At 41.4% G+C, this 216,057-nt stretch overlaps 2 protein-coding genes across 7 annotated transcripts; one reads left to right on the plus strand and one right to left on the minus strand.

Annotated features, from left to right (window-relative positions):
* Positions 1–14,246: 14,246 nt before the first annotated feature.
* On the minus strand, positions 14,247–141,709 carry DTL (denticleless E3 ubiquitin protein ligase homolog). Of its 5 annotated transcripts, none has more exons than XM_081121999.1 (16): positions 141,525–141,709; positions 137,554–137,679; positions 136,659–136,757; positions 135,608–135,669; positions 135,403–135,523; positions 129,709–129,774; positions 128,151–128,263; positions 126,927–127,000; positions 125,462–125,565; positions 125,104–125,208; positions 119,358–119,470; positions 113,860–113,949; positions 111,183–111,315; positions 104,053–104,885; positions 101,872–101,982; positions 14,247–14,578 (listed from the first exon to the last, which is right to left on the minus strand). In XM_081121999.1, the coding sequence occupies exons 1-15, from the start codon at positions 141,574–141,576 to the stop codon at positions 101,884–101,886; spliced, it is 2,190 nt and encodes a 729-aa protein (XP_080978125.1). In that variant the 5' UTR covers positions 141,577–141,709; the 3' UTR covers positions 14,247–14,578; positions 101,872–101,883. The 5 variants fall into 5 exon arrangements, with proteins under 5 accessions (XP_080978125.1, XP_080978126.1, XP_080978127.1 ...); XM_081122000.1 differs by lacking the exon at positions 14,247–14,578 and adding an exon at positions 55,865–56,349; XM_081122001.1 differs by lacking the exon at positions 14,247–14,578 and adding an exon at positions 83,259–83,275.
* Positions 141,710–141,917: 208 nt separating this feature from the next.
* INTS7 (integrator complex subunit 7) lies at positions 141,918–191,747 on the plus strand. Of its 2 annotated transcripts, XM_081122383.1 has the most exons (21): positions 141,926–142,121; positions 146,451–146,580; positions 147,401–147,547; positions 149,716–149,853; positions 153,403–153,449; positions 156,184–156,383; positions 156,858–156,980; positions 164,695–164,812; positions 167,359–167,493; positions 168,820–168,849; positions 168,979–169,076; positions 171,030–171,269; positions 172,811–172,948; positions 174,005–174,211; positions 176,853–177,047; positions 177,585–177,688; positions 178,118–178,186; positions 180,176–180,308; positions 185,299–185,397; positions 186,916–187,101; positions 190,288–191,747. In XM_081122383.1, the coding sequence occupies exons 1-21, from the start codon at positions 142,028–142,030 to the stop codon at positions 190,573–190,575; spliced, it is 2,919 nt and encodes a 972-aa protein (XP_080978509.1). In that variant the 5' UTR covers positions 141,926–142,027; the 3' UTR covers positions 190,576–191,747. The 2 variants fall into 2 exon arrangements, with proteins under 2 accessions (XP_080978510.1, XP_080978509.1); XM_081122384.1 differs by lacking the exon at positions 168,820–168,849 and having other exon boundaries at positions 141,918–142,121.
* The last annotated feature ends 24,310 nt before the right edge of the window (positions 191,748–216,057 follow it).

Consider the following 216,057-nt stretch of genomic DNA (forward strand, 5'->3'; position numbering starts at 1 on the left):
AAACACCCATTTGCCTCCCCATGGTTTCACCTCTTACCTCTGCTCCACCACTCACTTTCTCAAATTCTTTTGTTTTGTTAATCTTCACCCGATGATATTTTTCCATTGATTTTTAGAGAGAGTGGAAGGGACGGAGGAAGGGGGCCAGAGAGAGAGAGAGAGGGAGAAACACAGATGTGAGAGAAACACATCCATTGGTTGCCACCTGCACACACCTGGACTGGGATCAAACCCACAGATCTTTGGTGCACCGGCCAGAGCTCTAACCACGGAGCCACACCAGCCAGGGCCCCAATTCTTTTTTGGGCTTTAGTCTCCCAAACTTTAATCAGGCTTTACCTGGGGGTGGGGAGGCAGAAGGGAAAGATTTAACCAATTTCTTTGACTTTGAGTCTCCTCGCCTCCCCATGAAATGGCCTATTGTTTGAAATAGCCTGAAATATCACAGCTCAGTTGTCTGTCCTCACCTCAGATTTTACACATCTGAAATCAACCCTTCTCCCTCATCTCCAAAATCAGCTCAGTTTCCTCATTTCTATTAAACAGAACCACCATTTATCCAGCCGTCCGAGTTAATCTTTGACTCACACCTGCAAGCTTCATAAACAGTCACCCACAGATTTGGCTGATTCGGGATTCATCTGAAATGTCATTCCCCTGGCCCCTCATCACTGTCACTCCCCTACAGTTCAAGTCTATATCACTTCCTCAGGCCTGGGCCTCTGTAACTCCCCCCCGCCCAGACCTCCCCAACTCCCTCCATGCTGCCCAGCATGTCGAAATTAATCCACCCAGAGCACAGATTTCATCACTCCCCTTTCTGCAGAGAAGCCTCATCATTGCCTACAGTGCAAAGTCCAGCCAGACGCCCAGCTGGCATTCCCCTCGGGCGGTGTGGCTGCCCACTTCCCCAGGCCCTCTCCCCACTCCCCACAAGACACCCACTGCTCCCTCCTGCCAGGCTGTTTTTAATATTGCCCTCTGCTTGGCAGGAGGGAGATGCTAACTCATAGGAAGGGAGGGGGGAGGCAAGGAGGAAGGAAGTGCTCAGCTGCAGCTCCACAAATCATTCTAGTTCTTTCCACTAGCACCCTGCTCTGAGCTGCTCCACCATCCGTGTCTATGCCACTCATTAAAAAACGAACAGCAAAACCAAAAACTTTTATTGTGCAAATTTCCAAACGTACATTAAAAAAAACCTCATGAACCCATTTGCCAGCTTCTATAGCCATGGAGTTTGTCATATTTTATTTCATCTGTCCGCCCTCCACCTCTTTCCTGGAATAGACATTATGTTAATAATGTCTAAAATTTGCTTTAAAATGGTACATATTATGTCAATCTATTCCCAAATACCTCATCATGCATGGTAAAAAAGGACATTTTCTTACATAGCAACAATGCCATTATTACACTTAATAAAACGGATAATAATGCCTTCCTATCATCTATTTCTCAGTCTATATTCAAGTTTCCCAAACTGTTTAAAAAAGTGATTTTTAGAGTTGTGTGTGTTATACTCAGCATCCAAACAAGGTCACCCTTACTCATCATATTTGGTTATACTTGTGAAGTCTCTTTTAACTCCTTTTAAACTAGAACAGTCCTTCCTCCACTTTTTCCCTATGTCACTGACTAAATAAATAAACAAAACCAGGTTAATGGCCCTGTAGAATGCCCCACATTCTGGATTCGGCTGATTACATCCTTGTGATATCATTTATAGACCACGCATTTCAACCCTTATACCTTGCCCTTTCCTGTCTTTTACCTAAATTTCGTATATGTATATACAAACTCCCAAAGAGAAAGTGTGTGTGTGTGTGTGTGTGTGTGTGTGTGTGTGGCTTCAGTGTTCTTAAGAATTTTCCACATACCAGATCCTCAACAAATACTTGCTGAAGAGAATTTATTAAGCTCTACTGTCTGCAGAATTGTGAACTAGGGAGAGAGAGTTCCGACCTCTCTTGAGCTCCAGGCTCCTTCTCAGGCGATGCTCCCTGGCAGTCAGGGTTGACAACCTCTGCTTTCCTGTCTCTCTATGTAACTACTTTCCCTGCTCCCAGTCCCCTGCACTCCTCACCTTCCTTCAGAATGCTGTCTAGCTGTCTCTAGGAAACACCACTGTGATCAAGCACCCCCAGCAGCTCCCCTGTGCCTGTATAGCGAAGGCCAAACTCCTCAGCGGAGCATCCAGACCCAGCTGCACTCTCATCGGCGAGCCTCCCCTTCCTTATCTCCACCTGCAGCCACACCACACACTTGAGATTTCCAGTACCTTTGCACATGCTGTTTGCTCAGTCTGAAGTGGCTTTCCCCTCTTTTCTCTTCCCCACCTTAACTCTCCAGAAAATAGGTCCTCTCTCTCTCTCTCTCTCTCTCTCTCTCTCTCTCTCTCTCTCTCTCTTTGAGACTCAGTGAAACTGTTACCTCTACAACTTCCCCAGATGGCATTAATGGCTTCCTCTTTGCAATTTGCCTCATTACTCTTAGTTGCCAGAATTTATTTACACATCTGTCTCCCTCAAAAGACTTTGAGTCTCAAGATCTGTGTCTTATTATGTTTTTACCCCCATGACCTAGCCCATGTTAGGCACTCAGTTAATGTTGAAGGAAGGAAAGAAGAAAGGAAGGGAGGGAGGAAGGAAGGAAAGGAGGAAAGGAGGGAACTCTAAGACACTTGCCAGCTTGTTCTATCTACTGTTCTTGGGCTCTGTGTTCAAGAGCAAAGTCCCTGAGTCAGGTGAGTTCAAATCCAGCTTCTGCCCCTGTACTAGCTGTGTGGCCACTCGCTGGAGGCTAACCTTATTTACCCTCTCCATGGCTCAGTCTCCTCATCTGTAAATACCAGTTATGGAAAATCATATCTGTGTGTGTGTGTGTGTGTGTGTGTGTGTGTGTGTGTAGAGGGAGAGAGATACATGGAAGAAGGTTCACTAAGGTGATGTTGAGTGGTTTTTTACTTATATTTCTCTTTATTGTTAGACTGTTTTATAATATATATTGATTTTTATATACACTTAACCATTTCAACTCCCCAAATACACACACCCGCACATACACACAAACACTCCAACCCATAGTATGCATGTACAAACCCCAAAAACACACGCACCAAGCCCACAAACATGCATACTCCCTCCGGAGGCAGAAGCTCTGAGTCCAGATGTGACCCAGCCTCGGGTAGGTTGAGAACACGCCCACAGAGAGCACGTGTAGACCTCAGGCCATCTCTGGCTCTCAGCCAACAGAGAGGGGCAGGCACTCTCTGGGACAGCGAAGTGACATTCCTGTTCATCCAAGCCTTCAAGTAAACACCCAACCTGGGTGTCTGGAGACGGGCCCCTTATGAAACGCAGGCCCAGCTGCCCGAGTGTGTTTCTCAGGGTGAGGAGTGGAGGTGAGCAGAGGAGCAGCACACAGAGGACTGCTGGAAAGTAACTACCTTCCTGACCCTGGTTTTCAAGGCAGAGGGGACCTAACTAACGGCTGTCAAAAGATGATCTATTTTTATTCCCATATGTTTAGGAAATGCCGGAGGAACTGGATGGAGGGAGCTAAATTATACACTTTATTTTTTTTAAGACTTTAGTTGGAAGTTTCTTTTTCTTCCATTGAAAAACTTGTCGTGACTTGAACAGGCTTTGGTGCTTTTGCTGGAGTTTAATACCAAATACATGATCACTCTCAGCCTGCTTTATGTTGGAGTGGACTGTGACCCAGAAAAAGCAGGAGTCCCATCCATATCCTCTATAAATCAAACCTGCTCTCCCAGAGAAGGAAGCAAATGGTGCCAAGTATCAGGACAGAAAAGAGGAAAATCTCTGGACCAGTGAACCATCCTGACCTTTGGAGAAGAATCTTCAGCCGTGTCCAGGGTTTAAGGCTCACAGAGGGCAGGCCCTAGTGCCACGGCCCAGGTCTATATTCACTTTAGAGTCAGTGTGGAGAGGTCACAGGTCAAGGGGCACCTATGAGTGCCCAGCCTAGAGCAGGAAAAGGAGAGGGGATTTCTAGTTCCCTAAAAAGACATGATCTCTACCCTCGGAAAGTTACGCTGCAGTTAGGGAAATGTGATGGGCTCTCATGAAACAATTGAAAAAGATTTCCAACCTTCTGTCTTGGGCAGTGGAGATCCTAAGTGTTGAAGAAATCTACAGAAATGTGTAACTGACCAGAGCCACCACAAAGGTTGTAGGGCACACAGTCTATACAACCAGACCTACCCCAACACTTATATAACACTAAGGATCCCAACCACCGGCAGCCAAATGAGGAAGGAGCACGACATTAATGACAAAAATGTTACCAACTTGCAGCCCTGGTGAATTCAGGGCCTCAGCCCCTCCTTCCACTACCCCAGAGCTTCCCAGTTTGTTCTTTCTTTCCTTTATTTAGATATACCACACAATCTACTATTTTAAAGGGCACGATTTAGTGGTTTTAAGTATATTCTCAAGTTTTTGCAACCATCACCACAATCTAATTCCAGAGCATTGTCGTTATGGAAAAAAGAAACCCTGTGCCATTAAGCAATCACTCCCCAGCCCCACTTCCCCAGCCCCTGTCAGCCACTATCTACTTTCTGTCTCTATGGATTTGCCTGTTCTAAACTGTTCATGTAAATGAAGTCATACACTACATGGCCTTTTGTGCCTGGCATCTTCTACTTAGCATGTTTTCAAGGTTCACCTCTGTAGCATATATCAATATTCACTCCTTTTCTCCGTCTTTCTGGGCATCCCAGATGGTGGTTCCCCTGTGCTCGGGCACACGTCTGTTCATGGACATCTGCTCCCTAGAAGCCACTTGGGAGAAGAATCTCACAGCTGCTACCTCTCCTGCCTCCATCCCCTAAGGTGTCAAGACATTCAGTTCCCATCAATCCTTCCCTCCCTGCACTGGAGCTATATCCTGTGCAGACTTGAGGACATGGTCTTCCTCCCTGCCTGAGTGCTGCCCCTGGCCCCTGGCTCTCTTTGGCACCTGGAGGAGCCTGGTTGTCTGCTCCCCCATCTCTCTCATTCACTCTGACCCTAGAGCCCAAGACAGAACAAGCACATCCTAAGACAAGAATTGGTGTGACAGTGATTTTTGAGGGTGTGTTCCCAGGAAAAACCAGTAGGGGTGTGGGAAAGTAGCACGGGAAATAAGTCCCACAGGGATAACTGCAGCTCAGCCCACGGGGGAGGGACCGTGCCCATCAGGCCTCCGAGTGGGGTGTCTGTACCTGCCCCTGCCAGTCATCAGTTGAGGGCTGCTCCCCAGTGTGTACAGCCCAGGCCCTTCAGCTCTCAGCGACCCCAGGGGAAGGACATCCATGCAGTCAGAGAGCAGCCCTTTGACATGGAGACACAGGTGCTGGCTGGCGGAAGTGAACACACACAGGCTCTGCTACTTTCTCTTCCTGCAGGTCTCCTTTTCCCACAAACATGAGAAACTAGCACATAGCACGGTACTGAGACTCAGTGTTTGTTTATAGAATATAATAGATAGATTGATCAATCAACTGATCAGTGGACAGACTTCACTGAAGCCTTAAAAGTAATTTTCTTTACAACCATTAAACACTTGAAAGGACGGGGGACATCTGGCTTACTCTTCTGCACTTACTGGACATACCTTGGCGTGTGCAGAGGGAAACGAAGGCAGGACCTGCTAGACTGCTGATGTGAAGGAAGGAACCTTAGACGCTCGGGGAAATTGATTTTCTGGGGTTCCCGGTGACAAAGTGAACATTTGATAAGCCAGGGACTCAGGCTAATGTACTTCTCACCCTGGCTGCTAGAAAAGTCCCTCTCTGACATCGGGAACGGGTGTCACTTTCTTCTCTTTCTATGTCCACAGACACTGAGGAAACAGAGAACAGTTCTCTGACTGTGCTGGGCCTGTTACTGAACCTCTTTATTTTTCCGTTGCCTCAGTGGCTTTGCCCACACCCCAAGGTTGCTGTAAAGGTTAAATCAATGGATGTGAAAGGGCTTTGAGAAACATAGTGTGCTCACAAACATAGTGAATTATTTTTTAAAATAGCTTTTGTTTTTTTTAAAAAAAGGAACCCCAGGCAACTGAAAAGTTTCAAAGAGGGAGGCCGAGAACATTCCCTTGAGTCCTCAGTGAGTCTGGGTCTCCTTGGGAACTCCCCCTGGCTGCAGACCCGGCCCGTGACAGCACACTCATTCACCTGCCACCAAAACCTGCTTAGAGCTTATAGGTTACAGCAGGACTAATCAATAAAGGCCCAAGAGGGGCCCCAGAATTGAGAGGGGAGGAGAGAAGGCAAAAGGGGAATATAAAAAGGGTGAGCCCTGGCCGGGTTTCTCAGTGGTTAGAGCGCCGGCCCTTGGACTGAAGGGTTCCGAGTTCGATTTCAGCCAAGGGCACGTACCTCAGTTGCAGGCTCGGCCCCTGTCCGGGTCAGGGCGTGTGCAGGAGGCAACCAATTAATGCGTCTCTCTCACACTGATGTTTCTCTCTCCCTTCCACTCTCTCTGAAAAGCAATGGGGGGAAAAATCCTGGGGTGCGGAAAATAATAAATAAATAAATAAATAAAGGGTCTGAGGCAAAATGAAGGAATCGGACCTAAGTGGGTGGGTAGGTAACAGATAAAGGAGTAAGGGGTAAAGGAGAGACAGGCGACAGAGGTGACTATGCTGGAGGGTGATGGGCACCAGTGGCAGCTGCTCCTGTGCCATCCACAACCTGGGCTTCCCAGGCACGGGCTCTGCGATGGAGGCCACACTTACCACAACCTTGTCACAGCCCTGCTCTCAACTCGCTGGCTACCTTTCCAAGTCATTTCAGGGTGGAAAAGTCTGGGAGGGTCTCCGAGGCAATCTGACCTTGACCCCGCGGGTCTGCTAGAGGCCTTGGGCAGAAGGTGGCCAGGAGGCCCAGGAAGCAGAGGCCCTGATCTGGCCGCAAACAGGGGGCCCTCAGGGAGCGCGCCAGCCCCTAAAGTGTCCTTTTGTTTTGCAGGCTTTACTGAACAGGGTTTTGTTTCATGTGACTGTGCTATTTCAGGAGGAGTAAATATTGCCGGCGGTCTGTTTAAAAAGGCCAATGACCTGAAATGGTTTTTTCCCCCCTTTTCTTTTCCACTTGAATTATCTCCAAGAGGCAGGCCTGCCCAAGCAACGTGCGGTTTTAATTTGTTGGCTTTTAGTTCTAACTTTCCCTTTTCGTCTCATGATACGCTGGGCTGGCAAACAAAAGAGAGAAAAGATATGGGGAGAAAGACACAAAGACCTGACCTAGGCCCAAGGAAAGCGGGAAATGTCCAGGGTGCGACCCGGAAGAGGGCAGGGAGCAGTGGGCTCCGCTGCCTCCCTGCTTCCGGAGCTGGTGTTTGACCTATAATTACAGCTTCTTCCCTCTGATTTCCTCTGTGAAAATAGCAACATTCAAACTAAGCACAGAGTAGAAAAAAGCACTGCATAAAGGATCAGGAATTTATAAATACAGTTCAAATTACAGGATTGTTACCCCCATGGTTTAGCTCTCTGAAGAGTGGGCTGGGAAAGGGGGAACAAAGTTCTGGAAACTTGTCTCAGGTCCTAAAATACCCACGTGTGCCTCTATGGGGGCCCAGTCAAGGAGAGATTTACTGGAGGTTTTTTTCCCACTGGATGTCAATCACTGCAATAAAGGATGTCCTTAGTCAGGCACACCCCACTCTCAGGATTTTTATTTTGACTCCTTAAGGATTCTCACTCGCCATTTAATTGTTCAGTCTCTTCTCTTCAAACTCATTACCTCTAAGGAGGGGGCAGAGGATATCCTTGTCTCAGCAAATACCTCCTAGTCTTCTGGGATCTGCTTTTCCTCCTAGACAAACAATGTGCTCATGCTGGAATTGTCATGTTCTTAGCTGGCCCAGCATACGGGCCCTCCCGTGGGATTTCTTAACTTGGGACAAGTGAGGGATCATCCAGAAAGTTCACCTCTGGTGATAGAGACTGTCAGATAAAAAATATGGGCATGGAAAGTGCAGTCAGCTTAATGAAGCAACCATTAGTGAGAAACAGAGATGAGAGGCAGACACAAAGGCCTGGCACTGAAGCTCTTGGTTCTCATGGTCTCCCGAGGCCTAGCGCCTATCCCTGACCTTTGCTTTGTTTGGATGCTCAACCTTTCCTTGGATTCTATTGGCTAATTCATTTCCTCTTTTGCCTAAACTAGTTCAAGTGGAATTTCTGATCCTTGCAACCAAACATCTTCACTAATACGATGGTGCCAATGTCAAGAATTCTCTAGGGAGGTTGACACAGCAACATTATCAGCACAGCTTCTCAACCTTGGTTTCACAAAGGGTTAGGAGCAATGTTTACAGTATGCTGACTTTGAGTAACTGTCACTACTCTACTCTTCCAAAATTTAAGTGTTGAGGAGAATCATGAAAATATCCCAAGCTGCATTTATGACCCAACTACTGAAGAAGAGAAATTTCTTCTGTTCTGGGGAACAGACTCGTGGCCTGGCCTCTGCCTTCATGTGGAATCACATATGAGTTTTCCAGATGGGAGATTTCTAGAAGAAAGTACAAGAACTATCTTCCCACCACCCATCCCAAGATCTTCACTCTCACTATCGGAGCTCCAGTAAGTTAAACCCAGCTTCCATGTTTGCCTCTCAGTAGAGGTGAAGAATAGTGACCGACCATCATCAACATAACAACCTTTCCTATGCTTAGAGTTGTCACCTCCACACTAAATGACTCCAATCCCCTCTGTGTGTCAAGAGGGCAAATGTAATGGCCTGGCATGACAGTGTAGACAATGCCCTGGACTGGGGGTCCAAGACCTGGATTCCAGCTGAGCCTTTTCTACCAAGCCCTTAGAAGACTAGCTAAGCCTCTGGGTCCAGTTTCCCCATCTGCTAAATAAGGAATTGGGCTACATAATCTAAAATCCCTCCCAGCTCTCATATGCCATTACTCAAAGATAAATTACTGGCCTAGAATCACTGTCCAAAATGAAAACTATTTGCTTTCCACCAAAAGCAGGAGGGACAAATACGAAAAAGAACAGGAAATTCAGATATTTTTCCCCCTCATATTTAAGGTGAGATGATTCTTCTTACAAAATTAACCTTATTTTTAACATACCATTAGCTTTTTAAAATAATAAGTTTATTATATAAGAAATAGATGTTTATTATAGAAAATATAAGTAAGCAAAAAGGAAAGAACTTAATCTGTCATCTTTCCTATCAAAGGTAGTCTCTATTAACATTTTGTGTGTATAAATGAATTTTGTTCTATACACACATATTTATTTTTTCTAATGAAAATAGGATCAGAATATCCATTTTGTTTTTCAAATTGATCTTGACACTTAGCAACACAATGAAAACATCTTTTGAGGTTAATAAATATACTTATATAGCATTCATTTCAATAGTATCTAGTAATCTGATGTTTGGGTGCACCTTCATTTATTTAACCAATCCCTTATGGCTGGATAGCTGCATATAGCTGTTCATTATTATAAACAATCTTAGACATATACTTTGTACAAACATATGTACATATATATATTTGTGTGTGTGTGTGTATATATGTGTGTATGTGTGTATATATACATATATATAAATATATATACACGTATACACATATATAAATATGTGTGTGTGTGTATATATTTTTTAAGACTTCTGAGTGAGCAGCCAGGAGCAATTCAGCATGATTAAGGATGCAGAGCAGCCACACCCCTTCCTTGTGGGCTCATGTGTTAGATTCTTTCAGGGGTAGAGAGCTATTTGATTCCTCTGTACCACATGACCGCTCACCACCCTGGTCACAACTGGATTGGCATCATCTCCTCCCCGAAGGCAGCCATCTGGAGGCTGGTCAAAGCCTATGAGGGCAATGGCAGGAGACCTCTGCCCTGAGAGGGATTCCTTTCCTAGGTGGTGACTAACGAGCTGAGCAGATTCTCCCTGAGGGTGTTGAATGCATATGAGCAGCCTCCATAGAGGGGCAGGCAGGACAAACCCCATGAACCAAAGAGACTAGTGGGTTCTCTACAACCTGAGAGAGAAAGGAATCCCTTCCTGTGTGATTCCTAGGACTTACCCTCCCTGGATCATGGTGGATTAACCAAGAGGGTGAAGGTGTGGTCTCCGGAGCTGGAGAGGCTGGGTTTGGATCCTGGCTCTGCAGCTTCTTACCTGTATCATCTTAAGCTAGTCCCTTCGCCTCTGTGTTCCTGAGTTTCCCCATATGAAACTAAGGACAACAAGGCCTACTACAAAAGCCTACTGTGAAAACTAAGTGAAATAATAACTATAAAGGCCTTTAGAAGGGTGCCTTGTATACAGTGGATGTGATTATTACGCCTCTGCTAGTAAGGTTTGCTCTACCTAGAATCTCAGGAATTTAAAGAGTCTTACAGGTCACTGATATCTGCAAGGACAAGCCGATGACTTCGAATATCTTGCTATTATTAGTTTACTCTTCAAGGACTTCTGTTTCTTCCACTGGATTCGTGACCTCCTTGAGGGTCAGGGCCACCTCAAGTTCCATTGTGCCCTCCACAGTGCCTTGTGCAGGCTGAGTGCCGAATACATGATTGGTTCCACGGATTGGAGAGAGAGCATTTTCCATGCAGCCCAGCACAGCCAGTTTGGACCAGCAGAGTGGTCAGCTGGGCCAGCAGCCCAGCTCCCCTGCCCCCACCGCAGCCTTCCTGAAGCGGTTCTCCCCGGATGGCAGCGCACCAGCAGCCCTCCCCGGCGAGTGGGAGCTTAGCGCTGGTGCAGAGTGAATTCTTGGGACTGGAAGTGGTTATGTTCTACTTCAGTCTGCAGGCTTTGAAAAACATCCCCACCAAAGCTAACCCAAGGCCTCCTCGGATGTGTGCCTTAGTTGACCAAAGGTAGGGGGAACAATTTGTTTCAGGAACTCCTCCCTCTAGGAAGGCAGAACATTGGTTCCCCTCTCTGGGGTGTCCCTGAGGCTAGAGGCTTAGACAAATAATGGAAGGAGGGAAGTGAAAACTGCTGGTCCTTCTCACCCCATCAGTCTCCTCTGGCCCCATCTGCTGACCTACCTGGGCCACCAAACCTGGGCCTTAAATGCCTGGTGGCTGAACAGCTCCTGTAGCCCCAACTTCATGTTAGCTGCAGAGAGGCTCAGCTAAGCGGGACAAATAGAGAAGAAGGAATTCCAGAGGTCTGGCAGCAGGTTTCATATGAAAGGTGTCAGGGAACAGGGATTCAATTTTTTTTTTTTAGTATTTCTCTGTGCTAGGCATACACTGGGTGCATTGCATAATAAAACAACAACAGCAACAACAACAGCTAACACATACCACCTGCCAGTTACTACTTCAAGCATTTTATATACATTAACTCATTTATTTATTACCCCAATTCAGTGGAATAGGTGTTATTATCTCCATTTTACAGATGAGGAAGCTGAGACACAGAAGTTAAGTAACTTGCTGAGGTCCCACAGCTACTAAATGGCACACCTTGACATGCTCCTAATCTGTATTCAAAAGCTTTTCAATGAACATTTCGGCATGATCACGTGTGCATGTGCATGTTTCATTCTCACAGTAACTCTGTAATAGTGTATAGGTTCACATGGACCCATTTCATGGATAAGAAAACTGAGGCTCAGAGAACTTAAATATGTTCAAGTCACATAATTAACAAGTGGTGACTTCCATGCCAGGCCTGCCTGGCTCCATGACGTGTTGACACAGAGAGAAGACTGTGAAAAAGGACAGGAGGATGCTGGGTGGGCTTCCCGATGTGCAAATCAGGTCTGTGGGAGGGAGCACCAGGCACAGCAAAGGAGCCGGACCTCTGAGCCCCTGCTCCTTTGTTATTTTCAAACTGCACCAATTAGCCAGATCGGTGAGCCGATTTTAATCTCAGAGCCGCATGCCTTTTAAAAAGGTGAACCCAGCAGAGCTGAAAAAACGACTCTAAATGCAGCCAAACCTCCAAATGGAAAAATATCAAAGCTTTTCTCACTCTCCCTACTTACTTTCCAAGCCATCTAGTTTTTTTCCCTTTCTCCTCTCTCTGCTGAGTTTTTTGGGTTTTGTTTTTTTTTTTTAAGCCCAGCTTCAAACTGTCTTCAGCTCAAGACAGTTAAGATTCTAGCATCAAAGCTACTTAAAGCAACAGTTCTGTCTTCTTGTATGTTTAAAGCTTTTCTCCCCAACTGAGAAAGAAGACTTGCCCCTCGTTAATGGGGCTGAGTGACTGGCTAGTGGCCAAGCCATTTCAAGCACTTAAAGAAAAGATGGCTTTGCCTGCCAACCCCTGGCCACCAGCAGCAGCAAGGTCCTCACTGGGGTAGGTCAGAGGGTTGCCCCATCTTTTCCAAACCAGAAGGAGCTCTTGGAAGGCTCACCAGGAGTAGAGAAACAAATAGAACTATTAAGAAACTCACAGACACATGACGATAATACCAGGAGACTGTGTTTGCAGACACCCTTAGGAGTTTTAGGTGAGTGCTCAAGCCAGAAAGTATCAGGGCTGCAGGTGTCCAGAAACCTCATCAAGCAGGAGACCCAGGGAAGGAACTGAGGCCCAGGGAGACCGCAGGCCTGGGAAGCAGCAGGGTCTAACGACTGAGGCAGGCAACGCAGGTTTTGCAATCTAATTTTCCCCTCTCTAGCTGTGGGACTGCAACCAGGGCCACATCTTGGCCTTCCCAGACCCAATCTTCATTGTGCAGCAGATTGGGTGGTTCCCCACGCTGAGGGGGAAATAAATGGTGTATAAAATTGAGTTCATAAAATAAATGACTATAAAATTGAGTTAATACTTCACACAGATTCTTCTTTGCCTTCATCATCAAGCACTCAAGCACTAATTGATCGTCCAGTTCCTTTTAGATCAAGTGAATGAGGATGAGGTTTGTCCAACGGGGTGGAAGCTTATGCTGAACTTAGCATCTCTGGCCCCATCCCCACTGGGGCTAAGTTCCCAGCTGTGGCATGGCTGAGGCCCTGAGCTCCCAGGGGGCAGATCTGATTATGGCACCAACAGGCACAGCAGGACACCAATAATCTTACTCCCACACAAGTTGTTTCTCAACGGAAGCCAAGAGCTAACAGTTAAGTGGCTGCTAAGTGTTAGGCACTCCGAACAGAACTATCTATACGTTATCCAGCAAGTCGGGTACATGACATGCCCATTTTACAGATGAGGAAACCATAAGAGAGTAAGTCACTTGCCCAGGTTCCCCCAATCAATTATGAACTCCATGAGACGAAGGACTGAATTCCTCACACTTAGAGTAGTCCTAAGCACAGGGACAATGTTCAGTAAAAAATTATTGAATGAGCCATAGATAATAAATGGGGAAGGAAACAGAAGTATATTCTCAGAAAGAGTTTCCAGGCTAACTAAGAGCTGTAATGATCTAGAACGCTTGTAACCTTTCCTTTCTCCATGCATTCACCCATTGATTGTTTCCACAGGGAAGTGTCTTACTACTCCGTGGGTGTACAGAGCTGGTTGCTAATTTTGGAACACTTGTGAATCCTGGGCCCAGAGTCATGAAAAGGCTGGTGAGTCACATTCCCCATACAGAGCACCCTACACACTGGCTGTCAGAATAAACCAGGAGATGTCACCATCTCGTCCTCTGCTCTCATTGTCTCGTTTTACCTTCTTGAAAACGACAAAGGATGCTCTGCAGAGGGAGGGTCAGAGTAACGGCAAATTTCTGGATACTCTTACACTTTGCAAACCTGCAAATTGCACAGGTTCTCCTGGAAACCTCACTTTCCACTGGAAGAGTCCGTCCCTCCCCCTAGGATGTCAGTGTGAACCTGTAAGTGGCCACAGCTTCTTTACTGTAGGCAACGCCTGCAGTAGCCTCACTATGCCTTTCCTGGCAGGTAAGTAGCATAACCTGTCACCAGGAGACCGTTAGCCTCTTTAACAAAGGATGGAGAGAATGGTTGAAAATACAGGCGCCCCTGAGAGAGGAGACACATTGATTTAAAGTCACACAAAAGAGCAAAAAGCTGATGGCAGACCTTTCTGGGGCAGAAAGAAGGCAGGGTTCAGGGGGATTAAAACAGAGGTAGAAGTTTGTAAGTTATATAAATGTCTAAGCACTATGTTGTACATCTGAAACTAACAGAATATTGTATGTCAACTGTAACTTAAAAATAAATAAACAAATAAATAAAACAGAGGTGGAAGTGGCTTGGCGCCTAGCACAGATGATTGGGTACTTAAAATACAACCTACCGACTCTCACTCATGGCTGTTCAGGCTCCTTTGCTTGTCCCAGGTAGACGGCTGCATCCCCGCTTCCAAGCGTCTCAGCTGGTACGAAGGAGGAAACCCAAACTAGGCCACATGCTAACCATGATCACGCTCTGGTAAGAGTCGTGATGAGGCCAGAGGTTGAACTGAGGTTGCCATTGTCTCTTCAGGTTTTGACTTCCATAACTTCTGCCGTGCATTTATTACAGAGAATGAAGAGTGGAGAGTATTTGGGTGCGTGAGGACATTCTGAAGGGATGAGCAGCCACATGAACCTTCCAAATGCCAGTTCATCCACCAAAGTGCCCCATTGTTTCATTCCTCCTGACCAAGCTGGAGAATGCAGGAGTAAGAACAGAGAGAGAAGCGGTGCTTTTAAAAATAGATCTGACTTAGTAGTCTTTAAATAGCCGGGGATTATGATATGAGAGAGGGCAGCCCTGGGTCTCCAGCTAGACAAAATGGCCTCAGTGGACTTGACTAAAGGAATCTGGCTTTGCTAAGTAAGAACTTCTAGAAAGTAAGAAAGCTGCTAAACAAGAGAATTCCCTTCTCTGCAGCAGAATGGATTTGTACTTGGCTGAGATGGTCGCTGAAATTCAGCCCGCCTTGACATGGAGAGAGAGAGAAAAAAAAAAAAAATCCTTGCTATTCAAAGTTGGTTCCTGGACCAGGAGCAGTGACCTCACTTGGGAGCTTGTTAAAGCTGGGGACTCTGAGGCCCCACCCTCCACCTACTGAATAAGAATCTGCCCTATAACGAAACTCCCAGGTGAGACACGTACCTAACAGACCAAGAAACGCTGGACTAAATGACCTTTCCGGATTCCTCCTACTTGAGGATTTGATGGCTCATGGATCACCCCCAATTGAGAAGCAGCGTGGCCCTTCTGCAGAGGGAGGACCTGGTTGCTAAGGATGACTGAGGTGCATGGTGTTCCCCTCACAAGTCGCAGCTTTCTACTCATCTGTGTTTATAGGACACATTTCTTCACAACCTCAAGGGGCTGCAGCTTCATTTTCTCCGAACACACCAGGGGCCCTGTGGCAAACCCCTGGAAGACCACACAGCTTGTGTGTCTGCTGTGTGTTCAGGGGGACTAGAGCTGCAATCCCCTTGAGGTGTGCCTGTCCCAGGCCCATCAAGGACTCCCAGAGCAAGGAGCAAGGTAGGTGATCCAGTGGTCTGTGTAGATCCTGGCTTTCCTCTCAGTTATGGGAACCACCTGCACACCTCTCTGTTTATCCATCTGGGGCTACAGATGGCAGGCAGTGCCCAACATCTCATCGGGTAAAAAATCATAAGGCAACTCATATATTTTCCCAAGAAGGTCTTGTAAAAGTCATTGCATAAATTATTCATAAATAACCAATGAGAAAAGGAACACTAAAATCTCATGTGGAAAGTGAGAGGGTCTCAAAATATGGACAAGAGCCCTCTGACTAGGAGGATCTAGTTTAAGGACACACATGCAGGGAGCATGTCCACTCAATTGCTGATACCAACTACTTATCTGGTTTGTTTGGGCCCCTATAAAAAATACTATACACTGGGTGACTGAAACAACAGACATTTATTTTCTTGCAGTTCTGGAGGTTGGGAAGTCCAAGATCAAGGTGCCAGCATATTAAGCTCTTGGCAAGGTCTCTTTTCCAAGCTTATAGATAGCTACCCTCTCACTGTATCTTTACATCAGGGGTGGGGAATGTCCAGCTGGCAGGCAATCTATGGCCTACGAAATCATTTGGTCTGGCCTTGCCAAATCAACTGCAGACAGGACTCAAAATTCAATAAATCTAGGAGCTTTTTTCATAGCTAATTTTTAAGTTGATAATTTTGTATATTCCATTAATGATGTTATAAATACCCAAATGGCCCTTGGCAGAAAAAAGGTTCCCCACCTCTGCTTTACATGGTCTTTCCTCGGGGTGTGCACATGGAGAGGGAGAGGGTGAAGGAAAGAAAAAGAGAGAAAGAGAGAGAGAAAGAGAAGGTGGGAGGGATGGGAGGGCGACTCTAGTGTCTCTTTCCTCTTCTTATAAGAGCATTAATCCCATAATGGGGCACCACCACTATGATTTCATTTAAACCTAATTATCTCCCAAGACCCCCACCTCCAAATACCATCATGTTGGGGATTAGGACTTCAACACATGAATTTTGGAGGGATACAGGCATTCAATCCATAACAACCACCAAGGTAAGAGACTTCAGAGAACCTATTTCCTAATCTGTATTTTTCCCCTTAAATCATATGTTCTTGACTAATACTAATATTTTTTAAGTACACTAAGACTACGCTATTTAGAGAAATGGAAAATTTTAAATTATGCATCTTCATAAAACTAATAGTGCTATAGAAATGCAGTTTATCAGTCTCTAGTCTCTCCACTTCACCATTTCTGATGGGCTGTGGTCCAGTGGTCAGGTCAAAGATGAGCTGTACTGAATATGTATTCATAGTAAGGAGAGCAGTTGAGACCAGGGGCTCTAGAGTTAGGGTGATCTGGCTTCCAGTGTGATTCTATGGCTTCCTACCTATGATCTTTCCAAACTCTGATTACCCCATCTATAAAATGGAGGGAATTATAATACTGTCTATCATTATATATCATTATATAGTCATGTGAAGGGTAAATTAAATAAAACATGAAACACTCTGCCACAGTTAGACACTGAATATACAGTGGCTATTACTATTGCTGTAGTTGATATGATTGGTCATGATACTTAGGTCTTTCTGGCTCATGTGTGCTCTTTCTACTCTTAAGCTGAGACTTCCAAGAAGCAGGAATTAAGTTTCCCTCGATGGACTCCCTTTCACCTTCCTGAGATTGTGAAAGGTCTCCTGCTTCCTGTATCTCAAGGAGCAGCCCATGTAGGGCCCTGCCCTTGTTGAGCATCAGAACTAGTATTGTGGCCACTTGCCTCACTACTGGCTGGAAGAACTCCTCCCAAGTCCTGAACTCCCCGTAAGACTTGCAGCACAAGTTGGGCCTTGTTTGTTAGGAGGCCAGGAATCCTCCACCTCTCCAATTCTCATTGCCCCACCCTGGGGCAACTGATCTTCATTCATATCTCTTTACCCCGCCTGCTTCCCCTTACACGAATCTTCACCCCTGAGCACATATCTGACATTGGACTTCAAGGGTGATCTTTCCTTCATTTTAGCTTTCATTTCCTGGGGTCAGCCACCTGAGAGGGCACCTTGGAACATACCCAGTACTTCATGGATGAGTCTCCTATACTTTCCCAGAGTAGAAACAGGCATCTTTTCTACCCTGCCTATGTGGTCCCAACCATAGCCAGTGACACCAAAATCTGTTGTCATCCATCCTTGGAAAACCCACATCCTCAAAGTCCTTCATCCCAATTCCTTTGTCCAGTGGTCTTAAACCACATAAATGGCTTAACCTGCTGGGTAAAGGCCTTGGACCCTGCTCCATCTCCCAACCCCACTCCCCAGTCAATCACCTAGTTATCTCTTCCAGGAAGTTTACTGCCTGCTCTCCAAGCTAAGCTGGCTTCAGGGCCCCTCTACTGAGCTTACCGCCATAATTACCCATTGTATGGGAATGATCTATGTCTCTGCCTGCCCCTCCCACAAAACCAAGTTTAAGGAGGGCTGGGACATGTTATTCATTTCTGTATTCCCAACACTTAACACTGTCTAATAAATACTAAGCATGCAAGAAATATTGAAAAGAAAAAAAAGAAAAAGATAGAAAGAAGGAAGGAGGGAGGGAGGGAGGGAGGGAGGGAGGGAGGGAGGGAGGGAGGGAGGGAGGGAGGGAAGGAAAAGAAAGAATGATAGCTGCAGAAAGAAGGAAATAATGATAAAACACTAGATCTAATTCTGCAGAAGAATTCCCAACAGCCCTGAGCAGTGAAGCTAAGACCCATATTTCTCTATATTTAATCTTCAAAAATTTCTCTCCATGTTATTAATATAAAAATAGGATGAGTTTATAGACTTATTAAAACTGTTGGCTAAATAATCATGACAGTTTCTGGAGCCCTGGGACAACAGCAAGCCCTATAAAGTACTCTCTACTGACAGCAGGACATAAAACCATTGTCAAACACACACTTTTTCCTGGTCGCAGATACACAGTCCATTCAAAGGTCAAGGTCAGTCACTCTTCTTGTGTACCCGTGCCCTCCACAGCTGACAAACATTTCCACACACACCCAAGTAACGGAGAGAGGGTCCAAAAAGCTCTTAGGAATTCACTGTTGGTCATAGTCACCTTTTGGACATTGCCACAAACGGAGAGAAACCGTGGCCCAGAAAGCTAAACAGCAAAACAAAACTGCCAGATAATCAAGAAAAGTATCCACGTGTGTACACATACACATACACTCAACAGTTGAACTTTCCTAATAATGTTTTGCTCAGATTAATAATTAAATGGCCTTGTGTACTTTGAATAGAAGCCAACTGCTCGGCAAGGAGAGGTGACAGAGAAGCGTATGAACGCGGTCAGCCTGGAATGAAAATTAGCCAGTCCACGATGCAGATAATCTAGAGTCTCTTACATTCATTCCCTGTATCTTCTTTGCCTTTTTAAAAAATAAATTTATTTTTAGTGAGGTAACAATGGTTAATAACATATAAATTTCAGGTGTACAACATTATAATTTGATATCTGTATAGTCTAGTTTCTGCCCTAGCCAGTTTGGCTCAGTGGTTAGAGCGTCGGCCTGTGGACTGAAGGGTCTTGGGTTCGACTCTGGTCAAGGGCACATCCATGTTTCTCTCGCTCTCCCTTTTCCTCCCTGCCACTCTCTCTGAAAAGCATTGGGGGGAAAATATCCTCAGGCGAGAATTTTTTAAAAAGTCTAGTTTCCATATAATTGACCCCCTTTCCCCTCTGGTAACCACCATTCTGCTGCCTGTATCAATGAGCTTGTCTTTGTTTTGTTTTGTTAATTCATCTGTTACTTTTTTGTTTTATAGTCCACATCTGAGTGAAATCATACGGTTCTCGTCCACTTCTGTCTGACTTATTCCACTTGGCGTAATACTCTCAAGATCCACCCATGTTGCCACAGATGTCCTCTGCCTTCGTTTTAGCTCAGAATTTTTAGGGATGGATTAAATACAAGGTATGGGGAAAGTCTACTGTACAAACTTTGGTCTGTTCCAGCCAATTCAGCCGCTGTTCCCTCTACACCAAACAGAAGTAACAGTTTGACCCTAAAGCCCGGGCCAGACTTTGTGGGCTGCGTTTGGAGGACAGGCCCTCCTGTGCACATGTGCGCTCTCCCCCCAGCAGAGCAGCCCCTTACAGACACTGTGGCATCTCTCCCAGCAAAGAGGGGACATTCCCCACGACTTGCTGTGCGGTCGGGAGCTTCATTGCTGAAGGTGGAATTCGTATGGGAGTTACCTTCCAGGGTACTGGAAGAATGAGTGTGGCTGTAGGAAAAGATAATCTACTCCAGACTACTTTTTAAATTCTGTCAAATATTAATCTTGCGTCTGGGGGGAAAAAAGGAGCGATTAAAGTTAGCAGAGGATCTGAGGGGAGCCAACGAGTGCTCAGGCAAGGAAGGCAGGAAATGGGGAAAAGGAACATGAGGAGGAGGAAGGTCACATCCTCCCCAAAGCCAAGGAGGATGGGTGCTTCCCAAGGAGAGCGGAATGTCCCAGGAGGCCCGTGCCAGACGTGGAAGCAGGTGCCTGCCTGGGCCTGCCTCCTCCCCACTGTTCTTTCTCCTTCCCGCCCTGGCTCCTTTCCCTTCATCCACTTATTGCCCACCTGCGTGTCAGGTACTGCGTAGGTGGTGGGGATATGAAGGTGACAAGTGTCCCTAAGCTCAAGTTACTAAGCAGCGAAACTGGCAACCAACGTGTCTGGCGAACCAAACAATGCAGGAGTATCACAGGGACAGTCTCAGTAAAGGTGCCAGGCCCAGCGGGCATCGGTGGAAGCCAGCAGTTCATGTAGCTGATTTCAGTAACAATGTGCTTCTCAAAATTTCTTCACACCTACTGCTCTAGAGTAAAGGCAAACAAAGAGATAAGACAACTACATTCAAGGAAAGATTTTTTTTTTTTTTTTTAATTCTCACCTAAGGATATTGTTTCCATTGCTTTTCAGAGAGAGTGGGAGGGAGAGAGAGAGAGAGAGAGACATTGATGTGAGAGAGACACATCGATTGGTTGCTTCCCTGGGCTGGGGCCAGGGATCTCAAGCCTGCAACTGAGGTACATGCCCTTGGCCGGAATCGAACCCAGGCCCTCAGTCCATGGGCCGATGCTCTAATCAATGAGCCAAACCAGCCAGGGCTATAAGAATTATGATTGTATGTTCTTTGAAAAAGTCTATTAGAAGACATATTTGGGAAATTTTTATATTGAGTAGGAATTAAGTGATTTATTTAGATAATTATCATTAATTTTCTTCAGCATAATAAAGATTATTGTGAATATGTAGGAAAATGTATTTTGCAAGAGATGTGTGTTAAAGTATTGAGGGGTCATGTCTATATCTTACTTTGAAATGGTTCTGAAAAAAAAAATACAGCAAAATGTAAACAATTATAGAATCTGGGAGAGGGATTTGAGTGTCCATTGTACTATTCTTTCAACTTTCCTGCACATTTGAAATGTTTCATAATAAAATAAATTTTAAAATTCTCTCCACTTGTGAGCTGTTACACTAAGGACTGTAGTAGAATAAAGCCATTTGTGTGTCAATTAGCCAACCAGTAATCATAACTAACATTTATCATGACAGGAAAATCTGAGTGCTCACATGAGGTTTCTCCTGCATTATGGGCTTTCCTTTACAGAGAGGGGAAACTGAGGCCCGGCAAGTGAAGTACCAACCCCACATCACACAGCTGCTGACTCTCAGGGCCAGATCCCCACTCAGCTGCGATCTGGATTTGGACCGTGTACCCCTTACTGCTATCCTCTACCTACAGTCTCCCAGGAAACACCTTGAAATGCAATGTCTGGTTGAACTAGCCGTGACAGAATTCATTAACCTGTCAACCTGTGAGTACAAACAACCATTATAAGAGCCTTTCCTGTTTTGATGGGAGAGGAAAGGTTTCTAGGGGCCACCAGGGGAGAAGAGGCCATGGGAGAGTCGGGGAAAGGACAGAGAAAGCCAAAGTGGGGAAAGGAAACTGTCTGGGGGCAAATTGAAGCTGTAAGGCAGGTATTTTTGCCTGAAGCAGCAGACAAAATGTTTTCTGGTTAATAGAAAAGTTGCTACAGTCAACACTGCTCCACATCACTAAAGAAGGCTGGACAAAAACCACGGCTGAAACATAAAATGGTGTTGGCTCCCCAGAGGGTTTCTTAATCAAGGTCTCGTCGTGACTGAAGTTCCTGTCACTGACCCACCACCCAGGACAGCGATGAGACTTCAGAGAACAGGGCTGGGCTGTGCGGAGCCACCCCTGCCCTCCTACCCCTACATGACCTGGGCCAGAGAGACGGAGGGCAGGGCGAGCCTGGCCAACTGGCCTCTACAGGAATTTCAACCATGACCTCGACCTGACTTGCCCTCTGCTCCAGTCTCCCGACTAACCAGCCAGTGCACATGGCAAAGCCACAGTCCCACAGCCAGCCTGGCAGGCTCAGCGTGCAATAACCAGGGTCAAGTTCCAGTTTGCTCGTGGTGTATGAAATATGTAAGGGTTGGAGAAATCATGTAAAAAGTCAGGAGAATGTAAACTTTCCGAACCCCGATCTCCCAGGGATTGGACATTAGAACAAAAGTCACTTTCTTCAGTGCCCTTTTCCTACAACCCAGCTTTGCCTGAGAAAAGAGCTACCTCGTAAAACCTCAGCCCAGTGGGATGTTCGGAGTAAAACTCAGGGTTAACCATTAGGCAGTGGGGCAAAGTGTCCCGCTATTCAGAATTTGGGGACTGCCCCTGGGAATTTGATTTTTTAAGCAAAAACACAATTGTGCCAACTGATCTCAACAGTATTTCTAGAAAATTCACCCCACTGTGACCATCTCAGACCGTCTCAGATCTTCCCCACGGGCCAGGGGCGACATGCTGCAAAGTGGCCCTCAGAAGACACAAAGCTGAAGTCAACTCTGATGATTTCTGTGAAGAAGAATTAACAACCTCAAAATGAAAGGTGCTCCTGGGGAAATAAATTGTGCAATGGAAAAGTTTGTTAAAATAAACAGCCTTCATAGGGCACTTTCCCCTAAAGGTCTCCCAAACAGCACTCCTGCCTGGAACCCATCTTGCACACCACACAGCTGTGAGCATCGGATGAGCTGCTCTGATTTCCCTGCTTAAAAGCCTCAGTGCACACCCCACCCCAGCACTGGTCCCCTTCCTCTGGCTCCTCTGAGCTCTGGGACTCCCTTCTCCCAGTGACCTTTCTAACGGTAAGCATGAAGCTGCCCCTCTCCTGCTTAGAAGTCGTGGCTGGCTCCCGATCCCTTGCAGGATAAAAATGCACACTATTTACTTGGCCAACAAGGCCTTCATGATCTTTCTCCTGCCCTCTTTTCCCAGACTCATCTGCTAGCACAGCTCACATGCATCCTTTGTTCCAGTCACACACACTTCTCTAAATTCTCACCCTGTCTTTAATACGTGGCATTTGTCCATGTCTTTTCGCTTGCTGTTCCCTGTCTAGAATGCTGTTCCTCTGAGTCCACGGAATAAACTGAGGCTTCAAGACTCTGCTCAAACGGTACATCCTCAGTGGAGCCCCTCTAGAAGTATTCTCTCTCCCTGCCTCCCTCGCCACCCCCTTCACCAGACATCACACACACACACACACACACACACACACACACACACACACACACACACACTCCACGCCTCCCCAGCCACACAATCACCACACCTTTCCCAGGGCTCTGCTCCATCCTCTGTTCCCGCATCTGCTCCATCACAGTCTGTCCCACACAGACTGTGAGGACAGAGCCTGTGCAGTGCTCACGTCTGCATTCCTAGTTTTTAGCACGGTACCTGGCACCCAGTGGGTAGTTCATCATGTGGAAGGAAATTAGGCCCTCCCCAACCAACAGTACCAGGCTCACGTTCTCCCTTTCCCAAGTCTTTTCCAACACCTGTCAGGAAATATTTCTGCCACCTAATCCCCAAATTCTGTATCCTGTATTGTCTGTAAACTGTTACTTCTCTCTTTCTGAAGTTTCCTTTGTATTTACTAGAATTTGCACAGCATTCTACTAAATTACGAATATGCTTTAGGGAAGCCACACCTTATAGTCCCTTTCTTCCCCCACCAGACTTTGGTTTTGTTTAGGACATACTGCTGATGAATTAATGTACCTACTGGTCCTTTAAGACATCAACATCAATTGTTTTAAAATCTCTTCGTTTATAGAAAAAATTTAGCCTAAAGATCGACTCCATTTGTCCCCCACTCAGAAGCCCAGAGTCCCTGTAAGATGAACACTGTATATGGGGACGTCGTAGGGAAGCAATGGGCTGTAGGATAAAAGGTCCTGGCCCTGGGCCCTGGCCACCTTCCCTGCTGCCTGTCTTCCTGCGTGGCCCCTCCCCAGGCTGGGCTCCATCTCCCTGCCCAGGGCCACAGGATTCAGAGGCAATCCCAGATGTATACAAAAGTCCTCTCTGATTTTGTGGGGGTAACCCTTGTGGGGTGTGGTTCTCTGCTCTTCCGATGGTTCTCCATCAACAGGGCCTGCAGCTCTGATTTTCCAGAGCTCTGTGGCCCAAGGGAGGAAATTCACATACAGTGTTTCTTTCCAAGTGACCTGGGAGAAACTTTTTTTCAATCTCACCATTTCAGAAATTCTAAAATGCAGATCTGGGGAAGGATATGTAGAAAAACTATTCTTTGGCTTCCACCTGCCACCTCTTTTTATCACCCGCTTCCTGAGGAGCCCAGTGTCTGGAGGCCTTTGGCCAGGATGGTGGCGTACTGGACAGCGCCCCTGGGCTGCTGTCTAGAAAGGCCTCAAAATGGCTTTGGGGCTGGAGCAAGCCAATGGGCGAGTAGCTGGTGTGTCTATCTATCATTCTCCCTCCACCTCTATGACCCTGTCCATGTCCATCTTGCCACAAACTACCCCTCAAAGACCTTAATTTATTAGTTGAAAGGAAAGAGTCTGCATTCAATGTCAGACTGACATTGGTGAAGGCTCCCACAGCCTCCCCTGTGATCTGGAATTTCAGATCCTGGGTGTGAGTGTTGATGAGATGGAAATCCAAATCCATAGAGATGCTCAATGTCAAGGGATGACCAGGAGTTTAGGACAGGAGGGCAAGGTTGGGGACTAATTACTGGAGAGGTGGGCACACATGGGCCTAGACCAGACCGGGAAGGTCAATGTAACATAATTATGGTTAATCACGGGTGGGCTCAACCTAGTCCAAGATCCTGGGAGCCTCTCCAAGGTGGTGAGCCCAGCAGCTGACAACATCTTGGGGGTTTCAGCAGCAGGCATTGAAACTCAATCTGTGGTGTCTAGGTTCCAGGGCAGGAAATGCATGTTGGATCTTCGATGAGTATGCTGAATCATCAGGCGGGGGCTTGGTCAAAACAGATTATAAAGCAGACTGATGACAGGGAAACAGGATACTGAAGTCAAACCCATGCTCATCAGCTGCAGCATTGCCTTGTTGATGGGCAACAGGCTGAGGGCATCTCTTCTTCCTCCCACCTGGAGCCAGGCCCAGCAGGCCCCAGACCTGGGCGGGACTGAATACAGGTGGAGCCCTCTTCATGCTAGACCATCAGCACCTTATGGGCAAGGGCCATGTCTGCCTAACTTTTCATTCGGTAAGTGCCTGATATGTAATAGGTGTTCAGTAAACACTCGCCGAGTGAACGACCATTGTTTAAGCTGTTAGGGAGCAGGGTGAAGACACCAGGCACAGCCTCCTTCCACTAGGAGACCATAACCGGACTTCATCCTGCAAGTACCTCCACTTCCAGAGACCTGCCTGGGCCCTTCACGCTCCAACCTCTGGATTTGTTTTAACGGACGCCTACAGTGTTTGCCATGTGCCAGCAAATACCAACTAACTTAATCCTCAAAACAACTCTATGAGGTAGATACTTTTTAAAAAAATCCTCACTGGAGGATATGTTTATTGATTTTAGAGAGAGAGAGGGAGAGAGAAACATCGATCAGTTGCCTCCTGTACACTCCTCCAACCAGGGATCGAACCCACAATCTAGATATGTGCCCTGGCTGGGAATTGAACCCACAACCTTTTTGGTGTTATGGCTCGATGCTCCAACCATCTGAACCACCCGGCTAAGGCTAAGGTATATACATTTAATTAGCCTATTTTATAGATGAGAAAACAGAAGCACAGACAGGTCAAGAACTTGACCAAGGTCACGCAATAAGAAGTAAGCAATAGAGTCTGGATGTGAGGCCAGGCATTCTGGCCCCAGAGCCCATGTTGACGTAAAGGCTAGAGGATCCAGACCCATCACTATCCATACACTATGCAGCGCTGATCTGAAATCTGAGTTGTTGGTAGTAGCTACCAGATATGGAAACAATCCCCACTGCCTTTGAATGTGTCTCAGATGCAAGTGAGACACAAGTTGGTAAAGCATCTCCTTGTAGAAAACCTCCCTGGGGACTTCTGGACTTTGCCACCTATTCAAGGGCCAGTTTCATGGGTGGCCTTGTGGCTGTGCTCAGAAGGACCCCACATTAGGTTTAATGCTCTTCTGTTGCCATCTTGAAATTCGGAATCATTTTTTAACAAGGGCTGTGGGATTTTTGTCTTGCACTGAGCTCTGAAAATTATGTAGCTGGTCCTGCCTGCGCTTGTCGGATGTCCATCCCATTCCTACTGATTACCTTCCTCTCACCCTCCCTCTCTTGCCCACAAAAATCACTCGTGCAGGCTCAGTAAATTTTTGTCATTCTTAGGTGTGAGGAGAATGTGCGGGTCAACTCTGGTTCTTACGGATCTCTTATTTTAACGTTTCCCCTGAGGCCAATTAGGGGTTTCTTTTTCATGAGATCTGAGGACTCTTATGCTCACTCCACCCCTCCCACCCCCTCTCCACAGATGAGATCTCATCTCCGAGCTGCCTGCTGACCCAGGGCTGACAAAGGCAGTGAGGATGAGGTGGGTTGTCAGCAAAAGGAAGCCTCAATTAAAAGACAGCACCGCGGTGTTAAAAGATATAATGAGCAATATTAAGCATTTTAAGAGTTTATGCAAGCAAAACTTGTTTTGAATTGGGCAGTGCCAAACCCAAAGCGGTTAGGGGCAGGCCTCTGACAGGAGCCAGGGAAAGACATATAGAGACAGCGCAGTAGCAAAGAAAGGAAATCATTCTATTGCTATAGCTTCAAGCCTAGTTGGCTCTTTGTGACTGGTTGTCCTTCGTGTTTTTGATTTCATAACCTTGAGATATTTACAGGCTTAGATTTTGGTTTACTTTCATTGGCCACCAGGGTGTTGGATTCACCTCAGTCTAAGGGCCTCCTTGTTAAATTAATTTAACAGTAGTCTAGGTTAAAAGAGATTTAAGAGACAGACACGTGAACTAAATTAATGTGTGGATTTTGTTTAGATCCTGATCCAAATAAACCAGATATGTAAAAAAATATGTTTTAGATAATCAGGAAATGTTGAATATGAACTGGGTGTTCAATGATGTTGAGGAATTGTGCTTTATTTTGTTGAGTGTGAAAAGGTATAGTGGTTAAGTAAGAAAATGGTCTTATTTTTTTAGAGATGCACACTGAAGTATTTACAAGTATCTGGGATTTGCTTTAAAAAAATAATAAAAGATAGGGTTGGGGAGAGAGAGGGGTGAAATAAACATGGCAAAGTACTGATACTTGTTGAAGTTGGTGATGGCATTTCTTATACTCTTTTCCTTGTGTAGGTTTGTAAGTTCTAATAATAAATAGTTAAAAGTGAGAAAGAGAGAAAAAGAGAGAGGGGAGAGGAGAGGGAGGAGAGGAGAGAGCCAGCATCCAGACCACAATGTTTCCAGGAGTAAAGCAGATGTTTATTGCTGTTCTTCATCAATGGCTTAGAGGATTCTGGTCTCTGAATGAGCTGTTTTTCCTGTGTGGATAGCACTCGACTCTGCAGTCTCCTCTGAATCATAATCTTCTTGAGCCGTTTCACTGATAGTGGGAATTACTCCACTCAATTTACTCTTCTGCCTGTTCCCTCTGTGCTCAATAGCTTATGATAATACCAGTATAATGGTAGCTGTGGAGGGTCAAACTCATGACCCTGACTTATTAACCTCCTTCCCTAATTTCACCACATCCAAATCCTGTTCCTTCTCTGGACCTAACTCAAGTGTTACCTCCTATGTGAAGCCTTCCAAAGCTGCCTGGCCTATCCCGATCTCTCCTTCCTTATCTCCCATAGCAAATACAGTCCAGCATCTGATATGTAACTATTGGTCATGAGTTGTTCTTGAATGATTTTGAGCAACCCATTCTTATGGACCCAACAGATTGCAGTTTCTTCCCCTGTATTTTGCTCTGACGGAGTTCAGAGTACTCTGAACAGGCCTATTCCATGCTGAGCACATTGTAGGCCATTCATTCATATGGTCATTCATTCATTCCTCCAATACCGAGCACCTACTCTATGCTAGGCATGGAGCTAGGTGCTGGGGATTCAGCAGTTGAATGAGATAGACTCAGTCTCTGCCCTGGAGCCCTCTCTGCTGAGAGGGAGAGGTGACATTAAACAAATAACTTCATAACAAAGCAATTCATAACAATGGTGTGAGTGCTGTAAAAGCCCCATGCACGGTGCTCTGAGGTCTAAAGAGCCAGGAAAGGCTCCCCTAAGGAAGTGACTTTAGGAAGGGACTTGAAGGAAATGTAATAATTAGCCTGGCAAGGAGGTGGGAGGAGCATTCCAGGCAGAGCAAACAGCACTGAAAAGGCCCCTGGGGGAAGGAGCTTGGCAAACCAAAAGAAATCCAGTCCTGCTGACACGCAGAGGCCAAGATGGAAAGGAAGCTTGCTTCTCTCACGGGGATGAATTTCTAAGCACATTTTAAGCTGGTTTCTCCTCATTATCAGAGATAGATTGTTCCAGCAATGGCCTCCAATTTGTCCCTGTCTCCCTGCCTTCATGCCACTTTGCAATGGGATGTTGTCTCTCTTTCCAACAAGCAGCATTTCTCTTGTCTGTTGAGTCGGGACTTGGCTGTATGACCTTCTTTGGTGAACGGTACAGTAGCAAACGTGACACCAGCAGAGGCTCTTGCTGGTGAGAACCTTTTGCCACCGTGTGAACAGCTGCTGGTTCTGCCCCCTTGAGGATGAGAAGAACTAGTTGGAAAGAGGCTCTGGCCATGCCCACTGTTCCAGCATTCCACTTGAGGCCCCAGATACATGAGTGAGGCCATCCCCGACCATCTAGCCCCAACCAAACCAGCCCAGACCAGAAGAACCACCCAGCCAACCCACAGAAGCATGAACTATATTTTAAGTCACCAGGTTTGGAGTTAATTTGTCAGGAAAGACACATTATCCTTGAGTCTTACACACTCTTATCAACTGCCTCCTGTGTTTAAAGCATTTGTTAGGTACTAGGGTTACAATAATAACTAAAAACTCAAAGGTTATAATCTAGTTAAAGATAAGTAACACTAAAGTTCAAAATGATAAATGCTTGGTGAGTTCTACCGATAGTTCTATAGGAATCGGGAGGAAGAAGTGATCCCCAAGGCAGAGGAAATTTCTGCAGGAACTGGAACTTCAACGTGGTCTTGAAAGGCACCAAGTTAATCTTAGGTGACTGGAGAGGAGCAGGGGTAGGGTCTCCACAACAGAAGAATGCAATCAACACTTTCAGCAAACTGGTTAATAGTCTGGTTTGGCCAGAGCATAGGACCCGTAAAGGAAATCAGTGAGAGATAAGGTTGGGATGGGGGTGGGGGGCTGATGAGAGCTGGGGACCTGGGATCAGAGTTGATAGATTTAGCAAATAGAAATACAGCAAACTCAGCAATATTTGGGACATGCTTATATCAAAAAAATTATTGTTTATCTGAGGCTCAAATTTAATTGGAACTTAATAATTTTTTATCTGACAACTCTAGCTGAGATGGTAAACTCAAATGCCTACAAAAGGCTAAGAGGTAAAGTAAGTGAGTAATATGGGTAGGAAGGAAGGCAATAGAGCAAGGTGGGGACCATAGCAAAACGAGAGAACCCTTGTTCCGCTTAGGGGAGCAGTCCAACTTTGCTCCCACCAATTATTGCCACATAAAAATGCACGTCCAATGTTTCCAACTCTTCTGTTTTTTCAAGAGAAGTTGGAACTCTTGATTTTTACATGAAATCTCCTAATTATTTCATATAAATGAATATTTCAATATTTTAAAAACATGTGTGGGACAAACAAAACATGCTTGCCAGCTGTGCTCAGCCTCTGTACCTCTGCTTTTCAACCTCCATTTTAAGTCTTAAATACCTGGATAAGCTTAAAAATTTTTTTAAATTGTAGTAACATATGCCTGTAAAAAAATCCAAACATCAAAAAATTAAGGTAAATGTGAAAGTTTTCCTTCCCACTCTTTCTCCAAATCTTATTCCTTTCCCCAGAGGTAGCCCCTGCCAATAGTGCGGGTATGTGTGCTAAGGATTTTGAACTTTACTTTGTAATCTGGCTGGGGTAAAGCCAGAGTCCGCACATTCTAGATATAGATTCTAGTAGACCTTTTGCATATATGTACAAGGAGATATGTGCATAAGGAAATACATACAATGATGTTTATCACTATGAAAAATATCTTCATCCCCATTTTAGAGAGCTACATAAATATACTGTGGTATATTCATATACCAAAATACTACATAGCAGATAAACTGAATGAACTAGATATTTATGGATCAAAGGGATAGATTCTGAAAAACATCAGGGGAGTGTAGAAAATACATAAAATTATTTCTGTCCATCATCTATCTTTCTGTCATTCTATCTATCATCTATCTATCTATCTATCTATCTATCTATCTATCTATCTATCTATCTATCTATCTATCTATCATCTATCTATCTATCTATCATCTATCATCTATCTATCTATCTATCTATCTATCTATCTATCTATCTATCTATCTATCTATCTATCATCTATCTATCTATCTATCTATCATCTGTCTGTCTGTTTATCATTCTATCATCTATCTATCTATCTATCTATCTATCTATCTATCTATCTATCTATCATCTATCTATGTATCTATCTATCTAATCCAAGTATAAAAGCATGGACCAGGTGAAAACTCACCTAACTCATTGTATTAGTTTCCTATTAGCACAAACTTAGTAACCCTGACAGAACACAACTGCTCCAGAGGTCAGCAGGGCTGTGTTTCTCCGAGAGGCTCTAGGAGAGAATCTTTGCCTTTCGCATTCTTTAGACTAGAGGCTGCCTACGTTCCTTGGCTCTTGGCTGCATCACAACAGCCTCTGTTTCCATCATCACATCTTCTCTGACTCTGAGCCTCCCTCTAATAAAGACACAGGTGATTACATTGGATTCTGCTGAATAATCCAGTATAATCTTCTCATCTCAAAACCCTTAATTTAATCAGGGCCGGAAATTCCCTTTTGCCACGTGAGGTAACATATCCACAGGTTCCCGAGGTCGGGATTTGGACTCCTTTGGGAGACCATTATTCAGTCGTGAGAGTGTTTGTGTGAGGAGAGAGGGGAGAAAACAGGACTGGGAAGATGAGCTAAACAAGGGTCAGCTTTCCCTGCGAGGTTTTCTTTCTTTGCTTTAAGAAAGTTATCTGAAACAAATATGTCAAATGGTAGCTTTCTGATTACGAATGGTGGGTATTAGTCATATTATTTCATATATATTATTTCCTTTATTAATTCCCACCCCCAAAATTACAAAAAGAAATGGGGTTCGGAAGGGGATGTATTTTCTCCCACTTCAGGTCTATGGAAGGTGTGTTGTGCTACGGTCTGAACCTAAAACGGAAGAATCGGACTTTCCTTTCGAGAAAGAAAGAGCAGGACCTTGGCATTTTAGACCAGGAGGGACCATGGCAAACAGCTAGGCCAGTGGTTGTCAGGTGGCCCTGGGAAGGCCCAGCTTGGGGCAGGACTTCAAGGGGCTGCCGGGCCAAGGGTGGGTCCTTTAAAGCCCTCCACCTTCTCTTCCCCAAACCGCTCCCAGCCTCCCTTCAGCCAAAGCACACTGCCTGTGTCTCTATTTTATGTTGTGGTTCCACGTAAGACGTGATTATGCAAAAAGATGTTCTGTTGTTTAAGTAAATACGTAGGCGCATACAGGCCTGCACACCCACTCACACTCACACACGGACAGTCTGAAAACCGTAATCCATGCCAAGCTTCATCACTGTGACTGAGGAGTCGGAGCCCGGGAAAGACAAGAGACTCAAGATCCATAAAAGGTGGTAACTATCTCTTAGGAAACTTTCCTTGTGAGCAGAGCCCAGGCCGTGGCGAGCCCACAGAGCAGAGCCTTAGATTTTCCAGTAACCGGGGCTGTTTTATCTGAGCCGCTTCCTGGAGTCCCGGATCCCGAGGCCGGGGCCGTGGAGACGAGGAAGGGGGAGGTGTTTCTGGTTCATCTTCCTGCCTCCAGATGAATAAAGAAACTGCTGGAAAGAGGGTTATTAGGAAGGAGAGGATAAGTGATAAATCTTTAAATATGAAAAGTAGTTTCAAAAAAAAAATCCGGATTCCCCAGAGCTCAAGTGGACACAGAGATGTTTGCGCCCCTGCCCCCTTTTTGTCCCCTCTTGCTTTCGTGAAAGTGTGTGTGCTTTCTCTACTCTGCCTCCCCAAGTCTGCTTTTTGTCTGTCTGTCTTTTGTTTGACTTTCATATGTATTACATTTTATTTGAAGTGAAAGGACAGGTGGGGAGTCCTCCCTCCCAGGCACGGGGGTTGGGGGGAGGCTGTGTCCCAGGGGATTTTCTTTGCCAGTTGTGGAATGAAAGCCGTGTAGAGGTTTGGAGGCTCCATCAACACAGAGGGGAGCAGTAAGAGGGGCCAGCCAATCTGCGATCACCTGCCTGGCAAAGCGTGTGCTGTGCAGCATGGAGCTCAGTGCAAAGAACTGGCATCCACTTCTCACTGGCATCCAGCTCTGGAGACTGTCAATCTTAAGCTTTTGAAAAATATTTCATTGACACCTTCCAAAGGACTTGATTCCTACGTGGAGAGCTGCATTAGCATGCCGCCTTCAAACCAGTTTGTATAAATTGGGTTTGGGTGTAGCTGAGGGAGCTGATGACTAACGTTTCTCGGGCTCATATTTACGAGGTAGTCATCATTGTCCTGAGCGTTTGTAGACTGTAGTGGAAACTATGGGTGGCCTACTCAGCTTCCAACTCTCCTTTTCTTCCTTGCTACATAACCCCAGTTTTGTTCATGTTCTTTCCTTTTGGGGCTCAGAGAAAGGTGACCCTATTCCATCCCAAAGGTAAGTACTGGTCTACACGATCATATTTCCATTAACAATGAGTGGATTAGGAAAGGTCATGTGATACACTCCTGGCCAATGAAGCATGAAGGGAAATCATATTTTGGGATGGTTCTGGGGAAGAGACAGAAAGAGAGGGTTTTTCTCTCTGGGTATTGCGTCCAGATGGGATTCCCGAAATCACTGTAGTCTTCTTGTTATCAGCTAAGGATAAATGTCAGCACATAGAGGAGGGCAGAGCCGAGAGTCCTGATGGCCTTCCCTGGAGCCTGGGATAACTCTGGACTTAATAGGTGATATGAGTTCCTGGTGTGTGAGATGATCTTTTCTTATTGCTTAAACAGAATTAAATTGGGGGTTCTGTTACTTGCATCGGAAATCATCCTGAGATCCACAGGCTAGTTCATTGTTCATGCAGTACCCATTTCCTTTTTACAGATTAAGAAATGCATTTAAATTAATACAACTGGTAAGCAGCTTAGTCCAAGTCCAATCCCGTTCCGACTTCAAGAAGGAGATGGGACCTGTCATTGCTCTGAAGGCGGGGGCAGGAGTTCACCAGTATCTAGTACAGTGCTTGTCACTTAGTGGCCATTTTGAGTGAAAATTAGCTCAGATCCCAGGTTTATATTATTACCCTATGCTTCTACTTTGGAAATAACAGATTACTTCCATTTCCCACAGTATGGTAGACCAGGTATTCTTAAAAATCCTGCCACTGACAAATACCTAAAATATCTAAAAATAATCAAAACAATTAAAAAACTTTAAAAATGTATTGCTGAGCTGGCATGACTACACACACACACACACACACACACACACACACACACACATCTGCGCAGAAAAGCTAAAAGGCAAAAAACCCCACAAAAAACCCCAAAGCAATAGCAAATCTAGAGAGGTGGGTGAGTGCTAAAGCCAGAAGTACTCTGAGGGAAAATCTGTCCATTTCCAGACACCACAGGGCCCACACAAGTTGAAGGATCAGAGCAGAGATCCCAGCATGAAACTGGAATTCTGGGGGCCTGACCTGTGGTGGCAGTAGGGTACCTACCCTCCAAAGGGTCTAATAAGAAATTACTTGTCTTGGGAAAAAGTCTCCGTGAGATATGTGTCACCAAAACCTCAACTCAGGTTCTGGGTCCAAAATCACTCTACCTGCACATTCTGGAAAACCTCAAACTGAGCATTTTATTTCACGGGTCCCTGGGTAGACATGGTTCTGAGGGCCTAGAAGACGCACGGATACATTCTCTCTGGAGGAACACCCCCTCAGCCAGGCCTCAAAGAATTCCAGCGGGTAAAGATCCAGTCAATATAAACTCACAAGGAAACAAAATGCCATAAGTGAGCATCAACAGAAACAACAAACAGAAGAATCAGACTTCAGATATTGGAATTACCAAAGCAGACTATAAATCAGTTTATAAATACAAACATTCCAACCCAGTGGAATGAAGAAAGGAAAGAATGGGGGCAGGAAAAAAGTGAGAGAACAAAGAGGGTGTTGAGCTTGTTTTTTGTTTTGTTTTTTAAAATACAGCTAACATATACAAATCACTCAAAAAATACAATGATAGACGCATGTCGTAAAGATTCTAGCAATGAAGACTGTAAGGAAATGTGAAATAAGGAAAAAAAAATTACTAGGTGTTTCCAGTAGAAAACTATGCATTATTCAGAGCAGGCCCTTCGGGATTATCTGATTCTAGCCTTTCATTGCCTCTGAGCTGTCTTACAACTCTGTAAATAGTAGATAACTAATGGCAATGCAAAATAATTCTCGCCTTTAAACATGCAAGGGAGTTCTGTTCAGTAGACGGACGTCTCTCTCCACCCTAGAAAAAGCAGTTTTGCATCCATTTGAAAATTCCTGATCTATAAATGTGTTGTCCTCTGGATTCCTTGGAACCAGTTGCAACCCTGCCTAGTCCTCTCATTAAGAATAAACAATCTTTAACAGGTGTTCATTTTATGTCTATGGGAGAGTCATGATTTTTATCTTTTAAGTTGTCCTTATAATGAGAAATATAACAAAATAGAATGAAAAGTGGAGTCTCCTTCTTCCTCTGCTAATGACCTGGTAGTCCCGGGGAGCAGGCTGGAGAAAGGTTGTGGTCAGTGAGTGGGCAGAGACCACAGGCCATCCTAGAGGCTGCTCCCGAGGTCAACAGCTGGCCCAGTTTTCTTTGGCGCAAGGCTGCCTGGGTTCAAATCATAGCTCTATCATTCAAATCTGAGAGATATGGGGCAAGTTTCTTAAATCTTCTGTGCCTCAGTGTCCTCATATGAAAATGAGGACAGTAACACAACCCTGGTGGGGGTTTTGTAAAGATTAAATGAGTTATATCTGTAAGTCACTAGAAATAGTGCCTCAACCTCCGGTTAAAACAAGTCTTAGCTCACATTCTTTATTATTGTCTGCATGACTGAATGGTCTATTTTCAGGCAAATTTCAATCTAAAACAGTATCACTGTTTTGAAAAAAGTGCTACTTTTTTAATCTTTCTCTTTGCTATTCTTTTTCACCCACCCACCGTTTCTGGTGGACTCCTGGGAGCAAAGCTGTATGCGGGGGAGACACAGAGAAAAAAGTAGAAGGTGACTGCTAGGAATCAGCGGGGTTGGCATATCTATAGCATCTGATCTGAGGTGGGAGAGGAGGGAAATGCTGAAAATTTTGTTTCTCTCAAAATATCCTATCAACCTCAGCCATGTGGTTAAATGAGTTATTCCCCTTAGTCAATTCATCTAACTGGGGGAAAATATCTTCTCTAGAAGAACTCATGAAAGTGTAATGGAACAAATGAGGAAGCCATAAGGAGTAGCTGCTGAGACTGTGGCCTCTGATGCCACATTGCTTGTGTTAGATGACATCATGGTCTATCATTTTCCAGCTGTGGCAACTTACACAGTTTATTGAAATTTCTTTACCTGTTAGGGTTTTCAAGAGGATTAAATGAGATGGGAAACATAAAGTGCCTGGACAGTTAGCACTCAATAGTCCAATGGTGCACACACTATGGGCTTTGATCGTCCCTAGTTTGGTGGTCCTTGACCAGGATTTTGCATCGTGATCACAGGGAGAGTTTATTAAAATACAAGGGCCCAGGCACTGAATGGGGAACCCTGTGAGCTGAGCAGAGTTATATTCCCAAGAGGGGGAGGGGTTACAAACAAGCCACAATTGTCCTCTGCCTTGGAGGATACGAGTGCTCCAGAATACTAAGTCATTATCCAGGTGCTGCCCAAAATACCAAGAGGCCAAACAATGTGGTGAGAAAGGCACCAACTTTGAAATCAGACAGTAAACTGCTGGATTCATGACTTTGGGAAAGGCATTTCATCTCTCTGAACCTCAGTTTCCCCATCTGTGTAGTAGAAATCATTATAGCTTTTTTCAAGCGTATGGTGAGGATTACTTTAAGCAAGGCAGTGCCTGGTGGTGGGTCAATGTTGGCATCACTTGTCTTTTCAGGATGGAGCCCTCACATCATTCAACACCAAGGCCCTCTGAGAAGTTGGGAAAAGGAGTTTCTGGGAGCATCCCTGGCAGCAATGGAGCTGTCCAGCCATGCAGCTGGCCTTTAGGCATTAAATGGAACTGAGTTTCCTTCAGGAGGAGCAGCTGCCAGGTCACTGGTCAGAGTTCCTAGTAGGTGGGTCATTGAGGATTGGTGCCAGCTCAGAGGTGTCAGTGGTAGGGAAGCTGAGCAGGGCAGACAGGCAGTGGGGAGAGCTCCACTGGCTTTTTCCTTATAGAAAAAAGTAATCAACTGTCTATTTCCAGAAGTTAGGAGCCTTCAAATTAGCCTCAGGGATATTCTCTCTATCAGTTGAACAAAAACATCTCAACTGGGCTGAGCCCTGCTGAAGAGGGAGGTGAGCTGTGTGGTTATGGTTGTTGCTGGTGGTGTTCCCTTCCATCCAGGGGAAGAGTCCCTTTGATGTCTCCCTGCAGTCACTTCTTGAGTTACAGTCTTGGAAAAGAATGATCTCATTCTCATCATTAAATGCACAAACTGGTTCACGCACATTATGACACAAAACCAGTAACGCACAGCCAAACCAGAAGAGTTTCTGAGGCCTAGTCAATAGAGATGACAGACAGCAAGTTTTCCCTCCCTGTTTCCCATATCCCACTCCAGTCCCCCAACAATAGTGTCCCATCTGTCCAGGTGAGGAGGAAGCCATCAAAGGGGAAACTTCCCTCAATGTTCTTGCTGTCAACTAGCTCAAGATATGGCCAGTTTTGAGATCAGGACATGTGGTGAAATAGCTGCGGTCGATAAAAGCTACAGGGACCGTCAATAAGGAAGCAAGACTATCTCCCACCAGGTTTATGGCTTAAACCAGCAGAGAACAACTTGATCCAACATGGCAACTAATTTCACCGAACAGTAACCCCTGGCCTCATTATATACTCATTTTAATACATTATTATGCTAAAGGACACACCCCACAACGCCATGATCGGAAAATGAAAGCCCATGTAAGGATACAGAATGGTCAGCGGAGCTCCTCTGAGAAATCTCTACCCCCTTCCCAGGAAGATCCTGAATATTGCTCTCCCTTATTGAATAACCTGTCCCCTGACTAAATGAACCTCAACAAAGGAAGCAAATTCTGCTAAAGGGGGCTGCCCTGTCTGTGGAGGAGCCACTCTCTGTCTCAGTGCCTCACTAATAAACTCACTTTAGCTTTAAACTCTATGCTGGCCCGAAACTGGATTCTTTCCTGCGTGAATCCAAGAACCACCGTGGGTCTCAGGCCCCTGGGTGCCTGCATCAGCTTTACCAGGTCTTTTCTAGCCATAGGCCATTCTAGCCGGGGATACTGGGAACAGGGGTGGGGGTGGGAAGAGGAGCTCAAAAGTCAATCCCCACTTTCTTTGCAGTTGTCTCTTTGTTGTTCACTTTATGACTCTTCTTGCTTTGGGGCTGTTACTGACATTTTGCCTTTATTCTGGTCGGTGCCGCTTTTTGCCCTGTTTCCAAGAGCACGAGCTCCCCGTCTCTTTCTTGGGTGTGCAGCAGAAACACCCAGGAACCTCCGCTGTGCGTTCTCACCTGCCTTATTCCTATTTACATCTGGGTGCTTAGCACAGTGCCTGGCTCCAGGGTGTCCTCAGTTACGCTGAACCAGCCACGCGGCTCCTTATTGCACAGTGAGGTTCAACTCAGGGTAAGAACAGCTTTGCTACGGTTCCTCTAAAAAGTGGCTCTACTGGGCAGAGGGCAAAGGAGGGGAAGGGGGAGGAGAGAAACCAACAGCCTCCCAGCTCCTCCCCAGGCAAGGAGAAGCACTTGGGATTTGGAACCCGAAATCTGAATTCAAGAGACAGACCTTTTGCTTACTAACTGCATGAACCTTGGGCTATTTACTTAAGCCCTCTGAAGCCTGGTTTGTTTATTTATTTGTTTCCTGGAAAATAAGATTTTTCTTTCCCGCCTCACAATCGAAGAAGTTGTGACAATTAAAGAAATAACATTTATGAAAATGCTCTATAAAGAAGTACACATATGAATGACAGCTGTTAATTTTTGCAAAGTGGTTTGACTAGTGGGTTCAAAGTGTTACAGTTCAAAGGTTTTAGGTGCCTACTAGGTGCTAGGGGTTTCAGCAAGTACATAACTGAGAGGTGAAAAGAGTGCTCTGAAGGCAACCTAAAGAAAGGAGCCGTTCACAGCCAGCACTCAGCCTGGGGGTATCCTGGGTGTTTATGTGGCTGAAGCCTGTAGCCTTTCATCCTGTGGAGTCTGAAGCTGTAAATAACACCCAAGACATTCTCATTTGGCTTTAGGACACCCCCAGGCTAAGTCTGTGAATGGCCCCCTTCTTTGGGCTGCTCCCATTTGCACTGGTACTGGCCACCATCTCTGGGAATATTGAGAAATAATTAAATACAATGTTGACCTAAGCCACATATGGATCATGGACACTGTGTGATTCCAAGTATCAGTGTCCTATCTAATAGCAGATGTTGTAGGAAGAAAAATTACACCAAATTTTTGCTATTTGTCTACTCCCCCACCTCAAATCAGATGTTATAGATATGCCAACTCCTCTGCTGGTAGCCAGCCCTGCTGATTTCTGACATACACCTCCTACTTCTTTGCTATCTGTCGCCCCCTCATACAGTTTTGTTCCCAGGAGTCCTCCAGAAACAGTGGGTGGGTGAAAAGGAACAGCAAAGGGAAAGATGAAAAAAACTAGCACTTTGTTGGGAAGCAGTGATACTGTTTTAGACTGAAATTTGCCTAAAAATAGACCATTCAGTCATTTGAACAATAATAAATTATATGTAAATGCCAACACTCACGTCCATTTTATGCAAACGTCCATGTGGCCCTCCTGGGTATTTGGAGATGGTGTGAGAACATCCTAAGTCTAGCCCTGTGGTTAAGAATTAGGTGTTGAAGTCCATCAGAACTAGGGGTTGAGCACTAGCTCTTCTGATTACCAGCTACATGACCTCAGGCAAGCTACATGACCTCTCTGTGTCTCAGTTTCCTCCTCTATAAAATGGGAATTTTGGTGCCCACCTCATAGGCAAGTTGTGGGGACCTAGTGAGTAAAGCATCGTAGACGCTCCTTTATGGTAGCCTGGAAGGAAACCGTGACTCTAATGGGACCCATTCCTCTTCTGGGCTTTCTTCTCTCCTTGTCAATGACTTATCTTCTCCCCTCCCACGCAGGGCACCTGATTCAAAGCTGACTCTTCCTCCTTCAAGGCATCTAGCTGTAAGGACTCGCCTCCCCTCCTTTTAGGGGAGCTATGTTCTTGGCTTTGAGACAGATTTCTTAAATTGTCTTCCACAGTTGCAAGTGACTCAGCCGTTGCTTAGAGATTTAATTAACCAGCAATGGAAGGCTTGAGAGAGATAAACCTCTGGGGACTTTCTCTCGTCCTTGGTTGGCTGTGAGCAGGGTGGGAATGGAACAATAAGGAAACTTCCAGAACCTGCGCTGTCCAACATGGTAGCCACAGTGGCTATCGAGCACGTGAAATGTGACGGTCCAAACTAAGATGTGCTGTCAGCGTAAAATACACACCAGATTTTGAAGATTTCTATAATGAAGAATGTAAATGTCTTATTAATATTTTTATATTTATTACAAGTTGAAATAATAATATTTTTTATATATTGGTTTTACTTTTGTGAATGCGGCTACTAGACAATTTCAAATTACCTATGTGGCTGTTGCATGATGCTGTTCTAGAGTCTTCACAATTTAATAATGACTTAATGTGCCAACACTTTTTAAAAGTGACTTTAAATAGATCTCCTTTTACCTCGATGACGCAGGTATTGCTGAAACTGTTTTTGGGATAAGACCATGGCACATTCTGTGCTTAGACAATCAGGAGACTGGCTTGGCTGGAGCAGATGCAAGCGAGGGAATAATCAGACTTGGGAATCAAGAAACCTGGCTTCTGGTCCTTGCTACACTACTAAATAGCTGTGTGACCTCCAGCAAAGTACTGCCCCTCGCTGGATCTCAGATTTTTACCGAAAAAATAAAGGGACTGGTTGGATTAGAATTTAAGTGTAGGAAACTAATAGCTTGTGGGCTAAATATAGCCAGAGATTGGCTTGTGTGTTTTGGCCAACACAGTGTTTTTTAGTTTATTTTATTCACATACTTTCAGGTAGGGGTTAGGTGTTTTCCTATTGACTGGGCTCCTGCCACTCCCCTTGGACTGTCATTGGACCCCTTCGCATGTTCTTTACCTTCCTCAAACCCCTTGGCTGCAAATATTAAACTCCAGGTAGAATGATTCCGTGGGAGGACTGCTGATTCTTCCTTCTGTTCACACTAATGCCGACTCTTCTTAGAACCAGGGGGTCTTCAGTGGTAGTCGTCCATCTACTCCATGCTGAATTTTTGTCTCTCCTTCTAGTCCTCTAGACTCAGAGTCTAGAGCGTGTGCTTTTTAAACCGATGTTATCATCTTAAATTTCCAACAAAAACAGAACCATATCCTCCTGAAGGATCATAAATATTAAACTATAAAGAAACAAAAATAATCTATTCAGGGCCAAACTTTCATTTGACAGACAAGAGAACCAAAAGAAATCCAGGGCGCACAGTGCATTTTATACTTGCACATGTCAGTGATTTTATCATGTGTCTTGGAAAATGGGATAAAAATAAGAAAGAACAAGATAAAATGTAATTTTTAAAAATTCAGATCTTATACTAGTTATTTGCAATTTCTTTACATGAAATCCAGGTAAAATTTCCTTCTTAGTCTTTTTTTTTTTTTTAAATAAAAATTCAGTGGGATGAATGGCTAGAAAAATAGTATATAACTGCTTTCCCTTCCTTGTGATTATGCTACATAAAACTCCAACAAAAAATAGGTGACTGTAACCCACACAATGAAAGTAAATAGCTAAACGGTTCTCGAAGCAGTGAAAGCAGTCTTTTTGCAGGGATAATAGCAATTTGGATGTGAGCTACTGCTTTTGCATATTAAACACAAGTCTTTGTCTCTTTCACCTCAGCAGTGTGAGAAAGCAAAATCTGATTTGGTGGTAGGGGGGAGGAAAAGACCATAAATAAAAGGGTGTGTTGTTTCCTGAGGGACATTCTTCCTAATGGCTTTCTGCCCAGAAGCCCTTTTTTCTTGGCTAAACCATGTGATCAGGATAAGCCGAGTAACCAGACTGAGACCCCAGAGGGTCTGGAGAGACCACAAAATTGATCAGTGCCTTCACGGTCCAGACTTAAGCCAGACCTGGCCCTGAGGCCAGACTGGTCAGTGTTGCTATTGAATAAACACAGTTGTGGAAACCACATGATCTCTGTGGGGAGAAACTCAGGGTCAGCGATGGGGTGGGTCCTCCCCAAAGCTAGTTATTCACAGGCACCTCACAAGTGTCTGAAGGTATGATTCCCCCCCAACATTTCTCAGGCATTTCTTTCTGAGAGAGAAGTCTAACCCTGAATACATGGCCTGATTCAGGCAAGAAGTATCTCCTTGTATTTTTCCCAGGCTTGTTGCACATCATGGTCATGACCTCTACCCTTAGGAAGCCAATGTCCAAGAAGGGGGAAAAGACACATAACTGTTTCTCATCCACAGAAACATCAACAGGTAGATGCTAGAAGTTGCCTGAGGGACTGAAGGAGAGGTGGGAGCAAAAAACAGCCTTTGCAAATGGAATAAAATCCAACTGAAGTTCAGATGAAAATTAATAGTAAAACGGTTTAGGGAGACGCAGGTTTTCTCAGCAGGCGAGTTCATTTTCTCCTCTGCTCATACACTTTCCCAAGCAGCAGGCCCTAAGTCTCCCTTTGTTTCTCCAACAATCTATCCATTTATGACCCCAGGTGCATCAGGAATCCACTCCTCCCGGGAAGATTTTTCTAACCCTCTAGCCCTGCCTTTACTATCTGTACCTTCATTTGCCCTCCCCCCCCCCCCCACAGCTTTGAGCTGCTTTTTTTTTTTTTTAATATATATCTTTATTGCTTTCAGAGAGAGGAAAGGAGAGGGAGAGAGAGACAGAAACACCAATGATGAGTCATTGATTGGCTGCCTCCTGCATGCTCCCGACTGGCGATAGAGCCCACAACCGTGGCATGTGCCCTGACCGGGAATCGAACCCTGATCGCCTGGATCCTAGGTCGACGCTCAACCGCTGAGCCACGCCCGGCCAGGCTTTAATATATTTAAACACGTGCAGCTCACCTTCCTGACAAGGCTGTAAACCCGTCACAGGCAGAGCTGTGTGAGTGACAGTGTCTAGCTGAGCTGAGCACAAAGCTTTCGAGGGAAAGCCGGGGGAGCAGGCTCTCCATCAGCTCCTTTCAAAAGGAGCCTCAGGCCCTCCCTGGGACGCCGCATTCCCCTGACTCCGCGCGCGATTCCCTTCTGGACCAAACGGGAACCACATTCGTCTGTCCCGTTTCTTTCCTCACCAGAAGGGAGAGAACCAAAGCGGTGTTTATTTTCTTATTCAAAAGATAAGGTATCAGGAAAACAGAAAACATTACGAGCCGTCCAGGGAGGTTTATGATAGTAATTGCCATTATCCAGATTATTAAGATTTTCTTAGAAAACCAAACCTTTCCGGTTGAACAGAGCTGGACCATTTTAGAAAAACAAACAAAAGGAAGTAAAGAAAAACCTTCTACAGCCTCCTTCGGGATGTGGTTAGGCATCTGAGGACTTTTTTTTTTTTTTTTTTAAAGATATGTATACACTGTGTCTACACAAATCACAAGTTAAATGCAGGTAGGTCCATAAAACAGGCATTAACTATAGTCCACACTGAACTGTACACTTAAAATTGTTAAGATGATAAATTTTATGTTATGTGTATTTTACCACAATTAAAAATGTAAAGAAGTGCAGTCTGTGTATGATACCAACCATTCAAAAATGCATGTAGCGAGTTGAAAATGGAAGCCGTGAGATCACAAACTTCTGGTGGAAGATGGGCCAAGCTATTTTAGCCTAACTGAAGGGCAAGTGCAGTCAATAACTACGATGTGCCACGAGTTAGGTAAGGAACAAAATAACCATTAAAGTTCACATGGAATAAAGGTAGACATTTGTTGAGAAATCAAAATTGTACTTGGAATTCAAATAAATTGCATAACTAGGTGCTCTATGTTCATTAGATGTCTGCTTTTATTTATATAATTCTCTGCCAAAAGAATGTGAGATGGAGCCGAGAACTATCATAATATTATACCGTTGAATATGTAACTCCATCCATTTCCCCCCCCTAAGTTAAAAGTTAGAACGTGCCAAGAACATAAAATTCCAGCCTGACAAATGAGGTGGGGAACAAAGGGAGGAAGCAGTAACTTTGGCTGAGTATCTTTGATGGGCACATCTGCAGAGAAGGGAGGACACTGAAGGCAGAGCCTCCCTGCTCAAAACTTTTTAAAAGCGTCCCCATTGTTTGTTGCAGCGCTTCTCAAACGTCTGACTTCAGAACACTTTTTATATGTAATATATTGAGGAAAAACCCCAGTAGGAGCCCATTAACTGCGTCATCATGATGATGATAATAGCTTGCGTTCGCTGATAGGTGCCAACACTGTTCTAAGCGCCTCATACACATCGACTCATTTAATCCTCAGAGCAACTTGCAAGGTAGGTGTTGTTATCTCCCATTTTACAGATGAGGAAACGGAGGCACAGATAGTCACCGAGTTCATTGTTCAAAGCAGTTTGGCTCCAGAGCCTGGGGGCCTGAACCACCTGTTGTGGACTGAATGACAGAGTTCCCCCCAAACACCTATGTTGCTCGTGGGCCTCCGGCCTTCCGAACTGAGAGAAATCCGTGTCTGCTGTTTAAGCCACTCAGCCTGTGGCATTTTGTCATGGCAGCCCGAGCAGGCCAAGACTCCACGACATCCTCCTTCTGCCAGCGCAGAATTTGAAGGAGCAGCGTGTAAATGTTCAGGCCGCAGTAAGCGTGGAATAGCACACAGTGACTGGGGAAACCACAGGTGCCTAGTGAGACGTGACTGCTGATTGTAAGTGTGGCTACCTCCCTTGAGCTCCCGCTGAGCACAGGTGTGAGCAGGGACACATCATTTCTAAAGGCAAGCAGGGCTCTGGCTGGTGTTGCTCAGTGGTTAGAGCGTCAGCCCACTCACGGAAGGGTCGTGGGTTCGATTCCTGGTCAAGTGCAGTTACCTGGGTTGCAGGTTTGATCAGGGTGTGTGTGGGAGGCAATCAATCGATGGCTCTTTCCCTCTCTCTCTCTTTTCATCTCTCTCTCTCTCCCTTCTTCCCTTCCACTCTCTCTAAAAATCAGTGGAAAAAATATCCTCAGGTGAGGATCAGCAAATAAATAAATAAGTAAATAATAAAGGCAAGTAGGCACTATAGGGTAAAAATCACATGAGCGTGTTCAATATATTTTTTTAAAAATACGTTTTATTTTTTTTTAGAATACTCTCAGATTTACAGAAAAATTGCAAAGAAAGTATTGTACATTTGTTACAATTAGTGAACCAATACTGATACATTATTATTAACTAAAGTCCATACTTGATTCAGATTTCCCTAGTTTTTGCCTAATGTCTTTTTTTCTGTTCCAGGGTCCCATCCACGATGCCACACTACATTTAGAAGTCATGTCTCCTTAGGCTCCTCTTGGCTGTGATAGTTTCTTGGGCAGACTGTTTCTCCACTGGGATTTGTCTGATGTTTTCCCCATGACTTGACTGGGATTATGGGTTTTTAGGAGGAAGACCACAGAGGTAAAGTGTCATTTTCGTCTCCATGTCCTCTTTTGCCTTTAAACTTTATTTTTTAGAGCAGGCTTAGGTTCACAGAAAAATTGAGCAGAAAGTACAGATTTCCCATATACCCCTTGACCCCCAACAGCATCCCCCACTATCAACATACCCCACCAGGTGGTGTATTTGTTATCATTGATGACCTACATCGACACACCTGTATCACCCAAGTCCATGGGTAACATCAGGGTTCTTCACTCTTGGTGTTGTCCATTCGATAGGTTTTGACAAATGTATAATGACGTGTCCACCATCGTGGTACCACATCGAAGAGTTTCACTGCCCTGAAAGTCCTGTGCTCTGCCCATTCGTTTCTCCCCCCACCACACCCCTGGGAATCGCTAATCTCTTCATTGTCTCCGCAGTTTTGCCTTTTCCGGAATGTCATTTTGTTGGAATCATACAGTATGTAGCCTTTGCAGATTGGCTTCTTTCACTGAGTAAAACGCATTCACCATTCTTCCACGTCTTTGCATGACTCGATAACTCATTTCTTTTTAGCACTGGATAATATCCCATTGTCTATATACACCTCAGTTTATCCATCACCTGCCAAAAAACATCTTGGTTGCTTCCAAGCTTTGGCAGTTATGGATAAAGCTGCTATAAACATCCACGTGCAGTTTTTGTGTGGACATAGGTTTTCAGCTCATCTGGGTAATTACCGAGGAGCAAAATGGCTGGGTAAGAGTATGTTTAGTTTTATAAGAAACTTGTCGAACTGTCCTCCAATGTGACTGTGCCACTTTGCATTCCCACCAGCAATGAGAGAGTTCCTGTTGCTCCACATCCTGGCCAGCATTTGGTGTTGTCAGTGTTCTGGATTTCGGCCATTCTAGATAGCTGTGTAGTGGTAGGTCACTGTTGTTTTAATGATCAATTCTGTAATGACATATAATGTTGAACATCTTTTCATATGCTTAGTTGCCATCTGTATATCTTCTTTGGCGAAGCACCAGTTCAGGATTTTTGCCCCCTTTTTTTACCCCCACAGTGTAGAGCCTGCCCTGGGGTGACAGGAGCTCCTGGATGCTGGCCAGGCTGCTGTTCAGGTTGGGCAGATTCATGTCTGGCACTGTCACCGAGGGCCTAAACAGATCCACTAGGGCACTGGTGTCCACGATGAAGCCATGCTTGCCAGCGTGGTCTGTAGGTTGTCCAGGTAGGAGTCCGTGGCATCCAAGTGCTCACTGAGCCACTGAGCTGGGCCTTGTCCAGGCAGGCTACACTGAGGCACTTCTCAGGGGCCAAGGCGGGTGGGGTCGAGGGGATTAACCCCCCCTATCCCCCACCCCCTGCATCTGTGAGGGGTATGGCTGAGGCAGTGGGGTCTGGGGTCTCTACAACACAATGAAGGACAGGCACCGGGGACTTGCCTCTTCCATCTGGGGGCTCTGTGGAGAGCTTGGGGGCTCCTCCTTGACTCGTTCCGGGGGGCTGCTCCACAGGGTCCCTCATCTATGCTCCCACCAGGCAAGGTCAAGGGGTTACCAGGAGCCAGCTCAGATAGAGTCCTGCCCTGCCTGGGAACCAGTGAATGTAAGGATGGTCATTTGGCTCTCTCCAGATTTGTGTATTTTGGGTAAAACAAAAGCATTTGTAGCTCACATGCAAAAGCACACATGGAGTCCTATGTACATATGCCTAAATATTTTAAAGTTATGAATTTAGAGAATAAACTTTTAAATAAAATAGGCTTTATTCTCCTACCTTGACAAAGATACTTTCATAATGACCTGGAAAGGACAATTTTGAATGCAGAATTCTTGAACTTCTTGTAGTTCTGTGTTGGAATGGGGTGGGGCAGGAACAAGTACTCCCATCCCCCTCATCTGTCCCGCTTCCCTTCCTGCTCCTGGCTCTCTCTGAGGGGCCTCACATGCAAGCCCCTGGGTTCTCCAGCCTGCAGACCAACCTCTGTCCACATGCCCTGCAAACAGCTGCACTGAGGCCACCTTTCTGTCCCAGAGATCTCACCCTAGCAGCGAGGTCAGCCTGGGAGGATGGGCCTGGGGAAAGGTCACGCTGGCCCTGGAGGCTGGATCAGGGACAGCCATCTGGGCAGAGGATCCTGGTGTCCCAACCACCTGGAGCATGGTCTAGAGGGGGAGGTGGCCATGGTCTAGATGTGGGTGGCCACATGTCCCTGGCCTAGAGGACTCTTGGTCCATTGAGGCGAGATGAGCTGGAACAAGCATGGTTCTCAGACTTGAATGTGCATGTGAATCACCTGGGATCTAATTCAGCAGATCTGGCGTGGGGCCTGAGATTCTGCATTTCTAACAACCTCCCAGGTGACGCCAGTGCTGCTGGTACAAGGACCAGACTTTGAATAGCTCCAAAGCATGGGCCTGAGGCAGGGGTCTGTCTTGCCTGCATAGACCACTACCTTTAGCAAGAAAGGATGCATTTGATATTAATTTGATCACTCCCATGGATAAGTTACCAATAGAACTTAGTACACATTTAAATTACACAAAGATAATATATGCGCGATACAAATTTGAACACAGATTTAGCACCCACACTTGGGGAGGTCTTCTGTCGGGCATGACCAGGTAGGTAAGTGTCACCTCTCAGCCCTACCGGCTGCCTTTTCTTCCCCTTCTTGGTCCCTGTGACCCCTTCCTGCATGTGGCTCGCCCAGGTACCTTCATTTCTATTAGGGTTTGCTGTTCCTTCTGCAGACCCTTGCAACACTCTTTCTCACCATTTACGCCGCTCTTTCCTCTCGTGAGCTTCCCCACACTCTCAGGGCATTTCTTCTAGCAGCTTCTCCAGCAGACTTGCTACTTTTCCAGGTCCTTTTGACCTCTGCCCTCAGCCCTCCAGCCTACCCTGCGGAGCCCATACCGGTTGTCCTGTGCCTGCTGCCTCCTGTCCCCAAGCTTCCTGACATGCCCACCTTTCCTGATGCTGGAAAGAACCCTCCCTGAGGCCTGCCTTCTGCTGTGTGGTGGCATCTTCAGCCAATTCCATGTGGTAAAAGCAGCTCTCTACGCCTTTCGGAAACCTCACCATTGGGGCAGGAAGTGACCGACTTCCCGGCAAAGAACTCCCAAGAACATCTTTCCAAAGGGAAAAAAAAGAGAAAACATATCTCTGACGTACATAAGTGGTTTCCTCACTTTTAACTGGCCCCGCCCCAGCCCAGCGATATGTCTCAAGGCTGAAGAGCTTCTGCTGGTGACAGAAGTCCACCCCACGTGACCTGATCAGGCTCAGGGCCTTGGATATGGCAGGTGTTTAGTCAGCCTTGACAGAATCGAGTTGAACTTCCTGGGGCTGGAACCCTGTTTCCTATGTACTCTCTGCTCTTGCTGATGCTTTCACACGCACTGCCAAATATTGGTTAACACATAAAGTTAATTTTTTGCTACAACTGAGGTTTCAGCGTATGTCAGGATGCGGAGTCAAGCAAATCATGCCACAGGGTATAAAGGGATGCAAACTTTCTTTTAGAAAGAGGAATGGTATAACATGGAGTCAGGAACCCCCCACCCCACCCCAACACATGAAAAATACCACCAAGCCCCCCCCCCCCCCAATCTCTGTTGACTGGAACACCTAAGAACTTTGTTTTAGGATTATGTAAGAGATGGCTTTGAGGGGCAATAAACAGGTTCTTTTAAAATAATTTTATTTTTCAATTACAGTTGACAATCAATATTATATTAATCTCGGGTGTCCACCAGAATGGTTAGACATTTATATAATTTACTAAGTGATCCCCCCAGTAAGTGTAGTACCCACCTGGCACCATACATAGTTATAACAGTATTATTGACTATGTTCCCTGTGCTTTACTTGACATCCCTGTGACTACTTTTATAACTGCCCATTGTACTTCTTTGTCCCCTCACTTTTTCCACGCAGCCCCCAAGCACCCCCTCTGACAACCATCAGTTTATTCTCTTTCTCTATGGTTGCAGGATATTGTGAATTTTACATGGCTGGGCACTAGATTTTGTTGTAATCCTTTAAGTTGTGCTCTGGGTTGCTGGCATGCGGTTCTGTTACTTAGGGTCAGTTTGATTCCCACAAGGCTTCCTTCAAGCTTTGTCAGGGTGGGACCTAAGCAACAGTGAGTCTAGGGCTGATTTAGCCCCACTACTAAGACAGTGGCCTTCTGAGGGCTCTACCTGTTGCTCTGTGTATTAGGAGATTTTCACTCTTGCTAATGGTAGCAGAAATCTGTAAGCTGCAGGAATTTGCGGAACTCTTGCTTTATATATTGTTGTATATCCCCACCCCAGATTCATGTGGTTTTCTCTCACACACGCACAGAGCAGTACTCAACCAAAGACGCGACATGTAGATCTTTGGAGTTTTCTCTCTGGGCAGGTCCGTTCTCTCCGATATGCCACCTGGCTTCCGTGAATGCCAACCTCTCAATTCAGTGAGGGTGCCAGGTTCTGTTTGGGTTCCCCCTCCGCACACCGCAGCCTGGACACTGCCTGCAGGTAGTAAGCTGAAGCAATCATAGGACTGACTTATTTTTCCCCCCTTCTCTCAGGACCACAGTCCTGTGCTGACTCTTGTGCCACGGGTGAAACCACTGTGTCATACCCTGTCCAGGTTTTTAGTTCTTTAAGGTAAGAGAGTAAATTCCCGGAGCCCCTGTTACTTCATCATGGCCAGAAGCAGAAGTTATCTCAATGCAGATTTAATTACATAACATGATGTTTTATATCATGATGTTTTCACTTAACAGTGGATTTTTGTGATTTTTCCCATGTTATTGCATAATTTTGTAAACATCATTTTAAACTGTGTATCCTTTCATTCACTTATCAAATAGCCATTGATTGAGTAACTCCTGTGCTCCGGGCTCTGGATAAAGCAGTGAACAGAACAGGTAAGCTCGCCACCCTCGGGAGCTTTTACTCTAGTAGATGGAAGACAGGTAAAAGATAAGAAATAAATGAGCAAGCCATAGAGCGATAGGAGCTACGAAACAGAGTATATGTTGGAGAGCGACAAGGGAAGCTGTTGAAGTGGGGATTTAGGGAAGTCCTCTTTGAAGGGATAATATGGGATCTAAGACCTGAATGATTTTATGAGCAGCCTTGTGCCAAGTGTTCTAGGCAGAGAGAACGTAAGCGCGAGAGCCGGAGGAAAGCAGAGAGCTTGGCATGTTGGAGGAACAGAGAGACCAGTTCGCTTAGAGTAAAATGAGCAGGGGGCAGAGTGGCACCAGATAAAATCAGAGAGGTAGACAGAGGCCATGACTTTGGGGTAAAAAATGCCATGAAAGTACATAATTCATTTACTTAATTACACCGTTACATAACTGACGTACTCCTATCCCACTGACAGTTTACGTTTTTGCATTTTAAAGTGTTTTAAAAGAAATGACACAAATAAACATCTTTGTGTGTGGTTGTTGCTTTTCCATACTTAGCATCACTTCAATGTGGCAGAATTCCAGGACTGGGCCTAGGGAGTCAGAGGGTACGTAGCAGAGGCTGGTGGTGCACCTGGGCTCCATTTACAATCATGAGTGTCCTTCCTCCAGATGACGCACACCTTGGACAACTGCAGCCACCTGGGAATGACACCCCTCCACTGCCTGCAGCCAGTGACTGCCTGGTGTGGGGATATGAAAGCATGCGCCTCCTGCGTCGATGCAGGATAAACTCTGTGGTGCCGTTTATATTCCAGAGCTCCCAGGACCAGGCGGAGGCCACATTTCTCCTGAAGACACATTCCTGCTTAACTTCTTCCCCTTCCCTATCCTGCCCCCTCCCTCCCTTTCAGAATTCTTCTAGAACAGTCCCCCTGCACAAGAACCCCGAATCTGACTCTTCCTCAAGGGTGCCCACCTGAGATAGGATATAAACCTATAGAAGATGCCTGACTTACTAAAGCCTTCTTAAGGGTCCTCTTTTTAGAAACACTATGTCCACTGGCCGACAATTTGAAATTTACGCAGTTACTACGAATGGAAGGAAGCACTTGGAGACGGGAGGATTAGCTAAATAAAGGCCCTGAGGCGAAGGCCTAATCGCAGCTGCCCGCTACAGGTAGAATGAGAACTAACATTTCATTGGGTTTGGACGGGTTAGGAACACAAATCTGTGAAGACCTAGGAAGAGCCAGACCTAAGCTCAAAGGGAGAGGCCATCTGAGAAAATCTGGGTGAGCTTGTCGCTCACGTTCTCAGCGACCGCGAGAGCCTGCAGGTTACCTCGCTGGTCGCAGAGCACGTATCTCACTTTCCTCTAAAGGAGTCTGCCGGCTGCTTCCAGAGGCCCTGTGGCTTTCAGATAAGAGGGCCGGAGAACAAAAACACTAAAGCCGGGGGAGGAAGCAACAGTCAAAAGAAAGCAGGGGAAAACTGAGAGATGGGAATGCGGGTTCAGATCAGGGGAGGAAAACTTAGGGTATCCTGACACTTCAGTCGCGGCTCTTTTTTCTTTCTCCTCTGTGCAAGGAAAGCTAAAGATCGGCAGTGGCTGCCACACACACACACACACACACACACACACACACACACACACACACACACATCCTGCTGCTCTTCCCACTCCCCCGCCTCCCCGCCACCTCCGCACCCTTTGAAGAAAGGACCTTAGATAAGGGAGCCTGGGCAGTGTTTGGAAGCACCCTCCTCCTCAGAGCCTGGGCAGATGCCAACCTGGCTTCCAAAGTAGGTGGTAATACTACCGAGCATTTCTGAAGATGCTGAGATCTGCAACCATTACCAAATTTAACCAAATGTCAGGAAAACGAGAGAAGACTATGTGCAGGAAGGCAGGCAGTCTGACTCTGGATTCTTGGGCTATCGCTCCCTACGTCAGAATGAGAACAGCAGGGTTAAGCGCATACCTCTTGTGTGCTGAACACACAGTCGTTTAATCTCTAAGGTGGCATGCCCCTTGAGTTGTGTTTCCAGGACTGTGGATGAGTCTCACTGAGCCAGTCAGGGTTAATAACTGAGATTTGCATGGAACTTTACAGCTTCCAAAATACTTTAATAAATATTAGTATTTACATGCCACTTATCTATAAGGTCACTAATCTTGTTTTAATTTTTTCACATGAGTATACTGAAGATGAGAGCAATTAAATAACTTGCCCAAGATCCCATAGCCAACAAGAGGCAGTCCTTTTCTTCTGAGTCTAAGTCCTGTACAGTTCTCACTCCATCTGCCTGCCTCGTCCCCTTCTGTACTCACTGAAGTCTTTTTGTGTCCTGATATTCAGGGCTAAGAGTTCTAAGATCCTAGAAAGGGCTACAGGGAGTTGGCCCTTTGTAGGCTCCTGAAAGCATATCCTCCCCACATTCACCAGGAGAGGAGTATTATATCCCATCCTTCTTTATTTTAGGGTACAGCTCCCAACGTCCTGGACATAAGAAGAGTTTGCTCCTCTGTTGCTCCCGAGATGTCAGGCCTCTCCAAACCAATGGGAGATGGCCAGATGTGTGAGCCTACTCTTGGGAGCAAAAGCACTGAGCCCATGCATCCGCCAGGGCATGTGGAAAGTGACTGAGGCATCTCTGGCCACTGTGAATGTTGAACACATTGTTTTATAACCTGCCCCACTGGCCCCATTCTGTCCCCCACCTCCGGAGCTGCCTATCTAACTAATCTGGGGTGATGGAATGCCATTTCTTTTCCTCATTACCCTAAATTAAATATCATTAGGAAGGTTGGTGCTCTGCCTAAAACAAACAAGTCACCTAACACATTCCAGAGACAAATTTAAATTATTTTATGATAATCTGTCCCTTTGGAATACCCAAGTCATCGCTGCAGGAATGACTAAGAACTGACACAACAAGAAACTCACCTGAAGCCCCAAGCCAACCTGCAGACCAGGTGTAAAGCCTGCTGTGGGAGGGAGGCTACAGTGAGAGCATCTGGGGGAATGTGTCATCCCGAGGCGCAGAGGCGCAGGGTGGTAGTCGGTTCAGCATTTGCGAGCTCTGACTCAGAGCAGAGCATGCTGCATTGTGGGGACAGACCCAGCTGCGGACTGGAAGGCTTCCCAAGGCAGAGTCACCCAACAGGCCCGGGGAGCTCGTAAATCCTCATCGGGGTGTGATTACTATTGCCAACCCAAGCCCTCACTGAGCACAAATGCCTTGCTGAGATTCCCAGGCGAGGACGTGTGGGGACACGACTTGTCTAGAAGAGGGTATGGGAGAGCCTCTAGACTGGAGGCCCATCTTTCCTGCCCACAGGAATGGAGGCGGCTTAGTCCAGGGAGGGGAGGGCGGGGGCTATGATGGGGTTACAGGGGCAAGGACCAGAGGAGGACGGGTGGCTACCCACCCCTCCCCTGGGAAGTCATGCCTACCATTCCTTGGCACCACAGAAGTGGGCTAAACAGCCCTGCCTGTGCCTGCCGGTCTGCTGGCTAACCTAAGAGGTCCCATGAGGGTGATTAGAACTGGAAGATTCTGCTTCTCTGGTCAGCAGCGCTGAGCAGTGACTGTGAAGGGCCCTGCCTCTGTTTTGGAAGCAACCAGGCCAGAGATGCAAGGAAAAGAAGGGGCAGTTCCCCTAGGAGCTGTTGTGGTAACGAGAGAGTTCTGGGTCCAAGACCCAGGAGGTGGGTTTTTAGGAGTAGGCTGAGGAGGTGCTCTGGGAGCTAGAGGGCCCATAAGTCCCTCCCACTCCTACATGCTGCGATTCAGGGTATAGGAGGGGCTGGATACACGCATCGGGACTATGCAAACAGTAAGCAACAGGAAAAGCAGCGAAGGGGTCAAACCTCAGCTTTTTGCCCTGCGCATGATCTTTATGGGCTGAGGTCCATGGCCAGGCCCTGGACCACTGACAGCAGGGCTGAAGGCTGGACATAGCAGACACGGGGTGTGGGTGTGAGAAGACAGGTGATTCTCTCCAAAACGTCAGACAGCTGGTTACAGAGTAGATTGGAAGGAAAAAAACTCTATAAAAAGAACCCCCTTTTTGAATGAAATGGTACCATTTGCGACGGCATGGATGGACGTATAGGGTACTATGCTCAGTGACGTCAGTCAGTGAGAGAAAGACAAACACCATATGATTTCACTTATATGTGGAAGCTAAAGAAAAAATAAGTGAACAAAAAAACTGAAACAGATTCATAGACACAGAGAGCAAACCGGTGGCTGCCAGATGGGAGGGGAGTTGGGGGACTGGGAAAAAGGGGTGAAGGGATAAAGAAGTCCAGATTGGCAGTTACAGAACACTCACAGGGATGTAAAGTACAGCATAGGGAATATAGTCAATAATATTGTAATAACTGTGTATGGTGCCAGGTGGGTACTGGAAATATCACGGGGAGCATTTTGTAAAGTATATGATTGTCTAACCACTATGCCGTACACCTGAAACCAGTACAAAATAATATTGAATGTAAACTGTAAGTAAAAAAACAAACAAACCCTTTTTTAACCTGCAACTAAAAATCTCTTCCCTCCTAGGGAGCGAGTCTCTGCTTTTGTTTCAGTTGAGAAGTGAACTTCCTGAAGGTTGAGATGATTCGGGTGTTCCTTCTGGAAAGGTAGCTGGTGTGAGAGAGCAGTGGGTGCAGAGGATTCGGGGCTGAGTTGGGACTCACTGCCTTGTCCACGGAGATTTAGGCAGCCCAGGAGGAGACTGGATAAACACAGCAGGAAGATATGTCTGCCTTCTGTGGGCCGGAATCCTGAGAAAGGTTCCTCCAGGCAAACCCTCAGGCAGTTGCCCTGTGGACGGTCTGAAATGCTTCTATAACTGCTCCGTAAATTTTCCACAGGAGAATCATTTGCAGGCTAAGCTAGGGAAGGGGAGAGGTCTGATGTTCTAAAGCTAAGCAGATTCAGGCAGGGCATGGAAAGTTTTCTAGAAAAGGGGATTTCAAATCTTCTTGGCTGAGGAAGGGGAGCTCTCTTCTTCTGTTTCAGGCATGATCTGCAAATGCATCTCCGTGTGTGCTCCCCTCGCCCGCAGCAGTGGTGGTGCAGCTTTTAAACAGCCAAGTTGGTTGAATCTCCTTTGCTGGATCAGAGTGAGCTGAGGGCCTTGACTGAGCTCCTCCTGCCCAAGAAGGCTGGGTAGTACGTTGAAAAGTATCCGCATTCTGTTGCCAGCAAGAGCTGGATTCGAGTCCTGCCTGAGTAGCTTATTAGTCATGTCTCCTTGAGTAAGTTGCTTGACCTCTACGATTCCACAAGATCCTTAATTATAAAATGGGGACAATCACTCCACAGGGTTGGACTGAAAATTAAATGGGGCAATATATACACTGGGCTGAAAGTAGCTCTAGTTATTTCATTTCTGTGTATGTCAGAAACAGAGCTTGAGATGGAGATGGATTACGGAATTAGATGAACAGATGTGCCCCATTCGGGGCCTTAACTTGTGCTTTCCTCTAATAGGATGCTTTCTGGGGGTGAACCAAGCTAAACCCAGGGTGCCCATCCAAGATGGTAGACTCTTACTCAAAATTCCTCCATGCCTGGGACAGGCAGAGGACACATGAGCCACGTAACCCATGCCGCACCACTGCCTTTGGTAGCCAGGGCTGCCCCTGGGGACTCCCACTTAAGCCCAGGCTCTGCGGCTGTGCCTGAACAACACAACACAAACATAGCATGAAGGCCCAGGGGTGGTGCCCTGGCCCTTGGTGTGTCTCCTTGGCATTGATGATATGGGCTGAGGAACAAAAAATAATTTCCAAAGGGGAAATGTTAGTTAAGATCACATGAAGAAACTTCCAGTAGGTAGACTTTCATTTTTCTTCTCACTTTTCAGTATTATTTGTGTGTTCTTGTATGAGAATGTGTCTGTCAGGGCATAAATGTGTCAAACAAGAAAGAGGAATCATTAGTCATGGGTTCCAGCTTCAGCTCTTATTAACCAAGAGAGACCTTGGGCAAATCAATCCTTTAATCTTGTTGAGCCTCAATGATATCATCTATAAAATGGGGAGCCTAATGCCTGTCTCAAAGGGTTGTGGTGAGGATCAAATAAAATAATAAATGTAAAAGCCTTTAGTGAACTGGGGGCAAACACAATGAAATGTCAAGTGTTCGCTGGCCATCTGCTTGAAGCATTTATAATTATTGGGTTGAATTCCTAGGCTATCTAATGATATCTTGACATCTGCACCTGCCTCTCCTTCTCTGCTCATTCAATTCCTACCTCACGCCTCCATCAGGTCAAAAGAATTGGGACACTGTTCACTCCAATGTGCCCGGTGCAGGCCAGTTGTTCCTGAGTGGTCATTAAGGGCTCTTAGGGACAGAAGTCATGATAAAAATTTGCTGGTGTGCCCTAGCCGGTTTGGCTCAGCGGTTAGATCATTGGCCCGTGGACTGAAGGATCTCAAGTTGGATTCAGGTCAAGGGCACATGTGGGAGACAATCAATTGATGTGTCCCTCTCAGATCGATGTTTCTCGCTTTCCCTGTGTCTCTCCCTTCCACTCTCTCTGAAAAGCAATGGAAAAAATACCCTTGGGTGAGGAATAGATAATAATAATAATAATAAGTAAATAAAATTTGATGGTGTGAATGTGGGGAGCCTTGCCCTGTTTGCTTTGCAAACGCTCTCAAGGCTCACGTTGCTCTGGCCTTTCTCTCAACAAGAGCAACACAGGCAGATAAGAGATCCATGGGGCATGGAAACGATGCCGACTGCCAGGGCCTCCAAGTTGCCCCACAGTTTCCATGCAGTGCAGTACTTGACTGTGACAGGAAAGAAATGATAGTTTCTAGGGTTCCCCCTCTTCGCTTGTCCTCAGACCCTGCCCTCTAAACACTGCAAAGCGGGAGAGCCAGAGCGGGGGCGCTTCCCAGCCACTGTCTGAATGAAAGCTTCCTGTCGCCTGCTCCTCTTGCTTTGCTCATAAGCGACCTTGTCCTATCAATTTTGCTTTATTAAAAAAAAAATTAAAACCATTTTCTAACTATAAACTAATACACACTTATTGTAGGACATTTGGGAAATAAAGGAAGTGGTAAAGAAATAAAAAAAGGAGCCATCCATCATTTCCCTGCTGTTACATCTTGGATGTATTTCCTTTCAGTGTCCTCACGGCCACAGAATGTGGGTGATGTGTGAATAGTTTCGTGTGTATTTTCACTTACTGCTATGACATGAAAAATTTCCCATAATGCTCAATTCCTCGGAAAAACATGGATTTTCACAGCTACATAGTTCCATTATTCGATGAATCATAAGTTATTTAACGGATTCCCTATTGTTCAACATTTGAGCTGTCTTTATTTTTTTCCATTAAAAATAACAATGCTATTAATATCCTTGTAAATAAGTGTCTGTGTCTCCGATTATTTCCTTAATATAAGTTACTAGAAATAGAACTACTGGGTCAAAAGAGTAGGAACATTTTAAAAATTCTTGGTGTACGGCGCTAAATTGCCCTCGAGAAAATGTGTGCCAGTTGACTTCCCGCTAATAGCGCAGAACAGTGCTCCCTTCAGCACACCCCCGCCAGCGCTGCGGAGCGGCTCTGTTTTCATCTTTGCTGTTTTAACACGTGAAAGCGGGTTTGCTTTATTTCTGTGTCGCTATCCCACCCTGTCATTCCAGGCCTAGTGCTCATCTGTTTACTACTTGTTTGCTTATTGCTTACGCCCTGCCTACTTCCAAACAGTGGTTCCAACTATGTAACAGGCCCTTAGAGACAGTAATTTTCCCCCTTTGTAGCTTCTGTGGCTGGCACAGGGGGCTTCACACATTCGATATTTGATGCATGTGTGGAGGTTGTTTTTGGACCGTATAGAGTTGTTTACTGACAGGAGAGAGCATTCTCTCTTCTTCTGATTGGATTTATTATGCCCCCTTCCCCCAACTCCCATTGCTCTTACATTTAATCTTAAATGCATATAATTATTTAGTAGTTTTGGAGGAGGGAAAAAACCAAAACAAGTGAAACAAACAAAAAACCCTCTGTCTCCTCAACTGGATTATCAGTCCCTTGAGGACAGGGGATGTACCCTTCATTTCTCTTAGAAGAAATGAGTGCAGCATTGAGCACATGTGGACTTTTAAGTTTTCATTCATTAACTTCCTCATTTAACAAGCATTTCTGAATCATATGTCAGCCACTGCCCTCAATGCTGAAGAAACTAGCTCACACTCTGACAGAAGGAGTGAGGGACGGGGGCATGCAGAATACCATGAGAACATTAAGGAGGGACCTCAAGCCCTCGGGATTGGAGAAATCAAGGAGGGCTTCCTGAAGAAGGTAGTGGCTGACAGGAGCTAGCCCATAAATAATGTAGCTGAGGGTTGCATGTTTCCGGACGAGAGAGCAGCATCTACAAGGTTTTAGTAGAAAAATAAAGTATGATGTTTGGAGGAATTTACTACTCGAGAAAATGTGTGTTTAACATATCCAGAGAGGAAGAGAGAAAATGCAGACGATGGAGCCGGAGAGGTAGGCCAGGGTCACCAGGTATACAGTGAGAATAAAAGCGACCACTTTCACCAGTCAGCGTGTGTAGAGGCAATCCCTCTAGCATCAGTACCCAGCTCCCACAAGCTCTGCAGCCCACCAGCTTGAGTGAAGGAAGTCAAGATCCTTGCAGGAAATCAAAGTTATTTTCAGGGTCTTTTCCACCAAGTATTTAGGGGACTCGGGAGTACTTCCATGTTTCAATGAATCAATCTAGGTTATCACTTGCTACCATGTAAGCCAGCTGTAATTCTGCAGCCCCAGGACTTAATGCTTTAACAAGGATGTCAACACAGGGCTGGGATATTTCTCCTATCAATGGCACAGATACCTAGCAGTTTACTGAGCTTCCTATGTTGCAATTGGAGCATCACTGCTGCATCTGAAGATGGGAGATTATTGCCACTGCTCTAGCAAAGTGTGAAGGAAAATGCTCTTACTGGCTACCGTTCAAATAAGGTTTCTGCAGCAAGGCTGCTTGACACCATCTCAACTTCCTCACAGGCCCCCTTTCTTCCAGGAGCCACATGTGCTGCCAAAGTGACCAGGTGATACAAGTTCCAGGGTTTGACACAAATTCCACGGTGAGCCCAGAACACCATTCCCCTCGAGCACTTTGGCCCAAATGCTGGATTTGAGTCAATGGCCAGATGCCTTCTTCTCTATGATGACTTAGTTCTCAAGCCTAAGTTATTATCATATCTCCCTCAGAGCCACCCCAGTCCATCAAAAGACTGACATCCAACCTAGAACAAGGTTCAGACTGTTTCTCACAGGCTGCACTGTTCAACTTCTGTGTAAATCAGTGGATGTAAATGGATACACAGAAAGAAGGGAGTTGCCTGACTGTTCTTCTCAAAGTTATCTGAACACCATCTCCTGCTCAGACGACACACCTGGTTTTGTTGAAGTACTTGGATTTTATTCTGTAGATAAAGTGGATCCAATAAAGTTTTTATGGAGTATATTAGTATACTAATTGCACTATACCAATTAATGATTAATATTCATAATATACAAAGAGCTTTCAGAAACTGATTAGAGAAGACAAACCTAGTAGGTATGGGTAAATGATATTAAATGTGCAATTCATAAAAGAGAAAATCTAAATGTCCAATAAATATATTTAAAAGATGCTAATGAAAAAGTAACAATATAATAATATCACTTTACACCCTTCAGATTGGTAAAAATTAATATGAATGGTAACACCTACTATTGGTGAAAATGAAGAGGAAAGGAGCTGCTCATACATTGCTAGCTAAAATGTGAACTTTTATTGCAATCTGGCAAAGACTATAAAAGCTTAATAAATATGCTCTTCAACCCAGCAATCCCACTACTAGGAATTTAGCCTAGAAATAAAAGCACCACACAAAGGATACATGTACAAAGGTAATTACTACTGCATTATTTTGTGGTTGGAAAAACACTGAAAACAAAGAGAACACCTATCATTAGGGGGATGACTGAATAAATTGTAGTGTGCACATACCATGGGGAATTATGTAGGCATTTATTTATATTAATTTTTTTAAGAGAGAGGAAGGGAGAGGGAGAGAGAGAGAGAAATATCAATGTGAGAGCAAAACACAGATCCATTGCCTCCCACACATGCCCTGACGGGGGATCAAACCAGCAACCCGGGCTTGTGCCCTGACTGGAAATAGAGCCCGCAACCCTTCAGTGAACCGGACCATGCTCTGGCCAACTGAGCCACACTGGCCAGGGCAATTATGAAGCCATTTAAAAATATAAGTTAGGTCTATACTAATTGACTTGCAAGTGTTTCCATGAAGGGTGATTAAGTGGGAATGGCTGTATGCAGAGTTGTAGATGTACTCTGATCTGATTTTCAGAAAATAAAGACATCTACTAACAGCAAAACAAAATCCTGGAACCGTGTGTGTGTGTGTGTGTGTGTGTGTGTGTGTGTGTGTGTGTGTGTGTGTGTGTGTGTGTGTGTGTGTGTGTGTGTTTCCCATCCTGGCTTGCAGATAGGAGTGGCCAATGAGATATAAGTGAAAGTTTTGGATAGAGCAGTGAAATTCTGTTGCTCCTTGCCCTCCCCTTTTCCTATCTGAAGTAAGAATACAGTAGCTGGCACATGGACAGTCATTTTTATGGCTTTGGGGATATCACAGTGCAAAGATTGCAAAGCAGACAGTTTGAAGGAAGCTGCCTCCCTGGTCGCTTTGTGGAGCCCTGGACTTCAAACACACAAGAGTAAACCCTCCAGTGATTAACCTTCTGTGCTTGGGTCACTATTATGAGCAGCCAAACATAATATATGATTACATGGGCATGAAGCAAAAGTGTGAAAGTATACATTCCAATTTCTTAGCATTGAGTATCTGGGCTGGGCTGGGAGTGTAGGCAGTAGAGACAGGAGAGAAGGTGTGGAAAAAAATTTACAGTAAAGGTGCCTCATATTCAAAATGAAATAGCATTATGATACTATCCCATTTGTTTACAATTATATATTCACTCTTTCCAGGCCCGCTTTGTTCCTACTTAAGATGATTCCTCCCTTAGGGCCATCCTGTGGCATCTGGATCCCAAGAGGGGACAAGGTTTAGACCCCTTTCTTGTAAGATTGATCCACATAAAAAGGTGCCCAAAAGGATGATCATTAAAGTCAGCGGAGGGCCCCAGCCAGGTAGCTAGTTGGTTAGAGCGTCATCCTGGTCCTGACACGCCAAGGTTGCGCATTCAACCCCCGGTGGGGCACGTGTAAGAATCAACCAACGAGCGCATAAATCAGTGGGGACAATCTCTCTCTCTCTCTCCCTAGAAAATCAATTTACAAAAAGTTGATAGAGGAATGGGGTATTTCAGGGTAGTGAGATTTCAGGTAATAATTTCTTTCTTCCTTATATTCATATGATTGTTTTCATTTTTATATTGATCTTGTATTATTTATATAATCAGGAAAAAGACAACATAGCTATTTGTACTGTGAAACAAAAAAAAAATAGCAAAAAAAAAAAAATTGGAGTGAGGAAAGGTCAATTAGGAGGGCATTTTAATAATCCAGGTAAGAAATGATGAGGGGTTGCATGCAGGTAATGACAATGGAGATGGAGAGATGTAGAAAAATTTAAAAAATAGTAGGGCGGTAGAGTCAATATAATGTAGAGGTGGAATCACTGTAACGTAGTGATTAGTGGGAAGCGGATGAGAAAGCAAGTGTTCGAGCTTAAACAAGTGGATGGAGGGGCCTGCCACCCCCAGGAAGAGGAACACAGAAGGAAAAGCATCTGTGAAGTGAAGGACATGGAACATCTTTAAAATATTGACGTGCTGGCTCCCCTCCAAATCAGAGGCTCTGGGCACATATTGCAGGTGATTCTGAGGCACAGCCAGAGCCGAGGAACACCGGTGAAGACCCCAGCGTGGGGCTGAGGCCCAGAGGACAGAGGGCCAGGGAGCTTGCGACTAAGAAAACATGCTCAGAGAAGAAAGCAAAGCTAAAGAGAGTATGTCCCGGAAATCAACAGAGGAGGAAGTTTCTGGTACTTAGCTCTGGGCTTGGTGCACAGTTGGTGCTCAATAAATATCTATTGACTCAATGACAGAAGGAAGGAAGGGACAAGGGTGCCAAATATTGCTGAGGAGTCAAGAAAGAGAAGGTCCTAAAGTGTCCATTGCATTCAGCATCACAGTTTACCTTTAATTTAACCCTTGTGGGGTCATGTCTGTTGAGCGGTGGAGGGCAAAGTGCGATGGGTTGACAACTGCATGGATGATGACAAGCCATTATATCAAAAATCTTGGTTTTGTCTTAGAAATCACTTTTATAAAACATTTTGTGATATTAAAAAATGCTCACATATATGATTCTGATCCTGGTATAAATTAGAGGCATAAAGAGCTGATTTAAGAGCTTGTGTTCTGGAGCCAGGCTTCCCGGGACTGAATCTGGACTGTGCCACTGACTCGATGTGCACCTGTGGTAAGTCCCTCCCTGGGTCACGGTGAGCCTGGGACACAGGAACACTCAGTAAAATGTCCGCTATTAAATGCAGACGTAGATATAGACACGTGGAAACCCCAAGATGAGTGGCGAGATTATAAAGCTCTTATGTAAAAATATCCTGTAATGAACATGTACTACTTTAATAATTAGTGAAACATGTAAAATGGATACTTAACACAAAAATAAGCTTTGCTCTCAAAGGAAAGCTTAAGAAAAGGGAACAGCTGGAGGGTATAGGATGGATGTTTCACGTGCTCATGATGGGACAGCCATGTGCCTGTTCTTGGCTTTTGGGAAAGAGCCTGAAAGGAGTTGAGGGTGAGAATGGAGGCAACGGCGGGTCTGAGGGGGAGAAGGGCAGGGACCATGAGTGCGGTTTGAGGAATTAGCCTTGGACAGGACACGTCTCCCTGTGACTGGGGAGGAAAGAGGAGGCGAGTAGGTATAAATGCAATAATTTGAAGGTGCGGAGACAGGAGGTTGAGGGAGTTCATGGCTATTACTGAACCCAGCTCGGCTGTCTTCTGAGCAGGGCCCCGCCATAGGGGGTGTCGGAGGAAACCGACACACAGAGACACTGCCAGTGGCAGCAAGCACCTGGCGCTGGACGTGACTCTGCCATGGCCCTGACCTGCGTCACCTCCAGTGTAGCAGATGTATCCACTGTTTTGTCCCATAGTCTGGCGCCCTCGTGGCTTGTTCTGGATCCTTGACTGAGTTGCTTTCCACATGAATTCCACTCCTCCCTCTTATTTACAGAAATCCTACTAAGTCGGCAAGGCCCAGCTCACGTTTGTTTATTTACTTATTTAGATATTAACTCATCCAGTTGGTCTCTCAGAACCCCATGGCTTCTGGGTTCAGAAACTGGCAAAAGCGCCATCTACGCCTTTTCTCTTTGATACCCCTGCTGTTTGATCGTGAGTCATTTCAGGACAGGGGCTTGCCTTGAAGTCTGACTTCCTGATGATTTTTGATTGGGGGCCAGTATTATATTCAGTCTGTGTATGAGTATACATGTGCTTCCTTTACTTCTGTTATTAGGGATTTAATTTACTGGAGGGGAAGCACCTGTAATCCCTGTTTGGAAAAATGTCCATTTAATGACAATTCTCCCGGATGTGACCCACTTGACAGTAAAAGTTCCAATGGAACCAGGTCTCACTATGGCCCAGTTCATGTGTAGATACAATCAGACATTTGGCTGGCTGGTTGGAAATGACTGGGTTCTCCAGAGAGCTTAGCTCCCACCATACCCATTCTCTGATTTTATCAAGATCTCCAGTGCTTCCACCCCTCCATTTATTTTTTAAACCTATTCAGCACACCTCTTGGCATATTTTTCTTCTACATCCTGCCCGAAACGCATGGCATATCCTCTGGCATTCTTAGCATCCAAGATCCCTGATTTCCCCGTCGTATTTTCTTAATAGATCATCAGCCTTGGATCAATCCAGCCATCTCACCCGCTTCTATGTGGGCTCTACTGAGCCCTTCACCAAGGTCTAAGACTTTGTTCCAACACGGCCAGCAGGGATTAGAGGGGCTAAGGAAGGATTTAGCCCTGATGTCACTGGTGGTAATCAGTGGGACTACAGGACCTAGGACTGGCCCCAGTGCAGCCAGAACATTGGGAGCAAATATGTGATTAAGCAAATATGTAATATAATGAAGATAATGAAAGCCATTTTTCTCACTGTTAGTGAAGGAAGCTACAAATATAGAAAGGGGAAAGCTAAAATAAACCCTGTGATGTTAGATTGCAAGGGGAGGTACTGGTGAAAACCCATGGTTTTCAACAGGTAGATATGGACATAGATACAGATGTGCACGTGCACATACAGGGGTGGGCAAAAGTAGGTTTACAGTAGTTCGTATGGAAAACAATCCAATCATCAATAAATAGTACAAGAATAAACTGTTTCGTGTACTCACAACTGTACCCCTACTTTTGTCAACCCCTGAATATACATATGTACATAAATATATCCGAGCTCTGTCCACCCAAAGCACAGGGGCCTAGAAGCAATGAATGACACCCCAGTAGCGACGAGCACACTGATTACTCAGATCCTGGCTTATGAATATCACCTTCCACTAAAAGAAATCAAGGCTCCTTGGAGAAATGATTTCAGAGCAAAGGCAGGAAAGTATAAGATGAGCCTAGAGCCTGTTACCAAAAGTGACAAAGTACTCAAAAGAACGATGGAGACATACCAAAAAGGATACAGGCGATAACTTGAAGGGATTCCTACTGGCCAAACGTGGGACAGTTTGAAGGTCAAAAAAATAATAGTAATAGATTATAATTCATTGAATAAAATTAAAATCTATGAGTCCATACAATTGACTTCAACTGAAAATTAACAACTTGTGGGGCTTATAACATATGTAGAAATAATTAAATGTATTACAACGATACCACAAAAGCCAGAAAGGGGATAAATATAAGTACATTATTGTATGTTTCTTAACTTATACTTAAAATGATATAAATATTATAATCTTATTTCAAGATAAACCTGTGATAAGTTATGGATGCATATAATTTCCAGACCAAGCATTACAATTATCAAGCAAAAGTGAATAGCTAAAATGCCAATAGAGAAAGTAAAATGGAGCACTAAAAATTTTTTTTTTCTTAATGCAAAAGAAAGCAGGAAAGGAGGTAAAAAGGAACAGAGAACACATGGGACAAATTGAAAATAAATAGCAAGACTTAAATCCGGCTGCATCAATAATTATACAAAATATAAATGGTTTAAACACTATAATGAAAAGGCAGGCTAAACAGGATGATATGCAGAAAGGTGTGCTGATCTAGGAAGGTCTCACTATGACTGTGACAATTGAGCAAATAATTGAAAGAAAGGGGAGAAATACATGCAGATAACTGGGGTCAGAGTGATCCAAGACAGAGGGAAGAGATGTGCAAGACTGAACCTGACCATTTTAGAAAAGAGAACTGATTAGCAGATGCTTCTCAGAGGTGAGGCTGCCTGGATTCTCAATGGCTGAAATTTCCAAAAATAGAGTTTTGCAGGAATATCCCATAGAACATGACTAGTTCAGATTCTCAACTATGCCTTTTCTGAGCTTATTTTTTCTCTATATTCTACCAGAAGCCCCATTTGAAAAAGCTGCCCAGCCAAGCCTTCAAAGTTTATGGTGATGATGACCAGAGTCATGGAATAAGAGATTGGAAGACATATTAAAGGTCATCCTGCTCCAACCTCACACCCATGGCAAGGATGACAGATGAGCTGAAGTTGCATCCAATGGAAATGACTTCACACCTCCCAGGGCCAACTTTTCAATTGATGGAAGGCTAGATCTATTAGAAAGTTCCTTCTTCTGTGGGGCACAAAGGTGCCTCATGGTAGTTGAATATTTTTTGGCATCTAAGCAACCCTGATGTCTTACCACATCCAGTGAATGAGCCACAGAGTATAAGAGTTTCAACATGACCATAAGTTTCTTGGCTTTCATCACCTTCACAGGGCCTGTCAAATGGTTTAGGTTTCAGGACTTAAACCCTTGGCCTTTACTAAACCTTCCCAATATCTTCTGTCAAGAGGCTTCCTGGACTTTTGAAGGGAAAGTAAACCAAATGGGCGTTTGTTTCCCATCAGTGAAAGCAAAGTGCTTGCAGGGGCCAGCTGGTCTATTTTTGTCTGTGGGTCGTGGGTGGCTGCCAAGAATGAGCAGAGGTGTTTGTCTGTGGTAAAGACCAGTGACAGGGGTTGGTGGAGGTGGTTACTGATGTAGGAGAAGGAAGGTTCATGAACAGGATTCAGAACCTGGGGGCCCTGTTGAGATGGTTCTAGCTCTACCTTCAAGCTCAGGCCTTGCATTCTCCTTCTCACTCGCACCCTCAAATCTGTGGGCTGAGGACTGAGAAGGGATTCATTCCTCTCCTAACAGGAAGTAGATATCAAGCCTTTGGTTGCTCCATGTCTTGTAGTAGCCTTGTCTTACTGTATAATGCTCTGATTGTTGGTACCCCGAGTCCAAAGTGTCCCCTCCCCAATCCTCACTAACGGGACTGGGCACTACTTTGACTGGATGCAAAAAAAGGCCGGGGTGGGAGGACATAACCATCTGAGGTAGCACGAAATGTCAAAGAGTCAATTTCATCCAAGGACTTGGGGACTGGCTCAGATTCAAAGACTGAGTGTAGTGTGTAGAAAAACCAATTCCACTGGCCCAAAGCTCTGGGATGTCAGTCATGAATTTAGGACCAGGTAGAGCTGGGGTTAAATGAAAGCAGTTTGAGAACAAGCCAATGCAGGGTCCTTGGTTATTTTAACATTTGCATTTTCTTTGGGCCTATTTGTATTCAATAGATAAGTGAGTGTGAATTGAGGGTGACTTTTTGAAAAATAGAGACTTTAAAATATAGGTTAAAATACAGATTTCTGGACCCTGCTCTTAGAAATTCTGACTCAGTGAGTCTGAGGGGGACCCAGAAGCTGTCTTTTGCAAGCTTCCCAGATGACTCTGGCTTGTGTGTATTTGGTGGGACTGGATTACCTCCCTGCCCAGGGAACTGTCTGGGCTGCTTGTGGGGAGTAACTGAGCTTATGTTAAAGACTGCTTAACATAGTGCCTGGTACTCAGTGATTGCTCCATAAAAGTCAATTGTTATTCTTATTATCTCTGGTTCAAATTGTATGATATGCCTGAATTGTATGACTCACTGGACCGTGCAATCATATCCCTTGAAGACAGTGGAATTGGTTCAACCTCCTACCACCACTAATCCCTGGCCTCTCTCCTCCTCCAGGCACCTTCCTGTTTGGCCCCACTGGGTTCTCACTTGGTGCCAGCCTGGCTTCCCTGGGTTTGCTTTCTATTCTGCTGGCAAGATCCGGAGCAGGTGTAATCCTCTGATGAGAAAAGCTCTCCTCCGCTGGTTGAGAGGAGTTGGGCTTCCTACTCAGTGTTTTGGTGGTTTGTTTCCATTCCTTTGTGGTTGTGTTTATGATTGTGGTACAACTACTTGGAATTGAAATGTAGTTTCTTTGGAGACTAGGGTATTCTGTAGGCACAGTGTGAAATTCCTTGCACTGGGAGGGTCCCCAGAATGTAATACAATATGCTCTGCTGGCTCTAGAACTACCCAGGAGTCTCTGTTATAACTAGAACTAGGATAAATGCGGGATTCACTACTTTGTTCATTTATTCAGCTCATGTTTACAGCACTTTTAATGTGCTAAATGCTATACTAACACTGGGGAGGGAAAGAGGGCCCCACCGTTCCAGCCTAGATCCTCTGTGTTCCTCTCCAGTTCTTCGATCACAACACTGCCAAGTGGGTGATTAGTTATATTTGAGGTATCTGTGCTGTGCCCTTCCATGAAATGCATTAAAAGCAAAAAGGCAGATCCATGGACCTGCTAAGTAGAATGACCAGGAGATTTATCCAAATCAGGATACTTTTGAGAGTGGAAAGGGATTCTATTGATAATTATACAGAATAGAAGGTATAAACCAGAACTACCCCAGGCAAATGAGAACATATGACTAGACCAGCAATTTTCAACCAGTGTGCCGAAAGGATTTTTAAAACATGTGGTATCTGTTTTACTAGGGCACTAACCTCTTTTCCCTTAGATAGTCAAATAAAAAAAGGTCAATAGCCAACACAACAATAGCAGTCCATTGTGAATGAATTAAAATTATACCAATTTTTTTGTCAGATTGGCAAAAAATATATTTTTTTGGTGTGCAGCAGAATTTTAGTAATTAGTTTATGTGCCTGCCATGAGATGAGAAAGTTAGAAAATCTCTGGACTATACTACTGATAAAGAATGGTCTCTGGGGAAGATTTTTAGGTGAAAGGAGCAAGATGTATAACAACATGCCTAGCATGATTCCATTTGTGTGTGTGTTTTAGGAAAAAAATACATTCTCGTAGCTACATATGCATGAATGCTTTTTTATTAGACTATCTAAGGAGCTGATCAGTCGAATCTTAGAAAGAGAACAACTCCAACACTAGGTACTTAGATTCATTTTATATTCTACACTACGCACTCACGTTACTTTTATAATAAAAACACAGAGTTGACCCATTACATATATTACCTTCATAATAAAATTTCAAATTCAAATAAAGTCACGGAAAGTCAAACACATTTTAATTAGGAGTTTGCGCCCAATCTTCCTCCGGTTCTTGGGTCAGTTTCCTCACCAGTCTCTCCCCTCTCAGCCCCAGCCTCATATTCTCACATACTACTGAGTCTGAATCTCAATCATTGCAATAGGAGGTGATGGAAAAACAAAATAGAGTAAATAAATAGACACATCAATATCACATGGGATAAAAATCCCTCCAGGTTTCCAATGGGGACAATTATAAAAGTAGAGGCTCAATTTTCCAGAGAAGGGTCTCTTTAGAGCTGCAAATTCTCTACTCAGATTGGAGGGAACAGGTGCCCTTTGGTAGAAAATATTTCTCCTCTATATCCAAAATCTACTGCAGGACAGTAAATTGCTCTTCCCACTCCTTTTTCCTTCTACAGTGGAAAAGGAGCACATTTTAAAGCTTTCCTCCTCTAGATGATAAGTTCCTTCCAAGAAGTGAAGGGTTGAATTTTAGGTCATTTGTCCACCCACTTCCTGAGAAAAGGTCATTTCCTCAGTCCTGATTGTGGACCCTGCCTGAGAGCAAGGGGGAAGGACAGTTCTTTGGCTTGGTGCTTCGGTCAAATGGCCCAAGTCTGTCTGAAGACGTATTGCTTTCCAAGGATTTTTGTCACCCTGAAAATTCTCTTGGGGAAAAGGAGGGACCAAAACAACCGGTTCAAAAGATTGAGAGGGTGTCGGTAGTTTGTTCCCTGAACAACTTTTTAATAAAAAGAATCCTTGTCAGACTCATTATGTTCCTCCCCTTTCCCTACTGCTCATGACCACTTACTTAGCTTTTCTGGCCTTGGAGAGCTTTCCTTCAGAGTGAGGGGGCAGGAGATGGGGGACAAATAACACTAGTCAGTGGCTAAACTGGGGTTTGACCAAGTCTGTCTGCCTCAGAAGCCTGTGAGATCTCCACATGCCTTCTCCTTATGGGAATTCAGCACCCGCTTCAGGCAGGGCTCTTCTCAGCTCTAAATACCCCTGCTCCTTTCCCCCTCGAGACTGTTCTCTGGTCATGCCCCACCCACATCCTTCCCACTCCTACTCCCCATCTTTCTAGGTGTGGGGGAGAAAAAAATATTCCTCTGCCCTTCAAGGTTCCTTCAGGTGGTCCAACTAAGTTGACATGAGATAGATTAACCTGAGAAAATAATCCAATTTAATTATACGTATGTACGTATGGGAAACCCACATACACAAGAGGTTCAGGACAGAGAGTTAAAATGAGGTATGTTTGGCATTCTGAGCTAAAGATGAGGTAAGGTGCCTTGGGACTTCAGAGAGGAAAGTCATTGTACTTAGATAAGAAGAGCAGATTTTCAGTAATTAGAAGTTTGCCCTGTCATATAGATAGGTCAAAAAGGTCATCTCTGATAATCTCTGATTATGAGCAAGACCCCTAATTTACTTACTTACTTACTTACTTATTTTTTATTTATTTATTTATTTATTTATTTATTTATTTATTTATTTATTTATTTATTTATTTTTAATATATCTTTATTGATTTCAGAGAGAGGAAAGGCGAGGGAGAGAGAGACAGAAACATCAATGATGAGAGAGTCATTGATCAAGCCCACAACCCGGGCATGTGCCCTGACCGGGAATCGAACCCTGATCACCTGGATCCTAGGTCGACGCTCAACTGCTGAGCCACGCCCGGTTGGGCAAGACCCCTAATTTAAATTCTTCTAGATAGTTAAAGGGGAGGGAGAGGGTGCAGAAGTTTCTCTTGAGCCCACAGGGTCTCAGTTGCCTTGGCTTAAAATAATCTTCATTCCACAGAGGCACTTCTTGGGGTGACTCATTCTGAACCCCTACACAGAGTACCCTTCTAGTCCTATCTCTTTCATGAAGATTTTCCTGAGCCCTGATGTTATACCAAAAAGATTCTAGATTAAAAGGCTTCTTTAAAACCAGTGTGCAAAGGATTATTATCATCATCGATAATAAAATCATTGACTTTAGCTGTGGGGCATATTCAAGCTTCAGGCTTGGCTCAGTGGCAGCCTGTGGTGGGCGGTGGATGCAATGGATTCTCCAGGCTGCTTTTCCAAACTGTGACCTATAGCAGCAGGGGAGGTACTGATGGCCTGGAGAGCCAAGGAGCCCTCTGGCTCAGGGTGAAAGCTAAGCCAACTGGAACCAGCATGATGGCAGGAGGGACAGGAAGGGAGAAAGCAGGCTGCAGTTTGCACATCAAATACAAGCTGTTTTGCCTCAAATACAAAGGATCCTAAGAGGAAATCAGTTCTTCCTGCTGTATACCCGATGCCACCGAAACAACCCTTGGTCACTCTCTCTCAGAGTAAGGCAAGGTACAGTTGGTCTCGGGATAGAATCTGGATGTTCATTCAACCAGCTCCTCTGCCCAGGGCATTCTGGCCATCATTGCCCAGACCCAGGGGCTCCCATTTCCAGCCGAGTTAGTAGGAAGAGGATCTGGGCTTGAGTCAGAAAACCATAAAATGTTAAGAGGTGGAAGGAACTAAGGGGAAATCTAACACCCTCTGATAAGGTGAATGAGGCCAGAGGGATTTCAGAAGTGGTTCCCAAATGCCAATCCTGATACGTCAGTCTTCTGAAAAACGAAGAAAATAAGGGCAAAGTTGTGAGTTTAAAAAATAAACGAAATGTATTTAATTTAAAAAGACATGCCCTTTATTCTGACATGATGGTCTTTCCCTGTTTGTAATGTGAAAATGCTTTTTCTTTTATAAAATGATGTTGATAGTAGATGGCAGGTGATTTTTAATGCTCTTGAAAAGAAAGTAAAGGAAAAGAAAGTAGTTGAAATTCCAATGTTTAGATACCCCAGGGTTAGGCTGCTCACTGATGGCCGTGGACATCTAGCCAGGGAGGAGCTGAGTTGGAATTTCTATTAGTCATTGCTCTTCTAAGTCACAGAGATATTTATGTATGACTTGGGGAAATGACTTTACATCCCAAGCTACAGATTTGGCATCTGTAAAATGAAGAATAAAATCTGCCTTGTGTCACAAAGTAACCATGAGGCTAAAACAAGATAATAGAGAAGGAACTTTGAGAAGTAAAATGTTTGTTCTTGAGACTCCAGCTGTGTGGATTGTTTTGAAGACTATTATTAGTTTCCTAGGGCTGCAAGAACAAAGTACCACAAACCAGTGGCTTAAAACAAGAGAATTTATTCTTTCACAGTTCTGGAGGTGAAATCAAGGTGCCGGCAGGGTCATGCTCCTCCCTGAAGCCTCTAAGAGACAATCTGTCCTTGCCTCTTCCAGCTTCCGGTGGTTCCAGGCTTCCTTGGCTCCTGACAGCATAACTCCTCTCTCTGCTTCTGTCTTCCCATGACTGTCTTCACGTTGCCGGTCTCTGTCTCTTCACATGGCGTTCTTTTCAGAAGAAAACCAGTCATATTGGATGAGGGGCCCACCTTACTCCAGTATTACACCATCTCGACATGATATCATCTCCAAAGACCCTATTTCCAAATAAAGGAATGTTCTGAAGCACTGAGGATTAGGACTTCAGGGTATCTTGTTTGGGGAAATAATTCAGCCCATAACGAAGACCATCTAGGTAAATTTTAAGTTCCATTTTAAGTAGCACCAGCTGCCCTGACTTTAAGGAAAGCAAACATCACTCTTCCCCACCTTCCAAGAAGAAACCCCGTGAAGGGAGAAACAAAGGGAAATAGGAAGAGTTCTGGAGGGAAATAAAAGCAGCTGGTTAATCAACAAACGGAATCCTTGGCTCCTGAGAAGAGAAGCACATAGGGCGGCAGTGACCAAAGTTTGAAAGCAAATTCCAATTTGCAGCTCCCTCTTGGAGAGCTCTTAGCTGGAGTGCAGCTCCCCCAGAGCCATCTGCACTGCCCAGGGAAAGGTGAAGGAACCACAACTTCCTCAGTCAACAGGCTTGGGCCTGAGCAATATTTATTCACGGAGGGTGTGGGCTGGGCTCTGCTCTGCCCAAACCATGGATACACAGTGGCAGGCGCACTGCTCTGCAGTCTGGCCGTTCCAGGTCTTGCAGTCAGTTGAATCACCACCAGATTCCTCCTTCCTAGCTGCAGGTCTCTACTGCCTTCGCAGAGAGCTTTTCTGTCCTTTATTCTGACTCAAGGTCAAAGGCAGCTGTGTTCAGTTCTCTCAAGGACTGGGCCAAAGGAGGACTTGGTCACAGCAGCAATTGGGAAGAACCCACTCAGATCTTGAGAACCCACTCTCCATGAAGTTTGTGGGCCCTGAAACATGTTTCCTAAGAAAGACTGGGCTGCGTTATGGCTTTCACTAGCCCTTGGCACTTTTGCCTTTGTGGGCCCTTCTACCATAAGATATATTAAAAATTATACTTTATATAATTGATATAAAGGTGAGTATAATCCAGGCTGGATTCATTATTATATATCCATTATTGTCACATTCCTTTTTCTAGTTAAAAAAAATTTAAAATTACAGGTGTGGTGTGTGTTTTTTGGCTCCTAAAATAAGGGCCCTCAGCACTGTGCCTACTGTGCCTGTAGATAAGTCAGCTGTTATATTTTTAGGTATGTGGGTGTGGGGTACAGTGAGGCGCGTGTATTAGATCTATAAGCTTATTTAAAATCAATACAGTCTGGACATCGGGGAATGACCAAGGTGACCTTTGGAGACCCACATAAGCTAAAGAAACAAGGTTTAAGGTATCAAGCTGTTTCTCCTTATAGTTAGATGCTCCCTTTCCTCCTATGGGCCTATATGTGTGTGTGTGTGTATACATATACATATACATATACATATACATATACATATACATATACATATACATATACATATACATATACATATACATATACATATACAATCTCCATGTGGAAAGTACATCCACCTTGTCAATGACTCCCTGATGTCTAACTTCAGTATCTGGACAGCTTGCTCCACCTCAGGACAAAAATGTGGAGGAGCATGCACAGACAGGGTAATGGGAAGGGGAGAAGGCCAGGAGGAAATACCTGGAGCACTTATCCAAACAGGGGCCCAGGGCCTGACATTATTGTTTATCAACAAAAATCCTTCTTTGCTAGGGGTCCCCCCCAAAACACTATTTTCCTCTAGGACCAGAACTATTTATGGTTGAGCACAATGTATTTCATCAAACCTGGCACTCACCTACCTTCTCCTCCATTGAGAAAAGTGGCACCAATTTTGCTGAGTCTAAGGAAGCATTCATTAGACTCACTTGAGTTGGCAAACTTTCTGCAAAGGGCCAGGCAGTACGCATTTTAGGCCTGCAGGTTTTTGTTGCAACTATTTAATTCTGCTATTATAGTACAAAAGCAGCCATGGATAACCTGTAAACAAATGAGCATGGCTGTGTTACAATAAAACTTTATTCACAAAAACAGATGGAGGGCTGGATTTGGTCTGCGGGTTGTAGTTTGCCGATCTCTAGACTAACCTATCTTTCATTTGCTGACTATATCCTGTTTCTTCCGATGTGATATGTGCTGTGTTAAGGACATTATCAGACCTTGTGATATTTAAGTTTTCCGGTTTTTATTTCTTGTTTCTTCAAAGACCTCAAAGGCCCTGTTTTCTTCTGTATCTTCTATGAGGCCTAACACAGTGATAAGCTGGGCATACTTTGTTTTCTCATATTTATCTACTTCCAAGTTTTATGCCTTAAAAGTCAATGGGGGGAGGGCACTAGTTAAGTCACCAAAATCTACCCATTTGTATTTGGTTTTCAATCACCTTTCCTTCCAGGCCTCTGCTTTCCTCATGGAGCAACCTTCAGCTCTTGCCTGCAAGGCCCACCCTACAGAGCTTTGCTGGCTGTTAATTATAGACACCACTCATCAGTCAACAAATATTTACTGAGCACCTACCAATATACCCTAGACTATGCTGGTAAATATGAAAATTTCCAAAAATAAAGATGCAATCTCTAATCTAAATGTTTATGAACTGTGGTAGACTTTAGCAACTCCTCCCCAGATCCCCAATAACCATACCTCCCACTACTCAAACCCTTTCGAAGTCCTTTTCTATACTGACTGTGGGGTTGCTTATGTGACTTCCTTGGCCAATAAGACATTAACAAACATGAAGCAAGTGGAGAAGTGTGTGCACATTGGGGCTCTATTTCTTGAAATGTTCCCTTTTGGAACTCAGCTACCATGCTGTAAGGAAGCCCAGGATAGCCTGCTGGAGAGGAGGCCCCGTGGAGAGGCCCTGGTGCATGAGACACTGCATGGAGAGAGGGGCCAGCTGTTCTCATCTCCTCAGCTGAGGTATCAGGCACATGAATGAAGCCCTCTTGGATCCTCCCATCACAGTCAAGCCTATAGGTAACCACAACTGCATGAGATAAGATATCTGATGCCAACCAGCTGAAGACCTACCCAAAAGACCCCAGCCCATATGGTAGAGTTGTGAGTAAACAGTCACTTTAAGTCACTCAGTTTGGGGGTGGTTTGTAATGTAACAATAATTGATAGACATACACACACACAGAATCCAACCAAGAAGCCACACAAGGCCATACCTGCTGGATCAGACTTGTACCAGCAATACAAAGCCCAAAGATGAGGGCAGGCCAGGCTGGAACAAAACCACTGAGCAAGTCCTCTAGGCCTGAATGACAGATACGATTTGAGTATGTGGAAAAGAGCAACCTAAGGAAAGAAACAGCCAGAGCAAAGGCTGATCTCTCTGGACTATATGACTTTAAAAGAGGATTCTGAGGGCTAAACTGTCCCTAAGGACTGGCTCTAATGATGGACTTCCAGGAAAGTGATGCAAGGAAACATTTTGGTATTTGGCTGAGGCACCCTCTCATTTCTCTCAGAATATACATGTGGTTGGCAACCTACTCCACTTACTATAGAGTCAGCCCTGATACAAATAATTATCATTTTTTAGAAAACTCTTAAGGCTAAATCCCTTGACTCTAGTAGGGGATTCTCTCTTAGATGGAATAGCCAGGAACAGTTGGTCTATACCTTCTAGTTTATAAAATGGCCAAATTATTATTTCTCCTGGTCCATCTTATTTACTAATGGGACTTGGTTTCCTGTTGTTTACCTATGCACTACATGATCTCTGAAGGCTAATTGCTTTTCTACCATCGACTGAGATCCAGAGCTGGACAATTACCATGCTATACTGCAGTGGACTGTTCACTTCTCTGCAATTCCCATTAGTGCGCAAGATCCTCAGAAGGCAAAGGTTTCTGTTTTACATCACATCTCCAATGCTCACACAGTGGCCGAATACAGTTAAGTGTTCAATGACTGTGTAAGGAATTAATGAGAAACCCAGAAATACGACCACCACAAAACCAGGCAAATTGGAGTGGAAGGCATACTAGGCATAAAACATCACTAACATTTATTGGTACAACTCTAGTCCAGATTCTGTGCTAACCAGTTTATGAAACTTTTGTTCTCTTTTTGTTTAGCAAGTTTCATTTACGTTTGGAGAAGTTATTTTCCACAGAGCTGGAATTCAACTAGGTTCTTCTGTTCCCAAGTCCATGCTCACTTTCTAGCTCTCCTGGATACTGAATACTACCTGACTGCTCCTATTTGAGGGGTTGCCAAATAAAGGCAGGAGATGGAGGGGAGACCGATAAGGGGCCTCCCTTAGAGAACCTCTGCTTGGACCTCAGGAAAGAACTTATCCCTGAGCTTGCTGGGAAGGATTAGGTGTCCAGAAGAGGTGCTCAGTCTTTGCAGACCTTTTTATGGGCCTAAGCAGGGAGAACTTGGCACCCAGCCTGTGGTGGGAATAATAAGGATGAGTCCCTCCCAGGCTGCTCTTTTAAGCCAAGTTACTGTTCTTTGGAAGGACTGACAGGCAGGAGAGGGAGCCAGACCTGCCCAGTCATAGGGTGGGGTATTACCATTTGACCTTATTGCTCCAAAGTTTCATGATTAAGACTAAGAGCTAGGGGTGGGGCACGGGCTTGGCATTGGGGATGAGGTACACGAGGGAAATTTGGGTTCCTGAAGGGCAGGGTGGAGCAGGGGTGACTCAGGGGGGCAGGACCCAGTGCAGGGCAGCCTCTGGCATGCAGAGGCAGATCTGAGAGAAGTGTCTAACTGCCTCTCTGTGCCTGAGGCTTTGCAGGCACCATTTGGCAGCTGCAGTGCGGTAAGGTAACCTGTGGCTTGGTATCCGATGTCCGAGGCTCAAATCTTAGCAGAGCCATTTACTAGGTAGATCGCCCTGGCAAAATCATTTAACTTTTCACAACTTCAGTTTCCCTCTATAGCATGGGACTAAAAAACTATGCTGGGTGGTAAATGAGAAGGCATGCTTGAACATCAGCTCCTCTCCATCTCCCTGTCCCGCTGGCACTTGATATTAGCCAGAACCTTTCAGGTGAGCTGTCAGGCAGGGGCCCATTATGACTTCCAAGCTAGATTTATCATTTACTTATCATATTCATTTTTCTTCTGATTTAAAAAAAAATATTGCTCTAGCCCAGGGGTTAGAGCATCGACCTGTGGGCCAAATGGTCTCGGGTTCAACTCCCGGTCAAGGGCACATGCCTTGGTTGCAGGTTTGGTCTCTGCCCCAGCCAGGACAAGAGCAGGAGGCAACCAATTGATGTGTTTCTGTTTCTCTCACACTGATGTTTCTCTCTTTCCCCTCTTCCTCCCTCCTTCCCACTCTCTTTAAAAATCAATGGAAAACATATCCTTGGTGAGATTAAAAAAATTAAAATTAGAAATTTTTTGTGGGCCCCTAAAAGTTTCACGGGTCCTGGTGGTGTGCCTAGCGGAGAAGTCGGCTCTGGTGTCAGGCCACAAGCCATTCCTGCAGACTCAGGCCTCTTCATTCTTCCTGAATCTTGGGAGTCCCATTGCAATCAAGATGGTTCAGGACAGTGAATTCATAACCAAAGAGGCATTTTACCCCTAAGGTGTTTACTGGGTCTGTGAAGGTGTGCACTGCACATGACAATTGGTTTTCGAGTGGAGGTCTCAGTGTATCTGCATTTCAGGATGTAGCTGTTTGAGTAGAGGGGGGTAGTGAGAAAGCTGAAATCGCAAACTTTATTGGTTCATCCAACGTTTTTTTGAGTATCTACTACATGCCAAGCTCTGTAACAGGAACTGGAGATATACTGCTATGAACAAAAAAAATTGTAGCTTATCTTCTGGTGGAGGGAAATAGACAAGAAACCAAAAAATTATGTCAGGTGGTAAGTGCTAAGCAAAGTGGGGAGAGCGGGTGGTGATAAGGTGGGAATGGAGTTTGCCATTACATATAACATGGTCAGGAAACATGGCTTTAAGGTGATATTGGAGCAGAGCCCCAAAGGAAATGAGGGATGCAGCCATGTGGCCATCTGGGGGAATAGCATTCCAGGCAGGAGAGGCAAGTACAGAGACCACGAGGCAGAAGCATCCTAGGGGTGCTTGAGGAACCGCATGGAAGCCAGAGGCTGGAGCAGGACCCAGGAGAGGCAGGGTGGCAGGAGATGAGGTCAGACAGGTGGCACAGGGCCAGATGATGTAGGGACTTGTCAAGATTTTAGCTTGTAGTCCAAGTGTGATGAGAAGACATTGGAAAAATCTGTTAGAGGAATGACGTGATCTGACTCAGTTCTTAGATCACCTGGCTACTTGCATGGAATAGACAGTAAGTGCAATCGCAGGGACGCCAGTTAGGAGGCAATAGTGTGTTCCAGGTGTTATAGGGACTTGGACCAGAGGGTTCGCAGTTGTGGTGCTGAGAAGTGGTGAAATTGTGGATATGCAGGTAGAGCCAACAAGGTTACTGGTATATGAGATGTCCAGGTAACCAGAGAAAGAGAGGCGTCAAGGGAAACCCCAGCTTTTGGGATAGACAACTGGAAACATGGAATTGGCACTTACTGAAATGGAGAAAGGGGACAGGTTTAGTGAGGACTCCAAGAGTTTGGTTTTGAACATGTTGAGATGCTTCTTAGAGATGTCCCAAACTGAAGCACTGGCAGGGGCTCAGTAGCCCCACATTGACTAGCTTTTGGATGTGGGCTTCCTAGTGGGTGTACTAGTGAGTCAAGGAAGCTCCCTCAGCTGACAGCATTGCCCAGAGAGGGATACAGCTGTGAGCCATCAACAGGCAACACTCCTGGAAGTTGAAGGAAAGTGTCTTAGCCCTGAAGGGGAGACCTGGATTGCACACCATAGTATCTACTACAAACCACCTCTTGTGCCATTCAAATCCACACCATCTGGGAACACCTTCTCCAGGATGCTGGCTGGTCTGTTTGCTTGGGAAACTTATGAAAGGTTAGTGGGATGAACTAGCCACCCCTACCTTTGTCCCCACTACTGCAGCTAGTCTTGAGGCCACAACCAATACTCAAAACCTCCCTCCTATACTACCCATTCTAGAGTCCCCTTGTCTTTGGTCAGCACCTTTGCTGTTTCAAGTGGCTTACCTGCTGGTGTGACCCAGGTCCTTATCCCTAAGGGATCTGAGCAGTGGTGTCACCATGCCCTTCTCAGATCAAGGCTGCACTTTTCCATTCACTTTTTTAATTGGGAGGGGGAGTATCAGAGATACCCCAGTGGATCACATGGGGGCCAATATTCTTCCCTGTCCCCACAGTAATACAGGCTAGCACATCCTGATGATCAGGTCAATCACCTCGGCCAGTGTGGTGATCCTTTCCTTGTCTGCCCATCTCGTGGCCTTAGGATTCTGAAGTGACCAGGGAGCAGCTAATGGCTTCAAGGTTACTGGAAATCCTACTATACCTCATCCTGGTAGCATTCTCTCTTTGGGAACCGGGTCTCTAGACCCACAAAGCCTAGAGTTGCAGGGACTGGAAGCAAAAATTTCTCAAGGTCACTGGAGTGATGGTGAGCGGGTTCACTTCCTGGACCTGTGTATTCTGCTTATTGGAGACACAGTATCATATAACGGCTATTGATTAGGATGAAACTACATCCTAGAGAACAATACCCCAACTGCAAGATATCAACTCCATTTTGGTGCCTCAACTGCACCTTTAAGCAGCTGCTTCTCCACTCTATCACGCCAGCAGGTTCTGGGTATGAAACAGGACCAGGGAATACCATGGTCATGTGACCACTCCACACCTCCTTTGCTGAAAAGTGAGGCCCATGGTCTGAGGCAAGGTTACGCTTGGTCCCATGACAGGAGATCTAATGCTCAGTAAGCCTTTGGATTGTGGTGTTGGCCAAGGCTCTGCAAGCAGGAGAGGCAAATCCAAATGTGAACTATCAACCAGGAATATGTTGTTTTTAAATTCAATCTTTGATAACTGTAAATGCGCATGCAGTTGTAAAAATTAAAACAGAGATCCTATGTACTCTTTTACCCAGTTTCTCTCAGTGGTACATCTTGCAAAACTATAGTATAGTGTTACAACCAGGGTATGGACATGGATACAATTCAGATTGCCCCAATTTTACTTGTACTCATTTGTGTGTGTGTGTGTACATGTGTTTGTTTTGTATAATTTTTATTGTGTGGGTATCCAGCACCACAGAATAGTTCCATCTCCACAAGGATCCCTGTGTTGGTCTTTTATAACCACACTCACCTCTCCCTTCTCCCATTCCTAACCCACGACAATCATTAATCTGTTCTTCATTCTAAAATTTTTCATTTCAAAGATGTTTTTTAAATGGAATCATACAGTCTATAACCTTTGGAATTGGCTTTTTAAATTCAGTATAATTCCCTTAAGATTCATCCAAGTCACGTTCATCAGTAGTCTGTGCTTTTTATTGCTGAGCATTCCATGGTATAAATGTACCAGTTTGAAGGACATCTGGGGCTGCTTTGTTTTTGGCAGTAGTGAATAAAGCTTCCATAAACATCTGTGTACAGGTTTCTGTGTGAACATAAATCTTAATTTCTCTGGGATAAATGCCTAAGAGTGCAACTGCTGGGTCATACGGTAATTGTATGTTTCGTTTTGTAAGAAACTGCCCAACTGTTTTCCAGTGCAGCTGTATCAATTTACATTCCCGTCAGCAGTGTGAGTAATCCAGTTTTTCTGCATCCGCATCAGCATTTGTTGTCACTACTTTTTATTTTAGCAAGTGTGTAGAGAGATCTCATTGTGACTTTAGTTTGTATTTCGCTAATGGCTCATGATATTAAACACCTTTCCATGCACTTATTGTTCCTGTTGAGCGTTCGAGCTCTTCACATCCTTTGGACACTAGCCCGTCAGACACGCGCCTCGCCAACATCTTCTCCTAACTGTCATTTGTCTTTCTATCCTCCTCACAGGGTCTTCCACGGAATCAAAGCTTTTACTTTTGCTGAGATCAGATTTGTCAAGTTTTCCTTGTACGGATCATGCTTTTGGTGTGAAGTCAAAGAACTCTTTGCCTAGCCCTAGATCCCATAGATTTTCTACTGTTTTCCTAAAGTTTTTATAGCTTTACATTTTACATGGAAGACCATCATCCATTCTGAGTTAACTAAGTATGTTTTAATCCCAATCAAGACAAACTGTCTCCTCCTCCAGAGTGAAAAAGGCCCAGTGTAATCAACTTGCCACAAGTGGCTGGCTCGTGTCCTTGAAGAATGGTGCCATGAGGGGTGCTGAGCACCAGTTTCTGTTCCTACCAGGTTGGTCATCTGTGGCCAAAGTAGCTGGACTAGCCTTTGTGACTGGGAGTTTGCACTCAGGTGGCCAATGACAGAAGCTATCTGACATCAGTGGGCTGAGTCATTCTGTCCACTTGGGTGTTTAGTGGCAGCTGCTTTCTGGTGGCCACTGATACATGGTAAAAAGGTCTTCAGGCTTCAAGCCCACTTCCATTGGTCTATCCGCATGCCTCTCCTCCAGGCCTCCTTGCCCCTCACCTTCTGTCTTTCCCCTTCCCAGACCACTGACCAACACAGCCAAGCCACTCACCACTACCTGTGAGTTTCTACTCCTTACTTGAGGTGGCTTCTCTTTGCTCACAGAATGACAGGGACATGAAAGCTGGCCTCCCATGAAGATTTCGCCTCACCCATTCTTCATGGCCACCCCTGGCTGGGCTGTCACCCAGCGCCAGTTCCCCTGTGGCCTGACCCAGCCACGAACTCAGTGTGGCTTCATCCTTCTCTGTCAGCTGATCAGAATGCTCATGTGGCCACGTGTGAGCTGAGGGACAGGTGGTGTAGATGACATGGGAGTCTGCAAGCTACAGAGCCTTTCCAGCCCAGCCTGCAAGTCAGCACGGCAGCACTACTGTATTCAGTTGGTAGAAGCAGTTACAAGCCTTCCAAGGAAACCAGACTTACTTTTTTTTAAAAAAAAAAATTGATTTTGAGAGAGAGAGATTAGTTGTTCCACTTATTTATGCATTCATTGGTTGATTCTTGTATATGCCATGACTGGGGACTGAACCTGCAATCCTGGTGCATAGGGATGACGCCCTAACCAACTGAGCTACCTGGCCAGGGCACACTCTACCTCTTGATGTGGGAATGGCAAGGTCACATTGTAGAAGAGCATGTGGGAGCTACTGAGTCGTCTTTGGAAAATACAATCTGCTACAACAAGGCTTCTCTACTCTGGCTGGTGGGAACTTGAATGATTCCCAGCCTTGCATGGGCTTTAGGAATTTTTCAGCTCACAGCTCCCCGGTAACCGTTCTTTCCCCAGCAGTTGTTCTTTGGTTTGACCTTGTGAAGTGTCACCTTATGCATACAGACTGTATTCAGCCAAAAACTCAACTTCTTGTATGAAGCTCTTCCTCCCTGTAGCTCCTTCCTTTTTGGCATTTATCTAGTGAATTCTAGCCAAGTCAGCTTCCCCAAACTACAATTTCTTTCTCTTCAACTCAGCAAGACCACTGGGCTCTGTTAGGGTTTTTCCTAAACAATCTGTAAAATTGCACTGGTGCCATATTGGGGGGTTAAGCAATCTGAAAACTGCTTCCACAATTGAGGGCTCACCTCATTTGTTTCCCTTCCCTTAGGGATCACAGTCCTGTACTGCCTCTCATCTAACGTCTGGAAATAGTTGTTTCATATCTTCGATCCAGTTTTTCCATTATTTATGGTGAGAGAGTAAGTCCTGTTTTTCAAGGGTAGAAGCAAAACCTGAATACATTTTGAAGAGAAAGCAAACAGGACCGGGTTATGAGTTGGAGGTAGGTTGTGAGAAAGAGATGTGGAAGATGATTTCAAATTTTTGGCCTGATACTAGCACAGAGGCCTTGCCATTATCTGAGGTTAGATCAGAACTGGGGAGTGGGCGGGAGATAACATTAGGGGTTTAGTTTTTAAAATGGTAAACTTGAGATGCCTCTTAGACATCCAAGCGAGGACATCAACTCTTCAGTTAAATATATGAGACAAGTGTTCAAGCTGGAGGTCAGGCTAGAAATATAAAATTGGGAACTGTCTCTGGAAGTGAGTGTGAATAGAGAAGTCCAAGGACTGAGCCCTGGGACACTCCAATAATATTAATATTTGGGGAGATAAAGAGGAACCCTTGAGTTGGTTGTGCCAACTCTCCCTCTCCCCCATCCCCACAATTCTCACTCCCGTGACTGCCCCATCCAGCCTGCTCAATCAGCCTACTCTTGCCGCTTTTCTGGCATGAACTTCTGCTGACCTGTTTTGTCCTGTGGCCATCCAAGTCCAGCCCTGACAGATCAGTTCCAGGACTGCTCTCAGGCCCTGGAAACTGTTCTAACCAGTCCATGTCCTCAGAGTCCTCTGAAGTCATTTGAGATCCATCTGGCACCATCAGGACTGACTCCTCTGCCAACGTATAGGGTGGGAGTAAGGCAAATCGCCTGTGACTTCCAGAGTGAGCAGTGCCTTGGCCAGAACCCCTTCTCATCTGTGGTGGTACCTCCCACAGTGAGTGCTATGAAGAGAGAAATAGCAGATACATCGCTCTAGAACAAGCCAGTTTCTTCTGCCTAAGATTCAGTCCTGCATAGTACTGCTGTGCGGACAACCTTGGTAGTGTCTTCTATGCTAATGAACTCAAAACATTAAGTGCATATTTTCCCAATATCCCAAATTTCCCCATAGCAATTTATTATTGACTGGAGAGTAGTAATTAATATTAACATCATTCATCTAGCCACATGTGAAAAGGACTGTATAAGGATGTTTAACATAGTACTATTTATAAAAGTAAAAATATTAGGAATGACTCACATGACCAACAACAGGCAACTGAGTAAATAAGTTATGATACATCCATAATACGCACGCATTGAAATAATTTTGCAGATACATGAAGAAGACATTTATAACACATTGATTTAAACATTTTAACAAGGCAGGCCAGTGTGTAGTGTTTAAAGCACTTAAAAACAGACTTATAGAGAACTCTATAACTTGAATTCTAACAATTAATGGCTAGGAAGAGAAGGGTGGGCCTGCAGAGAGACTGAGGAAGAGTGTTTAAAGATATAGAAATTACACAAGAAGTGTGTTGAATCATAGAAACCAAAGAGAGATTTTTTTTTTAAAGAGAGAGGGAATGGTCATTTAACCATTCATCTGAATCAAACGCTGAAGAGGCAAGATGAGGGCCAAAAGATGACCACTGTATAACCATGGATACCACTGATGACCATGGCAAAAGCTGTCTGAGAGCAAGAGCCAGATTGGAGTGGGTTGAAGAGTAGATGGGAGGTGAGAAAGTAGAACTATTTTGAGGAATTAGATTGTGTGGAAAAAGAAGGCCACAGACAGAGGATGTGTGTCAGGGATTCTTTTATTATTGAGATATGAATTTATTTAAATAATCATAAGATGGATCCAGTAGAGAGGGAGAGACTGGATACACAAGAGAGATACTGGATAAATAACAGATAAGGTTCATGAAAGTTGGGGGAGGATGGGATATAAAACACAAGCGGTGGAATTGCTCTTGGTTCGTTGGTAAGAAGAAAAACTTCATTTGTAACAGAAAGCAAAAAGGAAGGACAACAAGTGTCTATCAACAGAAGAGTGGATAAAAAAGTGGGGTACATATATACAATTATATACAAATGAATACTACTCGGCCATTAAAAAGAATGAAATCTCACCATTTGTCACGGTATAGATGGACCTAGAGGGTATCATGCTAAGCGAAACAAGTCAGTCAGAGGAAAACAAATACCATATGATTTCACTTATTTGTGGAAGAAGGCCACATATGTGGGATCTAAAGAACAAAATAAACAAACAAAATTGAAACAGACTCATACAGAACAGACTGATGGTGGCCAGAGGGGAGGATGATTTGGGGACTGGGTGAAAAAGATGAGGGGATTAAGAAGTACAAAGTGGCAGTTACAGAACACTCACAGGAATGTACAGTACAGCATAGGGACTACAGTCAACAATATTGTAATAACTATGTATGGTGCCAGGTGGGTACTGGGAACACTGAGGGGAACACTTTGTAAAATGTACGTCTAACCACTATGCTGTACACCTCAAACTAATATAAAATAATACTGACTGTAAATTGTAACTGAAAAATAGTTGTTGTTTTTTAAAAAGAAGAAAGGGTAAAGGTATAAGTAGGTTTTAAACATTTGGTAACATAAAGGAAGAACTCCAAGATGAGGACTTGGGAGAATCAGAGGTCTCAGGAGAGCAGGAGAGTGGAGAAGGTAGGAAAGAGCTATTGATGGGTAGAAGTGCAAGCTGACCAGAGAAATGCAGGATTTTCACCTGCCCTTTGGTTCCATGTGGGATCAGTGATCCTGAATGATAGTGGAAGCAATATGCCTGGCGGCGAGACTTCCTTTAGTAGCATGTGGCTATTTGGGTGCAGGAAATAAGGAAGCAGGTAGATTGATTCACCTAGGGTTGGGATTTCTCCCCCTTGCTTGCAGGCCTGGGTGCATGGGGATGAGCCAGCTGCCAGGCTCTTCTGTGGAAGCACCGCCAGAGGGAAATAGGAAGAGGGTGGTTCCTCTGTCCCCAGTAAATGAGTTTCCCTGCAGTTCACCTTCCAAACTTCCTGTCCCTGGGAGAGCTGGCTTTGTTAGCCTGACACATTCCCCACGTAGAGCTCAGCTCCCCATAAGCTGTTTGCTGTTTCTGCTGGCTTGTCAGGAACAATCCCTTTCAGTCTTCAGGAAGGTCTTTTTATATGTGCTGCTTCTTGATCCATACTGTGCTGTGAGTGCATGGGAGGGACAGGGCTTGACCTCACTGTTAGTGTCTAGTGAGGACAAAACAGTCTTCTTTAACGCTCCAACTCCCTCAATACTCCGGTGCCAACACTTCCTAAAAGAAGCAACAGGGCTTCACTTTCCATTTGCTCTTGGCTTCTGTGGAAAGCAACACAGCATGGAGACACTTATTGTCCTCAGCTCTGCTCTGGGTTTTTTACCCAAGGAAGAGAAACAGGGCAGCCAAGTTATAATTCGTGCATGTGTGACATTCCTAACCTGGTCACTGGGTGAGCGTTGGCCTTGGGAGGGGAAGGGAAGGGCTGGTGGAGGAAGATGGAAGGAGTGATGGAATCAGGTTCCAGTGCAGGCTCAGGCTTCAGCGGAGGCTTCTACTAGAGGACAGAGAGAGAGTGGGCAGGGGTGAGCGACTGATGGCTCTGCCGACGTGTGAATAACATTCCCCAATCAGGCTGGCTTTGGAAACAGGCTGGCCTTGGCAAGAAAGCCACCCCTCACTCCCACCCCAACATATACTCCAACCAGAGAAAGGCCAACCCCATTTTTCCTGTGTGGCTTTACTCCCTCTGGGCAGGGGAACCCCATTTAAATGATAAGCCACTGGCTGGCTGACAAGAACTGGGACACTTGCCATCTCTGGGCCTGTTACTTCACCTACATTCTGAGAGTTGAACAGGATGATTTCTAAGGCTCTTTCAATTCTGGCTATAAATCTGATTGAACCTGGAATGACATCAGGTCCTAATTGTTTTATGGTCACTGGATCCCAAGGGCTTAACACACATTAGATGATAAACACACTATCCTAGTACTGGTCGCAGGGCTGATGGGGAGAGGGGGAGGGCAGAATAATTTAGGATGGTTCCTCCCTGAGGGTTGAATCCACATGGCTCTGACTCCACTTTTTAGGGCTCACTTTCTTTACTGTAAAATGAGACTCTGAAGCCTAGAAGATCTTTAAGATGCAGTTCTGATTTTCTGTGTTGAAAGTCTCTGTCCTCAGGCAATTATGAGCCTCGGTGGATAAATGCTTACTGAGCATTTGCTTGGCATGTTGCAGTGCTATAGCGAAACATGATCCCTATCCTCAAGGAGCTCACAATGTATTCTATAAAATAATAAGCTACATACATAGGGAAATATAGTATAACACACAATATCATCCATAGCCAAATGAGTAATACAAAACAATAAGCAACCCAATTAAAAAATGGGCAGAGGAACTGAATAGGCATTTTTCTAAAGACATATGGCCAACAGGTCCATGAAAAGGTGCTCAACATCACTAATCACCAGGGAAATGCAAATCAAAACCACAATGATGTATCACCTCACACCTGTTACTGTTAGAATGGCTAACATAAAAAAGACAAGAGGTGACAAATGTTGGTGAGGATGCAGAAAAAAGGGAACCCTTGTACACTGTTGGCAGGAATGTAAATTAGTATAGCCACTATGGAAAACAATACGGAGGTTCCTCAAAAAATTAAAAATACAACTACCAGCAATCTCACTTTTGAGTATGTATCTAAAAGCACTGAAAACAGGATGTTGAAGAGAGATCTATACTACCATGTTCATTGCAGCGCTATTCACAAGAGCTAAAATATGGAAACAGCCTAAGTGTCCATCAATGTGTGAATGACTAAAGAAGATGTGGTATATATAGAATGAAATATTACTCAGTCATGGCAAAGAAGGAAATCTTGCCTTTTGTAACAAGAGGATGAATCTTGAGGGCATTATGCTAAGTGAAATAAGCCAGACAGAGAAAGAATACTGTATGGTATCACTTATATGTGGAACCTAAAAAAAAAGAAAGGGTCAAACTCATAGGAACAGACAGTAGAAAAGTGGTTGCCAGAGGCTAATAGAGAGAGGTTGGTAAAAAGGTACAAAGTTTCAACTGTAAGATGAGTAAGATCTGAGGATCTAATGTAAATTATGGTCATTATAGTTGATAACACTGTATTGTGTAATTGAAATTGCTAAGAGATTAGAACTTAAATGTTCTCACACACACCAAAAAAGACAAATATGTGAGGTGACAGATGTATTAACTAACTAGATGAGGGAATCATTACACAATGTATACGTATATCAAATCACCACGACGCAAACTTTATATGTCTATTACACCTCAATAAAGCTGAAATTAAAGAAGAATGTATAAATTAAATGGCAACATTTTCCTAATGAGAAGTCATTCCTTTTTTATCAACAAGAAAAATGTTTTTAATTAGAAACATATAAAAAGTTATGATCTAAACAAATGAAAAAGATTAGTGAGATTACCCATGTAAGGTATTTAGCATAGTGTTCCATAATGATCCCTTTTCCACTCCAACCTCCAAAAAAGTCCAGCTGTGGGAATGTGACTCCAGATTAGGGAGGGCTCAGGACAGATGGCTTGAACTGATACGACCCTGGCTTAATGCAAAATTGAAAGTCTAAGTCTGTGTGTACGAAGGACCTGCAAGTGGCAGGAGTACAAGTATAGACCATTATCTAGGCCTAAAGGTGATGCTTGCTTTCCCAGGAAAAGGCTCCAGGTGCAGACGCAGTCAAGTCAGGATGAGAGACGGTCAGCATGCAAATGAGACTGTCGAGGGTGAGGGAGCACAAGGAGCAAGAAGGCAGGGTACACAGGGCAGGGTCAGAAAGGGGCATGCAGCTTGCTCCAGGCACATAAAAGAGCTAGTTCTGTCTGCACTTAGTATGGGATTGTGTCTCCCTTGTTGAGTTTCTCTATTCCAGACTGACATGTCCACCTAAGACAAGTTTGGAATTGATTTGGCCTAGATGGTAGAGCGCTTTAAAACTGTTTCCCTCCAAGTAAATTCGTGACATGAGAAAACCTTGTAGCCATAGCCCATGGAATCCCGGGCTGTGGACAGCATCTAAATTGGTATCTGTGTGTGGTGAGAAAAATAGAAAGTGTCATAAAAGGGGATGCCAGCACCAAACTGTGTATGTTTTTTGTTAATAATATGCTAAGGAAGGTTTGAACCTTATTGTAAAGAGTACTTAGCATAGTGCCTGGAATGGAGGGGACATTAGATACGGTTTTTTGATAACTGAATAAATAAACAGATGTATGATAGACACTGAGCAAACGTTGGCTACTTATCTTGGTTCATGTCTTTAAAAATGGGGAGACTATAATCATGTGCTTTCCGCCATATATAAAGTTATATTTCCAATACATCATTAAGACCATTCACTTGGTATTTATGTGGTGTGACCTGGGCTCTAGGCTTGCCACTTATTAACTATGTGACCTCAAGTAAATGACTAATTTTCTCTGTTTTTTTTTCTTTCCCCTTTTTAATCTATAAAAAGAGGAGGTTGAATAGAGTACATGCTAAACTATCTTTCAGGTCTCAACTTTTGAGATTATTCTGTGGTTCTGAGATAAGAGCTCCTGTGTGCAAAGTCAACTCAACCACAGGGGGACGAAACCCATGAACCTTGTTCCATTAGCACCATGCTGGAACCAAACTACCCTACAGTAGCTTGAGTCAGCATCCTTAACACAGATCTAGGGAACCCCCAACATCCATAGTGGGCTTCTTAGGGTCTATGAACTTGCATTCTCTCCCCACCCTCTTATAAGCAACATTTTGTGTGAAAGTATGTTATGAATTTTTCTGAGGTATGTGTCCCTAGATTTCAAAGATTCTAAAAAACATGTATAACCCCCAAATGGTTAAGAAATCCTTGAGCTTTTTAGAGGACAAATGTGGAAACCTATGCTTCCAACACTATTGCATTTAATCTGATAAAGGAATAAGTCCTGGTTGTAACCACGGAATTCTAACAGAATTCAGAACAAAGGTCTGAGCATTTCTATGTATGAGGCAGTGATTCTAACTACAGGTGAGTCTGAAACCCTCTTGACAGAATGACAGAAAAAAAAAATTAAGCCTGACTGTAGGGCAGTAATCTCTGAGCTGGGTAGAGTACCAACCAGGTGGGGTTATACAGAGGTATGTATATGAGAAGTTCCCCAGTGTAATGAAAATCTCTACCCGACATGATGATATCCAAGATTCTCACAGAGAGACAGGTGGCAGGGATGGAAAAGAGGCCTGTAGCCGTCAATGGTTTGGTTCTTAGCAGTCTAACAAGTCAAAGGCAAATAGGTGGAGGCTGTGCCAACTGAGAGACAGAGATCCCGTTGAGCTCTCATTACTGCTGTGCTGTGGAGTTCTTATGATAATTCAGTGGAAACCACTCAACCTGGTTGGATCCCAATTCCTTTATTTCACAGGGTATTTAAGGTAAGAAGAGAGAACTTAAATTTCTAAGAGGTAATCCCAGGAAATTAACAAGGTTTACTTTCTTAAGAAAAGGAAGAGGTATATAAGGAAGTTGAGATATTAATGGGGATTTACTCAGAGTTCACACTTGGGGGCCTTAAATGAATCTAAGAATTACTAGGGGTTTAAGGCAACCAGACCTACTACCAAAGATCCACAAGTGTCCCCAGGGCAGTCTTCAGACCTATCTGTTCACCAACAACTCACCCAAAGGCTTGTTCCAAAGGCTCTCAGAGTTAGTTGGCTCTAGTTGCCAGAGCCCCGTGTGCATGGGGCCACAGGTTTGGCCTTTGTGTATATATGACTGTTACACATTAGACTGAGCTCTAGCCCCAGCCAGAAGTCACACATGTGCAACACTGGGGACATGCAGGGAGGGTGTAAATAGATCCCCATCTTTGGAAACCAGCTCAAAGTACACTTTTGCTAAAACTGCATACCTAACATCTTAGTTTCGAGCAGAGTGTACCTATCCTACATGTCATGGTCATTTCATAGTAATTTAAAAAGAGACGGTTCACTCCTAAGCGCTGCTTAGGCTGAGGTGCTGGCCTAGTGGACTGGCCAACTGGACTGACTGGTGATTCTCCCTCAGGAAGTAAGTGCTCAGAATTCCTGTCTTCGGGGAAACCACAGAGCTCTTCTTTCTCACAGCGCCTATCTCTCCAGGCACCTCAGCCAGAGCCTGCAGGACTGGTCAGCCAGGCTCACAGTGAGAGCTGTAGCTGAGTGTCAGGCACACAGAACCAGAGGGCTGGGCCTTTGACAACAGCTCCCAAAATAAGGTGCCAAGCCCTACTTCTCACTTTTCCCTTGCGCCCTGTTAAGATGCTGGCACTGCCTTTGGAGCCATTACTCAGCAGCCTGAATGTACAGAAATAGGCAGAGTGCACTGACCCAGGAGGCTACCACTCTTTCCTCCGGCAGGGCCCTGTCCTGGGGTGGTGGGCCCAGGCAGTGCTGTGGGGGGACATGACCTGGAGTCCCACTCTCACTTCCTGTCAGGCAGTAATCTCGTTATAGGACAGGGCTTCACTTCTGTTTCTAGGCCTTTGAAGGTGTCTCCTCCCCCATGGGCTGTACACCACCAGCTAACGGGTGGACACACTTCCCTACTTTCTCCATCTTTCAACATACACTCTTTCTACCTTCTTATCCTAAAAGAAAACCTGGCCTGCCCTGTTATCCAGCCCTCTCTGAAATAGGCAGCCTTTCTACCTCCCCTGGTTCTAAATTGAGGTCAGAACAGGCTGGCATTGTCCAGGCCGCGGCTCCCCAATCCCTCCTGGGCACACCATTCTATCTTACTGCCACTTTGTCCTTTAGATCTACTGATCTCCAGCACTCTTTTCCCCTCCTCAGTGGCTTAACACCTGCCTCCCAGCTTTCTTGGCCACTTTGTCCCTGCCACCCGTTTTCAGTCCTTCTGATACCCTGGCCTCACCATCATTTTGAAAACTACACAGGTCCCTAAATTCTGTCCAACCTGTCACTCACTGTGACCAACAACTGGACATGGCATCAGAATGGTGTCATCTCAAATTCTCACCCTACTCTGACCACAATCTACTTCCTTCTACGTGTTGAGGTATTTCTCCCTCACCTGTTCACTCTTCCCAGAATCTCCTGCTTCCTCCATATTGAGCCTGGATCCCTTGGCCTACAGCTTCCAGGGTGCACAGGTATCCCTCACTCTTCCCCGGGGCCTTCCTTGCTGATTTCCCATCCTGGGTAATCCCTAAATCCGCTTTCTTTGCTTTTGCTCTCAGACTGCTGAGCTCTGCTGGAAATTTACAAGCTTCCTGCGGTGTCTGAGCCATTACATTAAGGCCATGCCTGTCTGACTCTTCGCTACTACTTGCTCTTCAAGGTGGGAATTCTGGAACCCCAAAACAATCATGAAAGTTAAAACTCAGTATGTACCCGGCACTTTACACATACTAACTCACTGAATCCTCCAATGACAATGAGGAAATCACTGTTACTCCTTTTCTCATTTTCTGGATGAGGAAATTGCAGCTCAGAGAAATTAAGTAAACTGCATCAGGTCATACAATCAGTAAGTGGTGAGACATTATGCTATGTCTCATCATAAGATGATCATACACTCTGTCGAAACTTTGACTTTTATCAGAGCTCCTGCTCGATATTGTCAAATGCAACTGACAACATTTATTCTTCATCTTGCCTGACTTTATTCAATTTTACTCCCCAAAAATCTGTCCTGGACTGTCCCTTCCTAAAACGGCTCCTCTGTCATTTTTGTAAGCATTTATTTCTCTAATAATCACCAAATGCTGGCTTTTCTCTACACTACTGGCTCTCAAAGTGTGATTCATAGACCAGCAGCATTAGTCTGGCCTGGGAACTTGTTAGAAATGCAAATTTTTAAGCCCCACCTCTAGAATCAAAAACTGGCAGGGAGAATGGCTGTGCTACACATTCTCCCTGGCCAATCTCCAAGCTCCACTTCAACATTCCTCCCTACTCCCACTGAATACTCCTAAAATTCCTTCCACTTCGGGGTGTCTCCAGAGCTCCAGTCCTATAATGAACTCCTGATAGGCATCTCCACTGGCAACCCGTTAGGCGTCTGCTAGGAAAAGAATCTACCATAATCCTATCATTTCTGTATCCCCTTTCCCCCAGATGATAATACCATCTACCCAGGTGTAAGAGCTAGGATCCTGGGATTCATTTGATTCCTCTCATGTTTACCCACCTAAAAACCCACTGGTTTGTCATTTCAGGAGTAACTCTCAAATTGGTAATACCCTCTCATCTGCACTGCCATGACTACTTCGGGCCCCTCCCCACAGCATGGATTCTGACAATCACCTTCTAACTTGGTCAACGGCCTAAAGTCTGCTCTTTCCAATCTTCCCTCCAAACTGCTACTCCTATCATCTTTCTATAATAAAAATCTAACTGTGATGGTCCCCTCCTTAGTGTTTCAGTGGCTGCCCAGTGCCTTGGACATAAAATCCAAACAGTATGGTGGCACTGCAGGTGCCTGCAGTGCCCTGACCCCTACTCACCTCTGCAGCCTAATCTGCTGTTCTTCACAGGTTCTCTGTGCTCCAGCCCTCGGGGGAGACTGGAGTTAGAGTTCCCTGGACAGGCCACTCTTTCTCAGCCACACGGATGTTAATGCTATTTTGCCATTTCCTTTGTGAGGAATGCCCTTCCTTCACTTACCCATCTGGACAATTTCTTCTAGGGCTCTGCTGAGTCAGCTTCTGTATGAAACCTTCCCTGGATGTCCAGGCTGTTTGATGTGTTCCCACAGCCTCTACAAAGCCCTTAGGACACTGTGTTCTGTTCTCTTGTCTGTCCTGGGAGCAGCTTGAGGACAGGCTGGTATGTTATCTGTTTAGTGCAATCCTGACATACAGTAGGTATTCAGCACATAGTTGCTTAACAAGAGAAGGACTCCTTTCTCTTTTCTTGAAAGGGATCTACACTTACTATTTCCTAACCACCCCTATTTCTTCATCCCAGCCATATTTCACCCCTATCATGCTACTGAAATAGCCCTTGAGGACAGTGATGAGCTAACTGCCCAATAATTTGGCCTTATTCAAGCTCTCATCTTCATCAACTTCTCGGCAGCAGCAAACCACTTGTTTCTCAAAAAATTATCTTCCCCGAGTTCCTGAGCTGGCACTTTTTGAATTCTATGCCAGGCAGAGGAAACACCTTGAACAAAAACAGGATAGTACTGTATATTTAGAGGAATGGCTAATAGATCAGCAGAACTGGGATGCAAAGAATGTGGGGTACCAGAATGGATTCTGCCATTAACTAGTTTTGTGACCCTGGTCAAGTTGTTTAACTTCCCCGGGCCAGTTTCTGCATCTTTAAGAATTTGATGTCTATGGCCCATTTCTGCCTTGATTTGATGACTGATCCTGGGAAGGAAAATAAAATATAAGAGTGAGGAAGAAGGAGAGGAAGAAATGTGTATAGTGTGGAACTTTTAGGAAGGTAAAAGCTGTGGGACCCTGTTAGTGCTCCTTGCTACCTGCAATCTTCTGCTCAGTCCCAACCCCATGTTTGAGCCATCACATGGTTTGCTAAGGCTCAGTTCTGCTCTTTCAAACTGAATATACTGAATCCTGACGGTATATGGAAGGCAATTTAGTCCATCCTTCTGCTTTAAGGGAAAAGAGGATTCTCCATTTTCCTCAGAAAGTATCAAGAAGATCCCACAGGCTCCCCTAGTAACTTGTTTCCTTTGAATAATAGTTACATGATCCAGTCTGTCTAGAACTCCCCCATCCCCACCCATTGAGCATCTTCTCTAGAGAACTACCCAATTTTCATTCCTTTTTAAAAACCTTTAAAACACTATGAATTCTCAGACATATACAGAAAAGTGAAGGAAACATAAATGCAAGATATTATAGAACACCCATGTGATCACAACCAGAGGCAGACTCTGCCATAACCTAGTCCTCCATGTATTACTTCCCAAGCACTGCCCTCCAGAGAGAAGCACTGTCTTGATTAATTTAATAATCACCTTTATTTTGCCTCTTACTACCCATGTATATATTCTTCAATACTAGTTCAGCATTGCCTGTTTTTCTGTGAACACTTGATACAAACAAAATCAAACTGTACGAGTTCATTTCCTGCTTCTTTTGCTTAACATTCTAACATTTCACATTGTCATGTGTAGCTAGTTCATTGTTTTTCATTTCATGATTATACAGTGCTCAGAGTATCCCAATTTATCAATTCTACTGCGAACCCACATTTGGGCTGTTTCCAGACTTTGGGAAGTATAAACAATGCTTCTATGAACGGCCTTGTATGTGTGCAGTGCACGTAAGCCTCCCTAGGGTACTGGGGTGGAACTGTTGAGTAGTACGGTATGTGCGTGTTCATCCTCAGCCTTCATTCTCTCCTTTATATTTGTGGGCAAGCCTTTCTCTACTTTTTTCCTAAAGAATTTTAACTTCTTCGCCTTTGTCCGTTTTTCAAACTTTCAACTATGTTTGTCAATCTTCTTCTTGTGTTCCTATAACATGTTTCAGTCCTGATTCTACACCTGTATATTACCTTCCTCCTGTAGTTAAGAGTGGCTTCCTCTCCCAAGGAGTAAATTTTTTTTTAAATTAGTCAAGTAGAAAATGTATTTGGAACATTTTGAGAGTTCATCTCTTTCAAATGTGCACAAAATGGAAAGCATATATTTGTTTAGTACAGGGCCAGGGCCAGGCTTCTTTCTGCGAGGCATTATATTATGGGAATTACTACTGTGGGCTTTTGAGTCAGACCAAGTCCACAAGCTGCTACTTGTTGGCTATGTGTCTTTAACTTCTTTTGTGCTTTAGTTTCCTTACCTGCCAAAATGTGTATAAAAGTTACACTACTTACAAGATTATTGTGTGTATTATATGCAGTCATCTCTAAGTTTGATCAAGAGAAGTTTATAAACTTGGTCTTCAGGCAGGAAAAACAGTAATTCAAAATGCCTTCAGGTTGTGTAGTGAGGATACATACCACGAGTTTGTACTGAGTGTTTACCGTGAGCCTAAACACTCTGCTCACCCTTCCTTGTGGGGTGGCTGGCGAGGGTAGACATGTGAGATGCTGCCTGTGTGGCCACAGACCACAGAGTGAAGTGAATTGGGAATCAAACCCACAACCCTGGCTTCAAACACTATTCAACTAGCCAAACTGACATGAAAAAGGGGAAAGTAAATGGGATTAGAAATGCTGTAAACAAGAAGGCAAGAGAACACCACAGGATAACTCAACAAGCTGTTCTACATGGCATCCTGTCTTTGTACAATTTATTGTACAGGAGAGTTGGCTGGAACAGAAACCATTGCTAATCTTCAAAAAAACCACATTTTAATTTTCCTTATCCTGCAGGCACTCCACGTATAATTCTAGGGCCAGATACTTAATTACATGTGCAACGCTTCAAGGCCAATACCTCATTACCTAATTAGGGAGCTAAGAAATGTTTATTATAACCGTCCTCTTCCTACCCCCAACCTGAAATTATTAATCTTCATTTCAGCTCGCCTGCTAGTCCCCTTTTGTGAAGATACTGGTTTTTGGACTCTTACTCCCACATAAAGCTCTCTAAATCCAATAAGGCTTTTGAGGAAGAAGCATTTCCAACTTGACATGACCGTTGGGCTGACTACTGACTCATTACAGAGGCAATAATACCTAGTGAACTTTATTCTTTTTAGTTCTTGTACCACTATTGTTATTTCAGATGCACTTAATAAATCCTCCTATTATGCTTCTTTTCATATAATTCTTGGAAAATTATGTTTGAGTGTAGTATAGGTAATGGGAAAAGGGTGGAAGGATAAAAGAGAAAAACTGGTGCTGCATGATTACTGAATGATGGGTTATTTGTGAAGTTCATGTCAATATAGCAAGGCTAGATATTATCTGGTGATACATTGCTACAGTAAAGGGCTCATTATTTATAAAATTATTTTTAGACTGTGACATTAGAGGTAAGGCTGTTAACAGGAAAAAAAAAAATCATCCCTTAACACGTTCATTTACATTTATAACTTTGGCACAAACCCAGGAAGGAGCTCGAGCTTAGTGCGACTATTTGCAGAGGTGCAGCGGCCAGCTCCTAATAAGAGAATGCCACATTCTCTAAGTTCCTGTAAAAACTGGAAGCCAGGGTCTTGAACAGCAGCAGTGGCAGCATAATTTGGTGCTCAGATGCCAACTGAAACCCTAATGCTGGCGTTGTCCACCAAAATGTCAAATACACTTTCATGGCTGGTATTTTGGCACTGATGTGACAATGGCAGTAAGTATTATTATTTTTAAATATTTTTTCTTAAAAATTTCATTTTAGAGAGATGAAGGGGGTGGGTGAGATAGAAAGAAATAACGATTTGTTGTTCCACTTATTTATGCATTCATTGACCTATTCTTGTATGTGCCCTGACCAGGGATCGAACCTACAACCTTTTAGTATACAGGAAAACACACCAACCAAGCCACCCGGCCAGGACCTGGAAACAACTATTACTGGCGTCATAAAGGATCTAGAGTCTACATAATACTCCTCAGCCAAATGTTTGACTCATATCCTACAAGATCAGAGCTACTAATTGAGCACTTCTTTGATTTTATTTGCCTACAGACTAGCCAGGGAATGCAAAAGCCTAACAAGTGACCAAGTACTGGCTCTGAAGGCCTGGCAGCTGCAGCTTCCTTCCCAAAGGTGAGCATGTCTTACACAATGTAACAGAGCTGGAGGGCAGCAGTCAGGAAATGGGAGGGTGGGCTTTGTGAGCAAAGGCTTTGGCTTGCTTTAGAGTCCAGGATACAGATTTGCAAATTATAGCCTCTTTAAACAGTGGCTGAGGCCATACATAAAATAACTTATACTTTTCATGTCTACCTGGTGGGAAAGAGTCATTAATTTCAAACTTATGAGGTACTAGAGATTCCCCCCACCAGACGCTTACTGGCTCCTTTTGAAAAGTCTTAGGACTAGGAGGCCCAGGCAACATACCTTTGAGGACCACAGCTGCAGTAAAAAGGGGACAGGAATGAGTTAGGAAAATTAAAAAGTTATTTAAACCTTAATGTCCATTTACCAAATAACTCCTGCATTCCCTACCTTATGAGAATAATTCTAACTTTAATTGTTTAATAAATGTCAGCTGTTGTGTACCAGGCACTGTCCTAAGAGCTGTACGTGTAATAACCACCCAATCCCATTTTACAGATGAGGAAGCCAATTCACAGAGGTTAAGGAACTTGCTCAAGGTCATACAGCTAGGGCTTGGATTCAATGCTAGGCAGACGTGGCTTTCGAAGTCATATTTTTAACTGTTATTTATAATGTTGTAAAGAATATAATGAAAACATGCATAAGAAAAGCATTTTACTTTGAAAAGTTAAAGGTGCTCTAAGCAGCAGTTGAATGACGTTCTGGAAGGAAGAGTCTACATCTAGACAGTACTTGCTACACAACAGCTATTCACCACCTCAGTCAAAAGACTTGAAAATCTGATCTTTGCCTATTTCTCTCAAATGCTGACTTTAGCCTACTGAAGTGCCCCAGATAAAGTGAATCCTTTGACAAGTGAAAATAAAGGGAAGGACTTTTTGCAGACCAGGTGCCCCACACAGGGCCTGGCACCCAGATGATGAGTAAGTAAGTGCTGGCTGAACTGAACGTCTTCTAATCAAAGGCATTTGAAACGCGCTCTTCATATTCCACAAAATGGCTTGACTATAGAATATTTAGAATGTCGAAACACAAATTAAGGAAATTAAAGAGAAATGAGGTATAAGTGAAATATTAAACCTTTGAAATTCAAAAGAAAGAACCTGGTTACATACCTTTGAAATCCTCTTTCTTGGCATAGCAGGGAAGTGGGAGGGATGAGCTTTTAGGATGGAACAAGCCTATTCTTTAATAGTACAAACCCTCTTTGTTGTACATACTGCTATAGGCATACTATTCTAATCACCTGTGCTTACTATGCACAGGTGATTTTTTTTTTAAAAAAAGGCCGATTTTACCTTACATCATTCTTTAACAACTTCTACAGTTTTTAACAGAAATAACAGGATTTTCTACCACTTTGGACAACAAAACGGGTCCCTTATGACAAGTTGGGCTTATATTCCTGGCATTAGATCTAATGAAGCATTACACTCAACCTCATGTTCAACAAAATGTTGTGTTTGGCCTGCCTATAAATTCCAACCAATATCTAAGGACCTAATGAATAATGCAAGTTTTTCCATAATTCCCCCAAATTTAATGAGTAACTGGGGTTAATTCATGATCTGTCATGATCCAAACCTAGCCAGGCAAAGAATCTCCTATGAAGGCTTGTGTGAGAAGCAGTGAGATATGAAAGCAAGAGCTCAACTGGGCCTACATTCAGCCCTTTATAAAACTGTGAAGCAGAAACCATCTGTGCTTAATGGCCACAAAGAGGACAATAACTTATTTTCTCTAGTACAGTCATCCCTCAGGATACTACCAGTGATTGGTTCAGGACCACCCACCTCAATCAAAATCTGTGGGTGCTCAAGTCCCTAGATTACTTCTAATACTTAATACAATGAAATGCTGTATAAATAGTTGTTACACTGTATTTAAGGAATAATGATGAGGAAAGTCTGTACGTGTTGAGTATAGACACAATAGTAGTAGGGACCCGTTTTGTTGTCCAAAGTGGTAGAAAATCCTGTTATTTCTGCTAATAATATAGGTTTCAAGTATCACAGAAATGTATACTTGAAACCTATATGATCTTATTAACTAATGTCACCCCAATAAATTTAATTAAAAAAAAAAAGAAGCAGTGTGAAAGAAGTCCAGACAATCTTGGTAGTAGGAAAACAGGAAAAACAGACCTAAAAGCAGCAGTGAGTTTGCTATGATAGGCTCCCAAAAGCACATATTTAACTGATATGTGACTTACAAGAGACCACGGCCATAGGCTAATTTCAAGTTGGGGGTTTAAGCAACACACACATATATACACACTTAAAAAGTTACCTCTAGGCATCCATATTACACAGTGGAGGTTTTAAAAAATGCCTCCTATACAGGGTGTCCCAAAAGTTTTGGTGAAATTTTAAGTTATTAAGGCTGAGTATGGGGGTGATGGGCTGAGCACACCCTCTGCCAGTCCAAAAGGGTTAGCTACAAATGGTCTTGATTATCATCAGTTAAATGGGCAAACAAGATTAAAAGAGACATTTTAAAGGATTAATTAGTGAACCCTCAAAAAAGTAAATTAAGGGCCTGTGTTAAAACAGCCCAAAGGAAACTAATCCAGCATCATAGCAATAGTGCTTGGAGTGTATTCAAATGGAAAAGCTTGGGCTGGAAATACTTGTTTAGAAAAAGAACTACATCGCTCCACCCTCCTTCATCAAGTAATCCAAGCCATCTTAAGTGCTCAAGGTCTGACCAAGCAAGATGCATTTTATTAAAACAAAACCTCTTTCAGTTTGAACTAGATCATATCCTTGGGAATAAACAAATTTTATTCAATGAACAAGTAGAAGGGAATCTTGATTACTACTATAGTTCTTTTGTGTAGAATGCTTCTACATTAATGCAAAAAGCTCAGAAGAGGACATCAGATAAGGTAAAAAGGCTTTATTATTCAGGATCAGCTCAAATAATGACATTGACACAAACAGGGATAATTATCTCATTACATTTGACCTTTGGCACCCATTTGAGTACTAGTTTTCCAAGTGAGACACGTTATACCCAGCAGCTTCTCAGTAGCTTCTGACAGCCACATTTACCCCAACTTCACTCAGTAGAGCTGTCAGGAGATGTGCAGGGATACAAAGAACAAAATCATCTACTTTAGTTATCCTTTCCTTTTTCAAGGATTATCTTCCCTACTGACTTTCAAATCAAAAGACAGCATTATCGGCAAGTACTGGTCATAAGTAACACCTTCCCATGGTCTAACATTCAAAAATCAAAAACCAAATACTCAGTTAACACTGTGGTGTGCTTTGCTTTCAAACTGCAACTTTATGGCTTCCCTTTATTTTTCTCCTTGGATAAAACCAGGAGAACCCATGCTTAATTGACCTCTGCAGTTCTGGTTGTTAGAAGCTTAATTTATAAGAATCAAAGGAATTAAAGAGTTATCATTAAGAATAGACTTGAAAATTATCACAAATATACGAATAAAGTCTCCACAGTCCTCAGATATATGGATAAAATGAATCAAGTTTCCTGATTGGAAGGGGACACCCTTCCAAGGACATAGCACACAGAAAGTACATGAAACTTGTTTCTATGAGGTTATAACGGGGGGGGGGGGGGGGGATAAAACAACAGTTTATCTCAAGATGATCAATATATAACTGTTGATTAAGGGAACGGATGTTCAAGATATTCTGCACAGTATAACTTAGAGTTAGTCTATACACTCTATATTAAATATCTACAAAAAATCCCACGACTTTTTGGCTCAGGGCTATACTAGAAGGCCATTGCTTTTTATATATATGAAGAGAACCCAAAAAAATCAAGTTAAAGCCAAGATTTATATTTGAGGCTCTGGATTTTCAGCTCAGAGCTATCTTCTTTTATAAAAATATCAATAAGAAACCATTACTTTTTATTAAAATCTGATGATCTACTTTTTCTAAAGTTGTAGCACCTGGAGAATTGATGAGGACCAAATGCAAACCCCAGCTTCAGTGTATGACTACTGAGTTTATAAAAATCTTTTGTAAATGGCAAAAATCACAACTTCTTAGAAAACATGATGTTGAGTTGGTAACATAGTAGATTGCTTAGCAAAAATATGGGGAACTTAAGTCTCATGTAGGAGATATATTTTGGGGGGAAAAAGACAAATAAGGGTTTCTAGTGTTGTTCTACTTTCTCCAAAGAGTTGACTGCTTTTAAAATAAAGATGATTTTTAACTAAAAGGACTGTATCATTTAATCACATGCTAAATCAATATAAATGTACTTATTTGAACATCACATTTTTACACATACTTAAAAAAAATAAACAAAAGTATAGTGAAAAGATTATATATTTTAAATGCAAGTATATTAGCTCGAGGCAGCACAGATTTGGGGTCTCAACAGAAGACTTCTTTAGCAGTTGGCCTTCATAGACAGGCCTCCTGCTATGGCCAGCAGATACTTTACACTGTGCAAAGAAAGTCTTAAGAGTAACAAGAGACAAGTCTTGTTTTTTGCCTCTATAATCTGGGATGTCATTGTAGAGAAGATGCATAATTAAAAAAGTGAAGACTACTTATTGAAAATGTTTACTTTATGAAATTTAAACACAGCATTCATCCTGAGGAAGCTGCATATACACTAAGGTAGTAGAACCAGACTAGGTAAATTTCAGTTGAAAAGGATTGTCTCTAAAAATGAAAAAAGTGGCAGCTTTCTTAGAGACCAGAGTTATAGAATCATTCTGTTGTATTTTTATCTTGTTTTAATGACCAAAGTTCAGTTAACTTACTCAGATTAGGATCTATAATTCTGTTGACTGTTCAGGACTACAGTAGTCATCTTGGGACTTTCTATGGAAGTATGTACAAATTTTCCTCATAGAGCTGGGAGTAATGGTGACCTAGAAAAAGAAAGTTTAGACTTTAGACTTTTTCTAAAATAAAGTCTAGCTGTTAGCCAAGCAAGCTATCACTAACAGGTATTTTAAGTTAGGATGCCTAGAAATTTGATTATTAGCCAATATTCAGTCCCAAATACTTGGATGACAATGTCTCTTTTGGTTGATTTGTACTGAATATAGTAAAAATTTAATAGATAGTATGCAAGGAAGGAAGAGACTTCTCATGTAAACAGAAAATATTTACCAGTTAAACCTCCAAATAGGAACTAAGAAGTTAAAATTACCATCCTCTTTGAAATGAGTAAATTACCCTCCCAAATTTACAAAGAAAGGTAATCAAATGGCAGCTGCTACCCTCTTCTGAAGCCTACATTACTGTCATGTACATAAAGAAAAATTATTTTAAAGAAACTGTAGCTTCAAAGATTGAAAAAATAAAACCAGTGTTAAAAAACAGACAACTGGCCCAAAATGGAGTCACATGTGTTAAGCTCCACCTCAGCAAACTATGACTAGCAATACATAACCTATTTGCAGTTTCAGCCTCTCCCATGAATGTTCCTTTAACCAGTCAATCTGGAAATTCCTTGATCAGTACCAGTGAGGTAATCTGCTTGATAGACCCCCTGCCTCCCCCTAAGGAAAGGTGACCTTGCCTGAAATAATTTATTCTTTCAATCTTCCTTTTCCTCCCTCTTTCTGTCCTTAGAAGCCTTACATTTTGTATAGCTCCTCAAGGTCCTTTCTATTTGCTAGATGGGATGCCGCCTGATTCACGAATTGCTGGGTTTTGTTGTTTTAACACCAAAAGTATCTTGGACCAGCACACTCTCTTTTAAAGCCTTTAAAATCTACGCATTAGTGAAAAACATTTTCCATTGCAATTGCTTTTCTGTTAACACATAGCTGAGATCATCTCCCCAGAAAAAATAGAAATTTTGGCTAGGGGCAAAGAGCAGATACAGTGATAATATTGAGAGAAGAAAGGAAAGACTCCTTATAGCATTAAAAACAAAAGTCCTGTAGCAAGGTTTAGTTGGAGTTTGTGTTCAAAGTAATCTTTAAAAATATTTATAGTTTATTCCTAAAATTATAGGATAGGCTTCATGATAGTAGGTGGGTGATATCAACATTTATTGAACTGGCCTAAGGTTATCCAGCTTATACCTTTTAAAAGGGTCGAGATGTAGCCCGGCCGGGTTGCTCAGTTGGTTGGAGCTCACCTAATGCTCACAGCTACTTCTGCCTCCACAGTAGTTATGAGTCACTTGCTTTTTAAGGTTCATAAACCTATTTCCCCAGCAGTATCTGTTTTTGAAATTATCTAACTTTATTAACCAATTAAATATGAGCCCTAAAAAGGTAAGTAAAGCTAAGCAGAATGTTTAAAACAGTGTAGATACAGGTGAGTTGCCAAAAATTGGAGTGAGCAAGATGATTATAAGAGAGTGGGGATCATCATTAAAATCTAGAAGGATTCTGTACTTAAACTGCTTTGCAGATACCTAGGTTTCACTTTATTTTAAATAATCATAAATTGTAATTACAACTGATATTCTATTTATGGATGTTGGCAACTTGCCCATGAACAACAGCTTTATCTGTAAAAAGGGGAGGGCGTCTATAAAAAGGGGTTGCCAAGGGCTTGGGGGTAGGGGAAATAAGAAAAAAAGGGGTCAGGGAGAAAATAATGTCAAACAAAGGACAGGGAAGATATTTTTGAACTGATATCCTGGAGAATGAGGAGGCTTTGATGAATCAGGCAACAGGGCTGAGGGGTATGGGCCTTGACAGAAGTGATTTTAATGGGAGTAAATAGGGTTACCAGATACAAATACAGCACACACCGAGTTACATTTGAATTTCAAACAAACAACAAGTAACTTTTCAGTATAGAATTTTTTATTATAAGTATATCCCATGCAATATTTGTCTTGTATTTTTATATGCTAAGCCTGGCAACCCTAAAATAAATAGATTTACTTAAAAAAAAAAAAAGCATCCTGACTTGAGATCTAAACCTATCCCATTCAAGTTAGAAAATGCATCTTTCCTCCACTGCTGACTTACCGGGCCTGGAGAAGTTTTTCCACTTTGTCTCCTGGAATTGGGGGTCTGGGATGATGGACTTCGTGGCGATGAATTCTCAGCCTTCCGTTTGGCTGCCATGGCCAATAACCAGTTTTTATTCTCTGGGGAGCTATTCTCTTTGCCTACCAATTCAGACCCTTCTCCACAAGACCCCAAAGGAAGAGAGAGTGTCCCACAGCCTTCTGAAGCATAAGGACTGGCAGGAGAAGGAGGCTCCGAGACACTCATACTGGCTCCTTCAATCTTGCTTGATTTGGTAGGACCTGCAGAGTCCTTACCAAGATCTTCCTGGTTACCAGTAAGACAGCACAGATCCAAATGAAGCTTTTCAACTGGGTCATCAAGCTCAGTCACACAGCTGCAACTCTTCACACACTTCTGTTTCACATTCTCCAGACAACTTGAATCTAGCCTCCTCTTTACTCGATTTCTAGACTCAGAGCAAGCCACTGCCTGGGATGATTTCAGGCTCACAGGAATGAGGGCTTTTCTTGGAGATGTGATCTTGGTCTCAGAAGCAGGTGGGGTGATGGGTGGTGATGAGGAAGGTGTTTGGGTCACCCAATTTCTAATGGACATCTTGAAAGATGAAGGTGGCTTTGGAGAGACAGAGGAGATGGAGCCTCTTCTGCTAATGGGAGACCGGGCCTTGGCAGGAGGGGTTTTAATAGAAAATGTGGGAGTATTTGAAGGAAGAGGGAGGTCTCCAGCACAGCTTGGAGCACAGGCTGCTGAGGAAGGGGAGGAACTAGATGGACTGCTCTTTACTCTGGGTGCTTTAGCAGGAGTACTCTGGCTACTTGTCACTGTTACTGAAAAAGAAAAGAGGGCCACAAAAATCAGAAGTGAAAGCCAAAGAAAATCCCTGAATTCACATCAAGGAAAATTATAGCTAACTTAACTATCCAAGGGTTGATTTCCCAGTGAGTTGATCACATAAATCATTTGATTCTTACCACATCTTCTTAGTATTTTTCTTCCCCTTTCCTAACTGCCAGCCTCCCAACCACCCCACTATAAAATATACACTTGAAAAATCTAGAAAATTCAGAAAAAAAGAGAGAAAAGATTAAAAGCATCTAGGTGAACCACTTTTAGTGTTCTTTTTCCTATACTTGTGCATATAATACATTATACACTTCAAATTTTTCTATACAAAAATGAGACTGTTTTTACTACTTAGTAACCTGCTTACATATTACAAACATTCCCACATTAATACAGATTTATAATTTTTAATAGCTACAAAGTATTCCAAACAGAAGTGCGCAGGCCTAAAATCAAGCACAATCATTTACTATGTGACTTGAGCACAACCCTTTACCTCCTCTGCCCCAGTTTCCGTATTTGTTAAATAGACATGTTTTTTTAAATTTTTTAAAAGATTTATTGATTTTAGAAGAGAAAGGGAGGGAGAGAGGGAAAGTGACAGATATCAATTTGTAGTTCCTCTTATTTATGCATTCATTGGTTGATTCTTGTACATGCCCTCACCGACTGAATCCCCAACGTTGGCATATGGGGACAGTGCTCTAACTAACTGAGCTACCCATCCAGGGCTAGAGATAGTTTTTAATCTCCACAAGAATTATATCAATTACTTAACATTATCAGGCCTCATGTGGTTTTCCACCTTAGTTTGCACATGGCTGCTATACTCCACAAGCCAAAGTATGCGAAAGAAAATTTCAGAAATTCAATGCTTGCTCTCTGTAAAGCAAATGAAGCAATGGATAGAATTCTTCTCTATATATCCTGGTCCTTGTTTATAGGCAATGCAAAGTACTTTAGGCACATTTTTATAAACTTCATGTTTCTTCCTCCTCAGGCCTCACCACAGACACACTATATTTCCTTACTTTTTTTCTGAACTTTCTAGATTTCTGGAGTAGTGTTTCTGTCTTCAAATAACAAGGAAAAGGCACCTATTTCTCAGTCACTAAGTCTTTGAATTATAACTCTGATATTTAATTCAGTTTAATTATTGCACTACATTTATATGCAACTGAATTTAGAATGGGCTGACATAAAAATATGAAGTCAGTTGGAATATTTACTAACTTCAGTCGTTTAGTTACCCTGTACATTTTACACTGTGCTTTCCACTATTCAAGCGGCCTTGCCTTGAGATAGAAAAATTCTACAAATTGAATTTTGCCTAAACTTTTCTCATCAACCATGTTTAGAAATGGTCAAAATGATACTGCTCCTTCAATAAAGATCATTACTAGAAAACCCCATTTTATTATAATGTACTATAGAAGGGGAGCTAGAGACAGGGATGTCCATGGAACATCTGGTGATAGTTCTCACATTCCTGTTCTAGAGCTTGACTACAGTTATTACCTCAAAAGGAAAGAAACTTCATTTGCTTCACTCCTAAGTGCAAGTCAACAGTCACTGCACAGCCCCTACAGTCATTAGTGCCAGTAAAGTGGGCTGAAGCGCACATTCAGGGCAGTAAGTCCTAAAACTCTATGGGCCTTACAACATGAAGATTCAAAGGCAGAATTGGGGAAGAAGGAAAAGCTGAGCCAGGGACAAAGCAGGTATGCAAGTTTCTGTTACTTGAGCGGCAGACACGTGAAGTGTTTACTAAAGGTTAGTGGGAAATCTGATGTGATGGAAAGTTGGGTGAAAATTCCTTTTTCCTTGAAGATGTTTTAATGAAGGAAGGAGTAGGCCATGAGGGTCAAAGAGAAGTTTTCGTTAACTTTCAAGGTTAACAGAACTTAAGCTCTGGGTCAAATTTAAATCCTTTCTTTTTAACCGTAATTAGGTTATAAAAGTAATAACAGTTCATGGTAAAAAAAAATCAGTTACAGAGGGGAATAAGCTGAACAGCAAAAAATCCTCCTTTCAACCTTCTCATTTCACTCTGATGTGCATTCCACAATTTTCTATGTGCTTATTATTAGTGCACACAAAGGTATATGTATATACCTTAAAAAAAGCCACACTGGATTATTAAACACACATTCTGCAATTTGCTCTTTTCTTAAACAGTGTATCTTTTTCTCTTTATATCTTTTCATGAAAATGCACTTAGAAGCACTACATTTTTTTACGAGCTGGATAGTATGTCACCTTACTGACCTACCGATTCAAATATAACACACCATTTAGTACTTCATCTACTTAAGTGCATCAACCCCTATTAACCTTAAGCACTGCATGAGATCTGATGACACGTTATAGATTGGGTTATTCCTCTAAAGGCTTTCTAAAAGTTAGTTCCTTTGAGAAATTACGGAAAGCTTATAAATAATCAGTCAATTTGTAGGTTCTTTCTGCACAAGGGTTTGCCATCTGGCCTCACTCTACCTTTTCAATCTTATCACCTACTATGCTACTTTTAGGATCCTGTTACAGGAGGCTACTCACTGCTTCCTGAACAAGCTGTGCACTGTCACATCTCTGTCTTTATTCATGTGGTTTTCTTGCCAAGTCTGTCCCTTCTTTGCCAGGCAAAAATTCTCCTCATGTTTCCAGACTCTGATGACAACTGCACAGAATTCACAAACTTCTTTCCTCCTCTCCCATGGAGCTCTTCTCTCCCATAGGAAATGTGTTTTCAGAGCCTTTTGTTTCTACAGCTAGGAGTAATGTTTAGAATGTACTATGGCTTTTAAAAATCTGCCTTTTGGACAAAACCGCAAGCACCTAGAGGGCAGGTGATGATTTAGTCATTTTTAGGTCTAGTGCCTAAAATATACCTAGCCAGGAATTATTAAACAATGTTTGTAAAATCTCACTACTGCCAAGAGGGATGAGGGTGAAGTTCTAGGCACCAAGAAAAAAAGACTCTAAGCATTCTGCTGACTTTTGAGACTGCAGCAAACACTTGAGATAGAACAGGTAAGGTTTCCTTCTCTTCAGGATAAGGATAATCATCTTTGTCACTCAATAATGCCTAGACCTGAGGTTCTCAATCCTGGCTGCATACCAGACTTACTTGGAGCTTTATAAAAATACAGGTACTTGGCCTCTACCCCAGACCTAGTGAACAATCTCTGGGAAGCTCAACCTTTTAAAAAGCTCCACAAGTGTTTCTGATGCACAGCCAGGGTTGAGAAACATTGGCCTCATCAGATCTCTGGCTGAAATAGTGAAAGAATAGTAAGCCACAGAGCAGGCACTGGCTGGGAAAAGTAGGGCAGAGGGTCTTGGGATTTAAAGCCTTTCAGCTGGTGTGTTAAAAGGGCCAGAGAGATGATAAGCAGTCCAGGACAGCAAGGAAAGTTGCGGTGGCCATTAAAAACTTGGGAAAGCAGAGGAACATAATTTTGAAGATGGCAGGGTAATTAATTAGCAGCAGCCAGTCTGCTGCTGGATGGTGGCTTTTAGGGTTTAATGGCCAGTGTGTTAGCCTTTGGCACTCATGTCAGGTTGTTACCCTATAGTGCTCTCAGAGTAACTCCAGCATAACCAAGAAATAGAGAAATTTAGGTAGAAGTCTTGGTCTGGTCTTAACTTGAACTTAGCTTTGCTGTGTTGGGATCTAAAGGAGAAAATACTGTAGAGTGCTTCCAAGCATATGCTCTAGAATCAGACTGCAAGGGTTGAACTCTGGTTCTACTTCAACTTCATAACTGTGTGATCTTAGGCAAGTCTAACTTCCTCGAGCTTCAGTTTCAGTTGTTTAGGGAATTAAATGAGATAATCCAAGTAGGTCCTTAAAACAATTGTGCCAGTACTCAATAATGGCAGTATGTTGTTGTTATTATTATGGTCCAAATTTGGTCAATATGTGGAACTTTTTTTGTGACTTGGCTTCTAAAACTAAGAATAATTAATGACACACTAAAAATAAGTTAAAAGCAACATACTTTTCATCAAAAATTTTAAAATGGTTATAGCCACTGACACAGAATTCCACCTCTGGGAATCTATTTTAATGGCAGGGAAGACTCTAAATTCAGAAAAAAAATTTCACAGAATAATGGGAACAAAATGTCCAACTATAAGAAAATAGTGGACTATTTTACATGTTTTGTAAACATGTAACAAAATGTGATTACAACATCACGTTCAGTGAAAAATCCCCAAGAAATGCAAATGTATATACAATATTACTATAAATGTTAAGAATCTCTATGGAGCCCGACCAGTGTGGATCAGTGGACTGAGTGACGTCCCATACACCAAGAGGTCTGGTTCGATTTCTGGTCAGGGCATATGCCCAGGTTGTGGACTTGATCCTCAGTAGAGGGCATGCAAGAGGCAGCCAATCTATGTCTCTCTCTCATCGATGTTTCTCTCTTTCCCTCTCCCTTCCTTTCTCTCTAAAATCAATAAAAACATTAAAAAAAAAATTTCTATGAATAAAAGAAAAAAATTGGAAAAACTCTCAAAATGTTAAAATTATGTATGAGTGGTAGAAATACTGATAGCCTTTTCCTCAAATGATTCTTCTCTTTTATGTTTTCTAAAATTAGGGATGAAAAAAACCCATATAAAGACAAGGTAGCAGACAGACATCCCATTTTCATGGATGAGAAGATTTAACATTATTAACATGACAATATTACAACTGATCTACAGATTCAATGCAATCCCTATCAAAATCCTAGAGAGCTATTTTGCAAAAATTGACAAACAGGTCCTAGAATTTGTAGAGAAATAACAATTTGATAGCCAAAACAATCTTGAAAAAGAAGAAAATTGGAGTCAGACTTTCCAATTTCAGAACCTACTACAAACCTACAGTAGGTTCAAGACAATGTGGTATCAGCATAAGAACAGACATAGAGATCAATGGAATAGAACTGAGAGTCCAGAAATAAACCCTTATATTTATAGTCATTTGATTTTTGGCAAGGATGCCAAAACAATTCAATGGGGTAAAAAAATAGTCTCTTTAAAAAATGACACGGAGAAAAAACTAGATATCCACATGCAAAAGAATGAATTTGGATCCTTAACTCACATTGTACACAAAAATAAACAAAATGGAAGAAAGCTAGAAGAAAAACATAGGAGTAAATTTTTGTGAACTTGGTTTCTTAGATACAGTATCAAAAACACAAATGACAAAAGAGAGATAAATTGTACTTCATCAAATTAGAAAATTTTGTGTGTCAAAGGACACCACCAAGAAAATGAACAATCCAGAGAATAAGAAAAACATTTGAAAATTATACAAGTAATATACCCAGAATATATATGACAAAGAATATATCCATAATATATAAAGAATGCTTACAACTCAACAATTATAAGAGAAATAACCCAATGAAAATATGGGCAAAGGATCTGCACAGGCTGATATATACAAAGAAAATATACAAATGACCAATAAGCACATTAAAAGATGTTCATCATCATTAGCCATGGGGGAAATACAAATTGAAACTGCAATGGGATACTATTTCACTGAACTCACAAGGATGGTTAAAATCAAACAGATGAACAATAACAAATGTTAGTAAGGATATGAAGAAATTGGAATTCTCATTTTGGATGTTGAAAATACCCTAAAATTCAGAGTGTGTTAATGACTGCCCAACTCTGACTATATTAAAGACTACTGAACTATATACTTTAAATAGGTAGATTTGCGGTACATGTATGTGCCAGGTTTGCTCCTGCTTCAGTGCCTTTGGATTTGCTGTTTTATCTGCTAAAATATCCACATGGCTCACTATTTCACTTTCTTTACTCAAATGTCATCTTTCCTTGAGGCTTCCCCTGGGCACCTAATCTAAAATTTTAATAGCAAACTTTGCCAGTCTCCTCCCTTCCTTGCTTTCCTTTTTCCTAAGCATCGTTGTTATTTGATATAGTACATAATTTACTTCTTTAACTTGTTTATTGTCTCTCACACTAACATGTAACCTTCATTTACATCTTTGGCGTCCTTGATTCTTTTGTTCAATTTAGAACAGTGCCTAGTAGGTGTTCAATAACTATTTTACAAATAATACTACCACTGTACTGAAGTATCTTGTATAGATAAAAACAGTACTCAGAAAATATTTGAGAAGGATGTCAAGAAGATGCTTTTCTTAAAAAATATACCAAAACACCATTTCTAGCTTAACATTCTGTACTGCAGAACTAAACCAATCAAACCATAAGAAATGTAGAAAAATGTACTGGATCCTTACCTAGGTCAGCTTTTGCCTCTTTTTTCTTCTGAGAGGCCCAACCCACTGTGGAGAGTTTATCTCCTGATTTCTCCTCTAAGCCTCTGTTCAAGCGCCAGATTTTCAGTGTATTGTCATCAGAGCAGGTAGCAATCTAAGGGAGTTAAGAAGTTTTAATCAAAGATTCACAACAAAGTAAAAAGTAGATGTGTCTAAAGGGCTCATGGTTGGAAAATTATTTTGTTTGATATAACAGGACATAGAAAGTGGTATCTGAAAGATCATATATTTCTATTCCTTGCTTTTAGGAATCATTGAAGATTTCCAAAGAAGTAAATTCTCTTTCTTTTTAATATACATTCTGCTGATTGTCTTTTGTTACCAGTCATTTCTTATTAACCTAAGCTCTACTACAAACCAGGTGCATTTCATTTTATTCTCAAGAAGTTGGGCAAGTCACTATCTTTATCACCTCTATGTAACTATGAAACATTTAATTAAGATACTCTTTTTGCTTTTTCTTAAATGATCAATCAGTGTTATGTCACCAACATTCAATTTCTATGACTTTCTTCTGAATTCTGCATGTTCTGGCTTATTGCTGAAGTAATGGGATCATTTCCAAGATCAGACTTAATCCATGATCCATGACTCTAGTAGGCTGTGACAAGCAGAATGAAATCAATTCTTTGATTTTTTTCCCCAGATAGGTAAAGGAGCAATCTGGGAAAACAAGTTCACTAGGCTGAAAGAAGTTAAAAATAACCTTTGCCCCTTTAAAAATATCTGACCATTCCTGATCTTGGTCCCAAGCCTTTTATGGCAGAGAAAGCCCAGCTCAAAGAGTTTGTGGCAAATGGCCACTGGTACCAGAGCTGTTCCCCAGCATTTGTTTATATAATTTCTCTATTTCAGTCACTAAAGAGATAGAAAAAAAAGAACACACGTTCTCTTAAGTCTTGGCCCCAAGAGACTGGCAGCTTTTTCCTTTCCTTAATGGGAGGCCAAAAGAAGACACACATATTTAACTGCTCAACAAAAAATGCCTGGAATCTCTAGTTACTCTGTAGTCTATTAACAAGAGTTATTATTTACAGAGCACCTACTGTGTGTCTGGCAATTTACATTCTTTATCTTATTTAATTCCCACAATATAAAAATACTTGCATTCAAATAATCTCACCTACAAAATGAGAATTAAGTTATTTGCCCAAGATCACCATAATTGAGCAGCAGATCTAGTAGATCCAAATTTTTCCAATTTCAAATGCCAGATCTTTTTTTTTTTAACCATATTTTACCTTTCTAACTCTACACTAGAGACAAAATTATTTCAAAGAACTTTTTAAAAAGGTGGTCATTAGATTAGTATTGGTAAACAGCCCTGACACTTCTTTTGAATCTTTTCTGTGCATAGAGATAAGGGCAATATATGATGGTTGCAAAGAGATGACAATTTACTGAATGATTTAAAAACCATCTTAGTAAGTTCTATGACGATACAAAACTCCATGTTAAAAGGAGGTATTTCACTGTAAACACGGAATCTTTTTTTTTTTTATTAAATATATCTTTATTGATTTCAGAGAGAGGACAGGAGAGGGAGAGAGAGACAGAAACATCAATGATGAGAGAGAGTCACTGATTGAGCCTGCAACCCCCAGGCATGTGCCCTGACCGGAAATCAAAACCCGATCACCTGGATCCTAGGTCGACACTCAACCGCTGAGCCACGCCCAGCCGGGCAACATGGAATCTTAAGAGGAAAAATGTCACTAGTGTATTGCATGTAATTACTGGTAATTAAAATAATGATTTTTGAAAAAGGCCTATCATGAAGCTGACCACAAAAAATGGTTATACAGGGCTAGCAGGGATGCCTGTAGTAGACCAGACCATGATGAGTTTCTGGAAGATAAAAAACTGATGGTAACAACAGGCAACAAAACCTTAAAATGCCAAAATGAGAAAGAGTAAATCTCCACATAATTAAGATTTCCTATAAACCCAGAATAACCCAAAGACTAGAGGCAGTAGGTGCTGGGAGAGTGAGTGGAACTTGGGCTAGTATTATATAAAATCCCTACATATACATGTAGGGACTTATGTTTCTGGCCTTTCTACATTTTGGGGTTTTTAAATTTGTTTTCACTATTAAACATTTCTTTAAATGAGAGTATTTTCTTTTTTCCAGAATGTCTAAAACATTTTGGAACTACTTCTTGTGCAGTTTAGTCACAGATAGCCTAACACTGTAAAACTTTGCACTAAGCATTTTTTAGGCATGTGAAAATCCAAGCTGGACTGTGAAAAACAGTCATGATGTTACCTTCAATACACCACATTTATATGTAGAAAAGTTAAAAAACACACACAAGTTCACACCTTAAATTTTCTTACCTTAGATTTTAAGGTTTAATTTTAATTATGTTAAAAACTTAATTCTATGTTTAGGAAAGGAATGACTCTAGGCAACCAAGAAATCCATCCTTATTCCTTAGTGCATAATAAAATTTCTCTATTGGCAGAGAAAAGTAGAATATGTATGATTAATGCTGATTATAGATCCTGGATGGTCTCTAGAACTTTTAAATCTCTATTTAGCATAAAAGTCTATATAACTCTCAAACTAACCTTGAGAAAACCTAAAAATCTATGATCTACTTTTTAATCCAACTATGGAGATTCATTTACAAACCTTTGTGAAATCTGATGGACACCAGCACACAGATGTGACCTCTTGAGAATGACCCAGGAGCACAGTTGGAGGATGCCAGGGCGTGGACACCTAGTGCACCATCAAAAAGAAAACAAGTCAACAGAGCAGTGTTAGGATCCCCAGAAAGAAGCTTTGAATCTCTTCATTTTTGTGCCTTAGAGATCTTCAGGGTTGTTATAAAGGTCCCTAGGCATGCCTAGTTATAACTTAGAAAAAGAATCCCAATGTCTAATGAAAGTATTTTTGTCATTGATATGAGAAAATAGTCAAAGTAAGTAAATAATGAGCTTAGATACCAGTACAGGTCTTATTTCCAATCAGGACTATCTATCTAGCTGTACATATTTTGACTAAAATTCAAGAATGGTGTTGTCCACCTCTTAGCTGATAAACTTTAGAACAGTAGGTTCACCTGCTAGGTAGTGCACATCAAGTAGAATCCTATTTTAACATAGCCTAGACATTTTTAGATCTTCTCTAGCCAGCTACCTCTAGGAATACTACATGAACTATATCCTGAAGGTACCTGAGACATGCTATTAGCATTCTTGGGACAAAAGGATAGTCTTTCTTCCAAAAGAGGACTCGCTGACTTTTACCAAAGTCCAAAGCTATGCCCCTTCATTTTGAAGGATATAAACTATATTTTACATGGCATTTTGATATCGCTTTTGAAAGAACAATTCCTCCAAAATTTTATTTGTTAATTTGCTTAAAGAAATCTTGAATTTTCAAGTAAGTATTGCCACATTAATAATGTATAAAAAAGAAGGGTCACATTGTAAAGTACTACATATGTGACTATGAATCCTATTTTCCTCCTCATTGGATGCCAATAGTAATATGCATTTGACAGCTGTCTGATTCAAGAGCTCTCAATCCCTTTAGGAGGCCATGGGAAATCAGCACAATATGGAGTACAAACTCACATAACTATTATTAGCACGTGTGTTTGAAAAAGAGAAATTCTCCTCTTCATTTTCCTGAGGCTCTGAATCATTGCTCATTTATATAGAGAAAGTGGAGGCGACTCCAGAAAGAGTATTTGTGACTATGACTAAGTAAACTTAATAGATTCCTCAGATTGTAGTTAAGAGATTTGACACACTGAATCATAAGGTTATCCAACTTATCACCACTCCTCTCTTGGGTTAAATGGCCCATATATAATGATTCAAAAAGGAAAAGAAGACGAAGAACAGAGTCTACTTTGCTTTGCAGTGTAAATGAAAGTTTAACAGAAAGGAATCTTTTTCTGAGTACTATCTAGAAGGATTTCACTTACTGCCTACTCCTACAATGCCACAGACAGCAAAAACTTATTCTCCTATGAGTTAGCATATTTCAAAAAAGACTTTCAAGAAAGTCTTTAACTATCTCAATAGCCACAGAAGTTCTCCTTCCTCCTCTACTCATGGGCCCAGCCCATTAAGTTTCTAATCACCCAGGAACCAAGCAGGTCTGACGGGAGCAAGTTTAAAGGAAAAGGAAACCCTCAAGTCCTCCTGATCCTCCCCAGCAGAGGCACATTATTCTACTACACTGGTTTACTCTGCTTGTTGCCTCTAGCTTTTCATTTCATGATACTGCTCCTTCCTCAGTTTCCAAGGTATTACAATACTCAGGAGAACCTAAACATGCACTCCAAGATCAAAATAAATTTCAAGAAAAACCAAACATCTACCAGTAGAATGTATGTACATTACTATATCTATAGGATCAAAGGGAAAAAACAAAGGATAGACCACTTGAAAAGACTTTTTACAATTTGGTAAGGTAGGAATAATAATAATGACAATGAAAGTCAGCATCTGTTGGATAATTACCATGAGCCAGGCACTTTACAGAGCATTAAAAGTGAAGAGAAGGATTCTCAAAAAGTTAAACATAGAATTAATTACCATATGACCCAGCAATGCTACTCTTATATATATATATATTCATTCTCCCAGGAGAACTAAAAGCATGTTCAAACAAAAACTTGTACATGAATGTTCATTGTAGTTTTATTCATAAAGCCAAAGAGTAGAATAATTCTAATGTCTACCAACGGGTGGATAAATAAAATGTGGACACTATCCATATAGTCCATATGGCTGATGGAATATTCAGCCATAAAAAGGAACGAAGTACTCATACATACAATAACAATGACAAATCTTAGAAACATATTAGATGAAAGAGCTCAGACATTAAAGATCACATATTGTATGATTCCACTTATATAAAATGTCCAGAATAGGCAAATCCATAGAGACAGAACATAGGTTAGTGGCTGCCAGGGGTAAGGGGAATGGAAAGAGTCTTAAAGGGTATGGGGTTTCTTTCTAGAGCAATAAAAATGTTTGGAAATGAGATGGTGGTGATAGTTGCATAATATTGTGATTATACTCAAAATCACTAAAATGTACACAATATAAGGACTAAAATGGGGAATTTTATATTATATGAATTCTATCTAAATAAAAAAGTGAAGGGAGGGGCATGTTGTGGCTGTAATAACTAATGTCTGATAAGTATTTATGAATGTAGGTTAGAACTATCCTAGTATGGTATGCTTCAAGGAAGATTAGTTTCTTCTAATGAAACTCAGGTGGGTTTTAAATGCTTCATTTTTATTCAAATAAATTTTTATTTACTGTCACTTCAAATTTAAAGCCTTCCTCTACTTTTAAAAAGGAAGAGAAGACTATTAAGCCCAAAAGACATTTACATCTATTCATTCTGGGGATGGTCAAAACACAGAAAATTGTCCTCTTACATATTCTACTTGTTACAAAGACTTTAACTCGAGGCATAAGAATACCAAAGTTAAACTCCCAGAACTATGAAGGTACCTCTAGTAGTAACTGGCTCTAACCTACAGACTTCATAAAACATTTTATATACGTAAACATACAAAAAAGATCATCACCTTTCCTCAAAAAGTCCCCTTACTCTGCCCAGTGAGAAACCAAATCTAATCTTTATTTCTGCCATGAGATCATTTACACTTCCTAAAGTGTCAGGCTCAGTGTTTCGCCAGTCAGCGGTACAATGACGGTGCCAAATCAGTTTATTTATAACCACTTCAATACTATTCAGTGGCTGTATCAGAAATGAACCAGGGAAGGGGGGAGTATGGGTGACGGTGGGACAAGGGGTAGGAAATTAAAAAGAAAAAATACATTATTAAATATTTTTAAGTCTTGGAAGTCAGTATCAGAGAGTCTATATTACATCTCCCCTTTGCTGAGCAGCGGTGAGAATGAAAAGGCCATTCTCTTGTCTCAATATCTAAAAGTTCCGTCTTTCACTCTATCTTCTTATGCCCATGGACTTTGTAGTGTAGAAAAAAATACCAACACTTGAGAGAACTCCGACTTCTTGGAAATGTAGCAGAGTTATAAGACAACCTAACAGGCTGGATACTCGGCTTGTGTCAAATTTTCTTTTAAAACCCCAACCCCCTTGTTTTATCATGGAAAAGAGAAAAAAAGTCCAACCCCCCTTGTTTCCATGAGGGGTTGGGGTTTTAAAACAAGAAAAACTGAGCCATCCCACTAGGCTAATTCAATTTTAGGAGCAGTAAGCTTGCCAGGATCTCAAATATCAGAGTCTGCACACTGAGTTATGTGTGGACAGCAGGAGAACATCATGTCTGACCCACGTCATTCAGCACTAACATGTGACCCAGCCTAGAAATTCAGAAAGAGTCACCCATATACGTGATAACCACTAATCAGTTATCTGAAAATGGGTTACTAACAACAGCCAAGTATCTTTACTGCATGTGTCTAAAGAAAGGGAGCATCCCTCAACCCTCATTCCCTGAAACAACAACTAAAAAGGCCTCTGTACTGGTGAAGAGAGCTAGGGAGTAACTTTGTAAGAATTGGCAATAAAACTGTATCTATATCTTAATTATGTATGTAATTAAAAAACTGATTTTAAATGATTTTTTTAAATGATCAGGGCATAAGTATTTTTTATATAATCATTTATTATGCTTTTTGGTATGTCTGTATTTTTTTTTTTTTTCCCAAGAAGAAACTTAAAAAGATACAGACTTTGGTAGGAATAAAATCCTCCTGCTAAGTTGGGAGTCAAAGTTAGAGAAAAGAATATAAGTAAGACAGTGAGGGAAGGAAAAAGGGAAAACCAAAAGACAGTAAAGACACATAAGACCAAATTTGAAACTCAAAATTTTAAATATAGGACAGAAGTATTAGTGCTAGTGACACATACTGTTAAAGTTTAAAGCTCAAGTCAGAAAAATTTTATAGACAGGAAGCTAGGTGAAAACTTTCATCACAAGATGGGGGTCTCAAATGTATGTTTTATAAGCAAATTTTCATTTAAAAATACAACAAATAAAAGAAATTTATTATAGAATAAGAGGCAAGCCAAACACAAAAGCATCTTGGATAGAACAGTATCTCCACCTTGTGACCATCTAAGGATATTGTTACTAAAAGCTTTTGATAAGGTAAAGCTGCATTTTTGCAACTCTAGATATATAGAGAAATAACTTTTTAGTACTTCCCCCAGGACCACAGGAAATTAAGCTGGAGAATTCATACCTGATAGGTTCTACCCTTGTCTTAAAACATTAAAGATAATGACCTCCTAGAGGTTGGCGGGACTAAAAATGATACAATTTCTCTTGAGAAGAGATTTGAGAATTTTGAACCTATGGACCTATAAAGTGTTAGACATTATGACTCTAAAACCCAAAATGTGTGAATTCTGATCATTCAATTCACCAATGTCAAGGACATTTATGAAATTACACAGCAACCTAGAAGATAATTAATTTTTAGCCCTAGGAAAACAATGCCTCAATGTTCTTCTCTCTTGAACTCCCAGACATTTCTATAATTATTCCCACAAGAGCCATTTTTCAGTGGTCAGCAAGTGCTACTTGAGTTGAGTATAACATTTCAATTTTCTCCATTGGGCTTCAAACGGACAGCTTTAAATTTCTTAGCTTACAGTAGTCATTTTAGAATCACTTACTTAAAAAGGAAAAAATAGAGAGTAAAGAACATAATGAGTATACAAATGTTTTTGAATGTCTTGAGCAAGGTTCTATGGCTGATTTGGGTATAGATTGAATCCTAGAGATTAAAATATTAAATGTATTTTGAATGAGAGTTTGAAAACACAGGGCAGAAATGCAGTACAGCCTGTTTTTCCAGGAAGCAAGACAAAGTAATTAAGGTTCTTTCCAGTCTTCTGAAATGTGTATTTCCTGATAATATAAAATTATTGGAAGATATGAATTTCTAATTTCTGAGAGGCTCTGCCTATGAAAGTGTGACCATATTTTGTGACAAAAGAATGAGGTTTTCCCTATACTAAAATGCAAGAAGCAACTTTTACTGAACATCTGATGTAGAAAAAGTTAATCATTTATGTGATTACAATAAATTTACCTCATCTTGGAAAAAAGAATACTTTAGTCTCACGTTGGTGGGGGAAATTTAGCAACTTACCTTCCAGATATAGGCAGCTTCATCACTTGAGCCACTGACTAAAAACTGGTCATCTGGACTAAGACTGGATTTAATATAAAAGGTAGAGTTCTGGTGTCCATTGAAGACAGCCACTGCCAGAGGAAAAAAAATCAGTGTATTGATTATTGAAGTAGATGGTCCAGCTACATTCACCAAATAAAGCTAGACAGTGTCAGAAAATAAAGGAAATTCTAGAAAGAGGCTATATTAGGTCCAATCTCATGATCTGAACCTATGGAAAGAACTAGATTCTCAAATCCAAGAAGCAAACAGAACACCTAGTTATCTCAATCCAAAGAGGCCCTCTCCAAGGTACACTGTATTAAAACTGTTAAAAATTAATGACAGCCCTAGCCAGTTTGGCTCAATGGTTAGAGCGTCGGCCCCAGACTGAAGGGTCCTGGGATCGATTCCAGTCAAGGGCATGTACCTTGGTTGCAGGCTCATTGCAGGAGGCAACCAATCAATGTGTCTCACATCGCTGTTTCTCTCTCCCTCTCCTTTCCACTCTCTCAGAAAAGTAATGGAAAAAATATCCTCAGGTGAGGGTAAAAAAATTTTTAAAAATTAATGACAAAAAATTCTCAAAGCAGCCAGGGAAAAGAAGGAAGTAACCTACAAAGGAAAACCCATCAGAGTATCACCTGACTTTTCAGCAGAAACTCTGTAAGCCAAGAAGAGAGCAGAACCAAATATTCAAATGTCTGAAAGAGAGGAATTACCAGCCACGAATAGTATGTCCAATAAAATTATCCTTTAAATATGAAGGAGAAATAAAGACTTCCCAGATACAGAAGCTGAGGGATCTTATTACCAGAAAACCTCGACTGCAGGAAATACTCAAGGGAGTTTATCCAAAACAAAGAACACAAGGTCACAACACTATGAGTGAGATCACCAAAGCCTTACAGGATAAACAGATAATTTGTGACAACAAAAACATAAAAAGTAAAGGTCTGAACTGGCAAAAGGATGAAGATCAGATGCACTCAAAAGAAAAAACTACTATATATATGCAACTTTATTTTTTATAAACCCAATAACCACACACACAAATCCCCAAACCAGGACATATAGCTTAAAAAAGAGGAAACAGAGGAAAGAAGTATGGAATACCATCAAACAAAAACAAGAGGCAGAAACACAAAGGAAAAGAACCAAGGAGCCACAGAGCTACCAAAAACCAAAAGATTAAATGGCTATAGGAAATCCTCATCCATCAATAATTACCCTAATTATAAATGGTCTGAATTCTCCAATAAAGAGGCACAGAGTAGCAGAGTGGATCAAAACCCAAAACCCAACCATATGCTGCTTATAAGAGAAACATCTAAGCTGCAAAGACAAGGCAAATTCAAAGTAAAAGGGTGGAAAAGGACTCTCCAAGCAAATAACATCCACAGAAAAGCAGGTGTAGCCATACTTAAACACAATCATAGGTGGGGACCTTAAGAGTCCATTGACAGCTCTAGTTAGATCAACCAAAAAGAAAAACAAAGAAATATTGGCCTTAAATGAAATGCTAGACCAAATGGATATAATTGACATTTACAGAGTCTTTTGTCCCAGAACATCGTATTATACATTCTTCTCCAGTGCACATGGAACATTCTCAAGGACAGACCATATGTTGGGTCACAAAACTAGCATCAACAAATTCAAGACTGAAATTATACCAAGCATATCCTCTGACGACTATGCCTTGAAATTAGAAATCAACCACAAAAAGGAGTGATGATAAGCCTTAAGTTATATTGCATGGGTAAATGTTGTTAATATCAGTCATAATTCTACTCCCTATCTTAAAATGTTTGCTACAGAAATAACCAAATTTTCCTGTCAACTGCAGGTTAACCAGATCTTTCACCATGATATTTTAAGTCTGTTGTCATTTACAGACAGTTATTGTTTTACTCTGATGCTTTTGCAAAATGTGCTTCATCTTCAAAGAGATACATGGAAAGTACTTTGGACTATTTTTTGTTGTTGTTAATCCTGACCTGAGGATAGTTTTTCCATTGATTTTTTTAGAGAGAGTTGGGGGGGCGGGGCACAGAGAGAGAAACACCAATGTGAGAAAGACACATTGATTGGTTGTCTCCAGGCTGCAACTGAGGTACAGTTGCCCTTGACTGGGAATTGAACCCTCCACCTTCAGTCCACAGGCTGATGTTCTAACCATTGGGACAAACCGGCCAGGGCACAAAGTACTTTGGAATACAGGTTTCTAGTAACTTTCAGATCATGCTATTGAATTAGGTAAGAATTTATAGAACTCTAATGGAGAAATTGATGGCTTCATAAAACTGTTAACAAAAGATCAAGATCAACACGAATTAGCCCGGCCGGGCGTGGCTCAGCGGTTGAGCATCGACCTAGGATCCAGGCGATCAGGGTTCAATTCCCAGTCAGGGCACATGCCCGGGTTGCGGGCTCGATCAATGACTCTCTCGTCATTGATGTTTCTATCTCTGTCTCTCCCTCTTCTTTCCTCTCTCTGAAATCAATAAAGATATATTTTAAAAAAAAGAAAAAAGATCAACAGGAATTACATGAGACTAACTGAACTAGTGAAGATGTTATAATTTTTATAACTTTTTATTTGAAATATTATTGGTTCTTTCATAATACTTGTTTTTCAGATATAAGGACATGTCTTTCCCCTCTGAGCTACCTATGACCCACAGCAATTTGGTAAATTATACCTTTCTAAGCAGAATGGAAACATTTATCTTTTTCTTCCTACCTGATCCCTACAGAATTTGGAAAATCCTAGTATTCTTATTTCCATGCAATATAGTTATTTACATACATTCACTAAGAATCTGTTCTCTTTCTAACAGGACACAATTGGAAACATTAGTTATATTACCAAGGATTTGACTAGAACATCATGTTTGAGAGACTTGCAGACTCAGAAATGACCAGACAGTTTTAATGAACTATGATTAACTTTACAGGTACCAAATAAAGCCCCTGTGGGGAAAAAAAATTCAGCCTGATACCCTGCTTACAGGATTCAACAGCCTTAACAGCTTAACAGGTGGGCAAGGAAGGTTACTTCCTGCAAGGAGCAGGGAACTCAGGATATTTTGGGGAACTGAAGAAGAGAGGAATTAACCCATATCTAAAGGTATCACAGGTGAAGTCAAATTGCAAGTCTTTAGGTTGGCTTTTTAGCTTTGAGAGGCTGTTAAAAGTTCAATCTGGAGATTCCTTATGAAAAGTTCTAGCAAAGCAGATTTAAAAGAGCCTATAAGATTGACCAATTGCTATTTTTGATGCATTTATGTAAATAATCAGACCAAGTTTATTGGAACTAGACTTACTTTGCAAATAAATTAAGTTGTAATTTGGGTATCTTTGATAAAAATGAGGGTGATTTTAGAGAAAAAAATTTTTCTAAAAAAAATATATCTTTATTGATTTCAGAGAGAGGAAGGGAGAGGGAGAGAGAGATAGAAACATCAATGATGAGAGTCACTGATGTGCTACCTTCTGCATGCCCCTTGCTGGGGATCGAGCTCGAAACCCTGGCATTTGCCCTGACCGGAATCGAACCTCGATCTCCTAGATCATAGGCTGATGCTCAACCGCTGAGCCACAGCTGATAATTTTTAAGAAACAGAAGATTCAGGAAGTTTTTCTTGTTACCTCCCCATTATCTGCCTAAAAGAATTTAGATAAGGGCCTGTTCCAAGATAACAGCACTATTATCAGAGGTATCTATAAAGAATATAGGTTAGGTGTGGTGGAGGAAGACTGGAGATCAGAGTCTGCTGTGTCTCACTGTCTCTATATGGCCCAGCAGCAAACATTTGTTTACCAAATATTTGCTTTTCCATCTCCATGTGAATTGCCCTCCTCCCCTCTGAAGTCCCAAACCACTACGCCCTTCTCCTTAGCTCAAGATGGTATATAAGCTCAACTGCCTGATTTGTTGTTGCCCCCTCCACATATTCTTCTGGAACCCCTGTACGTACAAAATTAAATGGAATTTTCTCCTTTTAATCTGTGACATGTCAATATAATCCTTAGAACCTAGAAGGGTAGAGGAAAATTTTTTCCTCCCTGACAAGAAATAAATTCCCACAAAACAAACAGGCTCCTTTATTCTGAATACAACTCCAAAACTATAACTGTTCATCTTTCTCAACTCTAAACTATGAGTGGAAAACTATAGACTAAATTTCCCACTAAACCTATAAGTATTTATTGCCCTCTGCTGGTGTAAGAAAGGCTAGCATAAAGTACACTATTAATGTTTCAAACCATGCAAAAAATCCTTCTAAAACCTATATTGGGCTCACTTTAATTTTTCTTTGATGATTTGGGTTCTTAAAATGCTTCACTAAAGTACTTTAGAGTCATCCTTATGAACATCGCTTAGTATAACAAAATATTGTGAATTAAAAGTATAGGACAACAAGTATTAAGCCCAGGAGGACCCTTTCTGAAGTTTTGAAAAAGGCAAGCAATTACCAGATGTGTCACAAGTAGACATATGTTATTCAATTTTAAAGAAATGTTATCTATCTGTATCCTTATCATTCTATCTACAAGAGCCAATTAAATTATTTTAGGAACACAGGAAAAAGGTTGTTAAATTATTAGTCAAGTGGCCTTTGGCATATCTATTCAATAGCAGAGAGACAAACGAACTCAAGGTTCCTTTTAGTGCCACACTATAACAAAATGCTAACTAAATTAGAAGTTGTCTAAGTTCTGATACCATTCAGGAAAACAGCAAAGTAAGTTATAAAACCTCTTTCCTTATCTAAATACTCCTGTTCTTATTTAGACAACACCAGACCTATTTCAGAGCGCTGGAAATGCCAACTGTAATACTGCCACTGGTAGATATGAAGTCCTAATAATGGCATGGGGGCAGTCTTTGGTAACAGCCCTGCTAAGTTCTGTACTCCTTGAGATTTGTTTATCTTACTTTAGCGGGAACTGAGTATATCTGGGGATTGGTCACAGAATTCAAAGTTTATAGGAAGAACCAGGTGACTAATATGTAGCTTGCTTAAGTAATTAATGTTCTTGAAATTATGTAACCCAAATAATCCCCTTAGAGTATGCTTGAGAAACCTTGGTTTCTTTTGAAAAATGTTATATTTATCAGCTTTAAATATCAGATTCTACTTTTAATTTTCTTTTTTTCCCCTTTTAATATGTGTTTATTGATTTCAGAGAGAGGAAGGGAGAAGGAGAGAGACAGAAACATCAATGATGAATCAGTGATTGGCTGCCTCCTGCACGGCCCCTACTGTGGACCAAGCCCACAACCTGGGCACGTGTCCTGACTGGGAATTGAACCGTGACGTCCTGGTTCATGGGTCAATGCTAAACCACTGAGCAACACCAGCAGGGCTCTACCTTTAATTTTCTTTAAGGAGAAAAAAAAAGGTGAGAGTGGAAGAAACATAAAAGAGGCAACTGTTCAATACTGAGAAGGCCAAGGTAGGTAGGAATTATTGTGGAGGATTAAAAAACTCAGCTCCCTAATTTAATGAATAACCCCCAAGTAGAACAAAAGCTGAGCAGAACAGCCTTCCCTGTCCCACAATAATTTAGATAATTCATCAGTAGAACTAATCAAAGATCCTAAAATCCTCATGTCTTAATAAATTTGGCTTAGAAAAGAACCAACATTAAATTATCATTAACAAAAAAGTCTGTATTAGTTTCTGGGTAAGAATTTGAATAACTAAGATCTTACCTGGAGAAGTCCTTAATCCAGTCATATTGAACATGTAGATGTTGTCATCTGTGCAGTTAGCAAATAAAGTAGAGCCAGTGGAATCCAAAATCAGACTTGAGTATCCTGGAAAAAGGAAACTTTAGTTAGCATGTCCTGGTGACAGTGAGTAGAAATGAGGTAAAAACACTGAGGCCAAAGGATCATTCCACAAGAAGAATCACTAAAATTCTTCTCCAAAATATATACAAACCAAAAATATTCGTTTTTATTTTTTGAACTCTAAAAAGATATAATCACATATATTAGAGTTTTTCAAGTCTATGTTGCTGAAAATTAGGCCAATACAAATGTCCTACAAATCCATGAAAAGGCTTACCTAGTTTTCGAGTGCTGCTACCTGGGTACAGGAAAGACTTGGATGCTATGGGTTCTTGTCGATAAGCAGTATAATTCTTACGTAAATCCCATATTTTAATTACCCTAAAAATCAAGGTAAAGAATAATTATTTTGTAGTCCTTCTCCTACCCCAACCAGTTTCAACTATATTGAACATGAAATGACTTTTAATCTAACTCCCCTGGCACATGAACCAGTCACAGTTGAGATATCCCACTGGGAAACAAACTGAACTGTCTCATACTGCTGCTCTAATATCAGGCCTACAATTCTGGCAGAGCGGAAACAGATGTGATCTGACCCAGTGATGGGTTACCTTGAGTTTACATCAAGGAAGCGGAAAAGGAAGATGAAGGTTAGGTGCTGATAGTCATTGTTTCATTGTTTGCAGAAAAAAAAAACACTTCCTAAGCTTTTAACACTGTGCATGTAACCTTTTGACAGCATAAGTAACAAGTTCTGTCCATATGGTTATATCTCTATATATAACTCCTTAAGTAATCTAAACAAATTTTCCTGTGAAATGAAGTATTTTTTCATTTCATCTATTGCGATAATTGTCTTAATCCTCTACATCTAGTTTGTAGGCAACCTGAAAACACAAGCTTAGTCTAACAGGGCAGTATCCTTGGAAACAAACAGAGCAAGCTCTCACCTATATCTTCTGATAACAACAGATAACCTTTAGATAATGCTCCATCTGTGCCTCAGAGTTTGGTCCACAGAAGAGTTTCAGTGTCCAGAAGACAGGCACAATGGAAATCCTAAAAGTTGTCATCATCGTTTTAAATTATGTTTTTTGAAGGGAAGGATGTCTTGGGAAACAATGAACAAATAAGGGGACAAAGAAGGGTGCTTGAAAAAGAAAGAGTCCTTATACTCAAATAACTTATATTCTAACAAAGCAGCCAATCAATAAGTACCACAAAATTATCTGGAAGCCAAAAATTCAGACCAATTGTGGATGGCAGGTATGTGAACTGAAAGTCATTAGGCCTTACTATCAATCTAGTTAGAGCACTCCCAGAAGTGCCAATTATATGCCCAGAGTCAGATTTCTTCTTTTAGGTTATTACTAAATCTGAGAAGATAAAATCCAAGATAGCAGAAATTTTACTCCTCAAAAGAATCACTGACTAAATTATACTGCATAGACAAGCAAGTTTCCCATCCAGCTTCTCTATAACAGGACCAGCCAACATCGCTCATATGTGCTAGACAATGTGCTAAGTGCGATACACATGTATTATCTCACTTAATTATTTGAGCAAGAGTCCTAACTAGATATTTTCCAGTGTGATCTGCAGGTCCTCTTCTCAGCTGGGTATTCAGTATGTTGAAAGTTAAAAGCACACAGGTTCAATTATAATGGGACTAGGTGACTTCCCCTTCACAGTTCATGAAAGAGACCTTATCAAAAGAACGAAGAAATAGAGATCCTCACCCATCCACGGCTCCTGCTGAGACTAATGTATTCTCATCTTGAAAGAGGACCACAGTAACACTTTGCTGGGAATCCTAATAACACAAGGAAGAAAAAGAAAAGGGACAAAGACTATCTTGGATATCACAATCTTCACCATCAAGAGACCAAGGTGCTAAAATGGCTTTTTTTCTCCCAAACTCTGAGTTAGACTAAATTTCCCTCTTCAATCCTAATCAGTGCTGACCAAGAAGTAATTTTAGCTAGGAAATAAACTAAACATAATAAAGTTACAGTATACTGTGGTAACACTTTGACTCACACTTATGAAACAGGTTGGTTATTAAAAGGTTTAACTACTGGCTCTACTTAGAACCAGACCTACTAATAAGCTGCATATCCTTAGGAAACTAATTTAACTTTCCCGTGCCTGTTTCATCTATAAAATGTCACCATCTACCTAGATTATCATGTAAGTGTCTAAAGATGTACCGATGAAAGATGATTACATACTCTGAAAAATTTAAAGGTGCTCAATAGAGGTTTTATCTCTTAATTGCTGTTGACAGGTTTTCTTGGCTCAGAATATGATTAAATGTCTGAAATGTTACTCATTTAACTTCATCTGGCCTCCAAAGACCTCATGCTAAACCTTGCCAGTTTCCCTTCTTGCTTGTGTCATGTTCATGGTATGCAATTTGAAGTCCTAATGTTTTAGCGACCACACCTTCCCCCAAAATATTAAGTTGGATCTTACAGACCAGGAGTATTAGAAAAATAAACACATTAAAGTATGAGAAATGGTGATTTATTTTTTAAGAAGAGAAGATGTATTCTGGGCATTGAGCTTTTTTTTATCAGATGCTAGAGAGGTACCATATAAAAACAACAGGGGTTTCTTTCCAACAGAAACTGTGTCACAGTTCTTAATATACTTCTTCAAATTTCTCCCCCTTTCTTAGTGAATCACACTACACAGATAAGCGCATGCATGAAGATCCTAGGGATGCAGCTCAGGAAGCTGAATTTCTAACATGCTCTCCGGGTCCCTCTGTTGCAAACTAGGTTTTGAAAACCACTACGGTAGGTATTAAATTAGCATTAAGCAATAAACCTACTGATGTCAAGAGGAAATGAAGATTTTCATTCGCTTAATCTAGAGTTCCTATTTTATGCCTAACACATTCCCTAAATGAGATTTTACTGTTAAGATCTGCACACATGTATACAGCTATAAAACCTTACCACAGAAGGAGCAAGTCCTTTTGAATTCTGTTTCTTCTTAGGTTTTGAAGGGGTTTGCTTGTCTAAGGTATTGTGAGCACCACTGATCTGATTCACTTGCCTATAAAATCCATCTGAAAGATATTCCGAGGAAATTTATTTAGTTTTCAGAACTTTACTCCTATGCTGAATGTAATATTTATATATAAGATCTCAAAATTAATTCTTCATTAGATTAGTGAAATTAGAAGCCAGCAGTGCTACCACACTACATCTTTTGTGTTGAGATTATAATGCATAAAAAAGAAATAAGCACACAGATGTTTATAGCAGCTTTATTCTATATCACCAAAACATGGAAACAACCAAGATGTGCTTCAGTATTTGAATGTATGAATAAACTGTGGTATACTCAGACAATGACATATTATTTAGTGCTACAAAGAAGTGAGCTACCAAGTAAAAAAAAGACACGGAGGAATCTTAAATGCATATTACTAAGTAAAAAAAGCCAATGTGATAAGGCTACATACTGTAATTATGACATTCTGGGAAAGGCAAAACCATGGAAACAATAAAATGATCAGTGGTTTCGAGGGATTAGGGGGAGGGAAGGATTAATAGGTGGAGCACAGAGTATTTTTAGAACAGTGAACTATCCTGTATGATACTAAAGTAGTAGATACATCATTATATACTTGTCAAAACCAATAGAATACACAATACTAAGAGCGAATCCTAATGTAAAGTACAGATAGACCTTGGGTGATAGTGAGTGATATATCCATGTAGGTTCATCAGCTGTAACAAATGTCCAGCTCTGGTGTGGGATGTTAGTGGGAGAGGCTGTTTGAGGTGGGGCACATCAGTATAGAGAGAACGCTCTATACTTTCTGCTCAATTTTGCTATGTATCTAAAACTGCTCTAAAAAATAGTCTGTTATAATTTTTTTTTAAAGGGAAGTAAGCAGTGAGATGATCATTAGTTTCTGCTTAATGGCATCATTGGGCAAGGTGACCATAATTATATTTAATCTAATATAATTCTTTAAAGCCAAAAAATTATAAATTAAAAGATTATTTACTGCCCAGCCAGGCATGGCTCAGTGATTAAGCGTCGACCTAGGATCCAGGCGATTGGGGTTTGATTCCCAGTCAGGGCACACACCCAGGTTGCGGGCTCGATCCCCAGTCGGGGGCGTGCAGGAGGCAGCCGATCAATCACTCTCTCATCATTGATGTTTCTATCTCTCTCTCTCCCTCTCCTTTCTTCTCTCTGAAACCAATAAAGATATATTTTTTTAAAAAAAAGATTATTTACCAATGAGCCCATGAATTAACTATCTCAAATTCCATCAATCACTTAGATAAACAGCAATATAGTTAAGAAGACAATGAGGTAAACACAGGTTAATACTTGCAACAACCACTAAGATGAGAATCAGAACAGCAAGCAGAAATAAAGGGTTATGAACATGTGCCCCCTGGTGGTTATTAAGTGAAATGATAAACTTTTATTCAAAATAATTAAGTATGGGGACAGTCCACATTTATCAAAGTTAAAATGGAACTAGACTACCTTTTTTGTTGCACCTGGTGTCCCAGACCATAATGTTGCCATCTCTTCCACCTGTACAGAAGACAGCTGTGGGGTAATAGTTTATAAAAACGTTAATAAAACTGGTCAATGACATAGACATTTCAATGTAATTTTCCTAAAGTGCCTATTATATGCTAGGTTCTACAACTGGCACTGGAGATTAAAAATAAAAAATATATAGCTCAACAAATAAGAGAAAACAAAGCTGTGAAGGGAAAGAATTACAAAAAACTCAAAACACGTTAAATGCTAAACAAAAACTTTATAAAATAATCCGTGTAAATTTTCTTAAAACCACATAAGACACTATACATAAAGTTATAGTAAGAATAATGATAAACAAGCAATAACCAAAATATATCGAGTGCTTACTGAGTGCTATACACTATCCTAAGTGCTTTATAGAAATTATCTCCATCTTGTTATCAACCCGACTAGTGGGTATTATTATCCCCATTTTAGATGAGAAAACTAAGGCACAGAGAGAATGAGTAACTTCCAAAGGTATTCTTGACAGTATGAATCCAAGGCCCATACTTCAAACCTCCAAGCTATACTGTCTCAGTATAAAAATATGGGCTGGATCCATACAAAATTTGTGAAAGGGGTTGCCTCTGAGGATGGAAGGAGGGCAATGGGATTGGAGAAGAAAACAGAACTTCAAAACAACTCTGCTTCCTGTATGGAAGAGCGGACACTTACCAAACCAATCCACCTGCATTAGCTTTTAAACTCTGGAAAAAAAATATAAAAAATGACCTGAGGGCTCTATAGAGACTGAACAAAAACATGCAATTTTTGGAAAAGAGTCAACAACTGAAGCAAGTGATTGGCTTGGGGTAAGTTACTGGTCTTTTGTGGTTTTTACCTTAGGGTAGCCAGTGGCAAGCAGCTAGAATGCCAGTAGACAAACTTGCCATCTTTCAAGCCAGAGAAACTCGGAAAAGGAGATGTGGGGCAACAAGAGCTGCCAGAATGAGGGAAACCCTAGAGGAAGCTGGGGAAAGGGAAACCCTAATTCTGTGTTTAAACTCAGTGTAAGTCTCTGGCTGATCGCCGAACTATCTATGAAGGGGAAAACTAAAATCAGCTTCAACTAAGACTTAAATTACTGAACAGAATTGAGATCCAACCCACTGCCCTCTTGCAGTGATAGTGATAGTCTGGAATTTTACCCTTAACTCAGTTAACTGACCATTAAAACAAAAACATCAATTCTTTCCTACTCAATATAACAGAATCCAGAGTCCAACATACCATTCACAATGCCAGGACATAACCTAAATTATTTGACATATAAAGAGTCAGAAAAATGAGTCATTCTCAAGGGAAAAGAAATCAACAGAGGCCAAACTTGAAACAACTCATATGTTGCTTTATCAGATAAGGTTGTAAAGCAAGTATAACTATGTCAGGTGAAGTAAAGAAATGACATTTACAATCATTGAAAAGATGAGAAATCTCAGCAGAGGGAGAACTTAACAAAAAAAGAAAATTTTAGAACAGAAAAACAATTTCTGAAATGACAAAATTTACTGGAAAAGATTAAGAGCAGAATGAAGAGAACAGAGGAACAGTCAGTGACCTTGAAGACAGAGTAATACAGATCATTCAATTTGAAAATAAGATTAAACATTACACCAAGTGAAGAAAGCCAGTCACAAAAGACCACATATTACATAGTTCCCATTTATATGAATGTGCAGGATAGGCTAATCTATGGAGACAGAGAGTAGTTTAGATTGTGTATGGCTAGGAGGCAGATGGAAGGTACTGCTGATGGATTCTGATTTTTTTCTGGGCAATGAAAATGTACTAAACTTAGACTGTGGTGATGGTTGTACAACTCGGCAAAGTAAATTAAAACCAATTGAAATGTACACTTTGAATGGGTGAATTTTATGGTATGTTAACTATATCTCAAATTTAAGAAAATTGGGGGGAAAAAGCCTCAAAGATTCATGGGACAATTTCAAAAAGTCTAATATATGAGTAATTGGAGTCCCACAGGAGAGGAGAGAAAATTGGGTAGGAAAAGTATTTCAAGAAAATAACAGTAGAAAACTTCAAAATTCAGTTAAACACATTTGTGAATTTACACATACAAAAAGCTCAGCAAGCCTCAAACAGAGAAGCATATATAGACACATCATAGTTAAACTGCTGAAAACCAAAAATAAAGAGAAAATCCTGAAAGAGGTCAGGAAAAACAATACATATAGAAAAATGATTTGAATGACCACAGACTTCTCAATAGAAACCACAGAAGACAATGGAGCATCTTCAAGTAACGAAATGAGAAAAAAAAACACCTGTCAGCCCAGAATTTTAACAGAATATCCTTCAGAATGATGATGAAATAAAGACATTTTCAGATAAAGGGAAAACAAAGGGGATTTATTACAACCAGGCACATTACAAGAAATGTTAAAGAAAATGTTAATATTCAGGCTGAAAGGAAATGATATCAGAGGACAGGGAAACATAGATATTACAAGGGGAAAATCATGAGTTCAGTTTTGAATAAGTTGAATTTGAAGAAGTTGTTAAGGCTGGAAATACAACCTGGTTTAATACAAGTGTAGTGAAAAACAAAACAAAGCTGGAATAGACCAAGCTGTTCAATAAGGTCTGAACAATTGAAAAGAAAAGAAGGCCCAATACCTAATCCGGGGCTATGGAAACACTTCAAGTTAGGTAAAGAAGTGGCATTCACCAAAGCAATTATGAAGGAATAAACAGAAAGAATGAGAACCAGTGGTAGTGAGGTCACAAATTCCAAGGAAGAAAGAAATATAATTTTTAAAAAATGGTCAGAAGTGTCAAACATTGCACAAGAAAGGCTGATTTCAGGAAGAAAGCTGAGAGTGAAAAACAGGTTGAACCAAATTGAGATAAGGAAATTTAATCCTCTTCCGATTACTCTTAAGAAACTTAGAAGAGACAGGAAATACGGAAGGATAATAGCTAATGAACACAAGGTTAAAGTGTTTTTTGAATAGGCCACAGATATGCTTGAGTCTTTACTATGAAGGAAGAGCCAATAGAGCCCTGGCTGGTGCGCTTAGTGGTTAGAGCATCAGCCCATGCACCAAAGGGTCTCTGGTTCAATTCCTGGTCAAGGGCATGTACCTGGGTTGCAGGTTGAATCCCTGGCCCTGGTCAGGGTGCATGCAGGAGGCAACTGATGTTTCTGATTTTTCTCTCTCCCCCCTCCCTCACACTCTCTCTAAAAAATCAATGTAAAAAATGTTCTTGAGTGAGGATTAACAAACAAACAAAGAAAAGGACCCAAGAAAGCCTGGCCAGTGTTGCTCAGTGATTGTCAACCCTGAACCAAAAGGTCACCAGTTCAATTCCCAGTCAGGGCATATGCTGGGGTTTTGGGATCTAGGGGACGTGAAGGAGGCAGCAGATAGATGATGTTTCTCACTAATGTTTCTATTTCTCTATCTCTCTCCCTAAAAAAAAAAAAAAAAAAGAGCCAATGGAGAGGGAAAGCTCAGAGATACAGGAGCTGTGAGACGTAAGGTCTTGGGGAGGATCAAGACTGTCTCTCAATCTTAGCTTCACATTGAAATCCCTTTAAAAAACATATATATATATATATATATATATATATATATACACACACATATATATGGATGCCTGGCTAACCTCCAGAGATTCACATTTAATTGGTATTTTTAAAAAAGCCTTCCCAGGTGACTGTGCAGTCAAGGATGAGATCCAGTGGTCTAGGAAGGACTGGCCTTAAGCTGGAGAATGAAGAATGAGAAAGTCGGTGCAAATTTGAAAGTAAGTTTGTAGAAAGAGAAATAGTAATACACTTATAGTCACTTTAAACGATCCACAAAGAAGTTCTTAGCACCTTTTGCCACACAAAACACATCTGTGTCAATTTTCCTTGCTTTCACAGTAGATATTTAGGGAAAGGAAATACCACTAGTATGACTATGTCCTACCAGGATTATTTGTATCCTGCCCATGTAGGACCTAAAGAACTAGATCAACTATCTTTTCTACCATGCTACCTACAAAAGAAACCACTAGGCATTTATACGGTACTCAATTTTTTTAAACTGCATTCACATCTCATTTTTATGCTTACAATATTTTTGTAAATAGAATAGATATTAATCTCACTAAATTAGGAAATAAAAATGACTTTGCCAAAGAGTTTAGTAAGAAACCAGAATAAAACACATGGCTTCTGTGTATGGCTATAAAAGTGTGTTCTCACAGGACATTTGGCTGAAGCAGCACAGGCTAAAATCTAATGTTTTATTAACCAAACTATGTGTCTTTGGGGGTAGTGTCCAACCAGACTAATTAATTCACACTAGGGCACATGTGGACTACTGGGAACTGTGATAAAGCCACCTGCCCCAATTCGTAACTTAGTGCTTTTTGTAATAGACCATATTAGCATAGAGTCAATGTACAAAGTTTAAAAAAAGTCAAGCAAAAATACCAAAAGATAAGGTATTTCTCTTTTCTACTACTCTTTAAATAAATTTACCTTTAGTAAGGTAAATTTTCTTGATCTTAAATTATTTTCATAAACTCAAAATGAACTGACACATGGGTATAGTAGACTAGAACACAAACATACCTAACAACTCAGTTTAATGTTCCTGAGTGTTCAAGTGAGTAAGTGAAAATATTCCTTTTAAAAAGAGGTGTGGGGTTTTTTTAATGCTAAAGGAAGTCTCTATTATTCAGAGTTTAAAGTTAGATTAATCCAGCCACTTTGAAAGTTTGTCTATCTGTAAAATAATTATTTAAGTGAGAAATGGAGAAAATAAAACAAAAAAATCAGAAATAAACAGTTCATTCTGACATCCCTGCAAAGTTTTTCCCTAGCCGCTATATAGTACTGTTTTGTATAACATAACTCTTTAAATCTTTATTCTCCATTATAATAGTAAAATAAATATAGAAAGATCAATTTTGAGTTCAAAACATACTACGAAATAAAGCCATTTAAAGCAATTATATATGGTAAATTGTTAGGTAGAGCCCTGATCAGGTGGCTCAGTTGGTTGAAGTGGCATCCTGCACACCAAAAGGTTTCAGGCACGATTCCCGGTCAGGACACATACGTAGGTTGCAGGTTTGATCCTTGGTTGAGGCACATACGGGAGGTAACTGACTGATGTTTTTCTCTCTCTTCCCCTTCCTCTCTCTCTAAAATCAATAAACATATTCTTGGGTGAGGATTAAAAAAAAATTGTTAGGTAGAGAATTATGTTCACTTTATTAGGTTTCCCACCCCAGCCTCAAATCCCATTTAAATTTTACAAGTAGATTAAAGTAACTATTTTACAAATTGTTAATCAGTGGTAAGTACAGGGTTTAGACTTTAAAGGACACTCAGAGTTGAACAGAGGTATTGTGGCTGTTAATAAATCTTTACCTTACCGGCAAGATTATAGAAAAAAATTATCTGAAGATGTTTGACTTTCAGGGACAAGCTGGAGATAATGTCCATGAGAATAAGACTAAAACCTAACTTAATTTCATTTAGGTTTTCAGTCATATCAGAATCTCAATCACCTACGTACATAAAGTAGCAACTTTGACAGGAGAAAAGGTGGAAGCAATTGTAGTTTTTTATTACCCCATCGTAAAGGGGGCTAAGAAGATGAAAGAGGACAGGTACAAACCTACCTTTCTCCAACTTAGAAAAGGCAACTGACTTGAGGCTGCATTGATGACCTTTGCATGTTCCAAGCAGCTCACCAGCTTTTACATCCCAAAATTTGGCTGATTGATCACCTGCTGCTGTAACCTTTAAAAAACATGTTATCACAATTTAATAAAGCAATCCTTTACCAGTATCTACTCAGACCCCAATAAAATGAAAGTCACTTACAAGTTTAAATTCACCCGGGACCCAGGCCAGGTCAAAGACAGCATTCCAGTGAGCCATCCATTCTAAACAAAGCAAATGGTGAATGTGAAATGTCTAGACTAGGTTCTGTGGTAAGTCGTATCAACAGCAGCTTAAATGCCATGAAAGCTGTAGTGAAAAGATCAGTGGTCGGCACCCTAAGGTCCATTGGCCAAAGAGCATTACAATGGAGAAGGAAAATGTAAAGAGTGATATAATACAAAACATGCCAACCATTACCACACAGAACATTTGATATCAAATTCATTTCCTTGAGGTGACTAGTAATATATTATCTAAAATGAAATCTTTCTGAAACATTTTCCAGTTCAAAAATCTTCATCCAGGTCTCTGAAGAGTCTAAAATAATTTAGTTTGACACTCAAGGTTCTGTAGGCTTTGTCTTTTATTGCAAGGCTTATCTTTCACTGTTTTCTACATACCACATTCAAATGAAACTGAATTACTCCCTATTTCCTTATTATATTCTATTCTTTCTTATCTCTAGGCCTTTGCTAATGCTTTTCCCTCCACCTGGAGAGTCCTAACCCATCTCCACTGGTCTAAATACAATAGTCCAACTCAAATGTCTTACGCCTCACAAAAAATTTTCCTTCCCCTCTCTATCCCATGAGGGCTTTCTCTTTGGCTTCTATAGCATTTTCTTTGTATGTCAGTATCATTTACAGTATTTTAGTTATTTCAACAGTTTACTTACTAGTTCCAAATTATCAGCCTAAGGTCAGTAGAACTTTGTCTGATGTATGAAAGATGCTTGGTCGATATAAATATTTTAAAACAATGTTTCCCCCAATGATTTAACCTTTTTAAAAGAACTGTTTTTAATCCTTAAATGAATTTTTCTTAATTTTCAGTAAAGTCATTTCCATAGTTAACATTTATTGAGAGAAATAGCCTGGTCCTTAAACAGACTTAATCAGAAGTGAATATAATTGGGAATGTAGTCAAATAATAATTTACTCAAGGCTTTATGACTTTAAAATGTTAAAAAAAATTTTAGACCTAGACTTACCTTTAACACACTTCTTTCTATAGGTTTGTGATTCTGTGTTATATAATCTAACGAAGCCTTCTTCATTGGCAACTGCTAGTATATGCTTCATATTGGGAGCTAAATAATAAAGGGAATATATAAAGAGTAACAAAAATTTTAGAGCTGATTATAAAGCTATATACATATACATAAGTATGTAAGTATATATAATCTATATGTAACATAAGTTAATTGAAAGCTCCTGGGTAAACACAAAGACTGAAAAGGGGGAAGAAGATTCTACTCAAATGGCATCTGATATGGTAGAGAGGTAATTTGAATTAAAATTGCTTAAAATTTGCCTTATTATCTAATTCAGTAAATGACTCAAAACCACCAAAATTATCTTCAGATAACCTCTTATTTAGAAAAGGGGTGAATAAAGGGTGGTACTTAAACAAAACAAAAGTGGTAATGGCCAATGGCAAATAAAGGCATATGATGTAGGCCACCAGCAAGCTGAGTTTATTAGTTTTAAAGCCCCTTTTCACAACCTTTTACTTTTCCTGTTTTAGAATACTAATGGTGGTAATAAGTGTTTCTATTTCTGCTCATTTGTTCCCCAATGCATTCCAGAAAGGTAGGTTCAATCAGATCAAAACAGTTTTCGTGATGGCTGAACCTTTGCAACCCTTTCCCTTTATCAGTTTTTTAAAAAGTGCTACAATGGGCCTATACTTTAGAGGAAATATGTAATTATGCATGAAGAGTAAGAAAAGCCTTTATAAATCAGGAAGAGCAGTTCCTAGAAAAACTCTATCACCTATCTTACTTTGTTGTTGTTTTCTGAAAGGGAGACACCTCTGTATATTTTTCCTCTAAGTGTGAAATAGATTATTTTTGACCAAGCCTAGCTAGACAGTAATTTTCTTACCAGAAGAGAAAGTGCATCCAAAAGGGGGAACTGGGACTCCTGTTTCTCCATAAGAAGTGTGTTCATCATTAGAGTTGCACTGATAACCAGTTAGAAGGGACTGTAGAGGGTATTGTGAAGACCATCCTAAAATAAGATACAATTCCTTATAGAATTTCAATATATCATCACATTTCAGTACTTCTAACAAATGCAGAAGTAAATATTTGTTTTTAAAAGCTTTATATACCTAATATTGATCCACTCACTATCTATGATCCTCTAGAATACAGTTTCTGGTATCTTCCTAAGGAAGAATGAATGAGTGCTCCCAAATTCTGATAAGGTATGGCTTTGGGCTTACCATTTAAATAGAGACTCTTATTAGTACATTTAAGATTGAAAAGAACAAGTGGCCTTTACACATTAAAAATGATCTATCTTCTTCGCCAACCTTTGGTGACAACCACAACCATTAAAACCGTTTTTGGTTTCTAAAACAACATTACTGTAAACTTCTAAGTTACTAGCAACATCATACATAATCAAATAGTTACAGAGTTAAAATATGTCAATGTCCCTACTGTAGCCACCAACATATTCACAAATTGATTACTAGTTTCACTTCCTCTTTCCTTTCCAGTGCTGAAATTCTAGGATTCTAAAATGTTAATAGCAACAAGTCATAGTATCTTGAAGTATATTAAAGTAATTTTAAAGTAAAGTGTTACCTACCTACCCCTAGAGTACAAGCAGTTAGTCCTGGCTAGTAGTAGTAGAGTGAGGGAAGTCTTTTTTTTTAAAAAATATATCTTTATTGATTTCAGAGAGAGGAAAGGAGAGGGAGAGAGATAGAAACATCAATGATGAGAGAGTCATTGATCGAGCCCACAGCCTGGGCACATGCCCTGACCAGGAATCGAACCCCAATCGCCTGGTTCCTAGGTCGACGCTCAACCGCTGAGCCACGCCCGGCAGGGCCATATATATGCATTTCTGAAATTGATCTGTCTAAAAAGGTTGAGGCTCTCTTTTTTTTCTTCTCCGTTCATCACTGCCTTTCTTCTATTTTCAAAAAAAAGGCATTTCCATGCCCCAATCTTACACCTTGCATTGACCCAAAGTATAAAACTTCTGGGACCCCAAATGAAAGACAACTGGATATTTCCTTTAGTAAAGGCATCATGAACACCCAAATCCATCGCTTGAAAATATACACTTTCAATAAAATTTTACTTTTTGCTTTGTAATTATTTATCAAAGTTAATAATCTATCTTGTTTTGATTAATTGCATACTAATAATTGCAATGGTAAGTCAATCTCGAAGAACTTCTAACACTTAGAGCCTTACAATCACAGATACTATCAATTTAAATATATTTTTTTACACAGAGGAGTATGATAGGGTGATCAATCAACTTTTCAAGCTTAAAATTAAATTACATTAGGATAAATTCTGTGGAAGAAATAAAGTGGAAATAAATTCAAGGGATAAAAGCAACTATGCAGAATATCTAACAGTTAAAATACTTTATATTTTTAAAAAATCATTAAAGAAATAATTATTGCGGTTTATCAAATAACTAAAGAATTTACACTCTAGTAGATACATTTTTAAAGAGTAATGTAGTATTTTTTTAAAAATGTCAATATTCATAATACGGCCAGAAATTAAATCCTTTATATTTGTTTAAACTTATGATAAAACTATTAGATATCAATTTAAAAATACACAGAAAAGTAATCAGATTTCCATTTTAGAAATATCACTGGCTGCAATGTGGAGAGTAAACTGGAGAGAGGGTAACTAAGAGGCCACTTGGGAGACCTGTTATAGTCCAGACCAGAAGGTATCACAGTTCAACCTAAAGAAATGGAATGGTAAACATAGACTAGATCCAAGATACGATGAAGAGGCAAAATGAGTGGGGAAAGAGAGACCAGTCAAGAGGTTTTAAGGAAACTTTCTGGATGTGTTATCTAGAGGAAAATGGAGAAATTTTTATTAACTCTCGGGTTTCTGGCTGGGAAAACTAGTTTAAAATAATGGAACCAGTGCCAAAATAGGTAATATAGCAGGTTTAGGGGAAAAGTGAGTTCAGTTTAGGTATTTGAGTTCCAGATGCCTGTGGCACTGACCATCTGGTTAAAGATACTCATAACGATTTTTGTATGACTGGACAAAAGAGTCTAGGGAAAGGAAGGTTGCAAGTGGTAGTGGAAGAAGCCCTGGTTAAGGTTATGATCATCAATGGGAGCAGATGGAAGGAGAAAAGGGACCTAAGATGGAACACTGACATGGAAAGGGAGAGAAGATGGTCCTATAATGTTCAGTGCATAAAATATAAGAATGAATGAATTTCAAAGCCTAACACATAACAATGAATGCGAATTTATGAATGAGAGACAGAGAGGTCAGATTGGAGAATTAGGAGAAAATGTGTTACAAAATTAAGGCTTGCCCCAGGTAACAGATAGGAAAGAGTGGAGCTGGATTTAAAATTTAGGCATTAAAAAACAGCAGCAAAAAAAACCACCTCAGGCATTTTTATCTCCAAAGACACAGCTCTTAACCATTGTATTGTATTGCCACTCATGACACAGATAGAGAAGATATTCAAGCAAGGTCCCAGGAGACAAAAAGAAGGTATTTAAAGTATTATTAAAAAGATTATCTAAGAGGGAAATAGGTAAAAACGACAAAGTTTTGGATTGGGGGCAGAAAGTTGAGGGACTACTCAGTCTCCTTCTCAATATCCTTTTCCTAGACCAGGGATTTTCAACGTTTTACATCTCATGGCTGACATAAACTAATTACAAAAATTCTGCAGCACACCAAAAAATGTACTTTTTGCCGATCTGAAAAAAAAAAAGGGGGGGGGCGCATAATTTTGATTCATTCACACCGGGCGGCTATTGTTGTGTTGGCTGTTGTCATTTTCTTTTGTGACAATCTAAGTGAAGAGGTCAATGCCCCGACTAAATAGTCAGGTTTAAAATTTTCTTTGCGGCGCAAGGGTTGAAAATCGCTGTCCTAGACCTATGCCTTAAATATAACAAGTTTCCGTCTCAGGTTCTTTTCTTTTTGTTTTCCACATGATTTTAAACGGAAAGAAGACCTATCCTTCTTTAAAGGAATGAAATTTCATTTCCATCCAAGCTCAGTCTTGGGTAGTAACTTCCTTATCGGAAAGTTTCAGGTCAAAATTCTTACTGCCAAAATTTTAACTTAAGGAACCTCAAAAACTGTAGAGAATAAGTTGGATTTCTACATACTGACATGGAAATATTCCCAAGGTACACCGTTAAAAGTTAAAAACAGAACAAAAACATTTTCATACCATTTCTGTAAATAACAATACACACTACCTCTGGTATTGAAAAACATTTGGGAAAATATACTTCAATCTGTTTAACAGTGGTCACCTCTGGGGTGTGTGGTTATGGGCGTTTTTCACTCTATAATTTCAAATATTTATGCGTATGAAGTAATTCAGGGAGGAAAAAAAAGCATTTTGACCATGCTAGAAGCAGATGTTCTGTCTTCTCTGCTTGACTGAGTTCCTTAACAGCGGGTCGGATTCACGAATGTTCCTACAATAAATGTTCCTAGGGCTCACTAAGATTCTACAACAAATTAATTCATCAGTGAATACAAGTATCCTCGATCTCCCATGGCTGTCGAGAGAAACGCACACGCGCACGCGTTTTCCACTGGAAGTGTAATATAGGCATAAGCCGTGAAGGAGGCCATTTAAGTCAACTTCCCTCCCTCCGTCAGCCTACATTGCAGTTTTAAAACTCCAGACTACGATTAAAAGTGTCCCGAGAGCATGAAAGCACAACTCTCTTCCGTCTTTGCTACCACGAATTCACTCCGGCCGTGAGAGCGCTCGGGGGCTGGGAAACTGGAGTCGGCCTCGGTCCGAGGTGTGGTTTCGGGGGAGGCGAATCCCGCCAGCAACAAGCAGCGGTTAAGGCCGTTACTCACCATTTCTCGGGACGCCAAACTGGGGCTGACGGAGCACCGAATTGAACAGCATCTGGGCCGGGGAGAAAGGCACAACTGAGAGAAAAGTCGTAGAAATGCCCCCAAGTGGAGCAGAAGCCGTGGCTTGGGTCCTTCTTAAAGGACTAGTTGTAGCCTCCAACTCCCGCCACTGTAAGCCCCGGCCACCAAACTCCCCGCCAAACTGACGTCACGCCCTCTGATTGGCCCTCACCGCGGCGTCCGGGCGCCGTCGACTCACTTCCCCCGCCGAATCCCCGCCTCCTTTTCTCCCAGCCGCGGGAACCTAGAGTTCTGGAGCTCCCTGAGCGCCTGCGCGGGGGGCCGTTAGAGGCGCTGGCGAACGGCGGGGAGGCCCGGGCGCATGCGTAACATGACTTGACAGAGCGCGGAGGAAAAATCCGCGAGGTGGTGGAAGAAGATGGCGGTGGTGGGGCCGAGTTTGCAATATTTCTGAATAGGCTAGTGCAGTAACTATTCGGGTCATGGCTTCAAACTCAACTAAGTCTTTCCTGGCAGATGCCGGTTATGGCGAACAGGAGCTGGATGCTAACTCTGCCCTTATGGAATTAGACAAAGGTACTCGAAAGAGCGGGCTGAGCGGGTGTGACGGATGTGGGGGAAGTGGCGCCACCAGGCGGTAGGCGCCTCGGGCATGCGCATAGCTTCCCCCGGCGGGGGCGGGCGCGGGCGCGGGCGCATGTGCTGTTGGTGAGTCTGGGAGACTGCGGGGAAATTGCTGCGTTGCTGGATTGGCCTTGTGCGCATCGCGCGAGCAGCGAGCTCCAGTGGCCGGCCCGTTTTGACCGCTTGGGGACGCAGTACCCCCTGTTTCCAAGCGGTTTTTTAAAATGCAAAATTGACATTGTGAGGTTATTTTTCAGCACGTTCAATTGACACCAAGTTTTCACCAAGAGAGGCGAATAATAATCGTGCCCCGACTTGATAGCATCCCCTGCTCCTTCTCTGCGGACGATCCCGAGAGTTCTGCTTCCTCACGGGGGCGGGGAATGGGCAGCTGGTGTAGAAGAACGAGCTTTGGCGTTAGATTGAGTCGAATTGCAATTTCAGTAATTTTATTATCATGGACGAGTCCCCTAACTCCACCTAACCTCGGTTTTTCGTCTGCAAAGTGGGTACAGTACTACTGAGCTGGCAAGATTGTTGTATTGATAGAAAATAGAATTTATGGAACAAAAAATGTATTAAGCGGTATAATGGTCTGCAAAAGAAGCCTTTATTAAATGCTAAAAAGAGATATGCCTTCTTTCTTAGATGTGAATAAGGAAGACAAGGCCAGGTATTTGTGAGTTGAGAACTCAAGTATTAAAATGAAACCTTTGTTTCAGTGTATACTTCTGGGATTTTTATTGAATGGGGAAAACATTTGGCCACCTGCTATACAATTAATTCTTGATTAACTGTAGCCAATGTATAATGTATTGAGAGCTGGACTAAAAGTTAGAAGGATCTAATTTAAGTCCACTTTGAGCCTTTTCCCAGATCTCTGACCTGGATACTCTATTAACTTTTGGGGGACTTTTTTTTGTTTTGTTTGTTTCTTTGTTAACCTGTAAACATTTCTAGTAGGTTGGTATAGATAAGAGTTTCTCAGACTTTTATAAAAGCCTTTAACTCCTTTTGATCAACAAAAATGTCACAACACTCCAATATTCCTTTGGTTGAATCACAGAATTTTTAGTGCATCCCCACCAGTCAAGAAAGTAATATGAGCTTTGCTTTCTCTTACCAAAGCTATACAGCTTTCCCCCTCTGAAGTATAAAATTATAACATTAAATGTGTTTTTTAAACACTAAATAACCTTTTCCTTCCCCTTCTGATAATTCCTTGCTTATTCCCCATGGAGAGTTGCAGGTCCAGATATATAATATTCTTACCAATTTTACAGACATTTTCTACTCTAATCCAGGTGGGCTCATCCATAATGATAGTAGGACAGTGGTCGTAAAACAGAAATTAGAATGGGGCTCTGAAGAAATGAGAAATCTAGAATTGTTTAATTCTTTAAAAATTACAGTTATGGTAAGAAACAAATATAACACAAAATTTCCTTCCTAAAAGTTGACATAGAAATATTTCACATCTGTAAGAAATAAATGGATGGCTATTGAGTGTTTAACTGTAAACCAGGTGTCAGTCTTAGATATTAAGTAAGTGATTGTGTTCATTTCTCCCAGCAGTGCCCTGTAATGCTATGAATTTCCCTCTTAGGACTGCTTTCACTGTCTTTCATAGATTTGGGGTTGTGTTCTTATTTTAATTTGTTTCAAGGTAACCTTTGATTTCTTCTTTGATTTCATTGTTAACCCATTCACTGTTTAGTAACATGTTATTTAGCCTCCATGCCTTTGTGTGTTTTTCAGTGTTTTTTTTGTGGTTGATTTCTAGTTTCATACCATTATGGTCAGAGAAGATATTTGATATGATTTCAGTCTTCTTAAACTTATTGAGACTAGTTTTTGTGTCCTAACATGTGGTCTATCCTAGAAAATGTTCCATGTGCACTTGAAAAGAATGTATATTCTACTGCTTTGGGGTGAATTCTCTGAAGATATCAGTTAGTGTGTCATTTAAGGGCACCATTTCCTTATTGATTTTTCTTTTGGAAGATTCATCCTCTGATGTCAATGGGATATTAAAATCCCTTACTATGACTGTATTACTGTTGATCTCTCCCCTGTATGTCCATCAAGATTTGCTTTACATATTTAGGTTCTTCTGTGTTGGGTGCGTAAATGTTTAAAAGGGTTATATCATTTTATTGGATTGTTCCTTTTATCATTATGTAGTGTCCTTTGTGTCTTACTGTAGCCTTTGTTTTAAAGTCTTTTTTGTCAGATTTAAATATTGCTACCCCAGCTTGTTGTTTTTTTCATTTCCACTGGCATGAAGTATCTTTTTCCATCCCTTTACTTTTAATCTATGTGTATCTTTCATTCTGAGGCAGGTACTTTATAGACAGACATAGTCCAGCTACCCTGTGTCTTTTGATTGAAGCATTTAAGCCATTTATATTTAAAGTGATTGTTGATAGCTACATATTTATTGCCATTTTATCCTTTTAACCTTGTCTCTCTGTTTTTTCCCTTCTACTTCTTAAAGCAGACCCTTTAACATTTCTTATAATATTGGTTTAGTGGTAACAATCTCCTTTAGCTTCTTCTTGTCTGGGAAGCTCTTTATTTCTCCTTCAATTTTAAATGATATCCTTGCTGGGTTAAGTAGTCTTGATTGTCGGTCCTTTTCATCAATTTGGATACTTCATGCCAATTCCTTCTGACCTGAAATGTTTCTGTTGAGAAATCAGCTGACAGTCTTATGGGAGCTCCCCTGTAGGTAACTGTCTTTCTCTTGCTGTGTTTAAGGTTCCCTGTTTGTCTTTAACCTTTGTCATTTTAATTATGATGCGTCTTGTGGGCCTCTTTGGGTTCATCTTGTTTAGGACTCTGTGCTTCCTGGACTTGTGTGTCTTTTACTTTACCTGGGTAAGGAAGTTTTCAGTCATTATTTCTTCAGATAGGTTCTTGATCCCTTGCTCTCTCTTCTCTTTGTGGTATCCATGTGATGTGGATGTTATGCTTCTTGGTGTCCTAAATGTTCCTTAAACTATGCTCTGTTGGGGTTGGGGGAATTGCATTTTCAGTATTGGATGGAAAGGGAAAGTGAGCTTCCCAAGTCAGAGGGGGAGCTGACATATATAGAGAAGTACCTGACCCTCCTCCCTGATTGGTCTGTTCTCGTGTAAATGAGAACTCCAAATCCTCACAGTTTGGTCCAAAAAGCACTGTCCTGATTGGTCAGAGTAAGGCTGCTCTGATTGGTTGGTGAAGATGCTAATAGGGATATAGCCACACAGCTCCTGTTGGGTAGGGAAAGTCTCAGTCCTATTGGTTGAAATATGATTCCAGGAACTCCTTTGTAAGGGTTGGCTCAGGCAGAAAGAATACAATGCAGACAGGCAGTTCAGTGCAGGCTTCACCCTGAAGTGCAACCTGTGTGAGAGGCCCCTGTTTAGCAACAGCTGCTAGACTCTGTTTCTAAATTTGGGCCCAGCAGGAGATCTTCTTGGTGTAGGTATATTCTTTCTGGTGTCCACACATTTAATGTTCCTTGAAGCACTACTTTAGTTGCATCCCACAGATTGTGTTTTTATTTTATTTAGGTCAAGAAAATTTTCTAGTTTCCCTTCTCATTACTTCTTTCTTTCATGAGGTATTTGGAAGTATGTTGTTAAATTTCAAATATTTGTGAACTTTATAGGTATTTTACTGATTTAATTATCATCAGAGAACATAGTATGATTTTAGTCCTTTTAAATTTTTTGAGATATACTTTATGGCCCCAAATATTCTTAATCAACTCCTTCTTAATCAAATATTTTTGTTAAAATATTTTTTCATTATTTTTTATCTCAAAGTGGTAATATACCAAATTACTATTTTATATATCATTTTTATTTTTTAAAAGGTAATGAATTACAGTTGTACTTTACCTAGTTGTTAAGAATTTATTGTTAATGATAATAAAGCATTGTAATCTGCAATAAATAAATTATATTATTTCAAAAACAAAAACAAAAATAAAGGGGCCAGTAAATTTTAAAAAAATAACAATTAAAAAAATTTTATAAAGAAAAAAGAATTTATTGTTATTTTGCTACATATACAGGGTGGGGCAAAAGTAGGTTTACAGTTGTTCAAATGGAAAATAATATATTAATAAATAATACGGGAATAAACTCTGGTTTGCATAGTCATAACTGTAAACCTACTTTTGCCCCACCCTGTATAATCTTACTGGATAATACTGTGTTAGTATTTGCTTTTTTTGCCTTACTGTAGCCACAAATGTGTAAGCTGTTCTCCTCCTCTTTATGTTTTTCATAGGTCTAAGATCTGGCAAACTTGGTGAACAATGTGAAGCAGTGGTTCGCTTTCCCAGGCTCTTTCAAAAGTATCCATTCCCTATTCTCATCAATTCTGCATTCCTAAAGTTAGCTGATGTTTTCAGAGTTGGGTAAGTATTTCGAAAGCCTTAGTGTCCTAGAGCACTTTGCTCATGTCTCTGTTTTATATTGTGGTCTTTATTCTTTCTGACTTTTAGAACTTCCACATGGTTGGTTACCCTTTTAGTGGACACACAGGTAGCCTGTAGTCCTTTTTGGTGGGAGATTTAATGATTTAAGTAAAAATAAAGAGTATAAATTAGAGAGTACTTATTTCTTTGTGTAACAGGAGAAATCAAATTAAGACAACTTTAATATATTGCTATGTAATTTGGAAGTATCTGTGGCTTTGCTGTGTACTGATTGTTTTGAGAAGTTTCAGGTTTAATAGCTTATTTTATAACATGAGATTACATGTTACTGCAAAGTGCCTGAAACATGTAAGCACTGAATAAAATATCCATTTCTTTTTTTCCCCCCATCAGCCTTTCCCCCATTTCTTTCTACCGTTCTCCAAGCTCTCATGTGCTTATACACACCAAATCAGATTTGAAGACGAAAAGGTGTTGTAGAATTAGCTTGAGAGGGGAGGAAGACCATCTGACCTGCTGCCCTTGGTTATAATATGATGAGATTCAGTTCCACTCCAGCGTTTCTCCCGTGTCACTGCCATTTTGGTGTCTGGCAGCAGGACTGCAGCATTGCTAACTGCTTATGCTTAGTACCCACCTAAAGTACCATAGACTTTAACTCTTATTGAGGACACAAGTAATAAGATTGAAAAACATTTGCCTATTGCTACAATTTAATATTAATAGTGTCATTTTGATTCCTAATTAAATATTACTCTCCTAAAGTGATCTAATTTATTTTATCCCTGCTTTTTCTTAGAAACAATTTCCTGAGGCTCTGTGTTCTTAAAGTTACTCAACAAAGTGAGAAGCATTTGGAGAAGATTCTAAATGTGGATGAATTTGTGAAGAGAATTTTCTCTGTGATTCACAGTAATGATCCTGTAGCAAGAGCCATCACACTCCGGTATACTGCATTGCTATAATGATTCACCACAAGATTGTTTGAATTGTAATTATGTAACCAGAAAAGGCAATATACTTGCTTTCTCATTTTGATTATTAATTTACTTTTGGCCCTGGCTGGTTTGGCTCAGTGGTTAGAGGGTCGGCAGGTGGACTGGAGGGTCCCAGGTTTGATTCTGGCCAAGGGCATGTACCTTGGTTGCGTGCTTGATCCCCAGCCCCTACTGGGGCTTGTGCCAGAGGCAGCTAATCGATGTGTCTCACATCGATGTTTCTCTTCCCACCCCCCTCTCCTTGCTCTGAAAAAAAACACACAAAAGAATTTATTTTTGTTTTTTCAACTGAGACTCAATGCAGAAATATGCTTACCTGTCCCAACCTGTAAGTACTTCTCAGTTGTTATCTATGACACTGTTTTGGTTGTACATTGTTGCCTAACTTGTTTTTGGAATATTTCTTTCTGTAGGTAGATGTTCTGATCAAATAACTAGGATCTGAATGTAGCTTAGCTTCAGCTCATTTTGAACTTCCTGACCTCCTTCCTACTGTTTCATGTTAGTTTTCTATATTCATCCTTAGTTATGTACTCATTTTTGCATGCAATAATTTGTATTTGAACTCCTTGGAGAATGCCAGATAGAACCACTGTAGTTTCATCAGCCTTTTCTTTCTTAGCATTAAACATTTTTTTTATTTTCTTAGAATTTAAAAAAAATTTTATAAGCCTTGTGTTCAGTTGAACCATGTTCTCTTTTTAGCTTTGCTGTCTATGGAATCACTTGTATAATTTTGGGATTTTTTTTTAAAACTCACATTCCTGAACTATAGGGCTCATTTCTGACTTGCCCTTCCCAGACTCTTTTTAACCATGAAATCTGGGCTGTCACTTCTTCTCTAAGTTTCCATGTTTTCGTATCTGGAACTGGCTCTTGCCTTTTGTTCAGAATTTAGTGCTTTTGTCATTTGTATTTTAAAGATGTTTTATTTTTACCCATTACTCTAGACTTATAAATTAAAACAACAAATGGTAGAAGAAGCTGGGAGATGCTCATTGCATTTGAAATAGAGTGCTACAAGTTATTTATAATATTACCAGAAATATTCCAGAAAGTAGTGTCAAATGGGATTATGCTTTTTTTTTTGCCCTTTTATATTACATTATAACAAACTGCTAATCAAGATATGTCAATGTTGGTGTAGTCTAATCTTTTCTTGTATAAAATATTAGATTAGTAGCCATTTGTTATTTACATATTTTGAAAAAGAATTCATCTAAGTAATTTCAGAACTTTTTTTTCTAATTGAAATTAAATTACCTATTTAGTCCATTTTAATATCTTGTTTATAAGAACTCTGTTACTTGTACCCAATTGATTATATCTCCATAAGATAATTAGGAGATGATATGTCAAGTAGCAAGGTAACTTAAGACCTTGACTTTGAAGAAGGTTGTCATTGTAGGAACTCTGTTTTGTTTATTGAAATGTTTTGCAGCCTTCTAAAATCCATGCCTTTCTGCTGAAAAGTTTTTCAAGCTTTACTTTCTGTAGTTTATGTTACAAATAATAGATTTTTTTCCTTTTCTGAATTTCTAATTTTATTATGAAGTGGACTGTGTTTTTTCAAATTTTACCTTCCTCACCCTTACAGATTCTGATATGACTGCCAGGGTGAATCCTCTGCATCTGTTGTTTTGATTTTGAGGATAGATTTGAAAATCATGGTACCAATATTTACAGATGTGGTAAAAAGGACTGGGAAGTCTTACCTTTTTAAATTTTTGGATATTCATAATACCAAAAATGTTAGACTTTTAATGCTTTACTAAATTGGACTTCTTTATGCAACAGTGGAAAATTGATACTTTACAGCTTTAATATTTAAAAAGTTTCTTTTCTGGGCTGTATTTGGTACCTAGGATGTACTTCAAGATGATTCTTAAAAATTTTGCTGGTATTAGATAATCCATGTTAATTTTTCTGACATACTGAAGTATGAAAAAGTGGTTAGAGTTTCAGTCACTGTTTAATTCCTAAAATTAATGCTTTATTAACCTGGGATTATGGAATTACGTACAAAGTTTAGGTAATCTAGCTTCGCCTTGCTTCTTCCTGTCCTGACCTAGCGTTTATTGTATGTGCGTTCTTCCTGGTTTCTCTCTTTCTGTAGGATGCTGGGGAGCCTGGCGTCAATAATTCCTGAGAGGAAGAATGCTCACCATAGTATTCGTCAGAGTCTGGACTCACATGATAATGTAGAAGTTGAAGCTGCTGTTTTTGCTGCTGCAAACTTCTCTGCACAGTCAAAGTAAGCATAGGCCTTTCAGGGGAATCATTTGGCTCCCCAAGAAGAGGTTTTGAAGGAATAACTCAGCAATGTCTATAAATACTAGCAATACAGAAAACTGTAAATGGCAAGGGGTGTTTTCCAAGAGGGTTTACATCATATTGGGGAAGCAAAACTTAAATACATAGAACAGAAGAGTTAAGTACAAATGTTGGCATTAACTGTAAATGAAATAAAAGTTTCCAGAAGGACAGGATCAGCAAAGATTAGAGTAGTTGGGGAATGCTTCATTGGGGAGCAGAGCTTTGCTTCCTGAAGAGCCTAGACACATACAGCCCCAATATGAAATGGCTGCTTTCTTACTGCCTTCTCGGGTTAAGCTGTTTGGCATTAGAGCTGTACACGATTTGACAAAGACAGTAGTAACTTGAGTTGAAACCAATTTTAACCTATTTGGGAAGTCATGTTCTTACAGACTAGTTCCGTGGGTTTTTTGGATGAAATGTTGGCCATGGTTTTATTGCTGTGTTTAACTTGCTTGTTTACCCTCTGCGAAAAGCATATTATTCCCTTTAGTGACTAATAACAAAAGTAGCATTACTTTCTGGAGGGCATTTTGGTAGTAAGTATTTTGCCAAATACTCCTTTGACCTAGAAAATCCATATGAACTGATCCTAAGAAATCAGCAATGTGTATTGATATTTATTTGCAAGGATACTAGGTGTATAATAAAAGAAATTAGTAGCAACCTAAATTCCAACCAATGTGCTTAGGTAAGTATGACTGTATAGTGGGATAGTACATCAGCTTTTAACAAGTCTATTTTACAAATGTATTTGGAAACGGATTATATAATAATTTATGTGGTATCACAGATTTATTAAGTAAAACACAAAGTATATATGGAATAGAAAAAGGGCTAGAAGGATATATATCAAAATATTGTCTCCAGGTGGTAAGATCACATCTAATTTTTATTTTCTTTTTCATAAATTTCTGTATATCCTGCCATGAGCAAGTTTTGGTTTTATAATCAAGTGAATAATAAATGTTATTTTTTAAAATAAAAAAAATAGCATTTCTATTAAGAGCCTTTGCTACATTTGGGTAACTGAAATAATCAGTTTTCTTTCTTCAGCTTTTATTTATGTGCATATTCTCTTCAGCTGCTTTTATCAAACCTTTAGAAGTCCAGGATTACTCATTGGAAAAGGAGAGTAGAGAATAGAAAGCATATAATTTTTAATTTACTGCTCAAAGTTAGTAGGTGTGGCAGTAATTGAGGAGAAATATCTGAGTAAATACAGTTCCTATTTGTGCTTTTGAAAATTGGCATTTTTAAAATTATTATTGAGAAAAATCATTGATATTGAGAGCTTTTTAAAAATTGCTTTTATTGAATAGAAGGTATTATCTAGTGAATTGTTATCACCCAGTTAGTATTGTCAAGGTGTCAGTGCTTTGTAATCTGTCAGATTACATATGTACTTCCAGTGACTCCAAAAGTAGTTTTTTAAATGTAGTTTCTAAATGATAAGTTTGTAATTTAGGGATTAGATTTTATTTATGAGAATCATTTTTAGTTTAGTTTTTCTCTTCTGTTACCAGAAGCTAATTTTATCAGCTGTGGAATTTCTGATCTGTCTTGGGAAATAATTAAGACTAAGTAATGTAGAAACAGCAATATTCTTCATTTAAAGACTTGATGACCAATAATCATTTAAATTAACAGTTATATAGAAGCAGTTTTTAACGTACCAGGCTTCAGTATGCACTTCTAATTTATAATACTAAAAAATACCAAATTTGTACAATAGAAAGCCTGAAGGGCCTATCTAAATGTTTCAGAGTGTGAAATTAACAAAATGTATCTTTTTGATACAAGAGTTTACCTCTTTCCCCAGAGAAAGATGACCTGCCGGGAGATCAGATATCTCAACCACTGCTGATGTATTTTTATCTTAGTATCTCAATTTACCAATTTTGGATCTTAAACAAATAAGAGTAACTGGCCAAATAAGACCTTGAGAATTTAATTCAATTCCCCCCATCTCAACCATAACTACATCTAACCTGTTCTTAAAAAAGGTTAAGCTTTTATATTTTATTTTATTATTATTTTTAAAATTTTACTTTTGTTTAAAATATTACAGATGTCCCTTTTTCTCCCCAATGACCCATTCCACCCCTTCCCATCCCCCAGGCTTTTATATTTTAAAAGCGCTAGTTCAAGTCACAAAACAGGAGTTGCATGCAAGGCCAAATGCCTTCACGGACCAGGGAGCATTGTCAACCAGAGAAGTGTCCTCTAGTGGCTACTGTGGTGAACTGGGTTGAGAAAATGAATTTTCTAATTTCTTTTTTAAGCCAACAACTTACTCTTCAGTATAAGAAAAGTAATTTGCTAATAAATTTTATTTTAGAGTAAAATATTCTGAATTCTAAAACAAAAGCAATTTTAGATAAAATTTTAGAAAAACCTATCAAAATTTTACTGCAAAGCACAACAAGGTATACTTCTTGATATGTTTCTGCATAGGCACAAGGAAAACATCAGGATTTCAGAATTATGATATGTTGAATGAAAATAAGACTGCATAGATTATAATGGATGTATTCAAACAGAGTAAAGTGAAATAGAACAAACAGTTAATCTCAGAAAACACATTTATATACACTAAACTACCATAGAAAATTCTAGAAAACAAAAGAATACACAATCATGCAGTCCATTAGTTGTCAGTAGATGTCATCATATATTATGTAGCCTCTCGAAAACTCTACTGTTCACTTGTGAGAGAATGAAATTGAAAATGACAATATAGTTTAGTGTCCGGAAATATTTTATTTAGACATCCATTGAACTATAGAGGAGAAGTAGTTTATGTCTTCTCATTTATTATGGCTAAATAAGCCAGGTTTGATCCTATTATCTGTATCATATTTCTTTACATATTATATTTTATCTTATATGTTCATGTTATTAATACTTTTGCAACATTCTGTGATATTTCTGTTGCTGTAGAATCAAAAGCAGCACCTTGGAAAATACTTTACACATATATAATGTTAAAAATACATCGCTAACTTTAAATAGTTTGGCTTTTATAGTAAGATTTTATTCATATTTCCTATGGTATTTCTATTTGTTTTCCTAAAATTCAGAGTATTAGAAATAGATTTTATTGCTTATGTTATCAGCTTGTGTGTTAAAAGCTTGTCTTAATAAAAGTATATCCTAAAACATAATAGACTGAGATGGTGACCTTGAATCTTTCAGACAGTATCACTCAGTGATGCGAATTGCAACAGCACTATAAATCAGAGCATCTTTTCTTGAATACCCAGTGAGGACAGTGTTGGCATAAGCCCATTTGCTGGTTGGAGTTTTAGTTTCGGTTGCATTTCTTACCCCACTTCCAGCACCTGACCTTTGGAATATTACTCACTCTTTGGAGTGTGTATTGGCATTTCTCTTGTGCTGATTGTGTTTTGTTTCTTTTAAGTCCTTAGAAAACCTTAATTTAATTATTTGGTTTTTAAAGTTTTTCTGTTCTCTCTTTCCAAAGGGATTTTGCTGTAGGAATCTGTAATAAAATCAGTGAAATGATTCAAGGTATGTATGCTTCATTTAGTATTATGAAGTGATTTAATGGTATTCATATTAATAATAGCTGCTAACATTTATTAAGTACTTAGTATGTGCTAGTCACTAGTCATTCATTTATTCATTCCAATAGTATTTATTAAGCATTTTCTAAATGCCAGAACTGTTCTAGGCTCTTAGGAAACCGTAGTGAACAAAACAAAGTCCATGCCCTCACGTAACCTACATTCTAGTGGTGGAAGGAGGAAGAGTAGCAATAGACAAATAAAATTATGACAAATCAGGTTCTGTGGAGAAAAAGTGAAAAGGAGAGGTAGCGAATCCCAGAGTAGATGGAAGGGGAGACTTTCCTATTTTATGTATGTTGATCAAAGAAGGGCTCCGATGAAGTGATATTTGAGTGAGAATTGCAGAGATTTAGGAGGAAAACCTTCTGATTTGGGGGAGTACACTGCCATTAGAAGCTCTGGGGCTCTCTTGACACTCTGCTAATGTCCTTCCAGTGTCTTCAGCTGCAACTAAAATCCAACTTCCTTACTGTAGTCTACAAAGACCAAGCTTTCTAACATCGTCTTCCATGCTATGCTTCATGTGTATTTACCCCATTTAAAAGGGAGCTCAGGCCCAGCCAGGTGTGGCTCAGCAGTTGAGCGTCGACCTAGGATCCAGGAGATCACGGTTCGATTCCCAGTCAGGGCACGTGCCCGGGTTGTGGGCTCGATCCCCAGTCAGGGGCTTGCAGGAGGCAGCCAATTAATGAGGACTCTCATCATTGATGTTTCTATCTCTCTTTCTCCCTCTCCTTCCTCTCTCTGAAATCAATAAAGATATATTTTAAAAATAAATAAATAAAAATAAAAAATAAAAGGGAGCTCAGGCTACAGCATTGCACAGCTCTAGAGAGCCCTTTGTATTTTAATAAATGACATTCTTTTGAATTGTGCAACTTAGCAGACTTGGATAGGTATGCTATTATGTCTATATTACAGAAAAGGAAATAAAATCACTTAATTGAAGACCAAGATACAGCGGTTGACTTTTGTCCTGCTCCCCTTTATTCCTTTGTCTTTTCTCGCACCATCCTTTCCTGCAAAAAGGGCTTTCTCTAGAAGGAAGCATTGTTCATTCATTGAGCAGGTTTTTATTGAATTCTGCCTATATCTGACAAGATCTAAGCAAGAAACAGTTGTCACACTTGAATTAAAATAATCCAAGGAGTGTTTAATGAAGGAACTGTTTACAAACATATGGGCAGGGTAAACTAATGTAGGCCTGCACCCTTTTAGGATGCAGGGCCGGGAGTGGTTACCAGAAACCTGGATTCATGTCAAGAGGGCCACTTTGAAAAACTGACCTTCGATGAACATGATGTGACCCTACAGAGAGGAGACCAGGGAATAAATACTCTGACTTTATTCTTCTCCCTCCCATTTCCTGGGGTTCTTTGCTTTGGCCAAGCCTAAATAGAGGCCAGATAGCAAGGGAGTTTGTTGATGTGACCCACCATTAAAAGTTGAAATGCTATCATGTGTTTGCACTAACAGTTATTTTACAATGGGAAAAACAATGATTTGCAGAGTATAAATTAGCTTTGGCATATATGGAGTACAATATGATTGACAATTTTTAAAAAATATGTTTTTATTGATTTTGGAGAGAGGGAAAGGGAACAGGATAGAAACATTGATGAGAGAGAAGACAGGACCAAGATGCACACCAAAGTCTGCTTTTCCAAGGCTCACGTCTAGATGTAGATCAGGCAAAGACTCAAAGCAGTCTGAAGCCTGCCTCTGCCTGTAGGCTGATTAATCTGATTCTCTTAATGGGCCTCAGGCTATAGAAACTCCACAGGGTAGGGTGAGAGGTTTTCCAGCAGGGTGGGGCAATTGCTTCCACCTCAGGCAAAAGCTGCTTGGAAGGTAAATATCTGCCGCTGCAGTATGGGGGAATGATTCGGCACAGGAGTCCAGTGGGGGTGCCCTCTGAGCTCTATCTCCAGAGCCCACAACCCTAGATTCTCCTCACACAGCTCCAGTCCACTCTGCCCTCCCTCTGCCGGAGCCCGAGGTGGGTGGCTGCACATGAAACTTTGTGCATTGGCTCTTTAAGAAGGGGCCTGAATTTCCAGCCGTCTCTCCCTGGCAGACAGAATCCCAGCTGCTTTCTACAGCCAGATGTTATTTGGCCCCTTTCTCAGTTCTAGTGCTCTTGGCTGGGAAGCCCAGCTTGGGGTTTAGGCCCCCGAGTTCTCAGTGGGAGCCCCCACAGCTGAGCTCTCCCTCTGGACCTTCAGTGCTGCCTGTGGGAGCCCAGCCAGCCCTCTCGAACCTCTGTACTTCCTACCAGCCTCTGTTCGGTCTCTGCTTTTCCTCCTTGGTGATGAGGGTGCTCTCCAGCTCGTCTTCAGTTGCAGCTGATTATTCAGGATGGTTTTTCTATATTTTAGTTGTAATTCCAGTTTGATCCTGGGAGAGTGTCAGTATAGCTTCCACTTAGTCTGCCGCCATCTTTAATCTGGATGTAGTCTTATAGCCACTGAAAAATTAATATTAAGATAGAAACTTTTGGGGGAAAAACTATTGCACTGGTTGATTAGCTCTCGTAATTATCTTTACGTTAAAAACATAATATTAGTATGCTATTTGTTTTTAAATGGTTATTTGCTAATTGAAGCAGACCTTTTAAATGTGAACTGTTATCGAGAATAATGGTCAGAAATCTTAAGACTTCTTTTTGTACCTAGGCTTAGCCACACCAGTAGACCTGAAGCTGAAGTTGATCCCCATCCTGCAGCACATGCACCACGATGCGATCCTCGCCTCCAGCGCGCGTCAGCTTCTGCAGCAGCTAGTCACGTCCTACCCTTCCACCAAAATGGTGATTGTTTCTCTGCACACTTTTACTCTTCTGGCAGCTTCATCTTTGGTGGATACACCTAAGCAGGTAATTTCAATTCTCATTAAACTGCCTCTTCTTCACTAAACTTGCATACTAAGTATATAATAAAAAAGTAAGTAACCCACAAATTTTGATATTAAGATTCTCTGTCTCTAATAAAGATCTGTTTAATTTCCTTTTGCATGTTTTTTCCTTCTCTGTATTCACAGTACTGATTTTTGGGACCGCTTGAGGAAATGAGGTAGAGGTGGGTACATGGCAGAGCATGGAGCATAAAGAAAAGAAAGGAGTGAGGGTTAAAGGCCAGGTCCTGTGCTGGAACCGTACAAGTTAAATGACAGTATCATTTTATACACAAAGAGAAAGAGGCCTAAGCATGGGCACACAGCTGATAAGTGACAGGGCTGCAATTTGGAATGAGCCCTGTCTCAAGTCTAAAAGTTTCACTAAACTACATTCCCTCCCCAGTGGTAATTTCAGTAACAGTGTTGTTAACTGAGTGACTTATTTCTTTTATAGATTCAGCTTCTCTTACAGTATTTGAAGAATGACCCCAGGAAAGCAGTAAAGAGGCTTGCTATTCAAGATCTGAAATTACTTGCCAATAAAACACCACACACTTGGAGTAGGGAAAACATTCAGGTATGTTTGAACATGAATAACTTTGAACATTAATAATTTATATAGAAAAATAACAACATTGTAGTAAATTGTTTTGCTTTACATTTTTATATCATCTTTGTCATCTTCTGAGTGTTTGAATATGAAAACTTTCTAAGAAGATTGTTGAATTTACAGCAGAAATTATTTTATTATAAGTGGCAAAGTAAATATATAAAACCTCTGTTATTTAAAATTTGTTTGTTAGTGAATTAGACTTGCCTCTCAATTTCTTATAAATTTTTTCATAAGCAGCACTAAGGCTAATTGAGAAGCCCAATTAAGTTATTTATTGTATTGCTGTCTCCTTCAGTCATTTCAGGGAGAACAGTTTGGTGCTGCTATAATTTATTAGGGAGAAGGTGCAATATTTCTCTTTTTCACAGAGAGCAAAAGACATTCTTAAGTTTTCTTTTGTAAAAACAAGGGCAAATCTCAATCTCTAGACTTTTAATATATCTTTTATAGCATTTCTTGGGCTAAATTATTGTTTTGTATTTACTTTTTTCTCAAAATGGAACCCTATTTGTTTCCCCGTTATTGATAACAGATGCACCATTTTCTAAAAAATGCTCTTTAAAGTGAAATGGGAGATTGTTAGAATTTGCCCTTTATTTTCATGGATTTTTTTTTTAAGTGTTCTATGAAATGAACACTTATGAAATGAATCTTTTGTGGTCTTATGCCTAAACATATTCTAAATTTTTTTTAAAAAGTGTTTTTATTGATACTTAGAGGAAGGGAGAGGGGGAAAGGGGGAGAGAGAGAGAGAGAGAGAGAGAGAGAGAAACATCACTGTATTGATGTGAGGGAGAAACATCCATTGGTCACCTTCCACATTCACCCTGACTAGGGATCTAGGGATCGAACCCACAACCTGGACATGTACCCTGACCAGGAAGCGAGCTGGCCAGCTTTTCGTGAACAGGATGGCGCTCAACCAGCTGAACCATACCAACCAGGGTGTCATTTAGATGGTAGATTGTTTGCCATCTTTTTACTTCCAACCATTAGGTATCTTTATGTTTCAAATATGTCTTATAAATAGCACTTAATTGGATTATTTTTAATCCATCCTGGCAGTCTTTGTCATTTTTAAATGGAGTGTTTGGTTCATTTACATTTACTATGATTTATTTTGTATGAGGGTGTAAATCTCATCGTATTTTGTGCTTTCTATATATGTCTTCCCTGTTCTTTCCCCCCTCTTTATTGGCCACCTTCTGGATTGTTTTTAGTATCTTACCATTCATTTTTCTTTGAATAGTTTGGAAGTTTACAGTCTTTTTATTTTCTTTTAACTGTTATCCTAGAAATTACAACATGCAGAGTTATTTTTTATGAAAATCTAAAATTAATTGTCCTACAGAGACCTCAGAACACACTTTAACTCCATTTTCATCCCTCAGACTTTTATGTGTGTTGTCATGTGTCTTAAATTCTATCTTTACTTATCGAACAATTTGTTACTGTGTTGTAAGTTCATTGTTCATTAGGGCCTTCCACTGTCTTTGCTCTTCTTGCATCTCAGACTTTTTCTCTGGGATACTTTTCCTTCTGCCTGTGGAAAGTCCTTTAGTGAGGGAAGGTGTTGGTAAACTTCCTCCGTTTTTGCTCAGTAAATGTCTTCATTTTATCCTCGATCTTGAAAGATACTTTCTCTGGGGATAGAATTCCCAGAGCATGGAGGATACCATTCTACTGTCTAATGGTTTCCGTTGTTACTACTGAGAAGTATCAGTACTCTTTTACAGGAATTATTTTCCCTCTGCCTTTTACATTTTTCTCTGTAACTTGGTGGTCTGCAGGTTTACTATGAAATCCCTGGTTGTGGATTTTTTCCCTTTTTAAAAATTTTTATTAATTTTTAGAGAGAAGAAGAGAGAGAGAAAGAGAGAGAGAAACATATATTTGTTGTTCCACTTATTTTTTTAATGCTTTTATTGGTTGAGTCTTGTATGTACCCTGACCAGGGATTGAACCCATAACCTTGGTGTATCAGGATAACGCTCTAACCAACTGAGCTTTGTGGCCAGGGCATGGTTGTGGATTTTTTTCTATCTAAACTGTGTACACTATTGAGCTTCTTGAATTATAAGTTTGGTGTCTTTCAGCAGTTCTGGGAAATTGTCAGGCTTAATTCCTTTAGATATTGTCAGTCTTTCTCTCTGGAACTCCAGTTAAATATATGTTAGCCTTTTTGCATTAATTCCCCATGTTTCTTATCTTTAAATATTTCATGTCCTTATCTCTTTATGCTGTATTCTGGATAATTTCTTATGCTATATGTTTTAGTTCACCAATTATCTCTCCAGCTTATCTAAAATCTTTTCAGACTTGTCTCTGCTATCAGTTCCTGTTGGTTCTCTGTTGTAGCCTCTTTCTTTGTGTACCTGGCTGTTTTTTACCTTGAGCTACTCATTTTCCTTGGAAGTGTGTGTGGGAATTCTTTAGGACCCAGAATGGAAGTGTGCTCCTCTAGAGAAGATCAGCATTCGTTTCTGTTACATAGAAAGGTCATCTAGTGATACATGCTGCGGAGAAAGACCAAGTCAGGAAGGTGATTAGTGAGTGTGGAAGGTGGAGGTTGCAGTCTTAAATAGGGCGCTCAGGGAAGCCCTCACTAAGACGTCCACACATGAGCAAGGACCTAAAGAAGGGAGCATCAACTTCGTGAGCCTGTGAAAGGAGAGCTACCAGCAGAGGGAGCAGCCTGCGTGTGAGAGCATTCATGAGGGTGAGGTCAGTGTGCCTGTGAAGAAGGGATTAGCAGGAGATTCTATTACATAGATGTTTGGATGGGAGAGCAGATCATGTAGGGCCTTTGAGTCCTTTGTAAGGATTTTAGCTTTTACTCTGCATGGCATGGATTACCTTTGGAAAATTTTGAGCAGAGGACATTATTTTTTTTTTTAATTGAAATATATCTAACATATAACATTATGTCAAGGTATACATGTTAATTTGATATATTTATACATTGTAATATGACTGTCATAGCAGCAATGACAGTAATTATTTCTTTTTAGTGACTGGAATAATTAAGTTCTAGTCTCAGCAGATTTGATGATTATAATACAATACTTTTGTCTATATTCACTGTACTGTGCATTAGATCTATAGGACTTACTTACTACTGATTTCAAGTTTGTACCCTTGAACAGTATCTGTCCTATCCCCTCAGTTCCTCCCTCCCCGAGTCAGACAGACTTTATGATACCACTTATGGAATCTGAAAAGGCCAAGCTTGTCAAAGCAGAGAGTGAAATGGCAGTTACCAGGGGATGGGGGAGGTGGGGGGCAGAGGAATTATCTGACTTGAGTTATCAAAGTCTCTCTGACCTAGCTATATTGAGACTTGACTGTAGGGGAGACAGGGGCAGAAGTCAAACATTTAGGAGGTGATTATAAATAATACAGTTAGAAAATAGTATGGTTACCTGAACCAGGGCTGTAGTGGGGTGGCAGTGAGAAGTGGTAATATTCTGATTATATTTTAAAGACAAAGCTGATGGATTTACTGGCAGATATATGTAGAATATAAGAGAAAGTAAGGATGACTCTAAGGTTTTTGGCTTCAAAAAATTTACTTGGAATGGATAATACTCTGGGAAGCCTATTTCTTGAAGGGAAGATCAGGAAGGAGTTCAGTTCTGAGCATATAAAGTTTACTGTGGCAGATATCCAAGTGGATACGCCAAGGACATATGAGTCTGGAGTTTTGTTAACAGACCTACCTTAGTTACAGAAGATCTAGCAGTTATAAATATGAGAGTCATCAGTTTATCAGAAGTATTATCAGAAGGCCAATGGGGGAAAAATTGATTCATTTGAAATAGTATATAGTGTCTGGCATCTACTTAGAAGTAGCTCTAAGAAACTATATTGAAGGTAGGATTATCCTGTAGTTTTCCTTTTTGTATACTTTGACAGATTGTAGGGTTGGCATTATGCTGTCTTAATAAAATGAACTGGGATATTCCTTTTTCTAAGCTCAGGGTGGTTAAGAGCCATGACATAAAAGGTTCTGCCTCCTGAAGGTGTAGCTTTAAAAGGTGCCATAAATCCATCTGAATGTAGAATTTTGTCCAGGGATAGTGTTCTGAGAATATGTCTCATTACTTACATGGCTATTGACCTACCAAAAGTTGATTAATTATTAATTAAACATTGATTATTTTTCATTTAAAATCCTTACTTTTAAATATTTGTCTCTCCCACAAAGAATTTTTCCTCACTATGACTAAAACCTGAGCTTACTGATTTTCATTCATTGGATGTGGGCAAGCAATCATTTTTTTAAAGCCTAGATATATTTTTGAAAATGATGAAATAAGAGGAAAACATTTCTAATGATTTACTTTACACGGTGGCAGTTTGTTGATTTCAAAGTTGAATTTTACTCTCAATTGCCGAGAGTAGTTATTCTTCTCCTAAGGCTGCCTCTCTCCCTCTTTTCTTCCTTCCTTCTTTCCTCCCTTCCTCTCAGCAAGTCTTAGTACTGCTGAGTGATTTTGGAGTTTTGGTATTTCAAGTGCAAGTTGTGCCCATTTCATTGCTGCTTTCACTGGTGTGTTGGTAGGTAATAGAATTCCACGTGGAGTCAAGTATAACAGGTTTAAAAGAAATGCTTTCATCTGAATGTTTTAGAAACCCAAAGGAAGAAAGTGCCCAAGTACAGTGTATTATTATTAAGATGGTCAAAAACAGAATTAATTTCATAGGAAACACAAATATATTTTATATTTTTTCTTTGGATTTGTTTATTTATTTCCCCTCCACTGAAACATTTACTATTTATTTTTTATTGAATTTATTGGGGTGACATTGGTTAATAAAATTATATATATGCCTTGCTAAGATAAATACCCATTTTAGTTGGTGTTAACCTATATTATAGTTTTCACTATTCTGATGTTATAGTGTTCTCTGGAAGGGATATTTGATTTATACAACTTCTTTGTTACAAAGTTCTAGATATTCTCAGACATAATTTATTTTTGGTATTATCTCTTCTCCCAGGTTTGATTTGTACTTTGCCTGATATTAGGAGGGATGACAAATTAAGTCTGAGAATTAGTTCTTTTAATAATCTTTTTCTTTGCAGTTTATACAATGGAGACATAGAAAATTTAGAGGTGTTATATCTCAGACACTGAGTACTTTTAAACATAACGTTTTTCTTTAAAGATTATAAACTTTTGCCATGCTTTTCTAGAGCACATCCCTGGTGGTCAGTCCCATTGTAGAGTAGAGTAGAAGCCCCTGTGTAGGAACTGACCCAGAAAACAGTAATTCAGGACAGAGCCTCCTTTGAGCAGTGACTTTAACCAACAGAGAAATTCAGACCTAATAGTCAGTGAGGAAGACAGTGATGGTGAGTGAGAGAGGAGTTAGATTTTTCCTTTTTGTTGATATGAGAAAACTGGTCCTGGTAAGAACAATTTTGTGATAGATAATGTCCTTGAAACAGAAACTTGAACCAGATTTCATCTTTGAAATATGATTGATGTTCCATCTCCGGGGAACTTTGTGATGTGCTCTGTTAAGCTTGCTAATTTGAATTAATGAACCTTTAATCTGTACTTATTTACTGAGAGTATAGATACCCAATACTGTGCTAGGTAGCAGAAATTAGCAGATAACATTGTAGATAATTTTATCGTAAGATTTTCTAAACATTTTGTTCAGTTTTTCAAATGGTAAAATTCTTGCTTCTTTAAGATTACTAATATCATTATCATATATAAAATGTCTCACTTCCTTTTTGATTATCCCAAAAGGTTAGATGTCTGTTATACACAGCACACTCTACAGACATAATTTTGGATACATATAAATTTAGGACATAGTCCTTAACCTCTGGGGCTGTTTGGCTGAGAGTGTTGTTCCTAAGCATAAGCTAATTAACAGTACAACGCAGGACAGTTTAGGCAATAAAAAGTGTTTAAATGAAAATGGCCCAAGTATTTAAATAAATAAGTAAAAGCTAAGAATTACCTAATCACAGTCACTTTTTAAAAAATGCTTTCTTTTGAACTTCAAAAACAACATGTATGTCTGCTTTTATTTCCTTGTCTCCTGCTCTTTCTTTAATAACCTGGCTTTTCGATATTTCCCTATCATTTTCCTTAGGCACTTAAAAGGCACAAATTGCTACATTGAATAGTTTGTAAAAAAAAAAAAAAAATCACCTTTGTGAACATGTATTTCTAAAAGAAGAATTTGGAGGTCTAATGATACGTACATTTAAAATTTTGAGATTTTAATGCCAATTACCCACAGTGAGGTTTACACCCTTTTACCCTCCTGTCAGCAGGGCGTGACCATACCTGCTTCCCCACACTGTCTTCAGTGCTGTGTATTATTAAACTTTAACCTTGGTCCATCTGGCTGGTGAAAAGCAACTCTTCTTTTAATTTTTCAGATTATGAGTGAGGTTTGACATCTTATATTTAAAAGCCATTTGTTTGATATCTGTTAACTACTGATTTTTTCTATTGGGTTATTTGCCTGTTTATTACTAAGAACTTTTTATGTATTAAGGTTATTGGGCCTCTGTTGATCTTACATGCTATAAATACTTTTCCAGTTTTATCAATTGTCTTTTTACTTTTTATTTTCCCATGTAAACTCTTCTTTTTATAGTTTTGTTTTGTTTTGTTTTTAATTTGCCATAAAAAAGAAACAAGGATCTAGTTTTATTTACCAAGATGATTGGCCAGTTCTTCTTGAACCATTTATCGAATATTCCCTTTTATTTGAAATACCATTATCGTGTATTAAATTCTAGTGTGCATTTTACTCTGTTTCTGGGACCAGGTCTCTTTCATTTATTTCTGCATTCATGAGTAGGAAAAAAACTTTTTTGATTTCTATGGATTTAGTATACATTTTAATATTTAGTGGGGCTTGTTTTTTAGGTCCCTCATTATACTTTGTCAGAATTTTTCTGAATTTTTCTGTATGATCTTTAGAAGCAGATTATCTAACACACACACATTCCACACACAATTTTGTCAGTGTTTTTATTTGGGTCATATTAAGTTTATTGTTTGATTTAACCTTTCTGAAATTTTATTTTTAAATTTTCCCCTAGTCTTTAAGTTTTGCTCACTTTCTGAACCTTTGTCTTTGTGAGAGATTGGGAATTAGTTCAGTTTTACAGGCAGTTATTTGACCATTTGTATCACATGCAGTCTTATCAGAGTCCTAAGACTGAGAATGAGGCTGAGACTAGGTTTACAGCTCACTGCATTGAAAGAAAAATATCATCTTGTTTTTGGTAATACTTCAGACCGCCTGAGTCAGGAGTAGAGTAAGTGACCTGAAATGGGAAGAAGATAGGTGGCTCTCTCACATAGAATGTCACACTCTGTACTGTTTTTGAAAAATATACATGTTTGAACTACTATTCATATCTATTAGGTAAGCAAAATATGGTGAAAGTTCTGCTTGTGAGGAATAAATAGTACACATGATGACTTTTTAAAAAATAGTCTTTACTTTTTACAATAGGTGTAGGTTTATATGTCTCCTTGGGCTTCTCTTGGCTGTGGCAATTTGGCTTAAGTTTTTTGTCATGGAAAAAAGACATTAATATGTAATTTTTCTAAAAGCTAGACCCTTTAAGATGAGTAGATAGTTTTAAAGTATATTGTTTTAAGTTTTGTGTTCCTTTTCATCTGCATTTCAGGCACTCTGTGAATGTGCCCTCCAGACTCCTTATGACAGCTTAAAACTGGGGATGTTGTCTGTCCTGTCCACTCTCTCAGGGACCATTGCTGTCAAGCATTATTTCAGCATAGCTTCAGGTAAGGAGAAGATATATGGATAGTGTGCTAATCTCTTCATTCATGTTGATATTTCAGGTGGTTTCCTTATTGAGCTTTAGAATCTGGAAAGGTTTCAGTCTCCTGCTCTGCTATATGCTAGAGATTTATTTGGAAATTATTTCTTAACTGCTGCCTATGATAATAAAACCTTGCATCCTTGATCTTAACTCAAGGATATTGTTTTTCTATATTTGTTCTTTTTTGAATTATAAGTTGGTGCAACAGTATTTTTGAGGATGCTTAAAATAGCTGGTTTGCTTTTAAATGTCTATGACTCAAAATGCCCTTTGAATTTAAGTACATTTCAAAGACCAAGCGATGGCGAGTTTTGAAAGCAAATGTCATGCTACCTTTTAGGTGTATGTTATCACTCTGGGAAATGATTAAAATAAAACTTTACCCCAGTTCAGTAATACTTTCCTGGTAATTTAGGATGAATTAACTCCATAATGCCTTTATTAATGCCCAGTGAGGAGCTTACTTACCTAACAGACTTCAGGCCAAAGTGTTTTGTTGGTTTATTTTAATGCAAATTTTGTGGAATCTTTATTGCTTCCTTTTGTAGTCAGTTCATTTGAATTGAATTAATTAAAGAACTATAATGTCCGTTGGTCCTTTTTATGGTTTCACAGCATATGAACTTATTTGGTAAAGGGAATTCCCCTACAGGAAGCTGAAAAGACCTGATATTCTATTGCCAAGCCTCTGTGCCACCTCGGGCACACTCATGTGGCCTGGACTTACCAAATCATTTCCATACCAAGGAGTAGTGATGTGGGAGATCCATTCTGGTGATCCAGCATTGACCACAGCAACGTCCAGTTTCCAGGATACACTGTAGCAGTGGTCATTTGCTATGTCTTGTACCTTTGGCAGCAGTGTAAACTGTGACATCAAAATGTCAGTAACAGTCCGGCCTGGCCTGGCTCAGCGGTTGAGCGTCGACCTAGGATCCAGGCGATCGAGGTTCGATTCCCTGTCAGGGCACATGCCTGGGTTGTGGGCTTGATCCCCGGTCGGGGGCGTGCAGGAGGCAGCCGATCAGTGACTCTCTCCTCGTTGATGTTTCTATCTCTCTCTCCCTCTCCTTTCCTCTCTCTGAAATCAATAAAGATATATTTTAAAAAAACAAAAGATGTCAGTAACAGTAGCATTAATGTCTTCACTGGACTAATTTCATGCATGGTTTGGGCTGTGATCTTGGTGGTTCTCTAGCCTCACCTTTTTTCCAAGCTTAGTTTTCCAGCCTTTCCAGTAATTCTGTGAGGTACTCTGTATCGGTTATCTATTGCTACATAACTGATCACCTCAAAACATAGTGCTTAAAACCATGACCATCTTATTTGCTCTGATTCTGCAAATCAGTAATTTTGAATGGCCTCGGGTGGACAGTTCTGCTGGTCTCGCTTAGGCACACTGGGTGGATGAGGGAGCTTTTCACTCACTGACTTTTTACCTTTTTCTACTTGTTGAACCTTTTGAACCATGTGAATTCATCTTATAAAATTATATCTAAATAAATAAAATTTAAAATAATAATTTTATCCCTAAAATAGTTTTCTTTGGATTTTTCAGTTTTGTTTTCCTCCAAGTTTTGTATGATGCGCCTTGATAGGGAAAAAAGGGGGGAAAGTTGCAAAACATGTTTTTAAAATATAGGTGAGGCTGCATTTTCCATATCACAGGAGCAAGAAAAAGAGTGGAGGAAGTACAGTTTCCATAGTTTTGAAAAAAATGAACTCATAGTTTCATATTTCTAATATTTTCCTTATTTTTAAGACACTGAGGCTTTACCTAAACCAGTACTTTTAAGAAATCAGTAAGGTTACCTATGTCCCACACTGCCTGGAATAGTCATGGTTTATGCCTCTTGTAATTAGCAATATGTGTCCCCTTCAGCCTCAGAAAATATGGTTATCCTTGGTGTGAGAGACAAGATAAAAGTTGATAGGAGTCATGGAAAAATAAGCAGGGGAAAGAAGACAGGAATGAGAGACTCTGCCAAGAAGTTGAGTAAGCTTTAATCTCCTGATTCTTTTTGAAGCCCACTTATAATTGAGAGCTTTTCTACTATAAATAAAAAACATTCTCAATATAAACCTTAAGTTACAGAATTTCAATTGTGAATTTAAAAACTTGCTGCAATCTATAGCATAGAACTTGAGGTTTAAAGCACAAGGATAGCACACAAAGTTTTATGACCTTGATGGCAAGATGCTTAAAATCTTTAGGCTTCAATTTCTTCTATAAAAGTAGGGTGTTGAATCAGATGATCCCCAGATCCTTCCCAGCTAATATCAGATTCTAGGCATCACGAAACTATTAGCACATACCTCGTCTAAGTACCTTGACAGGAGAAAGAGAAATGGCGATATTATATTTATGATGAATGATGTAGAAGGAGAAAATTTTGCTCAAGTTTATTATTGGAGGTTTTCTCTTGAAAGTGAGAAAAATGAACCTGTAAGCTGAAATGCTTTTGAACTGTATGAATGAATTACAATCTGTACTATTCTCTGCTTTAGGAAATGTGGGTTCTTCCCCCAGATCCTCTGATTTGGTCAAATTAGCCCAAGAGTGCTGTTACCATAATAACAGGGGCATTGCAGCTCACGGAGTCAGAGTCCTAACTAATATAACCGTCTCTTGTCAAGAAAAAGGTAAGTTTGATCAGGACTGATACTATGTATAAACTTTTGGATTAGAGTTTGGGCAGTTGTTTGTGTGTTTGGTTTTTTAATCCCATATTATTTTTAGCCAGTATGCTTTGATCTACTAGTTGCCTCCTTCTGAAGTGTTCTTAGAACAAGTTTTCTCAAGAATTCTTAATCCTTCGAAAAAATTTTTTAAATATGAGGACCTTGGGATTGTGGGATTTAAAGGTATTATGGAGCATTTCCTGTTTCCTCCCACTGTTTACCCTTGCACATACGGTGCTGTGGATAGGGACTGCTTATGACGGAATACCCTTGGTATAAAGCAATTTGTTCACCTGTACAAAAACCTGGAAAATTTAGGGAAAAAATATCTTAAGTTATCAAGGGGCTTAACTAACAAGTAGTTTCATCCGGGCACGTGAATTAACAGAGCAGTGTGAATTAAATTTTCATAGAATTCATCTCTAGTTATCTAGAGCATTAACTGATTAGTATAATTAAGAAAGGCATGCATAGAAAATAATGCATATATATTATTGTATTGCTAACATCTTTTGACCAAAAGGGTTGGAGAAGTTCAGGCTGGTGTTCAAAAACAGGAAATACATTTTGGATATTCCATCTGTTTCAGTGCTTATTTTGATCTTTATTAAGGATCATAAGCTTAGTGCCTTTCAGCACTGCTTGTTCTGGTACTTATTTTTTATAACACCCTGACCTTCACTAGCCTTTACACTGTTTGCCAAGCCTGTACACTAACTCAGTAACATTTCTTTAAGTTGTACGTTGATTCTGATGTGAATACTTAAACCTGCTTTATTTTTGGCATAGCAATAAGTGTTTTCTATCATGTAACATAGAAAACTTCTATATGTTCTCAAAGCTAACATATATTAACCTAAATACAGTTAGCTAATATATTCAGAACCTCTAGAGAAATTTTAGCTCTGAGGTAGTGGAAATTGGTGAAAACTGTTATTACATGAGACATTTAAGGAATTTGTTCTTATTGGTCCGACTTAAAACATTAATATGATTATGTGGGGGGTCCTCATTCACTTCCTAAAAGTGGTTCAGCTTTCGTTAGGAGCTGAAAATTGTAACATTCTAGGTGAAAATGTATCTGCATAAGTTATGTCTGATTAGACAGATTAACACACTACATGGTTTGCTGTTCCTAGTATTTTCCTCAGCTAATCTGGTGACAGTATTTCACTTATGCTTTATTTGAATCTCTGTCGCTTTAGCTCTTAATTTAATGTATATGTTTTTATAATCTCAATAAAGTAGTAGACACACAGAAGCCTGAAGATAGTCTTTACATTTCAGAAATACTGCCAGATATACTTTTTCAGGAAGGTAAGCTTTGCTCATTGAGGTGTTTCCTGCATCTTAGACTCCTTAATGTTTTTCCTTGGGGGGGGGTTGTGTGTGTATATATTTATCTTCTCTACTTGACTACTATAAAACTTAGTGTTTTTCCTCTAGACCTATTGGCACTGGAGCAAGATGCTGTTTTTGGCCTGGAATCTCTTCTGGTACTTTGTAGTCAAGATGATAGTCCAGGTGCTCAAGCCACTTTAAAGGTGAAAACATCACTTATTTTAATATGATGCCTATTTTCAGTACCTGAGCTAGGAATTGACAGTATTTCTGTAAAGGGTCAGATAGTAAATATTGTACATTTTGCAGATTATACTCTCTTTGTCCCAACTACTCAGTTCTATCTTTGTAGGACAAAAGAGCCCTGGACATTATGTAGGGAAAGGGTATATGCGTTCTTTATTTACAAAACACAGACCAGGATTTGGCACAAGGGCATAGTTCAGCGATTTTCAACCTTTTTCATCTCATGGCACACACAAACTACTAAAATTCTGTAGCACACACAAAAATATATATTTTGCCAATCTGACCCAAAAAATAGGTATAATTTTGATTCATTCACACCAGAAGGCTCTTATTGTGTTGGTTGTTGTCATTTTTTTATTTGACGATCGAAGGGAAAAGAGGTCAGTGTTCCTGACTAAACAGTCAGGTATTGCGTGTTTTAAAGATTCCTCGGGCCCTGGCTGGTGTGGCTGGGTTGGTAAGAGTGTTGTCCTGTGCACCAGAGGATCACGGGTTTGATTCCCAGTCAGGGCACATACCTGGGTTTCGGGTTCAATCCCTGGTCAGGGCATGTACAAGAGGCAGCCAGCTGATCAATGTTTCTCACATTGATGTTTCTCTCTCCACCTCTCTCTCTCTGTCTCCCCCCCCCCCCTTCTCTCTAAAATCAATAAAAACGTATCCTCGAGTGAGGATTTAAAAAAAAATTTCCACTGCACACAGGTTGAAAATCGCTGCAATAATTTATTAACTCCTTATTTAAAGGAACATTTACCTTGCTTTTCACTTTCAAAACTGGCATTTTGACTATTGCTGTTCTAAAAGATAGATAAAATAAAAATCTGAGCTTTGGCCTATTTTGCCATCAGTCGACAGTATTTATTAAGTTGTAGTAGATACATATAATGGTCCTAGACAATGTAGAGCAAAGTTAAATAGGCAGAGTTCCTGTACTCATCAAAGTTTGTAATCTGGGATAACACTAATAAAATCACCAAAAACTGATGAAATAACTACAGCCAATCTCTGTATGTATAGGTTTGTATTAATTTCTTGAGTATAGAAGCCCTAGTTTTTAAGCAAAGTGAAGAATTATAAAAATTTTCACTTCCCACTTAATTATAGAAATTATCTTAGAGATATTTAAGATTTTTAAAATGCTAAATGAGACTACTCTTTTTAGAGTAAAACATGAAATATAATTTGTGATGGTACAAAATTAATAATTAAGCAAAGCAGAGTTAATAGAAGTAAAAGGCTGTTAGGTAGACACTGGAGAATATAAGGACTATAGCTTGTCTGAGGTATGGTTTGAGGGAATATAAAGATATTAGTACCATTACATAGAAGCTGATAACCAAGAGGTGTTTATGTAAAGGAAGTAGGCAACTTGTGTTCAGCAAGTGATTCATTCCAAGTCCCGCTGGAACCACAATATGTAAGGGGATTTTTGTGTGTATTTTTTCAAAATGAAAGAAAAATTATTTTTCCTCCAGTTGTGGATGTCAGTAAAACACTAGCCTCGCTACAGTGGGACAGAGCAGTTGTGTCATTCTTATGAAGAAAAATGTTATGACCTTGGCCGGTGTGGCTCATTTGGTTGGGCATCATTCCCATGCACCGAGAGGCCTCCAGTTCAACCCCTGGTCGGGCACACGCCTGGGTGTCGGGCTCGGTCCCCAGTAGGAGGCATGCAGGAGGCAGCTAATTGATATTTCTCTCATCAGTGTTTCTGTCTCTCTCCCTGTCTCTTCCTCTCTCTGTAAAAATCAAGAAAAACATTTTTTTTTAAAAAGAAAGCAAAATGCTATGCCTACCAAAAAACCTCTTTCTTGATTTTTCCCAATAACTTATACAAAGTTTTTTTCTTTAAAGCTTTACTTAATACCTTCAAAGTATAACTGGTCTATTTTGTTTTCAATGCACAGATTGCTCTGAATTGTATGGTGAAGTTGGCCAAGGGCAGACCCCATCTTAGCCAGTCCGTGGTTGAGACCTTGTTGACTCAGTTGCACAGTGCTCAGGATGCTGCCCGGATCCTGATGTGCCATTGCCTGGCTGCCATTGCCATGCAGCTGCCAGTGCTGGGCGATGGAATGCTGGGTGACCTCATGGAGCTCTACAAGGTTATCGGACGATCAGCCACAGACAAGCAGCAGGAACTTCTGGTAAAGAGTCACCTTTGACCCTGCTATGGATGAACAGGATCTGGTCTCCTGAGAATTACTTTAAGCGGTTAACATTGCTGTTGGACTTTACTTAGAAAGCGAAACGAACAACAAGTTAATGTGATTATCTAAGACCAAGTGAATTCAAAGTCAAAATAGAATTGGAACCATGAGCTTTTTACTCTCTCCACTTTTGATTCAGAAAGCCCTTTTTAGTTCAGATCTAAAACGTCTTTCTTCCTAAGCTCTATCAAGTCAGCTTAGCGTAGCCAAAGCCTTCAATCTGATGTTTTTGTTCTATTGCAAAGAACAAAATGAAAGTGGATTTTTCTTTTTTATATAAAAAAAATAACGAACTAAACCCTGTTTTGTACTTCCAAAAATATAAGTTAAAGACCTGATGATAGCAGTGACCATAAATTAGCACAGATTTCTCTTTTCCAATCCAGGATCTATCTCTTCAGCTGTTCAGGATCCAATTTAGGTTTCAGTATAGTCCTGGGATTGAGAAAGGTGCATGGTTATAAAGAAACAGCAGCCTTGGACGCGACGATAATGTTCAGTTGAAAGTTCTACCAGGCTTGAGAGTAGGCTACATTCTAAATAGGCATAAATTAGGTGTAAGCCTTAAGTTGGCCACTCCATATTGTTTCTGGCCATCTGAATTTAGGGATTGGGAAAAGCTTAATGAAATGACTTACTCAAATCTATATTTAGTCCACCAGGGTGTATTCTGTAAAAGAATACCTCATTTCATTATTTACTGTCAGGGAAGGGGTTACCCTGAGGACCAAGGGGCAGTGGTCATGGGAATGGCATCATACAGTTAGTGCAATATATATGGACCTTTGTAGATATCAGCTTCAGAATACTAAGAAGCAGTTAGCCAAGTTTATTTTTCATTGAAGCAGCATTTTCAACTAATGTTCTTTATCCCTTTTTTGTTAGTACTACTTTAAGGCAATTTTAAATTTTAAACATAATATTCAAAAAATGTAAAGAATAATACAATGAAAACCCTTGTATCCATCACCTAGCTTAAGGAAAAAATATTACCAGTACAGTTGAATTGTACCTCCCTGTACACCTCCTAGAGGTAACCACTATCCTGAATTTGGTGTTTATCATTCCCATGCATGTTGTGATACATTTACTATTTTAGTATATATATGAAGTAATATGCAGTATTATTTTGCATATTTTAGCTTTAGGTAAATGCTACCATACCACATATAATCTTTCGTATTTTGCCTGTTTTTTCCTGTTTTGTTTAAATCATCTATGTTGAAAAGTGTATCTCTAGTTTACTCATTTTGCTGCTATTTAGCATTTCATTGTATGATTTTATAATTTATCCATATTTATGGGAATTATAAACAATTGTCTGAACAATGGGATAAATTGCTCGATAACTTCAAAGTGAAAAATTAATAAATGTTGAAAAACAAATTTTGTTCTTTTTTTGATAGAATGTCATTAGTTTTTCTCCCTTTGGGGTAGAATTACATAATTTTTTAAATTGTCTTCTTGCCCATTGTTAGGTGAGTTTGGCCACTGTGATTTTTGTTGCCAGTCAGAAAGCGCTATCTGCTGAAATAAAGGCGGTCATTAAGCAGCAGCTCGAAAGTGTCTCCAATGGGTGGACTGTGTACCGAATTGCCAGACAGGCATCCAGAATGGTATGTGTGATCCTTGGGAACTGGGTTGGCGAAAATGGCAGGTTATACACCTTAGATTGTGGGTTTGTTACTCCTAGTCAAAACTGCAAATAAAGATGGAAGTACCTCTCAGTCATGGGCTTGAAAGATGATGAAAGAAAGGACCTCATTTTTAATGTTTCTCATATAAGAGTGGCATGTATGTTATGGGGCAGTCCCATGGGAATTCCAAACATCTGAGCTCTTTCAGGCTGCAGGTTGTTCGCACCACTTTCACTTCGCCTGATGCTCTCATTACCGCGGCGGTGCCCGCCCGCTGTTTCTGCCATCCGTTATCAGTACACTTTCTTTATTCCCTTCTCTCCCCACACTTACCGTTCCAGTGTGGAAACGGGAAAGTTTTAGTATGCTGTTCTACTCTCAGCCATGTGGAAAGCCTAACAGTTTTCATTAATTTTGTTTGAGAGGAAAGAAATACAGAGCTTTGGATAGTAAAGAAATCCTTTGGGGTTAAATCCAAAGAGCAAAGTTGGAAAAGCATTATTCTAGGGGATTGAAGCACATGTTCCCATTGTTTCTCAAATGGCAGGAGGACCACTACTGACAGGGCGATTCTTTATTATACCCAACTATCCCAAGCATCCAGGCATGGCAGGGCACTGAGCTTCGCTGGCCCCCAGGCTTTAAATGGCATTCACGTCATTTCCGGAGGCAGGCACAGTACTCTTCCTGATAGTCACGTAATGGAACTTACTGGAGTTTCCCTCTACCCCACTAAACAGCTCATACTGAATGTCATGCAATAAGTATTTATACTTTCCATATTTTGAACTAAAAGTCTAGGCTCAGGTTGTAGTTAATTCCATTTATTTTCTTTTTGGAACTGTTTTAGTAAAGAACTGCAGGGTTACATAAAAGCAACTCAGCATATGTTGTCTGAGAAAATACTTATATTGAATCTCAAAGAATTATATAATTCAAGGAATGATTGTTGTAGCTTATCCAAGATTTGGGTTTGTCTTTTAGCTGCTAATTCAAGTATAAGAACTTCATTATGTGCCCTGATTATTTTTTTAGGGTAACCACGACATGGCCAGAGAGCTTTATCAGAGTTTGCTGACTCAGGTTGCCTCAGAACACTTCTACTTCTGGCTGAATAGTTTGAAGGAGTTCTCACATGCAGAACAGTGTCTCACTGGGTTGCAAGAGGAGAATTATAGTTCAGCACTTTCTTGCATTGCTGAGTCTTTAAAATTTTACCACAAAGGGATTGCATCCTTAACAGTAAGTCTTCTTAATTCTCCTTTGGTGATGATTACTTACGTGTGTGAGAATGGCCTCCCTTTTCTTTCTACTATCCGATTTTAACTACTTTGAAACATCTGCTAAGGTATATATATATAAATATACACACACACACACACACATATATACATATATATACACACACATAATATATACACACACACATACATATATGGCAATATTAAAGTATTAAAGTAATAAATTGGACATGGAAGTAAATCCTTAACCCCTCATCTACTTTTTAATATTCATAGATTGATGAGTTTATCATTTTGTTTTTGTCAAGTACCAGGAACCTTATCTGAAAAGGATTGCTGAATGCAGGCAGAAGGGATGAGTGGAGATATGATGCTCCCTTTCCAGAATCCTGTTAGTTACACCCCAGCCCCAGTCACCACCATCGGTATAAATCCCCCACCCATCTCATACCTCTAAGCTACTCACTAAGAAACTAGAGTTTCTTGTTTTGTGGATAAAGAAGAAATTATCAAGGATGGTAGCTAGTGTCCTCCCTCTATTCCAGATTAACAGTCAGCAAGCTAATTTTTTTCATTTTCTCTGCTAAGTGAAGAGGTTGCAGAGAAAGCACTTAACATTTCTTGTATTTCCTTGAAATCAGTTATATTCCTAAGTAAGAACCTATTCCCTTAAATGAGTACTTTCTGTATTAAATATTAAACTATCTTTTAAATTGTATATATTTAGATGGGGCCATGAAACTTTCAGTACCTGTTTATATACATTTATCACATAATCTAAAATATTTTTAATGGTGACCCTAAAAGAAATGCCTCAAAGTAGGACAAAGAATAAACAGATGTCACAAAAGAGACAGAATATTCAAACTACTGTGAGTGCGTATCTTTTGAAGAATGATTTTTCTGGTTAGAATTGGTTGCTAGTTTAAAACAGAAGCTCTTCTCCATTTTAAAAAGTAGCACTGATTGCTCTGATTTTTTTCTTCTTACTTATTCTAGGAAAAGATTGTTGTTGCCTTTATCAGGCTAATAAATGCATCCGAAAATCAAAAGTTACAATCATTGGTTCCGATCAATAGAATTAGTTCATTTTCTAGTTTATGTGGAGCAGAAAATTATTAATCATTCAGTACAGTAAATGCCAAGAACTGTGAAACAGGCTCACAAAACTGTGAGGCAAATAGAATGAATATTATGAAAAACCCTGTTGAATAGTTAATAGTCATAATGATTTGTTTGGTATGTGTATTTAATGAGGCTTGGCAGTAATGAAGGACTGAATCCTGACGTCGGAAGAGAGTGCTCGGGCAGTTGACAGACAGAAGGCCCTTGTCTTAGTCTTCACTCTGTAATTAACACATTGTGACGTAAGGCAGGTTTGGGGGCCTCAAATCATCTGTTGAAATGGAGCTCTTTTTTTCAATACACTATAAGCACGTGCTAGGTTCCAGACACTACTAGTAGATTTAAAAAAAAAAAAATCAGGAAACGATTCTCCATTTGACAGTAGCCTAGAGGGGAAGGCAGTATGGTACTTACAGTCATTTGGAACTCCCCATATTTCTGAGTGTATTATCCTGTCAGAGTTTCTTTAAGATTTTATTTTTAATCTGTTCTTCTGGCAAGTGTAGATCTGACATTAGTTGTCTGTCTTTTAAACTGAGAGAATATGAGCATGGGCTACCCTTTACACTCCCTGACACGTGAATGGCCTAACCTGAGATTGTACAGCTATGAGAATTATGCTTTTTACCTGCTTCAACCAAACTAAACAGGAGAAGTTCAAAATGCCGTGCTTATGGAGATCCTGTGGCAATGTTCGGTATCTAATTTCCCAACACAGTGATTAATGACAGACTTATCTTGCTTCTTAGGAATAAAAATTGTAAAACATGTTTGTATTCATTTTCTTTGGTATGTAGCAAATTATCACAAATTTAGTGGCTTAAAGCAGTGCCTCTTTAGTATTTCAGTTTCCATGAGTCAGAAGTCCGGGTATGGCTTAGCTGGGTCCTCTGTTCATGTTGTCACAAAGTTGCGATCAAGGTGTCAGCCAGGGCCAGTCTTAATGAGGCCCAAGGAGGCTTGGAGTCCTCTTCTGAACTCATGTAGTTATTGGTAGGATTCATTTCCCCGCAGCTACAGAACTTGTGGAAGCTCTGAGGCCAGTAGAATTGCTCCCCTCAAGACCCTCTTTTCATGGGTTCATCAGATGAGGAGAAATCCACCCAGAATAATCTCCCTGTTGATTAGTATGAACTTACTTCATTAGGGACCTAACTTACATCCTCATAATTCATTACCTCTGCCATATTTCATTAGTTAGAAGCAAGTTACAGGTTCCACCTACGCTCAAAGGGGAGTTACACATGGTATGGATATCAGGATACCAGGGGGTATGACTCAGAGGAACCATTTTAGCATTCTGCCTGCAATGGTGGAATTTATTTTTTATTTTTCTCTTTTGTAAGTATTGAATAGGTATAATATCTACAAATTTTTATATAGGGTATGTTAAAAAATACAACAGATATTCCAGTTTAGGAAATGGGATGTTATCATTGCCTTTAAAATTCATTTGTGTGCTGCACTGTCTTGCTGCTATATTAATTTTGTCTTAAATATATCTTTTTCCCCCCTAGGCTGCCAGTACACCATTGAATCCTTTAAGTTTTCAGTGTGAATTTGTAAAACTCAGGATTGACCTTCTGCAAGCCTTCTCTCAACTTATCTGTACTTGTAATAGCCTAAAGACAAGCCCCCCACCTGCAATCGCCACAACAATTGCCATGACCTTAGGGAATGACCTTCAGAGGTGTGGTCGCATCTCTAATCAGGCAGGTCTCAACTTTATTTTCAGCGCAATTTTTGTTTACACTTTAGAGGTTTTGAGGTTAGTTGCGAGATAAAAAATCCTGAAATTTATAAATCAGTGGTTTGACTCAGACATTAAACATCCAGTGCTTATTAACTTATCTGTCTTGCCAAAAATAGGCTGATGTCTTATTAGAATTATTAGAATGACAAAGTGATTGATATGTCTCACTTAATGCTACATATTTATATAAAGAGAAAGGACATGCATTTTAAAGAAGCTGGGATGTTAATAACTATAGTAATTACTTAGTGGAACTTAAAGAAGCTAAAAATGCAGCATTTTGTTTCTGTCCATCAGGTATAAATTACCATAATCTTATGCACATTTGTATTTGCCCTCTGTTAATTTTATTTAACAAGGTTTATAAAAATGAATGGAATGAAAATGAAAAAGAGTTGAAGTCGTTTTTAGATTTATTATTTGACTCTTTTGGTTTTTGTGTATACACAATAATGATAGCCTATTTATCATAATTAATATTTTTCCTTCTTTATAGATGAAACAGTCCATGGAAGAATTCCGAAGTCTTGCTTCCCGATACGGGGATCTTTATCAGGCATCTTTTGATGCTGACTCGGCAACTTTGAGGAATGTGGAGCTGTATCCTAAACTTGCCCCAATAGGTCTTGTTCTTTTGAAGTCTCCTTTTAAACATAAGTACTTCAGACATGCCTGATTAAGATAGATGTATATCAGATCAGCCTATACAGTTATTATAATTAATAATTTCTCCTTTGAAATCTAGTATAAGCAGTATGATTTTACTTTTTATTTTAAACCAGGCTTTTTAAAAAAGTGGTGACTCAGTGGTGGTCTTTCTCTACCTCTAGGAAGAGTGTCCAACACCCACTTTGTGCACACTTGAGCCACAACAGACAACTCAAAATGTGTTCCCACCAGAGAACTATTTTCTGCTTTGTCTTACCTTCGCTAAAATATAACCCTCACCTTGACTTATTTAATATTCAGATACTGTAAAGTCTGTAGTGGATTTCTTTCTTTTTAGGTATAACCTTAACATTAATCCAGACAGCAGCAGAGCTGTTTACTGATATCTCATGCAATAGAAGCTCTGATTTTGGATCCAGAATCTGCAAGGTATTTCTAATAATAGTTTGCATTAAAGAACACTTTCAAATATGTTATCTTACCTAATCATCACAACAGTGTTTTGGAAGAGGTAGTATGCGGGGGGAAACTAGGAAGAGCTTCTCCAGCATTTGTCTGAGGTGACATAGCTAGTGACGAAACCTGGATTTTCTGATTGTTGTTTACTTATCTCCTATTTTCTCATCATTGACTGGAAAATTAACTGGGAAGAAATTCATTGAATTTCAACATTTTCTTCTCACATATTATAACTAAAATTTGGTATGAAAAATTGAGTTAGTAATATAATTAAACTGGAACTTGAAATTTTTTTTTTTTTGGTTTCCCAAGCAAAAAGGTATTCCTGTTTTTGCTTTGTTAAAAATTATTCTCCCCTCCCCTACTATTAATTAATTAATCAAAATATTTTTATAGAAGAATGACCCATTGGTTTTTCCCAATATAGTATTCTATTTTGGAATGTGCATTTTCAACTGTCTGTACTTTTCTATCTAGTAAGGCCTATGATTCCAAGATCAGCTTCCTCAAGAGAATGTAATCAACATGCATTTTAAATTTCTGTGCCCTAAAGTGCTGACTCACATTTCTTTTCAGGGCAGTACCAAGTTCCTTGTCTTCTGTTTTAAAGTACCGCCTACTCTCAGCCTACCCTGCTTGGCAATTTTCCCCCCCACTTATCTGGTCCATTTTCATATTTTCATGACATGCTAATTTTTACCTATTTATCTTTCTCTCATCTGTTTATTTTCCCTAGTTTGCAGTGTTTGACTTGCTGGATTTTTAAAAAAAATTATTTATTTATTAGTTTGTTTAAAACAAGCTTCTCCCTTCAAAATTTGAAGATGTTCTTAGACTTCATATTTTTCATAGTTTTTGCCAATTAATTGATACTTCAGGCTCACACCTTTTCTCATTGTGCAGTATTCATTTAACTGCTCAGAACACAAGTGCCATTGTACTGTTGGTCAACATACTAGAAATTAGTGTTTTTCTTGATTAACTCTATCAGCGAGCTAGGGCCATGGCCAGCAGGGACGGGGTGAAGGGAGCTACCAGCTCGCACGTGCTGCTCTTACCCGCTCCCCGTCCTCTCACTTTTCATCGCTCTTCTGCATCCCTTCATCCCTCACGCCCACTGCCCTCACCTTTGTCCTTCACAGCAATGAAAAAGTGGAAAAGAAAGCTTGTATATCTTGAGGGCGAGTTCTTTGGGTTTTATTTGCAATAGTGTGTAACTGCAAGGAGTAGATTCCTCCTAAAACTTCTGTTCTTGATAGCATATATTTTGTGCCTTTCAAGTAAAGAAGGGCCTACTGCTAAAAAGAACCTCAAGAGAGTGAGGCATACTGCTGTTTCACTGTAGTTTTTACAGAAATCTGTGTATCTCTTTCATAGCCTAGAAGGTTTTGGTGGGGGGAAGAGATCTTATTTTATTCAACTTTGTATCGCTAGCAACTAACATAGTACTTAAGCCTGTGTATCAGTAAATGTGGGATAGGATGGGGGAGATGTTTATAATCATGAATGTAATTATGTTCCTCATACCAGCTTTTCAGGGTTATCAGGAAAAAAGAATTTGAGATGCTTGTTCATTACATTTTTCTATTCTAGCTTCTTGTTCAGCCTGTCATGATTCCTTTGCACTTAACTTTTATTTCTACTGCCTGAAAAAATAAGGGAATGACTACAGGGACAAGATTTGAATACTTTTATACTACCTAGCAACCAAAGTGATTAAGACTTAATGAAGTTAGGTATGGGTTAGAATTCCAGCTTGTCACTTACTGCTTATTTGAGACTGAAGACAAATTACTTAACGTCTCGAAGCCTCAGTTTCCTCATCTATAAAATGGGAATAACAGTGCGTACTTCATTATCTTAAAGATTAAATGAGAATGTGTGGAAAGTGCCTGATGCATTTAGACATTAAAATTGTTACTAGTGTGGGTCACTGATTGATACTGATTTTAACTTCAGTTTCCAGGAATATGGATCCCCAGGTGCAGCCCACGCTGATAGTGAATATGAGAGAAGAATGGTGTCTGTATATAACCATGTCTTGGAGGAGGTGGAATCACTCAATCGGAAATATACCCCTGTTTCTTATATGGCAAGTGGCATTTGTTTTATTGAGCTTTTATTCTGTGCAAGTGGGTTTTTACCCATCTCTGGCACTTACTGTGTGACCAACAGATAAACCTCTCTGTGCCTGTTTCCTCTGCCTGTTTTGTGGCCGGGTTAACATAGTGCGCACCTCACAGCATTATTATGAGGGTGAAATCGGGATTCATGAAAGCACTTCGCACTTCTGTAGCTGCTCCGTAGTCATATTAGCATGTCAAATCTGCCCTACCAGAATGCAGATAAAACAAATTCTTTTCTTTTTTAACACGCTAACTGAAGTTGCAGTTGTTTTCAACCCAGGCTACAATTAGGATCACTTTGGAAGCTTTTTTAAAAAAAATACATCAGTATTCAGGGCCCACTCCATACCAGTTAACTCTGTATCTGTGCAGTTGAGGCCCAGGCATTAGTATTTTCAAAAGCTCCCAGGTGATTCTGTCATGCCACCAGGATTGAGAACCACTGGCCAATTGAAACAAAGAACTGGGCTTGTTATCTGACCGGCACTAAATCAGTTCCTGCGAGGTGATGCCATTGATACTTTTTAGAATACTTGTCCACCTTTCGTCCGCTGAATCTCTGCTGCCTTTGGCACTGTTGAGCACTCACTCTTTATTCAGTCTCATCCCTTGACTTCCCAGTCACAGGACAGATGGACATACTCTCGCCCAGATTCTCTCCTCCGTGTCTGGCCAGTCTCCAGTGTCTTAGTCAGCTCAGGCTCCTGTAACAGAATACTGTAGACTTGGTGGCTTAAACAACAGACACTTATTTCTCACAGTTTTGGAAGGTGGGGAAAAAAAGTGATCTAGGATCACTTTTTAAACAAGTAAACTAGTGCCGGCCAATTTGGTTCCTGGTGAGGACCCTTTTGTGGGCTTGCAGGCTGCCTCTTTCTCACTGTGTCCTCGCATGTTCTATAGAGCTCTGATCTCTTTTTATAAGGACACTAATTCCATCATGGGGGGGCCCATCCTCATGACCTCGTCTAAACCTAGTTGTCACCTTCCAGAGGCCCCATCTTCAAATACCAACACATAGGGAATTAGGGTTTTACCATATGAACTTGGAGGAGACACACACATTCAGTCCATAACACCCTGTCTTTGAACTTTACTCCTTGGAGAGTTTTTGCCCTGCCCTAACATTAGATGCTGATATTCCCGGTAGCTCTCTTCTGGTTCCTACTTTTCTCACTCTGTACTCTTACCATTTATCAGGTATTTTAGAAATTGGCAAGATGAGTTAGGAGTTAGATTAGATTTTAAGGACAGATACTTTCCTTGACATTAGAGCTTTCCACGTAAGGTCATTAGTACATATTTGCTGAATCGAACTGACACAGGTTTGACAATGAGATTGGTTGCTAAGGGAGATTATAAAGATTATCTTTGAAGTAAACACACACATCTGTGTGAGACACTGATTAAATTATTTTCATATTCCCTCTAAGCTGCACCCTAAGAAATTAAGTAGATGCCAAACAGTAACTTGAGTTTAATGGAGTTGAATCCACTGAATATAATGGAAAGAAGGGGAATTGTCGGGTCAGTAGGAGACATAGTACAGAGAAAAGAGTCCTAGGTTCAAATTCCCCCTCTGCCACTCAGCAGGTCTGTGAATTTAGACAAATTAACATTCTTTTCTATGATATGGAAAAAAGATCTACCTCATAGAGTTACTGTGAAGTTTAAGTGAAATAATGTATATTGCCTAGCACCGTGCCTGGCATGGCACATAAGGAGTGGTTAATAAATATTAATTCTCTTTTTTTCTCCACGTTGTATTTTATAGATGTGATATTACCTGAGCCCCAAATTCAGTTCCACAAGTATTTATTGAATCCTAAGAATAGAAAAATGACAAAGATACAGGGTCTTCCTTCGAGTTGTCTGTAGTCTAATTGAAAAAGGAAGATTCTGTAAACACAGTGCAGTGTATGTCAGAAATAGAGCTCTGCACAAGGTAAAGATGTAGCACAAAAGAGAAGTAATTCATGTCGAAGGATAGACAGAGTGGGGTAAGGGTGTAAGTCAGAGGATGTCTTTGCAGATGAGCTTTCCAGGCAGACAAAGGTAGAGAATTTCAGGCAGAGAACAACATGTTTGAAAGCAGAGCATGAAATAGCATGTGCCTTCCGGAAACAGTTTGTTATTGTTGCAGCAGAATGCGCAGGCAGGGGACTGGAGAGGCAGGCAGCAGCCGGATGACAAAAGGCTTTGAGCACAGTATTAGGGCACTTGGGTTTTATCCTGTGGGCACTAGGGTGTTTTTTAGGAATTTTTAATGGGCAGGGGAGAGAAGTGGTTAGGACTGAACATTCTTGTTATGTAGGCACAGAACAGGTTATGGCTTGAAGGGCATGAAATCAGAGGAAAGAAGAGTAGTTACAAGGCATCTCTCACAGTCCAAGGTAGGGGCTTAATTAATGTAATGGCTGCAGGAATGAGAAGGACAGATACATGAGAAAGATACTTAGGGTCAATATTGTCAAGGCTTCGGGGTTTTTGTTTGTTTGATTAGATGTGAGAAGATGGAGATGTGACCTCCAGGTTTCCATGTTACCAGGTCCGCAAGTGGTTGATCCTTTACTGAGACAGAATGTAGCAGGGTGGTGGAAGAAGGTGAAGGCCATTTTTTTTTTTTTTTTTTTAATATATATTGATTTCAGAGAGAGAGAGAGAGAGGGAGAGAGAGAAACATTAATGATGAGAGAGTCATTGATCGGCTGCCTCCTGCACGCCCCCAAGTGGGGATCGAGCCCTCAAACCAGGCATGTGCCCCGACTGAGAATCGAACCTCGATCGCCTGGATCCTAGGTCAAAGCTCAACCTCTGAGCCACACCCGGCCAGGCGTGAAGGTCATTTTTAACGTGTGGCTCTTATAGGCAGTTGGGTAATAGGTCTGGTGTGGGAAGGAGATGGGCTGGAATGCATGTAAGGTCATTATGAATGTAGAGGTTTTAAAGTCATGAGAGTAGAGAAAATTGCCTGTTAGGAATACGTGGACTAAGGAGAGTATCAACATTTACGGAAGAAACAAAGGAAGAGAATCTTAGGAAGGAAGATTGGAGAGGGGAAGAATCAGAAAAAGTGAGGGCAGGGACCATAAATGGAATTCCTTGGAAGAAGGAATTATCAGGTGCCACAGTATTGTCAAAAAATACGAAGGCTGAAAAGTATTGGATTTGGCAATGAAGAGAGTATTGGCGATGCACTGGTCTTCCTGCTGGTTTAGCAACCATGATATGTGATTTCACATCTCCAGACTGTTACTTTAATAGCCAATTGCTACTAACATACCTGGTGAGGTCTGCCCAGGGGGCTGGTGGCCTCAGAGGCAGTCCTGCTTTCCCAGGAGGGAATTGCAAAACCTGCATCCATTCTTCTAAAAGGGAACAGCCAGACACTTAGGGTCCTCTAAGTCCTGAGTTCACTTGGGGTCCTCTCAGTCCATCCTTTAAAGATGTTTCTCTCCTTAAACACTATTGTGGCATCAGAGGTTCCACCACAAGTAGGATATCCCTGCAAATGCTTCCCGTGTTCCTTGATGCAGTTAAACCTGAAGAAATAGACCCAATATCTTTAAATCTGTGTTGTGATTCTCTTAAGTAATAGATCTGACATTTGTATTACTGCTAGTGTGTTGTGCATGAAATATTCAGTAGCCTGAAACCAGTGAGGGGTAGTTTCTTCTGGCTTTCTGCCTTATTGCCCAACTTTTAAAAAATGTTTACAGCATAGGCAACTAGGTGACAGTTTACTTGAAATCAGGAGCTTAGAAGGACAGACAACATACTGTATAGTGGAGTGGTTTTCAACCTGTGGTGCTTTGGGGGGGCCACTGAGAGGGGTGTAGACTGAGGGCATGGTAGACCACATAGGAATGGTTCTCGGTGCCCCAAAGTTTAAGTGTCTGATAGTGCTGGGACTTTTCCCCCCTATTGTTTGCAAGCCATTGGGGAAATGGAACAAAAATCACTGACCGAAGTCAGGATTAGGCAACCTCGGTTCTAGCTCCACTTTGTTCCATTACCTATCTAGGTGACCTGTGTCGTCATCCAAATGGACAATAGCTGTGATGGGTTTATGGGTGTATGCTAACCTCCATACCCATCAAGTTGTGTACATGAAATATATACAGCTTTTTGTATGTCATTATACAGCAGCAGAGTGGTTTTAAATTTTAAAAATAAATAAATAACCTTGGAAATCTTAAATTCTGGTTCTATGATCCTTTTCACTGAGACTCAAAGAATTTACTATAGCGTTGTTATTACCCTGCAGTAAATGCTGGGATTTTCAAAACTCAGTTAGACCTGTGAAATAATGTTCGAAAGGGATATTACAGTTTCATAGTTCCGTAGAGCTGGACTATATAGTCATTCTTCCTCTTAATTCCAGTAAGCTCACCGTCGCTCACTCGCTGGGACCTCAGGGCCGTAGGGTCAGGGAAGCCGCCTAGTGGAGGTGGGTTGACAGAATGAGGCAGCTCGAAGCCACAGTCCCGCGTGGGATTTGGTGTCAGCCCTCGGATGTTAATGTGCCGCTCTGGCTCCTTTACCACGTGCTCTTTATCACACTTCGCCAACTTAATCAACCATAGTTGCTCCATATTTTAGTGTCATAATGTTTACTAGCTCTGAGCTCTGTAGAAGTGCAGAGTTTCCGTACTGCTTAGCCTTGAGCAATGCGGGTTTTCTCCCTCCTGTCGTTTACTTCTTACTGACTGTACTACTTCAAAGCAAAGTAAAATCTGTGGTCATACTATCCCTTATGCTCCGTAACGTGAATGATTTGGCAAATGTCCACAGTCCCTGGGTGTTGCGTCAGTTTCCTGATTGGTGGCATTAGTGTTGTTTCTGTAATAATCTATGTGAGCATTTATAGTTTTTAAACTTCTTCTTGAAAGTACCGTTTGTTGATGAAATTTGGAAATTTATTTTTATTTGATTCCGTCTCTCTTTCCCCCGCAGCATACAGCATGCCTCTGCAATGCCATCATTGCTTTGCTGAAAGTTCCTCTTTCGTTTCAGAGATATTTTTTCCAGAAACTGCAGTCTACCAGCATTAAGGTAATATAGGAAGAATGCCACAGTTAATATAGATTAAAAACCCAGTTCTCTTCTACGGATTAAGTGGGGCATGGCTCTGCTTCAGGACCTTACCTTTGGTTTTGATGAAACTTATGCTCTTTAGTTGTAAGCCTTTCCTCCCTTTCCCAGCTGGTTTGGTGTCAGTACCAAAAGCAGTGAGACAAGTGTTTGGGTGGCTGGAGCTCTGTACCTTGGCTCCCTACTTCAAAAATAAGTTGAGTGGTTTTTATCATAGTAGCCTACAAGGACCTTGAGCTGAGTCCACCTCTTGAGCTGGATTATCCCACCTCTGGTCAGCCAGTTCAGACCCAACTTCAAATGAAATAGGTCCAGTAAACATCACCAGTCCTACTTCCAAACACTTTTATCTTTGAATAATAAGCTTTGAGTAGCTAGCCAGTGAATAGAATTAGTATTTTAAAATATTTAAACTACTCAATATTTAAAAGCTGTTTTTGATTCAAAGAATGGAATTGGGGAAATTGTCACTTCTGAAAGATTTCGTGGATTATCCCTGTCAGTAAATGTCTAGTATATTTTGGAATACATCTAAATGCTTTTGATAACAAATAACAAACCAGGCCATTTCACAAGACCTGGATATAAGGAAAATTGATTATCTGGATAAGAAGTCCTAAGGTAACAGGTCTCCAGAGTTGATTACTTCAATGGTTCAACAACATTATCAAAAAGACCCAATTTCTTCTATCTTTTTATTTAGCAAGACTTGAGCTTTCTGTAGTTGAAGTGGATTTGGGGTTTTGTGTTTTTTTTTTAAATATATCTTTATTGATTTCAGAGAGGAAAGGAGAGGGAGAGAGTGATAGAAACATCAATGATGAGAGAGTCATTGATTGAGCCCACAACCCGGGCATGTTCCCTGACCGGGAATTGAACCCTAATCGCCTGGATCCTAGGTTGACGCTCAACCGCTGAGCCACGCCCGGCCGGGCGGATTTGGGATTTTTAATGTGGTTTTAAAGAAAAACTACTCTAATGAGAGGTTAAAAATGTCATTTGGTTTATTTGTGGAAATTGACTTTTATACCATGGTGACTTGGTTATGTATGTAATCCTAGAATTTTAAGTTCATTTGCATTTTAATTTAGTCAGTTTAAAATTACCTAAGACCAAAGAGACATCTGCTGGACATGAAAATTTACATAGTATATTTACCTACTGGAATTGGTTCATTGTCAAAGAAATGCCTCCTCACAGAAATTTGGAGAGCAGTGCCTTCGTTGTTCTCTAATCTGCTACCCTCGGGTAGACCTGGGACATGAGGTTAAAAAAACACAGGTATTTAAAAGGAGGCATTAGGAATAAGAAGCCCTTGACTTTAAAGGTGTGTCTGTCTAGTCGTCCCAGCGTTTCAGGGTGTGTGTCTGCTCGTGTGCGCGTGTAATGTTTTAACCCATGATCGGCGGTTAGCACAGGCATGTTTGTTGGAAGGAAGCTTATTCTTGGTCGTTACCGTTTATTTTGATGTGATTCCAGCTTGCCCTGTCACCGTCCCCCCGGAACCCTGCGGAGCCTATCGCTGTGCAGAATAACCAGCAGCTGGCGCTGAAGGTGGAGGGGGTGGTTCAGCACGGATCTAAACCGGGACTCTTTCGCAAAATTCAGTCTGTCTGTCTGAATGTTTCTTCCACACTACAAAGTAAATCTGGACAAGACTACAAGGTAATTTACAAAAGAAGGAGAATTGTGATGCAATTTTATCAACTCGGTGGTGGGAGTTTTCCAGGGTTTTTCATGGTCAAGCAGATTTAGTTCCACCTCCCAAAGATTAGATGGACACAAGTTAAAAGCACATATTGGGGTGTGAGAGGCTGATAACGCTTACCTTTCCCCTGCCTGAACCATTTGATAGACAAACATTCAGGCAGACGGAGATCAGACTATGAGTGCTATTACTGTAGAGCCAGGGAGAAACCCTGCTCAGGGCCTGGTGGCAAGGACTTCTAGCTTGTACCTCTGAATCGAATTTTCCCACCCAGCTTCAGCCAATACACACAAAGCCTGCCCCTGTAAAACTGATGGCAGGGAGGAGCACCTGCAGCCCAAAGAAGAAGGGAAAGAGAAAAGGCTTAGCTCCCTATGACCAGTTCCCACCCCACAACTTAACAGTCAGTGGGATTCACCACCTCCTCTGGAGACCAGTACAGTTCATCTCATGAAAGGTCCTTTCACACCGAGGGAAACATCAGGAGTTGGGAGAAAGTGTTTCCGTAGTCCTCCTGTCCCCAAAAGCGAGCACATCTATTTATTTTTCTCTATCTTAAGTAAATCTTAGCATTTTCAAAAAAAGAAAGTATGTAGCATTGGCATACAGTGGTCAGATAGAGTAAAATCTTTCCTTTTGAGTATAACTCTAGGAATTTGCTGCTTTGAGAATCATGACATAAGTTAACTAAAGCCGTGCTTACTTTGTTAGCCAAAGCTAAGATTCTGAATTCGTGCCCACGAAACACCAGTCTTCCAAATGTAGGATGTTCCTCCCTTTAGACAGCTCTTTCCAGTTCTGTGGTTTATTCACAGTAAACGGAACAAGGGATCAAGTGCCCAGTTGTGTGAACAGAGTTGTTCAAATGCTCAAAGTGCTTGTGTCCAGGGCTATTGGGGACAGGCTTGAACTGAGGTTCATAGCAAGAAAGGGGTATCAGTAAAGATAAAAAGAGCATTTAATTCTCTTTGGTGGGTTTTAGACGGAAAAAGCCAAGGGGAGGTCTGTTTTAAGCCATTGTCACTTTCTTTACTTCAGTAACTTACTGTCTCTGGCACTCTCCACCCAGTCTGATAAGCTCAGCCTTCGTTCTGTTCTCTTCTTCTCTTTTGACTTTCATGACCCACATGGTTCCTTATGTAGCCATTCACTAGATATTTGGTGACTGATGAAAAAAATCACTTACTGTGTTTATACAACTGTTATGTTTGGGTGATCTCTGTTGTCACAGATCATAGTGAGAATTGACATAGTTAACAGTCTGCAGCTCTTCGCTCACGTTGAGTTTGAAAGAACAGTAACCATGACTCTCTTTGTACCTTGTATATAATGATCTCTACTATTAAGAAAAAAACATTGAAACCAAGAAGTACTGGTCTTCTGCTTGCTGACCTGCCTCTTCAGAGGCATTGACTGAAGCCAGGAAGCTGATGTAATAAGCCATGTTGTACATGATTGCCTTGTAATGTTACTTGCAGGGAGTTTGCAACTTAAAATGTGTCATCCATTTAGAGTCATCAGGTCTTTTTCTGGTCCTTTTAAGGAAGTTCTTGTTTAATAGGCATGTTCTTTAGGAAAATAAAAACCCTACAAAAGTTGAATGTGCAAACAAAAAACAAAAAAATTACCCATAAATAATTTTAAGATCCGGAATTGGTTGATGACTTTATTTTATTAATGTTACAGGTAAATGACTCTGGAAAACTGACCTCATGGTAACTGCTTATTTGAGCCAAAGCTTCAGGGCACATTTATATAATTAATTATACAACAGAAACACACATAAATATAGAGCAAATCTGGTCAAATACTCATTACGATGACCTTTTTATGCATTCTTAGAGAAAGTGCCTCTGACATACTTCATCTTGGCTAGAGGCAGGGGTACACCAGCATGTGTTGTTCTGATATTGAAGGGCAACAGCATGAGTGTCTGTCTAGCTAAATAAATGAATGAGCCCATAAATCTGTGTTCTGCAATGTATTGTTCTGCTAGTTGGAACAAGACACTGATTAAGTGAGCGATGTACAAGTTCTGAAGTTAATTTAATTCTAAAGTTAATACTGAAGGAGGAATCACTATATTACTTAAAAAATATAAAGTCAGACTAGCGAGGAGGAAAGACCTCACTTATATGTTCTTAGTTTACATTTCTTTGCATCTCTTATATTTTAAACTCCCTGACCCAGGTGGCTACATCCTGTTTCTTCAGGATGTCTCTTCACAGACTAAAGAAAGATGAGGATTGGAGTCCAGATCGGGTGTTGGGTAAACAAGTGTAGGGAAGGGCAGTAAAAGCTTCTCTTCTGCCCTCTGAGGGTCTCCAGCCGGGCCCAAGGTGAAACTGACATTAAGGCAGATTAACAGGAGAGAAGCGTACAAATGTTGTTAGAATTTTACATGTAGATGGGAATCTTCACGAGAGAATGAAGTGACCAGAGCAGAAAGCCTGTGCACCTTTAGACACAGAAATGATAAGTTCACGATGAAATGACAAGACACAGGGATTGGGCTCAGGGCAATAAATTGTGGGAAAATGCTAGGAGATCCGTTGGGGCAGTGGGTGAGACTAGATGGGGGTTATTTTAGTAGGTTTGTTTGTACAGATCCATTTCAGCATCGATGCCCAGACTCTGGTGATAAGTGTGTTCTTCTCTTCCTGGTATAGGGAGGCTACCTTTCTTGGGGGAAATTTTATGGCCTATTTTAGGTAAAAAGGGGCAGCCCTTCCTGCATCTGTTGTTTCTCAAGTGCCTTTAGCTCAAAATAATCAGGACGCCACAGCAGCATGTTGGGGTGGTGTGTCCTGACCTCCTTCACCAGGAAGAGACCAGCATATGAAGGGGTTGAGAAAGGCTCTGGGGCTCGTTCTACGAGGATAGCCAGGAGTCAGATCACTCCGCAACTAAGAGCGTAGGCTCTGCCATTAGAGGCCATCTCCACCACTCCTTAGCTGTGTGATGTTGGAGAAATTACTTAACCTGTCTGCCTCAGTTTTCTCCCCTATAAAGCAAGGATAATAATTGTACCTACCTCTTGATGGTTTGCATGGATTAAATAAGCACTTAGGCAGGATCTGACTCATAATAAGCACTCAATCAGTGTTAGCTGTTGTTATTATCTAACAATTCTTTTATTCCAGATACCCATTGACAATATGACCAATGAGATGGAGCAGAGGGTTGAGCCTCATAACGATTACTTTAGTACTCAATTTCTGTTGAACTTTGCTATCCTTGGAACACACAACATTACTGTGGAATCTTCAGTGAAAGACGCCAATGGTATCGTATGGAAGACTGGTCCCAGAACTACCATATTTGTAAAATCCCTGGAAGACCCTTACTCCCAGCAAATTCGCCTGCAACAGCAGCAGGCCCAGCAACCATTACAACAGCAGCAGCAACGAAATGCCTACACACGGTTTTAACCCTGTGACAAACGCACTACAGACTTTACAGGGATTGATTATATTGGCAAAAGTCCTTTGCTTTTTCATGTGGATTAAGATATAAAAGTTATAATTTGGAGCCCATTTACTCATTGGTTTCTGTAATGTAAAAATTCTGAAAAAAATGGGTTTTTTGTTTTCTTAAAAATTTCATTTGAGAAAAATTGAGTTCCTAACCAGAAAGATTTTTTTCTTTGTTCCTTTAACCAGGTCCTTTATCTCATATTTAACATTCTCATTTATTATTACTTTTACTGTTGCTGAGCCTTTCTTTTAAGTCGCCTGTTGGGATCATTGAATTAGTAAATTTGACTGCTTCTCTGCCAAAATATATCACTTGCTGCCAGACACAGACTGATTCTGAGTTAGGCCTTGGGTGTTCTGACCAGTAAGCGCAGTGTTCACCCATGGTGGTAGAAACCGAGTCCTCCCGTCGATGGATTTGGAAGTGTCTCCTGAAACATCCAGTCTTCTGGATTATGAGAGCAGGCAGACTAGCAGATTGAAACATCCTGCTCTATTATTTCAATGACTTGCCTATCTGTTCTGTGCTAAAGCAAACTTAATTTATCATTTTAGTATTTAATTGACCCAAAGAGCAGCTAACAATTACATAGAAAAAATTGGAGATTAATAATTTGTTTTTTCTACTATGTGTGTGATTGTGTAGACTTTTTACATTGTTTCTAAGAGTGGGGGGAAAATCATTCGCATTTAATGTCTTAATGTTTTAAGGTAGGGGGCAGATCTTTGGTTTAGTTTCTTCTTAACAAGTTATGTAATGCTAGACTTGATTGTCTAGAAAGAACAGATTCTTTATAACACAACCTCGATTAGTTGGGATGCTCAGGGAATAGAAGTTTTCTGGTTAGCCAGAAAACCCCTTTTTTCTATTTCAATACTGGTTGAAAACCATTATAAAATCTAATAATAATAAAATACTTTCTTGTCTTAGGACAGCATACTAGATATAATTTAACTGTTCTTTCTTGATTTGGGATCATTCAGTTCTTTGGGATCATGATTTCTAAACATCAGGGATCACAGCATTGCAGATACTGATGATATGAACAGTTGGGCTCGAAGCAGCTCCTAAGAGGAAGCGGGCACATTCCTTGGAAGTTTCTTTTTAAAATAAATCTCTCAATTTGTTTGCTTGTGTTTTGCCTTCTCTTTAAAGTTGACATTGGCTCAAAGGAGGGATAGAGTTTAAAGGAAAAAATGAAGTGGGGTTTTTTTCTTGCCATATGGCCTTTGCAGGTGAGAAGTGATTGGCAACTCAGGTCCCTCCAAGATTGCTTGGCCTCGTGAGCTATTGTCGCAGCACAACACATTTCACTGCCAACAGCCAGAACATTGTCACAAAACATGTAAATCTAGTGGCCACTGTAGACAACACCCTATTATAAGTGGCACAGTTGTACTCTGCGTGATGTGCACAGTCATGCTTCTCTGGGAACATGAGCTTTAGGAAGAATTGCCAGAGCAGTGGAGCAGGGCCCCTTGCCCTTTTACCAGTAGAGCTGAATCAGAAAGAAGGTTCCACTTTGGGCCCTGATGCATTAGTTCTGTGACCTGGGGCAAGTCACTTCATCTCTGTAGAATTTAGTTTCTTTGTTTGTAAAATGACTGAATTAGGCTTGACTCCAAGTCTAGAGTTTTGTTTATCAGGTGAGTCAAAGACTAAAGACAAAAAAAAGGGTTCTTAAATTGGGAAAAACCTTTTCTCCCCCCATTAAATGGCTTTTTTCAGAAGGAAATTTTATAATGTTGATTTCAGATTTCTGGTACTGTTTCAAGGCAGACTTCTCAAAAAGAAACAGATCTTGGGAAGATATGTTTTTGGTAACTCTAGTTATAAACTCTTTGATTTGGTGTACTACAGGGCCCTAGGCACTAACTTGGAAAAGAATTATGAAAATAAAGTCATCCACATAGTTCAGAGTATGAAAATAACTCTGTAAAGCAAAAAAGGCTATTTTATTTCAGTATCTCTACTGGATCCAGGATTGGGACTCTGTCTGATATTATGTTTGGTATAATATCTGCATTTTGGCATCAACTGTTAAACAGTAATTTGCGGTGCAGGGAAACTGTGTTTATAATTTCAACACTATACTAATGAATGAAAAGAAAAAGAAATATTCAAGGAATTACACAGACAAGAAAAATACTCATACTGATTATGAAGTATGTTCCCTGAATTTAGCAGTATGAATAATAAAGGGCACTGGCTGATTGATTCTAGGAAGGCAGGACTTATTTTTCTCAGTGTTTAGTGACTTTTCAGCATAACCTGGTGGTTAAGAGCACAACCTTTGGAGCCACATTCTCACAGTTCAAACTCTAACTCTTACCTAAGTTTGTGACCTTGGACAAGCTACTTAATCTCTCAGTTTCCTTATTCCTAAAATTGGGGTAGGGGTGAGGATTGAGTGAGTTAATATAGAATTAATGTATGTAAAGCACTTAGGAGGTGCCTAGCACATAGTAAATAGACATATGTGTTTGCTGTCATTGTCATCCTCACTGGTATCTATTTTTCACCGTGTTAGGTCAGTTTTTTAATATTAGCATTTTACTTATTCACAATAAAAGTTACCTTTTTCTGCTACAAGACACATTTAAACTATCTTCCCTCATATTCAATTTGGGTACATTGAGTAATAACAAAATAACTTAATGTTGACCTAAACAAAATGGAATTTCTGTCTACCGCACTGTCAATCCTATTTAATTAAAATACTTAAAGACAGACATACCAAGAAAATTATGAGAATACTTTCTAAAGCTACTGGTTGCCTTCAAGGGTGGTGGCAATAGTGTATTAACTTATTTAGAAATTAAAGTACTACTATGTGCCAGAGCCTTGTGGTACGACCTTTGTAGCTCAAACCAACCAAGGTTGGTAATTTGCAACTGCAAAGTATAAGTCACTTTTTATATTAAGACATGGTTCAATGAAGAACAAACGATCTTCAGATTAAGGGTCCCAGAGATGCCCATTTAAGTTCTGTGTAGAAGATCACTTGCCGTGGATCTTTGGGTAGGTCGCTTGGTCTTTCTGTGCCAATATCTGCCAGCAGTGTCGAGAATAAGACGGCCCTGCCAGCTGGCGTGTAGCGTGTAAGCAGTGCTGTCCGGTAGAACCTTCCGTGGCGGTGGAAATGCCCTAAATCTGCACTACCCAGGGCAGCCACTAGTCACATACAGCTACTGAGTATCTAAAACACAGCCAGTGTAGCTGAATCTTTCCTTTCCTTTGGACTTAGTTAAATTCACATAGTCTCGTGTGGACAGTGCAAGAGAAGTTTCTAGATAAGGAATCTACATTGGAATTCTTTGACTCACCAATGGGTTTCACACAGATAAGGTGTTCAGGGTCTGTATGTTTGCTTTGCCTCTGGTGATACAATATGGTGTCACTCAACCGAACACCCAGCCTTGTACTTTCTATAATGTGCCCTTGGGTTTAGCCTTTGTCACCAACGTTAAAAGTATGATGGGATGTATTGCAGAGTCAGAAAGTCTGGTGAATAGGCTTAGATTTCCTAACAGCACTCCAGGAAGTTAGGGTCTTTCCATTTCTTGCCCAAGAACACAAAGACCTTTCAACGTCCTGGGCTATGTGTTTTATTGGCTTGGCTGGCGCTAGTCCATTATCCTGTGGTATGTAGTGTACAGTACTCATTCTATGAGCAATTTAATTTTTAATTGTAATTGGGATTTAAATAGAGTGAGTCATGTTTTTTTCCTTAAATGACATACCATGACCTGGAGCCATTGATTTCCACATTCTAATAAAGACTGCTAAATGTAGATTAATTTTTTTTCAAACCTACTACAGTTACAAAACACTTTTCAGTCTGAACCTTTTCCCAGTGCAGTTCTCTCCTGCACAGTCAAGTTTGTTGTGCAGTTTGCCATCTTTGCTTGTTATTTAGGTCTGGTTAAAGATTGAAACTTGCTGAAATGAGTTTGGGGATTGTCTTCCTTATAGATCATGTCTACAGGTGTAGCTTTTGTTTAGTGATATCTAGCTAGCAGACTGAGACTAAAAAATAGTTTTACTGTTGTCTCCAGATAATTTTTTAGTAAAATTATGAAGGTGAGATGATATCAGATGAATTAGAACAATCAGGGAAATGAGCCTCTTACCCAATCAGTATCCTCAAGATTCAGGATGAGTTCGAGAAAAACATTGTATGCAGAGAAGAAATAATCTATAGTTCACCTTTTGGTTTTCTTGGGAGATTTTATTTGTGGATTCTGATGAAGCTTATTTGTGGCTATGAATCAAAAACATTTAAAATAGGGGCCTAGCCCGGCCGGGCGTCAACCTAGGATCCAGGCGATTGGGGTTCGATTCCCTGTCTGGGCACATGCCTGGGTTGTGGGCTCAATCCCCATTTGGGGGCGTGCAGGAGGCAGCCAATCAATGACTCTCTCATCATTGATGGTTCTATCTCTCTCTTTCCCTCTCCTTTCCTCTCTCTGAAATCAATAAAGATATATATATTTTTAAAAATAAATAAATAAAATAAAATAGGGGCCTACGACAAATAAAATAGGACTGAATTAGACTGAGGGATTATGAGAAGAGATTAATGTCTAGTTCTGTTTCCCAGCACCATAGAAGGTGAAAGTAGGCTGTGTTGCCTCAAGAGCTCCATCCCATTGGAAATAGTGAAGCTAATGATGCTTTTTGTTTATGTGTCATCTCACCTTGAGATGAGCAAAGTGATGATGAATTAACACTTGTACCTTGCTTTCCCTTCCCCACCCCCACCCACCAGCAAAGGCAGACAGCAGGCGATCAGGAGGGTCAGCCCTGAAGTGCTGCCCACATGACAGGAGATATAGATAAAAAGCCTGCTGCAGAAATGCAGGTAGGAGAGAGGGCCTTCCCTGGGCTGAGCCCACACCAGGCCAGGCCCTGAGCTGGCGGTGGGAAGTACAAATGGAAACTGACAAACCCCTCAATGGACAGAAAAAGACCTCTATATTCAGAGAACTTGAAGAGGGCTTTATAAAAGCTGTTGACAGAGTACAAAAGATGCCATTCCTGAAATTCTGATAGTATCCTCCCTTGTATGGAGCAGTCAGGACAGGCTCTTCAGTAATTAGAAAACTGGCCATGATTTGGCATTTTCTCCTTTTGCAGCACTTGCGATGCAAGTGTTCCTTCCTGCTCAGAGAGCCCTTTCTTAACATCATCAGAGACAATTGGGTACATACTACCTGGAAGCCAGAGAGGAACAGAAAGAAGAGCATCTGGGGAAAAGGTACACCCCTAAAGTGTAAAGTCCATATTTTAGCCTCAAGAAGATAGGAGCTTACACTCAAAAAGAAGTAAAGACTGTTTCGTGTTGCAGAAGCTCCTGCCGCTTCTAGCCAGGCTGTTGGATGACATGAACCCCTCAATGTCACATTTCAAGTTATTAGGGCATTAGGGAGAAATGACTGTAATCACAGAATCACTTAAGCAACATCAGATCTGTCCTACTTAGTGTTAGTGTCCCCTGGGATGCTCAGAAGCATATTAGCCATGGCTAGAATTGTCTCAATGAGCACATCTGGAACCTCCTTGAGGGCCCTTGACACCGAAGAGGCCCTTGAGCCTGTCCTAAGCACTCAGGCCCCTGCCCCCTCTCCCACATGGCTGACTCAGTAGCTGATGGAAAGCATTTTTCCTTCACCCTGAGCACTGGAGGTAACTCAGCTGAGATCACAGGGCACTATAGCTCAGTCAGCAACATTTGTCTGAGCAGGAGTTTGTGAACTGGAGCACATTTCCCAGATCTAGGCCAAACGCCCAGCCAACACGGATACAAACAATTTTGAGAACAGATGATCTTTTATTTATTCAACAAATGTTTATCAAACACATACAGGATACCAGGAACTGGAATTACAGTGATGGACAAGCTCCTTGGCTTCGTGGCTATGCCACTCCTTGTTTTTGCACAGACCATGGGAGGGAAGACTTTGATCATGCTGGGTGGGCCTGAGCTTCCTTGGTGGTTGATCATTTCCTCTTGTGAAAGGGGAAAGGAATGAGTTTGCACAGGTCTACCCAGGTCAGAGTCACTGCCTTTCCCTGTGTGGCCCTTCAGAAAAGCTATCGGCCTGAGCGTCTGCCCCTTCAGTATCTGACCATCTCCACAGTTCACTAAGTTTTTTCTTATATCCAACCTAAACTCCTCACAGCGATCTTAACCTCCTGCTTCAGTTCTTTGTGTTTGAGGGAGATGGCAAAAATCCCAAAACCGTGGTCACAGGGAAATAGTACTAATCAGAATGCAGTCTCCTGTGACCCCAACTACTTCACACCGAAAAACCCATCTCTCCCTCCAGACCCAGCAGAAACACATTCACTCTGATTCCTCTAGCCAGATCTGACACTTTGTACTGGTCCCTTTGTAACCAGTGTCAAATCCAGTCTTGTGTACAATCCACTGCCTGACCCTTGGGGTTGGCATACATGTGGACAAATGGTGGCTAAAGTTACCATATCCTGTTAATGGGAACAAGCAGCTCCCTCCACCGTTCCAGGCTCCACGTCAGCCCCCCTGGCTGTTGAGTCCTGGTTTCCTCTCACAACATTTTTGTAAGCCTTGGCTGCTTCATCTGTGAAATGGGGCTAATAACTGCCCTGTTGTGAAGATTAAATGTAATAACACATGAACAAAGCCCGCTACTTGGCAGAGGCCCACCAAATGTTGGTTGCCTTCTACCTCTGTGGTGGCCTGGCCAGCATGGCCTGCTGACCCAGAGAAGAGCAGAGAAAGAAACATTAGCCTCATGAAACAGTTATGTTGCAGATCATCTCTGCCTTAAAGGAAAGTGATGTTCCAGGTTGTATGAGAACCTAAAGGGACTAAAATTTCTTAGACTCAAGAGGAACTTTTCTTTTCTCTTGGGAGAAGGGCATTAATCCAGCTTCCCTGTCAGCACAAGCCTTGAGCCCTGGGGGGAGGGGGGCTGTAAAAAAGAAAGTGTCACCAGTTTGATGAGCCAACCCAGGCTTCTCTGTCATTCTTTCTGAGTTATTTAGCAAGTGCAAAATGAATGGGATTATATCCAAAGTTAGTTCTTGCCATCAAATCTATTGGACACAAGCCCCATGATTCAATGGACACTTTCTACCTGACTGAGCAGAACTATTTCCCTCCTGAAAGGTTTTGGAGAGTTTGCTATCTCCCCCAAACAGAACATGAAGACAAAATTGCAATAAGAAATTCAGGTTGGGCATAAGTAAGGACTTGGTGAACTGTGAAAATAATTAAATACTTAAGGAAGGTGGCATTTGGACTGTGTGAGCTATTCTGTCCAACCACAGGGATGCCTTTGCCAACAGCCTCTCAGCTCTTGGCCCTATTCCACCAGCAGGACCTCATGCAGACTCCCCCGCTGAGGGCTCTGCTGGGAGGTGGCATGGAGCCCTGCTCCCCACCCAACACATGCCCTCCAGACAAAGGGCTCAGGCTGTGCCGCTGCAGATATAAATAACCCCCTTGTGACTCTCTCTGTCCTTAGAGCAAATGCCTCTGGCCATTGGGGGAGAAGTGGTGGGAGGGAGAGCCCCCTGGGCTTGACAGCTGAGAAAAGAGAGTGAAGAGTCATGTTTTCTCTCACCTCCTAAGTGTGAGTTTATATGAGATACGTGTCTAGGCAGGGAGGGGGCTGTCCTACTTTTGAGGAAGGGGTTCTGTCCGCCACCGAGTTTCTTCCCTCTGTTCCCACTACTGTCACCCTAGTTCACAGGCTCATTGTAGTTTCCTGGACTATCGCTTCTGCCTCCTGTTTTCCTCACTGTCTCCTCTGAGGAACCCTTACTTTCCACTGCTTCCCAACTCACTTATCTCATCCAGTGGGAACCCTATTCCCATTGGGTTCCCAGTACACCCCGAATTCTTCAATCTCTCTTTTCCCCCTCCCCGCTTTTTTCCTTTTTTCCCCCAAGGGTGTAGAACCTCCCAATTCACTTTGAGGGGCACAGCCACAGCCACCAAAGGCGATGAGATGAGCTTGCCATCAGCACCTCTGTTTAAACTGCTGCTACAAAAGAAGAATTTACACCTACCCACCCCAAACTATTTCAAAAAAATCCAAGAGGAAGGAACACTTCCAAACTCTTTTTACGAGGCCAGCATTAGCCTAATTCCAAAGCCAGATAAAGACACTACAAAGAAAGAGAATTACAGGCCAGTATCCCTAATGAACACAGATGCTAAGATCCTCAACAAAATATTAGCAAATCGGATCCAGCAATATATTAAACCGCTGCTACAACAAACAGCAGTTCTTGGGTTTAGGTGCGCGGTTCACCCTCTCCCTGGAGAGCCTCCGCAGTGCGACTCCGGCCTAGCCCCGAGCCCCACTCGCTGCGCCTCCGTTGTACCCCATTCCGTGGTGCAGCTACTTCCCGGGCACCCCATGAGCTCAGTTTGCAGGCCTCCTCGCCACCATGGTTCTGTTTCCATTTTCCCTCCACCTGGCTACTCCCCCCCTTCACTGAAAATCCCTCCATCCCTCCACATCTTGACTCCCCAGCCAGGCTCCGTAGTCAGGATGCCTCCAGGGCCTGTGTCCTAGCCAGGCCGCCTGGCCCTCCCTGTCAGCATACAGGGGGACACGTGGTACCTAAGGTGACCCTGTGCTATGACGAGAACAAACGGCTCCCTCCACCGTTCCGGCCCCCACCGGCCTCTGACTTCTCTGGCGTCCAGCCCTGGCCCGCATCCTACGCGGGGCAGCCCCGACTGAGCCGCCTGCTGGCCCCACGTTCGCCTCGGGGACAAGAGGTGTAAAGGAGCCTCCTACGCGCTCTGAGCTCATGCGGTGGAGACAGGAGCACAGCCCACGGGCATGGGGGAGGCCTGCGGTGGCCGAGAGCACAGCCCGGGCTCTCTGAACCAAGCACCTAAACCCAACAACTGCTGTTTGTTGTAGCAGCAGTTTAATATATTGCTGGATCTGAGGTCTGAGACAGGAGGGAGTGGGCCAGGGCCAAGAGCTCGCAAGAAAGTTAAAAAAAAAAGGACCGTTCATCTGCCTCCTTCCTTAGAATCATTTTCACTCTCTTCCAGCAATAGCCTTCTCCTGCTCAGAATCTGGAATTCGTTGCTGCTTTGAGTGATCGGGGTTTCACTTTCCTGCCAGCCTCTTCCCTGTAAGGAAGCTTTCAGGAAGCTTTGGTCAGTGACTGTCACATATGTTAGGGTGATCTGTGGTTGTCCATAGTGCCAAGGGTGAGCAGAGGTACCAAAATCGCACTGGGGTGAGACCTGAGGAGTTCACTACATTCCCATTCTCGCTGACTGAGGTTTATAAAGTGCTGCCCGGAGACCCTGTGGGAGGTGGGCTGGGCAACAAAAGGTACCAGAAAAGAAAGGCAGGGAGAGGACGCAGAGGTGGCCACTCCAGCCCAGCCTGACTGCAGAGCCCGCTGCAACTCAGACCCGCAGGCCTCAAATCCAAAGCTTTTGCTGCTGTATGTGACATCTGTTAGATGATGGCCTGCTCGCGCTGCCCCTCGCAGCCCACCCCCACCCACTTTCAGCTACAGCTTCTGCTCCACAAGCCTGAGGCCACAGGGCCTCCCTCTGGGTGGCTGGAGCTGTGACAGGTAACCCTGGAAGCCAGCCAAGCCCGTGTGTTTTGCTGTATGGATGGTAAAGGAAAATGGCCCAGATGATTTTGTGCCCAAGGTCCCCTGGGCTGCCTTTGTGTCCTTATAAAGCAGTGAAATACTCATCTCTGAGCTCTCCTTTGGGGCGCTCCCGAATGCATGATTTTCCTCTAATCAGAGGCATCCACAGTGCCCTGAGAGGCGGGAGCTTAAAGCAATAATGCAAAGACAGAAAATAAGCTCAACCTGTTCGACGTCCAACATAAAGATATTGAGAATAAAGGGGACAGAGTTTTGGCTATAAAGACAGAACAGAGGAAGGACAGCAGGATAACAATGGCCACCTTAGACATGGTGACAGTTTCATTGTTCTGCGATCCCCGGTGCCTGTCACACCTCCAGGCCTTTGTTCGCACTTGGCCTTCAGCAGGCAATGCTCTCCTCCCCATGGCTCTGCGCAGCAGGCTCAGTCCACCTCTGAAAATGCGCCCAGGTTCAAGTCCTCCCCTCCAAGAAGCTTTCCTGAGAGCCCCACCGAGCTGGCCGCTACCTGACCTTCTGGTCTGCTCCCGATTCAAGCGCTCAGCTGCTTACAAGTCCTCGCTTCCCTGTCTGTCTCCCCTTCGGTCTGGGATGTGAACGTCGCAGAGGGGATTGGGAGTTCATCTCAGCACATAGTAGGCAGTCGATCAGGTTTAATCACTTAATGCAGAGTCAGTTTCAAGTGACTCAGCCTTACTTAATACAGTTTCTCATCCTAGAAACTTGGTCACTGAGCACTGATTATAAACTCAAGAGCTACAGCTCAGCCAACACTGGGAATTTCTAGCTCTCAGTCCTCAGCTCCATAGCTCCGCTGCTCAGGCGCTTCCAAGCAGTCCTGCGAGGGCCCCGCACTCCCTGCCCTGGGCTCAGGGAGCCTAACAGCACCGCGGCCACCACTGTAGGGTCCACCCCTAGACAGTGGTGCAGCCCAGACCCTGCAGCCTTCCAGGAGGAGTCAGACCTGGGCTCGGCTCCCCTGTGACCAAGGTGAAGCTTTGTCGCCGCTGTCCCTCGACTTCTGTGTCTACATCTGTCATGTGGCTGCGGGTCCTAATTAGAAAGCTCTCGGAGATTCCTGAAAGGGCTGTTATTGTGCAGCTGCACAAAGGGCGTTATGTCACAGTGGTATAAGAGCACAGCAAACAATGTAAACTAGAAATAATAAGGGCACTTATTCCCAGAAGCACATTGATTTAAACCACAAAAGCTCCTTGGAACGGGGCTGGAGAATCGTAAAAGCCTGAGCACTCAACAACCCCTGTGGGAGGGGAGCCCATGCCAGGCTATTGCTGGAGGGTTCATTTCTTTCGTGTTGGCAGGCCACTTTTGTCCCTCAGGTATTCTCACTTTGGTGAACTTTCCCTGCTCTAATGAGTGCAGCCTATTTGCTGGGTTCTGGGGACAAGACACCATTACTTCTACCTTCTTGCATAAGAAGCAAAGAATTGGCTTTAGCACAGCTCAGTTTATTTTTTATTCTCTGTGTGACGAAGACAGGCCTCCAGGTAACAGAAACTTCATCACCACTTTTGCTTCTAAAATCTGCATGGCAGAAATATCAGCTGGTCACACCCTGACCCAGGCGTTACTACCTCTGGTCAGCAACTTTGGAAAACCACAAGATGCACCATGTCTATGAAAAATAAAGTCACCTTAATAAACAGGTCATCCTGGAGTGGAAAAATATGTTTCAGCATGGCTCCGACGGCAGAAAGGGCAGAATCTGCAAAGAAAAAGAATGGTGGCTCTGAGTGCATAAAAGTTTAAAACTTCTGAATGACAAAAATCACCACAGACCAAAAGATAGAACCATTATGCTAAGCGTTATGTTGAGTGAAATAAGTCAGAGAATGGCAAATACTGCATGATCTCAATTTTATACACTCAGCTTTATGATCTGAGAAAAAAATAGATACAGAGAATACATTGGCGGTTGGCTGAGGTGGGTGAAATTGGCAAAGAGGGTCAAAAGGTACAAGCTCCTAGTTAAAAAAGAAATAAGTCTCAGAAATACAACGTACAGCATGGTGGCTATAGTTAACAATGCTGTGTTGTATATTTGAAAGTTGGAAAGAGTAGATCTCGAAAGTTCTCATCACAAGAAAAAAAATGTTTGTAACTCTGTGTAGTGGTAGATGTTAACTAGACATTGTGGTGATCATTTCACAATATATACAAATATCAAATTGTGTTGTATACCCAAAAGTAATAAAATGTTCCATGTCAATTACATCTCAATTTAAAAACTGAGGGAATATATTTGTAATAAGTACTATCCTGATATATAAATGTTTTTAGAAGTCCTTAAGAAAGACACCAGCCACCCAACAGAAAAATGGGTTGAAGATACAGAGAATCCATGAAGAAAAACTACAAATGGCCAATGAACAGCTTTTTAAAAATGTAAGAAATAAATGTAAGAAAATAATTGCAAATTTAAACAATAAGATTTAAATTTTTACATATTAGATTGGCAAAGATTTTTATTTTTGGTGGTAAGTGGGGGTTTCACATTTGGAATTACCTAGTAAAGCTAACAATAACTATATTCTATGACCCTGAAATTCCATCCCTAATTGCTCCTAAAGAAACCTTTGCATTTGGGCGTAAGAAGACACATTTGAGAATGTTTATAACATCCTTGTTTGTAATAACAAACATTGAATGGAGCCCAAATATCCATCAACAGACAAATAGATAGATAAATTGTAATATAGTCAGATAACAGAACACTATACAGCATTAACAACAAGTGACTACAGCTACATGTAACAACATGCATGAACATAAAACTGAGTGTATAAAATTAGTCACTCTGATTCCATTTACATAAATTGATGATGTTCTAAGTCATAATATTGGTTCCTTTTGGAGGGTCATAGCTACTGGGAGGAGGCGAGGAGGGCTTCCAGCGTGCTAACAATGCTCTGTGTCTTGATCTAGGGGTGCGTTCACTCTGAGAAAATTCATCAAGCTGAACACTTATGATAAATGCGCTCTTTTGTGTGTATGATATAATTGATTGACAGATTTGTTTTAAAAGCAAGTCATAGAAAAATACATAAAGTACAATTTCATTTACATATTAAAAAAAAGCATGCCACACTAAGTCCTGTATTGTTAAGGGATACAAGTATATGTGATAAAACTAAAGAAAAGCAGGGGACTGGTGGAGACTCGATTAGGAAGCTGGATTCTTCCTAGGAGAAAGGCAGGGATGAGATTGGATGGCAGGAGCTTCTGGGGAATTGTGATGTTCTAGATCGTAAGCTAGGTGGTAGGTTCACAGACTTTGTTTAGTGTTTATGTCCTTCACATGTTAGAAATATTATTTTAATATTTAATAGAAAGAAATTAAAAATTTTTAAAGGCTGCTTACTGATCCCCCCCACCACCACCACACAAAAATCCACATATAAAAAATACTATTGGTCTATCCATAATTGTTTGAGTCCAGGATGCAAAACCAGGGGATACAGAGGGCTAACTATACATTTATTGAAAAAAAATTCATGGCTCTTTCTAAATGGTACATGTATTACTTAAACAAAATAATCAGAAGGTTTGTTTTCATTTTTAAATGTTTTTATTGATTTTAGAGAGAGAGAGGAAAAAAGAGGGAAAGAGAGAAACATTGATAAGAGAGAATCATTGATCAGCTGCATCCTGCATGCCTCCTACTGGGGATTGAGCCTGCAACCTGGGCATGTGCCCTGACCGGGAATTGAACTGGTGACCTCTCCGTGCATGGGATGACACTCAACCAACCTAGCCACACCAGCCAGGGCTGTTTTAATTTTTTTAATGGGCTTGCAGTAGGAAAAAAATAATTCACCTCAGCTGCTAACTTTCCAAGATATGTTACAGGCGTAGAAAAAGAATTTAAGAATATATTTCTTTATCACTGACATCTTGAAACATGAATGGAAGCCCCTCAAAGTCCAAGGCCATTTACATTGTAAACAGTATTTGGTATATCAAATACAGGTTTACAAAAAAGAATTTTTAAGCTCTCTGGGTCTGTTTCCTTCTTTACTTGATCCAACTACTTTCTGAGATTATTCTGGCAGGAAAGGGGTTTTAATGGTCAAGATCTTCAGCTGCATCCACATTCCCATCTCTGTCAACATTCCACAAGTGTTTACCAGGGCAAGACCCCGAGAGGGCAGGAACGGACAGCTCTGGCTGAGGGAAACCTGACTGGGAGCCTCTGGCACTGCTGGTCTTGACTCTGCCCCTTTCTCCATCCCACCAAGATCGTTGCCAAGTCCTTTATGGATGCTTTCAGATGGCCAATGCAGCGACTAACAAACTCTTCAGACAGGAGACTACTCACACAGAAACGGTCACCCAAGGAACCACGAGTGTTTCCCCAGGGCTGAGCTACCATCCCCCACACTCGCTTACCATCTTGTGTTCAGGTTTCTCACCACAGCTCATTCTCGGCTCTTCCCTAAGCCTCTCAACTCTCGATGGCCAACAAACTGGTTCTAAAGCTCAGAACATCAGCCAGGGCCCTGGAGAGAGTCTGCTCAAGGATGTCTCTGCAACTGGCAGGCCCCGCGATGACCCCCTACACCCCTTCCTAACTGCATCTCAAAGCACAACTCCCTGCATCCGCTGTGGTGTCCCAGAAAGGGCACAGAGCTGGTTGGAGGCACGAGGCAGTGAGGAAGGCTGGGGTGGAGAATGGGCACCTGCTAGATGCCCAACTGCTTCATTTGTTTTTGTAATGTACTGTTCTTCCTTTTCATGTTCCAAGTTCTTCTGCCTTCACCTGGTTACTCTGCTGTTCATGTCTCATGTCCAACTGGACAACAGGGTCCTTTTTAAAATTTAGGATGCCTGATTCTTTATAAAGAAAATTCAACTCTTAGACAGAGTCCCAACAGAGGCCCAGCCGCTACTCCCAGCCTCTGCCTACAGGGATGGGCCTGTGGTATGTGGCCCCAGGGCCCCAGCTGAGGGAGAGTCAAACAAAAGCCGGAGAAGTTGGATGGAGATAAGCAAAAATCAGCTGTCCAAATTAGGGATCATTGCTAAAGTTGCCTCCAGGCCTGAGATACCACAATTCTCTTTAATCTTTCTCTGTTTATTTCATTGATCCAGATAGACTAGCCAAGACCAAGAGAGGCCAGATGACACAACCAAGGTCGCACATTGAGCAATGGACTGGCTGGGATTAATAGCTCTGGCCTTTGAGCCATTAACACAGAGCTGGAAGAGACCTTGAGCCCATCCCAGTGGAAATTTCAAACCCACACATGCACTGTTCAATGGGTCAACAGCATACCGTATATGTTTATTTTTTTTTAATTCCTTGATAATTTCCAACTCGAATAGTTTTTAGTATGTTAATTCATTTACAAATACTTATTCAGCATCCACTGTAGGCAACACGCGGCGTCCATTAAGTTCTTCACGAGGACATTTATTTTTTAATCTAATGATATTTCCTATTTGAAAATCAGGAGTGGGAGGCTCTGGGCAGGACATCCCGGCATTCACCAGACTGTGTTAAACCTCCAGGCTGCCTGCCAGGCACAGTCTTGTGATTGGAATGAAGTGTAGGAAATAGTGTGCAAGTGAATCAGGCAGAGGTCAGAGAGAAGAGTCGCGTGAGGCAGGACAGCAATGGTGAGGTGGGCAGGAACCGGGTCATTCTCCCCATGAGCACAGGAGGAGATATGAAAAGAGGAAGGAGATGTGATGACCAGAGAGGAGGAGGGTTCTAGAGATAGGAGGACTGGGTGTGGGCACGAAGCACAGAAAGGAAGCAGGGAGCTTCTTTGTCAGGTCCACCCAATACCATCTGCGTTAGTCAGAGTTAGAGTATGGAAGCACACCACCGTGAGTATTACGGGATAAGGAATTCATTATAAGAATTAGATCTTACACAATTGTGGGAGGAGCTGAAGGAGTGTAAATCTTGAATGCCTGAAGGGAGTTGTGGAAGGATCACAGAAGAGTCACCAACAAACCCTGGTGCAGGTGAACGAAGTGGAGCTTGCAGAAAGCAAGGCAGGTCTGGCTGCTGGCGTGGGGCTCAGACTGCACCTTTGGAAGGAAGGTGGCTCTTTGTAAATACTGCCTGTGTGAGTCTGTAGCCAAGCGTCCGATGGGGGGCATGGGGTCACTGCTGGTCAAAAGGGCCAATAGCATAAAGCAGGGAAGAGTGAGAACACACAGGAGCCTGCCTACATCTTTGTGTCTCCCCCCACCAGCTCCGCCAACAGCGGCCTTCAGAGCATGATAGCTGCTGCTTCACTGCTGCCTCCCCCGCTCACGCAACTTCCATTTGGGCCAACTCTAACCAGAGGCACTCAGGGAACGGGGTGCTGGGAAATACAGCACCCAGGTGACCATCGCACACGCCAACGCTCTGATCGGGGAAAGGTGGGAACACACTCAGTTCATGCCCACACAGACCCTCAGATTGTTGAAGTTTCAAAAACATATGGTAGAGAGGGAAGTTTGTCAGAGTGTTTCTGTTCTTCAAGACTCTGGGTTGCAAGGGACAGACATCCTTTAAAAAAACTGGCTGAAGTGAAAAAGGGGCTTTTGCAAAAAATCTTGGGGTGTCCCAAAGAATCAAAAGAATAGCTGCCGGATAATGCCAGTTTTTTATGGAATTGACACCATAAAAGCATACTCTTTCCTTGTTGTCTTCTCTGTCTCTCATAGCCCCCTCTCTGGACAGTGGCCTCATCCTCCCAGCCTTCTCATGTGGCAGCTCTGATGTCACAGTTCTATAGCAACTGGACCAGAAAGGAGAGACAGTTTTTCCCCACCTGTTTTACAAAATTCCTGATTTTTTGTTGTTGTTGTTGTTTAAAATATATCTTTATTGATTTCAGAGAGAGGAAGGGAGAGGGAGAGAGAGAGAGTTGAAACATCAATGAGGAGAGAGTCATTGATCTGCTGCCTACCGCACGCCCCCCACTAGGGGTCGAGCCTGAAACCCGGGCATGTGCAGTGACCGGGAATCGAACTGTGACCTCTTGGATCCTAGGTCAGTGCTCAACCACTGAGCTATGCCAGATGGGCTGTTCTTTGTCTTTTGACTTGTCCTTGGATGAACCACCAGACCAATTGCTGTGGCCAGGTGAGTAGGATGTTATTATGGTTAAGCCAGGGTCACATGTCCAGCCCTGTGGCCCCAGAGGTGCAGGCCAGGGTATTTTGATCAGTAGCCCAGAACCATATGGAGAAATAAAGGAGCAGTTCCTCCAAGGAAGGAAATTACGTCCCCCAAAGAGGGGAAAGAGGTGTTAGGCAGACACAAGTAACAGCTGTCTGCCTTGGCACCTCAGGGACTGAATGGAATATTCCTCGAATTCATTCTTCTCATTCTTGCATATTTTCTTTAATGATATGGCCACTGCAGCAAGTTTGTGATCACGCTCAATCGGTATTCCACAGAGAGCTGTTACATGGAAGGAAATACTGTTACATGTAAAGAGTGATGACCAGGTACTAATCATCTCAGAGACACAGAGGGAGTACACCTTGCTCAAGACCACCCAATTATTTAAAAACGGAGAACTAGGACTCTAACAGAATATCCCCAGGGAATACGTGAGCGGTCTGTTTTGTAGATCACTCTGTTCAGATTTGGGTTTTAGCTCTGAATCCATTTTTCAGGGCTTTTATCAGCTTGTTTTCCTAGACCCATTTTTCTAGGGCCAGAGTGATTACTCAGAGGCCAGAGATCAGCAGATATTACTTGGGTCTGACTTCAGCATGTAGGGAGGTGGAGATGATTCATGGTGTAATTAATTGTGTGTGTGTATGTGGACTGCGAGGTAAGAGAAATGTCACTGAAGTACTACAGCTCTGTTCTAGAAGAAGGAAAGGGACCTGCGATTAAGGGTTTGGGTGCTCTGAAAAAGGAATTATTGTTTTCAGGTTTGACCCTTGGTTATCCACTCTTAACAGACTCCTTTGTAGTTAACAGTGTAATTGATTTCTCCTCTCTTATTTGTCTCACGAGTGGTTTCCACTGTGCACCAAAATCACCTGTGGAGTTTTAAACAAAGTTCCCAGACACCAGGTCCCACCCCCCAAGCCCCCCCCCTTTTTCTCCCACCCCCAGTTTCGAGCTCCCTGGATGATTCCAGTGCACAGGCAAGAAGGAAAATAGGCCCTCAGCCTGCACAGTCCTCTCCTTCGTTCAGAGGTTTGGGGTGCTTTATCTCGCCTGATCCCCTACAACTGTGGGAGGAAGGCCAGGCTGGGAAACTAAGGCCACGACAGTTAAATGGCACTCTGAAGGTCAACAACTTGTAAGTGGTAGAACCGTGTGGACTGGAACCTGGCTCTTTGTTCCAGATCTATCAGAAAGGACACCTAGGGCTTGGGCTTGCCCACTGTGGAGCAGTAGCAGGTAAAAGAGTCCTGACTAATAAGAACAGGTCCGCTTCTCTTTGGCGTGGATCAAAGTAATACCCTCAGGTAGTACCTAGAAATGAGCACCTCCCATAGGCAGAACCCTTTCTAAAATGTACCATCCACGTAATCTCTCTTTGCTTAATGAAGGTGCCCACTTTTCCTGTCTTAGCAATTCCTGCTGTGTGACCTTTGAAGCACTGCTTCACCTCACTGTTTCTTGGTTTGTCTTCTGACCATGAGAGTGTTGGGCTTGGGCTCCTTTTTTCCTTATGCTAGACTGTTGTATGGTTCAATGAAGAGCCCTTGGGCATGATGTGATTGTAAAAGAGCGGAATAGAGCCCTCTGTTTTCTTAATGCTTGTCCTTGTCTATTGGGCAAAGCCTTTTCTGTTGCAATATGGTATTAAAAAAAAGCTTAAAATGGGATGATCCCTGGGAAAGGTGCATTATGACTCAGTTTCATTCAAGTAAAACTGAAAATGATTGACAGGAAGGGATGGGAAAGTATGCAGAAGAGAAAGCAGAGGGATGGTGCTGAAGAGTGCCCTCAGGGGCTGGGGTTGATGAAAGAGGGGTGGCAGCAGCAAATGTGGTTGTTTTGTTCCAGTTTTGCCTGAACTGGACAGGCCCTAGATAGATTATTGGCTCAATATTTGCGCTCTGATCGCTCACTTCTGCCCTAGCCCTTCTGGAAGGCCTTAAGATCTTTTCCTCCAGATTTTTCACTACCCTGAGCCAAGTAACCATGAAATAGACACCAGAGTCCTAGTGAGTGAAACATTTATGTTGGCCCTTGCCGAGCCTGGCTACAAGAGCTGGAAGGAGGTACCCAGAAGTGAGTACAAAGAGAGACACAAACCCCTAAGAATAGTGTCAGGAAGCTTAAAGCTCCTACAAAGAGGAGCCTTGCCAGCCATGACAAAGGCAATAAGAAGGCCCACTGGGTCACGGTCAGAGCAAGGAGATGGGCTAGTCCCACAGCCTAGTCACAGTGCTGACAAGTGACAAAGAGGCAGAGGAGACATTCAGCTCCCAAGTGCTTGCTCTCTTTTCACTATTGAAGACATGGGCAAGTCTCTGAGTCCCCAGGCGGAGCTCAGGGCCTGGCACGTAGTAGGAGTACAAAAAAAGTTTTTTCAGTGAATGAAGAATGAGTGGGAGGAGGAAGATGAGGAGAATTCTTTTGAAGCTGAACAGAGAGCCCAGGATGGTTGGAAAGGTCCTGAAAGGAGAGTCTATGCTGTCGATCGATTCAAATCAGGAGCAGAAGGTAATAACTGTAATCGGTCTGTTGGGAAAGAGTCTGAGATGGAGATTGTGTGCAGGAAGTTTGCTGAGCAGTGCTCTTAGGATCCACGCCTGCCATGGGGAAGGGGCATTCGTTCTGGTCCCTCAGAACTAGGAGCATTTAATGGAAGTGACACAGAAGCAGAACTGAGATTCTTCATACAAAGAAAAACTCCCTAAATTGTAAAAGAATAAAGCTGGAGTGAGCGTCCTAGGAAGGCAGCAAGCTCCCTGTTTAAGTGGAGACCAGATGCCCATGTCTCAGGGTAGGAATCCAGATCAGAGGGGAGCCTGATTTAGAAGACCTACCCAGCGCCTTCCAAACCCCAGGGTGTATGACTTTAGGCTGATGCTAGAGCGGAAAAAAAAACACATGGTCATTTATTTAGGAAGCTTAACCTTATCCTGCTTAAAGGCAGTGGCCCGAAATAAATGAGTTCTTGAGATTCCTTTTATGAGTCTATAAAGGGACATTGCCCTTGCTGTGGAAACATGATGAATCAACAAATATCATCAAGTGAACACTAGATAGATGGCAGTGTCCCGCGTATTAAGCTGTGGTCTCTCAGCCCACAGGTTTGCGTATTAAGCTGTGGTCTCTCAGCCCACAGGTTTAAAGTTTAATAAAGAAGAAAGACATATAATCATTGTATAAACTTAACACTCCTAAATATAGTCATAACGGGTGAGTACCTGTAGGGGAGGCAAAGGCCCAAAGAGTAAATGATTGATTTGTAATAGCAAAGAAAGCCTGGGGGGCATGGGAGGGGGGAGCTTTAAGTTGTAACTGAAAGATGAGAGGTGAGAGGGTTAGGAGCTAAAGCAAAGGAAGAGAGCCCTTGCCACACATCTTTATGGTGGAGGGAAAAGACTGCATGCCAGTCTCCTGGATTGGGCTTTCTTAAAAATAGATCCATATTCTATCTTTTTTTGAGTAATATCATGATTATAATCACCTCTATCTTCTAAGGACCTACTCTTTACAGTAGTTGTTATATATATATTAACTCATCAAATCTTTTCAATAACCGGGCAAAGCAATGACTACTGTCTTCAGGGATCAGGGTTCAGAGATATGAAGAACTATGGTTGACCTCCTTTGGGGTGCCTGCCTGATTCACAAGAACTGTCGTATCTGCCCCCTGTCCACCCTGCCCTCCTGTCCTTCACTGACTCAGAGCCTCCCCAGGCATCTGGAACTGTGTCCAAAAAGAGATCAGTCCTTTCTTGCGCTGGGAGCTGTAAGATGGAAACAAGGACACTGTGGGAAGCCAGACGCTGCTAGGCTGAGACAGAGAGAGGGAGCGAGAGACAGAGAAACAGAGAACGCAGAGACAGGGAGAGTTTACCACATGGTTCCTTGTAGGTAGCCACCCACTTCCCTGGGTCTGGTCCTTCCTGGCACGTGGATGCCTTCCTGCCTTCTGGTTAAGAGACAGCCCTGAATCTTTATGTTAAATTGACCCTTTCACTTCTGCTGGTTCAAGTGTCTATTACTTACAGCCAACAAGTTCTTACTAAATAAAGAGCCAGGCTTCCAACTCAGGTTTGTCTACCTCCAGAGTTTATCCATGGGACCTCCTGGCTCCTTTCTGTCTGCTCCAGAGTGGCAAGTTAGGGAAACATTTCCTAAAAGAAGGTTTGGTGGGCCAGCTTGCTCTTTGCTTCATCAAGGTGGTTCCTGTGCTGACTGGGCGTCACCAGTCTGATCACCAGCTCCCCGAATGAGAGCAGGGCTTGTCCCACAGCCGTTCAGCTAGTTCACACAGCTTACTGTTTCCAGTCATCACATTCTCCCTAGAACGTGCAGCTTTCCTGTCAAAGTGCTGCTTTCCAGGCTTTAAAGGCATGCCACAGAAACAGTGGCTTTAGAGCTTGAGTTTCTAAGACTATACGGTACCTGAGACCCAAAGCCTGCTCTTTTACACTGCTGCTCCCTCGCTCATCAGAGCTGTGACCCTTGCTCTTGAAAGCGTCCTCCTGGCCTCTGCCCACATGCTCTCACCTGGTTGGAATGTCCCTGAACCTTGTACCAATGTCTGTGATAGCTCTGATGACATGCTCGTGCTTTCATTTGCTTAGCTGTCTGCCTCCCACTTCTAGCTGGGAGCACCTGAGGCCTATTTGCTTTTGTGTGTCTAGTGCCTATCACAGTGGATGGCACATAGAGTGAATGACTGAGTGAATAAATGATAATTAAACAAGCTCATTTCTTTCCCGAATTCATTTCATTCACTGTCTCTTCACTCTGACATATTGACTATGTTTTACTTCATTAATAATGTTTCTTTCGGGATAATTTCGTCTCCCCTGCTTTCCTCTTGTCCTCCTGAAGGACTGTAAAACAAAGGCCTTCCTCCCACCCTCCTTCTCATACCTACCGCAAGTCCTTACAAACAATTGGTATCGATTCAGGAGGTTCTGTGTGTGTGTTTTATTTTACCGAGTTCAAAATAATAATCCTAGTGTTTATTCTTTCACAGGGAATTTCTCAGATGGCTATTTCTTTACTGTCCAGTCCTTCTTCTCCCTCTCCGTGTGGCTGACCACCTCTTGACAGTGGACATAGAGCAACACAGGGCTTTAGATTCAACATGAGTGACCTTTGGCTTAGGCAACCCAGACAGGAATTTACTGAAATATTCAGAAATAGAGACGTCTATTTAATGGATCTGATTGAACTTGGGAAAATCTGTCACATCACATTCCTGAACTTTCCAACTTGCCCGAAAAGAACAAACTGACTCAAGATAGCCACCACTAAATGAGAGAGAATCATTGGTTGATCAAGGAAGCAAAGAAATAAAGCAGCTTTGAGAACTATGTTCAGAAAAGAACTTTGGGAGCGGTGGCTGGCTCACGGAACTGACTAAAGTTTTCTCAGTTTATGAAACCATGACATTGTCAAGGAAAAGACAAGCCTTGTCCAAAAAGAGACGCTAACTACTTAAGGCATGAGGCAACCCTTAGATGCCAACATCTACATCAGCAAGAAGCCAGCTATGAAATTTGCACAGCTCCAAAGAGAGCCCAACCAAAAACTCACTTCAAATGTTGTGAGAGAGGAAAATAGATGAAGAAGAACCTTCCAGAAGGCAAAGCTGTTCGCCATGAAGACAACGGACATACCTCTCCCATACTCCTTCACTTTCTGCCAGCTTGGATTAACCGTGTTGTTGCATGTAAGCTATTGGTCATTCATTTTCATTACCCAAGAGTATCCCAGTGTCAGAAGGATATACCAAAAGCACTTATCCATCTATCATCTATAGACATTTAGGTTGCTTCTGGGGTTTGTGTGGGTTTTTTTGCTGTTATGCTATAAACATTTTTTCACATATTTGTTGGTGCCCGTTGAACAGATTTCTCTGAAGTACAATTGATAGGTCATACGGTACTCAATAACGCCAAACTCAAAATAATTGTACCAATTATACTCCCCTCTGCAGTGTGTTTGTGTTCCCTTTGTTTTAATTTTTTTGTTATTATGAATTTATTCAGGTGACATTGATTCACAAAGCCATACAGGTCTCAAGTATATAACTCAACTAAACATCATCTGCGCATTGCATCATGCGCCCGTTGCCCCAAGCAGCCTCCTTCCGTCTCCATTTCCCCCCCTTTCCCACCTCCACCAACGCCCACCCCCCTTTCCCTCTGGCTATCAGCACAGTTATCTATGTCTATGTGTTACATGTATGTTTTTTTCTTTGATTCCTTCACCTCCTTTCATCTAGCCCCCAACCCTACGCCCCTCTGACATGTATCTATTCCATGTATCCATGACTCTGTTTCTATTTTGTTCCTTGGATTCCACATAAAAGTGAGATCATAATGGTATTTGTCTTTCTCTGACTGGCTTATTTCACTTAACATAAGGCTCTCCAGGCCCATCCATGCTGTCACAAAAGGTAAGAGTTTCTTCTTTTTGATGGCCCAGTAGCATTTCATCTATTTATAACCTTGTCTACACTTATTATTTTCAGATATTTTAATTTTGCCAATCTGGTGGATATATAAATGGTGTCCTGTTGCAGTTTTAATTCACATTTCCTAATTACTAATTAGGCTATCTTTTCATATGGTCCATTGGCCATTTGGATTTTCCTTCTTGTGCCTATTCAGAACTTTTGGAAAGAGTTAATATGTCTCTTTCATATTAATTTTTAGTAATTCTTTTATGTAACAATTAATCATTTACATAATGCTGCAAATATTTTCTTCCACTTTGTGCTCTTATCTTTTCCCTCTCTAATTGGTCTTTTGATTATTAGAAATACCAAATTTTAATGTGGTTAAGCTTAATTTGATGTTTTTTATCCCTCAGTCTGTAACCTTCCCTATCTATAATTCACATTCAAAATCTCTGAGAGGTGATCCAGTTAGTTGGCCAAGCACAGTGTAGGTGCAAAGTGGTCGAATGATATGCTCATGCAGGACCATGTCCTAGGTCCTGGGAAGCCTATAGGACCTTTAGGGTCAGTGCCAACTCTGGCCTTATTTGCTGTTCCTAAGATAGGTGAGTGCCATTTAAAACAAGTGACGGAGACAAGAGGAAATTAGTCAAAGGATAAGATATTTATTTAAGTCAAGAAATATTACTCACTGACAATAAACCCTTAATAATCCACATCCAGAAATGAAGAAAATAAACAGAAAACTTCTTAGAATATTTATCACTCTCTAGTACAGGACTTTGCACCTTAAACACTTGATGATTAAATACTTAATAACAGTAATTCACCCTAAAATGTGTTTTGTAGACAGATTTTTATTGATTAGGTTATGGTGATTCCAAAGTTATCACCAGGAAGTAATAAGCTTTAAAGTTCATGAAAGTATGTTAGAATGATAAATACAATTGCGATCCAAAATGTGGCAGTCCAAAGTCTAGACAAAGGAGAGTTCATGAGTTCAGATTTGCCGGTGTTCCTTGAGAAATGTCCAAGAGAGAGAGGGACTGGATGGACATGAACATTCCTGTCACTTGAGGAAGCTGTATTCCAGTTTTAGAAAATAATCTACTCCTCCCAGAAAGCTGAAATGAGGAGGGGAGCTGGTGGGGACCTGTGAGGAGAAAATTACTTCAGAGAGCCAGGAGGGAACCATCCTAGAATCATGGACTCATCCAACCCAACAAGTATTTATTGACTGCCTGCCATGTGACTGATACCGTGGATACAAAGTTGAAGAGGGAGTCCCTGTATCAGTTAGGACTCATCATATCGCAAGTTACAAAGAACTAGGCTCCCATTTAATAAGCAACTTTTTTGGCTCATGTAACTGGGAGTCCAGAGGTAGGGCAGTCTTCAGGGTTGGATTAATTCAGGGGTTCCTGGGCCATTTCTTCTGTGTACTGGCCTCATCTTCAGATTGTCTTCCAAGACTGTGGCCAATGGCATTTCTAGGCACTGGGATTTACAAAAGAGAGGAAAGCTTTTATCGAGGTTCACTTTGAAAAGCAAAGATATTTCTTCTCCAGAAGCACCTAGCAAAGTTCACCTCATTTTTCATTGGTCCACCTGGGTCACATGCTCCTTTCAAAACCAATCCCCATATCAAAAGAAATGTCATGAATTGATTGGTTCAGAAACCCAGGCCTTAGACAGTCACCTTAGCAAGCAGCATAGGAAACCCACTAGGCAGTAAAAACCCACCTCTTTAGCTGGAGGGTGGAGTCATCTCTCCCCAAAGCTAATAGACCAGAGGGTAAATACCTGAGTGAAAACTAGGGTACTGTCAGAGAATGGCAGCTACTGTGCTGTGCCACCTTCTTGTTACAGTCTCAGGCTGCAAGGAGTTTACAGTTTAGGAGGGAAAACGGAATTGTAATCTACTCATAATGAAAAGTGACATGAGAGATACAAGTGCTTTGGGAGACTAGAGAAGGCTGTTTATAGCACCTGAGCGATCAAGGAGCTCGGTCATGACAGATGCATTTTTGAAAGATACTGAAGTAAAAGTACATGCTAGGCTAAGGGTGTTGCATCCAGAGCACTGGAGGGGAGGTATAGTTTAGATGAAGGGAGCAGAAAATAGTCATATTGAAACATCCAAGTGAATATATCTGGAGAAAATTTGGGACAAGACAGGGATGGAGAGGT

Source organism: Miniopterus schreibersii (genome assembly GCF_964146895.1).
Source record: "Miniopterus schreibersii genome assembly, chromosome: 19".
NCBI classification, from domain to species: Eukaryota; Metazoa; Chordata; class Mammalia; order Chiroptera; family Miniopteridae; genus Miniopterus; species Miniopterus schreibersii.

Coding starts and splice junctions, on each gene's coding strand:
- DTL (XM_081121999.1), bottom strand. CDS start 141,576: ATGCTGTTCAATTCGGTGCTCCGTCAGCCCCAGTTTGGCGTCCCGAGA. Junction 125,566..126,926: donor TCAGCAGGAGCCGTGGATGG/GTGAGGATCTCT, acceptor CTTGATTTTTAG/GGTAATTAAAATATGGGATT. Junction 119,471..125,103: donor TGGATTAAGGACTTCTCCAG/GTAAGATCTTAG, acceptor TTCCTCTGGCAG/TGGCTGTCTTCAATGGACAC.
- INTS7 (XM_081122383.1), top strand. CDS start 142,028: ATGGCTTCAAACTCAACTAAGTCTTTCCTGGCAGATGCCGGTTATGGC. Junction 149,854..153,402: donor AACTTCTCTGCACAGTCAAA/GTAAGCATAGGC, acceptor CTCTTTCCAAAG/GGATTTTGCTGTAGGAATCT. Junction 177,689..178,117: donor ACTTTGAGGAATGTGGAGCT/GTATCCTAAACT, acceptor ACATTAATCCAG/ACAGCAGCAGAGCTGTTTAC.